General features: G+C 43.7%; 2 protein-coding genes across 10 annotated transcripts; both read left to right on the top strand.

The window, feature by feature from the left end:
• Positions 1–116,829: 116,829 nt before the first annotated feature.
• Positions 116,830–153,440, top strand: LOC140481633 (nectin-3-like). Of its 4 annotated transcripts, none has more exons than XR_011961570.1 (5): positions 116,830–117,285; positions 137,237–137,575; positions 140,543–140,845; positions 143,939–144,039; positions 146,021–146,127. XR_011961570.1 is itself a non-coding variant. In XM_072578141.1 (5 exons), exons 1-5 carry the CDS (start codon positions 117,210–117,212, stop codon positions 152,501–152,503), a joined length of 990 nt encoding a protein of 329 aa, XP_072434242.1. In that variant the 5' UTR covers positions 116,830–117,209; the 3' UTR covers positions 152,504–153,440. The 4 variants fall into 4 exon arrangements, 3 of the variants coding, with proteins under 3 accessions (XP_072434242.1, XP_072434243.1, XP_072434244.1); XM_072578141.1 differs by lacking the exon at positions 143,939–144,039 and adding an exon at positions 152,338–153,440 and having other exon boundaries at positions 146,021–146,126; XM_072578142.1 differs by lacking the exon at positions 143,939–144,039 and adding an exon at positions 145,209–145,382 and having other exon boundaries at positions 146,021–146,126.
• Positions 153,441–153,551: 111 nt separating this feature from the next.
• LOC140481632 (nectin-3-like) lies at positions 153,552–271,396 on the top strand. Of its 6 annotated transcripts, XM_072578135.1 has the most exons (13): positions 153,552–153,570; positions 159,547–159,694; positions 162,957–164,978; positions 171,731–171,845; positions 172,157–172,336; positions 196,108–196,380; positions 241,983–242,321; positions 245,300–245,602; positions 247,999–248,104; positions 255,498–255,643; positions 262,734–262,887; positions 265,001–265,046; positions 268,865–271,396. In XM_072578135.1, the coding sequence occupies exons 6-13, from the start codon at positions 196,305–196,307 to the stop codon at positions 268,898–268,900; spliced, it is 1,206 nt and encodes a 401-aa protein (XP_072434236.1). In that variant the 5' UTR covers positions 153,552–153,570; positions 159,547–159,694; positions 162,957–164,978; positions 171,731–171,845; positions 172,157–172,336; positions 196,108–196,304; the 3' UTR covers positions 268,901–271,396. The 6 variants fall into 6 exon arrangements, with proteins under 6 accessions (XP_072434236.1, XP_072434238.1, XP_072434240.1 ...); XM_072578137.1 differs by lacking the exon at positions 153,552–153,570 and having other exon boundaries at positions 155,294–159,694; positions 262,740–262,887; XM_072578139.1 differs by lacking the exons at positions 153,552–153,570; positions 265,001–265,046 and having other exon boundaries at positions 155,297–159,694.
• The last annotated feature ends 16,962 nt before the right edge of the window (positions 271,397–288,358 follow it).

Raw genomic sequence — 288,358 nt, 5'->3', positions numbered from 1 at the left:
AAGGTGGGGGGGGGGGCCTATTTACCTGAAGGTACATTGGGATAGTCATAGTATAAAGGGCAGACTGCGCCCCGCATTCCTAGATTGCATCCAGAAGAATTTTCTACAGCTGCGTGTTTCAAGTTAGAAAGGAGGCACAGCTAGACCTGGTTCTTAGGAATTAGATGGGTCAAATGACAAGGGGGAGCATTTGGAGAGCAATGGTGCCATAAGATTTAGATCGACAGTGGAAAAGAAAACTAACCAATCCAGAGTAAGAACAATTGACTGAAGAAGAGCTCATTTCAATGGGGCAAGAATGGAGTTGTGTTGGAGAGACTGGAGGCAAAGGCTGACAGGAGAGACTGCAGCTCAGTTATGGACTACCTTTAAAAATGACTCGGTTAGAATACAGTCAAAAGGGAAACGCAGGGCAAACAAATCCGGAGTGTGTTAAATGGAAAAGAAAACAACAATTAAAATAAAGATGAAAAAGTGTTTTTTGACAGCTGTCAAGTAGATGTAAAAGCAAATAAGAGAAGATAAGAAGCATTAATGATAAAAAGAGATTGACAGCAAACCACCCCTCCAACCGTAACAAGGACAGAACGCCCCTGGTGCTCACCTTCCACCCTACCAACCTTCGCATAAACTAAATCATCCGCCGACATTTCCGCCACCTCCAAACAGGCCCCACCACCAGGGATATATTTCCCTGCCCACCCCTTTCCACCTTCCGCAAAGACCGTTCCATCCGCGACTACCTGGTCAGGTCCACGCCCCCAAACAACCCACCCTCCAACCCTGGAACTTTCCCCTGCCACCGCAGGAACTGTAAAACCTGCGCCCACTCCTCCTTCCTCACCTCTATCCAAGGCCCTAAAGGAGCCTTCCACATCCATCAAAGTTTTACTTGCACATCCACTAACATCATTTATTGTATCCATTGCTCCTGATGTGGTCTCCTCTACATTGGGGAGACTGGGCACCTCCTAGCAGAGCGCTTTAGGGAACATCTCAGAGACACCTGCACCAATCAACCAAACCGCCCCGTGGCCCAACATTTCAACTCCCCCTCCCACTCTGCCGAGGACATGGAGGTCCTGGGCCTCCTTCACCACCGCTCCCTCACCACCAGACGCCTGGAGGAAGAACGCCTCATCTTCCGCCTCGGAACACTTCAACCCCAGGGCATCAATGTGGACTTCAACAGCTTCCTCATTTCCCCTTCCCCCACCTCACCCTAGTTCTAAACATTCCAGCTCAGTAACTGTCTCCTTGACTTGTCCGGATTTGTCCTACCTGCCTATCTTCTTTTCCACCTATCCACTCCACCCTCTCCTCCTTGACCTATCACCTTCATCCCCTCCCCCACTCACCCATTGTACTCTATGCTACTTTCTCCCCACCCCCACCCTCCTCCAGCTTATCTCTCCATGCTTCAGGCTCACTGCCTTTCTTCCTGATGAAGGGCTTTTGCCCGAAACGTCAATTTTGAAGCTCCTTGGATGCTGCCTGAACTGCTGTGCTCTTCCAGCACCACTAATCCAGAATCTGGTTTCCAGCATCTGCAGTCATTGTTTTTACCTAGTAAACATAAAAACCTAGTTATTCTTTAGACTGGATTCTATCGGCATGTAAATAGTAAAACAATAGTATAAGGAAGAGTAGGTCCAAATAAGGACCACAAAAGGCAGGTACACATTAAGCTGAAGAAGACTTTACTAAGATATTAAAAGAATAATTTGTATCTGACCGAGAAATCATATGCTGCCAAAGCCAGGGGGTCAGAGGAGGAAATTCAGTCCCAGAAGATTTCGAAATTGTTAAGATGAAGTCATTGGTCAGGCTACTTATAATTAAGTTGATAAGGTGGCAAGACCAAATAAGGTGCGTCCAAGAGCACTGAAGGAACTGAGAGTGGAAATTGTGGAAGCACTGGCTTTAATTCTTTAGACTCAAGGATGATGCCAAAGGAATGATGAATTGAAACTATTGTCCCCATGTTCAAAAAAGGGTGAAGAATATGTTTAGCAATTACAGACCAATCAGTTTAACTGACAGTGGAAGGGAAACTCGTAAGAACTAAAACTTGCTATTGAATTAATTGTCATGTAGAAATGTTGGTTAATTAAAGAGAGCTATCATGGATTTCTTTAGAAAAATCATGTTCAGTAAACTTCCTGGAGCTTTCTGAAGTAGTAACGGAGAGGGTTGACGAGAGTAATGCTGTTTATGTGGTGTACATGGACTTCAGAAGGTGATTGATGCCGTGTTGTAAAACAAAGTTGTCAGTAAACTCATGGAATAAAATAGATGGTTGCAACATGGAATCAAAGTTGGCTGTGTGACAGGTATCAGTAACAGTAACAGATATCTTTTGGACTGGAGGAAGATTTGTGGAGGAGTTCCCCAGGGGTTGGTATTGGTCTCTTGCTTTTCCTGATATATATTAATGATCTAGACCTTGCTCCACAGGGGATAATTTCACAGTTTGTAGGCAATAGGAATCTTGCAAGTACTCTAAACTGTGAGGAAGATAGTGTAGAACTTAAAAAAAAATTACTGGGCTAGTCAGTCAAATGAGCTGTTAGATGTCAGATGAAATTCAATGCGGATAAGTGAGAGCTGATGCATTTTGGCAGAAAGAACATGAAGGGACTTTTTTCTAAGAAAAATACAACACTAAAGTCTCTGAAGGATCAGAGATGCCTAAGTATATAAACACATCACAGGACCGGCAGAGAGAGCAGTTAAAGCATACAGAATCCTCGGGTTTATTAGTAGGGCCATAGAATACAGGAGTAAGGAGGTTACACGGAATGTGTGCAAGGCATGATGTTAGATGTCAGTTGGAGTTTTGTGCACAGTTCTGGCCACTACACCAAAGGAAGGACCTGAATGTATTTGAGAGTATGCAAAAGAAATTTAGGAGAATGATTTCAGGGATGAGGAGCTTTACTTATGCAAATAGATTGGAGAATTTTAGTCTTTTACCTCAGAGAGGAGATGACAAAGAGGAAATTTGATGGAAGGTTTCAAAATCATTAAAGGTCAAAACAAATTACATAGGGAGAAGCTATTCCCATTCATTAAACAATTCAGAATGAGAAGCACAGATTTAAAGTAAATTTGCAAGTGAAGCAAATGCAATGTGAAAAATATCATTTTCAGAAAGAGAGTAATTTGAGCCTGGAATACATGGCTAGAAGCATAATGGGGACAAATTAAATTAAGGTATTCAAGATGAATTTAGATGATTCTTTGAATAGGAACAATATGCAGGGTTAAGGGGGAAAAGGAAACAGTAGTCACAATGCTCACTGGGTGATACAATGGGCCACATAACTTCCTTCTACACCATAACAATTTGGTGTTTCTGTGATCATGTTACCTAATCTAAACAGAAACCAGACTCAAGGCAGTTCAGTCATCCTCCTTGTATGGGTTGTGCCTCAAGCTATTAGTACACCCAATGAAAAACATATTTCATCATTGAAGCAACTGAAATGTAAGACAAGTCTTACCTATTTGGGAGGCTGAGGGGGTGATAGAGAGGAATTACAGAGAGGTAGTCACACCTAAGTCACAGGATAAAGGTAGCTGGGTGACCATCAGAGGGAAAGGGAACAGGCAGTCAGTGCAGGATCTCCTGTGGCCATTCCCCTCAATAATAAGTACACTGCTTTGGATACTGCTGTGGGGGAACGACCTACCCAGGGGAAAGCCATAGCAGCCGGGTCTCTGGCACGGAGCTGGCTCTGTGACTCAGAAGGGAAAGAGTGGGAGAATAGGAGAGTGATAGTGATAGGAGATTCAATGGCTAAAGGAACTGACAGGAGACTCTGTGGTCGCAAATGAGACTCTCAGATGGTATGTTGCCTCCCAGGTGCCAGGGTCAGGGGTGAGTCAGATTGAGTCTACAGAATTCTTACGGAGGAGGGTGAGCAGCCAGAAGTCATTGTACAAATCAAAATCGATGACATAGCTAGGAAAAGGGATGAAGACCTGAGAGGTGAATACAGGGAGTTAGGTTGGAATCTAAAAGGCAGAATGAGCAGTGTAGTCATCTCAGAGTTGCAACCAGGGCCATGGGCTAGTAAGGCCAGGAACAGAGAGCGAGTACAGCTGAACACGTGGCTGCAGAGCTGGTTTAGGAAGGAGGGCTATGTGGATATGTGGATCATTGGGATACCTCCTAGGGAAGATGGGACCTGTACAAGGAGGATAGGTTGTACTTGAACTGGAGAGGCACTAATATCCTGGGTGGGAGGTTTGTTAGAGCTCTTCGGGGGGGGGTTAAATTAGTTTGGCGAGGGATGGGAACCAGAGCTATGGATCAAAGGATGGCTGGTTAACAGGGAGTTACATTGTGCAGAGAGCCTGTGAGGAAGGATAGACAGTTGATAAGACAAAGTTGCAGTCAGTGTGATGGTTTAAAGTGTGTCTATTTTAATACAAGAAGTGTCAGGAATAAGGATAATGAACTTAGAGCATGGATCAGAACTTGGAGCTACGATGTGTGGCCATTATGGAAACTTGGATATCACTGGGGCAGGAATGGTTGTTGGATGCTCCGGGTTTATATGTTTCAAAAAGAATAGGAAAGAGGTAAAAGAGGTGGGGGGTGGCATTGCTAATCGGGGTTAATATCACAGCAGGAGAAAGGGAGGTTATCGAGGAGGGTTTGTCCAATGAATCAGTATGGGTGGAAGTCAGAAACAGGCAAGGAGCAGTCACTTTTTCAGGAGCTTTCTTCAGACACCCCAGTAGAAACAGAGAAATTAAGGAGTAGATTGGGAGGGAGATTTTGGAAAGGTGCAGAAGGTTGTTGTCATGGATGAATTTAACTTCCCAAATATTGATTAAAACCTCCTTCATGAAAATCATTTGGATGGAGTATGTTTTACCAGGTGTGTCCAGGAAGGATTCCTGACTCAATATGGGGAGGGGTAAGAGTAGACAGTATGGGAAAGTATTTAATTGGGAGAGGGGAATTACAATGCTGTTAGGCAGGAACTGTGGACCATAAATTGGGAGCAAATATTCTCAAGGAAATGCACAACTGAAACATGGAGATTGTTTAGGGAGTACTTGCTACGAGTGCTGGATAGGTTTATCCTACTGAGGCAAGGAAGGGATGGTAGGGTGAAGGAACCTTGGATGACAAGAGATGTGGAACATCGGAAGAAGGAAGCTTACTTAAAGTTGAGGAAGCAAGGATCATACAAGGGTGTTACAAGGTACCCAGGAAGGAACTGAAGAATGGATTTCGGAGAGCTAGAAGGAGGCATGAAAAAGCCCTGATGGGTAGGATTAAGGAAAACCCCAAGGTGTTCAACACTGCTGTGAGGAACAAAAGGATGGCTAGAGTGAGGGTAGGGCTGATCAGAGATAGTGGCAGGAATTTGTGCCTGGAGTAGGAGGAGGTTGGGGAGGTTCTTAATGAATACTTTGCTTCAGTATTCACTTGTGAGAGGGACCTTGTCATTTGTGAGGACAGCGTGAAACAGGCTGATATGCTTGAATAGGTTGATGTTAAAAAGGAGGATGTGCTGGGAATTTTGAAATACATGAGGATAGATAAGTCCCCTGGGCCAGACAGGATATACCCAAGATTACTATGGCAAGTGAGGTAAGAGATTGCTGCGCCTTTGGTGATGATTTTTGCATCCTCACTGTCCACTGGAGTAGTACCTAATGATTGGAGGTTGGCAAATGTTATTCCTTTGTTCAAGAAAGGGAATAGAGATAACCCTGGGAATTATAGACCAGTCAGCCTTACAACGGTGGTGGACAAATTATTGGAGAGGATTCTGAGAAACAGGAATTATGATTATTTGGAAAAGCATAGCTTGATTAGAGATGGTCAGCATGGCTTTGTGAGGGGCAGATCAAGCGTCACATGCCTTACTGAATTCTTTGAGGATGTGACAAAACACATTGATGAATGTAGAGCAGTGGGTGTGGTGCACATGGATTTTAACAAGATGTTTGACAAGGTTACTCACAGTAGGCCTATTCAGAAAGTACGGAGGCCTGGGACAGAGGGAAATCTGACTGTCTGGATACAGAATTGACTGGCCAATAAAAGACAGAGGGTGGTGGTAGATGGAATGTGTTTAGCCTAGAGCTCGGTGACCATTGGTGTTTTTCAGGGATCTGTTTTGGGACCTCTGCTCTTTGTGATTTTTATAAATAACTTGGATGAGGAAGTGGAAAAATGGTTTAGAAAGTTTGCTGAGGACACGAAGGTTCATGGAGTTGTGGATAATCTGGAGGGCTGTTGTAGGTTGCACTGGGACATTGGGCTGAGAAGTGGCAGATGAAGTTCAACCTGGAAAAGTGTGAAGTGATTCATTTTGGAAGGTCAAATTTGATTGTAGATTACAGGGTTACAGGTGGGATTTGTGGAAGTGTGGAGAAACAGAGGGATCTCAGGGTCCACGTATATAGATCCCTTAAAAATGTCACCCAAGTTGATAGGGTTGTTAAGAAGGCATATGGTGTGCTGGCTTTCATTAGCAGGGGATTGAGTTTAAGAGTTGTGAGTTTATACTGCAGCTCTATAAAGACCTAGTTAGATCACACTTTGAATACAGGGTGACCCCGTATCCACGGAATCGTTTTCCGCGGTTTCACTTACACATGGTTTACCACAGCTCAAACATATAAAAGGGAATGTTCTGGAACTAGGGACCAGGAGGCTGCTGGGAAGGTACGTTTCCCATTTAACTGTAAGGGTTCGCTCCGGTCCGTGGTTTTGGGCTTCCGCAGTAGGTCCTGGAATGATTCCCCTGCAGGTACGGAGGACTACTGTATTGATTTCAGCCCTGGTCACCTCATTATGGGAAGGATGTGGAAGCCTTAGAGAGGGTGTAGAGGAAATTTACTAGGATGCTGCCTGGACTCAAGGGCATATCTTATGAAGAAAGGTTGAGGGAGCTGGGGCTTTACTCATTGGAGCAAACAAGGATTAGAGGTGACTTGATCGAGGTGTACAAGATGATGAGAGGGTGGATTGCCAGAGACTTTTTCCCAGGGCAGAAATGGCTGCCATGAGGAGGCACAACTACATAGCCATAGAGTCATAGAGACAGAAACAGATCCTTCGGTCCAACCAGTCCATGCCAACATAATCCCAGACTAAACCAGTTCCACCTGCCTGCTCCTGGCCCGTATTCCTCCAAACCTTTTCTATTCATGTACTTATCCAAATATCTTTTAAACTTAACTGTACCCACATCCACTTCCTCAGGAAGTTCATTCCACACATAAATCACCCTCTGTGTAAAATAGATTCATGCCCCTTATCACTTTATAAACCTCTATAAGATCTCCTCCCAACCTCCCATGCTCCAGTGAAAAAAGTTCCAGCCTATCCAGCCTTTCTTTATAACTCCATACCTTCCATACCCGACTATATCCTGGTAAGTCTCTTCTGAACCCTCTTCAGCTGAATAATATCCTTCCTATAACTGGGCGATCCAGAACTAGACGCAGTATTCCAGAAGAGGCTATAATCTAAAGTAAATTGACACTTTGATCTGAGTAGAGTATCTTGTTTTAAATCAGCACCAATGGAAGAAATGAGGATAGTAGACAGTAATCAATAACATCACAACATGGTTGACTGTCAATACATTCTGTAATTAATGCCTTTAATCTCCTCCACAGTGGACATCAGTTAGTTCATACCCTGGTAAACAGGTTATAGAAAATGTGCAGGTTTTAATGTAAATAAATCTGTTGAATAGTAGTGGAATAAATAAGCGTTTGAAATGAGATAAAATTTTAAAAGTATGATCCCTGAACATCAATCTAAGCTTCAAAATAATGTTACCTGAGATAATGAATGAAAGTATCTCCATCAGTCCCAACAGCAGAATGTTCTTCTGATACACTGCATAGTTCTCGTCAGATGTTAATCTGCAAGATCAATGCAAATCTATATTTAATCACTTTGGTTCTGGTTCATTTGAAGTATTTAACTACTGACACCTCTGCATTCATACTGGCAAATGACTGTTTAACGACAACCTCAAAGAGAAAGGAGTGGTTAGGAAAATGTGTTTTCATACAAATGAATAGTGGTATCTGAAAAACACTACAATCTAAATATTTATGGAGGAATAATTCAGAAAAGAAACGCTAACAATGTTATTGTTTTGCCATAGTCTAACCAGACCATAGGGGTTGCTCTCTTATTAGAGAGAAGCAATTGTGGTCATTTAACCTGAGGGCCACCAGACCTCAACCTTTTTGGGAAGAGGTTGAGAAGGAGAGTCCTTCATGATCATCTCAAACCAGTGATTGAATTGAACCCACACTGTTGGTATCATACTGATCTGTAAACCAACAATCCAACTAACTAAGCTAAATCAACTCCTAAATAATAAGGAACTGGATTAGAAAAATGAATTTATTTGGGAGCTAGAGTTACAATAAGTGCTAAATGGCCTCTGCAATTTTACTGTGTACTCTTTTGCAAATAAATATTCCTGTTACAGAGATATATATGTGAAATTTGACTGCATGTATTTTTTTACAAACGCACCAACTCCCACTGCTACCTGGATTACACCTCTTCCCACCCTATCTCTTGCAAAAATGCCATCCCGTATTCCCAATTTCTCCGCCTCCGCCGTATCTGCTCCCAGGAGGACCAGTTCCACCACAGAACACACCAGATGGCCTCCTTCTTTAGAGACCGCAATTTCCCTTCCCACGTGGTTAAAGATGCCCTCCAATGCATCTCATCCACATCCCGCACCTCTGCCCTCAGACCCCACCCCTCCAACCGTAACAAGGACAGAACACCCCTGGTGCTCACCTTCGACCCGACAAACCTTTGCATAAACCAAATCATCCGCCAACATTTCCGCCACCTCCAAAAAGACCCCACTACCAGGGATATATTTCCCTCCCCACCCCTTTCCGCCTTCCGCAAAGACCGTTCTCTCCGTGACTACCTGGTCAGGTCCACACCCCCCTACGACCCACCCTCCCATTCTGGCACTTTCCCCTGCCACCGCAGGAACTGTAAAACCTGTGCCCACACCTCCTCCCTCACCTCTAGCCAAGGCCCTAAAGGAGCCTTCCACATCCATCAAAGTTTTACCTGCACATCCACTAATATCATTTATTGTATCCGTTGCTCCCGATGTGGTCTCCTCTACATTGGGGAGACTGGGCGCCTCCTAGCAGAGCGCTTTAGGGAACATCTCAGAGACACCCGCACCAATCAACCAAACCACCCCGTGGCCCAACATTTCAACTCCCCCTCCCACTCTGCTGAGGACATGGAGGTCCTGGGCCTCCTTCACCGCCGCTCCCTCACCACCAGACACCTGGAGGAAGAACACCTCATCTTCCGCCTCGGAACACTTCAACCCCAGAGCATCAATGTGGACTTCAACAGCTTCCTCATTTCCTCTTCCCCCACCTCATCCTAGTTCCAAACTTCCAGCTCAGCACTGTCTCCTTGACTTGTCCGGACTTGTCCAACCTGCCTATCTCCTTTTCCACCTATCCACTCCACCCTCTCCTCCTTGACCTATCACCTTCATCTCCTCCCCCACTCACCCATTGTACTCTATGCTACTTTCTCCCCACCCCACCCTCCTCTAGCTTATCTCTCCATGCTTCAGGCTCACTGCCTTTATTCCTGATGAAGGGCTTTTGCCCGAAACATCGATTTCGCTGCTCGTTGGATGCTGCCTGAACTGCTGTGCTCTTCCAGCACCACTAATCCAGTATTTGCTTTCCAGCATCTGCAGTCATTGTTTTTACCTGCATGTATTTCTGTCTGGTATTCTTGTTATGTGAAATCCTGTGCAGGGACAAATTGATGAAAGACAATCTCAGAAAGTGGAATCTTTGTGAATTAGTTTTAAGAAAATTGATAATTTAAGTTTTTTTTTATATAGAATTTAAGCTGAAAACATTGAATGTCTTCTAATATTATGAACATTGCTATTAGTATCTCATAACCAGAGAATATAAATAACAGCTAAAAATATTGAGGTCATAATTTGGAAATACAATTAGATTCTATTCCCCAGTAATATATATATAAAAGGAACCATTATTAATTATAACTTAATTTTTCTTGTATACCTAAAACAGTCTTTGTATTTTAAAATAATGATTTTATATATTTATTCCTTATTTTAGTTTCAATTACCACAGACTTTTAAACATAAAGAGTAATCAATTCATTTTGGTAATGGCGAACAGTCAGCAGTAAATAAAATTTGACAGATTGCAAATTGAGCTGTGAATGAGTTATTACCAATTTTACAATCTCTCAAGACAAACTCATACTCCAGTTGATGGAAGCAGGAAAACACGGATTCATTGTGGTGATAGAGGCTCGTCAATGCTTGGAATGGACATCCACAAAGTTACTTGTGTCAGGCAATTCAAAGGAAGGTTAACCAAGAACCAAGAGAGATCAGGATTATGGAATGTATTCTCAGCTATATTGCTCGGTCACACGGATCACAGCCCATATTTTCTATGTTGTACTCACGATCATACATTTTAATCATGTTTCAAATTCATTCTCATCCTCTTTGGTCCAATCATTGATGTTATTCAGCAATGTTGGAAACACAATGCTGGGAACAATGTTGGAAGTAGATTATTCTCAATGAATACACATATTGTAGAAATACATTCTTTCCATTACCACAGATAAATCTATGCAGCAACTTCAGAAGATGTATGTACGTATTTGTTTTTTAGAATTAAAACAACATAACACATATCTTGGACACATTTCTTCTTTTTAAAAGGTCCTTTTCTATGTTACTATAATGTCCAGATTACAGAGGAAGAAGTGATGGATTTCTTGAAATGATTAAAGGTAGATAAATCCCCAGGACCTGATCAGGTGTACCTGAGAACTCTGTGGGAAGCCAGAGAAGTGATTGCTGGGCCTCTTGCTGAGATATTTGTATCATCGATAGTCACAGGTGAGGTGCTGGAAGACTGAAGGTTGGCAAACGTGGTTCCACTGTTTAAGAAGGGCGGTAAAGCCAGTGAACTATAGACCGGTGAGTCTGACAGCGGTGGTGGGCAAGTTGTTCGAGGGAATCCTGAGGGACAGGATGTACATGTATTTGGAAAGACAAGGACTGACTAGGGATAGTCAACATGGCTTTGTGCATGAGAAATCATGTCTCGCAAACTTGATTGAGGTTTTTGAAGAAGTAACAAAGAAGATTGATGAGGGCAGAGCAGTAGATGTGATCTATATGGACTTCAGTAAGGCATTCGACAAGGTCCCCCATGGGAGACTGACTAACAAGGTTAGATCTCATGGAATACAGGGAGAACTAGCCATTTGGATACAGAACTGGCTGAAAGGTGGTGGTGGAGGGTTGTTTTTCAGACTGGAGGCCTTTGACCAGTGGAGTGCCACAAAGATCGGTGCTAGGCCCTCTACTTTTTGTCATTTACATAAATGATTTGGATGCGAGCTTAAGAGGTACAGTTAGTAAGTTTGCAGATGACACCCAAATTGGAGGTGTGGTGGACAGCAAAGAGGGTTACCTCAGATTACAACAGGATCTGGACCAGATGGGCCAATGGGCTGAGAAGTGGCAGATGGAGTTTAATTCAGATAAATGCGAGGTGCTGCATTTTGGGAAAGCAAATCTTAGCAGGACTTATACACTTAATGGTAAGGTCCTAGGGAGTGTTGCTGAACAAAGAGACCTTGGAGTGCAGGTTCATAGCTCCTTGAAAGTGGAGTCACAGCTAGATAGGAGAGTGAAGAAGGCATTTGGTATGCTTTCCTTTATTGGTCAGAGTATTGAGTACAGGAGTTGGGAGGTCATGTTGCGGCTGTACAGGACATCGGTTAGGCCGCTGTTGGAATATTGTGTGCATTTCTGGTCTCCTTCCTATCGGAAAGATGTTGTGAAATTTGAAAGGGTTCAGAAAAGATTTACAAGGATGTTGCCAGGGTTGGAGGAGCTGAGCTACAGGGAGAGGCTGAACAGGCTGGGGTTGTTTTCCCTGCAGTATCGGAGGCTGAGGGGTGACCTTATAGAGGTTTACAAAGTTATGAGGGGCATGGATAGGATAAATAGACCAAGTCTTTTCCCTGGGGTCGGGGAGTCCAGAATTAGAGGGCATAGGTTTAAGGTGAGAGGGGAAAGATATAAAAGAGACTTAAAGGGCAACGTTTTCACACAGAGGGTGGTACATGTATAGAATGAGCTGCCAGAGGATGTGGTGGAAGCTGGTGAAATTGCAACATTTAAGAGGCATTTGGATGGGTATATGAATAGGAAGGATATGGGCCGCGCACTGACAGGTGGGACTAGATTAGGTTGGGATATCTGGTCGGCATGGATGGGTTAGACCGAAGCGTCTGTTTCCATGCTGTACATCTCCATGACCCTATGACTCTATTTGCAGAATTTTTTTTTATGACCCACTAAATGGAGTGTTTGTTTATAACGGAACACAAATCCCAAGAGAACTGACACTGCACTTATTACAATGTATCAGAGGAATTCATATTCCAATCTTCGTCAAACTTAAAAGTGTTTGGATTTGTGAAATAATTATCATAAAAGATAACCTCCTTTCATATTATAGCTTGTTTTCTCAGACACTAAACTCAATATATTCATGATCACATGAAAACATTTGTGAATTGAAGAACTGACAAAAAATCTTTGAATTTTTTTCTGACAAAAGCTTCCACATTTACTTGGCTTTTATTCTTTGATTCCACTTTTAGCAGCATTTCCATTGTTTTATCTGGGTCGACCCCACTTGACTGTAACTTTCTGTCATGCCAAACCACTCGGAATTCACCTGGACCCAGGGGTTTTTCAGCCTTCTCTAGACTGCTTTGAAATTTTGCAGGAACGTGTCTAAGGTGAATTTGCTCAAAATTTGCCATTCTTTGCTATAAACTGACTTCACAAAACTTTTGATGAGGTAGACTGCCACCTTATCATTCTATTGTCTTGAAGTTCCTGAAGTCACCCAAAACTGCAGACTCACAATTTGGACTGTTTTATTATGAGCTGTAACTACTCATACATTACAAGCTTAACAGGTTTCAACTCAGGCCACTCATTTTAAGTAACGGAGGTTTGATGCTCACTGGAAAGAGAATGATCTGCCTACCTAATCCAGTTCAAATAAACAATACAGTTCTGACAAACTGTTGTACAGTAACTACTGTGAAACACAGCAGTTCTCAGTCTTTGATCACCAGAAGTAACAAGATGAACTGAATACTGAGCATGATTTCAGTAATCAAAGCACCCAATAACACAAGGTTTCAGGTATGAATAAAAACCAATCTAATTACTCCAATCTCTTTTATCTTGTGTTCTTGACTTTGCCTTATCTTTCATATTGTCCTGAATGCTGTTTCTAAGGAAAACTGCAATGTGCACACAGAAATAAAACTCTGACAGTAAAGCAAAGGCATCAAATAGAAACCAAAAGTGTGTACACATCCCAATCACGATACATCTTTACATAAAAATGTGAATAAACCTCTTACAAAGCAGTGGCACAGTAATATTTTCACTGGATTATTAATCCAGAGTTCCAGGCTAATGCTCAAGGGATATGAGTTTGAAACCCACGATGCCAGCTGGTGAAATCCAACCAAACATTAACCATTTTACTCTTCTCTGCACGAGGTTTTATTTGCCCATTCCATGAGCCTATCTATGTGATTTTTAAGTCAGAAGTGCAAGGTTGTGCAATTAACTATGCGACCTCTGTGTAGTGATTGTAACAAGATCAGTCAGCTGGATCATAGATTGTGAGTTCTCTGATTGGGGCTGTTAATCTGGTCCAATAAGAGAGCCCTGTCTGACATGTGAAGATGAAAAGAGCTACTGAGAGTTTGGCGCCTGACTCGATATGAGGCAAAACTATAATCAAGGAGTATTCATATATAACTAAAGGGGGATGGGATACTGGCTTCTACTGAACTATTGCAGCCTGCATTTGTCAGTAATAGAATCAACATAATATGGCATAACCAAGTAATGGAGTGTTTTACAGAGAATATTGTTATTCTACTCATAATTCATAAAGTTGCTTTATCAAGATGTATAAGCCAGGAATAAAAACAAAGCATGCAGCAAATCTAAAATATGTGTGTGGGGGAAAGAGATGGCCAAGGTTAAAATGAAACTGAGAGTGTTGTAACGATGACTTTTTAATTTTTTAATCTGTGTTTTTAATTGTGGGCTGGAATGGGAGACAAACTGTTTTAAAACCAGGGATTGCTGAAGGGTTATTGTATTTTTTTTAAAGCAAATAACCTTACACTCATTGTAAGCACTGTTTACAAAGTTGCTGGCATAAGCAGTAATAGGAGAAGGTTTACAGATAAGTGCGGATAGCTGTGTATAAATGGACCTTTTCTGGCAACAACTAGTTGATTAATCTTTGAACTAGTGAACAGTTATCAATGACAAAGTCTTTCTGCCCATCTATAACATCTGGCTCTCAGATAAGTGAAGAATTTGGAAAAGTGAACAAGATAGGCAGAAGCCATTAGATCTCCATCAACTCAGGAGCTGTCTGTATTCTCTGCTATAAAAAAATGCTCCAAACCTGAAGAAAAATGTTCACTTCACCTAGTACGATTGTTATAAGGTGTAACTTTAAATTAATAAATCAGATACTTTAATAAATATACAGTCACCCTGTGACTTCTACATGCCAGTGAAAATATCTACAAATGAAAAACACAGCAGCACAGAAGCTTGACCAGTAAAATAGTGCAGGTACTTAGTGCTTATCACCAAATGACTATAGCCATTCATTCAGTTTTGTTTTATATGGAACTGTTTCTCTTGCACAAGATGCTTCCATGGTCAGTGGCTGCACTCTTCCTGAAACTTTCCTCAACACAACTCGGTACTGGAAAGCATCATTATACTTGGTCTGGATCCAACTCAGCCAAATTTGAGAGCTTAAAGCGGGTATTTGGGATTATTGACTTTCATCTGGTACCAAGTTGTTGTGTGATGAGGGCCAGCCAACCACATTTCAGCCCATCCAGGCATCTTCTGTGTCTTTATTTAGTTGTTAGCACTCCAGCTCTTCAGTGCCGCTTTAGAGATAGGCAATATCTGTGTCTTATTTTTAGTGCACAAAGTCTTTGGCATTGAATTAGGGGCAGGCAATCTTTGTAGTTTAACTGCCCTCTATTTAGAACAAGAGGCAGATAGATTGTTGTGGAGGGGAGAACTGAGGAGATGTATCAGTCAGAGAGTGTGTGGAAATATTGCTGTTTGGCGTGGTGCTATGTCAATGTCAGAATTGCAACATGTGTCAGCAATGTATGTGGCAAACACACTCCATGTGCTTGAAGTTAATAATGTGTAAGTCAAAGAGAATGAGTGTTTGGTGAGGTGAAAATGGACCCTAGTCAGGCAGGGATACTGCCACTGTCAGTCAAGGGACTGAGCTGAATACAGTCCAAGAGATTTTTTTTGTTCATTCGTATTAAGTGGGAACCATTGATACTTAAGAGCCTAATCGTAATTGCACAAAGGACAGTTAGATTAGATTAGAAAGATTAGATTAGATTACTTACAGTGTGGAAACAGGCCCTTTGGCCCAACAAGTCCACACCGACCCGCCGAAGCGCAACCCACCCAGACCCATTCACCCTACATTTACCCCTTCACCTAACACTATGGGCAATTTTTTTAGTGTGGCCAATTCATCTAACCTGCACATTTTTGGACTGTGGGAGGAAACCGAAGCACCCGGAGGAAACCCACGCAGACACAGGGAGAACGTGCAAACTCCACACAGTCGCCTGAGGTGAGAATTGAACCCGAGTCACTGGGGCTGTGAGGCAGCAGTGCTAACCACTGTGCCACCGTGCCGCCCATTAGGATTCAATTACATCAATGTGCATCTGGACTCACATGTAGGAAAGATCATGTGAGGAAGGCAGTTTCCTTCCCAAAATGACATTAGTAAACCAACAATTTTCCAACAATTGACAATGGTTTTCTTAATTCTGGTTTCTTTTTATTGAATTCAAATTCCACCATCTGCCTCTGGATTAATAGTCAAGTGATAATATCAGTAGACCATCACTTCCCCTAGAGGCCAAGGTCAGTTCTCAAGGTCACCTGCAAGGAGTCCAGGGATTAAGTACAGTTCAGTCAGGGTTCAGTCAGGTGTGTTTTGTCTCTCAGTAAGTATGCAAAGACATGTTCATGACATCAGCACTGCATCCCAGCTTGATATCTGATGATGGAAAGGTAACAGTTTGCATCTTCACTGGGGCCACTTTTAACATTATATGCTGATAGAATTATGCAACTCTTTGTAACCAAAGACTTTAATAGTAGCTCAAACACTGAAGTGCCTGAATCTATTGCAATATGATGCGGAAGGAATAGCTGGGGCAGAATTGTGTTTCATGGGAGCCTACCATCAGAAGCACACCCCCAATCCAGCAAAGACACTGTGTATTGGAAATATCTCAGAATTCCTTGCCAAGGAAAAATGATCATTACCTTGGGGAGACTCAATGGACTATGTCAGGGTATAGCAATCAGCTCGATAATTAAGGAAGTGAGGACCTTAGTCATCCCTACAATGAAATTCTATGATCTCTCTGACTGTCATCCCAGATTATTCTCTTCTAATGGAGCTGAAATGTCAGGTCTTATTTCTACCTTTCTTGTGCTTTGTTCTTACTGAGAAAGAAGAGGAAATAGAGACAATGAAAGCAAGGATTTCAGCAAGAACAGTGACCTTCAGAGTCTTTTGCACAATCTTCAGAGGAAGAAGGAGCAGGATAAAATCCACCAAACAGATGCAGAGGAAAAGTGAGAGTTAGGATTTAAAGGCTGAGCTGCAGTTATCTGCAAGTGCCCGAACTGCAATGCCACCGAGGAATAAAGATGTCCACCTCGATGTTCTCAGAGCTTTATCAGCTACTGGAGGAGGACTGCACTCAGAAGAACTGGGTGCCAATCCTACCCCTGAGGCTGTTAGAATCAAAGATGCCCTTAATGTTTACACCAGCAGCTTGACTCACAGAATAATTTTGGCATCTCCCAATCCTCTACCCATTTGTCCACTTGGGATATTGTGACAATGTTCTGGCTTTAAGAGGTGTATTTTGCCCTTTATTTTGCTTAAAGAGAGATTTTAGGACTGTGGTTAAAAGCTGTCTAATAAAGATCCATTAAGTAAACAGCTTGAGAGGCCTTAGGGATCTTTTTTAAAAGTTGGAACGATAGAAGCAGTCTGGATGGGTGTGGCCAGCTCTCACAGATGAGGATTTCTAGTTTTTAGGTTTTTTTCAGCTTTAAGCAGTTGCTGTTGGAGTCTGAACAGGGCAGAAACTTCTGGAGTTTTGAAGAAATAGATGCTATCTAGATGCCACGGTGGCTCAGTGGTTAGCAATGCTGCCTCACAGCATTTGGAACCTGGGTGCGATTCCAGTCTCGGGCAGCTGTCTGTGTAGAGTTTGCACATTCTCCCTGTGTCTGTGTGAGTTTCCTGGAAAATCCAAACATGTACAGGTTAGGTGAATTGGCCATGCTAAATTACCCACAGTGTTGAGGGTTGTGTAGGTTAGCTGCAATAACCAGGGGTTAATATAGGATTATAGGGGAGAGGAACAGGCTTGGGTGGGTTACTCTTTGGAGGGTTGGTGTGAACTTGTTGTGCTGAAGGGCCTTTTTCCACACTGTAGGAATTCTATCTATCTTTTCCCTCTCTCGGTTATAGCTAGAAGCTGGGGTATCTCTCTGCTGCTGGACTACCCGTGAGACAAATCTGTTGTTCTGAATTTGCCTTTTTTGCCAAGGAATGTGTTTATGGGATGTTAATTATATGGGATTACATAGAACAGTTAATTATTAATAATCACTGTATCAATTGTTTGGTTACGTTTTTCAATAGAGTTAAATTATTCTAAGTTCTTCTTTCGTTTGTTGTATTTTTAACTATAGTGTTTAAATAAATTGTGTTTTGCTTAACGTTGTGTAATTTGACCAATCACACTGCATCTGGAACACAGCACTTTACCTTTACCTTTAAAAGAAGAAAACATTAGGGTCTAGGTTACCTTCTTAAAATCCACCTCTTCATTAGCTTCATCCTTAATGAAACAAGTCAAACAGCCAGGCACTAAGATTTTAAATCATTTCTAGCATTCCCCTGGAGCAGTGTGAGCAGTCGTTCTTAGCTCATAGCACCTGAAGTGGTATTTAACCAGTCTTTAAATATGGGGACACAGCCTTGGAAACCGGAAAGTCCCAACTGTGAGCACTCTTGCCATGCAGTCCACCAAATAACATGTCGAGCATCTCACTTGCATAATATTAAGATCGGAAGCACCATTTTGTGTGAGACACCTCATGCTCGCCACTGTCAAAATAACACCATGAAACTTACTTGATGACATTCTTTAAATTCAAATGAGAAAATTTGGCCAAAATAGAACCAAAATCTGCCTTTTCTTTACAGGTAAGGATTGTGAAAATGCATTGTTCTAGAATTTCCTATTTCGAAATTCGAGAATTTACAAGCTGTTTATACTTTATAAGCAAAAAGCAGCTCACAATTAAAATTTATTCAGGTGTCAATGACCTGATATTATCAGATCGTTGATCTGAGTATGTTGGTTTTTAGGAACCCTAGCCTACGACCCACTTTGCAAGATTGCTGTGTACAGCATGTGCTCATCCGTTAAAAAGGTTTGTGTGTAGTCGCTTCTTTGTTAATTGTTCCACAACAAAAAGGAGACTCAGAAAGACACCCACTCTCATTTTAGGTTTTTAAACAATGCTACTTATATCAATATATTTGTAAACAACACTCTACACAGATTCTTAAATACATGAAAAGGGATGAACTTGATCAACAGCAGATCAAGTAACACCCAGAAAATAAAGCTCTCATCCTTGTTTCCAAATCTTTCCATGGCCTTATTCATCCCTTTCTTCCAGAATGCCCTGAGAGATCTGTGATCTTCTAAATCTGGTCTCCAGTTGCATTCTTAATTATAATTCTCACATCCTTGGTGAGTGTGGCTTAACCCCAAGCTCTGGAAACACCTCTCTACATTCCTCCACTTCTCTACCTCACTTTCTTCCTTTAAGACACTTCTTACAAAGAACAAAGACCAATGAAAATTTACAGCATAGGAACAGGCCCTTCAGCCCTCCAAGCCTGAGCCGATCCAAATGTACTGTCTAAACCTGTTGGTCAATTCCTAATGTGGGCTGCATGGTGGCACAGTGGTTAGCACTGCTGCCTCACAGCGCCAGAGACCCGGGTTCAATTCCCGCCTCAGGCGACTGACTGTGTGGAGTTTGCACATTCTCCCCGTATCTGCGTGGGTTTCCTTCGGGTGCTCCAGTTTCCTCCCACAGTCCAAAGATGTGCAGGGCAGGTGAATTGGCCATGCTAAATTGTCCGTAGCGTTAGGTAAGGGGTAGATGTAGGGGTATGGGTTGGTTGCGCTTCAGTGGGGCGGTGTGGACTTGTTGGGCCGAAGGGCCTGTTTCCACACTGTAAGTAATCTAATCTAAGCATCTGATTCCCTCTACTCCGACCTACTCATGCATTTATCCAGATGCATCTTAAATGAATCTACCAAGCCTGCCTCTCCCACCTCTGCTGGCAACGTGTTCCAAACGCCCACCACCCTCTGTGTGAAGTACTTGCCCGTGTATTCCTCTTAAACTTTCCCCCTCTCACCTTGAAAGCATGACCTCTCGTTATTGAATCCTTCACCCTGGGAAAAAGATTGTCGCTATCCACCCTGTCTATACCCTTCATGATTTTATAAACGTCAGTCACGTCCTCCCCTCAATCTCCTTTTTTCTAGTGAAAATAAACCTAACCTACTCAACCTCTCTTCATAGCTAGCACCTTCCATACCAGGCAACATCCTCGTAAACCTTCGCTGCACCCTCTCCAAAGTGTTCACATCTTTTTGGCAATGTGGCGACCAGAATTGTACACAGTATCCTAAATGTGGCCGAACCAATATCTTAACCATACTCTTTGACCAAGCTTTTCAATCGTTTGAATTAATCTCTCCTTATAATAACCAAAGAACTAGAGAGAGGAAACAAGATATTTCTCCTTTTGCTCCTCTCACATTCTTCAGGTCAAAGGTATGGTCATGAGAACCCGCATGATCCTCACATGTGCCTGTCTCTTTGTGGGGTTTATAGAGTATTCCTTGTTCCAGTCTAACTTGGGTCCCTCTGCACACCTAATCCTCCGGTACATCAATAACATCATCAGTGCTGCTTCCCTCTTTCGTTCGGAATTGGAAAAATTGATCAACTTTGCTTTGAATTTCCACCCTGCCCTCAACTTCACCTGGTCCATTTCTAACTTTCCCCATCTTTTCTTCAACATCTGTTTCCAGTTCTGGGGATAGGTTGGCCACACTTTCCACTACCAACTCACCAACTCCCCCTGCTGCCTGGACTATACATCTTCACCTCTTCCCACCCTACCTCTTGCAAAAATGCCATCCCGTTTTCCCAATTCCTCCGCCTCCACCGTATCTGCTCCCAGGAGGACCAGTTCCACCACAGACACACACCAGATGGCCTCCTTCTTTAGAGACTGCAATTTCCCTTCCCACGAGGTTAAAGATGCCCTCCAGCGCATCTCGTCCACATCCCGCACCTCCGCCCTCAGACCCCACCCCTCCAACCGTAACAAGGACAGAACGCCCCTGGTGCTCACCTTCCACCCTACAAACCTTCGCATAAACCAAATCATCTGCCGACATTTCCGCCACCTTCAAGCAGACCCCACCACCAGGAACATATTTCCGTCCCCACCCCTTTCTGCCTTCCGCAAAGACCGTTCCCTCCGTGACTTCCTGGTCAGGTCCACGCCCCCCTACAACCCATCCTGGCACTTTCCCCTGCCACCGCAGAAACTGTGAAACCTGCGCAAACACCTCCTCCCTCACCTCTATCCAAGGCCCTAAAGGAGCCTTCCACATCCATCAAAGTTTTACTTGCACATCCACTAATATCATTTATTGTATCCGTTGCTCCCAATGTGGTCTCCTCTACATTGGGGAGACTGGGCGTCTCCTAGCAGAGTGCTTTAGGGAACATCTTCGGGACACCCGCACCAATCAACCACACCGCCCCGTGGCCCAACATTTCAACTCCCCCTCCCATTCTGCCGAGGACATGGAGGTCCTGGGCCTCCTTCACTGCTGCACCCTCACCACCAGACGCCTGGAGGAAGAACGCCTCATCTTCCGCCTCGGAACACTTCAACCCCAGGGCATCAATGTGGACTTCAACAGTTTCCTCATTTCCCTTTCCCACACTTCACCCTAGTTTCAAACTTCCAGCTCAGCACTGTCCCCATGACTTGTCCGGACTTGTCCGACCTGCCTATCTCCTTTTCCATCTATCCACTCCACCCTCTCCTCCCTGACCTATCCCCTTCATCCCCTCCCCCACTCACCCATTGTACTCTATGCTACTTTCTTCCCACCCCCACCCTCCTCTAGCTTATCTCTCCATGTTTCAGGCTCACTGCCTTTATTCCTGATGAAGGGCTTTTGCCCAAAATGTTGATTTCGAAGCTCCTTAGATGCTGCCTGAACTGCTGTGCTCTTCCAGCACCACTAATACAGAATATACATCTTCACACCCTGTTTCCTGTAAGGACCTATTCCATTCTCTCAATTTCTTTGATTTGGAGATGCCGGCGTTGTACTGGGATATACAAAGTTAAAAATCACACAACACCAGGTTATAGTCCAACAGGTTTAATTGGAAGCACTAGCTTTCGGAGCACCGCTCCTTCACTAGGTGGTTGTGGAGGACATAATTATAAGACACAGAATTTATAGCAAAAGTTTACAGTGTGATGTAACTGAAATTATACATTGAAAAATACCTTGATTGTTTGTGGAGTCTTCCATTTGTTGGAATATCGTGATAGTTTCACTTCTTTCATGTGTAAATCATAAAACTTTTTTTTAAAAGTTACATTCTCAGGTTAACTGCAGCAATTGGTGTTAGCCAGAAAACATGCTGAAGGTGTTAGCCCGCTGTGTTCCCTGCAAGTTGCAGAGTTACATTGTACTTTGCTCAAAAACTGCATGAATTTATGTAAGACTCTGTTTTCTCACTTTTTAGATTAGAATCATTCTAAACATTTTTGCACAGACAGAGAACATGGAGGCTAACACTTTCAACATATTGTCTGGCTAACACCAATTGTTACAGTTAACCTGAGAATGCAACTTTTAAAAAAAGGTTTTGTGATTTACACATGAAAGAAGTGAAACTATCATGGTACTCGAACAGATGAGAGACTCAACAGGCAATCAAGGTACTTTTCAATGTATAATTTCAGTTACATCACACTGCAATCTTTTGCTATAAATTCTGTGTCTTACAATTGTGTCCTTCACAACCACCTGGTGAAGGAGTGGTGCTCTGAAAGCTAGTGCTTCCAATTAAACCTGTTGGACTATAACCTGATGTTGTGTGAGTTTTAACTCAGTTTCTTTGACTCTATTGAATCTGTTCCGATGATGCCACCTTCCACAAGGGGCCCAAGAATACACCAGGGATTCCTCACCACCATAATGACAAGGGCCCTTAGCCATGTCTGACCCAACTCCTGCACTTCTGCCTTCACCTCTTTCCTTCTCTCCCACAACAATGAGAGGGTCCCTCTAGTCCTCACTTACCACTCCACCAGCCTCTACATCCAAAGTATTGCAAGCTGCTCCTTCTATCACCTCCAAAGGGATACTACAACAGGGCAGACGGAGGGCAGGATGGGAACGGATGCGGTTGGGGGTGGGCAGGGTGGGAGCGAATGGGTTTGGAGGAGGACCGGGATGGTCGAGAGTCAACCCACCAATTCTCTGCTCTCCTTAGCTTCATTATCACTGATTTAACGTCTCTTCTGTCCTGGCCTACCATCCATAAACTCCTAATTTCCCTACCCCTTTCACATCTCTCTCTGTCTGGGCTCCATTTCCACCTATTCACTCAGCTCTCCCTTCTCCAAACCAGCCAAGTCCCCCAAACTCGTCTTCAGCATAAATATCACTTTTTTTGGAGCTGCTCTCAGTTCTCATGAAGAGTCACCGGACTCAAAACGTTAACTCTGCTTTCTTCTCGCAGATTCTGTCAGATGTCTGGGCTTCTCCAGCAATTTCTGTTTCTTTTGTTAATCTTCCTTACATGGCTGAGTGACATAATTTGTTTTGTAAAGCTCCTGTGAAGCACCTTGGGATGTTTCATTCTATTTAGTGTGCTTTACAAATGTAAGTTGTTGTTGTTGTGATATACTGCTACAGCATTTGAACATTTAAACTTCCAAAAATGGCACCCAAATCTGTCTTCTTAGCAGCTACTAACTGATGTGCTGTGTAACTCTAACATACTCTAATTTCTTATACCATATTTATTATTAAAATATTAATGACATAGTGAGAGTACACCAAAGGTTCACCAGAGTTGTCTCTGGGATGATGGGACTGTCCTGTGAAGGAAGATAGGGCAAACAGTGCCTGTATGCTCAAGTTTCAAAGAATGAGAGCTATCTCACTGAAACGTACAAAATGTTTAAAGGGATAAACAAGGTGGAGGCAGGTAGGAATTTAAAAGAGAAAAGGAATGTAGGCTATTTCCCCCTTGTTGGGGAATCTAGAACCAGGGGCATAATATAAACATAAGGGGAAAGCACAAGTCTGAAATAAGGATAATTTTATTTCCCTCAGAGTGTTGTGAATCTTTGGAATTGTCAATCACAGAGGGCTATGGAAGCTCAGTCTTTGAGTACGTTTAAAGTCGTGATTGATAGATTTCTGATTTCCGATGGCGTACAGAGTCATGAGAATGGATGGGTAAAAAGCATTGAAGTATTTGTTCAATCAGAACCATATTGAAGGTAGGACAGGCTGGATGGGCTGAATAACCTGAATAAGAGGCTGAATAGGCTAGGGTTATTTTCCCTGGAGCCGATGGTGGCTGAGGGGTGACCTGTTCTGAAGAAGGATCACTGGACCTGAAACATTAATTCTTCTTTCTGTTCACAGATGCTGCCAAACCTACTGTGTTTTTTCAGCAACTTCTGTTTTTCTTCCTTAAATGCATAAGTATCCCATATTTAGCAAAAAGTTAGTGAGTTTTAAAGTATCTCTGAATGCATATCAGTTTTTAATCAAGATTTAACTAAAAAAATACAAGTCAATAGTGCGATGATAGGTGCAGCTCCAATGACACTCAAGAAGCTCAACACCATTCTAGACAAAGCAACTGCTCGTTTTGCACCACATCCACAAACATTCACTACCACCACTGATGTACAGTAGCAACAATGTGTACCAGCTGCAAGTTCATCTGAAGAAATTCATCAAGGTTCCCTCAGCAGCACGTCTCAAACCCACTAACACTACCACCACCACCTAGAAGGGCAAGAGCAGCAGACACATGGGAACATCACCATTTTCAAGTTCCCCTCCAAGTTACTCACCAAACTTGGGAATATATCACTGTTCTTTCAGTGTCACTTGTCAAAATCCTGGAACTTGCTCCCTAACAGCATTGTGGGTGTACTTACATCAAATGGACCGCAGCTTTTCAAGAAAGTAGCTCATGACCATCTTCTCAAGAGAATTGAGGAATGGGTAATAGTGATGCAAAATCCCATTTTTTAAAAACATCCCTTCATTTCCAATCGTCTCCCCAAACAAGTGCAGGAGATGGAACACCTGTGTTTTTATGTACATTGCATGATTCATTTACTAATTGTACCACCATCTAGTCTTAAAGCAAACGCTGATCTTCCAGCCACCTACCATTTTAGTTCACCCCCACACTTCCACTCTTACTACATCACTGCAATGAAGCTCACCACAAGCTCATGAGCAATACCTCACTTTCAGGACAGGCACTTTACAGACTCCAGACTCAACACTCAATGTAATCATTTCAAATTGTACTAGTGTGCCAATCTTTTTTCAGACATCAGCTGCTGGCAGTGATTCTGCTATTACAATGTCCTCTCGATACATCTTTACTTGTACCGGTAACATTCCCCTTCACCTTACCCTTCTCACCCTTTTGTCAGTTAATCAGTCGTGCCTTCTAGCCTATCACAGACTCCTGCTGAGATGGAAGTGGAACCAAGTGTAGGAGGACCTCTACTGACAGTTGGCTTGCTCACACAAATTACTCATAATTACTAATGCTGTCATCTACCCACTCTGTTGTACTCAGCAGCCCAGAAAGAGTTGCTCGTGCAAGATAATGGTAGTTTAAATAAGAGGTAAACACTGAGGGCTGGATTTGCACAGCCCAATTTGAGCCAGAATGGAAACAGCCGAACATAACATTACAGCCGAACATCCTGTCTCCATTTTCAACGTCACCAATTTTCCTGAACACAGAGTGGACAGGGGTTCACCTGTGTTCCTAAATAGGCCAAGTAATGTTGGTAAAAGCTTGTTAAAAATCAACTTTGCGACCTTTTTGAATCAAGTTAGAGGCAATTAATGATCAGTGCTGGCTGAAGTGGACCAGTTGCTCTGAGGACCCTTTCAGGGATGAATCATTGAAGCCAGAAAACCTGACCTTTCGAGTGGTAGAGATTGCACATTTCGAAGCTGCTCTTAGGGAAACCTTGGTGAATTGTTGCAGTTCATCTTGTAGACAGCACAGACGGCTATCAATGCATGTTCGTAGTGGTGGGAGTGAAGGGTTAACTGTTGATTACAACCTTGATCAAGTGGACTGCTTTGTCCTGGATTGTGTTGAGATGCTTGATTCATGTTGAAGACAGTTTCACCCAAGCAAGACCGCAGTATTCCTGGGAACTGATCAGATTTGATTTGATCCATTGTTTTTCAACCTGGGAATGCCTGAGCAATGTTTCACCTAGCTGGATCGATACTAGTATCAGTAGACAGATTCTATGAATCATTAGTTAGGCCTTAGGTAGATATCAAAACCTTAGAAAATGCATATAGGATGTTTACCAAAAGCTTACCAAAGGTGAGAGATTTGAATTAGGAGGAGAGAAATTAAAAGTTAGAACTGTTTTCTATGTTACAGAGAAAAGTCAGAGGTGATAAAATCGATGTCTTCAAGATTACAAGGATTTTTGGTTTTTTAAAGATCCATTTGATCACCTCTGACTCTTCTCTCCAACAATAAACAAGACAGAACAAATTTCTGACTTCTAAGTCAGAGCAGGTACCTGGAAGCTCGATGGAGCTTGCCCTGGCCCTAATGCAACTGCTTGTTGTGAACAATGTCCCTGCATTCCCCTCAATCCAAGATTGTCAAACCACCAGGCTCATCACATCATCATGCCTGCTCTCGGAACAACTCAGTCACCACTCCAACCCTTCAGCATTTTACTTTGAATGTCAGGGACAGCAAAGACATACATGACTTGATGTGTATCTACTGGTTCACTTTGCATATGGGCACAGACGTATATCTTGTGCATCTGCATAAGATACTTTTGACACATGCGTCTTATAGATCTTGCTTTGTTTGTGTTCACTGACTTTACTCCTCACATTGAGGCAACCAGCCTCTGTGAGAATAGCATTGCTTTCTTAACATACAACAACCTTCGTGCTCAGTTAGCTCAGACTCTATGGTTACATTGCTTCCTTGTGCAGACAGACAGGTAGATAGTTTGTGATGGTGGAGGGAACTGAACAACTAATCTATCATTCAAAGGGGGCTGGACATGTCACTGTACTGGTATTAGTAATAACATTAGCAAATTTGCTGATGATACTAAGCTGGGTGGCAGAATGAAATGTGAGGAGGATGTTAGGAGATTACAGGGTGACCTGGACAGTGGAGGTGAGTGGTCAGATGCATGGCAGATGCAGTCTAATGTGAATAAATGTATGGTTATCCACTTTGGTGGCAAGAACAGGAAGGCAGATTACTACCTTAATGGAATCAATTTAGGTAAAGGGGCAGTACAAAGAGATCTGGGTGTTCTTGTACACCAGTCAATGAAGGTAAGCATGCAGGTACAGCAGGTAGTGAAGAAGGCTAATAGCATGCTGGCCTTCATAACAAGAGGGATTGAGTATAGAAGCAAAGAGGTTCTTCTGCAGCTGTACAGGGCCCTGGTGAGACCACACCTGGAGTATTGTGTGCAGTTCTGCTCTCCAAATTTGAGGAAAGACATTCTGGCTATTGAGGGAATGCAGCGTAGGTTCACGAGGTCAATTCCTGGAATGGCGGGACTACTTACGCTGAAAGACTGGAGCAATTGGGCCTGTATACCCTTGAGTTTAGAAGACTGAGAAGGGATCTGATTGAGACATATAAGATTATGAAAGGATTGGACACCCTGGCAGCAGGAAACATGTTCCCGCGATGGGTGAGTGCAGAACCAGAGGACACAGCTTAAAAATATGGGGTAGACCATTTAGGACAGAGATGAAGAGAAACTTCTTCACCCAGAGAGTGGTGGCTGTGTGGAATGTTCTGTCCCAGAGGGCAGTGGAGGCCCAGTCTCTGAATTCATTTAAGAAAGAGTTGGATAGAGCTCTCAAGAATAGTGGAATCAAGGGTTATAGAGACAAGGCAGGAACAGGATACTGATTAAGGATGATCAGCCATGATCATATTGAATGGTGGTGCAGGCTCGAAGGGCAGAATGGCCTACTCCTGCACCTATTGTTTATTGTCTATTGTCTATTGTACAGTATCATAGCTCATCAACACCAGACCTGCATGTGCTTCATACAAATAGTCATGTGCTAAAAGTAAACCTCAAAGGGACAAGTCTTTAATGGGAGGAAGGGGGACTACAGTCAGTCAGAGAGCATCGCCACAGTTAATCAAATGCCTTAACCAAATCCAGTCCAGAAGTTGACCATAGTGAGTCAGATAATTGTTCCTACCTGTGACCTTACAGTCCTTGGATTGGATCGTGATCAGTCCAACGGGTCAAATGCAACCAGTCTAGTGATTCTATAGGTCAGTTGGGATGTTAATTAGGTCTTAGTCTGGGAGTTGTGTTGGGGCTGTCCTATAAACTCAATCCTAGAATGGGCCATAATAAGCCATGGGAGTTTGTTCAGTATGACGGGGAGTCCTGGAGGAAACACGATCCTCAAGTCTGAGCTTCATTATAATAGTCACAGGGCAATTGCAGATAGAAAGCTACAATCTCATAGCAAATGGTGGGGGGACCTGAAAGCTCCGGAAGGGAGGGGTTGAAATAAGCCACATTAGCTCTGGCTGCCATGTGGAATGGATGTAGGACCAACAATGATACGTGAAGTTCCAACATTATGGGCTCTGGGTGTAACGTAGAATATAGTAGATTATAGTGAATACAGAGATAAAGAAGTTATTCTGAAAGAGGAGCAGACTGAAAGGTGATCAAAGCCACAGGAAAGGCAACCTGAAAGGGAACATGAAGAACAAGGGAAGCTTGGTGTGTCACAGATGGAGGCTGAAGGTTATTTACAGTAACAGGGAGTTGGAAGTTTGCTACGTTGGATTGAAAGTCACCTACACAATAAATACATAAAATGACGGAACATGTGCAAAGTGGACAGAAAACGTTGCTGCTCCTTTCTTGGGGATGGAATAATAATCTTGGAATTTGAGGTCTTTCTTGGGGGCAATCACAGTAATCCTGACTCCACTGATTCAGTAGTGCCACTCACCTGGCCCCAATTTGTATTTCGTCAGCATTTCATACATATTCCAAGAAAATTATGACCTCACGTAATCACAAGTATTACTTTGTATGCAATAATCGCCTTCCTATTATGTCAGCTAAGCAACTGTCATGAGAATAATGCACTTAAAAGCGGAATCTGAAATTTCCCTTTCACAAGCATATTCTTTAGCAAGCACTAGGAGACAATGCATTGCAGCTTTTTGCACAGTTTTACACCAGATTGTGACTATTTGTAGCAAGCTTGATCAGGTATGTTATGACATGTCTCTTGCACAAGTGGGACTTGAACCTAGGCCTCTAGTCCAGATGTGGGGATGTGTCCTCTACACTACAAAAGCCATGCTCAGACTGAACTGCAGGCATGCAAGGACACAGGCTATGCTTTGATAGGGAACCCTTTAACTGAGGGCACTATCATGATGGCTAACAGGCAGAGTTTCAGTTATAATGTAGCATGAAAATGTAGCTTTGGTTGCGCAGTTTACAAGCGGATTAGGACCCCTACGTCAGATCTCCTTATGGAAGCATGATAATGATCTCCTTGGGAAACCTCCATGCCACTGCATGTGGGCAAAACTATGAGGCTTCATAGTGATGTGAGCGTTCAGGATCTCCAACAATAAAGTGTGTCATCTTTTTGATATTGTGCACAGATTATCTGCTGAGTTCACAAGGAGAACATCTTGACTGGATCGTTGTCACCTTGCTGCTTCTCTGAAGACAAAGTAAAAAGAGACAATGATGAGAACATTGTCAGCAAGCTCAGCAAATATAGTAGACTCCAGCAGCTGCTGTGCAGCCTCCAGAGAGAAAAGCAGCAGCTGAAGATCCATCAAGGAGGTGGAGGTAAATGATGACACCGAGAGGTACAGGCAACGTTGTCTTTCTTTTTGACTGTCTGGAAAATAATACAGGCACTAATTAGGGATGCCCAGACCCATAACCTCTGCATTTTGTAATCTGATGGAGCAGATTTACACTCAGGAAGTAGGTAATCCCATCCTGGTGGCTTCCACAACCATACATACCCTGAATCTTTCTGCCAGAGGTTCATTTCGAAAAGCAATTGAAAACCTGCGTGGCATCTCCCAGTGCTCAACTCACAAAAACATCCAAAATGTTACTGTGGTCATTTTCTTCACAACACAATTCTTCATATCCTTGTCACCATTATGACAAGAGTATTGCAGCGAGGACACTAGGATTCTTCATCATCTCTGGCTTCCCCCAAAAGGAAGGTTTCCCACCAGGATATGATCAATTGCACTCATGTTGCTTTGAGAGTGCCCTTTCATCAACCTGCAGAAATTACCAATAAACACATGATTGCATGTTACCATCAAATTGCATCTTCTGGAGATTTGCATCAGATGTCCTGGGACTCCCATGATGTTACACAGAGGAGAACTCACAGGTTCCTGCCTCCTTCCAAGATCCTCAGGAAACAAAGAGTACAGCTTCTAAACATGTCTCGTGACACCTTTACACTGATGCAGCATGAAGATGTGTTGCTGCATTCCAGGGCTGTAGAGCAATAGACCATAGATCTCATTAAGATTTTATTTTGATGCCTGGACCACCTCTGATAGGGCCTTGTAGTATAGCTCAGACAGTATGCCCCATATTATCACTGTGGCATGTTGTACACTTCGCAAATGGAGCAGACACAGTGGAGCTGATGGATGAGAACAGGATATTGACCAGGAGACCCATCTAACTCAGTCTGACAGAGCAATACATTTCAATCCTGAGTGGTCAGGGAGAACCTCATTGAAGCTTGTTTCCCGAGTGAATGAGAAAGTGAGGACTGCAGATGTTGGAGATCAGAGCTGAAAATGTGTTGCTGGAAAAGCGCAGCAGGTTAGGCAGCATCCAAGGCGCAGGAGAATCAACGTTTTGGGCATGAGCCCTTCTTCAGGAATGAGGCAAGTGTGCCAAGCAGGCTAAGATAAAAGGTAGGGAGGAGGGACTTGGGGGAGGGGCGTTGGAAATGCAATAGGTGGAAGGAGGTTAAGGTGAGGGTGATAGGCCAGAGTGGGGGTGGGTGCGGAGAGGTCAGGAAGAAGATTGCAGGTTAGGAAGGTGGTGCTGAGTTCGAGGGTTTGGACTGAGATAAGGTGGGGGGAGGGGAAATGAGGAAACTGGAGAAGTCAGAGTTCATCCCTTGTGGTTGGAGGGTTCCTAGGAGGAAGATGAGGCGCTCTTCCTCCAGCTGTCGTGTTGCTATGGTCTGGCGATGGAGCAGTCCAAGGACCTGCATGTTCTTGGTGGAGTGGGAGGGGGAGTTGAAGTGTTGAGCCACAGGGTGGTTGGGTTAGTTGGTCCGGGTGTCCCAGAGGTGTTCTCTGAAACGTTCCGCAAGTAGGCGGCTTGTCTCCCCAATATAGAGGAGGCCACATCGGGTGCAGCGGATGCAGTAAATGATGTCTGTGGAGGTGCAGGTGAACTTGTGGTGGATATGGAAGGATCCCTTGGGGCTTTAGAGGGAAGTAAGGGGGGAGGTGTGGGCGCACGTTTTGCATTTCTTGCAGTTGCAGGGGAAGGTGCCGGGAGTGGATGTTGGGTTGGTGGGGGGTGTGGACCTGACGAGGGAGTCACGGAGGAAGTGGTCTTTTCGGAATGCTGATGGGGAGGGGAAGGAAATATATCCTGGTGGTGGGGTCCGTTTGGAGGTGGCGGAAATGATGACAGATGATACGATGTATATGGAGGTTGGTGGGGTGGTAGGTGAGGACCAGTGGGGTTCTGTCCTGGTGGCGATTGGAGGGGCGGGGCTCAAGGGCGGAGGAGCGGGAAGTGGTGGAGATGCGGTGGAGAGCATCGTCGACCACGTCTGGGGGGAAATTGCGGTCTTTGAAGAAGGAGGCCATCTGGGTTGTACGGTATAGGAACTGGTCCTCCTGGGAGCAGATGCGGTGGAGACGAAGGAATTGGGAACATGGGATGGCATTTTTGCAGGGGGCAGGGTGGGAGGAGGTGTGGTCGAGGTAGCTGTGGGAGTCGGTTGGTTTATAGTAAATGTCCGTGTTGATTTGGTCGCCCGAGATAGAAATGGAGAGGTCTAGGAAGGGGAGGGAGGAGTCTGAGACGGTCCAGGTAAATTTGAGGTCGGGGTGGAAGGTGTTAGTAAAGTGGATGAACTGTTCAACCTCCTCGTGGGAGCCTGAGGCAGCGCCGATACAGTCATCAATGTAGCGGAGGAAAAGGTGGGGGGTGGTGCCAGTGTAGCTGCAGAAGATGGACTGTTCCACATATCCTACGAAGAGGCAGGCATAGCTGGGGCCCATGCGGGTGCCCATGGCTACTCCTTTGGTTTGGAGGAAGTGGGAGGATTGGAAAGAGAAGTTGTTCAGAGTGAGGACCAGTTCAGTCAGTCGAAGGAGGGTGTCAATGGAAGGGTACTGGTTGGTACGGCGGGAAAGGAAGAAGCGGAGGGCTTTGAATCCTTCATGATGGGGGATGGAGGTGTACAGGGACTGGATGTCCATGGTGAAGATAAGGTGTTGGGGACTGAGAAAGCGAAAATCATGGAGGAGGTGGAGGGCGTGGGTGGTGTCCCAAACGTAGGTGGGGAGTTCTTGGACGAAGGGGGACAGGACCGTATCGAGGTATGCAGAGAGGAGTTCGGTGGGGCAGGAGCAGGCTGAGACAATGGCCCGCTCCTCCGCCCTGGAGCCCTGCCCCTCCAATCGCCACCAGGACAGAACCCCACTGGTCCTCACCTACCACCCCACCAACCTCCATATACATCGTATCATCTGTCGTCATTTCCGCCACTTCCAAACGGACCCCACCACCAGGGATATATTTCCCTCCCCTCCCCATCAGCGTTCCGAAAAGACCACTTCCTCCGTGACTCCCTCGTCAGGTCCACACCCCCCACCAACCCAACCTCCACTCCCAGCACCTTCCCCTGCAACTGCAAGAAATGCAAAACTTGCGCCCACATCTCCCCCCTTACTTCCCTCCAAGGCCCCAAGGGATCCTTCAATATCCGCCACAAATTCACCTGCACCTCCACACACATTATTTACTGCATCTGCTGCACCCGATGTGGCCTCCTCTATATTGGGGAGACAGGCCGCCTACTTGCGGAACATTTCAGAGAACACCTCTGGGACACCCAGACCAATCAACCCAACCGCCCCGTGGCTCAACACTTCAACTTCCCCTCCCACTCCACCAAGGACATGCAGGTCCTTGGACTCGTCCATCGCCAGACCACAGCAACACGACGGCTGGAGGAAGAACGCCTCATCTTCCGCCTAGGAACCCTCCAACCACAAGGGATGAACCTCAGATTTCTCCAGTTTCCTCATTTCCCCTCCCCCCACCTTGTCTCAATCCAAACCCTCGAACTCAGCACCACCTTCCTAACCTGGAATCTTCTTCCTGACCTCTCCGCCCCCACCCCCACTCCGGCCTATCACCCTCATCTTAACCTCCTTCCACCTATTGCATTTCCAACGCCCCTCCCCCAAGTCCCTCCTCCCTACCTTTTATCTTAGCCTGCTTGGCACACTTTCCTCATTCCTGAAGAAGGGCTTATGCCTGAAACGTCGATTCTCCTGCTCCTTGGATGCTGCCTGACCTGCTGCGCTTTTCCATCAACACATTTTCAGCTCCCGAGTGAATGAGCTGAGTTTGGACTTTGCTTAATTGTTCGTAATTTTATTCTTAACCTGGAAAATAATCCCTGTTTAGTACAAAATACAGGGGGTCCTATGTATTTCTGCCATGCTTGACCTCTTCTGTTGTTGAATAAATATCACCTTATGCAAATGATCCAAGCATGATTATCTTCAGCTGATCCCATTTTCAAGTATGTGTATTTCTACATGATCATATAAAAAAAAGCAGCAGTGAGTGAGAAAGTCACAAACATTGCATGGTCTAAGGTTAGGTAGCTCTTAAGGCATCTATCAGGATATGAGAGCGCAGGGATGAAGGGCTTGAGGAACAGTTGAGGACTCTGGGTCTGTACTTGATGGAGGTTGAGGGGGATCTCAATGAAATGTATAAAATACTGAGGGGCCTAGACAGAGTGGACCTGGTGAAGATGTTTCCACTAGTAGGAGAGGCTAGGGTCGAAGGGCACAGTCTCAGAGTAAAGGGATGAAATTTTAGAACTGAGAAGAGGAGGAATTTCTTGAGCCAGAGGATGGTGAATCTGTGGAAATCATTGCTGCAGAAGGTTGTGGAGTCCAAGTCATTGAGAGTCTTTAAGATAGATACGATGGGTTCTTGATTACTAAGGGATCAAGGGGTATGGGTAGAAGGCAGGAAAATGGGGCTCAGAAGCATATCAGCCATGATCAAAATGCAGAGCAGACTCAATGGGCAAATAGTTTTAGAGTCATAGAGATGTACAGCATGGAAACAGACCCCTCGGTCCAACTCATCCATGCTGACCAGATATCTTAAACTGATCTAGTCCCATTTGGCCCATATCCCTCTAGACTCTTCTTAGGCATGTGCCCATCCAGGTGCCTTTTAAATGTTGTAATTGTACCAGCCTCCACCTCTTCCTCTGGCAGCTCATTCATACAGGCACCATCCTCTGTGTGAAAAAGGTACCCCTGAGGTCTCTTTTAAATCTTTCCCTTCTCACCTTAAGCCTATGCTCTCTAGTTTTGGACTCACCCACCTTGGGGAAAAGACCTTGGCTATTCACCCTATCCATGCCCCTCATGATTTTATAAACCTCTACAAGATCACCCATCAGCCTCTGATGCTCCAGGGAAAACAGCCCCAGCCTATTCAGCCTCTCCCCATCCCTCCAACCTTGGCAACATCCTTGTAAATCTTTTCTGCACCCTTTCTGATAGCAGGGTGACCAGAACTGAAAGCAGAATTCCAAAAGTGGCCCAACCAATGTGCAGCCTCAACATGACCTTCCAACTCTTATACTCAGTGCAATTACTAACAAAGGGTAAGCAAATAGACCGCCTTCTTCACCACCCTGTCTACCTTTGACTCCACTTTCGAGGAAGTGTGAACCTGCACCCCTAGGTCTCTTTGTATGGCAACAATCCCCAGGGCCCTACCATTATTCTGAAATAAGTGATGGAGCATTCACAACTCTCTGAGGCGAAGAATTCTAATATTTGCAATCCTTTGAATAGCAACTATTATTACACCTCACTTGCACTTCTAATCACAATTAATAGATTGGCAATATCTGCAAACAGCTACAAGAAATTAGAATGCAAGATTTGGAGTTATTGGTGTCTGGATTGCACTGTCTGAAAGGATGGAGGCTCACTAATAAACTTCCTTAAGGAACTGAATCAATACTTAAAAAAAGTAGAGTGGAGGGAAGGAGCAAGGGAGTAGGAGTAAAGAACCAACATAGGTGCTATGAGCAGAGTGGTCTAGTCTCATCCTATGTTGAAAGACTGATTGCACGATTGTCTTGTGATTCACTGAAGTACAATGGCAGAGTGTGTCCAACAAGTGTTTAAAGACAGAGTGTTTATAACATAGACAGACCATGTCCAACTATTTGGATTTGTCTTGTATGAAAAATGTCCCAGGAAATTATGGCAATTGTGACTTATTCAATTATTCACAATTCATTAGTTTTCTGTACCTCTCCACCAATACTTTCCATGTGAACATTAAAAGTCACTGCCAATCAACAAATTTCCTGATTTTGCAACATTCATTTTTGCAACAATTATAATTATTTTCTTATCACTTTATTGCCTATATTGCAACCAACTTCCTCCTTTACATTACTTGCACGCTCCCTTCTACATCCAGTTTGCTTTTACAGTTTTGAGGAGGATTCAACCTGAGAGAGTTAGCAAAAATATGACAGATACTGTACAATGTGGGATGGCAGGAATATCCTATATGGAGAGGTTGGTTCAACTGGGTTTGCATTCACGAGAATTTAGAAACATAGGAAACATACATTTTTGACAGCTTGGACAAAATAAATGCAGGGAGGATGTTTTCCCTGGTTGGGACTCTATAACAAGGGAACATAGTCTCAAAATATGAAGTAGACCATTTTTGGACCATGATGAGAAAACATTTCTTCACTCAAAGGGAGTAAACCTATGGAATTCTCTACCACAGAAGGTTATGGAGGCCAAGTCACTAAATATCTTCAAGATAGCGATAGATTCATTTTTTTAGGTATTAAAAGGCATCAATAGATATATAGAGAAAACAGGAATGTGACATTGAGATACAGGATCAGCCATGATCATGTTGAATGATGGATCAGTCTAGAAGGGCCGAACAGCCTACTCCTCTTCCTTGTTTCTATGCTGGTGCATTATCTTCTTTCATGGCTAAAGAAAAACTGGATATTCCCATTTGTGGATAAAAGGAGCTGGTGAGCACCATTCCAAAAAAAAACTGCCTGAGGTAAACAGCTCATTAGATGCCATCAATTCGTCCCAAGTATATCAGTGACACCATCTCAGCGTTACTCAATCTCACTCCATCCTCTCCCAAATTGAACAAATGAAAAAAATCAAACACAACAGAAAGCTTATCTCCTTCATTTTGATCACAGGAGGTGGGACCTGGGGGAAAAGAATTGACATGTCTAACTCACAAACTTAAAGGTGGAGACATGTTTGTCTGTTTTTTCTCACATAAATGTTGTGACCAAAATGTTATTTTCGTCATTGAATATGATGCCACAAGAGAATATAACCCCGATCTCTTCTGACAATAATGGCAGCGCATCAGGGAGTCCACCGGGTTTATTTTAGAAACCTTGTCACAGGTGAATAGCTTGGGATTTGTGCTGAAGGGTAAGTATCCAATGTGATGAATATCCAGACCTGAACTTCAAGTTATATATGGAACACCATCCTAGTAGATGTGGGTTTCAGCATCTTCTGTTTCAGCCTCTGCCTCACATTTTGTCTGAACTTCTCCCATTGTGTTGTGATCATACTGATAGGTAACTAAAATGATGGATTATTACAGGAAGAGAAAATTTAGAATTTGCCGATAACTTAGGTAGTTGACCATAACTTGAATTTTAAAGCCTTCCCACATTACGGACTGACTGTTTCAAGCAGTGGTCACATGTGAATTTCGAAATACACTTCACTGAAATCACAGCACTCCGACTAAATATAGAACAGACTCTCGTAAATACAATTTCCCATCCAGGACCTCAGTCACTAATGTCATGTATCATAAATCAGGCTGTAGATAGAAAGCAGCTTTCCAGTAACTAAAGCACTTGGCTTGGTGAACAAAGTTAAACATTCATTTTTGGTAAAATAAATAAAAAGTAAAGTTGCAATCTATTCAGAAACTAGAATTTGGTGGCATTACAAACAAGATACTTTAAAAGATAATTATGCTATAAGCAGATAGGGAGGCAGTGGCCTAACGGTATTATCACTAGACTATTAATCCACAAACTCAGCTAATGTTCTGGGAACACAGGTTCCTACCATGGCAGATGGTTGAATTTGAATTCAATCAAAATTTAAAAGTCTCAGGATAACCATGTAATTATTGTTGATTTTTCCAGCACCACACTCTCAACTAGTGTTGATTGTCTGGAAAAACCCATCTGATTCACTCATGTCCTTTCGGGAAGGAAATCTGTCATTCTTACCTGCTCTGGCTGATATGTGATTCTAGACTGATTCTTAACTGCCCCTTGGGCAATTAGAGATGGGCAATAAGTACTAGCCAGAGACGCCCACATCCCATAAGTAAATAAAAATAAATTAAGTACGAAATGAATGTGTGTGGAGGAGAGCTGATAGTGTTCCTAATTCTGCCGGAGACAGGTTCATGAGATCTGAAAACAAAATCAAGTGACATTTTCCATACTTTGCTGCAATTTTTTTTCTTCAGATACAGAGACATAGAGGGACACAGATGATTTACTGCAGTGAGGAGAAGGATCCTCTATAGCTATAAAGAAGAGGGCGAAATGTTTCTGTGTTAAGTGCAGAACAGAATGGTTGCAGAAGGTGGTTTTCTGTTTGAACTTGATCAATCTTCTCAAGATACAAGAAAGATTTAATATGGTGACTGCGCAATGTTAAAGAACTGGCTGAGCAGTGGACCTTGAGGAGGAAAGGAGTTATGATCAAAATCTATTGATACTGCTGAAAAGAGAGAGGTATTGTGAAAGGTTTTCTCTTGTGTGTTTTAAACTCATTAGAACAAATACAAGAGTCCCAAATTTAAAGCAATCACAAGATTTACTACATAAGAAGTAAGTGACAACTGGATGGTAAGTCCACTTTGGCCAAGGTCTTAATGCAGAAAAAGGCAACAGAAAAATATCGGGTTCCCAAATTCCAAATAATTTTAAAAAGTATTAAGGCTTGAATAAAATCCTTTGTTTACAGAGAACTGGTCCCTGTGTATGAATGCATATCATGTTAGCAAGACAAAATTAATAATGTTATGAGTTCAACATATTTTCTTAACTTGGCAGCTCACTAAATTATTAGCAAAGTTAGAATTGTCCAGCAAGTGCTGTCCAATTTTCAATTTACGTTTAACAGTAGATGTTTTGATTTGGCTTTTCCAATTATGAAATGATTGAAGACAATCTCTGGTGTGTCTGTTATGAACAAGGTTAATAATCACACAACCCCAGGTTATAATCCAACAGGTTTAATTGGAAGCACTAGCTTTTTGAGTGCTGCTCCTTCATCAGGTGGTTGTGGAGTACACAGTTGTAAGACACAGAATTTATGCAAAAGTTTACAGTGTGATGCAACTGAAAATATACATTGAAAAATACCTTGATTGCTTGTTAAGTCTCTCATCTGTTAGAATGACATGTTAGTTTCACTTCTTTCACAAGTAAATCGCAAAACTTTTTTTAACTTTGTACACCCCAGTCCAACACCGGCATTTCCATATTATGAACAAATTAATTTGTTTTCTAGAGGTAATGGGCACCTGTATTTCTATACTTGCATACGTGACAATGAATCTAATTCTAATTCTAAGAAAGAAATGCTTTGAAGGAGAATGGCGTAGCCCCATCCAATACGAATACCATCAAGCTACAGTGAAATATGTGTTCTTGGACATTGATCAAGCTTCAAAATACAGTAGTTGCTCTTTCTGGAAAAGGATTAGACAAGCCCGAACTGAATAGAAGGACAAGTAAAATAAATTGAACAAATTGTGAACCAGCTGAACAAAGTATGCTCAACCAAACATCTTCAAACAAAAAATTTAAATATCAAAGAAATGCGTAATTTTGTCCTTATGATACTTGCTGCTGGCACTTTCACAACCATAAGCTCCAGGGAAATTGAAATGGATTTAAAAGTGCTTTTGAAGTTTAAATGTTCTGCCACATGCCAAGCCCCACATCTCTATCACCCATGTTCTTACCTTTTCTTTTCCAACACCAGCCTATTTTCAACATTTTGAGTCCCCATGCTGAAGAAATCCTAGGGCTGTTCTCATCCTTGTTTTCTTTTTGAAACAGGAACAGTTGCCCCTTGCCTCCTGCTAGAACCCCCACTTTCTTCTGAATTCCAGTGCTAGATCCGATAAGGGAAGTTACTTTAAGGTGAGTGCACATGGATCCACATTTAAGCACGGAGATGTAGAGCAACGTACTAGTGGTACAGGGAATGGAGAAGCCACTAGTTTTTTGATACAGGTTAGCTACTAGAGTCCTGATTAAAGGTTCAGAGTTGAAACATTGACCCCCCTTCTCCTCTGATGCTGTTTGGCCTGCTGTGCTTTTTCCAGCTGCACTATGTCTCTCCAGCATCTGCAGTTGTCACTATCCACAGGTTAACTACTTTGTAACTGGAGCAGGGTAGCCACCTTGTGTTTTATTTGGAATAGCTAATTTGTACTGGGTGCATCAGAAATAACTTTGTGGTGGGTGAGGAGAATCCACTTTGTGATTGATGCACAGAAACTGGATCATTGTAGCAACATCCAAGCTGAATTTCTTTACATTCATTAAGATTACAGTCTTTAATGACACAATGTCAAGCAAAGTAACATCAAATGGTGTAACATTAACTTAAGACTACCTATAATCTTATAATTGCCTCTCAGACATTTAAAACACTAGTCTACTTGGGACTCCTTTATTATGAGTATTGGTCCTTAAGTGTTACTACGGCTCTATGAACTTTAGTTCTTTCTCAATACACATTCCCAAGCTGAGAATAACCTGGGTATGTGGCTGATGGAGTCTTTCTTCATAGAGCGGGACATTTAAAAACTAAACTGGGAGGATTGTGAATCAGTTCAGGATCACTATGAACCAGAATTGGAGAGTGGGCTTGTGTGTGAAAAGGGTAGGAGTGGCAGAGAGAGAAAAAAAAAGACTGCTGTATGGAGCCCATTCAACTCGTTTCTACCTGTCAGCACCAAGGTGTGACGTCAGAGGAAAACAGGCAAGTGATTGGTGGGCATTTTGTACTTCTTTAGATTGGCCAAGTTGTTTAAATCAGTAGATGTTATTACAGCTAAGAGTACATTTAGGAAATTCACCTTTAAAATATTTAACTTGCAAATTCATTAATTAAATAGAATAGAGATGACTGGGCAGGTGATGTGTTGCAGCTCCAGTATGTGTGAGCCATTGGATGCGAGTGCAATCCACATTAACCACACTTCCAGAAAGCGCTATCTGTTCAAGGAGCAACACATCAGAGTGGGGAGAGTTACCTGGACCAAGAGTGTGATGCTGGAAAAGCACATCTAGTCAGGCAGCATCAACATTTCGGGCATAAGCCTTCCTGATTCTCCTGCTCCTCGGATGTTGCCTAACCAGCTGTGCTTTTCCAGCATCACACCCTCAACTCTGATCCCCAGCATCTGCAGTCCTCACGTTCTCCAGCGTTATTTGGACTCTGGATTTCAGGAGACAGTCACTGTCTTGAGATTAATAGCATCAAATTTAGTCTATGGTCAGCAATGGAAGGGTATGACTATGAGTGAGGCAGGTACTTAGATTCAGAATTTATCTATGGAGGAGGCTCAGTCAGTGCCCTTGTCCATAGATATGAGGTTCTGTTTCCCAGTGCGGATGAGGGCACAGGCTGCATGGAAGATAAGCAAACTAACAATAACACTGTGGAACACAGCACCATTCAAGTTGGATGAGAAAAGAAGAATACAGGTATAGTGGTAATAAGGGTTAGCATTTTTAAGGAAATAGATCTATTCTCTGCAACAAAGACAAAGAATCTTGAAGCCTGTGTTGTCTACCTAGTACCAAAGTTCAGGTTTTGTTTTTTAGGCTAGAGAGGAAGTGGGAGAGAAAGAATAGTCCCCATAGATACCACATAGCTAGGCAGAAGTAGGAGAGATGTTCTTAGGATCTATAACTTGAACCATGTGCAATATTGACATAGGTTAAATATGATAAGGAAGACATGTGGGTGCAAAGGTTGGACCAAATGGGTTCTAATTCTTGTGGCACTGATATTAGTCCTCGGGAAAGAAAAAGCTTTTCCATTGGGATAAATTTTTTTTGAAGCACGTTGGAACCTGTGTCCTGGCAAATCATATAACTAGAATCAAAGGTAGGGCTTTAACCTAATCAGTAGAGGAGAGGTTCAATTGAAAGGAAGCTGAAAATTTTAAAAAAGAAGTAAGAGACCAGAGCTGCAGGATAGGGAGGAGGCAAACAATAATCAAAATGACAGTAAAGGGCAAAATATCTAAGCAGAGTAGTGCAGCAGAAATTCAAACCAGTATAAATAGTAATAGTAAAAAGTCAAAAGTCTCTGGAGGGTTTCAGCTGATTGTACATCTGCAAATGTGACTCCCTAGTTTAGGAAGAAGCAAGACAGAGAGCACAAAATTTTACACCAGTTAGTCTACTACCCGTCATTGAGAAACTGCTAGAGCTCACTATTAAGTAAAAAATACAGCATTTAGAAAAGCCCAACACAATCAAACAGAGCCAACATGTCTTTGCATACAGGAAATTATATTTGACAAATTTGCTAGTTATTTGAGGATATAGCAAGTAGTGTTGATAAAAGGGAACCAATACATGTAATGTATTTTGATTTGCAGAAGAAATTAGATCAGGTGCCCCACAAAAGATTATTGCACCAGATAGGAGCTCATGGCAATAGGATAATGTTTTAGCATGGATTGAGGATTGATTAACACACAGAAGACAGACAGTCAGAATTAATGGGCCTTTTTTTTCAGGATGTAAAGAGATAACTAGCAGAGAACCACAAGGATCCCCCTGCGACCTCAATCATTTACCATCAAATTAAATGACTTGGTGGAAGGAGAGACTGTAATGAATCCAAATTTCCTGATTATACAAAAATAGTTCAAAGGACTTATTGTGATAAAGATAGAGGAAATGTGCAACAGGATATAGATAGGCTGAGTGAGTAAGTAAAAAACTTGTCAGATGGAGTTTAGGCTTAGGTTTGTCTATCACATGAGCACAGTGAAAAAGTTTCAAGTATCCATTTATGGTGCCATCCTAGTTACAAAGGTACCTAGGCACAGAATCTTTAATTGAGGCAAGTGTGAGATTGTACACTTTGGTAGGAAGAATCAAAAGACAGACAATAATTTAAATGAAGAAAGACCCCAAATGGGCAGCACAGAAAGATCTGGGTGCTCTTGTGCTTGATATGCAAAATGTTAGTGTGCAGATGTAGTGAGTATTTAAGAAGCTAAATAGAATTTTGGCCTTTATTGAATGAATTTTAGAGTTTAAAAATAAGGAAGTCTTATTACAGCTGTATAGGGCATCGGTAAGGCATCAGCTGGAATACTGAGTACAGCTTTAGTCCCATAATTATGTAAGGCCATACCATCATTGAAGGCAATTCAAAAGGGATTCTTGGAATGGAGAAGTTGACTTATCAAGAACAGCTAAATAGGTTAGGCTTTTATTCATTAGAGTTTAAAGAATGAGGAATAGTATTATTGAAACATTCTAAGGGCCCTTGATAGAGTAAATGTTGGGAAGATGTTTCTCCTTGTGGAAAACTGGGAGATATGGTGTCACAAAACTAGTTCCTCTTTTTCCCCTTAAAAGCTGTTACTTGGCTCGAGCAGATTCTGTCCTTAATTTTTTTTCAGAGGGATAATAAACCGGGCCTGGCTCCGATTAATCTGGTTTGGTACAGAGATGAAAAGGATTTTGAGAGGCCTTTTGTTTATATGTAAACAATTGAGACTTCAAGCCAAAATGGACATGTTTTAGAAGTGACCTGTCTAAAGAGAGGGGAGTGGTCAGCTGAACTGAGCATTTTTAGTTCAGTCTGGAACTGGTTGGAAGTTCAACAGGGAGCTGTGTGGAAACTCTCGCCCTCTCTTTTGTACCCTTCAACTTCAACCTGTAAGTATGTGTTCCAGTTATACTGTTTTTTTAAAGGGGGTTTGCTTAGTGGAACTGGTGTGTATCTTTGAACAGCATAATTAAGTCTAGTTGGATAGCTTACATTCAGCAGAGATTCTTTATTCTGTTCTTTGTGTTCCATTGTGTAATTTTGTGAATAAATTTTTGTCTGTTTTAAACTCTAAAAGTCAACCTCACTAACTTAATCCAGGTAATTTTCACTGTACACTTACCGAAACAAATTGCAAAGTTATGGTCTGAGCTGCCTTCTTAAGAATGTTTTAAGTGTTCTGGCTTCGTCCATAACAACAGAAACAGAATAAGGTAACACTCAGTTAACACTGTGATGCAAAGTAATTTCTTCTCCCATTGTGCAGTGAATATCTGGAGTTCTCTACTGATCAGCTGTTATTTTATAGGATGGTAAGGCAGGCTTGATGGGTTGAATGGCCTCCTCTTGCTCCTATTTCTTCTATTCTAAACAATATAATTCAGTTTAAAGAGTGAAATCTTTGGAGATGCTTTAGTACCTGACTTTAGATAAGAATGAAGGAAGTTTGATTAAATTACTTACAGCGTAGAAACAGGCCCTTTGGCCCAACAAGACCATACCGACCCTCCGAAGAGCAACCCACTCAGACCCATTCCCCTACATTTACCCATTCACCTAACACTACAGCCAATTTAGCATGGCCAATTCACCTAACCTGCACATTTTTGGACTGTGGGAGGAAACCGGAGCACCCGGAGGAAACCCACGCAGACACGGGGAGAATGTGCAAGCTCCACACGGACGGTTGCCTGAGGTGGGAATTGAACCCAGGTCTCTGGTGCTGTGAGGCAGCAGTGCTAACCACTGTGCCACCGTGTTGCCCACTGTTGTTGAATCCAAAGGGTCAGCAGCACAATGACAGGAATCTTTGGCTTGGTCTTGGCTCACAGCTGCCAGCACTCAGAGGCCATGTGGTTTCTCAGCAATTAACAGTGGTGTTCTTGACAAACTTAACCAGACAAGGCAAATTATGAAATCTTTGGGCCACACCAAAGCCCAGATCGTGTACAATCTAATAGAGATTTTATAAACAACATGAGGGGTGCAAGATCTCAGGACTAAACTAAACAGAATTGTAGATACTGAAAGAAAGTGAATTGACTATAAGGGGAAGAAACTTCCATTTACAGTCAGATGATATTTCACAATCAGATGATAATTAACGGTTAAATGTATGCTGTTGCCAAGACAGCATATTTAATGGTGAAATGGGGCAAAAGGGAAAATAAAATGCTTAGACCTAATGTAGGAAGGTCGTTTTTATGATGTTTACCATGTTGTATTTTGATATTCTTATGGAAAAATCTACATCGGTACTGCCTCAATTGATTTTAGGGGGCTGGGGAAAGTGTTGCAAATATATAATTCTGAAAGGTTAGGATTTAAAATGTCCACTCTAATTTAAAGTGACTGACAAGTATTTGCAGTGGGAAATGGTGAATGTACTTATTCTGTCCATAGACAGGTCACATGATCCATAACTGAAGTCTATTGAAAATCAAGAGACAGTATTCACACCTTAACACTAAAAGGGTGCAGTTTATGTAGAATGACACAAAAGACTTTTTGCAATGATAAAAAAAACAAGTTTTACTGCTGTGTAGAGCAGAGGGACTGCTTTTGTGTCAACAAAGAGCAGAATTGTTGTAAAAGTTGGTTTTCATTGTAAAAAGAAGGCAATTAGATTGATAGAATTTCCCAAGATGCAACAAATAAGCCACAGAACATAATGCCTTCTCACGATGCAGGTTTGGTAGCATTTAATTGGATGAAAAGGTGCCTTCGCACATTTTTCCCAATTAGGCTTAGAATAAGAAGGTCCATGGATGGCCATCCCACCACTACCCCAATTAAACCAAGGCCCTTTCCAATCACTGCATGCGTTCAATTCCAAGAGGTAGGGCAGTCACCTTGTGCAAAGCATTGAAAGCAAACTCTGTTAAATTTGTTTGTAGGTTACACAGTTACTCTTTGAAATGCATTCAGCACTCGATTGAGAGATCTGATTTCAGGAAGGGGAGACCACTGACATTCACCCCACTTCCCCATTTAATGAGCGCCCCCCCCCCCCCCCCGTGAACAGCATCCTGTCCTTTCTTATCTGTTGCCTGGGTTTGATCCGGGGATTTGGTCGGCTGTATTGCCAGCTGCGTCTCCCCAAAAATGGCACTGCCAGCCTCTGACATACCAGCACCTCTCAATGAAACAGTATTTCCCATTCCCAGAATCGTGCTGTCAGGGAAGTTCTGCTGCTGTCCACATAAGAACGTCGCACTCAGGTACATGGTAAGGGAAGCCTTTGCCAGTGGAGGAAACACAGGCCTGTCACCAGCAGTCCAGGCAGCAGGCAAGATTCCTGTCCCCTGGATCAACTTCTGCCAAAAGGGTCATACAAACGGTCAGTTCTAAATTGCCTCAGCTAAGTGGAATGAGTTTCAAAGTCTACTAGATGATTCTATCTGGCATAGCAAGGAGAAGCCAGAAAATACCTTGAGACTTAATGTTGTTTTGCAACTCATTTACCACAAGGATAGGATAAAGGAAATGTCTGTTGTATGATATTATGCATAGCATTTGAGCTATCTTGATTTTATTTTTTTGGTTACAATAAAAGTCTTAAAACATGAAGAGTTATTCTTGTCTATCAGCCACTGGGAAAGTCATCCCTTTTCATTTAACTCATTCTAGATCTTTCTAGGTTGAGCAGACAAATGTCATTATTCATCCATCACTCAAGTTTAAACAACAGACAACATGAAAAGAATAACAGAATATTTTCAAGATTTTAAGGGCACGGTGGGTTGAAGCTTTGTAGCAAAATATAATTCAAAATGTGTCAGTTCCAACTGAGTGTATATGTAGGCACCTGTGGCGTAGGTGAAAGTGGCTGCATTTGCAGCCATGCTTAGTATTTTGACAGTCCTAAGAGTGACACACACACACACACCCACCCTTTTTGGTAAACAGTTACAGTCAAAACATTGAGCCCATCGTTTATCTGAATAGTAATGAAACAATTTGTTGTGATTTCCCAGCATTTCTTCATTTCACTTCAGACTGCTGGAATTGCAGTTTTTCTGGGCTTGTTTGCTGTTTGAGTTACTTCTGTTTCCCGCTGTATGAATGAATAGATTCTGTTCCTTACTTATTATAATTTATGTTGTCTCATTTTTTTCCTGCTCTTTTCTTCCATTCCATCTTTTATTTGTTTCCATGACTGATCTTCCAAAATTGTGGATGGCAAGCTGATTTTTCTATCTTTTGAATTTTTTGGAAATAGTTTGTCAATGAAAAAAAGACATCCAACAATGGTAATTGGACAAAGTTGTGTAGTGTTGGATGTAACTGTTGGCATATTTGTGTTGTAGAGAACTCAAGAGCATTGTATTGGAGAAGCAAGGTTGTACTTAACTGAAAGACTGTTCAATTAGGCTTTGCCACCTCCATGCGCATCAGTCAGTACGACAGTTCCTTTCCCTTCAGGCATGGGTTCAGTCTTTTTGAATGATCTGTTTCCTTTCTTTTCTTTGCCCATTGCATAGAAGGTAGAAGCTCCAAACAATTTTTGAAGCAATCACCAGCTCATTTCATCTGACAAGATAATGGTTTTTGAGTCTGAATGATATATTTTCCTAATATTCAGGCTGAGGCATAAGCTTCATTAGCTTTCATTTGGTCTCAGGCTGAAGTTTTCAGATCATTAGTCAGACTATCAAGAGGTCAGCTGTCTATACTGCTTGCTCCATCAGAGTTGGCATTAGAAACTGAAAGCATTGTGTTGTTGCTGGATATTTGATTGTTGTGTGCATTATTCTGTTCTGGTGCCTCCTGATAATCAGTATATGCACGGAATAAACATCTGAGATGGAATCTTCCCAGCCCTTGAACAATGTAGACAGAGGGGAGTCAGTTGATAAAATATACAGAGAGTGGAAAAATGAGATTATCGACTTCAAGGGCAAGCAGTCTGAGATTGGGTTTGAACAGCAAGGTAAGAATGTTACTAAGTTGCAAGATATCAATTTGCATTATCTGATCTCACCTCACCTTTATGCAGTTTGCTATTTTACCAAGCACTGGAGATAAACTGGTGGTAGCTGGAGTCTCCAGTTTGGCACTTGCTCCTCTGGGCCTCAATGTTGGATAGCATTCCTCAATATTTCAGGTCACGCTCCATAGACAGTGATCACTTTTATTCCTCATCCAGTGAGATCAGCACTGCAGCTACACCATACCATCATATTGTGTTGTAAATGAGTCAATTCACCACATCAACACTGCACTTCAGAACTTATTGACACTTAACGTTAGTTGCAACGTTGCTGCCAGGCCATTTTGTGGTCAGAGACAGGGACTCATCTCATGCACCAGAACAGGGTACACCTCAGCACTGTTACATTACTCTCTTTGCTCACTTTGCATCCACTTGGATGTTCACAGCAGTCCTGCCTTGCCTTGGTATGCCTTTTTGCATTTTGCTACATCATTCAGAATTTAGAGATTTCCAGTCTTTCTGCCTTGCTTTGCCTCGCCCTTTGGCACAGAGACAAAGCCAGGAAGCTTGACATGGATACCAGCAGTGATTGGTCAAGGGGGTGGGCATGTTGGTGTATGAGAATATCATGCCTGTAGAATGTGAAAGTAGTTTTCGTGGCCAACACATTGCATGAGCATCTCCCAAATGGCCCTGTCTCAAAGTCTAATAGGAGGTAACAAAGTTGATTGATGAGGGACGGGCTGTAGTTGTCATATACATGGACTTCAGTAAGGCATTTGATAAGGTTCCCCATGGTAGGCTGAAGGAGAAGATGAAGTTGCATGGGGTCCAATGTGTTACAGCTAGATGGATAAGAAACTGGCTGGGCAACAGGAGATAAACAGTAATAGTGGAAGAGAGTTTCTCAAAATGGAGAACTGTGACCACTGGTGTTCCAAAGGGATCTCACTGTTGTTTGTGGTATACATAAAATAATCTGGAAGAATGTGTAGGTGGTCTGATTAGCAAAATCACAGATAACACTAAGATTGGTGGAGTAGCAGATAGTGAAGGGACTGTCAGAGAATACAGTAGAATTTAGATAGATTGGAAAGTTAGCCAGAGAAGTGGCAGATGGAGTTCAATCCGGGCAAATGCAAGGTGATGCATTTTGGAAGGCTCAATTCAAAAGTGAATGATGCAGTAAATAGAAAAGTCCTGGGGAAAATTTGATGTACAGAGAGATCGTGATGTTCAGGTCCATTGTACCCTGAAGGTGGGAACACAGGTCAATAGAGTGGTCAAGAAAGCATACGGTATGCTTTCCTTCATCGGACGGGATTTTGAGTACAAGAGTTGACAGTCATTTTACAGTTGTATAAGACTTTGGTTCAGCCACATTTGGAATACAGCGTACTGTTCTCGTCAGCACATTACCAAAAGGATGTAAATGCTTTGGACAGAGGAGGTTCAGCAGGATGTTGCCTAGTACAGATAGTGCTAGCTATGAAGACAGGTTGAGTAGGTTAGGATTATTTTCATTAGAAGGATAAAGGTTGAGGGGAGACCTGATTGAGGTCTACAAAATCATGAGAGGTACAGACAGGGTGGACTTTTTCCAGAGTGGGGGACTCAATTACTAGGGGTCATGAGTTCAAGGTGAGACGGGAAAAATTTAGGGGAGATATGTGTGAAAGGTTCTTTATGCAGAGGGTGGTGAGTGCATAGAATGTGTTGCAGGGGAGGTGTTAGATGCAGGCATGATAGCGTCACTAAAGAATTAGGTAGACAGATACATGAATGGGCAGGGAGGAGAGGGATACAGATCCTTACGAAATAAGCAACAGGTTTAGAGAGAGGATCTGGATTGGCACAGGCTTTGAGGGCTGAAGGGCCTGTTCGTGATCTGTAATTTTCGTTGTTCTTTGTTCTAATATGAGTGGATCTCAGGCAACTCAAGGGAGATTGTTGTCAGGGGAGTGGGCCATGAACAGTCCTGTTTTTGCAGTGCAAACCTTCCAGCGTGTGGTGGTAAGGCAGTTAAAGAACTGTACAAATATTAGTCAGTAGTTTGCACATTCTCCCTGTGCCTGCATGGGTTTCCTCTGGGTGTTCTGTTTTCCTCCCACAGTCCAAAGATGTGCAGGTTAGGCCTGATTGTCCAGAGTATCGGGATGTTCAGGCTGGGTGGATTGGAAATGCAAGATTACAGGAATTGGGTAAGGGGAATGGTTGGGATGTTCTTCAGAGGGTTGGTGTTGACTAAATGGGCTGAATGGCCTGCTTCCACACTATGGCGATTCTATGTCTCCTCACTTGAATTGGCATGCTGCAGCCAATAGTCTCCAGATTTCTGAGCACAACCACTTCCTCACCAAGTTGCATACATTTCCTGCCTGCCCCAGGTAGAAAGGGGAACAGTTAGCCAGTGAATGAAGTCTTATGGTTAAAACTGCTTATGCAGCCATCTGGCTAGTATAAAACTAATTGATATAAATTATGTCCTCCTAAAAATTATTGCTCTGTTCAAATGGGAGATAAAGCAGGCAAAAATGATAACTCAAAGCACTGGAAATATTTGGCTGTTCTGACAAGATTTGTTGAGAGAGAAAGAGAGCTAACATTTCACATTGTGACTGAAAGGTTGGGCTGGACTCTCACAAAGTGGAGGAGATTCCATATAAAAATGGTGGGTGGGACCTAGATTTGGAAGTACCATCCTCATTTCCAACTGATCTAATTGTTGCTGTTAAAGGGAAAGAAGTCAGAAGGAGATGCACGTGAGTGAAATACAAAATCAGTCTGACCATTTGTATCAGTACTAAGTCCAAATAACCTCATTGGTGCTGTAGCAAGGGTCTTATCCTGTATTCTGAGAGTCACATTTTCTCAGGAGTTGATGTAAGTGATATGAGCAGCAGATAAGGTTTGTAAATATGTCAAGTTATGAAGTTACTTGACCCCACAGCCCTCTAAAATGAAAATAAAGATGATTGATCTCAATGAGACTGATAAAAAGAATCTATTCCATCAGTTACAAAAGCTGTTTGTGGACAGGTCCCCAAGGGCAATTATACATCATTATGATGCTACTTTTCAAAAACTGTAATTAGCTCAGCAGTGGTGTCTTAAACTTACAGTTTGATTGACAGCTCAGAATGTATATTGAAGTACTCACAGAGGGATCATGAATGGAAATTTGTTTCTTATGATAAAGGAATGAGCACTCGAGGAGTTTCATTTTAAATGGACTTAAATGAATGGGAGAGCTTAATTTCATCTCACCATGGTTTCGAAGGTCTTCACTTGGTGGATGTTTGGCAAGTTGGCATAAAGGCTTAAGAGCAAATGATGGGAGATGGATGGCATAGTTTGGCATGCATTCTATTAAATTGGCATGGGATAACAAGGGCCATGGGTGTATCAGGGCATGGATTGGCATTAGTTAGCATTAGGTTGACACAGAGGCTAGGAGGAACCTTGGGTATGGCTAGGAGCAAGGGTGGCATGAGTTGAAATGGGGACATGAAAACAGCATGGGGGGTGGATAGGGTACGTTGGGATGTGAGTGTATGGGCTGGATATCCTATAATTTAGGAAATTTATATCCTTTTCAACAATCCGGCTCAGCACTCCGCACCTTTCGTCTCCATCTGGGAGAGTGGTGCCAACATCATACTGAACAAAACATTGACTCTAATGGGAATGGGACACTCTCCCCAGAAGGTGTAATGAGAATAGAAATTTTCTTGAGACATGCTTATCACCTCAGGAGCAAAAATTTACATGTTAACTGTTTCTCTCACCACAGGTATCATCTGATCTGTTAGCCATTTCCATTGCATTGTGTTTTTACCTCCAGATTTCCAGCTTCTACAGTATTTTGCTTTTGAATTATTTTGAGTCATTGTTTGAAAGAAATACCAACTTACAAAATGTTGTTTCTGCTCCTTCTAAAAATTGCTTGGCTTGTGGCAAAGACTGTGGTCATATCACCCGTAAATCAGTTTCAGTGTTGTTTCACGTCATAACCAGTACAAATTGCAGTTTTCTAATTATGAAGCAGATGTCGAATCATGCAAGAAGAAACAAGTCAAGCTGCTGTGACTTCACAATCTGTAAGACTTCAAGCTGATGAACTTTGGAAGTTTTAAATTATTTGATACAATGACAACATCTGTAACACGAAGTTATCAGGTATGTGATGTATCAATATCAAAAGCTCTTTTTTCAAAACAGTTCCATAGAATTGTTATCAATTAGCATTGTTATTTGACATTGTTTGTTTAGGATATGTGCGTCCCATACAAATCCAAATTATAAGTGTGATTTCCTAATATCTGTGAATTAATTTTATAAAAATCTTAAAATCTGAACATGCACAAATTTCCTTTATTTTTTCTAAGGAAGCACGAGTTCAACCAAAAGCATAGTCAGCAAATCTTTCCCCATTGGATTTTTTTTTGTATAATACTGGAAGTACATCATGTTTCTTTATTATTAACATTGAAATATAAAAAGGAAGCTGTTAATGCTGGCTTTCTGCAAGCGAAATACAAATACCTTTCCTCTGCAGCCGTGTAAGTTATTCTCTTCAAATAATTAACTAACTGTCTTTTGAAAGTCATGGTTGAACTACCTCCATCTTATTCTAAAGCAGTACAGTTCAAATTTTAACTATGCACTGCATAAAGAAACTTTCCTAAGTGTTGTCATTGCCTTTCTTGCCAACTCCTTTAAACTGATGCTCCTGGCTCTCAATCATTCTGTCGATGATAGCAACATATCACAATCTATTCTGTCCAAATCCTGATTATTTCGAATCCCCAAAGAAATCTTCTTCTAATATTCTCTTCTCCACAGAGACCAGCACCAGCACCTCCGAACTGTCCATATAACTGAAACTTCTCCTTTTAAAAGAACTTTGTGACTGCTTTCTTCAAACTTTTCCTAAAATGTGATGGCCAGAATGGAACACAATACTCCAGCTGAGGTCAGACTAATATTTTATGCAGGTTATCACAACCTTTCTACTCTAAGCCACAATTTATAAAACCAAGAGGTCTTTCACTCCTTTTGCCTCCAGCTACCTCCATTGGCATATGCACATATATTTTTGGGATGCACCAGCACCCACTTTGGAATTGTAACCTTTACAATACATTGCTTCTCTTTATCCTGTTCTTAAAATGAATTATTTTGCCACTTGTCCACATAAAATCTTAGACAATTTTTGCAATCATTTTATCACTTTGACAGTATCCTTTAAATTATACTTGGAATACTTCTAAGTTTTGTACTGTTTGCAAATTAACCTGTGCTTCATAAATGCAAGGCTGGATCATCAATACATATCAAGCAAAGTGATGCATAAAAAGAAGGTATGAAAAAAATGTTTGTCAAAAGTATTTATTTGGCATATAATTGGTATTTAGACACGAATTGGAACTTAAATTGTGCCATTTTGAGAAGGCATCTTTTCCCATAAGTTTCTATTTACACTTGTTTGCATATCATGGAGTCATAGTGTTGTGCAGCATGGAAAGAGTCCCATAGTTCAGAGGGTCTATACCTGGTCATCAGGTTTCTATTTACTTTAGTCTCATTTTCCAACATTTGATCCATAGCCTTGAGTTTCAGGTGTTCATCTAAATCATTTCTAAATGTGTCGGGTGTTTGCATCTACCGTCCTTTCACGTAGTAGCTTCCAGAGAGCCACCACCCTCTGGGTAAAACAAAATTTTCCTTAATTCCTCTCTAAGCATTTAAAATCTATGCCTGCTAGTTGTTGACCGCTCTACAAAGGGGAAGTGTTTATTCCCATGCACTCTATCTATGCACCTCCTAATTTTGTACAACTCAATAAGGTCCCCTCTCAGCTTTCTGTGCTCTGAGGACAACAGTTGTAGCCTTCCTAATCTCTGTGCAGTTGCAACATCCCAGAGCAGGCAACAAACAATATATCTCACTGAATGAAAGACCTGTCACAAATGAACCCTTAGGTCTCTCTGTTCTACAACACTACCCAAGGCCCTACTTTTAATTATATAAGTCCTGCCCTTGTTTGTTTTATCAAAATGCAATACGTCACATAAAGTTTAATTTGGATCAATCTACCACTCCTCAACCTATTGACCCAATTAATCAAAATCTCTCTGTATTCTAAGGTAACAAATGTACTTACCATGCCTTCAATATTCTTGTCTAAATCATTTATATAAGTGACAAATAAAAGTTCAGGTACATAATACTTTGAAGTTTACATCACATGGTGATTAAGGAGGTGTTTGGCATGCTTATCTTCATTACTCAGACCTTTAAGTAGAGGAGTTGGGGTGTCATGTTGCAGTTATATAGGATATTCATGAGGCCTCTTCTGGAATACTGTTCTGGTTGCCTGTTATAGAAAGAATATTATTAGGCTGGAGAGTTTCAGAAGAGATTTTCCAGCATGTTGCCAGGAACGGAGGGTTTGAGTTATAAGGAGAGGCTGGATAGACTGGGACTTTTTTTAACTGGAGCACAGGAAGTTGAAGAGTGACCTTATAGAGGTTTAGAAAATAATGAGGGGTATAGATAATGTGAATGGCAGGTTCCATTTCCCTGGAATGGGGGATTTCAAGACTAAGGGACATATTTTTAAGATGAGGAGAGAAAGATTTCAAAATGACACAAAGGGCAATTTTCTTCCAGAAGTGGTGGATGCAAGTCGACTTACAACATTTAAAAGACATTTGGATAATGATATTAGAAATGTTTAGAGGGATATGGCCCAAGCACAGGGAGGTGGGACTAGTTTAGTTTGGGATTGTTAGTGGCATGGACTGGTTAAACCAAAGGCTCTTTTCTGTACTGTTGGAAAAATTAACAAACAGCGAAATTCACAGCTGACCATAGAGGAACCTGTGTGGGAGAGCTCACAGCACAGGAATAGATAAGTGCATAGCTTTTAAGTGTAAGCTTGTTGTAAATCTGCAATAACGAGTAGGGTGGGCTGTTTCTTGATTATATGTTTTATTGAGATCTGTCGCTTAATTAAATTTTAAAAATATAAACCAGAACTATTAAGTTAGCCTGGAGCAGTGTTTTTTTAGAGCAATAAGATGGTGCTATTTTCTGGGTCTGTAGATTGTGAAAGATCAAAGACGGTTTTCAATAGAGTGATGTGCTCTTCCTGTCAGAGGTGGGAGCTTAAGGACTGTGTTGCTGATGATTATGTCTGCAGGAAATGTCTTTGGCTGCGAATCCTATCAGATTGTATGGATCAGTTGGAGCAGTAGTCAAGGGCAATAAGGAATTTACAGGAGCTAGGGAGTGTAATGGATGGCAGGTATAGGAAGAGAGAAAAGCCGCAGATACAGTCAGATAGATGGGTTAACTCTAGGAAAGGTAGGAGGGGTAGGCCGGTAGTGCAGGAGTCTCTTATGGTTATCCCCATCTCAAACAAGTATGCTGCTTTGGAAAATGTAGGGGTTGATGGACTGTTAGGGCAATGTAGCATGAACAGCTAAGTTTCTGGTACCAAGATGGCTCTAAGGTAATGAGGGGAATGTCGGAATCCAAGCAATCAATTGTGGTAAAGGACTCTCTAGTCAGAGGCACAGCCGGCTGTTTGTGCAGCGAGAAATCAGAATGGTGTGTTGCCTTCCTTGTGCCAGGATCACAATATCTCAGAGATAGTGCAGAATGTTATCAAAGGGGAGAGGGACCAGCCGGAGGTCATTGTACACATCATAACTAATGAGATAGTAAGGGAAAAGGATGAGATTCTGAAGGGAGAATATAGAAAGTTAGGCAGGAATTTAAAAAGGAGACCCTTGAGGAAAGTAATATCTGAATTACTCCCACAGCTATGAGCTAGTGAGGTTAGGAATAGGAGGATAGAACAGATGAAGGTTTGGCTGGGAAGCTGGTGCAGGGAGTCAGGTTCATATTTTTAGATCATTTGAGTCTCTTCTGGGGTAGAAGTGACCTGTACATGAAGGTCAGATTGCATGTGAATTGGAAGGGGATTAATATACTGGCAGGGAGATTCACTAGAGCTGCTTGGGAGGATTTAAACGAGTAATGTGGGGAGAGGGGAGGGGTAGGACCCAGGTGAAATAATGAGGAAAGAGATCAATCTGAGACTGGAACAAAGCAGAGAACAAGATAGGACTAATGAATTCAACTGCACTTATTTCAATGCAAGAGGCATAACAGGGAAGACAGTTGAACACAATATGGTTAGGAACATGGAACTGGGATATCATATCAATTACAGAAACATGGCTCAGGGACGGATAAGACGACAACTTAATGTTCCAGGATATAAATGCTATAGGAAGGATAGAAAGTTGGGGGGGGGGGAGGCAAGAGAGGAAGGGGATGACATTTTTGATAAGGGATAACATTACAGCTGTACTGAGGGAGGATATCCCTGGAAATACATCCAGAGAGGTTTTTGGGTGGGCCAATGGGCTGGAAAGTGGCTGATGGAGTTTAATTCAGATAAGTGCGAGGTGCTGCATTTTGGGAAAGCAAATCTCAGCAGGACATATACACTGAATGGTAAGGTCCTAGGGAGTGTTGCTGAACAAAGACCTTGGAGTGCAGGTTCATAGCTCCTTGAAAGTAGAGTCACAGGTAGATAGGATAGTAAAGAAGGCATTTGATATGCTTTCCTTTATTGATCGGAGTATTGACTACAGGAGTTGGGAGGTCATGTTGCAGCTGTACAGGACATTGGTTAGGCCACTGTTGGAATATTGCATGCAATTCTGGTCTCCTTCCTAACGGAAAGATGTGGTGAAACTTGAAAGGGTTCAGAAATGATTTACAAGGATGTTGCCAGAGATGGAGGATTTGAGCTACAGGGAGAAGCTGAACAGACTGGGGCTGTTTTCACTGGAGCATCAGAGGCTGAGGGGTGACCTTATAGAGGTTTATAAAATCATGAGGGGCATGGATAGGATAGATAGACAAAGTCTTTTCCCTGGGGTGGAGGAGTCTCAAACTAGAGGGCATAGGTTTAGGGTAAGAGGGGAAAGATATAAAAAGAGACCTGAGAGGCAACATTTTCACTTAGAAGGTGCATGTGTATGGAATGAGCTGCCAGAGGAAGTGGTGGAGGCTGGGACAATTGCAACATTTAAGAGGCATTTTGATGGGTATGTGAATAGGAAGGGGTTGGAGGTATATGGGCCAGGTACTGGCAGGTTGGGGTATCTGGTCGGCATGGACAGATTGGACTGAAGAGTCTGTTTCCATGCTGTACATCTCTATGACTGAGAATTAAGAAAGGGATGATCACCTTATTGGGATTGTATTATAGACGCCCCCCCCTCCCCAATAGTCCGTGGAAAATTGAGAAACAAATTTAGAAGGAGAACCCAGTTATCTGTAAGAATAATAGGGTGGTTATGGTAGGGGATTTGAATATTCCAAACATAGACTGGGACCGCCATTGTGTTTCAGATTTAGGTGAAGAGGAATTTGTTAAGTGAGCACAAGAAAATTTTCTGATTCAGTATGTGGATGTACCTACTAGAGAAGGTGCAAAACTTGACCTACTCATGGGAAATAAGGCAGGGCAGGTGACTGAGGTGTCAGTGGGGGAGCACTTTGGGGCCAGCGACCATAATTCTACTAGTTTTTAAAGTAGTGATAGAAAAGGATAGACCAGATCTAAAAGCTGAAGTCCTAAATTGGAGGAGGAAGGCCAATTTTGATAGTTTTAGTCAAGAACTTTCAAAAGCTGATTGGATGCAGATGTTCACAGATAAAGGGATGGCTGGAAAATGGGAAGCCTTCAAAAATGAGATAACAAGAGTCCAGAGACAGTATATTCAGTAGTTTTGGGTGAAAAGCAAGGCTGGTAGTTGGAGGGAATGATGTATGTCTAGAGAAATTGAGGTTTGATTAAGAAAAAGAAGGAAGGTCAAGTGAATCCTTAGAAGTGGCAGTAGGAATATACTTAAGAGGGAAATCAGGAGGGCAAAAAGGGGGATATGACATAGCTTTGGCAAATAGAGTGAAGGAGAATCCAAAGGGATTCTGTAAGTACATTAAGGACAAAAGGGTAACTAGGGAGAGAATAGAGCCCCTCAAAGATCATCAAGGCAAACTATGTGTGGAACTAAAGGAGATGGGGCAGATTCTAAACAAATATTTTGCATCAGTATTTACTGTGGAGAAGAAGAAAGTGACGACTGCAGATGCTGGAGATCAGAGTCGAGAGTGTGGTGCTGGAAAAGCACAGCAGGGCAGGCAACATCCGAGGAGCAGGAGAATCGATGTTTTGGGTATAAGCCCTTCATCAGAAATACAGTGGAGAAGGACATGGAAGATATAGAATGTGGGGAAATAGATGGTGACATCTTGAAAAATGTCTACATTGCAAAGGAGTAGGTGCTGGATGTCTTAAAATGCATAAAAGTGGATAAATCCCCAGGACCTGATCAGGTGTACCCTAGAACTCTGTGGGAAACTGGAGAAGTGATTGCTGGGCCCCTTGCCAAGATATTTGAAGCATCAATAGTCACAGGTGAGGTTCCAGAAGATTGGAGGTTGGCTAACATGGTGTCAAGAAAGGTGGTAAGGAAAAGCCAGGGAAGTACAGACTGGTGAGCCTGACATCAGTGGTGGGCAAGTTTAGATTAGATTTCCCTACAGAATGGAAAGAGGCCCTTCAGCCCAACAAGTCCACACTGACCCTCTGAAGAGTAACCCACCCAGACCTATTATTTACCTCTAATTAATGCACCTTCCACTATGAGCAATTGAGCACAGCCAATCCACCTGGCCTGCACATCTTTGGATTGTAGGAGGAAACCAGAGTGCCCAAAGGAAACCTACATACGTGGAGAATGTGCAAACTCCACACAGACAGTTGCCTGAGGCAGGAATCGAACCCAGGTCCCTGGTGCTGTAAGGCTGCAGTGCTAACCAATGAGCCACCGTGCCACCCAATTGTTAGAGTGAATCCTGAGGGACAGGATTTACATGTATTTGGAAAGGCAAGGACTGATTAGGGATAGTCAGCATGGCTTTGTACGTGGGAAATCATGTCTTATGAGCTTGACTGAGTTTTTTGAAGAAGTAACAGAGAGGTTTCATGAGGGCAGAGCAGTGGACATGATCTATGTGGACTTCAGCAAGGCGTTCGACATGGTTCTGCATGGGAGACTAGTTAGCAAGGTTAGGTCTCATGGAATGGAGGGAGAACTAGCCATTTGGAAACAGAAGTGGCTTGAAGGTAGAAGACAGAGGGTAGTGGTGAAGGGTTGCCTTTTAGACTGGAGGCCTGTGACCAGTGGGATGCCACAAGGATCAGTGCTGGGTCCACTGCATTTCATCATTTATTTAAATGATCTGGATGTGAACATAGAGGTATAGTTAGTAAGTTTGCAGATGACACTAAAATTGGAGGTGTCGTGGACAATGAAGAAGGTTACCTCAGAGCACAATGGAATCTTGATCAGATGGACCAATGGGTTGAGGAGTGGCAGATGGAATTTAATTTAGATAAATGTGAGGTGCTGCATTTTGGAAGGACAAATCAGAGCAGGACTTATACATTTAATGGTAAGGTCCTTGGGACTGTTGCTGAACCTTGGAGTGCAAGTTTATAGTTTATTGAAAGTGGAGTCGCAGGTAGATAGGAGAGTGAAGAAGGCATTTGTTATGCTTTCCTTTATTGGTAAGAGCATCGATAGGAGTTTGGAGGTCATGTACAGGACATTGGTTAGGCCACTTGAAATATTGTGTGCAATTCTGGTCTCCCTCCTATCGGAAGGATGTTGTGAAACTTGAAAGGGTTCATAAAATATTTATGAGGATGTTGCCAGGGTTGGAGGATTTGAGCCACAGGGAGAGGCTGAACAGGCTGGGCTGTTTTCCCTGGAACATCGGAGGCTAAGGAGTGACCTTATAGAGGTTTACAGAATCATGAGGGGCATGGATATGATAAATAGACAAAGCATTTTCCTTTGGGTGGGGGAGTCCAGAACTAGAGGGCATAGGTTTAGGGTGAGAGGGGAAAGATATGAAAAGAACCTAAAGAGGCAAGCTTTTCACGCAGAGTGTGGTACGTGTATGGAATGAGCTGCCAGAGGAAGTGGTGGCTGATATAATTATAACATTTAAGAGGTATCTGTATGAGAGTATCAATTGGAAGGGTTTAGAGGGATATGGGTCAAGTGCTGGCAAATGGGACTAGATTAGATTGGAATATCTGGTCGGTGTGAACAAGTCAGTCCAAAGGGTATGTTTCCATACATCTCTATGACTCTATAACTCTAAGCCTACATACATGGGAACACTTGAGGATTTTTCATTTAAAAAAAAGGTTCCCTGGTGTGTTTCCTTGCTTTAGGACTGTAATGTAAGAATTTTGACCTTTATTTCTTTGCTTTATTTTTATTTATATCTAAGATTTTGTACCGTAGCATCTTTGTACCCAAGAGGGAGCCAGAAATAGCTATTTTGCCTGATTTTTGCTGTACTCATGCATCCCTGTACTTGACAAAAATAATCTAATTCTAATATTTACAAATGGCAAGATAGGGAAGTTTTATTAAAATAGCTGAACATAGGTCCATCAAACTATCTACAACTTGACTAGCAATCATTGAGTGATGTCAAAATAATTAACCGAACCATTTACCTGTTAAATTGGTGCACGTTAGTTAGTAGTCAGTAAGTTTAAAGATTAAAAGCCTTTTACAAAATGCTGAATTGGACTTGTATCTGTTTTTAGAGTCTCCTCATAGGTTCCCATACCCTTGCAATTGGTACAAGACTAATTCGGATAGGGCATAGACCATCAGGCCCATTGAGCCTGCTCAGCCATTAAAAATATCATGGGTGACTTTAGGCTTCCATTTTCCAACCTTCTCCACATCCTTGGTTGCCTGACAAACCAAATGCATCTTTATCCCAAAGTTAAATATAATCAAACATTGGAGTCCCCATGCTGTGGTTGCCTCGATAGTGAAAACAATCACCCTTCACGGTTTACCCTGTAAAGCTTATTCAGAGTCTTGTATACTTCAATGGGATCATCTCTTATGTTTCTAAACACCAGGGAACATGTAAGCCCAATTTACTCAATCTCTAATAATAGGAAGCTCTGTCATTAACAGGAAGCAGTCTTGTGCATATTCACTGTACTGTCTCTGCTACAAATAAATTATTTCTTACATATTGAAACCAAAACTGCATACAGTACTGAAGATGTGGGGCTGGAGATTGGTGACCCCACCATGTCTGTCTTCAGTGTGAACACATTATACAGAGCAGGTGGTTAGACCACCACCATCATACCCAGTCTTCATAATGTGGATATCAACCCCCAAAACTTGGAGGGTAGATAGGTACCAAAATCAGCAGCCCACCTATCATATGTAAATAAATAATTTAGAGGAAATTGACCATGGTAACATATACACTGTCCATGCAAAAATCTGGCTGGCATGGGCAGCTGAGTAGGACTAGGCAGATAGTTTTATTTTTGAAAGCAGTTCATAAAACAGTGCAGAGAAAAGGGGGATACCATCTTCAGGGGTGCACTTTGTGAATTGTGGACATCCATCAAAAGTTAGTATCAAAATACCTGCCTACTAACCTCAGTGAACTCACAACGTATACCTCTAATTAACACCAAAATAGAAATTGCTGGAGAATCTTAGCAGGCCTGGCAGCTTAGTCATAGAGTCATACAGCATGGAAACCGATCCTTTGGTCCAACCAGTCCATGGCAAACATAATCCCAAGCTAAACTAGGCCCACTTGCCTGTTCCTGACTCATATCCCTCCAAACTTTTCCTATTTATGTTCTTGTCCAAATGCCTTTTGAACCTTGTAATTGTACTCACATGCACCACTTCATCTGGAAGTTTATTCCACATACGAACAACTCTCTGAAAAAATTGCCCCTTCTCACCTTACAAATGTGCCCTCTAGTCTTGAAATCCCCCAACCTAGGGAAAAGACAACTACTATTAGTCCTATCTAATCCTCCCATTATTTTATAAACTTCTATCAGGTTGCCTCTCATCCTCCCAATATCCACTGAAAAACACTCCCAGCCTATCCAGCCTTCATTCACTATTCAAACCTTTCATACCTGGCAACATCCTTATGAATTTCTTCTGAACCCTCTCCAGCTTAATAATACCCTACTTATAACAGGGTGACCAGAGCTGGACTGACTACTCCAGAAGAGGCCTTACTAATGCCCTGTACAACCTCAACATGGCTTCCCAACTCCTATACTCAAAGGACTGAATAAAGAACACCTTTTTAAAGCTGTAGAGAGAAAGCAGTGTTTCAGTTCCAGTGACCCGTCTTCAGGGGGGATCTGAGAGGTGACGATATGGCCACCGTGCTGTTAGAAGTGGAGTCCAGGAGTTAAATTGTATCACGAAAATAGAAATAGAAAGTTAGGTCATGTTCAGCCAATGGTGTGATGGGGAGATGAAATAGAAAATGTTAGAAATGTTCAGCAGGTCCAGTAGAATTGTGGGCGGCATGGTAGTACAGTGGTTAGCACTGCTGCCTCACAGCACCAGAGATACAGGGTTCAATTCCCACCTCAGGCGACTCTCTGTGTGGAGTTTGCACATTCTCCCTGTGTCAGCGTGGGTTTCCTCTGGGTGCTCTGGTCTCCACCCACAGTTCAAAAATGTGCAGGTTAGGTGAATTGGCCATGCTAAATTGCCCGTAGTATTAGATGTAGGGGAATGGGTCTGGGTGGGTTGCTCTTCGGAGGGTTGGTGTGGACTTGTTGGGCCAAAGGGCCTGTTTCCACACTGTAAGTAATCTAATAAAAAAGAGCGAATATTTCAGTAATATGATCTTTCAACCCTGCCTACCAAACTGTTATATTGTTTATCTGCCACCTCACCTTCCTGTCACTTCACCCATGTGTCCTTCCATCCATATCCTGCCCTGTTAATGACTACCTCATCCAGTAACCACCATTTCCATCTTATCTGCCTACCCTCTTATCCATTTACTGAAAACAGCAACCTATTCCCATTCACTAACATTCATGTTTCAACTTACTGTACAGGAGTTAGTGCCATAAAAAGGGGCTACTCTGTGTGTTGCATTTCTTGAAAAGCTGGGCTCAGAAGACCTGGTTAGAAATGTAGAGCTGTGTAATGACAAATACAGGTTTGAGGGGGCGGCAATCCATTATTTCACTATTTAATAGTGGTAGATGTTGAGTTTCCCACCGGAGACAGGAAAGCTATTTAACCATTACATTTAACCTCTTCCTCAACCTTTTTCTATTGACTTTGTTTTCTGTGCCCCTGGGGTAACAAGATTGCTCCTCTCGTCCATCTATAATTGGCAACTCCATAATTGCCAAATCTTGGTCTCAATCATCTCACTAATTTCAAGTATGCATGAATTAATTATGCTGAGTGTAAAAAGCTAATACTCCAATCAATAATTTTAAGCCATATCAGTAGCAGTATGATGCTTAGACACTTGAGAGAGATGTTACTGTGTAAGCCTTGTACTAAGTCTAAGTATTAACACAACTCAACGTTTGTTGAATGAATAAGTTTAAGGAAGGGCTTCAGATAAAGGCCTTAAACATAGCAACTTCTTTTAAGCAACAATGATCATGCAGTCTGCTCCATAATAACTGGGTGAAAAGGAAAGCAGTTTCATATGCATACTGAAAACATTTTCACTAAATTTTTACATGCATTGAGAATCACTGATAGAAATTTACTCAATGCTTGCATGTAATCACAGTGGTAGATGTAGAGAGCTGTAGATTTTGAACCATGTTGTTGGTGATTCCTTGAAAGAAATACCCCATTTGTTATAGCTCTGGGAAGTCCCAAACTGAAAAACCACAGAGCTTTGTTAGAAAATGCCGCCAGAGGTAATTCAAACACAGAAAATATTATTTTATTGATAATTTCTATAAATTCTTGTAAATGTTATGAACTTTAATTTCTTAATTTTTTTCAGAAACATTATTCCATTATTGTATTAACCACTTCGTGAAAACAGCGAGTGCCATATTGACATTTTTTTAAAAACCATTTTGACTCAAATATTTCCTTCTTAATCAGTTACGATTCATTGACATTGTATTAAAAATATAAAGAATCTGTATTTAAGGCATTTTAGAATTGCAGTCACTGTTGACATTTCCAAAGTATTCGCTGCTGATTCACGCATAAGTTTCACAAAGATGAAAATATTAACCAAAACATCAGGAGAACTCTCCTTTTTTTGAATAATACTGTAGGCTTTTTAATATCCATGAGAGACAGTAAATGAGATTTTTTTTCTTCCTAGCATTTCTCATTGCTGCACATGAATGTCAATTGATATTAGGCACTCAGAAGTGGGTTTGAACACACAACCATCTGACGCTGAAGCACAAGTTTGCCACGTCAAGCATTTTTCAAAACATCTTATTAAATTCTCTGTGCTGTAAGTCAAGCTCAGTTGTGGAGTCTAGAGATGGATAGCACAGAAACAGACCCTTTGGTCCAATTCGTCCATGTCAATCAGCTATCTTAAATTAATCCAGTCCCATTTGGCAGCATTTGGCCCATAATCCTTCCAAAACCTTCCTATTCATGCACCAATTCAGGTGTAATTGTACCATCCTCCACTACTTCCACTGGCAGCTCATTTCACACATGCACCACCCGCTGCCAGAAAAAGTTGCCCCTTAGGTTCCTTTTATGTTTTCCTCTCTCGTGATAAATCTATGCCCTCTGGTTTTGCACTCCCCTACTCTGGGGAAAAAGACCTTGATTATTCACTCTATCCATGCCTCATGAGTTTAAAAGTCTCTAGAAGGTCACACCTCAGCCTCCACACTCCAGGAAAATAACTCCAGCCTATTCAGCCTCTCCTTAGAGTTCAAACCCTCTAACCCCGGCAACATCCTTTAAATCTTTTCTGAACCCTTTCACTTTAAACAACATCCTTCCTATAGCAAGTATGCCAGCACTGACCAGTATTCCAAAAGTGGCCTAACCCAAGTCTTGTACAGCCACAACACGACATCCCAATTCCAATATTGAATGCACTGATCAATAAAGACAAATGCAGCATAGTGGCTCAGTGGTTAGCACTGCTGCCTCACAGTGTCAGTGACCTAGGTTCAGTACCAGACTTGGGTGACTGTCTGTGTGGAATTTATACATTCCCCCTGTGTCTGTGAGAGTTTCCTCCCACAATCCAAAGATGCGCAGATTAGGTAAATTGCCCATAGTGTTCAGGGAAGTGCTGGTTCAGTGTAAACATAAGGTAGGGGAGTGGGTCTGGGTGGATTACTCGGAGGGTCTGTGTGGATTTGTTGGGCCAAAGGGCCTGTTTCCACACTATAGGGATTCTATTCTAAGTGTACCAAATGCCTTCTTCACTACCCTGTGTCACTTCTTCAAAAAACTCAATGGAGTTAGTGAGACACAATTTCCCATGCAGAAAGCCACATTGACTATCCATAATCTGGCCTCACCTTTCAAAGTACATGCAAATCTTATCCCTCAGAATCCCCTTCAACAACTTACCCTCACTGATGTTAGGCTCACCAGTCTATAGTTCCCTGGATTTTCCTTATCCCCTGTCTTAAATAATGGCACCACATTAGCCACCCTCCAGTCTTTTGGCACCTCACCCATGGCTATCAATGATACAAATATCTGAGCAGGGGGACCAGCAATCATTTCCCTGGATTCCCACAAAGTTGAGGGATACGCTTCCAGAGGCATTCATTGGTCAGTAGCCTCTCAACAATAAGATTTAGACAGCATGCCTTATTACCATAAAATTAGGGAGTTGTTCAGTGTTATGACTGGTGTTCTTTAACTTTCTCTTGAAGTTCAGTCTGTGAGTACATGAAATTCTGGATTTATTCAACATTTCTAGTAGTGTTTGTCCACAGAAAAAGAGGGAATGACGACATCAATTCAGAAGTCTGTAACTCTTCCTTTAAGTGAATTGATAGAGTCAGAGTCATACAGCACAGAAACAGACCTTTCAATCCACTCATCCATGCCAACCATGTTTCCCAGACTAAACTAGTCCCATTTGCTGCATTCGGCCCAAAACCTTCTCAACCTTTCCTATTCATGTATCTATCCAAATGTCTTTTAAATGTTGTAAGTAAACCTGCATCTTAGATTAGATTAGATTACTTACAGTGTGGAAACAGGCCCTTCGGCCCAACACGACATTTGGAAGCTCTTTAGATCGAGTAGATTGGATGGGGCGGTGTTTGTGCAGTGTGTCCAGGAAGCTTTTCTAACGCAGTATGTAGATTGTCCAACCAGAGGGGAGGCCATATTGGATTTGGTACTCGGTAATGAACCGGGACAAGTGGTGGGCTTGTTAGTGGGTGAACATTTTGGTGATGGTGACCACAATTCTGTGACTTTCACCTTGGTTATGGAGAGAGATAGGTGCGCACAACAAGGAAGTTTTTACAATTGGGGGAAGGGAAATTACGATGCTGTAAGACAGGATTTGAGGAGCATACGTTGGGAGCATAGGCTGTCAGGGAAGGATGTGGTGGAAATGTGGAACTTTTTCAAGGAGCAGATACGACGTGTCCTTGATATGTATGTACCGATCAGGCAGGAAAGAAATGGTCGTGTGAGGGAGCCTTGGTTGACGAGGGAGGTTGAATGTCTAGTAAAGAGGAAGAAGGAGGCTTACATAAGGTTGAGGAAACAAGGTTCAGACAGAGCAGTGGAGGGATACAGGATAGCCAGAAGGGACCTGAAGAAAGGGATTAGGAGAGCTAAGAGAGGGCATGAAAAATCCTTGGTGGATAGGATCAAGGATAACCCCAAGGCATTCTATGCGTATGTGAGAAACCTGAGAATGACGAGAACGAGGGTAGGTCTGATCAAGGACAGTAGTGGGAGACTGTGTATTGAGTCGGCAGAGATAGGAGAGGTCTTGAACAAGTACTTCTCTTCAGTATTTACGAACGAGAGGGACCGTATTGTTGAAGAGGAGAGTGTGAAACGGACTGATAAGCTAGAAGAGATACCTGTTAGGAAGGAAGATGTGTTGGACATTTTGAACAACTTGAGGATAGACAAGTCCCCCGGGCCTGACGGGATATATCCTAGGATTATGTGGGAAGCAAGAGAGGAAATTGCAGTACCGTTGGCAATGATCTTCTCGTCTTCACTGGCAACGGGGGTGGTACCAGGGGACTGGAGAGTAGCGAATGTTGTGCCCCTGTTCAAAAAAGGGAATAAGGATAACCCCGGGAATTACAGGCCAGTTAGTCTTACTTCTGTGGTAGGCAAAGTAATGGAAAGGGTACTGAGGGATAGGATTTACGAGTATCTGGAAAGACACTGCTTGATTAGGGACAGCCAGCACGGATTTGTGAAGGGTAGGTCTTGCCTTACAAGTCTTATTGAATTCTTCGAGGAGGTGACCAAGCATGTGGATGAGGGTAGAGCAGTGGATGTAGTGTACATGGATTTTAGTAAGGCATTTGATAAGGTTCCTCATGGTAGGCTTATGCGGAAAGTCAGGAGGCATGGGATAGAGGGAAATTTGGCCAATTGGATAGAAAACTGGCTAACCGGTCGAAGTCAGAGAGTGGTGGTAGATGGTAAATATTCAGCATGGAGTCCAGTTACAAGTGGAGTTCCGCAGGGATCAGTTCTGGGTCCTCTGCTGTTTGTAATTTTTATTAATGACTTAGATGAGGGAGTCGAAGGGTGGGTCAGTAAATTTGCAGATGATACAAAGATAGGTGGAGTTGTGGATAGTGAGGAGGGCTGTTGTCGGCTGCAGAGGGACTTAGATATGATGCAGAGCTGGGCTGAGGAGTGGCAGATGGAGTTCAACCCTGCCAAGTGTGAGGTTGTCCATTTTGGAAGAACAAATAAGAATGCGGAATACAGGGTTAATGGTAGGGTTCTTGGTCAGGTGGAGGAACAGAGGGATCTTGGGGTCTATGTACATAGATCTTTGAAGGTTGCCACTCAGGTGGATAGAGTTTGTAAGAAGGCCTATGGAGTATTATCGTTCATTAGCAGAGGGATTGAATTCAAGAGTCGTGAAGTGATGTTGCAGCTGTACAGGACTTTGGTTAGGCCACATTTGGAGTACTGTGTGCAGTTCTGGTCGCCTCACTTTAGGAAAGATGTGGAAGCTTTGGACAGGGTGCAGAGAAGATTTACCAGGATGTTGCCTGGAATGGAGAGTAGGTCGTACGAGGATAGGTTGAGAGTTCTCGGCCTTTTCTCGTTGGAACGGCGAAGGATGAGGGGTGACTTGATAGAGGTTTATAAGATGATCAGAGGAATAGATAGAGTAGACAGTCAGAAACTTTTTCCCCGGGTACAACAGAGTGTTACAAGGGGACATAAATTTAAGGTGAAGGGTGGAAGGTATAGGGGAGATGTCAGGGGTGGGTTCTTTACCCAGAGAGTGGTGGGGGCATGGAATGCGCTGCCCGTGGGAGTGGTAGAGTCAGATTCATTGGCGACCTTTAAGCGGCATTTGGATAGGTACATGGATGGGTGCTTAATCTAGGATAGAAGTTCGGCACAACATCGTGGGCCGAAGGGCCTGTTCTGTGCTGTATTGTTCTATGTTCTATGTTCTAAGTCCACACCAACCCTCCAAAGAGCAACCCACACAGACCCATTACCCTACATTTACCCCTTCACCTAACACTACATCTTCTGGCAGTTCATTTCATATATGAACCAGCCTCTTTGTGAAAGTTGTCCCTCAGGCCTCTTTAAAATCTTTCTCCTGTCACCTTAAAATTATGTCATAGAGTCATAGAGATATACAGCATGGAAACAACCCTTCGATCCAACCCCGTCCATGTCGACCAGATATCCCAACCCAATCTAGTCCCACCTGCCAGCACACAGCCCATATCCCTCCAAACCCTTCCTATTTATATACCCATCCAAATGCCTCTTAAATGTTGCAATTATACCAGCCTCCATCACTTCCTCTGGCAGCTCATTCCATACACGTACCACCCTCTACGTGAAAACGTTGCCCTTTAGGTCTCTTTTAGATTTTTCCCCACTCACCCTAAGCCTACACCCTCTACTTCTGGACTCCCCGACCCCAGGGAAAAGACTTTGTCTATTTACCCTATCCATGCCCCTCATAATTTTGTAAACCTGTGTAAGATCACCCTTCAGCCTCTGACGCTCCAGGGAAAATAGCCCCAGCCTGTTCAGCCTCTCCCTATAGCTCAAATCCTCCAACCCTGGCAACATCGTTGTAAATCTTTTCTGAACCCTTTCAAGTTTCACACCATCTTTCCGATAGGAAGGAGACCAGAATTGCACGCAATATTCCAAAAGTGGCCTAACTAATGTCCTGTACAGCAACAAACATGACCTCCCAACTCCTGTACTCAATACCCTGACCAATAAAGAAAAGTATTCTGCCAGAGGAAAAGAAATGGCTGAGTGTTCATATACAAACATAAGCAAATTTGATTGGACAATGTTGGTTATTCTAGACATTTTCTTTGAATTAGTGATCTTTCAACATGATGTTATTGTATGGAGGAACAGACACACTAAACTGAATGGCCTACTTTGACTCCTCAGTCCTCTGGTCTATCAATGAATAATCAAAAGATAACATTGAAGCCACCTCAAGTTTTGATCTTTGTAAGAACTCCGAGAAACATAATTTTGAAAAGTAATCTCGAGGAATGACTCTAAGATATGGCTTCAGAAAGTCAGAGTTTGCAGTCAAAGACAGCTTAAGGAACAAAGCTTTGGGAATCAACCACTGTTCTGCCAAAAGGGTACAAGCAATCTGCAAATTCTGTTGCTGCAGATGTAATGATGAACAACAAACCTTCTCTCTTTCTGTCTCTCTCAAAGTCTGATCTTCATACTGAGTCCATGTGTTCCAGCAACGTCCAACTATTCAACTACAGAAACCACTGCATCTAATCAATTCTGATGTCAGGTTTTCAACACCCTTCACTTCAGAAAGTGAATCGTCAAATAAATGATAAGTTTTACAGCAGACAAACTTCACTTGCATCTTTAAGAGTATTGTTTACTCATAAGTATTTTTAATTTGTTTTTAGTTAATGACTGAATGACTTTCTTTCTTGTTTGGTTTTGCTCAATTGGCCAGACGTTTGCAAATGCAGACTGACTCCAAGTGTGTGGATTTAGTTCCTACACCTGCTGAGATTACCATGAAGGACTCTCCTTCTCAATCTCTCCCCTTGCCTGAGGCGCGGTGACCCTCAGGTGAAACCATCACCAGTCATCTCTCTGCGAGAACAGCCCTATGACTATCGTACGACAATGGCAACTTTATCTTGAAAGCTTTCAGCAATAGTTGTGTAAAATTAACCTTTGATCTTGTTTAAGACTAAAACTTTACTGCAGGTTATTTTTAAATGGGAACACTGAGAAAAAAACTAAAAGAAAAGCAGCAAATAGAACAATATAAGTTCACAGTTCGCCTTGCAGATACTCCAGGTGTGGTCATACAGTACTGAACTAAGAGATGTCACTTACAAATTCCCTTCATTTTAGCTCTTCCTCCCATAAAGTTGGAAGGTCATAACCTGCAGGTCTTAATCTCTTGCTTCTCTGTCTCTTGAAGTCCTCAATCTGCTGACTCCAATCTCTGATAGTTAAGCTCGTCTGTGTAGCTTCCACCTATAACAGTGCTAATATATGCATGAGATTCAAAAACAAATTACCAGAGGAGCTCCTTTTGAGAAGGTCACCATTCATGTATAAGGAAACCATTCTGCAAGAGGGTTGCATACATTAAAATAGGAAGTCCTGAAAATCATGGACAACAATATTTGAATTTATGTTTAATCTAATTCAACTTGCCAAAAAGAGATAAGTTAAAAAATAAGAGAATGATGTGTTGAACATCGGGGTTGATCCAACTTCCTTAATTTCCTTCCTTTTGAAACATGGCTTTACCATCATAAGACAGTTCAAAATCTGACTCACAGGTGGACCACAGTCATCACACTACCTTCTCCCTGCAGAGGCACCCAACTGACCTCACTCTCCCATAGACATCCCACCTCCTTACAGTAGATTACTGATCCTCTTCCTCAGTGGACACCCAACACACTCATGCCCAAAAGACATACTCCTTCCCACAGATAGTCAACTGTCCCCCTTCCCTGATATCTGAATGCCTCAATACCATCATCTGACCCACAGATGGGGAGATGATGGCCCAGTGATGTTATCGCTGGACCAGAGATCCTGGTAGTGTTCTGGACACTTGCGTTCAGCTCTTGTCATAGCAGATGGCGAAATTTAAATTCAATAAATATCTGAAATTAAACATCTAATGCTGACCATGAAAGCATGGCTGATTGTCAGGAAAAGCCCATCTAGTTCTCTAATGTCCTTTAGGGAAAGAAATCTGCTGTCCTTACCGGATCTGGCCTACATGTGACATCAGATCCACAGCAATGTAGTTGGCACTTGATGCAATTAGGGATGGGTAATAAATGCTGGCCTGGCCAGTGACACACCCACATCCCATGATTAAAAACAAAACAAAACAAAACTCTACAGACTGACCCATTTTCCTGTACCCCTCACTGAACTGGCACCACCACCCACTCGACACACCACCCACTCACAGACCCAGCGCTCTACCCCCTCAGTGTCATGTCAGTCTGCCATCATACCTATGCCACCTTAACACACTGCCTCTGCTACTTGTCCTCCTCTCCTAACTTCAAGCTACTTCCCCTCACCTACCAAGCACCTTAACGCTCCCGCTCATTGTATATCCATATTCCTACAGCATTTACTGCACTCACCAACTTGGCACCTGTACTTGTTCAAGGTAAAAACAATGACTGCAGATGCTGAAAATCAAATACTGGATTAGTGGTGCTGGAAGAGCACAGCAGTTCAGGCAGCATCCAACGAGCAGCGAAATCAACGTTTCGGGCAAAAGCCCTTCATCAGGAATAAAGGCAGTGAGCCTGCAGCATGGAGAGATAAGCTAGAGGAGGGTGGGGCTGGGGAGAGAGTAGCATAGAGTACAATGGGTGAGTGGGGGAGGAGATGAAGGTGATAGGTCAAAGAGAAGAGGATGGAGTGGATAGGTGGAAAAGAAGATAGGCATTCGGACAAGTCAAGGAGGCAGTAACTGAGCTGGAAGTTTGAAACTAGGATGAGGTGGGGGAAGGGGAAATGAGGAAGCTGTTGAAGTCCACATTGATGCCCTGGGGTTGAAGTGTTCCGAGGCGGAAGATGAGGCATTCTTCCTCCAGGCGTCTGGTGGTGAGGGAGCGGCGGTGAAGGAGGCCCAGGACCTCCATGTCCTCGGCAGAGTGGGAGGGGGAGTTGAAATGTTGGGCCACGGGGCGGTTTGGTTGATTGGTGCGGGTGTCTCGGAGATGTTCCCTAAAGCGCTCTGCTAGGAGGCGCCCAGTCTCCCCAATGTAGAGGAGACCACATCGGGAGCAATGGATACAATAAATGATATTGGTGGATGTGCAGGTGAAACTTTGATGGATGTGGAAGGCTCCTTTAGGGCCTTGGCTAGAGGTGAGGGAGGAGGTGTGGGCACAGGTTTTACAGTTCCTGCGGTGGCAGGGGAAAGTGCCAGAATGGGAGGGTGGGTCGTAGGGGGGTGTGGACCTGACCAGGTAGTCACGGAGGGAACGGTCTTTGCGGAAGGCGGAAAGGGGTGGGGAGGGAAATATATTTCTGGTGGTGGGGTCTTTTTGGAGGTGGCGGAAATGTCGGTGGATGATTTGGTTGATGTGAAGGTTTGTAGGGTGGAAGGTGAGCACCAGGGGCGTTCTGTCCTTGTTACGGTTGGAGGGGTGGGGTCTGAGGGCGGAGGTGCGGGATGTGGACGAGATGCGTTGGAGGGCATCTTTAACCACATGGGAAGGGAAATTGCGGTCTCTAAAGAAGGAGACCATCTGGTGTGTCCTATGGTGGAACTGGTCCTCCTGGGAGCAGATACGGCGGAGGCGGAGAAATTGGGAATACAGGATGGCATTTTTGCAAGAGATAGGGTGGGAAGAGGTGTAATCCAGGTAGCTATAGGAGTCAGTGGGTTTGTAAAGAATGTCAGTGTCAAGTCGGTCGTCACTAATGGAGATGGAGAGGTCCAGGAAGGGGAGCGAGGTGTCAGAGATAGTCCAGGTAAATTTAAGGTCAGGGTGGAATGTGTTGGTGAAGTTGATGAATTGCTCAACCTCCTCGCGGGAGCACGAGGTGGCGCCAATGCAGTCATCAATGTAGCGGAGGAAGAGGTGGGGAGTGGTGCCGGTGTAATTACGGAAGATCAACTGTTCTACATAGCCAACAAAGAGACAGGCATAGCTGGGGCCCATACGTGTGCCCATGGCTACGCCTTTGGTCTGGAGGAAGTGGGAGGATTCAAAGGAGAAATTGTTAAGGGTGAGGACCAGTTCAGCCAAACGAATGAGAGTGTCAGTGGAAGGGTACTGTTGGGGACGTCTGGAGAGGAAAAAACGGAGGGCTTGGAGGCCCTGGTCATGGCGAATGGAGGTGTAGAGGGATTGGATATCCATGGTGAAGATAAGGCATTGGGGGCCGGGGAAACGGAAGTCTTGGAGGAGGTGGAGGGCGTGGGTGGTGTCTCGAACGTATGTGGGGAGTTCCTGGACTAGGGGGGATAGGACAGTGTCGAGGTAGGTAGAGATGAGTTCAGTGGGGCAGGAGCATGCTGAGACAATGGGTCGGCCAGGGTGGTCAGGCTTGTGGATCTTGGGAAGTAGGTAGAACCGGGCAGTGCGGGGTTCCCGGACTATGAGGTTGGAAGCTGTGGGTGGGAGATCTCCTGAGGTGATGAGGTTCTGTATGGTCTGGGAGATGATGGTTTGGTGATGGGGGGTGGGGTCATGGTCGAGGGAGCAGTAGGAAGAGGTGTCCTCGAGTTGGTGTTTGGCTTCAGCGGTGTAGAAGTCTGGCGCACTTGTCCTACCTGCCTATCTTCTTTTCCACCTATCCACTCCACCCTCTCCTCCTTGACCTATCACCTTCATCTCCTCCCCCACTCACCCATTGTACTCTATGCTACTCTCTCCCCACCCCCACCCTCCTCTAGCTTATCTCTCCATGCTGCAGGCTCACTGCCTTTATTCCTGATGAAGGGCTTTTGCCCGAAACGTTGATTTCGCTGCTCGTTGGATGCTGCCTGAACTGCTGTGCTCTTCCAGCACCACTAATCCAGTACCTGTACTTGTTCACTCAGCTGACACTCCACCTGGCACACTCACCTGCCATCTGACTCCCAATACCCATCTACTCCTGCACTTACATAGTTAATGTACACTCAACAACTTTAAACATAGAATACTGCAGCTATTGCAATGTAAAAAGGATATGTGACTTCTACTGCTTCTTGTGTAGATTGTTGAATTGCCTCGGTTATGAAAACTCCTGCCTGACCAGGAAACACCTGAATGGGGAAGTGGACAACCTCTTGACTGATTTGGCTTGGAATTAGGGGTGGACCCGGAGCTGAGTATTCAGTCTTACAAATCTTTCACTGTGTTCAGTCTCTTTCCCACAAACCTAATTCCTCTTACTGTTGTTGTATGACACAGATTCCAAAACCACACAGGCTTGTACATTTAAAATAGTTGCATGATATTATAGCATGTCACACATCAGTGTAAAGTTACCCCTTTCACATCTCGTCACTCTGTTAGTGTGTCAGAGACAGTGACAGTCAGTATCGGTGTGTAATGTAGATGATCAATAATCATAGAACCCAGACTATATAAATCTGTGATAGCCTGTCTTGAAAATAACTAATGTTGCAAGTAAACTTCAGCTTTCTGACTCAAGTAGAACTTGATAATTTTTCTATGCAAATAACTTTCCACTAACATCATGAACCACAATATTGTCAATTGTAAGTTTCTGTAAACATTTCCTATACTGTTTTGTTATCACATATGTTTTCTAAACTATCAACAACAATATATTGTACATAGCCCCTCTAAGTAAAACATTCAAAGGCATTTCACAATAGTACACAGGGAAAATTAGGAAAATTCCAAGAATCATAGAAAGAATTACACTTTAAAGACTATCTTAAAAGTACAAAGAGAGGGGCACAGAGATAATAAAAAAAATTTTTGAGAGGAATTCCAGAACTTAGAGCCAAGATGGGTGTAATATTTGGCTGCCAGTGACAGATATTGTACAATTTCACAAGAACAGGACTGGAGAAAATTACACAGATAGTGAAGAGCAAGCCCATGGAAGCATTTAATAATAAGGTTAACATTTTGAAACAGATGTGTCACTTAAACTGATAACATGTCAACAAACACAGGACTGGTGAGTGAATAGGACTTGGTTTGTGAAAGGAAACAGCACAGTTTGAAAGACCACAATATTTTGCAGTAAAGAAATGGAAAGTTGGTCAGGAAAGTATTGAGGTAATTCAGTCTAGACTTATCAAAGACATGACTGATGCTGTCAATAGCAGGTAAGTTGAGGGTAAGGGCTGAGTCTGGATGGGGTGACTTTATAAACTCATGAGGGACATGGACAGGGTGAATAGCTGAGGTTTTTTTCTCTGGATAGGGGAGTGGAAAACTAGAGGGCATAGGTTTAAGGTGAGAGGTGAACGATTTGAAAGGAACCTAATGGGTAACTTTTTCATGCAGAGGCTGGTATGTGTATGGAATGAGTTGCCAGAGGAAGTGGCGGAGGCTGGCAAATTATAACATTTAAAAGGCATCTGGATGGGTATATAAATAGGAATGGTTTAGAGGGAAATAGGACAAATGCTGGCTAATGGGACCAGTTTAATTTAGGATGTCTGGTCAGCATGGATGAGTTGGACTGAAGGGTCTGTTTCCTTGCTGTACAATCCTATGACTCTATGTGGCAACCAGCAATCTAACTGAAGTACATTTCGAGATCCAACATGACACCAAGATTGTGAACAGTTTGGTTCAGCCTCAGATATTTTCTCAGGAGAGTGATTGATTTAGTAGCTTGAGCCTGGAGCTTGCAGTCTGGAGTGAAGACAATCTCTTTGTTCTTCCCAATGTCCAATTGGAGGTTATTTGTGCTCATCATGTGCTGTATATGGTCTGATAATATAGCAACAGAGGAGAAGTAGAGAGAATTGATGATAAGGTAGAGCTGGGTGTTGTCCGTGAACATGTGAAAACTAACACTATTTTCAGAGGGTGTCACTCAGGGATAGCATATAAACAAGAAATAAGAGGGAAGCAAAGATACTTTCTTAGAGACATCAAAAGGTGCATGGTCAGGGTATACACTGGCCAGGATTAAGTGGGTATGAATAATGAAGAGTTGAACAATATCTAGCTGAACAATGGTGAGGAGAATTTTGATTAATATGGTGTGCCTAACTGTGTCGATGACTGCAGACAGTTTAAGTAGGACAAAGAGAAAATTTACCTTCTCCACAATCTAATAGGATGACTTTTGTGAGTTTGATAAGAGCTATTTTATTTCTGTAGCCAGAAGGAAATCTGATTGGAGCAATTCAAAGACAGAGTTCTGGGAAAGACGGACATGAGTTTATGCAGTAATACTTCTGACAGGAATGGGAGATTGCAATAGTAGTTTACAAAAGTATTGGATTGAAGAGTGATGACAGCAGCTTTGAAGGAGATAGAAACAGTACCTGAGGAAGGAGAACCATTCACAATATGACTTCATTATACAGGAAGTTACGTGGTCAGGAGCATAAAGAAACAGTGTTGAGAAAGCAGAAGGTGACTTTCATAAACAATGTGAGCTCAGAGAAGCATGAGGAAAGATAGAAACTGGAGAAAATTGTGGTTTCAGGGCTAGAGCAAGAGGGAACTTACAAGAAAATTTGATTTGATGGGCTTGTGGAAGTGAGGATATTTTCAGAGGCAACCGATTAGTTGACACAATTTCCCATAAAAGGTATTCCACGGTCTTAATTTTGGAGGAGGAGAAAGTTTAAGAAGACTTTTGTAGGAGAAAAAAGAACCTAGGGTTATTGCTACATTCCACTGTAATCTTGGGATAGTGAGGAATATTTGCAGATGAGTGTAGTTCTGCATAATGCTTTATGTGATCCCGACAGACAGACAGACAGACAGACAGACACACACACACACACACACACACACACACACACACACACACACCTTCCTTTCACCATCTCTAATACTTACCCTCCACCTGGCCTTGTACTTGAGCCTCATCTTTGTTGAGAACTGCTGATGTTACTTCAGCCAGCCGTTACCTCCTCTAACCTGTCTCCCTCTGAACCTGCTGCATTCTATTCGGTCAGTTCCAACCCTGACCTTGTTGTCAAACCTGCTGGTGAAGGTGGTGAAGTTGTTGCTTGATGTGCTGTCCTCTACCTGGCAGTGGCTGAGTGCCAACACTCAGATACTTTCTCCTAGCCATCCATTTTGACTGCTATATCAAACATAAGCATTTAGCGTTCTGGTCCTAGTCGCCTCCTTTTCACCATGAATATATAATCTCTGTATGTGTCCATCCCCTATTCGATGGCTCTCTGCTTCTTCCTGAACTGTCACTGACCTCCTCTGGAGATCACCCCTCCACTAGGTCCCAACACATAGTCCCCTAACACTGCACACAGTCTCCTGTCTACCTCCTTCCCAATATCCACAAACAGGACTGTCCTGGCAGACTCATCATTTCAACCGGTTCTTGCCCCATTGAACTTCTTCCAATCTTGACCCTTTTTTCGTGCCTCGTTGTTTCACAATTTCCAGTTTTCTGGTCCGAGCTGCTCTCTCTTCATGGGTGAGCAATACTTCAGCACATCTGTTCCTAATCAGGATGGTCTGAAGGCCTTCTGCTTCTTCCTTGAAAAGAGACCTGAACAATCCCATCCACAGCCTTCTTTCACCCAGCTGTGCTTGTTAGCACTTTGAACAGCTTCTCCTTCAACTCATCTCACTTTCTCCAAGTCAGAGGTGTGGCTATGGGTACCTGCATGGGTCCCAGCAACATCATTCTCTTTGTTGGATATGTGGAATATTTCTTGTTCCAATATTATTTGGACCCCCACTCAACTCTTTCTCTGATATGAAAATTATACCATTGGCTTGCTTATTGCTCTCATTAGGAATTGCAAAACTGATCAATTTTGATTCATAGAACATAGAACGTTACACTGCAACACAGGCCCTTCAGCTCTCGATATTGTGTCTACCTGTGAAATTAATCTGAAGCCCATCTAACCTACACTGTTCCATTATTATCTATATGTATAGCCAATGCCCATTTAAATGCCCTTAACATCGGCGCATCTACTACTATTTTTCAAATGTGTCGTGATATCTCTGGTCCATCCCTGACTCTCCCCTCCCTGCCTTCACTTCTTTGTTTCAATCTGTCTGTCAATACCTATAACAAGCCCACTGACTCACATCTACACCTTAACTACATCTCCTTAAACCTTACTTCCTGCAAAGATACCATTCCATTCACAGTTTCTCATTCTGTCATATCTGTTCCGATGTTAATGCCTAACACTCGTGTGCCTCTGACTTCATTCCCCTCTTTCCTCAACTGAGGAAACCCACCCTCAGCATTTCACAGGGAGCATTCGCTCCATGACACCCTAGTCTCCTCTTCCATGACTCCCAACACCTCCTCACCTTACCCCAGACCCCCGCCCTATGACACCTTCCCATGTAATTGCAGAAGGGGTAACACTTGCAGTTTTGCTTTGTCCCACCTCACTGTCCAAGGAACAAATCTTCCAGGTGAAGCAGAATTTTACTTGCACTTCTTTCAAAATAGTCACTACTCACAACACATCTCCCTTACATTGACAAGAACAAATGCAGACTGGATAACCACTTTATGGAATCCTCCACTTTGTCTATAAGAATGACCCTGACCCTCCGAGTTGCTTGCCACCATCTTGCTGTCATGTGTGGTACATTTGCCTTCATTGCTCAGATCATTGAGTATTGAAGCTGGGATGTCATATTTTAGTTGTACACGACATTGAGGACTGCATGCAAATCTGGTCGCCCAGCTATAGGAAGGATAATATTAAATTGGAGACGGTGCAGAAAATGTTTACAAGGATTGAACTGGAACTGGAGGGTTTGTGTTATAAGGAGAGGCTGGATAAGATGGGATCTCTTACACTAGTTGAAGAGTGACCTTAGAGGTTTAAAAAACATGAGGAGCGTAGTTAAGGTGAATACATAAGGAAAGGTCTCTTCCATTGAGTTGGGAGTTCAAAACTAAAAGACAAACTTGATTGAGTTATTTGAAGAAGTAACAAAGAAGATTGATGAGGGCAGAGCAGTAGATGTGATCTATATGTACTTCAGTAAGGCATTCGACAAGGTTCCCCATGGGAGACTGATTAGCAAGGTTAGATCTCATGGAATAAGGGAGAACTAGCCATTTAGATACAGAGCTGGCTCAAAGGTAGAAGACAGAGGGTGGTGGTGGAGGGTTGTTTTTCACACTGGAGGCCTGTGACCAGTGGAGTGCCACAAGGATTGATGCTGGGCCCGCTACTTTTTGTCATTTACATAAATGATTTGGATGCGAGCATAAGAGGGACAGTTAGTAAGTTTGCAGATGACACCAAAATTGGAGGGGTAGTGGACAGCGAAGAGGATTACCTCAGATTACAACAGGATCTGGACCAGATGGGCCAATGGGCTGAGATGTGGCGAATGGAGTTTAATTCAGATAACTGCAAGGTGCTGCATTTTGGGAAAGCTAATCTTAGCAGGACTTATACACTTAATGGTAAGGTCCTAGGGAGTGTTGCTGAACAAAGAGACCTTGGAGTGCAGGTTCATAGCTCCTTGAAAGTGGAGTCACAGCTAGATAGGATAGTGAAGGCGGCATTTGGTATGCTTTCCTTCATTGGTCAGAGTATTGAGTACATGAGTTGGGAGGTCATGTTGCGGCTGTACAGGACATTGGTTAGGCCACTGTTGGAATATTGCGTGCAGTTCTGGTCTCCTTCCTATCGGAAAGATGTTGTGAAACTTGAATGGGTTCAGAAAAGATTTACAAGGATGTTGCCAAGGTTGGAGGATTTGAGCTATAGGAGGAGGCTGAACGGGCTGGGTCTGTTTTCCCTGGAGCGTCGGAGGTTGAAGGGTGACCTTACAGAGGTTTACAAAATTATGAGGGGCATGGATTGGGTAAATAGGCAAAGTCTTTTCCCTGGCATGGGGAGTCCAGAACTAGAGGGCATAGGTTTAGAGTGAGAGGGGAAAGATATAAAAGAGACCTAAGGGGCAACCTTTTCACCCAGAGGGTGGTACGGGTATGGAATGAGCTGCCAGAGGAAGTGGTGGAGGCCGGTACAATTGCAACATTTAAGAGGCACTTGGATGGGTATATGAATAGGAAAGGTTTGGAGGGATATGGGCCGGGAGGTGGCAGGTGGGTCTAGATTGGGTTGGGATATCTGGTCGGCATGGATGGGTTGGACCGAAGGGTCTGTTTCTATGCTGTATATCTCTATGATTCTCTGACTCTAAATCAAGTGAATTATGTGTGCAATTGCAATACTGTTGGTTTCTATGGCTGCACACAATAAATTCACAATATTTCCTTCACAACATCCCCTTCACAATTCATGGAACTTTTCAATGTTTGTTTTTCACTGTTGCATCAAATATCTATTTTTTTTTAAAAAAGGTAAAAAGGTTGTTTTTTTTCAATCCCCAGAATCTCCCAAGCTCCCCCTAAAGGTGTTTTGACGAGTGATGATTCTTTATCTCTGATAAACTTCAGTCAGCCAATTCAGATATCATTTTGGAAGGCAGATGTTTGCCGTTCTTGTCACCTGATCACACTTATTTGAAAAATTCTACAAAATCTCTGATTTTGCATTTTACTGTCAGAAAAAATTATGGACCTCACTGAACAACCAAGGGTAAGAGGTTAAGGTGTAATCACTCATGAAATTAGTTTACATTTGTGTACAATAACATTAGCTGTATAAAAAGATAAATTAAGAATGTATACATTTATTTTGTGTGTCCTTTGTGATAAGTAATATATTTATAGACTATGTGCTTATAAATACTAGTAACATTATAAACATGCAGCTGTACTTATTACGAAAACAAATGTTTGATAATGCTACCATCTTGATGGGAACAATGTGTTAGCAACCAATACTCCGTTATTCCATGAGTCAGCACAAATTGAAATATTACTAATTAACATGGTCATTAAGATATGTATTTTTAAAATTTTTTTATCACTATTCCATTTATTTTAGGTCTGAAAACTGGTTCAAAATTGATATTTTGCCCAACAAGGATATGGCTAAACGTGAGCTAAAATCCAAGAAGTGTGAATTAATTGATTGTCTGTCCAGTGATTCTGACTACATTTTGCAGAAAATCGACTCAAAGGAAATGTTATTCCTGCATGAATATCAGGCACTTAAATATCAGCTGAACCCTGTTAAAAGGATTACAGATCTCCTCGACCTCATCTTAGGAAAAGGAGAGAAAAAATGTGAGGAATTTATCCATGCACTGCAGGAAGTTCAAGACACTTATCCTCAACTGAAATATTTAGTAGCAAACAGCAATAAAAGTCCAGGTAAGGTCAAGGAATACTGACATCAACATAAATTCTTTGGAAAATCTATTTTCTTCAAGAGTAACAAAGACATGAAGATTTTTCCCTAAAGGCATTAAGAAGATGCAAAAGCATGAGAAAAGGTTTACCACATATTTTGCATGCAAGCGGTGTTTAGTATTAGAACAAAATAAACTGACATTTAATAAGTGCTTTTAAGCTGGGAAATCATTCCACATTATCAAACCAATCCGAAACGAGACCACATGAGGTGATTTCAGGGCAATTCACCAAAAGCTTGGAAGAAGACGTAGCCTTTGAGGAACTTTTTCTTAAAATTCATATGGGCATATTTGGCTGGGCCAACGAATACCGCCAATTGCTAGATGCCCTTCAGAAGGTGACAATGAGTTGTCCTCTTGAACACTGGCAGTCTGCTTGTGTAGATAAAAACAATGACTGCAGATGCTGGAAACCAGATTCTGGATTAGTGGTGCTGGAAGAGCACAGCAGTTCAGGCAGCATCCAAGTAGCTTTGAAATCAACGTTTCGGGCAAAAGCCCTTCCTGATTCCTTTTGCCCGAAACGTCGATTTCAAAGCTACTTGGATGCTGCCTGAACTGCTGTGCTCTTCCAGCACCACTAATCCAGAAGATGCTTGTGTAGATATACCCACTATGCTTATCCCACTGAATATTTTTACATAGACTCCCTCCAGTGTGGAAGCAGGCTATTTGGCCCATCAAATCCACACCGACCCTCTAAAGAGCATCCCACACAGACCTATCCTATCCCTGCAACCCTGCATTTCCTGTGGCTAATCCACCTAGCCTGCACATCTTTAGATAGTGGGAGGAAACCAGAGCACCCGGAAGAGACCCATGCAGACATGGGAAAAATGTGCAAACTCCACACAGACAGACAATCAGCAGAGGGTAAAATAGAACCTGGGTCCTGGTGCTGTGAGGCAGCAGTGCTAATCATTGAGCAACTGTGTCGTGGCATGTTTCAAGCTAATTTCCACATATTATGTACATGCCCAATATTCTTTACACATGCAATATTTTACATCTATTTGTCTGTATTGAATATCTTGACAATAGATTTGTGTCATAATAATGAAAGTGGTTTCAAATGTGGCAGCAACCTGATGACATGACTTGTCTCCAACCTCTACACTCCTTTTATTGGCAGAACTTTCTAACTATCCATCTGATTTTACATCCCTTGTTTATAAAATGAACAAAATGGATTTAGTTCTTTAAGGTGGATTTTCTGAATGCAAGTTGCTGTGGAAAGCTGATCTCCCAGAAGCACAAGATCATTGCATCTGATTAAGTTGCTGGAATTCTGACCTCTGAAATCAGGAAATTGTCAGTTCACATTCCACTTCAAAGCTCAAGCACAAACTGTAGAGCGAGAAGTCAGTGCAATACTAAGGGAGTGCCGCCCTGTCAGGAACGCTTCCATCAGTTGAGCTCCAGGTCTTAAACACGTGCTCTAATCGATGTAAAAGATACTATGACACCATTTCAAAGAAAAGTAAGGAAGTTATCTCCAGTGTCCCAATCAAAATTTAGCCCTCAATCAGTGTCATAAAACAGATTTTTTTTAAAAATCACATAACACCAGGTTATAGTCCAACAGGTTTAATTGGAAGCTCTCTAGCTTTCGGAGCGCTGCTCCTTCATCAGGTGATTGTGAAGCAGCTGCACTCCAAAAGCTACTGTGCTTCCAATTAAACCTGTTGAACTATAACCTGGTGGTGTGTGATTTTTAACTTTGTACACCCCAGTCCAACACCGGCATCTCCAAATCACAAAACAGCTTGGTCACTATCGCATTGCTGTTTATGTGATGTTAAAGTACACAAAATGGTTGTACTGTTTCCTACATTACGAAAGTGAATATACTAAAAAGGGTACTCATTCTGAAATGCTTTCAGTGTTTGGTGGCTATGAAAGAGATTTTATAAGTACATGTCTTTGTGATTTGTTTCTCCGACCACTAAAATGAATGGACAGAAAATTATGAGTGCAATTGCAATCTCCCAATTGGTGCTACTGACACACATTTACTTACATCTAATACCATACTTGAAACCTCCAGCAGCTGCTGACACAGAAACCCCTACATCGTAGATACTCAACTTCGGCAACTTAAAGGTAGATGTAATCATACGTGTAAAAACCATATGATTGTATGTCATGTGATCAAAACATCAGCATGATCAAACTTCTAGATTGCAGAGTGTTTTAATAAAGACAACTAAAATTGAGAAGAAATGGTTAGAGTAGATATCATTGAGATATCTCTAATAACAAGACCCTATTGTCAATAACATTAAATAGAAGAGATATTGGAGAAGTAACAGGGGAAATATTTGTATGCAGAGGGTCATGATGATGTAGAGTGCACAACTAAAGCTAATGACGGAAGTAATATTTATTGTTCAGTGCTTCCTTGCAACTGCACCATTTTACAGCTATGAGCTCATCAGAAGTAGCTTAGTTAGAAATTATGTTCGGCAGGCTGTTGAGACCGGAGGGCCTGTTTCCGTGCTGTATAAGTCTATGACTCTAAATGAGGTGTTCACAAGTAACAAAGATATTCTGGATTATTGTCCATTTTTCATAAGGGACAATAAGGTCATAATTAGATGTAGGAGCAGAAGAGGCCATTCAGCCATTGGATCTGCTCTACCATTCTGTGAGATCATGACTGATTGATAGTCTTCATATTCACTTTACAGCCTTTCCCCGTAATCCTTAGTTCTCTTACTGATTAAAAACCTGTCAATCGCAGCTTTGAACGTCCATAATGACCCAGACTCAACAACCTCAATAAGGTTGACAACAAAGGTGCTTAGTTCACTTTGCCACTAAACATCCTCATCTCATTGGGCACTGAAATCTCACTGATCTGAAGAAAACCTCACTTTAATATACACGATGGTAATCTTGTAACCTACACCAGTTACTGCAGAGCAGAACATGATGACGCTAAGGTACCAAAGAGAACAACATCCCATACTCCAACGCACAATCAGCGTCCCCATCCTACAATTCATTAATTGAAGAGACTGTATTCTGTTTTGGTTTCACTCACTCATGTGTTGTTCATTTTATAGATGATCAATGTAGCATAGCAGCGATGGAAGAAGATTACCCCCTGGTGGTGAAGCAGCCACAGTTACCTCCTGACCCAAGTGGAATCAAACCGAAAAAGAAATTCAAAGAGTCGTTTCCAATTCATGGAGGACAAGTGAGCACTGCACAAGATGAGACAAATTTTGGAATGTTCAGCTGTCTGATGGATTGTATGAGGACTGTCACTTTCCGTAAACTTTAAGCATTGCTGAATCATTAGCTCATAATAAACAGATTGTGGACTACCTGGAAAGGAAATGTAAAGATATGGAAAGTAGGAAAAAAGACTATGATGTCCTACTAAACAGGTGATGATGCCAATATCAGACTTTATCCGTCATCTGTGTACTCTTCTAAAACTCAGTGATGTCCAGCTGTGAAAATCACTACAAAAATCTAGTTTTCAAGTTCCAATGTCACAATTCTTGAAAGAAGGTTTGAAAAAATTAAAAACTATGTCTTGAATTGTTAAGAATGAAAATTCCTAAGACTCTGAGCAGAAGCCTACATGAGTCTAAGCAACATGGCCTATGGCATGTTTTGTGGCTGAATTGAACAAGATGAGGGCTATCTTATTGCTGGAAACAACTCATTGCATCTCTACGCATTTGAGAAGTAGTGAGGCAAGTTTCACGTTAGGCAGCTGTAAGTTGCCAATTCGAAGGATTATTGCTCATCAAGCACCTCATTGATGTCACACCTTCTCAATAATATTCAGCTTCCTATCTTATCAAATGTGCTAAACAAACTAGGCATTGAGAATTCTTGACATAGAAATCACGGCAGATACCTAGCTACTTCGGCTCACTGTTTTGTCCAAAGGACCTCCATTTGAAAACTGGGTGGCAACATCTCAGAAGGCACTCCATCACCAGCAGCCACACACACAATGTCCCACACCCCTGGACATTGGCATCCAAATGTGTCAAGGGATTGAAGGATAGGTCAGCATGTTTGCAGATGACACAAACGTTGGAGGTGTCATTGACAGTATAGAGGGCTGTTGTAGGCTGCAGTGGGACATTGACAGGATGCAGAGATGGGCTGAGAGGTGGCAGATGGAGTTCAACCTGGATAAATGCAGGGTGATACATTTTGGAAGGTCAAATTTGAAAGCTGAGTACAGGATTAAGGATAGCATTCTTGGCAGTGTGGAGGAACAGAGGGATCTTGGTGTGCAGGTACATATATCCCTTAAAATAGCCACTCAAGTGGACAGGGTTGTTAAGAAAGCATATGGTGTTTTGGCTTTCATTAACAGGGGGATTGAGTTTAAGAGTCGTGAGATCTTGTTGCAGCTCTATAAAACTTTGGTTAGACCGCACTTGGAATACAGCGTCCAGTTCTGGTCGCCCTATTATAGGAAAGATGTGGATGCTTTGGAGAGGGTTCAGAGGAGGTTTACCAGTCCAGGCAGCATCCTGGAGGGCTTATCTTATGAAGAGAGGTTGACTGAGCTCAGACTTTTTTCATTGGAGAAAAGGAGGAGGAGAGGGGACCAAATTGAGGTATACAAGATAATGAGAGGCATAGAGTCAATATCCAGAGACTATTTCCCAGGGCAGAAATGACTAACACGAGGGGTCATAGTTTTAAGCTGGTTGGAGGAAAGTAGAGAGGGGATGTCAGAGGTGGGTTCTTTACACAGAGTTGAGAGAGCATGGAATGTGTAGCCAGCAGCAGTTGTGGAAGCAAGGTCATTGGGGACATTTAAGAGACTGCTGGACATGCATATGGTCACAGAAATTTGAGGGTGCATACATGAGGATCAATGGTCGGCACAACATCATGGGCTGAAGGGCCTGTTCTGTGCTGTATTGTTCTATGTTCTATGTTCTAACCCTCATGGCACATCTCCAATCCTTGTAAATAATTTGTCTGCATATCAATGCTGCAGCAAGGACAGTTTGCACTCAGGGACACACACCCAGCTCTTGGAGTGAACCAGGCTACAGCTCTTGCTGTCAACTTGCTGATACACCACTTACTCTGAACCAACCCCGATGTTCACAACATGCCTTCCTTGCATTGACTTGCCCATTTGCACTTCCCCCTCAGTCAGCTACCAGGCTCATATAAATGCTGTATTGCCTTGACATTTGGAGCAGGCACAATGTTAGGAGGCTTTCACAGTAACTAGCAATTCTTAGTCAAGTCAAGTCAAGTCAAATCACCTTTAGCCAGAGGGCCCCTGCAAAGTCAATCAAGGGCAGTGACTGTTGCCAGTCCAGAGGCTTGGTCACAGCCACTCAGCTATTCTGGCTGGTCAGAATCAGGATATCTTCATTGAAGGGATGAGGAGTGAATGTCAAGCAACCTGCCATCACATCTTGACTTTTCCAATTGAATGTGAGCATTCTCCTCCTGATATGAGAGAGAGGGGCAGGAGTTACAGGAGAGGAAAGTGGGTGGTATAACTGTTACTGTCGATGCAGGTGGGGAGGTTCTCCTGGGTGGAAAGTGTTGCAGGCAAAGGTGAGACTGGTGGAGCATGAACCTTGTGAATTAGACTAATTAACATTCTGCATCTTTGTTTATGAGTAGTGTTTAGATGTATAAATATCGTTGCTTATGTATTTACTGTCAATTGGTTTTAGTGATGAAATGGATATATTAAAAGTCTAATTCTTTAACATTTCTTATCTGTACCTCATAATAATTGTCTTCTCAATTAATTGTATCTCAAAGAATTGTGGTCACTTGAATAGGAAACATAATGTGAAATAGATCATTTGCTTCAATGAATATCTGATTAAATTGAGCCAAACAGTGAACGAACACAGCACAATTCATTTCAAGCAATGACAGACACAGCCTTCATTTAATTATATAATTAAGTAATACTGGACTCTATCAGTAGATTGCAGATTAGAAATTAATCCATCTAGCATGACTACAAGGCTTCACATTTTGAACCCAGCTGTCTGGAGTTGGAGAGTTAAAGCAACTGACTATTCTGGAATCTGGACCGAGACCATGGCCCAGATTATTATTGTGACAATGAGCCTCTTTGTCATGATGAAAATGGCAGACATGTCTGAAAATCATAAGTCCGAACCTTGATGACAACACCTTTTAGTTTTATTTCGGGCAGGAATTGGAACTGATCATATTTCAGATGTTCCCAATTTTTTGGAGACAGGTGACCACTTATTTTTCAGCTCCCTTAGCTGAAATGGAAGGACAAAAGGGTAACTAGGGAAAGAATAGGGCCCCTCAAAGATCAGCAAGGCAGCCTTTGTGTGGAGCCACAGAAAATAGGGGGGATACTAAATGAGTATTTTGCATCAGTATTTACTATGGAAAAGGATATGGAAGATATAGACTGTAGAGAAATAGATGGGGACATCTTGCAAAATGTCCAGATTACAGAGGAGGAAGTGCTGGATGTCTTGAAATGGGGAAAGGTGGATAAATCCCCAAGACTTGATCAGGTGTACCCGAGAACTCTGTGGGAAGCTACAGAAGTGATTGCTAGGCCTCTTGCTGAGATATTTGTATCATCGATAGTCACAGGTGAGGTGCCGGAAGACTGGAGGTTGGCAAATGTGTTGCCACTATTTAAGAAGGGTGGTAAGGATAAGCCAGGGAACTATAGACCAGTGAGCCCGACATCGGTGGTGGGCAAGTTGTTGGAGGGAATCCTGAGGGACAGGATGTACATGTATTTGGAAAGGCAAGGACTGATTCAGGATAGTCAACATGGCTTTGTGTGTGGGAAATCATGTCTCACAAACTTGATTGAGTTTTTTGAAGAAGTAACAAAGAGGATTGATGAGGGCAGAGCAGTAGATGTGATCTGTATGGACTTCAGTAAGGCATTCAACAAGGTTCCCCATGGGAGACTGGTTAGCAAGGTTAGATCTCATGGAATACAGGGAAAACTAGCCATTTGGATACAGAACTGGCTCAAAGGTAGAAGACAGAGAGTGGTGGTGGAGGGTTGTTTTCATACTAGAGGCCTGTGACCAGTGGAGTGCCACAAGGATCTGTGCTGGGTCCTCTACTTTTTGTCATTTACATAAATAATTTGGATGCGAGCATAAGAGGTATGGTTAGTAAGTTTGCAGATGACACCCAAATTGGAGGTGTAGTGGACAACAAAGAGAGGGTTCCCTCAGATTACAACAGGATCTAGACCAGATGGGCCAATGGGCTGAGAAGTGGCAGATGGAGTTTAATTTAGATAAATGCAAGGGAAAGCAAATTTTGGGAAAGCAAATCTTAGCAGGACATATACACTGAATGGTAAGGTCCTAGGGAGTGTTGCTGAACAAAGACCTTGGAGTGCAGGTTCATAGCTCCTTGAAAGTGAAGTCGCAGGTAGATAGGATAGCGAAGAAGGTGTTTGGTCTGCTGTCTTTTGTTGATCAGAGTGTTGAGTACAAGAGCTGGGAGGTCATGTTGTGGCTGTACAGGACATTGGTTAGGCCACTGTTGGAATATTGCGTGCAATTCTGGTGTCCTTCCTATCAGAAAGATGTTGTGAAACTTGAAAGGGTTCAGAAAAGAATTACAAGGATGTTGCCAGAGTTGGAGGATTTTAGCTATAGGAAGAGGCTGAACAGGCTGGGGCTGTTTTCCCTGGAGTATTAGAGGCTGAGGGGTGATCTTATACAGGTTTACAAAATTATGAGGGGCATGAATAGGGTAAATAGACAAAGTTTTTTCCCTGGGGTCGGGGAGTCCAGAACTAGAGGGCATAGGTTTAGGGTGAGAGGGGAAAGATATAACAGAGACCTAAGGGGCAACCTTTTCACACAGAGGGTGGTACATGTATGGAATGAGCAGCCAGAGGAAGTGGTGGAGGCCGGTACAATTGCAACATTTAAGAGGCATTTGGATGGGTATATGAATAGGAAAGGTTTGGAGGGATATGGGCCGGGTGGTCGCAGGTGGGACTAGATTAGGTTGGGATATCTGGTCGGCATGGACTGAAGGATCTGTTTCCATGCTGTACATCTCTTTGACTAGGACACTAATACACTTCCAACACTATCCAACATAAAAGTATTGATATTGTTCCTCAGCACTACCAATTTTTACCTCATATTTGTTCCTAAGTATTCTGAGTTCATAGAGTCTTAGAAGTGACTACAGGAAGATGCTCAATGGAAATGGACAATCACATGGCAAAAGGCTGTGAACTGAACATGTGTTCAATACTGCATTCTTAATTCCATCCCTTCTGGTTGTGCCAAAGGTACACAGATGACTGCAGTGTAATTGTCCACTCTGCATCAAATTTATAAGGCACTCTCAACCTCTTCAATACTACAAACAAACTGTGGCACTCATCCACAGACTCTATCAACAAACACATCGACCTGGACCCAATATACCGGCCACTACAGTGGACAGCTCGAACTGACAACCGGAAGCGGCAGTGACAGGCCACTATAAATGCTGGTGGAAACAGCACAGAAGCGCTTCACAGGAGGCTCCCAAGCACTGAGGATGTCACCTAGACAGGGGACGAAACGTTTGCAAGACAAATTCCCAGCTCGGCGAACAGAACCACAACAACGAGCACCCGAGCTACAAATCTTCTACCAAACTATGATGCCAAGCCTAAGCACATTTTTAACCCACACCCAGTCAGTCAAATATACTGCGGATGCTGTAAATCAGAAACAAAAACAAATTGCTGAAAAAGTTCAACAGACCTGGCATTATTTGTGGAGAGCAATCAGAGTTAATGTTTCAGGTCTGGGTTCTGAGAAAGGGTCACTGGACCCAAAATGTTAACTCTGATTTCTCTCCACAGATGCTGCCAGACCTGAAGAGCTTTTCCAGCAATTTCTGTTTTTGTTTCAGTGCAGAGTCATAGAGGTGTACGGCATGGAAACAGACCCTTCAGTCGAACTCATCCATGCCGACCAGGTATCCTAAAGTAAACTAGTCCCATCTGTCAGCACTTGGCCCATATCCCTCTAATGAATTCCTGATGAAGGGCTCCGGCCTGAAACGTTGATTCTCCTGCTCCTTGGATGCTGCCTGCTTTTCCAGCAAACACTGTTAACTCTGATCTCCAGCATCCACAGATCTCACTTTCTCCATATCCCTCTAAACCTTTCCTACTCATGTACCCATCCAGACTTTGTGTCTATGTTGAAGGAGTGACTCTGGAATGTGGTGAGCAGTTATCATACTTGGGCAGACTCTTACAGCGTCAACATTCATAAAAATGCCCAACACTGAAGAAGCTGTGCCAATTCATTCTTCTTCAATGAATGACAGGGATTGATTGACAACAAATACTTCCACAACCAACAAACTAGTAAATTTACAGAGCAATTGTTGTTATCACTGTCCTGTACCACAGTGATACCTGGAAAGTAAGCGCAAGAAAAATTCTACCAGCAACACCTCTGCAATATTCTTCCATGTCAATGGGAGGACCATCGATCAAATGTTAGTGTCCTTCTTAAAGCAGGCTCCAGAAGCATCCAGACAAAGCTCCTGCAAAATCAGCTGTGAAGGATGGAGAGGATACTGTGTCCAGATGATTGAAAAACAAATTTCGCTGACCAGGTCCTGTTTTCTCAGTACTTCAATATTCAGGAAAAGACAAAAAAAAAGCGATTCAAGATAGGCTGCACTTCTCCTAGATGAGTGGCAGATTAGATTAGATTACTTACAGTGTGGAAACAGGCCCTTCGGCCCAACAAGTCCACACCGCCCCGCCGAAGCGCAAGCCACCCATACCCCTACATTTACCCCTTACCTAACACTACAGGCAATTTAGAATGGCCAATTCACCTGACCTGCACATCTTTGGACTGTGGGAGGAAACCGGAGCACCCGGAGGAAACCCACGCAGACACAGGGAGAACGTGCAAACTCCACACAGACAGTTGCCTGAGGTGGGAATTGAACCCAGGTCTCTGGCGCTGTGAGGCAGCAGTGCTAACCACTGTGCCACTGTGCCGCATGAGAACACAGAACAGTACGGCACAGGAAGTCCACCATGCCTGTGCCAACCATGAAACCAATCTCAACTAATCCCATCTGGCTGCAAGTGGTCTGTATTCCTCTATTCCCTGCCTTATGGTCTAAATGCACCTTAAATGTATCAGTTCTACCAACTGTCCTATCAATATATTCCAAACACCTACCACCCTTTATATAAAAAAAACTTGCCTTTCACATCTCCTTTAAACTTTCCACTCTCCGTCGTGCCTGAAACATTTAAACCCTGGAGTATTGAGCTACCAGTCCTGCCCTTCTCTCAACAAAGTTTCTCTCCTGGCGACAAAGTTCTATTAATAGTTGATATTAATGACTGGGAGGAGCCTACTCCCAATCATATAAAATCATGATCACCAACACCCTCGAGATTTTCAGGGAAAGGTGGGTGCCGCAGGGAGTGGAGTGTATTATTTCCCCCTCCAACTCTATTTTGATTTAATCCCTGCCCTCCCCTTCACTGTTTGATCACACAGCATTGCCCTCTGAGAAGGGCACTCCTTGTCACTGGCCACTCGGGTATTTCCTTTCTTCCTGGTCGTGGAATATAAATAAAGATTTACACACTTGTTGTTTTTCACTATATCTGACACCTGCACACACATGACATGAAAAAAGAAGAAAAAATATATAAAATCATGATAACCTACCCATTGAGAACATCACAGTTTGAATCCAAACATTTTAATCATGAGGCAGTGTGATGACAAAGAAAGATAAAGGAAGAAATTCCTGCAAAGCAAGAAGAAAGTACTGTGGATACTGGAGATAAAACAGAATAAAAATTGCACAAAGGACAGAAAGAAGAATTTCAACAGGTCTGAAAGTAACTGACCTCACAGGATACATAAGATGAAGCATTTTCCAATGGCAGGAAAGTTAGGAACTGGGGGAGCCAGTATTAAGGCGTTTAGCAAAAGAGCCAATGACTGCACACAGGAGAAAAATATGTAGTGATCCATTACCATAAATTATAAAATTAAATAGTATAGCAGAGGCCCTTCTTGCCATCAAGTCTGTACTAGAACATAGAACAATACAGCACACAACAGGCCTTCGGCCCTCGATGTTGCGCCAACTTGTGAACTATTCTCAGCTCGTCCCCCTACACTATCCCATCATCAACCATGTGCTTATCCAAGGATTGTTTAAATCTCCCTAATGTGGCTGAGTTGACTACATTAGCAGGTAGGGCATTCCACGCCCTTACCACTCTCTGAATAAAGAACCTGCCTCTGACATCTGTTTTAAATCTATCACCCCTCAGTTTTATAGTTATGCCCCCTCGTACAGGCTGACGTCATAATCCTTGGAAAAAGACTTTCACTGTCTACCCTATCTAATCCTCTGATCATCTTGTATGTCTCTATCAAATTCCATCTTGGCCTTCTTCTTTCCAAAGAGAACAGACCTACGTCTCTCAGCCTTTCCTCATAAGACCTTCCCTTCAGACCAGGCAACATCCTAGTAAACCTCCTCTGCACCTTTTCCAAGGCTTCCACATCCTTCCCAAAATATGGCGACCAGAACTGTACACAATATTCCAAGTGTGGTCACACTATTGCGGCTCCAGAACTCAATCCCTCTACAAATGAAACCTAACACCGATTGCCTTTTTAAGAGCACTATCAACCTGGATGGCGACTTTCAGGGATCTATGTACATGGACTCCAAGATCCCTTTGCACATCCACACGACCAGGAATCTTTCCATTGTCCCAGTGCTCTGCCTACCTGTTATTTCTTCCCAAAGTGCATCACCTCACATTAGCTGCATTGAACTCCATTTGCCACCTCTTAGCCCAATTCTGCAGTTTATCTAAGATCCCCCTGCAACCTGTGACATTCTTCCTAACTGTTTCAGAAAGCCATGTCTAATCCAAACTACTAAATCACCCTCAATTCCATGCCTCTGCATTTTCTCCAAGAGCCTACTATGTGGAACCTTATCGAAGGCTTCCCTGAAGTCCATGTATATACTATCATGTTAAGGTTTGAATGCATTGCCTGAGATGGTGGTAGAAGCAGATTCAAGCATAAGGCTTGAAAAGAAATTAAATATATGTTTGAAATGTAAAAACACTTTAGGCAATGGGGATAGAGCAGGAGAATGAAAGCAGTGGGGCAGCTGTTTCAATGTGTTGGCACTGGCATGAGGAGGTCAAGGGCCTCACTCTGAGCTGTGTTATTCACATGTTCTGGTGAGTTGGTTAGCTCTGTACCTTTGGCAGTTAGTATCACTGCACATCACAAACTAACAATATGGGTTCAATTCCTGTACTGGATGTAGTTAATTTGAAGGACTCCCCTTCTTCCCTTGCCAAAGATGTGGTGAGCCTTGCACATCTCCATAGCGATGAAGTTTAAGAAACTCAAAAGTAAAGTATTCTATTTTACTGACCTATCATGGTGTTTGGGAGTTTGGGGAATTCAAATGTTAAAGATTTCCTATTAGAGTGACTCACTATCTGTTCAATTGTGTACCTGTCCTTTGACAGGCTGTGACCCAAAATTACAGCAGGTGTCTGGCTACCTCTGAACTGCTAAAATCATCTAGAGACATATGTGCATATTTTGCTCCCAATTCCTGGCAAAGATATTTGTTTCACTGAATAAGACTCTCAGCCCTGGTTATTAATCTTAGTAACTACCTCCTGTTCCTGCTAACACGCTTCTTTACCCATTAACAAGGGTATGTGAAGACAAACCATGAGAACAATACTAAATCCTATTGTCTACCTCCTTTCTTAGTAATATAAGAGTGTGAATAATACAGTAACAAGCTCCAGTGAACAATTTGAGATCTCTCACAGGAATGCAGCAATCTCTAGTCATTGTAATGATTTGGAGATGCCGGTGTGGGACTGGGGTGTACAAAGTTAAAATCACGCAATACAGGTTATAGTCCAACAGGTTTCATTGGAAGCACATTAGCTTTCGGAGCGTTGCTCCTTCATCAGGTGGTTGTGTTAATAGGAACAGGAGGCAGTTAATAAGATCAATAACCAGGGCTGACAGTCTTATTCAGGGAAGCAAATATCTTTGCCCCACGTATGGCTCCAAACGATTTTGACAGTTCAGAGATAGCCAGACTCCCACTGATTTCCGATCTCAGCCTGTCAAAGGAGAGGACAACCACCTGAAGAAGGAGCGACGCTCGGAAAGCTAGTGTGCTTCCAATTAAACCTGTTGGACTATAACCTGGTGTTGTGTGATTTTTAACTTAGTCATTGTAAGATTGAGAAATACCTGTTTTAACAATATAATAGCAATCAGCCATGTGATGTTAAGAACTTTGTATTAGTCACAACCCAACAAGATATGAAATATACTACTTTCATGTAACGTTCAGAGATTCAATGAGGGTTGCCACCACAAGGAAGCTATGAGACTCCTTTGGTGTCACCCAGAATCTCTCGCTGACCGTTCAGTAATGAAGTGTTTATCTTTAAAACTGAAATTTGTGTCATCCAGCGTTAAGAGTCAACAATAGTTCAAAGCAATGCCAATTATCTTTATCTGAGAGAGTAGCTCTATGGTCTGGTAAGGCTATGATGACTTTATTTTTATTCTCTGATTCAACCAGTCACTGATCACTTCCATAACTTTGGATGTTCATCAGGCCCCAGCGCCCTCAAGTGGCCATGCAATGTCATGGCAGTTGAAGCAAATGTTATTTATCATTGGCCCAATAATAACAGCCACATATATCAGAATTCCTACAGTGTAGATACAGGCCATTTGGCCCATTGGGTCCACACCAAACCGCCAAAGAGCATCCCACAATCCTAGCCCTGTAAACCTGCATTTCTCATGGCTAATCCACCAGCCTGCAACATCCCTAAACGCTGAGCAATTTAACGTGGCCAATCCACCTAAACTGTACACTTTGGAATGTGAGAGGATACCGGACTACAATCAGTGATCTGAGGCTGGAATTAAACCCAGGTCTCTGGTGCTGTGTGGCAGCAATGCAAACCCCGGTTTGCACATTCTCCCCGTGTCTACATGGGTTTCCTCCAGGTGCTCTGGTTTCCTCCCACAATCCAAAGAGATTCAGGTCAGGTGCAGTGGCCATGTTAAGTTGCCTGTAGTGTTAGGTACATTAGTCAGGGGTAAATGCAGGGGAATGGATCAGGGTGGGTTACTCTTTGGAAGGTCGGTGTGGACTTGTTGGGCCGAAGGGCCTGTTTCCATACTGTAGGGAATCTAATCTAATCTAAATCACTGAGCCAACATGCAGAAATTGTTGGGAAAACAAACTGAGTTCTATGATAGCTGAAGATAGAGGTATGGAGTAAATGTTTTTAAACTGATGTGGATATTCTTCATAACTGACAAGTTGCAAAGGTTTAGCAGGTTCCTTGGTTTAATAAGCAGAGACAGAACTGAAGATGCCAAAGAATAACTATGAGTTTTGAAACGTTAATTCTCTCCCCCTGGATGTTCCCATAGCTGCTGAGTTTTCCAGCACTTTCTGTTTTTATTTCAGATTTCCAGTTCCACAATGTTTTGCTTTTTACAATGGATTTCCTTGTTCTGTCAGTTATAATGTAATATGTAGGATCTATATACACAGAAACTGGCCATTTGGCCCAGCAAGTGCATGTTCCTGTATCTGAAACATAGAATCATTGCATCTTTCCAAATCTAATCCTATTACACTTCTACACTTTGCCTTTTTTAAGCTATATCTTTTTCCTTATTCTTAAGTTATTCAAAATGGCAGAAAACGTGGCAACAAATGAAAGCTTTTCACTGTATTTTGTTGTATCCTTACTGTAAAATACACATCATAATAAAATCATTCATTCTTTCATTCCTCACTCATGTGAAGAACTGCTTTCCCGTAAATACATCCACAATTTTCACCTCTCTTACTCCCCATGGTAGTATGTCACAAATTCAAATTTCTTTGGGTAGAGACTTTTCTCTGCAATTCCCTTAGAAGAAAGAAACTGAACATTGGACATAGAACATTACAGCGCAGTACAGGCCCTTCGGCCCTCGATGTTGCGCCGCCCTGTCATACTAATCTGAAGCCCATCCCACCTACACTATTCCATGTACGTCCACATGCCTGTCCAATGACAACTTAAATGCACTTAAACTTGGCAAATCTACTACCTTGGAGAAAGTGAGGACTGCAGATGCCGGAGATCAGAGCTGAAAAATGTGTTGCTGGAAAAGCACAGCAGGTCAGGCAGCATCAAAGGAGCAGGAGAATCGACGTTTCGGGCTTAAGCCCCATTCCATACCCTTACTACTCTGAGTAAAGAAACTACCTCTGACATCTGTCTTATACCTATCTCCCCTCACTTTAAAGTTGTGTCCCCTCGTGTTTGTCATTCCCATACGGGGAAAAAGGCTCTCCCTGTCCACCCTATCTACCCTCTGATTATCTTGTATGCCTCTATTAAGTCACCTCTCAACCTTCTTCTCTCTAACGAGAACAGCCTCAAGGCCCTCAGCCTTTTGTCGTAAGACATTCCTTCCATACCAGGCAACATCCTAGTAAATCTCCTCTGCATCCTTTCCAAGCTTGCACCTCCTTCTTATGATGCAGTGACCAGAACTGTACACAATACTCCAAGTGCGGCCGTACCAGAGCTTTGTACAGCTGCAGCATAACCTCCTGGTTCCGGAACCCAATCCCTCTATTAATGAAGGCGAAAACACTGTATGCCTTCTTAACAACCCTGTCAATCTGGGTGGCAACTTTCAGGGATCTGTGTACATGGACACCGAGATCTCTCTGCTCATCTACACTCCCAAGAATCTTACCATTAGGTGAATGGTGAACTATAGTCACAGAGGAGATGATTCAAGTACAGACGAGGAATATTACATTTGTATGTCCTGCATTTCCCAGTTGAGGCTGAAGTTCCTGGTTACTAAGGAGAGAGAAAATAAGATGAAGAAGAAAAAGTGTGCTTATGACAGGTATCAGATTGTTAGTACAGTTGAGAATGCCAAGAGGAATATGAAGATCCAGAAGGAAAGTGAAAAAGCAAATAAGAGAAGCAAAACGAAATTTTGAGAAAAGACTCAGGCAATATGAAACAAATGTATTAAAGTCCTTGAACCCCCTACATTGTGGAAGCAGGCCATTCAGCCAATCAAGTCCATACCAACCCGAAGAAGAGCAACCCACCCAGGCCCAACACTGTATATTCCTGTTAGGGTGGAAGAAAAGGCTGGTATGTGTAGGGGATGCTGGATGACCAGAGAAATTGAGGGTTTAACTAAGAAAAAGGAGGAAGTATATGTCAGGTATTGACAGGATAGATTGAGTGAATCCTTACAAGAGTATAAAGGCAGTAGGAGTATAATTAAAAGGGAAATCAGGAGGGCAAAAAGGGGACATGAGGTAGATTTGGCAAGTAGAGTTAACGAGAATCCAAAGAGTTTTTACAAATACATTAAGGACAAAAGGGTAACTAGGGAGAGAATAGGGACCCTCAGAGATCACCAAGGCAGCCTATGTGTAGAGTCGCAGGAGATACTAAATAAGCATTTTGCATCAATGTTCACTGTGGAAAAGGACATGGAAGATATAGAATGTAGGGAAATGGATGGTGATATCTTGAAAAATGTCCATATTACAGAGGAGGAAGGGCTGGATGTCATGAAATGCATAAAAGTGGATAAATCCCTCGGACCTGATCAGGTGCACCCGAGAACTACGTGGGAAGCTAGAGAAGTGTTTGCTGGGCCTCTTGCTAAGATATTTGTATCATCGATAGTCACAAGTGAGGTGCCAGAAGACTGGAGGTTGGCTAATGTGGTGCCACTATTTAAGAAATGTGGTAAGGACAAGTCAGGGAACTATAGACCATTGAACCTGACGGTGGTGGGCAAGTTGTTGGAGGGAATCCTGAGGGACAGGTTTTACATGTATTTGGAAAGGCAAGGACTGAATAGGGATAGTCAACATGGCTTTGTGCATGTCTAATGAACTTGATTGAGTTTTTTTTGAAGAAATAACAAAGAGGATTGATGAGGGCAGAGTGGTAGATGTGATCTATATGGACTGCAGTAAGGCGTTTGACAAGGTTCTTCATGGGAGACTAGTTAGCGAGGTTAGATCTCATGGAATACAGGGAGAACCACCATTTGGATACAGAACTAGCTCAAAGGTAGAAGACAGAGGGTGGTGGTGGAATGTTGTTTTTCAGACTGGAGGCCTGTGACCAGTGGAGTGCCACACTGATCAGTGCTGGGTCCACTACTTTTCATCATTTATATAAATGATTTGGATGTGAGCATAAGAGTTATAGTTAGTAAGTCTGCAGATGACATCAAAATTGGAGGTGTTAGTGGACAGCGAAGAAGGTTACCTCAGATTACAACAGGATCTGGACTAGATGGGCCAATGGGCTGAGGAGTGGCAGATGGAGTTTAATTCAGATAAATGCGAAACACTGCATTTTGGGAAAGCAAATCAGAGCAGGACTTATACACTTAATGGAAAGGTCCTAGGGAGTGTTGCTGAACAAAGACCTTGGAGTGCAGGTTCATAGTTTCTTGAAAGTGGAGCCGCAGGTAGATAGGATAGTGAAGAAGGTGTTTGATTTGCTTTCCTTTATTGGTCAGAATATCGAGTACAGGAGTTGGGAGGTCATGTTGCAGCTGTACAGGACATTGGTTAGGCCACTGTTGGAATATTGTGTGCAATTCTGGTCTCCTTCCGATTGGAAGGTTGTTGTGAAACTTGAAAGGTTCAGAAAAGGTTGACAAGGATGTTGCCAGGGTTGGAGGATTTGAGCTACAGGGAGAGGCTGAACAGGCTGGGGCTGTTTGCCCCGGAGCGTTGGAGGCTGAGGGGCGACCTTACAGAGGTTTATAAAATCATGAGGGACATAGATAGGATAAATAGACAAAGTATTTTCCCTGGAGTCTAGAATGAGAGGGCATAGGTGGAGGGTGAGAGGGGAAAAATATAAAAGACACCTAAGGGGAATCGTTTTCATGCAGAGGGTGATCCCTGTGTGAAATGAGCTGCCAGAGGAAGTGATGAAGGCCAGTACAATTGCAACATTTAAAAGGCATTTGGATGAATATATGATTAGGAAGGGTTTAGAGGGAAATGGGATGGGTGCTGGCAGGTAGGACTAGATTAGGTTGGGATACCTGGTCGGCATGGACAAGTTGGACTGTACTATGCTGAACTATGACTCTATGACTTTGAGAAGGTGGTTAGATAAGACATCACTACGGGCAGGTAGCCATTGTGGCATGGATGTCAATCAGTGATTTGGGTGAGACAATAGACAATAGGTGCAGGAGTAGGCCATTCTGCCCTTCAAGCCTGCACCACCATTCAATATGATCATGGCTGATCACCCTTAAATCAGTATCCTGTTCCTGCCTTATCTCCATAACCCTTGATTCCACTATCTTTGAGAGCTCTATCCAACTCTTAAATGAATCCAGAGACTGGGCCTCCACTGCCCTCTGGGGCAGAGCATTCCACACAGCCACCACTCTCTGGGTGAAGAAGTTTCTCCTCATCTCTGTCCTAAATGGTCTACCCCGTATTTTTAAGCTGTGTCCTCTGGTTCGGCACTCACCCATCAGCGGAAACATGTTTCCTGCCTCCAGAGTGTCCAATCCTTTAATAATCTTATATGTCTCAATCAGATCCCCTCTCAGTCTTCTAAACTGAAGGGTATACAAGCCCAGTCGCTCCAGTCTTTCAGTGCAAGGTAGTCCCACCATTCCAGGAATTGACCTCGTGAACCTCCGCTGCACTCCCTCAATAGCCAGAACGTCTTTCCTCAAAATTGGAGACCCGAACTGCACACAGTACTCGAGGTGTGGTCTTACCAGGGCCTTGTATAGCTGCAGAAGAACCTCTTTACTTCTTTACTCAATCCCTCTTGTTATGAAGGCCAGTGCTATTAGCCTTCTTCACTACCTGCTGTACCTGCATGCTTACCTTCATTGACTGGTGTACAAGAACACCCAGATCTCTTTGTACTGCCCCTTTACCTAAATTGATTCCATTTAGGTAGTAATCTGCCTTCCTGTTCTTGCCACCAAAGTGAATAACCATACATTTATCCACATTAAACTGTGTCTGCCATGCATCTGACAATTCACCTAATCTGTCCAGGTCACCCTGTAATCTCCTAACATCCTCCTTACATTTCACCCTGCCACCCAGCTTAGTATCATCAGCAAATTTGCTAATGTTATTACTAATACCATCTTCTATATCATTAATATATATTGTAAAAAGCTGCGGTCCCAGCACTGATCCCTGCAGTACCCCACTGGTCATTGCCTGCCATTCTGAAATGGAGCCGCTTATCACTACTCTTTGTTTCCCATCATCCAACCAACTTTCAATCCAAGATTGTACCTTACCCCCAATACCATGCACCCTAATTTTGCTCACTAACTTCCTATGTGGGACTTTATCAAAAGCTTTCTGAAAGTCCAGGTACACTACATCTACTGGATCTCCCTCGTCCATCTTCAGAGTTACATCCTCAAAAAATTCCAGAAGATTAGTCAAACATGATTTCTCCTTCATAAATCCATGCTGACTCTGACCTATCATGTTACTACTATCCAGATGTGTCGTAAAGAAGGGGTTGTATGTGTGAGAGAGTGTCAACCATACCAGCTATGTGCCTTTGTAGGACAGTTTGTGGCTGCTATGCCATAACATTGCAGTGAATGACAATATCAAATGATAATGCTGCAGGTGCACAGCAACCCTTCAAACATGTTTTTTTGGCAGATATTTGCTGACTGGTGTGTTTATCCAGGAATAGTTATTGATTGGATGGTAGAATTGAACATTAGGGACACCATTGGTTGGATGAGTCATTAATGAGACAAGTTTGATAAGACATGACAAGAGAAATCGCTATTCTTCCCATGACACTTCACAAAAAAAAGTGTAAGATTCATCTCTTGGTCACTTACAAAAACTAATGTTTATCATTTATTTATGGAAGATTTAGATCAGCCCACTTTTGATTTTAAATTAATTTTTAGTGTTTTGAATCCTAGTAACTAAAAGGTGTGTGTGTGTGTGTTTTATGGTGGCAAGGGGTTAAGAAAGGATGTTTTTCTGCTTTTAGATCTACAAGAGCATATTGACAAGAAGACCCAGCCAGATAAGAATTGAAATTATTTACCTTTCAGAAGTCCTGAATAATATGATAATGCAAAGGGTATTTTTGTTTTTGGTTGTTGGAAGGCTGGGTTGTTGGGGATACGTGGACTTTGCACCTCCACAACCGCCTGGTCAGGTCCACGCCCTCCTACCCCCAAGATATTGTGAAGACCAAGGAACAGGAGAGTCGACATTTTGAGCATAAGCTCTGCTCTCCTGCTCCTTGGATGCTTCCTGACCGACCATACTTTTCCAGCAGCACACGTTTTGACTCTGATCGCCAGCGTCTGCAGTCCGCACTTTCTCCCCATTAAAATTGTGAAGTATGTGCAAAACAAGTAAAGTATTCTTGAACATAGGAACAGGAGTCGGTTCATCCTTGAGCCTACACTCAATTAGATTTTGGCCGATATGTAAATTGACCCCCTTTACTGTCTTTGCTCCAACTCACTTTAATAGTCTCCTCCATTGAAAGGTTAACCATGTCTTTCTTTACACTTGCAATTGACCCTATTGCAGTCACAGCTTCAACTAATTGTTTTGATTGGAGGTACTTCTGAAAGTTTGACAGGAACTGAGATTCTGACCAGGTGATCATTTAATCGTAGAAAGGTTAATCATTTAGCTTCTGAACTCTTGGCTCTTTTCAGTCATGGAATGTTGGATGCTGCTGGTCAGGCCAGCACTTATTTCCTATTCCTAATTATACAGACAGCAGTTCAAAATCAACTGCAAGTTACCATGGGTATGTAGTCATATGTAGGTCAGAGAAAAGACTCTGGTCATTAGTGAATCTTATACATGAAATTTGCAACTTTTTCTACATTCACCTGATATACATTGGGATGATTATTTGCAGTGTACTTTAAGTTAGGGTCCCTCAATGGTGACTGCATGAGTCATTGGGTCATGACCTCTGAGATAGCAATGGTGACTGTGAAGTGGAGCCTCCTTTGTGACAGTCGTGGGACTGGCACAATGTCCAGCAGCACCACCAAGCAACTTCAGTAAAGTATTTGTGTATGCACGTGCACCCCGTGAGCCGCATAGTGAGGCAATTGGCGTCAGACACCCCACCACTCATTTTGGCCCCCTGTTCTGGGACATTTTGTTCTGGAATGAGACAGTGGGGGGGTTGAATGAAATGAAACTCACTAGAACAGCTGTGAGTATTGGTGAGGTGTCCTGAGTGAGATGGCATCACAGAGGGCATGCAGGATGATTCATCTGGGAGACTGCGGTGGGTGAGAGTGATCGAGGGAAGATGTTGCATGCAAGACTGAGTGCTGGCTTTGTGGGAGTTAAATGGAGTACAGGGTAAGGGTAGTATCCTGCTAATGCATGCAAATAGACCTCTCGCTACTCGCAAACAAGTTTCTTGTCTTGGTAATTAAACCTCGGCTGCAGAATTGGACTTCTCAGTGCTGAGAATCTAACTTTTCTGAACTCACCGTATTCTTACAGCAGACTCAGCACTGCCTCATATTTCAGGGACTAGGAAAGACTGCCCTTGGCTCTTGGAACGGGTAGATCAGGTGACAGACGGTGTAACATTATTGGGAACTGGAATGATTGTGTCATAAGGGTTAGAATAACTGTGGAAAAGACTATGCAGAATAAGGATCAATTGAGGGAGTGTTGACTTCAAAGTAGCAAGAACAAAGTTTAGCCAAATAGACAGGCATGAAAAGTAGCTGCAGAATAGGCAACCTTCAGAAGAGATGGTTCCAGCACAATTGAGCTGCATACCCTCAAAATGCAAAGCTGGTGCAAACAAATCCAGAGCAAGCTGGATGAAAATTGACAGACACGAAGATAAAGATGAAAGTATGCTTAAGACAATTGTCAGATATGGAACACAAAAGAGAACCAGGAAGAATATAGAAGGTTTGAAGGAAGGTGAAAAAGCAAATAAGTCGAGAGAGAGATTATGTAAAACCCTGGCTGTTAGCTTTATAAGGGATCTCAAAGTCTTCTACGGGACAAAAAAGATGTTAAAAAGAAAAGTAGGGACAATTGACACCACAAAGGTGATTTATAGGTGGAGACAGAGACATAGCTGAGGAATGAAATTAATACTTTCCTCGTCTTTGCCAAGGAAACAGGTCATGTGGCTGGAGCTAATTCAGTCTCAAAGGTCCAAATTGATAAAGCAGATTGTAATTCAGATTGACAAGGTACTGGGACTAGACGCCATGCATCCAAGCGAACTGAAGAAAGTGTGAATGGAAATTGAAGGTGCATGGCCATAATAATTTAACCTTCTTTTTACTCAGTGGTGCAAGAAATTTGGGAAACTGCAACATTTAAAAATAAATGTAAGAGTAAGCCCAGCAGCTGCAGAGACCAGTCAGTTTAACTTCAGTGCGAGATAACATTTAGAAACAATGACCCAGATATTCTGATGATCAGACAGTCATTGAAGCAGCAAAGAGTAGAGGTGTGTATCAGGGTTATGCAGAATCTCCAGCATAGCTGATGTGGAAAATACTCAGGAAATTAATGCAACCTCCCTGCATCTCCCCCAGAGTTCATTCAAATAACAGAAATTTAGAAAATAGAGTGACTTAAGCTTAACAGAAAACATTAGAGATCCACAGCTGGTCTAATTGCTGGTTAACTGAGGGAGGGCCACCATTTCTGGAAAAGGTTGTGGAGGAGTTCAAGAACAAGGAATGCTCCACAAATCCCAAAACTAAAGCCACTGTGGGAAATGAGGCAAATCAAAGGAGGAAGTGTTGAATGAGGGATCATTCCCAGCTAGGATGGGAAGAGAGTGCTGCTGGATCTGGATTGTTCAACCTTCCACTTGAAGAAGGCGCTCAGATCAACCTGATAATGAAAGGGGGTGGAAAGGGACTGGGTACCCACGGGGAAGAAGAGGTAGTTAGAGCCAGAAAACCAGAAACTATTGGAATACCATGGGGTGTCAAGAAGAATAACAGATGTATCCTGGACGAGGCTGAAAAAGAGGGAGAAAGGTTAGTGAAGGTATTAGGAAAAATGTTCACTGAGGCATGAATATACCGAGGGAGGAGATGATGACATAGTTAGAGTGCTAATGGACTAGTGATCCGGAGCCACAGGTAAATTTTTGAGGATATAGGTTTGAACTCCATCATGGCAGATGATGAAGTTTGAATTTAAAAATACAGAATAACAAACGAGTCTAAAGGCAATTGTGTAACCATTGATACTTCGTACATTAAAAACAAACATTTTACTGAAGTCCATTACGAAAGGAAATCTGCCCATCCTGACCTGACTTAGTCTACAGGTGACTCCCAACCCAGAGCAATGTGTTGATACTTGGAGTTCGGAGGGATGGTTACCACGTGCTGGCTGAGCCAGTGGTGCACAAATCCTCTGAACTAACAAAAACAATGGATCTACTGGGGCAGCAGTGTTTGGGGAACTAGATAAGGGTGGGAGGTTGTGGAGGAAAGATATCCAGTGAAAATAAGGTCTTTGACAGTCTTGTAAAGAATGACTAGGGGCTCAGTGGTGGGATCATGGTCTGGGGGAAATTGGAAAAAAAGGTTTTGAGTGTTTGTGCTCACCCTTTTCAAGATAGAAGTCCAAATTCCACAGAAGACCACCCTTGTAGGTAGTTTTGACAGCAAAGTCAGGGTAACACCCGAGGGAAGTGAGTGCAGGTGTAACGATGGAAGATAAGTTCGTGGGAAAGGGAATGCAGAGAAATGGTGGATGCTCACAATCTTGATGAAAAGATCAAGAGTGAGATCAGAGGCCAGAGGGAATGGTCCAGGGGTTTCAGAACAATCTTTGAAATGAGTATAAAGGTCTGTGGAACTTGATGATGAGCTGCCCAATGAAAGAGGCACGACAATGATGAAAGAAGAGTGGAGAGTGTAGTGCTAGAAGAGCACGGCAAGTCAGGCAGCATCCGATGAGCAGGAAAATCGATGTTTCGGGCAAAAGGCCCTACATCAGAAATGGGGCTGGGAGGCTCAGGGGTGGAGAGATGCAGGAAGAGTTGAACATTGTGCTGCTTCTCAAAACCATTGATACAGGAATGTTAGGGATAAAACAGAACTCTTTGCTGAGCATAGACCATTCAGCCATCTCACAAACTAAGCTAACCACTTGAGGGGTGACTGGATAAAATAGAAAGTAAAACACAACAGAACAGTGTACAATGTTGATATTGATAACCCAGAATGTGTCAGGTTGTGCAAATTTAAGAGCACACCAGTAGATAGGGTCACAGATTTACAAATATTGAAACAAAAATATAGAAGTAAAGCCTGTGGCTTGGAATAGATGTAGAATTCCATCAGAAAATGAATGTATTGGTAGGACAAACAGAAACTAATGTGTATGGTCTTATAGCTATTTTAGGGAATGGTTGGTTGCAAGATGACAAGACTGGCCCCTAGATTGTCAATGTTATTTGCTATTTTGGAAGGAAGGGAAGCTTGGAAAACATGGTGGTGTAGCTCTGTTTATTAAGCATAACATTATTTAGTTTTGGGACCTTAGTTTAGAAAGTCAAGATGCAGAATAATTTGGGTATAGAGTTAAGGACACTGAAGGACCGAGTAAAACACTTAATAACAGGTGTTTTTCAGAAAGGTCAAAATCTCAAGCCCTGTGTGCTGATGAAGAATCTTACTAACATTGGCTATTTCTCACCCCACAGATGCTTCCAGACCTGGGATTCTTCAATATATCCTGCTTTTGTTTCAGATTTCCAGCAGCTGCAGTATTTTACTTTTACTTTTAATATAGACTGCATAAAATCAGAGACAATGGGCAAAGTGTATATAGGACAACTTCTTCGAACAGCACAATTTAATGCTAAGCAGGAAACCAGCTAGTTTATTCACTGAATCTCTACAGTGTGGAAGCAAGCCATTTGGCCCATTAAGTTTACACCAACCTGCTAAAGAGTACCCTATCCAGACACTATCCCTATTCCCCTGCATTTTCCATTGCTAATGTGCCATTATGGGCAATTTAACATGGCCAATCCACCTAACCTGCATGCCTTTTGGACTCTGGGAGGAAACTGGAGCACTTAAACAAAACCTGCACAGACACGGCGAAAATGTGCAACCTCCATACAGACAATTGTCCACAGGTAGAATTGAACCCAGGTCCTGGTGTTGTGATCCACTATAGTGATCCACTATACCCCCATGAACCAAAGAAAACAAAATGCACAGACACAGACATCAGGAGAAATGCCAAACTAGGTTTTCTGCAGAAATAAACTATTTGCCAAAGCTATCCCATGTCTACTTTTTGCCCTACTCCTATCACCCTTATTTACTTTTATGCATTTAAAGACCTCCAGCACCTCCTCCTCTGTATAATGGACACTTTCCAAGATATCACTATTTACTTCCCCAAATTCTCGAGTTATAGAGTCATAGAGATGTACAGCATGGAATCAGACCCTTCGGTCCAAACCATCCATGCCGACCAGATATCCCAACCCAATCTAGTCCCACCTGCCAGCACCCGGTCCATATCCCTCCAAACTCTTCCTATTCATATACCCATCCAAATGCCTTTAAATGTTGCAATTGTACCAGCCTCCACCACATCGTCTGGCATCTCATTCCATACACATACCGCCCTCTGGGTGAAAACGTTGCTCCTTAGGTCTCTTTTATATCTTTCCCCTCTCACCCTAAACCTCTAGTTCCCTCTAGTTCTGGACACCCCGACCCCAGGGAAAAGACTTTGTCTATTTATCCTATCCATGCTCCTCATAATTTTGTAAACCTCTATAAGATCACCCCTCAGCCTCCGACCCTCCAGGGGAAATCAGTCCCAGCCTGTTCAGCCTCTCCCTGGAGCTCATATCCTCCAACCCTGGCAACATCCTTGTAAATCTTTTCCGAACCGATTCAAGTTTCACGACATCTTTCTGATAGGAAGGAGACCAGAATTGCATGCAATATTCCAACAGTGGCCTAACCAATGTCCTGTACAGCCGCAACATGACCTCCCAACTCCTGTACTCAATACTCTGACCAATAAAGGAAATGATACCAAATGCCTTCTTCACGATCCTATCTACCTGCGACTCCACTTTTCAAGGAGTTATGAACCTGAGTTGGATGTGGCTGATTTCCTGTTGCATGTCACATTGTAAATACAATGTAAAATCCCATATCAGTGTTAAATTAAGCTTCACAAAATCTATGCTGTTAAATTTTATCAGCTTATTAAAGTTTGATGTTCTCCTCAACTGAATCCCCCAAGGCATTGATGCAGGCGTACAGGGTGGTACTTTTTCCCTTTTACAGTTTAGGATCCTGTCACTTCCTGGTCTGCAGTTATCGGTGAAATACAGTTTGAGCTCAGCTTAGAATCATTCAATTATACAGTGTTAAAGAGGCCTTCTGGCCCATCGCGTCTGTACCACCAAAAGTACATTGCTACGTACGTCAGTCCCAATTTCATGCAATAGGCCTAGACCGTTGAATGTTACAACACTTCAACGTTCATGCAAACAATTTTTAATGGTTGTGAGGTTTTCCCATCTCAACTGCCCTCCCAGGGACTGCATTCCAAACCCCCACCACTCTCTGGATAAAAGGATATTTTCTCAAATTCCCTCTAAACCTCCTGCCTTTCATTTTGCCTTGTTTTTGACATGACAGCTTAGGGGAACAGCTATTTTGTGTTCACCTTATCCATGCCCCTCATTACCTTGTATATCCTTATCAGGAGCCCTTCAAACGTCTCTGCTCCAAAGAAAACAATTCAATTTTATTCATCACTCTTGGTAGCTGAAATGTTCCATCTCAGGGAACTTCCTGATGAATTTCCTCTGCACCTCCTTCCTCGAGTGTAACCACATCCTCAAACTTAACTTCAAAAAGTGACTGGTCTTGTACTGCATTCTAATTTACATCAGATATTTAAGTGCAATAATGTGTTTCTTCTTCGAAATGTTAATAGAATTTTTTTTCAGTTAGTGGTAACTCTTGAGGTAAAACTGTAGTCAGGTCTGTCAAATTGTCTTTTCAAGCAAAGTTCCATCTTATAGGTTTAATTTTATTTTGTTTACCATTGTAATTCACCCTCTTACTCGAGTTTAGTTGTATGGTTCTGGTCTTATACTGTGTACTCAATAACACTGGGCTAGAGTGTGCTATAATCAGGTTTCTTAACAAGACTAGCCAGTATATGTATACTTACAAAACTGGCAAGGGCACTTGTAATGCAGTGGTAATGGTCTTGCCTCTGGGCCAGAACACTCAGTACAAGTCCCACTTGCTCCAGAAGTGAATAGTAACATCTCTGACTAAATTGATTAAATACATCCAGAAGACAAGTAATTGGTTTTCCCATGTTACAAGTGTCCATCCTTGATTGGTCGAAGCACTGAATGAAACCTTTTCATGACTTCAGTAGTTGACCAAACCACTTATTTCAAGCTCCTGTTTATAAAGTGAAGTATATCATGCATCACAGCCACTTCAGAATGTTAGAATTGAACCTTCAACCAGAAACAAAAATACCCTTTGTATTACCTTATTATTCAGGACTTCTTAAAGGTAAATAATTGCAATTCTTATCTGGCTGGGCCCACTTGGCAATAAGCTGTTGTAGGTCAAAAAGCAGAAAAACATCCCTTCTAAACTCGTTGCCACCATAAAACACTCATAAATACACACACACACACACACACTTGAAGCTTTTAGTTACTCGGACTCAAAACACTAAAAATTAATTTAAAATCAAAAGTGGGCAGATCTAAATCTTCCATAAGTAAATGATAAACATTAGTTTTTGTAAGTGACCAAGAGATGAATCTGACATTTTTTTTGTGAAGTGTCATGGGGAGAATAAGGATTTCTCTTGTTTCCTGAAGAAGGGCTTATGCCCAAAACATTGATTCTCCTCCTCCTTTGATGCTGCCTGACCTGCTGCGCTTTTCCAGCAACACATTTTTCGGCTATTTCTCTTGTCATGTCTTATCAAACTTGTCTCATTAATGACTCATCCAACCAATGGTGTCCCTAATGAAACCATCCAATCAATAACTATTCCTGGATAAACACACCAGTCAGCAAATATCTGCCAAAAAACATGTTTGAAGGGCTGCTGTGCACCTGCAGCATTATCATTTGATATTGTCATTCACTGCAATGTTATGGCATAGCAGCCACAAACTGTCCTACAAAGGCACATAGCTGGTATGGTTGACACTCTCTCACACATACAACCCCTTCTCTCACCCTAACCACTGCTTGTCTTTCACGCCACAATGATTATCTGCCCTTAGTGATATTCTTATCTAACCACCCTCTCAAAGTCATAGAGTCAGATAGTCATAGTTCAGTATAGCACGGAAACAGACCCCTCTCTCCAACTTTTCCATGCCGACCGGGTATCCCAACCTAATCTAGTCCTATGTGCCAGCACCCAGCTCATTTCCACCTGGCACCACGTTCCCTAATCCTATTCATATATCCATCCAAATGCCTTATAAATGTTGCAATTGTCCTGGCCTCCACCACTTTCTCTGGCAGCTCATTCCACACAGGCAGCACCCTCTGCATGAAAAAGTCATCCCTTAGGTGTCTTTTATATCTTTCACCTCTCACCCTAAACCTATGTCTTCTAGTTCTGGACTCTCCCACCCCAGGGAAAAGATCTTGTCTATTTACCCTATCCATGCCCCTCATGATTTCATAAACATCTATAAGGTTACCCCTCAGCCTACTCAACCTCTCCCAATGGCTCAAAACCTGCAACCCTGGCAATATCCTTATAAATCTTTTCTGAATCCTTTCAAGTTTCACAACATCCTTCTGAAAGGAAGGACACCAAAATTGCATGCAATATTCCAAAAATTGGCAACCCAATGTCCTGTACAACAGCAACATGACCTCCCAACTCCTATACTCAATACTCTGACCATTAAAGGAAAGCATACCAAACACTTTCTTCACTATCCTATCTACCTGTGACTCCACTTTCAAGGAGCTATGAACCTGTACTCTAAGGTCTCTTTATTCAACAGCACTCCCGAGGACCTTTCCAGTAAGTGTATAAGTCCTGCTAAGAGTTGCTTTCCCAAAATGCAGAACCTCACATTTATCCAAATTAAACTCCATCTGCCACTCCTCAGCCCATTGGCCCATCTGATCAAGGTCCCATCGTAATCCAAGGTAACTTTCTTCGCTGTCCACTGCACCTCCAATTTTGGTGTCATATGCAAACTTGCTAATTATACCTCTTATACTCACATCCAAATCATTTATATAAATGATGGAAAGTAGTGAACCCAGCACCAATCATTGTGGAACTCCACTGGTCACGAGCCTCAAGTCTGAGAAACATCCCTCCACCAACACCCTCTGTCTTCTACCTTTGAGCCAGTTTTGTATCTAAATGGTTAGTTCTCCCTGTATTCCATGAGATCTATGCTTGCTAACCAATCTCCCATGGGGAACCTTGTCAAATGCCTTATAGATCACGTCTACTACTCTACCCCCATCAATACTCTTGGTCACTTCTTCAAAAAACTCAATCAAGTTTGTGAGACATGATTTCCCACACACAAAGTCATGTTGACTATCCCAACCAGTCCTTGCCTTTCCAAAGACATGTTCATGCTGTCCCCCATGATTCCCTCCAACAACGTGCCCACCACTGACGTCAGGTTCACCGATCTATAGCTCCCTGGCTTGTTCTCACCACCTTTCTTAACTACTGGCACCACGTTCCCTAATCCTGCCTCCAATGCCCACTCTAGGCCCATCTTGTCATTCTGAAATAGGGGAATGTCAAATATAGACACCAATGGGCAAATGCAAACATTGAAGTTTTATTTGTAGTCAGCAAAAAGTGAAAATAAACAGAATGAACAGAGGCTGTAGTTCACCCTCATATTGCAAACCAAATGCTGGCATGTTGACCAGTGATTATATCATAATACATGATAATCTGCTGCACCCAGCTCTCATTTACTAGAACCGGGTGTCAATCAAGCCCTGTCTGTCTTGCAGCATATTACACAGCTGTGCTCTGTCAGTGTCTTTATCCTACTGTTTGGTAAATGTTCTCATTCCAGAGTTATGGGGGATTATGACTTGCTCACAAACATATTAACTGAGAATCTGTGAAATCTTCCTGCTTTACCGTCCACCACGAGCAATCCACATGTTGAGAATTCTCAATTGAAAGTCTGAACGGGTACCTGGTGACTTCAGATTTCTGCTGGCTCTGAAGAGCTTCCATGTTGGACTCTAGGTGACTCCCTGGGCACCAGCCAAACAGATCCACAGGCATTGACATCTGACCTTGCAGTCTCTAAGAGCCTTCATGACACATCACTGGTTCACTTACAGATGCTTCTGCATTTCAATGCTGTTTCATGGGCTTCACCAGTAACTATCACTGTAATGCAGCAGCGAGGACACTGTATACTCAGAGACACACACCCAGCTTGTGGACTGTGAGGCTACATTTCTGGGATCTTCACTTGCCGTCATAGCATTTACACACTCTCACCATTCCTGTATTGCCTTACCCTGCTTTTTTTGCAATTGGCCCCTCAGCCAGGGAAATCAGACTCCTAGAACTGCAGTCTTGTCTAGATTCCTAGCTTTGATACAAATGCAGGAAGTATGTCATAATTGTCAGCAGTCTTCAATTATTTTAAAGGAGATAACCTTCAGTCAGAGAGTCCTGGCACAGTCTCATTGCAGGAGAGAGTGAGGACTGCAGATGCTGGAGATCAGAGCTGAAAATGTATTGCTGGAAAAGTGCAGCAGGTCAGGCAGCATCCAAGGAGCAGGAGAATCAATGTTTTGGGCATGAGCCCTTCTTCAGTCTTATTGCAGTCTAATGGCTTGGACATGGTCATCAGCCACTCTGGATGGTCAGAGTCAGGATCCTCTCCTCATAATGACTGAGAACCCAAATACTGGGTGGCTCACCACCCACCTGGACTCTTTCAGCCCTATTGTGTGCTTTCACCACATGGAATATGACAGATATAGGTATTCTGGGACATAAAAGTGGGTAGCACATCTGTTATTGTTGGTGCAACTTGGTAGCGGCTCCAAGCAAATGGGCAGCTGGCAAAGAGGGCATGCAGGGTTAGTAATGTCAGGGGTTGGTGTGAGTCACAGAAAGAGGAGGAAAATGTTACAGGAAACAGTAAGGGTGGTTGAGCATGAGCCTGGGAGTAGTTATAGAGTTATACAACACAGAAACCGACCCTTTGGTCTAACTTCGGACCAGGTTTCCTAAACTGAACTATTCCCATTTGCCTGTGTTTTGCCCATTTCTCTTGAAACCTTTCCTATTCATGTACCTATTCAAATGCATAGTTGTACTATCTTTACCATTTCCTTTGGCAGTTTGTTCCATGTGTGCACCACAGTGCCCTTCAGTTCCTTTATGAATCTTTCTCCTCTCACCTCAAACCTATGTCCTCTAGTTTTGGACTCCCCTGTCCTGTGGAAAATACCTTTGCTATTAATTTTATCTATGCCTCTCATAATTTTATAAACCTCTATAAGGTCAGCCCTTAGCCTTCGATACTCCAGGGAAGCAAGTCCCAGTCTATCCAGCCTCTCCTTACAACTCAAACCCTCCAGTCTCAGCAGAGACAGTTAGATATTGGTGGGAATGTGGTGGCTCTTACACTGGCAGAGTAGAAAAGGAGCCATTGACCTACGTACTACAACATTGTGCATTCCCCCAGATGGCTGAGACTGCATTAACTTGGCAACCTCAGTGTCACCACTTCCTTTGCTGGTCTTAGGGGAGAGGATGTCCTGCCTCTGCAGAAACAGGCCTCCAGGACTAACAGGTGCCTATCCAGGAAGAGAGGTATCCATTTTCCCTTCTTTTCATGTCCAGGACAAATGTCAGGAACAATGTATGGAAGCTCTGAACTAACAGAGCCAAGCTGGGTGCACAATGGCCTTTTCGAGAGGGTGGTGCCAGGGATGTTGGTGAATTCCAGGACATCATTGGCAGGGGTTAGTTATTCCAGGTATGGTAAGTGGCAGAATGGGGTTAGAATCACACAACAGCAGCAAGGTAATCAGTTAGTAATCCAAGTTTGGTGAGATGCAGTGAGTGGGCAGCACGGTAGCACAGTGGTTAGCATTGCTGCCGTGCAACGTCAGCGACCCGGGTTCAAATCCCGCCTCAGGTGACTGACTGTGTGGAGTTTGCACGTTCTCCCCATGTCTGCATGGGTTACCTCCGGGTGCTCCAGTTTCCTCCCACAATCCAAACAATGTGCAGGTTAGGTGAATTGGCCATGCTAAATTGCCTGTAGTGTTAGGTTAAGGGGTAAATGTAGGGGAATGGGTCTGGGTGGGTTGCGAGTCGGTGTGGACTTGTTGGGCCAAAGGGCCTGTTTCCACACTGTAAGTAATCTAAGAAAAAAAAAACTTGCCAAGCCTCAATAAAACTGACAATTAGAAAAAAAATACTGTATCATCTATAAATATTTAGAGATATCTGAGTTTTTGAAAGGTCAAGAAGGAAGAAAGGTGTGATGGGGTACCTTTATTAGCAGCCATGAGGAAGAATTGATGGAGTGTATTCAGCACAGTTTCGTAAACAAGTACGTTGTGGATCCATACAGATTATTTAGGATGAGGCAATGTGTAATGAGGCATGATTTGGAGATGCTGGGGTTGGACTGGGGTGTAAAAAGTTAAAAATCACTCAACACCAGGTTATAGTCCAACAGGTTTAATTGGAAGCACACTAGCTTTCGGAGCGACGCTCCTTCATCAGGTGGTAGTGGAGGGCTCAATCCTAACACACAGAATTTATAGCAAAAATTTACAATGTGATGTAACTGAAATTATACATAGAAAAATCAATTGTCTGTTAAGCATTTCATCTGTTAGAATACAGTGATAGTTTCACTTCTTTCCTGTGTAAATCACAAAACCTTTTTTTAAAAAGTTGCATTCTCGGGTTAGCTGTTAACAATGGTGATAGCTAGACAATATGTTGAAGGTGTTGGCCCCCTATGTTCTCTGTCTATGCCATAATGTTTAGATTGATTCTAATCTAAAAAGTGAGATAATGGAGTTTTACATAAATTCATGCAGTTTTTGAGCTCAGAGTTCTACATGAATGCATGCAGATTTTGAGCAAAGTACAATGAAACCCTGCAAGTACAAATTCACCCCACAAAATATATGTGTGCATGTGGGTCTTTGTCTGTGTGTGTGTGTCAGTCTGGGTTGGGGGTTGTGAGTGTGAGAAAGTGTATATGTGTGTATAGTGAGTGCAGAGTGTCTTAAGTCTGTGAGGGGGTGCATGTGTGAGTGTCGGAGTGTGTGTGTCTGTAAGGGTGTGTGTGAGTGTCTGTGTGAGTGTCTGTGTGTATGGAATGCCTGTGTGTGTGTGAGAGTGTGTGTGTGTAGGAATATCTGTGTGTGTGTGTGTGTGTGTGTGTGTGTAGTGCAATGGTGGTCACCTGTAATGTGAACAAAAGAGATAGTGCTAGAAAAGCTAAAAGGTCTTAAAATTGACAAATTTCCTGGTCCTGATGGGCAACATCCTAGAGTTCTGAGGGAGGTGGCTGAGGAAATAGCGGAGGCATTGGTTGAGATCTTTCAAAAGTCACTGAAGTCAGGGAAAGTCCCAGATGATTGGAAGATCGCTGTTGTAACTCCCTTGTTCAAGAAAGGATCAAGACAAAAGATGGAAAATTATAGGCCAATTAGCCTAACGTCGGTTGTTGGTAAAATTCTAGAATCCATCGTTAAGGATGAGGTTTCTAAATTCTTGGAAGAGCAGGGTCGGATTAGAACAAGTCAACATGGATTTAGTAAGGGGAGGTCGTGCCTGACAAACCTGTTAGAATTCTTTGAAGAGGTGACAAGTAGGTTAGACCAGGGAAACCCAGTGGATGTGGTCTACCTAGACTTCCAAAAGGCCTTTGATAAGGTGCCACACGGGAGGCTGCTGAGTAAGGTGAAGGCCCATGGTGTTCGAGGTGAGCTACTGGCATGGATTGAGGATTGGCTGTCTGACAGAAGGCAGAGAGTTGGGATAAAAGGTTCTTTTTCGGAATGGCAGCCGGTGACAAGCGGTGTCCCACAGGGTTCAGTGTTGGGGCCACATCTGTTCACATTATATATTAATGATCTGGATGAAGGGACTGGGGGCATTCTAGTGAAGTTTGCTGACTATGTGAAGTTAGGTGGACAGGCAGGTAGTACTGAAGAAGTGGGGAGGCTGCAGAAGTATCTAGACATTTTGGGAGCGTGGTCCAGGAAATGCCTGATGAAATTCAACGTGAGCAAATGTGAGGTCTTGCACTTTGGAAAAAAGAATACAGGCATGGACTATTTTCTAAACGGTGAGAAAATTCATAAAGCCAAAGTACAAAGGGATCTGGGAGTGCTAGTCGAGGATTCTCTAAAGGTAAACATGCAGGTTGAATCCGTGATTAAGAAAGCGAATGCAGTGTTGTCACTTATCTCAAGAGGGTTGGAATATAAAAGCAGCGATGTGCTACTGAACCTTTATAAAGCTCTGGTTAGGCCCCATTTAGAGTACTGTGTCCAGTTTTGGGCCCCACACCTCAGGAGGGACATACTGGCACTGGACCGTGTCCAGCGGAGATTCACATGGATGATCCCTAGAATGACAGGTCTAACATACGAGAAACAGCTCAGGATCCTGGGATTGTATTCTTTGGAGTTTAGAAGGTTAAGGGGAGATCTAATAGAAACTTACAAGATAATACATGGCTTGGAAAGGGTGGATGCTAAGAAATTGTTTCCATTAGGGGAGGAGACTAGGACCCGTGGACACAGCCTTAGAATTAGAGGGGGTAAATTCAGAACAGAAATGCGGAGACATTTCTTCAACCAGAGAGTGGTGGGCCTGTGGAATTCATTGCCACGGAGCGCAGAGGAGGCCGGGACGCTAAATGGCTTCAAGGCAGAGATTGATAAGTTCTTGATGTCACAAGGAATTAAGGGCTATGGGGAGAATGCTGGTAAGTGGAGTTGAAATGCCCATCAGCCATGATTAAATGACGGAGTGAACTCGATGGGCCGAATGGCCTTACTTCCACTCCTATGTCTTATGGTCTTATGAACATTATAGCAGTTCAGGCAACATCTGAGGAGCAGGAAAATTGACGTTTCGGGCAAAAGCTCTTCATCAGGAATTGAGGCCATTATTGTATGATGAGGCATTCGATGGGTTGAGTGGCCTATTCTCTTGCAAATCATTACAGGCATCAGGAGAAAGACTACAGAAATGCAACACTCTGACCAGCATAACAATCATGAGATCTGGCAGCATCTGTGGAGAGAAATCAAAGGAAGGATCATTCAACTCAATACATCAATTCTGATTTCAATTAGGACACTGGGTTATAGTCCAACAGGTTTATTTGAGAACACAAGCTTTCAGAGTCTTTCGTTTCTTCTTCAAGTTTTAGCACTAAGAAATAATACTAAGCGGGAATTACTATTTAGTTCAATTAATTAGGTTCTAGGTCCAGGAAAACAGCAGAACCTGACCCAACCCTAGACTTGTGCTGCCCACTTTCCCCAGGAATTTATGGACTGCCCCCTGATATGACCACTGATTATTCATGACCAAAGGAATCAAATCTCTGACCCCCTCAATGTCTTTATTCTACAATACTACTCAAGCTTTTACTTTTAATTATATAAGTCCTGCCCTTAGATCGAATGACACTTGAACCTAACGCACATCAGCTTAATACAGGAAATCCTACTTTTATTTGTATAAGTCCTGCCCTTGTTTGTTTTACCCCACATTTATCCACATGAAACACCATCTACCACATCACCCTCAGAGACACTAGCTTGTAGAAAGTCATATTCCATACTGTGCAAACTTTACTTTTTTAAAATTAAATTGTTCAGACATGTCACGTTATCTCCGGATCGGATTGGACTTGAACCTAATGCACACAAGCTGAATACAGGAAATCCTGTAACCCGCTAGGTTTACTTCAGTTGGAGCAAGTTTTCGAGGTGGAGCGAAGGTTCTGTTTGCGTGATGTACATCTGTGTGACTCTACTGTAAGTGCTGGAGCTCATAGCGGGTCAGACAGCACCAATGGAGAGAGAGCGAGCAAGCTAACATTAAGAGTCTGCCTGACCCGCTCTGAGCTATAGCATTTGTTGTTTCCTGTTCAGTGACATACAGTTTGGGTTGGTGTTTTTCCCCGCCTGGTTCAGTGGCTTGGAGAATACACAAAGGCAGATATGTTCAACAGAACTCTCGACAGAGCATCAATAACCAAAGTGAAACATGGGAAAGTGTTTTTGTACATTTTCTGCCGCTGAGAGTTTGGATCGTTTCTCACCACCTCCCTGCGAAAAGACAGTGTGTAATGGCGATGTGTAAGAGCTGCGTCGATCTTGTTGTTCTGCTGTTATTCGGATGGAATCCTGGCTCAGAGGCTGCAGGTCTGTGGGGAAGGGGCGTGGGTGGAAGCTGGGGCTGGGAGCGATGACCAGGGTGATCGGGATAGACACAGCAAGATGTTTTATCTAATCTGATCTTTTTCTTTATGGACAATTAACGGTTCGTGTTTCTGGTTTATAAACAAAGGAGGGCAGCAAATTAGATTACATTAATGGCATTTTATAGATGGAATAAACCAAACCAATTGAGAATAGGTCTGTGGTTAAAGAAACTGGAAAAAATGCAGCAGTTTTACTTGGAAATTATATCTCCTCCTCACATCTATCGGAGTCTCTCGTCATCAAAAAGTGTAAAAGATACAGATTGACATGAGGAAGAATTTCTTAATTTTGAAGGGTGTGAACCTGTGGAATTCTCAACCACAGAAAGCTGTTGTGGCCTATTCACTAGATATATTCAAGAAGGAGCTGGAGGTGGTGAAAGGGATCAAAGGTGGGGTGGAGAGAAAGTAGTGGTAGGGTGCAGAAATTGCAGAGTGATTTGTGGTGCAGGCTGGAGGGTTAAATGGTACCTAGTTTCTGTGCTTCTTTACAAATTATTTTGTACGTCTTCATAAATTATTTTTACAAAAGAAACGAAGTGCCTGGGTAATAACTTTCTTTCTGCTGGTTGCCTGTGCATAATGCATTCACGGAAAATGTAATTTCTGCAATGGTTTGTACCAATTTAACAGAAACAAAAAAAACTTGTGCTGAACAAATCCACTAATATCTTTATGCTCCAGAAAGAATTAATTACCTTTGTGATTTCCTCTCTCGTGCTTTGTTTGTAAGCCTTTGAGAAAGCCAACAGGCTGCAAACAGTTTTTTTCCAATATATTTGAAATTTGCTCACTACTGTAGTCGAATATAAATAGGAGATGGATCAGTGTATTTCAAAAATATTTTCTGCAATTTGGTATTCATAGGTTCCACAAACAAGTAAATAAGTAATCACAGAACAGGAATTAATGCCAAATATCTGTAATTCTGGCATTCAGAGTAAAAAATGGAGTTGAATACTCTTGATTTGGAAAGCTTAATTGTGTTAAACCCACTTTTAACTGATCAAGTTGACCTGATTTGTTTTTAAAAATGGCTTTGCAGTAGGAGAGACGGGGCAGTGTTGGAGGGTTGCTTTTTGGATGGGAGGTCTGTGACTAGCCGTGTTCCACAGGGTTCGGTGCTGGGTCCACTGTTGTCCAATAACAAATGTCATTTATATCAACAATTTGGATGAGCGTTTAGGAGGGCATGGTTAGTACATTTGCAGATTACACCAAAGTTGGTCATATAGTCAACAGCGAAGAAGGTTATCTGAGATTACAAAGCAATCTTGATCAATTGGGCCAATGGGTTGAGGAATGGCAGATGGAGTTTAACTTGGATAAATGTGAGATATTGCATTTAGGTAAAACAAACAGGGGCAGGTTTTATAAAGTTAATGACAGCACCCTCTATAGTGTTGGTGAACAGAGAGACCCAGGATTCGGGTATGTAGTAAATTGAAGTATGCATCACCTGTAGACAAGTTAGTTAATAAGGTGTTTAGCACACTTGCTTTCATTGTTTAGACCTTTGAGTTTAGGGACTTGGGACATCATGTTGAGGTTGTACAGGATGTTGGTGAGCAACTTTTGGAGTACTATGTACAGTTCTGGTTCGCCCTGCTACAGGAAGGATATTATTAAATTGGAGAGGATTCCGAAAATATTCTGAGACTGGAGGGTTTGAGTTATAAGGTAGGGTGGGATTTTTTCACTGAAGTGTAGGCTTGAAGAGTGACATTAGAGAGGTTTATAAAATCATGAGGGGCATAGATAAGGTGAATAGCAAAGGTGAGGGAATTCAAATGTTGGGAGCATATTTTTAAGATGAGGGGAAAAAGATTTAACAGAGACCTGGGAGGCAGAGTTTTCACATAGAGGGGGGTTTATATATGGACTGAACTGCCAGTGGAAGTGGTAGATGCAGGTACAGGTATGGCATTTAAAAGACATTTGAACTGGTACATGAATTGGGCAGACAAATGGTCGAGTTTAGTTTGCGAAATTTGATTGGTGTGGATGAGTTGGACAGAAGGCTCTGTTTCTGTGGTGTATGACTCTAAAATAGTTTGAAAAATTCATAAAAGTAGTGGTGGTTTTGTGCTGCCTTATGGTGAATTTTCTGTTTGATGAACAACAAATTAATTTAAGAAACTCAAAAAAATCCATTTAAATGAGGAGCAGTTGATATCCTCTTGGCTGTTTTCATTCCATGGAAGGGTTCAGAACTTCCAAGTTACTATTGCCTGACTTAATCTGGTGTTGATGAAGATTAAAATCGCCCAAATACAAAAATGCTGGAAATTTGAAACAAAAATGGAACAAAGCCAGAAGTCATACAATACCAGATTAAAGTTCAATGTTTTTATTTGAAATCACAAACTTTCAGAGCACTGCTCCTTTATTTTCAAATAGACTGGGTAAGTCAGACAATGGTAACCTGAAAGATGATTTCAGAGTGTGTGGGGCACTTTTTTAGAGCAACATAATTTAGCGCCAACCAAGAAGCAAGCATTTTAGGTCAGGGAATATACAGTGTGACAGGATTTAATGAACTTAGAGTAAAGGAAGATTTTGGCAACAGCTTTCATAATATCATAGAATTTCACAGTTAATCTGAGGCTGAAATATGTGGCTAACAGAGTTAAGTAAAGAACTAGAAAATAGATTTTAAGTGAGAGGGAAAGATTTAAAAAGGACCTGAGGGGCAACCTTTTCACACATACACATGGAACAAGCTGCTGGAGAAAGTGGTAGAGGCAGGTACAAATACATTTTTCTTATGTCATAGTCCTAGAGATGGACAGCATGGAAACAGACCCTTTGGTCCAACCCATCTATGCCGACCAGATATCCCAACCCGATCTAGTCCCACCTGCCAGCACCCAGCCCATATCCCTCCAAACCCTTCCTATTCATATACCCATACAATTGCAACATTTAAGAGGCATTTGGATCAGCCTCCACCACATCCTCTGGTAGCTCATTCCATACACATACCACCCTCTGTGTGAAAATGTTGCCCCTTAGGTCTCTCTTATATCTTTCCCCTCTCACCCTAAACCAATGCCCTCTAGTTCTGGACTCCCTGACCCCAGGGTAAAGACTTTGTCTATTTATCCTATCCATGCCCCTCATAATTTTACAAACCTCTATAAGGTCACCCCTCAGCCTCCGACCCTCCAATGAAAACAGCCCAAGCCTGTTCAGCCTCTCCCTGTAGCTCAGATCCTCCAACCCTGGCAACATTTTGTAAATCTTTTCCGAACCCTTTCAAGTTTCACAACATCTTTCCGAAAGGAAGGAGACCAGAATTGCTCGCAATATTCCAACAGCGGCCTAGCCGATGTCCTGTACAGCCGCAACATGACCTCCCAACTCCTGTACTCAGTACTCTGACCAATAAAGGAAAGCATACCAAATGCCGTCTTCACTATCCTATCTAGCTGTGACTCCACTTTCAAGGAGCTATGAACCTGCACTCCAAGGTCTCTTTGTTCAACAACACTCCCTAGGACCTTTCCAGTAAGTGTATAAGTCCTGCTAAGATTTGCTTTCCCAAAATGCAGCACCTCGCACTTATCTGAATTAAACTCCATCCGCCACTTCTCAGCCCATTGGCCCATCTGGTCCTGATCCTGTTGTAATCTGAGGTAACCCTCTTTGCTGGCCACCACACCTCCAATTTTGGTGTCATCTGCAAACTTACTAACTGTCCCTCTTATGCTTGCATCCAAATCATTTATGTAAATGACAAAAAGTAGAGGGCCCAGCACCGATCTTTGTGGCACTCCACTGGTCAAAGGCCTCCAGTCTGAAAAATAACTCTCCACCACCACCCTCTGTCTTCTACCTTTCAGCCCGTTGTGTATCCAAATGGCTAGTTCTCCCTGTATTCCATGAGATCTTACCTTGCTAGTCAGTCTCCCATGGGGAACCTTGTCGAACGCCTTACTGAAGTCCATATAGATTACATCTACTGCTCTGACCTCATCAATCTTTGTTACTTCTTCAAAAATCTCAGTCAAGTTTATGAGACATGACTTCCCACGCACAAAGCCATGTTGACTATCCTGAATCAGTCCTTGCCTTTCCAAATACATGTACATCCTGTCCCTCAGGATTCCTTCCAACAACTTGCCCACCACCAAGGTCAAACTCACCGGTCTATAGTTCCCTGATTTTTATTGAAAATCTTTTTCACTTTTTAACAAAAAAATCCCATAAAAGTTATTAAAATCCAGAAGTACTGAAAAGTAGAAATAATATCGTACTATTACAGTACCGTTAACAATAAACTGCCTACTACTCTTCAAGATACAATCGTCTCATCTTTACTTAACCCAAATTGAAATAAACTCAAATTAAATTAAATTAAATAACATTAAATTAAATTATAATCCACTAAAATTAAACTACGTTACTTTACACTACTCCACTCACCGCACCTCCAAGAAACTCCCATCCGAGGGAGGAACAGTTATTATACCCATATTTACTAGGCCTCCCCCCGCCCCAGGGTTCCCGGACAGCCATAAAAGGCCCTCATGGCTATATAAAGGCCCTGATGAGTACTGCCGATATATCCATGTCTATGCAATTTAGAAATGGCTGCCATGTCTTATAAAATTGCTCTGTTCCATTGCGCGCCATGCTTGTCAGATAATCTTGAGGGACGTGCTCCATCACAAGTCTGCGCCACCCTGCAAGACCTGGAGGTTTTTCTAATATCCAATTCATTCGGATGTTCTTCCTCGCACCGTGTGTAAAAATGTTGAATAACCTCTTCCCATGCTCACCCAAAGATGCAGATTCAGTAGTCCCAAAAGAAGGGAAACTGGATCTTTCTTAACTTCAATTCCCAGGATCTTCTCCAGCTCATTCACTATGGCACCCCAGTATCTGCGAATCTTGTAGCAGGACCAAAAGCAATATGTAAGGATGCTTCTGCTGATTTTACAGTTGGGACATTGCAGGGATCCTTTCTCAAACTTTGCTAACCTCTCTTGTGCCATATGGGCCCTGTGAAGGATCTTCAATTGCATGGTTTGTGCTTCATTGCATATTGAAATTTTCTTTACATTCCTCTATATATCCTCCCATATTTCCGGTAAGATTTCTTCCCCTAACTCTTGATTCCAGATCTCATGGAGACTCTCCATATCTCTCAAGGCATTCCCTCTCTGGAGATGATATATCATAATAACTGAGAGAGTGCATCCACATCGGAGCTCTCTTCATTCTATATCCGACTTGTAGGGCTGGGCCAAGAGTATGGTCGTCTTCTGTATATAATCCCTAACGTGGAAGTATTGGAAAAGGTTCCTGTTAGGAATGATTTTTGACCTAACTGGTTGAAAGACATCAAGACCTCTGCCTTGAATAAATCTCCCACAGGAGACTCCCTTACTCTCCCAGGCTTTAAAGCCAGAGTCCATTGACCCCAGTCTAAATTCTGTGGATCCCACCAATAGGGTGAACAGCAAAGCTCTACGCAAATTGCTCTCCCTATTGTATTATCCTCCATGCTTTCACTGTATTTATGATAATTGGGCTCTCATAGTGCTCAACTATTAATATCTTCTTATCCACGAAGAGTAAGTTTATGAGGGGGCATCTCATCTGCGAGGTCTCAACATTAAGCAATATTGACTTCAAGTTATTACGCACCCATTCACTCTCATATGACAGCAGGGTGCCTTTTTGGTATCTCTTAGATCTGGGTGGTCCACCCCCTGCTCCCATATCCTGCAGAAGTTGCAGCTTAGTAAATTTAATTTGGGGGCACCTACAGCCCCAAATAAATGATCCAAGCCAACCAGCAAACCTCTGCAGTGTCTGTTTGGGTAATAATGTGGGAGCATCCTCATGGGATATAATAACAGAGGAAGAACATTCATTTTAATCAAGGCTGTACGGCCTAGCCATGTTTTGGGTAGTCCCTCCCACAGCTGCAAGCCCTGCTTTATTCTCTCAAACAACTGATCAAAGTTAGCTCTGTACAGCTGCCGGAAGGTCGGGGTAATAAAATTTCCCAGGTAGAGAAAACCTTTCTGTGACCATCTAAAAGGAAACTCCATTCCTTCCTCCAGCTTAAGTACTTCCATCAATCCCACGAGCATGACTTCCGACTTTGCAAAATTTATCCTGTATCCCAAAAAGCTGCTGAATAATTTAATTTTTTGTTTTAACCAGTGTATGGAATTTTTGGAGTTAGCCAACAACAAAAGGATGTCATCCACATAGAGGGTGATTTTGTGTTCCCCAACACCCACCTTTGGTGCCTCTTTTTATCGGGGTTCTTTCAGATGGCCTTCACCAACGGTTCAAGAACCAAGGTAAACAGCTGCAGCAACAGAGGTATCCCTGTTGGCTGCCTCTCCCCACATCAAAATTGCTGGACTTAACCCCAATCATAATAAGTGCCACCTTGGGGTCTCTATATAACATTGTCACCCACCTGGAGAAGGCCCCTCCTAGACCAAAGTCATGTAAATCAGCAAAGGGATGCGGCCAATCAAAAGCTTTTTCTGCATCCAGGGAGACCACCAAGCCCGGAATCGCTCTCTGCTGACATTTTTGGACTATGTTCAGTACCCGCCTGATATTATTGGAGGAGCTGCAGCCCTTGATAAAATCCGTCTGGTCCTCTTTTATAATAACGGGCAGCACTTTCTCCAACCTCAGAGCCAACCCCTTTGATAAAATTTTGAAATCCACATTCAACAACAAGATGGGTCTATACAATGCACAATCCTTGGGGCCTTTCCCTTGCTTTAAAATAAGGGAGATATTAGCCTCCCTAAGAGAGGGAGGAAGACAGTCCTGGCTATACAAATGACTACACATCTCCAGAAGTGGATCAGCTAATGTGTATGAACTCCTTGTAAAGTTCACTCGGGAACCTGTTTGGACCAGGTGCCTTGCCTCCTTGGAGCTTCCTCACAGCCTCTTGCACCTCCTGTACCATCAGAGGTGCATTTAAAAGGGAGGCCTGATCTGCATTTATATTGGAGAGGTCCAGGTTTTCAAAAAAGGATTCCATTCTCACTTCTCCATCCTCACAGCCCTCTGAACGGTATAACTCTGCATAGAGCTACCGAAATCTGGCATTGATCTTTTTCAGTTCACGAGTGACATTTCCAGTTCTCTCCCCAAGAGACACAATAGACTGTAGAACACTTTTCTTTCTAACCAGGTATCTGGCTTCTCCCCATATTCAAACAGCCTTTGCTTTACAAAGGAGACCCCTCTCTCCGCAACTTGTGTGAGCGCTGAGTCCAGAGCAGCCAAGAGAGCTGTGATCCGTTGCAATTTGACCACGGGTGGTTTGGTATAAAATGCCAACTCGGCTGCCTGCAGCCAGGCCTCAAGCATCCAGTGCTGCTCCCCTCTCTGCCTCCTTCCCATTGTCGAGTATGAAATAATCAGACCCCTTAAGAATGCTTTGGTGGACTTCCAGAGCACTGATGGATTACCAATTGATGCCCCAAAAAGCCCTGAACTCCCTTTGAATGTTATGTACAAAGTTATAAATCACACAACACCAGGTTATAGTCCAACAGGTTTAACTGGAAGCACTAGCTTTCGGAGTGCTGCTCCTTCATCAGGTGATTGTGGAGTGCACAATTATAAGACACAGAATTTATAGCAAAAGTTTACACTGTGATGTAACTGAAATTATACCTTAAGAAATACCTTGATTGTTTGTTAAATCTCTCATCTGTTAGAATAACCATGATAGTTTCACTTCTTTCATATGTAAATCACAAAACTTTTTTTAAAAGCTAGATTCTCAGGTTAACTGTAACAATTGGTGTCAGCGCAGATAAGATGTTGAGATGTTGAAGGTGTTAGTCCCCTGTCTATGCCATAATGTTTAGACTGATTCTAATGTGAAAAGTGAGTTAAGAGAATCTTACATGGATTCATGCAGTTTTTGAGCAAAGTATAATGTAACTCTGCAAGTACAAATTCACCCCACAATCAGCTCACTTTGCCTGGGGTATGGCACAGAGGCCAACACAGCAACCGTTTCAGACTGTGGCCATTTTGAATCGCTGCCACAATTACAACATTAAAAAGACATTAAGACAGGGACATGAACATTAAAGTTTTAAAGGGATATGCGCCAAATGCAGATAAATGAGACCAGTTTAGATTGAGATACCTGGTTGACATAAACCAGTTACACTGAAGGGTCTGTTTCCATGCTGTATGACTTTATGACTCTATCAAGTCAGAAATCACATGACACCAGGTTGTAGTCCTACTATAACTAATAACTACGACTAATAGTCAAACTAGCGCTTCATCTGATGAAGGGGCTATATAGCAAAAGCTTGTGATTTCAAATAAACCTGTTGAACTATAACTTGGTGTCATGCGATTTCTGACTTTGTCCACCCCATTCCAACACTGGCACCTCCACATCTCTGACTCAATGACAGTAGAGAAGCAATGGAAGGCAATGAAGAAAATATTTCATGATTCTCCAAGTTATTTCTAAAATGTCATTGAGAAAGAAGGTACAATAGATTCTCATGCTGGATAATAAAGAAAATGGTGGAAGGGACTTAGAACAATTACAATTGCCAGTGAAAAGATACTGGAAAAAGTATTAACCTAAGGAATGCAAACTCCCTTCCCAAATGACACTAGTGAACCACCAATCCACTTATTTCATATCACCAACACTGAGGCGAGCTTTCTTTAATTCCTCATTTTTTAAGTACGTGATTAAATTGTTGAACAAATTTAGTTTTATTAAATTAATGCAGTCAGAAGTTCCTAGGAGACCAAATAAAACTCTGTGTTCGCACAACACCTTGCACAATGAATTACTTTATCTTGCAGTAAAATCTCATATCTTAATATGGGAAATTTAATTTCCAAATGGAGATTAACTGATTTCCATAAACAGCAGCAATTTGACAATTGCTGAAGGAGTAGCACTTTGAAAGCTTGTGATCTCAAATAAACCTGTTGGACTCTAACTTGGTGTCATTTGACTTCTGACTTTGACCACCCCAGTCCAACAGCAGAACCTCCACATCAAAAACAGAACATACTGGAACTTAGATCTGGTAGCATCTGAGGGAGGAGAATGTTATGTTGTGAGTTTGATATGACTTGTCTACCTAAAATGATTCAACATCATGACCGTCTTAACTTAGGGGCATCCAAACATCCTGATATCTGGTGTAAAAATCAGTGGTAGGTTAGGTAACCAGTCAGGTTATGTTCTCAGTGTTTGCTCCTCCGTTCCACTGCCACTTCTCATTGTAGGGTTCCATATCAAAGCCAACGGTTTCACTGTTAATTGGACAAGCAATGGAATACTTGAAAGCAGGAGAGGGGTTTGCAGTGAAGTAGAGTTGGATGCTGTCAAAGCATTTGGTGAGTCTGATGCTGTACTTTGTGAGAATGTTGTGAAGGAGCAGCATGTAGAAGGACTCAAGGATTAATGTTTGGTTGGGGCAGACACGTTGGAGATTATGGTACCAGAGTGGGAAGGGAAGCTGCTTTTGGAAATTCTCTGTCTATCATTGGATAGATAGAAATAGTAGATACTAATAATGGATAGTGATGGTCAATCGTAATGTGATCAACCATATCAAAGATTGGAGACAGTCATAAAGAAACAGAAAGAATAGTGCACACCAGAATCTCAAATGAATCGGACATTATGCATAACTTTGATAAGGGGTGATATTGATAAATGGGTAGGAAGGTCAATCATGGAATTGCAGAAATTATGAACAGAAGTTTGTGAGCAGTCATTCTTGCCAATTTAAAGTCAACTCTCCTTTACCTGAGTCTGGGAAATATGGCGAGTTCAAAAACATTAGGCACAACCCTGAGGGGGAAGAAAGCCCAATTCTGCAAACCAAGATTTAACTGATAAGACAAGAAACTTGCTAGTGAGCAGCAAGAGGCTTAATTATGTACGTTAACATTATACTACCCTCATTATCTCTACCCTGTCTGAGTCTCACAAAGGCTCATGGTCTAGCACATTCACTGTTGCATGCAATACCTTCTGTCATTTGCTTTCCTACATCAATCCTATCAGATGACTCATCCTGCAAACGCTCTTTAATGCCTACTCACTCTGAACACCTCACCAGCATTAACAGCTGTTATAGTCACTCATTTCCCTCAATCCCCCACTCTCATTACAGTAGAGCATCCCACAATGGCAGAGAGGGCCGAGATGGGTGGTGGGGCACTTGACACCAATGTTTTCACCAACAGTTAATGTGGGGTATGGGTATTTGCACAAAAGCTTTACTAACAGGGGCTTGTAGTTCCTGGTGAAATGCTGTGTGGCCCAGGACTGTCCCACAGGAGTCACCACTCCACATTCGCTATTGCTACCTCAGAGCTAATGAGGAGATTGTTCATCCAGTTATCACCCATGGTTTGAGGAACCCTGACCTCAGGTATTCTACAACTAATCACCCCAATACATATTGGGTAAATGCAATGTTGGTTGTAAATGTCAATTATCAGGTTCACTAATGTCCTTTTGGGAATTAACCTACTCTGGCTTCCTTGTCACTCCAAGTTCAGGATAATTAGCAGTTGGCTGTTGTTGTGGACAAGGCTAGACCACTCAAAACATTCTTAAGCAGGCAACCCTGACCATAGCTTTGCAATTTGTTTAGGTAAGTGTCTGGTGAAAGTTACCTGGAGTAAGTTAGTGAGGTTGACCACCAGGTTTAAAACAGACAGAAATTTATTCACAAAAATTCAAAATTAAACACAAAGAACAGAATAAAGAGCCCCTACAGAACTCAGTCTATTCAAACTAGACATAATTATGTTGTTCCAAATATACACAGCAGTCCCAATATGCAAACCCCCTTTAAAACAACAGTGAAAATGGAACAAATGCTTTCAGATTGAAGTTAGAATGGCAGAAAGGAGAGGGTTTCGCAGCATGTTTCCACACAGCTGAACTCCTAACTAGTTCTGGACTGAACTGCTCAGCTAGAGAGCTGACCACTTCCCTTTCATTATACAGGTCACTTCTAAAACATGACAACTTTGGCCTGAAGTCTCATATGTTTACATATATACAAAAAGGCCTCTCAATACCCTTTAGTCTCTGTACCAAACCAGTCTAATCGGAACTGGGAGCTGAAAAAAAATCAAGAACACAGTTTCCTTGAGAAAAAGAACAGCTTTGAGGAAAAAAGGGGCCAGCTTTGTGACACCACCCCCCCCCCCCTTTAAAAAATGAACCATCAATATTAAAAGATGACTTTATTTTTAAAACCCTTCAAAAACAAACTGATTCATAGTCTAAAACACACATGTACACTATACTATTATAAACATGCAAAACCACATATGAATTCAGGCCGTGGCACACCCGCCACCAAAAGCCTCCGTATCTCATTCGAATCTCAATAATGCATCAGCAATCACGTTTTCACGACCTGCCACATGCACAATTGTCAAATTGAATGGCTGCAATTACAAACTTAATCTAAACAGTCTGGCATTTTTGTCCTTAAATTTTTCCACAAATGTCGTTGGGTTGTGATCAGTGTATACGATTGTCTCAGATGCATTGCTGGTAATACAAACACTGAAATGTTGCAATGCCAACGCCGAGCTTAAGGTCTGTTTCTCCACTGTTGAATATTTCTGTTGATGAACATTCAACTTCTAGGAAAAATACCCAATGGATCTTTCTACTTCCCCGTCATTCTCCTGCAGGAGCACCACACCCACACCCACATCACTGGCATCAGCAGCCACCTTGAAAGTCTTTGTGTAATCTGGTGTGGATAATACTGGGGCAGTGGTTAACACAATGTTTAGGCTGTCAAATGCCTTTTGACAGTCCGCTATCCACTGAAACTTCTCACCCTTTTCTTAGCAATTCGGTGAGTGGAGCAGCCACACTGCTGAAGTTTGGCATAAACTTTTGGTTAAATCCACTCAACCCCAGGAACCGTAGTACTGCTTTTTTCATCAGTGGTGTGGGAAAACTCCCAATTACTTTCGCTTTTGCATCTCGTGGGGTCATTTGTTCAGATCCAATAACATGGCCCAACAACATGATGTGGGCTTTGGCAAGTTCACTTTTAGCAAGGTTTACCACCAAGCCTGCCTTCCGAAGTCGAATGAACAAGTCTGATAAATGCTGTAAATTTTCCTTCCATGAGTGACTAAAAATCACCACATCATCAATGTACACTGCACAATTATTAGTCAGTCTCTGAAATGTGGCTGGAGTGCTTCTCATACCAAATGGCATGACTTTGAACTGATATGCTCCATTTGGCATTGCAAAAGCCAAAATTGCCTTTGCTCTCTCTGACAGAGGTACTTGCCAGTAGCCTCTGAGCAAGTCCAACTTAGAAATGTAAGCTGCTTGTCCCAATTTTTTTAACACAGTCCTCCAACCATGGAATTGGATTTGCATCAGTCTTTGTAACAGCATTGACTTTGCAATAATCCACACGTAACCGTTGAATACCATCTGGCTTTGGCACCATGACAATAGGTGAACTCTACTCACTAATTTACTTTGATTATGCCGTTTTGGAGGATGTGCTATAGGTACTTCTGAACCTGTGCCAACTTTAGAGGGTTGTGCCTATAAGGATGTTGCTTAATCGGAACAGTATCTCCTATATCTACATCATGCACAATTAGGTTAGTACTTCTCAGTTTATTTCTGGGTATCCCCCCATGTGATTGTAATAACTCTTTCAAATCATTTTGATTTTCTGATGGAAGGCTAACTCAATAATTTATCCCAAGTTTTGACAACTTCCTCATTGTCCAATCTGATATCAGGAATGTCCAAGTCAGAATCCTGTGAACCTGGTTCTTCCTTCTGTGCTGTAATCATTAACACCTTCTCCTCTTGCTTTCCTTCCCTGTCAAAATACCTTTTGAGCATAGTCACATGACACACTGTGAGATTTCTTCCTGTCTGGAGTCTTTATCGAGTAGTTCACCTCACTCAATTTCTTCTCAATTTGATAAGGTCCACTAAACCTTGCTTTAAAGGCTCACCTCTGACTGGAAGTAACACTACTACCTTATTCCCAATTGCAAAATTACGAATTTGTGAGTTCCTATCCGCTTTCTGTTTCATTGTATGCTGTGGTATTTTTACATGCTGTCCGGCCAACTCTCCAGCTCTATTTAATTGTTCTGTAAAATTTGACACGTAGTCCAAATGGGTGGTCTCTGAATTCTGACTTATTCATTTCTCCTTAATCAATTTTAATAGCCCTCTTACCTCATGCCCAAAAATTAATTCAAATGGACTGAATTTGGTCGATTCATTCGGTGCATGCCTGATTGCAAAAAGTACAAATGAAACACCCTTATCCCAGTCATCTGAATAATCCTGACCGTAAACTCTCAACATGGTCTTTAGGGTTTGATGTCATCTCCTGCGATTCAGCATGGTATGCAGTAGATTTGAATTGTTTTGTTCCCAAGTTGTCTATAATCTCCTTCAATAGTTTGGATGTGAAGTTTGATCCTTGATCTGACTGTATCTCTATTGGTAGTCCATATCTGATAAAACATTTAAATTATTCTTCCACAACCCTTTTAGCTGTGGTGTTGCGTAATGGGGTTGCCTCTGGAAACCTTGTCAATAATCTATTATTGTTAATAAATACTTATTCCAGCTTTTTCTTTGAGGTAGGGGATCTACACAATCAGTTAAGACTCATGTGAAAGGTTCCTCAAATGTTGGAATAGGTATTAAAGATGCAGGTTTTATTACTGCCTGTAGTTTTCCAATTAGCTGACACATATGACATGTCTGGTAAAATTCAACTATACCCTTACGCAATCCAGGTCAGTAAAAATGTCTTTGTATTTTAGCCTGTGTTTTCCTCACCCCTAAATTACCTCCAAGTGGTAGCTCACACACCACTTGCAGAGCCTTCTTTCTATACACGACTGGCAAAATAATCTGATGAATCTCTGTCCATTTCTCATCTGCTTGAATGTGTGATGGTCTCCACTTCCTCATTAAAACATCATTTGTTAAGTAATAACACACAGGACTGCATTCATTTTCCTCTGTAAATTCCTTTTGATACAACTGTTTTAAGTTCTCATTTTTCCGCTGCAATTCAATAAGCTTAACAGAACTAAAGCATGTTTACCTATTTGCTCCTGCTCTGTTCCACTTATCTGATCAAAAGGATAAAGCTATATCAGCTTCCTCAGCTGTGCCTTTTGATCTCTCCTGCTTCAACTTGTGCCTCTGTGATCTTGTGATCTCACAATCCTGGGAAAATTCCTGGATAAGCATTCTTCATTTCTTCAGTTGCCTGTGTCTCCACGGCTTTTCAACTAGAGTAAGCAGCACGGCTACTGGTGAATCAGCTATATCATTTGCAAGAACAAATTATATTCCTGGAGCTGAGAGTTTGATTAGTAATCCTACCACAAATTCTCCAATCTTCTTTGGACTCTCTTGCCTCACTTTACATAATTGAGCACTTTTTGTCTCACCATGAATTCTGTTACCAGTACCTTTTCTGGCAATAATCCCTCAGGAGTACATATCTCCTCATCCTTCAGCATCACAAACTGAGAGGATCCTATGTCCCTTAATGTTGTTAACGTCTTTACCTGCTACTACTGGCCTATGTGAATAAACTTTACCCTTGCATGTATATTTTTAAGCAGATCTGGCACTTCCTCCTTAATCAACATCTGATCATCTTGTACACTCTGAGGCAGTTGTCTAACTTCCCTTGTGCTTTTTGTTACTATTCCAACAAAACTCCCAGGCTTGTCCGGTTTTCCAACATCTGGCTTGCTCCCAGTTTGCAGTCTGGCTTTCTCCAACACTGTGATTTTGTGTGGCCCACTTTATTACAATGAAAACACCAGAGCTTTTTAACTTCTTTGTCCACCTCAAGGATTTCTCTTTTACCCTGCGGTAAATTATCCTTATGATTTTTACTGAGATATATCTTTCCCTTCCCATGTGAAGATTTCTCTTTGCCCCAGTTTCTATCCCTCATGGACAGAAATTGATTCTGGAAGCCAAACCGTGTTTTATGGACTAGCTCATAATCATCAGCCACTTCAGCTGCTAACCTTGTTGTTTTAACTCTTTGCTCTTCCACATGAGTTCGCACTATTTCCTCACTCAGTTTACCTTCAGGTTTTATCTCCAGCCTTTATTACGCTCTGGTTAGGCCCCATTTGGAGTACTGTGTCCAGTTTTGATCCCCACACCTCAGGAAGGACATACTGGCACTGGAGCGTGTCCAGCGGAGATTCACACGGATGATCCCTGGAATGGTAGGTCTAACATACGAGGAACGGCTGAGGATCCTGGGATTGTATTCATTGGAGTTTAGAAGATTAAGGGGAGATCTAATGGAAACTTAAAAGATAATACATGGCTTGGAAAGGTTGGACACTAGGAAATTGTTTCCGTTAGGCGAGGAGACTAGGACCCGTGGACACAGCCTTAGAATTGGAGAGGGTCAATTCAGAACAGAAATGCGGAGACATTTCTTCAGCCAGAGAGTGGTGGGCCTGTGGAATTCATTGCCACAGAGTGCAGTGGAGGCCGGGACGCTAAATGTCTTCAAGGCAGAGACTGACAAATTCTTGATGTCACAAGGAATTAAGGGCTACGGGGAGAATGCTGCTAAGTGGAATTGAAATGCCTATCAGCCATGATTGAATGGCGAAGTGGACTCGATGGGCCAAGTGGCCTTACTTCCACTCCTATGTCTTATGGTCTTTTACGCTGACTTTCATTTTGAGGTATCAATTTCTGAAGTTCAAACACTCTCTTTTTCCTTCTCTTCTGCCTTTAGTAATAACTCAAACTGTTCTGCTGCCATTTCCTTATCTCTTGCTTCTAACTCAAGCTGCTCCATTTGTAATTGAATTCTGCCACCTCTACAGATTCTGATGTTTCTCCTGCAAGTTTAAATGCTGAACTACTGCTAGAATGATCTCTCCTTTCCTCACAGAAGCAGGCAGATCCAATTCCACTTGGTCTGCTAATTCCTGCAGCTTGGTCTTATTCACTTTTTGCAAAGTCACCACATCTACTTCCAGAAAACCTTTGGTGACTGAAAGAGCTATTACTATCCCAAGCTTTGTCTACCCAACCAAACCAACACCCAAAACAAAGACACTAGCACCGATCACTAGCTGTTTAAAATCCCACAAAGAGCCCCCAGTCTGTTACAGGCTAGGCCAGACTACTCAAAACATTACTGGATTAGTGGTGCTGGAAGAGCACAGCAGTTCAGGCAGCATCCAACGAGCAGCGAAATCGACATTTCGGGCAAAAGCCCTTCATCAGGAATAAAGGCAGTGAGCCTGAAGCATGGGGTCCTCTAGCTTATCTCTCCATGCTTCAGGCTTACTGCCTTTATTCCTGATGAAGGGCTTTTGCCCAAAACGTCGATTTCGCTGCTCGTTGGATGCTGCCTGAACTGCTGTGCTCTTCCAGCACCACTAATCCAGTATTTGGTTTTCAGCATCTGCAGTCATTGTTTTTACCTTACTCAAAACATTCTTAAGCAGGCAACCCAAACCATAACTTTGCAAATTGTTTCGGTAAGTGTACGATGAAAATTACCTGAAGTAAGTTAGCTCGGTTGACTAGCAGGTTTTAAAACAAACAGAAGTTTATTCACAAAATTACACAATGAAACACAAAGAACAGAATAAAAAACCTCTACAGAACTCAGTCTATCCAAAATGGACTTAATTATGCTGTCTTGAATACACTCAACTAGGAGGAACGTCTCTACTCAGGTGATGACCCTGGAAAATTCACTATCACAATGGGACAATATAGTTAAGAAATAAATAGCTTTTTAGACACTGACAATGTCAAGGGTAGAGGAACAGAGCAGAAGTACAACCTGCACATTGATTTGGATGAAGGAATCAACAGCTAGATTTGCTGATGACTTCAAGATAGCTAGCAAAGTAAATTGTTCGGGGAAGGTAGCCTGTCTGCACAGCGATATAGATAAAGTGAATTGCCAAACAAATAAGTACATGGAGTACAAAGTGGGAAAAATGTGAACCTGTCCACTTTAGCAAGAAGAATAGAAAAGCGGTATACTGTTTAAATAGAAAGAGATCGTAGAAAAAGCAGGGGATTCTGGGTGCCCTGGTGCTATGAAATTACAAGGTACTGTGCAGATGAAACAAGTCATTAAAGACAAATTGGACAATGTCATTTATCGCAAGCAGAATGGACCATATAAAGTACAGACATTTTTACTGCAGTTGTGCAGGCCTTGGTCAGACCACACCTAAGATGTGAAGTTCCGTTTCGGTCCCCTAATTTGAAAAATTATAATTGTGTTAGTACTTCAGAGACAGTCTATTCCTGGGCTAAAAGGGTTATCTAGAAAAATATTGTAAAAGTTGGGACAATACCTATTAGAGTTTGGACAATCAAGAGGTGATTGTAATGAAACAAGATCATGAAAGGACTTGATTCAGCAAATACAAGTAAGATGGCTCCTTTGTGGCCGACTCCAGAAGCAGGAGAGCTGGAGATTAAAATAGTTTTCAGAGGATCGCTTGCCTGTAAAGTCTGCTTTATACTAAATGATATATGCTAAAATTTAATTCACAGCAGGATCAGATAGAATTTGAATAGACAAAGGAGTAGAGAGTTGTGAAGTGTAGACAGGAAGTTCGAATCAAGACCACAATCAGCTTATTAGCTTATTGATTGGTCGAGTAGCATCTGAAGATCAAATAGCCTATTGCTGCTCATGACCCATTTTTCATTGAAATGTCCCACATCTGTCAATTAGGAGAAAGACAAGCCTGATCAGATCATGCTGCCGTGCATAGTTATGTTTGGGCCTTAAGGCATCACCTCAATACCTGTAAAAGGCTCACTACCTCAAACTACCCTGGAAAAGTATCTCAAGCAACTCTCCTCCCTGCTTACAAAGGATGCTATCTATTACCCTAATGTAACAATCCCCTAAAGCTGCCATTTGACTTTTTGCTTCCTTCTCTTGAATGGCCTCCTCCTGTACCACGGTGCCATGTCAGCTGGCTCATTCTCCTTTCAACTCTGTTCCTCATCCACACAGGGAGCAAGTACATTGTACCTGTTGGGCAAGTTAAAGAGCTGAGGCTTCCCTGTTCCTGAATACAGGATCTCTCTACCTGCCTCATTTGCTTTCACACACTGCTGTCCCTGCCCACTGACTGAATTTGAGGTACTTAATCTACCAGGTGTGACCGCCTCCTGAAACAAAGCATCCACTGAACTCCGGCTCTGCTGGATGTGCCACAGAGTCTGAAGCTCGGGCTCCAGCTTATCAACTTTGAGACAAAGTTCCTTCAGCAACACATGCTTGCTGCAGATGTGGTAACTGCAACTCACAACACGATCTGCCAGCTTCCACATCATACAGCTACAGCACATCATCTGCCCAGCCATCTCTACCATCTCGACCTAGTTAATTTGGTGTAGTAGTTAATTAATCCCTCATTAGTTAATTAATTCATTAATTAGTTTTTCAGCGTTTTTATTTCAAATTTAGAAGAGATTTCTTACCAGCCAATCAGAACACAGCTTTCCTGAGACTCACATTTTCTGTTTGGCTTCAGTTACTCTGTGTGCTCCTCCCTCTAACTCCGCTCTCCTGAGGTAAATTAGTTTTTATACTCACCGCTCCGTGTAGTCCTTTCTCTATTCCTCTCAATTTGTTGGGCAAGGAACTCTTCCAGAACAATAAACTTGGAAATATTCTCCACATCATATCCCAACATGATAGTTTTTTTTTGAAGACTCCACATTCAATGCATTCTTCACTGTACTATTAGGCATAGATTCTCCATGAGGCATCAGCCTGTTGCCTTTTTCTGCGTTGGAATGGGAGTCAGAAAGAAGAATAGCAGAGCAAAGAGGGATTTCTGGTCACAAACTGGACAGTTAGTTCAGTGACCTCCACTCATATATATTTTCCAGGTGAATGCATTGCCTGAACATGAGGGCACAGGTCACACATCAAATATTCAGGCTAGCTCAGCCGACATGATAATCAGGAGGAAGGTGACAGTCTATCAGTATCTGGGAATTAGATTAGATTACATTACATTACAGTGTGGAAACAGGCCCTTCGGCCCAACAAGCCCACCCCGACCCGCCGAAGCGCAACCCACCCATACCCCTAACCTAACACTACGGGCAATTTAGTATGGCCAATTCACCTGACCCAGCACATCTTTGGACTGTGGGAGGAAACCGGAGCACCCGGAGGAAACCCACGCAGACACGGGGAGAACGTGCAAACTCCACACAGTCAGTTGCCTGACGCGGGAATTGAACCCGGGTCTCTGGCGCTGTGAGGCAGCAGTGCTAACCACTATGCCACCGTGCCGCCCACTAATTCTTGTTCGGAAAGCAGGGTCCAGTGGTACCAAATGGAAATGCATTGGGAAGAAAACTAAATGTTTTGGGAAGGGGGTTTTAGAGTTCCATGGGAAGGAAAGGGGAAGCAAAGCTCAAATGTTCCAAGTAGAACCCAGATTCATACTGCTTCTACTCCTGGCCCCAATAAATGTTTTCAAAATGTCTCTTCGGGCCCCCTGTGTTGTTCATAATCATTAGCAGCTATGAAGTGTGAATGCCATCCTGACTCAGACCACAATTAACATTACAGCACGGGATTGATGGCATCATCAAAGAGGATTACAATGAGTTCATACCAGTGCCTGGGTCACCTGCTCAGTCGTGTGGGCTACAGTCAATTTCAATCCAATACAGCAGAAAGCAGGAAAGGGGATATTTTAGTTGCCTTTCATCCAGCCTTGCACCAAGATGTTGGGTTAAAAATCCTCTTTCTCCCATTGATTTGCCACTATTCATTAATCAAACTTTTCTTTTTCAGATCCAATAAAAGTGAACGGTCACCAGATTTTGAGATCTGTCGGTGATGATGCCCTGCTGCCGTGTACAATTAACACTGAACAAACTGTCTCACAATTCATGTGGCGACACAAGCGTGGTCAACAACAATGGACCTTTTTCGCAGCAGGTTTCAAAAATGGAAAGGATGAAAAACTTAACGATATATTTGACGGCAGAATGACCTACGTTGGCCAAAGTTCCAAAAATGCGTCGATGTATTTGAGAAATATTACCCTAAGTGATGAGGGGATATACAGCTGTATTTTCACTTTATCCCGTAATGGGCCTGTTGAAGAGGACATACGGCTAATCGTAAGAGGTGTAGAACCTTTCCATTTTAATGTCTGACTTTTAATATCACTTTTAATGTTGCACGCTTGCCTCCAAGTCAAAGCCCAGGCTGGAACACAATCTTGACACTACAGTGTAGCACTGATAAATGTACATGACAGGTGTTGTCTTTCAAAAGCATGTTGAGATTGTCCTGGGTGGGTGTAAGATATTTCATGTCACTGTCTCAAAGCAGAATGCAGGAGTTCTCTCTGGTTTCAAGCAACATCACACAAAAATTCTGGTCATTATCACAATGCTGTTTAGAAGACTTTACTGTCTACTAAATAGTTACTGCATTTCAGATATTAAAATGATTCCCATGCTAAAATATTAATTTGGTGTCAATTGGATCTAAAAGTTTTAAATTGGAGGAAGGCTAATTTTGACGGTATTAGACAAGAACTTTCAAAAGCAGATGTTCTCAGGTAAAGGGACAGTGGAAAAATGGGAAGCCCTTCAAAAATGAGATGACGAGAGTTCAGAGACAGTATATTCCTGCTCGGCTGAAAGGAAAGGCTGGTAGAAGTCGGGAATACTGGATGACTAGAAAAATTGAGGTTTTGGTTAAGAAAAAAGAAGGAAGCATATGACAGGCATAGACAGGAACGATTGAGTGAATTCTGACGGTATAAAGGCAGTAGGAGTATATTTAGGGGGAAATTGTTCTTTATACAGATGAGCTGAATGACTTCGTGTTATGCAGTTATCATTGGATTATTCACGGTCACTTCCAACACAGTGTTGTCATATGTAATCTTTATTTAGTTGTTCCTTTACAATTCACTTCCTGAATTTACTTTTTTCCTAAAATAACTAAAATTCTTTTCTGCAATTTTCTAAGAGGATTAATTCACTCCCTCTCACTTGATCTTGAAAGTGTTAAAATGTAAACTGCTGTCCTGATACCCAGGATGCTATTCATTAAAACACACTAATACAATTACATGGTGAGTTTCTCCAGCAGAAGTTGAAGATCCCATTAGTCCATGCTGTACAGAACTGTCCATAAGCAGAGAGGTCTTGCAGTTTATTTGTATTATACAAAAGAGGTTTCCGTTGTCATCTCAGTCTTTTTTCACCATTTCTTTCTGTGGTTTCCTCAAGGTAAGTAATAAAATTCTTTCATCTTTCATTTGAATAAACATCTTTCATTTGGAGATGCTGGTGTTGGACTGGGGTATACAAAGTGAAAAATCACACAACACCAGGTTATAGACCAACAGGTTTAATTGGAAGCACACTAGCTTTCAGAGCGTCGCTCCTTCATCAGGTGATAGTGGAGGGACACAATTCTAAGGCACAGAATTTATAGCAAAAATTTACAGTGTGATGTAACTGAAATTATACATTGAAAAATACCTTGATTGTCTGTTGAGTCTTTCGTCTGTTCAAATACAATGATAGTTTCACTTCTTTCATGTGTAAATCACAAAACCTTTTTTTAAAAGTTACATTCTCAGGTTAGCTGTAACAATGGGCATTAGCTCGACAATAAGTTGAAGGTGTTAGCCCCCTGTGTTCTCTGTCTGTGCCATGATGTTTAGATTGATTCTAATCTAAAAAGTGAGAAAACAGAGTTTTACATGAATTCATGCAATTTTTGAGCAAACTACAATGTAACTCTGCAAGTACAAATTCGCCCCACAAAATATATGTGTGCATGTGGATCTTTGTCTGTGTGTGCGTATCTGGGGGTGGGGGATTGTGAGTGTCTGTGAGAGAGAGTGTATATGTGTGTGCATGAGTGTAGAGTGGTCTAAGTCTCTGAGGGTGTGTGTGTAGTGCAATGGTGGTCACCTGTAATGTGACATGAACCCAAGGTCCCGGTTGAGGCCCTCCCTATGGGTACCGAACTTAGCTATCAGCCTCTGCTCGGCCATTTTTCTCCTTTTCTGTACTGACTGTCCCGAAGTCCACCTTGGAGGATGGTCACCCGAAGGTTCGAGGGCTGAATGTCCTGGACCACTGAAGTGTTCCCCAACTGGGAGGGAACCCTCCTGTCTGTTGATTGTTGTGCGGTGCCCATTCATCCGTTGTCGTAGCCTTTGCTCGGTTTCCCCAATGTACCATGCCTCCGGGCATCCTTGCCTGCAATGTATAAGATAGATAAGTTGGCTGAGTCACATGAGTACCTGCCACATACATGGTGGGAGGTGTCCCCACGCATAATGGTGGTATCCATGTTCACACTCTGACACATCTTGCAGCGCCTACCGTGACAGGGTGGTATGGAGTTGTCCTGAGAGCCGGGCAGGTTGCTATGAACAATGATCTGTTTGAGGTTTGGCAGTTGGTTAAAAGCAAGCAGTGGAGGTGTGGGGAAGGTCTTGGGGAGGTGCTCATGCTCATTGATAATGTGTTGCAGGTCACGAAGAACATGGCGTAGTTTTTCAGCTCCTGGGAAGTACTGAACAATGAAGGGTATCCTGTTGGTTGCAGCCCGTGTCTGTCTCCTGAGGAGGTCATTATGGTTCTTGCTGTGGCACATCGGAACTGGCAGTCGATGATTTGGGCATTGTACCGTGTTCTTGTGAGGGCATCCCTGAGTACGTTCAGGTGCCCATCCCGTTCCTCCTCACCTGAGCAAATCCAGTGTTCACGTTGGGCTTGTCCATAGGGGATGGCTGTTTTAATATGTTTTGGGTGGAAGCTGGAGAAGTGTCGCATTGTGAGGTTGTCTATGGGTTTGCGGTAGAGTGTGGTGCTGAGGTGTCCACCCTTGATGGAGATGCATGTGTCCAAGAATGAGACAGATAGTCGAGAGTAGTCCATGGTGAGGTTGAGGGTGGGTGAAGTGTTCCCAGTTTCATTTGACTGAGAGGATGGACTGCAAAACTTAGGTGTCATTGTGATGTCTAATTTGAACTAGGTTCAGTGTTTGATGTTGGTTAATCATTCAGAAAGGATCATAACATCTGAATGTTCTAAACTACACTTCTGTGTCTCAATTTAGCTCCTCCAACTGTTACCATCCAAACACATCCAGACTTTTCTCTGACTGACTGCAGGAAACGCCTCATTGTCATCTGTACAGCAGCAAATGCAAAACCAGCCGCCGGTATCACTTGGAAAGCCCCTTTTGATGTACGTACCAATGAAAGTATTGGGCCTCCTGCTGCAAATGGGACTGTGACTGTCTCTAACTGGTTTCAACTGTGTCCGAATAAATCGCTTCATGGGCGGAAGATTGTCTGTGTTGTGGAACATCCAACCCTCAATGCTTCAAAACACGTTTCTTCTCAGCTGACTATTGACTGTAATTACAATTCTATCCTATTTTTCATTATATTTGTGTTAATCTTTGTAGTAAATACACAATGAGGTGCAAGAGTGAAATAGAATTTGTTATGGCTCCATTTTAGCTGTACAAGTGTGGGGCTATTAAAAAAGCAGAAGCCACTTCTTTTACTCCTTCCTGTTGTGCCTCCACATTCATCTTTTTCAAACAGGCAAGCAGGACACCCAGAGGAAGGAATCAGCAATCTGTTTGAAATATACAGCCTAGATTTGACAATGTTGTCAGAACCTGTTCTGCTGTATTAACTGGGGCTTGAATGAGAAGGTAGCTATGACAAATTTACTGTGAAGTGAAATCCTCAGTGAATTGAATCCTGAAATAGAAAAATACGTTTTAAGCTTATATTGTAAAAGGACAGGCATGAGCATTTTGGTGTTTTTACAAGCATATGACAAAATTCCAACATACTGCCCCCCTCTTGATGTCAAATTTCCTTCACATCTAACTGCCAGACTCCATCACCATGTGTACATTAAACTACTGTCCTGCCAGTTACAAGATGCATTGCAGAAATTCACCAAAGATACTCCGTCAGCACCTTCCAAACCCGTTACTACTTCCACATAGAAATTTAAGGGCAGGAAAATACATGGGAACACTACGTCCTTCAAGTTCCCCTCCAAGTCACTCACCATCTTGATTTGGAAATATATTGCAATCCCTTCACTGTCACTGGGTCAAAATCCTGGAATTCCCTCCGTACCAGTATTGTGGGTCAACTCATAGCAGGTGGACTGCAGCGGTTCAAGAAGGCAGCTCACCACTACCTTCTCAAGGGCAACTAGGGACAGGCAATAAATGCTGGCAAGTCAGCGACGCCTGCATCCCACAAACGAGTAAAGAGAAAAAAATGGTTTGTGCTGTTCCTGAATGTCTACCAGCTCCACTGTATTACAGACATCTGTAGTGTTTAATTTTGCTGAGGCTCTGTCGTTAAGCTCAGCAGTGCCTCTTGATCTCTGGCCTTGTTAGGTCCATGTGCTACTCTGCACACTTCCCGCCTATCCATTAACATCAGGGCCATAGAACAATGTGACTCATTATGTAATTCTGTATTCTTTATTGAGAAACTTCCCACCCATTAAATAGTCTTACACCCCTTACACAAAAGTTACCCAAATCATAACCCTGAGTAAAAAATACTCATGTCCTTTTTAATTGTTTTGCCAATTACCTGATAGATGTACCCTCTTCAGTTCCCCTGCCAGAGGAAACATTCCTTCCAATTGACCCAATTTAAATCTCCTCCAATTATTTTTAACATTCCTTTTACATCTGCCCTTTGTTACAATCTCCATAGAGACCTACAACTTGTAAAAGGATATTGGAATTCAAGTTGATAGGTTAAGAAAAAGACACTACTTTACATTTTTGAACCTATATACTGCAAAACAACATCTTTTTGAAAGCAACTTACAATTTAAATTCCTGAGAGGAATATTCCTGTTTTGTACTTATAACTCATCAGGTTCTCCATGGAATTACAGTCCCTTCAGCAGAATCCACATTTATTCTCAGATTCCAAAGAATTTCCATATCTCCCTTTTGCCGAATAATAACTTTGAGGAACCATATCCTGGGACTTCCTACAGTTACTGTTGAGTTTTTTTCAATCATCAACAAAATTAATACTTTTTCTAAGAACTATTCCTACCCTGATCATGCTAGAATACATCTCTTAGAGTTTCTGCAATGGTGCAGTAAGTTTAACTCAAGACCATCTCCCGCACTAGATCATTACATGGGCAGAGTATTTCCTGTGTTGTGAAATATCCAACCCTTAATGTTTCAAAATAAATTTCTTATAAGCCAAATGCTTGCTCTAATTACACCTCTCCATGACTGTAGCTTTTGGCTGTGTGGGTCTCACACTACCTCTACTGACAGCAGGGGCGAAGGCCACATTGTTCACTTATTATGTAGTTAACTAGCCTTTTCTTAAAGGCAATCTGTGATGAGAGTTAGGTTCAAAACGAGATGAGTGGAAACTACTTTTCTCAGTGTTGAGAATCTGTGGAACTCACTGCCCCAGAGTGCAGTACAGGCTGAATTAATCGACATATTTAAGAAAAGAATAGATATGTTTCTGATGAAAAGTGGGATAAAAGGCGATGGAGAGCAGGCAGAAGATTGGAGTTGAGACTAGGATAAGATCAGTCATGATCATGTTAAATGGCAGGGCTGGCTTGAAGGGTTGAATTGCCTCCTCCTCCTAATTCCTATATTCCAGTCTTGTCATGCTGTTCAACTCACCACACTCCCATCACTTGCCCAGCAACATTTCCTGGCACTCAGGAATGTCATCCAATTTCCAGATGCCTCATCTCACACATAAGTCTTCACCTTCTGTGTTCCTGCTTTCAAATACCCAATGCTTAACACCTACACAATCTCAGCAGTCCATGTTCTGATCCCAGTTTTGCATAAGCTTCAATGGAAATGCTTAGAGTGTGAGCTGGATTTGCTTTTGCAATCTTTCTGGCAGTGTGTCTGTCTTATATACATCATTGAAATTCCCAAAAAGCAAATGCAGCAGTTCAACTGTAGAGGTCTGCAACTTTATGAAAATTATTGTTGTAGCAATGTACAATGGGGATTTGAAATGTCCAACATAATTAATCTTTGGAATGTGGGTGTTGCTGGTGAGGCTAAATTTATTGACATCTCTTGTTAATCTTGAGTTGTGGTGAGCCACCTTATCGAAACCGCTGCAGTACAAATGGAAAAGGTGCTACATTGATACCAAGTTACAGGATTTTGGCGCAAAGAAAAATAGCAATACGTTGAAACCAAGATGGACCAATTGTTCAGATTAAGTTTTCACTTACTTTTATTGGATTTGCTTCACTCATTGAAAAATGTTGGGGTTATTTTTCAACTTCATCACCAAACCATATTGAACGTTCCTGTTTTTAATTAATTTGCACAGAATAGAAGAAAAATCGAGTCACAGTAACATTGGCAACTGCAATTCTTTTGGTAATTTTCAAAGAAATATTGACAATTTAAGTTTGTAAAAACATGTCTTGTATTTTCTTTTTCTTATTTCAGATTTGTACAATGTTTTGCTTTTGTTCCTAAAATAGGGGAAGTGTGATTGTAACTTCCCATCATTCACTGAGTGGGCGATTACTGTGCAGCAAGAACTTACAGTATGTTTTATTATTTCATCCGTGACAATACTATTGCTTGAAGAGGTGTATTTTATCCTGGTATTTTGCTGAAGAGAGGTTTTAAGACCAAGGTACTGAGTTGTCTATTTGGATCCACAGCTTGTGAGACCTTGGCATTCTTTTTAAAGTTGGAACAATAGTATCACCCTGAATGGATGGGGTCAAGCTCCCACACTGCCAAGACCTTTTAGGTTTTCAGTATCAGTCACCGAGTCTTGAAACTGGGTGGATGCTCTTGTATATCACTCCTGCTATTCTCTGAGATTTCTCTCAATGTTTTTTCCTCTTGAGACTGGAGAATTGCCTGTGAGATAATTGATTTTTCTGAACTTGCATTGGCCAAGGGTGTTAATTGTATGTTACTGTATTGGACCAGTTAATTAGTAGTTAAGTGATCTATTATTTTGTTAACTTTTCTAATGGAGTTAAATTATTCCAGTCTGGTAGCTTGACCAATCCAACTGCATCTGGAATGCAGTGCCTGACACTTACCTTTTAAAGCTGAAAATGTGTTGCTGGAAAAACGCAGCAGGTCAGGCAGCATTCAAGGAGCAGGAGAATCGACGTTTTGGGCATGAGCCCTTCTTCAGCTCATGCCCGAAACATCGATTCTCCTGCTCCTTGGATGCTGCCTGACCTGCTGTGCTTTTCCAGCAACACATTTCAGCTCTGATCTCCAGCATCTGCAGTCCTCACTTATCTTTTAAAATAAGAGAAAGTTAGGCTCAAGTCTATCTTCTGAATATATTTTGAGGGGTTTGGCCTGGTCCATAACACGTCCCATTGTGAAACTCCAATCCATTATGAGCCAAGTCAATCACAGCTTTCATAACTTAATCCTGGTTTTATTTTGTGCTTCATGTGCTGTCTTGGTTTCTTACCAATAGGCAAACATTGCAATTTATCAGAGACTGGTTAATTGACAGTTTCCAGTAATTCTGGAATTATTCAGCCTCTAAGTAATAATGCCTCTGCTGCAATATTTGGAAATGAATGAAATTTTTGAAATTGGCATTCATGTTCACATTTTCTGCATCTGTTACTTCTATTGCTATTTCATTTTTGTGCCTTTTGTATCGTTCTTTAATTTTGATTGTCTTCTGTAAACGAATGCAAGTTCCAGCGTTGCTATGTCTCCTCTATTTCAGCATGGAAGGTTGGCAGCCCTCTGATCATTTGTCACAGCAGCCAAGCACCAGGATTATCTCAGTTTCTGAGCTCTGAGCTTCACTATCTCTTCCACCTCCTCCCACATATGCCACAACACTCCACTTGACCAGAACCCTATCCTGTTGGTAGGCAGAAATGTATTGAAGGAAAAGGTATGCTCTGAAAATGCCTGTTCAACTTTTGAACATTTGTTTATCGTTATAAATTTTCATTAATCATCCTTGATGCATGGCAACATGTGAGACACAAATTCAAAGCAGAAGGTGGCTTCAAGTCTACTCCACCAAGATCATGACTGAACTGATTGTCGTTTCACTTACACATTCCTGCCTACACCCCAACCAAACATTGACTCCGTTGTTTCTCAACACATTCCACAAATACCATCTTAACTGCACTAATTAATAGAGGATTTTTTATATTTCCTTCAGGATATGAGTATCCCTGACTAAATTGTCTGCCATTGCCTTCAGGCGTATTCAAAGAAGGAGAGACAGAGAGAGAAGTTGAAATTAATCTTGGGTGTAGCACAAAGCTGTTAATAGCAAGTTTGCAATATATTTTACACTCCATAAAATGTTCCTTAACAAAAAGGAGATAAGAGAATATGGAACCTCAGGATTAGAATTGCATTCATCATGTGGCAGATAACCAATTGGAAAATAGGCCAAAAAACATGTTCTGGAATGTTGATGCAGCCTTATCATCTTTCCTTAAATGTGCATGTTTGAATTACTGATTATTTTTAATGATTTCAAAAATTCAATTCTAATGAAATTTTTTTTTTCAGACATGTCATCAGTTTTTATTAACTATCAGATGACTGAAGATGGTGGCTTATACCTGATTTGTATTGCAGATGCTAATCCACTTCCAACTGAATACATCTGGACAAAGTAAGAACATTTCTGTCTTATTACCCAAATACTAGGAGGGGCTGGCATTGCAGCATAAATACGCTACAGGCTTCACATTCATGTGACGATCAGTTCAACTAATTCCTGCCTTGTACGATTCTCGAGCCTTTCAAATCACAAACCAGTAACTCGTGCAAATTCTGGAATGGGAGCACTGACCATTTGCAAATTTCTAACCTGAGCTCCCATTCGGCAAAACCCTGTCAAAGTACTCAATTGTAAACTTCACTGCAATGTTTCTTGCACTTTGGAGCTGAGATTAAATTCATATGTAGTGAAATTCTGCTGCTCTCTGCTGAGTGCAATTGGTTTGCTCAGTCCCGGTTTTCTAATGGTGCGGACTCCCAACATAAAATTCCACTAAATTCTACACATGATAATCGCAATAAAGATGGAGTTAGTAGACATTTGGAGACGTCTCCATCCTACGGGCAGATATTTAACATTCTTTTCCAATCCTCATAAATGCCACACAAGGATTAATTATTTCCTAACTCCCGCAGCTTTTTTGGATTTGGTGGTATCCTGTTCAATTGTGAATATTGCCATCATTGATCATGCAGTGGTGTAATTAATGGTTAAAATTAAGGGTGATGCAAAGGGCTCACGGTACTGGAGAACGGATCCCATCGTCCTCAAGGACAGCAAGTTTGTAGAATACTTCTCCAGGGAATTTGAAGCTTTTTTGGCCACTAACTCAGGTACAACTAGTCATCCATCCATTCTTTGGGAGACTGCTGTGGCCTATGCTAGAGGGATAATGATCTCATATTCTGCCAGTTAGAAGGGAGAGCAGCAGTGTCTGCTTGAAGTACAATTGAAATCAATTGAGACGGCTTAAACAGTAAACAGTCAGTGACTAAGCTGCAGTGGATCACAGCTCTCCGATCCACCTTAAACCTATCCTCACGCATACAGCAAGGAAGGAACTTTCTTTTGTGAAGCAGATGCTGTTTGATGATAAGTCAGGTAATTACTTGGCATATTTGGTCAAGAAGAAGAATGCCTCCTAGTCTATTGCTTCTATCAGGGAAGGGAATAGGACTCTTACCTATGATGCTAAAAAGATCAATGAGACATTTTGGAGATTTTACTCTGAACTTTACCAGTCTGAATGCTGTGAGGACAGACTGGATAAGATGGAGTCTTTTTTAGGAATTTGGATCTTCCTGATGTGTCTGCTGAACAAGTGTCTCTCCTTTGTGCTCCATTAGCAGCTCAAGACAAACAGGAGATGGTGAGGCAACTTCAAAGTTGGAAGATGCCTGGTCCTGATGGCTTGCCCAGTGAATTTTATAAAGAAGTTGTAGGCATACTGTTAGGGCCAATTCTAGATACAAAGTTGCAAATGCCCCAGGGGTTAGGCGGAGTGGATCTCCCAGACATCACAAGATATCAATTGAGCTCCCTTCTATCTTTTGTAAGTGATTGGGCCTGTGAGGACTCATCATCGATGTAGTTGGACATTGAGGCCTCCCAGGCAAAGTGTCCTCTTATTAAATTGTTGTTTCTGGACAAAATGAGGACAGTTGCGGAACATTGCCGCAATCCAATCTTTATTAATATTGTCAAAGCATGGAGGGCAATGAGACAGATGGAGAGTAATATGTCTAAAACATCTTTCCATACTCCCATAGTTGGTATGCCAGGTTTTTGACCAAGAACAATGGATCCCGTGTTTAAATCCTGAGTGGATACGGGAGTTTAGGTGATCTGTTTGAAAATGAAACGTTGATGCAATGTGATCAAATAACTCATAAGGATGGATTATCAAGTAGGAACCTCTTCCGTTTTGCTTAGATCAGAGATTTTATCCAAAAAGAGACTATACTTCTGACTGAGGGTTATAGATCTGATATGGAAAAGAGGGTGCTTCATGCGAAGAGCACCCTTTCAGTGAGTACTCTCTGTCATTTGTTGGCAGGAGGTTCCTTGGTATGGGAGAGAGAGTCGGGGTGGAGATCACTCCAGAAACTTGGGAGGACATTTGCGAGAATGTGAGGAAGATTTCAAAATGTAATAGGACCCATGCTATGCAGTTAATGATTCTTCAGAGGGTTCAGATATCTTGCAAAATTTAAGCAGGGAGCATCTTCAATGTGCCCTAAGTGTAAAATAAATGCGGGTGCCCTCACTCTTTGTTTGTGGTATTGCGCCAGGCTTTGAGCATGTTGAAGCGCTGTGGCAGGAGTAATGGAGAGGGTCTTGGGGACAGAAGTCAAGGTGAATCCAGTTTCTCCTGGGTTTACCAAATTTATCTCCCTTAGATATACATAGGAAAAAGAGGTTTAACATCCTCAGTTTTTGTGCAAGTCTGAGAACCCCCTGGGCCTATTGGGGTGACATAAGTTAATTATGGGACACATTCCTTTGGACTTGCTTACAAACATGGTGTACCAGAAAATGAACAATTTTTATAAGATGTGGCAGCACTTTCTGAATTATTTGGAAGAGGATCTGTCTGCCATTTATATTAGGGCTTTTGCCTAGTCATGATGGTTTAGTTTAATAAGCCTAAAGTCCTGGGAGGAAGAATTTCAAACAAATGTGGGTTTAATAATTGATGCTGTCAAAGGTTGAGAGTTGTGGTCTTGTTACATTGAGTAGCATTATTTATTTACTTAATTATTGATGTATAATGAGTGTAGTTGAGAGTTTTTGCAAGGTTTGTGAAGGTTTGTTGAGAGTCCTTTTGAAAAGTAGGAGAGTAGTTTGTTTATTGTTGTTTTTGTTGTAACAATATTATATTTTGATATTTTTGTATATCTATAATTTTGTTAAATTAAAATTATATTTTAAAAAACTGGGTGGTTGAAAAACAAAGGCTTGTATACACAGACCACATTTCACGATCACCAAATGTCTCAAAGCACTTTATGGCCAATGGAGTACCTTTTAGAGTCATAGAGATGTACAGCTGGAAACAGACCCTTTGGTCCAACCTGTCCATGCCGACCAGATATCCCAACCCAATCTAGTCCCACCTGCCACCTCCCGGCCCATATCCCTCCAAACCCTTCCTATTCATATGCCCATCCAAATGCCTCTTAAATGTTTCAATTGTACCAGCCTCCACCATATCTTCTGGCAGCTCATTCCATACATGTACCACCCTTTGTGTGAAAACGTTGCCCCTTAGGTCTCTTTTATATCTTTCCCCTCTCACCCGAAACCTACGCCCTCTACTTCTGGACTCCCCCACCCCAGGGAAAAGACTTTGTCTATTATCCTATCCATGCCCCTCATAATTTTGTAAATCTCTATAGGGTCACCTCTCAGCCTCTGGTGCTCCAGGGAAAACAGCCCCAGCCTGTTCAGCCTCTCCCCATAGTGCAAATCCTCCAACCCTGGCAACATCCTTGTAAATCTTTTCTGAATCCTTTCAACTTTCACAACATCTTTCCGATAGGAAGGAGACCAGAATTGCACGCAATATTCCAACAGTGGCCTAACCAATGTCCTGTACAGCCGCAACATGACCTCCCAACCCCTGTACTCAATACTCTGACCAATAAAGGAAAGCATACCAAATGCCTTCTTCACTATCCTATCTACCTGCGACTCTCCTTTCAAGGAGCTATGAACCTGCACTCCAATGTTTCTTTGTTCAGAAACATTCCCTAGGACCTTACCATTAAGTGTATAAGTCCTTCTAAGATTTGCTTTCCCAAAATGCAGCACCTCTCATTTATCTGAATTAAACTCTATCTGCCACTTCTCAGCCCATTGGCCCATCTGGTCCAGATCCTGTTGTAATCTGAGGTAACCCTCTTCGCTGTCCACTACACCTCCAATTTTGGTGTCATCTGCAAACTTACGAACTATACCCCTTATGCTCACATCAAAATCATTTATATTAATGACAAAATGTAGTGAACCCAGCACCAATCATTGTGGCACACTACTGGTCACAGGCCTCCTGTCTGAAACACAACCCTCCACCACCACCCTCTGACTTCTACCTTGTAACGTCAAAGCAGTTAAACTAATAGAATGTAATCAAAAATGTATAGTAATTTGTTAGCTGTGCCAACAAAGTGCCCTCTTTATGTTTCCTTTATCCTCTCTCTCCCACTTTGTCTTAGTGTAGTCCCAAGTTCTGTAGATGGGGTGCAGAGATCCTTTTGGCTCTGGACGTTTGGTTGGATGACTGCAGGAGTGTTTGTGTCTTGATGCTTCCAAGTGATCCCTCTGTGGACGCAACTTCCAGGGATTATGGGAGGACAGACAGTGTGGTGTTGGAAGGCCTGGCCATCTCCCAGTGTCCTGAGAGAAGGTTTCTAAGGGGCGTTAGTTCATCCTCTAGCTACACTGTCTTGTCTCCTTGTGTTCATGGGGCACCTGGAATGTCCACCAGGTTCCCTGTGTTCCTGTTGCTGTGCCTTTAGTTCAGAGGACCAGTACCTTGGGTGATGTACTGGAGGTATGTGCCTCTCCAGCAGACCTGAGGATGCTGTATCTGGGTCTCCATGACAGGCCCAACTTGTCCCTGGTAACAGCTTCACAGGTTACACGTCTTGTCACATTGCAACAGCTTCTGGGCAATAAGGACCATTGCATTCCACATACCTGCTGCTCCTGTGCTTGTGGATGAAGTTCCTTCTTGCAGACACCACAGGGTCCTCGCTGGCTTGGGCTCAGCAGCAGCCTGGTCTCTGGCAGCCTTGGAGTAGCAGCAACATGATTACCTGAGCTGGCAAGGACACCTTTGCCAATACTTCCTCGGAGATCTTGTATTTTCATTCTCAGGGGACAAGCGGATGGTTTCTGGGGAGCTGCCCATTTCTCCAGAGTGGTGGTGATCCAGATGCTGGCCGTACATGCAAAACAAAAAAAAGAGATAAGGCGAGTGGTTAGAAATGGTGTATGTAAAATCAGACTGATAGTAAGATTAAAATGAGAGTTGTAGCAGATTGAAGAGTGGTATTGACTTGGTTAGCAGGACAGGTATATCACGACATTTCCGCAGGCGCAGACCCAGTCTTCTGTGAGAGACAGGATTCTCTCCCCATTGGGGGTGAGGAGCTGAATGTCGAACAACCCTGTGTCGCCATCTGGGCCCTTTCAGCTTCCTTCAATGGGAATGAGATAAAGGGAGACATTGAGTGAGATGAAACTCATTGGCTTGGCCATTAGAATTGGTGCAGGTCAAAAGATGGGGAGGTGATTCAGACGAGTGAGTACCCAATGCAGAAGACATGCAGGTTAAATGGTTTGAGAGTTTAATGGGGGGATGCAAAGATGGACATGGTCATTGCATGGAAATACTGAAGGTGGGACAAAGAAGTCCACCAATGACTCAGCAACTAAGCTTATCAAGTAATCAACACATCACAGGCATTAGAGACTGAAAGAGCATGAGCCTGGTGGTGTGGGTGCAGTTTCAGAGAGAGAGTGAATGTGAATTTGGAGGGAGAAGAGTGTGGTTCTTTGCCTGATAAACCGAAGATGCTAATTGACTTCCTAAGGCACTGTTGGTTGCTCCTCCTCACCATTTAGGTAGCACTGACCCAGGTGATGACCTCAGACTGGGCTGCCAAGATCTGGTGGCATGGGCTCTTCTCCCACTTCCCTAGGAGGAGGACTCCTCTCCTTTGCGCCACCCCCATTTGTCAGGTCTTTTGGGTCCTTGTTGGAGAATTGCAGCACTATCTTACCTTTCTCAATCATGTTCGGATTTCCTCCTTGACCAAGCAGAGCACCTCTGGAATGCCAGTATCAGTCTGGGTGCATACAAGCTTTTAAAATACAACACAAGTGCCAAGGGATGCCAAACTGTCAGCGGATTTTTGGTGAGTCGTGAGTTAGTCAAAAAACCGGAGGTGTTAAGATGGGAATAGATTTGAATCTGAGGGACACCATTGGAGTGGGGGTTAGGTAGTTAATAAGTGTCAGGTAAGATATGATATGAAATCTCGCTGGGTTCCAGAGCAAAGATCCCTCCAAAAAATCAATCGTTGCTTGCACAATTTTACTAAATATATAGTCTGTGGTATAATGGTAGTGTCCCTACTCTGGACTAGGTGTTTTGGGTACAACGTGCACCAGAGTTGTGTTGTAACAACCCTGAAGATGTTGATTAGTAAATATCTATAAACTGCATGCAGTTACCATAAAACCTTATGCCATTTGATTGAAGCAAATGAAATATTTTATTCTCACTCTGCAACTGAACTTTTGTTTTAATTAGGAAGAATGACTCTATTCCAGAAGGTGTGATAATACAAAAGGACAAAATTAAATTCTCCAAGTTGACTCCTGAACTTTATGGGCTTTATATATGTGAAGCAAGCAACACCGCTGGGACTGCATCAGGATCCCTTTATTTGTTTCCAAATAAGTATCTTTTAATCTGATCGACATGAACATATGAAGGAGTAGCAAGCGTAGGCCATTCGGCCCCTCCAGCAATTCAGTCATACAATGATTCATATGATTGTTCCTAATTTCCATTTTGCTCCCAATGCCTGATAACCTCCTAATTAGTCAAGTATTGATCTACCTCTGCCTTAAAAATATTCAAGGATCCTGCCCATGGTGAAGAGTTCCAAACAATCATTCCCCTCGGAGAAAATGATCCTCACCTCCCTCGTCAGTGAGGAAACCCCTTTTTATAAACTCCGTCCCCTAGTTCTTGCCTCTCCTCAAGTATGGGATACATGTACGCTGTAGTGGTTTTTAAGCTTAATTTCAAATTGAACAATAAACACATTTTGCGACTAAACATTTCACAATTCACAACAATTCACAGAACAATTCACAACTGAAAAATTAAACTCATATTACAATTTTCTATACTTGGAAATTTTTTTTAACACCAATTGCCAATATTATTGCAAAAGTGTCCTGCTGCAAAATTATATTATTGCTTATTATGACCTTTTCAAAAAAAAAGGAGTTAATTTTTTTTGTCAATATTGAATGTCTGTTTAAAGCTGTGTGTTCACTTCAGGAATCAATAGAAGCTGACTGTGGCCTATGTGATCCACAAGGTTAGCTGAATGATGGGAGACAGAGTGTAAAGGTCAATAGATATTTTTTGGACTCGAGGAAGGTTTGTCGTAGAGTTCCTGCTGAGGCGGTCCATGTTGTCACCAAGGTCTAAAAGCTCACCACACCGAGTGAATAAATTATTCTGAAATTCTTTGTTTGATTTATTAGTAGCTTTCAACATTTGCAACCTCTTTTTCTGCATTTATACAGTTTACCTGCATCCATACTTATTGAAGTTCTTCAGAAAGTCAATCATCAAGTCTCTTGATCATCTGCATTTTCAAGCGTCAACAATTCTAGCCTGATTTATCTTTACTGATCCTGCATTCTACTTGGAATAAAGGCAACATACAATTTGTCTTCCTCACAGCTTGCTGCACTTGTGTGTTTGCTTTCAGCGACTAGAAGACAAGGATATCCAACTCCGTTGGTACATTAACATTGCCAATCTATCGCCATTTAAATAATTTTCTACCAATCTGTTTTCCTATCGAAATATGTTACTTCACACTTATCCATCTTATACTTTGTTTGCTACATATTTGCCCAATCTCAACTAACTTGTCTTGTTGCTTCTTTGCTTCCTCCTCACTACACAAAATTTCTCCGAGCATCCTCCTCTTCGTATACTTTTCTCCTCCTGTGTCATCAGCAATCTTGGGAATATCCGTTTTATTCTCTCATCTAAGTTATTGATGTACAGAGGAACCTCGATTGTCCCAATGAGAAGGGCAGGCAGTATTTCATTGGGATAATTGATTATTTGGTTAATTGATTCAATGCCTCTCCTATAGGGCTCGGAGTTTTCTGAAGTTTCCTTTTTCCTCGCTGTCCTACCTTGCTCCTTCTCTCTGTCTCAGGATTTGTTTCTGAGTGGGGACACGCTTGTGTTTAAGGGACCTGCAGCATTGCTGAAGCCCCCATACCCTCCACCCCAATCAGTTCAACGGGATTGACGCAGCGAGCACTTGCAAAGTCCACTTCCCGTTTGGGAGACCTGGCAGCAACACACCACGTGTGAGCCCCCTGCTCCAGCCCCTCCGCCCACCCTCAAACCCGTCCAACTCCATCCCCAGTCCACCCTGTCCATACCCTCAATCCTGCCCCCCACCTCTCCACAAAACCCCATCCGCCCACAAAACCCCGACCCCCTTCTGACTCCCCCCAACCCTGTCTCCCCCTCCGCCCCCCCCAACCCCCGTGAACCCCACCCCTGTCAGCACCCATGAGCCCACTGGTTGCCCCCCTCCCATCCCCAGGGCAGCCAGACTGGACACCAACAGTAAGACTGCTGCTACCTTTGAGGGGGGGGGGGGGGGGGGGGGGGGTGAGTCTCAAAATAGCCCATACACATGCACACAACGTTTTACTGCAACTTTTTGACAGGTTCCATCCTTTGCCCAGTACAGGACAGTGTTGGAACAATTATCTGGGGAAGGGGGGATTTAGGATATACACCTGTGTAGAACTCCAGGGGAAAGTGTGGGGAGAGAGAGAGAGGGCGGGCTCCCATCAATTCTAGCACTGTTCTCGGCAGCATTTCAGTAAGCCGAGTTCATTTTTAATCATTGTACACAAAAGATGCGATCAGTGTTGAAACACCTCTTTGATGTAATGTTTCTATCAGCACCTTGACATCTTCTTTGGATAATCCAAAATTTGGATCATTGATATTCGGCTAATCGAGGTTCCTCTGTAAATATATATGTGTGTGTCGAACAGTTGGGACCGAGCACTGAGCCATGTGGTACCTTCTACTCCAAAAAAGACCCATGTATAATTTTTTCTTTTCTGTTGGCTAAACAACTTGCTTTCTATGTCAGTTCACATACGGATGTTCCAAGAATGCAGAACTTCCATCACATCCACTTGCGTTTGTCCGTGGCATGATGATTCAGATGCTTAGTAGGTAGCAGCAGTCTTACTGATGGTGTCGTCTGGCTGCCCCAGGGATGGGAGGGGGGTACCAGTGGGCTCATGGGTGCTGACAGGGGTGGAGTGCACGGGGGTTGGGGGGGGGGGGGGGGGGCGGAGGGGGAGACAGGGTTGGGGGGAGTCAGAAGGGGGTCGGGGTTTTGGGGGCGGACGGGGTTTTGGGGAGAGGAGGGGGGCAGGATTGGGGGTATGGACACGGTCTTACAGCCTTATCGGGTTGATGCCTCATTTTCAGATCAAGTGGCGCATTTTCCTTTATAACTGCATGGAACCAGGACTGTGACCTGGTGTAGGGCTGACAGAGTCAGGGAATATGCCAGGCCAGAACATCACAGATTGCACTTTAATACAGTTCTACTCAAAATGCCTCACGGATGCCTGTTTTAACCAATAGCCCTGTTCCCAATGTAACCCACTTAGCACAGTGTCAGGACCATACTATCCCTTAAGTTGCTTTATGCAGACCTTTTGGAGCAGTCCATTGTCTCTTTTCAGTTTGTTTCAATCAGTGCAAATAATTATTTTAATCTTTTTACAGTTCCAGCCAGTTATCTGACTGTCTTCCAGTTGTGTCAAAATAAATGCACCAATGGAAGTCAATAAAGAACTCCTGCAGCCATTTCTCCCTCCTACTAAAAGAATCTGTTTAAAAACATCATTTTGGTCAAGTATTTGGTTATTCCTCCTAATGTCTTTTCATTGAGTTCAGCATCTATATTTGTCTAATTGTACCACTGAGGTACCTGAGGACATTTTTCTGTATTCAAGGTGTTTCAATCGTATCCATGGTAGTCATGCTTTCTACCTCTGTATTTGCAACACAGTAAAATTAACACTTTCAAAGACCCTTAAAATTGACCCCCATGATTTCTAACCAGATTTTTGAACAACGAATCCCAGACTCTGCAATTAATCAATTGCAGACACTGGTTTGTATCTTCAATATAAGACTTGTTCTTTTATTTACACCACTGTAAATTTAACAAAGGAAAAATGAAATAAGAAAGTAACCGAACTGGCCTATGCATTAAATCCAAAAATCTTTGTTTTCAGCCCCATTCACACAAAGGAGAGGCAGACTAACACACTTCATTAAGAGATAAATTAAAGAAAATACCAAAACTGACCAAATTATTTGAGTTGTTTTCACAATGTCTTTCACAATGTCACAAAGTTGCCCCTTAGGTCCCTTTTATGTGTTTCCCCTCTCACCCTAAACTTATGTCCTCTAGTTCTGGACTCCCCCACCCCAGGGAAAAGACCTTGTTTATTTACCCAATCAATGCCCCTCATAATTTTATAAACCACTATAAGGTCACCCCTCAGCCTTTGACGCTCCAGAGAAAACAGCCCCAGCCTGTTCAGCCTCTCCCTATAGCTCAAATCCTCCAACCCTGGCAATATCCTTGTAAGTCTTTCTAAACCCTTTCAAGTTTCACTACATCATTCCGATAGGAAGGAGACAGACGGGAATTGCATGCAATATTCCAAAGTAGCTGAACCAATGTCCCGTACAGCTGCAACATGACCTCCCAACACCTGTACTCAATACTCTTGCCAATAAAGGAAAGCATACCAAACGCACTTTCACAATGGGTTAAGTGTTGGAAAAGGTTATAAGAGATAAGATTTATAATCATCTGGAAAGGAATAAGTTGATTAGGTTTAGTCAACATAGTTTTGTGAAGGGTAGGTTGTGCCTCTCAAACCTTGAGTTCTTTAGAAGGTGACCAAACAGGTGGATGACGTTAAAGCTGTTGATGTGGTGTGTATGGCTTTCAGTAAGGCATTTGATAAGATTCCCCATGGTAGGCAATTGCACAAAACATGGAGGCATGGAATTGAGAGTGATTTAGCGGTTTGGATCAGAAATTGGCTAGTTGAAAGAAGACAGTGTGGTGGTTGATGGGAAACGTTCATCCTGGAATTCAGTCACGAGTGGTCTATGGCAAGGATTTGTTTTGGGGCCACTGCTGTTTATCATTTTTATAAATGACCTGGATGACAGCATAGAAGAATGGGTTAGTAAATTTGCAGATAACACTAAGGTCAGAGGAGTTGCGGATAGTGCCGAAGGATGTTGCAGGTTACAGAGGGACGTCGATGAGCTGCAGAGCTGGGCTGAGAGGTGGTAAATAGAGTTTAATGCAGAAAAGTGTGAGATTATGCACTTTGGAAAGACTTAATTAAAACATATAAGATAATCAGAGGGTTAGATAGGGTGGACAGTGACAGCCTTTTTCCTTGGATAGTGATGGCTACCATGAGGGGACATAGCTTTAAATTGAGGGGTGATAGGTATAGTATAGATGTCAGAAGTAGTTTCTTTATTCAGAGAGTTGTAGGGGCGTGGAACTCCCTGCCAGCATCGGTAGTAGACTGTCTAACTTTAAGAGCATTTAAATGGTCATTGGATAAACATATAGAGAATATAGGAATAGTGTAGGTTAGATGGGCTTCAGGTTGGTTTCGCAGGCCAGCACAACATCAAGGGCCAAAGGGCAGTACTGCGCTGTAATGTTCTGTGATCTATGATGCTCTTTCCCAGAGACCAATTGTCTGCAGAACCTTGATCAGGAACCAACCTGCAATTAACTTCCAAATGTGGCTTTATGAATAAAGGAAAGCTTGTTTGGTCTGTTTTCCTTTTCCCATAAGCTGTCGTTTACAGTCCACAATTCACGTTTAGCTCACCATATCTAGTTATAGATTATAGAGATATCCAGCATGGAAACAGACTGTTCGGTCCAACTTGACCAGATATTCTAAACAAATCTAGTCCCATTTCCAGGATTTGACCCATATATTCTCTCAACCTTTCATATTCATATACCCATCCAGATGCCTTTTAAATGTAGTTCCACCAGCCTCCACCACTTCCTCTGGCACCTCATTCCATACACTCACCACCCTCTGTGTGAAACAACTGCCCCTTAGATCCCTTTTAAATCATGCCCCTCTCACCTTAAACCTATGCTCTCTAGTTTTGCATTCTCTCTGTCCTGGGGAAAAGACCTTGCCTACTTACCCTATCAATGACCCTCATGATTTTATAAGTCTCTATAAGGTCACCCCTCAGCCGCAGACGTTCCAGGGACAGTAGCCTCGGTCCATTCAGCCTTTCTCTATAGCTCAAACCCTCCAACCCTGGCAACATCTTTGTAAATCAGTTCTGAACCCTTTCAGGTTTCCCATCATCCTTTGTAAAGCAGGGAGACTAGAATTGCACGTAGTATTCCAAATGTGACCTAACCAATGTCCTGTACAGCCGCAACATGACCTCCCAACTCCTATACTCAGTGTACTGACCAATAAAGGGAAACATACCAAACACCTTCTTCACTATCCTAATTGTTCAACTCCACTTTCAAGGAGCTATGGGCCTGCACACCAAGATCTCTTTGTTCAGCCACACTTCCCAGGACCTTATCATTATGTGTAGAAGTCCTGCCCTGATTTGACTTTCCAAAATGGTGCACACGCACGTTTATCTAAATTAAACTCCATCTGTCGCTCCTCAGCTCATCAACCCAAATGATCAAGATCCCGTTGTACTCTGAGCTAACCTTTTTCACTGTCCCCTGCATCTCCCAATTTTGGTGTCACCTGCAAACTTCCTAACCATACCTCCTAAATTCACATCCAAATCATTTATATAAATGATGAAAAGCAGTTGACCCAGCACCGATCCTTATGGCACACCACTGGTCACAGGCCTGCGATCTGAAAAACAATCCTCTACCACAACCCTCTGTCTTCTAACTTTAGCCAGTTTTGTATCCAAATAGATATTCCATGAGATCTAACCTTGCTGACCTGGAAACCATGAGAAACCTTGTCGAAAGCCTTACTGAAGTCCGTTTCGATCAGATCCACCACTCTGCCCTCATCAATCCCCTTCATTGCTTCTTCAAAGAACTCAACTAAGTTAGTGAGACATGATATCCCATGCACAAAGCCATGTTGACTATCCCTAATCAGTCCTTGCCTTTCCATTTCATGTAAATCCTGTCCCTCAGGATTCCCTCCAAAACCTTGCCCACCATTCAAGTCAGGCTCACCAGTTTATCACTCCCTGGCTTTTCCTTATCCCCTTTCTTAAGTAGTGGCACAGCATTAGCTGACTTCCAGTCTTCCAGGACCTCACCTGTGACTATCGATGATCCAAATATCTCAGCAAGGGGTCCAGTAATCACTTCCCTAGTTTCCCACAGAGTTCTAGAGTACGCACAATCGGTTCCTGGGGATTTATCCATGTTTATGAGTTTTAAGACGTTCGTACCTCCTCCTCTGTAATATGGACATTTTTCAAAACGTTATTATTTATTTCTCCATGTTATTCATAGCTCTAAGCCAAAACTGATACAAGAATAAAATACAAATAATGAAAAAAACTATCGTGGGCTCTAATAGTGATGCTATGTTGTTGTTGGTATAGCATGATAGAATCTTTTATTGTATTTACTTGCAGATGATCAGCAGTCACGTCATTACATGGTGCCCTTTATCATCATAATCCTGATACTGATAATTCTGCTCAGCGCTCTCAGCTATCATTATCATAGAGCAAGAAAGAAATAGCCACAAAGAAATAGTGACAAAGAAACTTCCCCAAAAATGTAAGTATTTTCATCAAATACATACCCTGGGATTTAACATGTTGATATTATTTAATACTGTTGGTTGGAATGTTTCAGTCTAGTTTCTTTGCTATCCATACAACCAGAACACACTCTGGTCAAAATCATGAATGGGTAAGACCACAGCAAACTATCCTTGCTTATTCTGTTCGATTTGTTCATGGTTTTAAACACTGTTCTTTTTAGTGCCTGTCTTCTGTGTTTCACCTCCTTGGCATCACCTCATCCTGATTCCAGATCATCTTGAACCAACAGAATATTTTCCCTCTTTTGGTGACTCTTCACTTGCCTCATTCACCTCTGACAGATACATACTTAAGGATTTAGTCAGCTCAGTTATTAATGGTGCAACTGAACCATTCCTGATGACTGTCATTGAAGTCGCAGAATATATTCTAAATCCCAGCAATCTTTGTCCAAATGCTGTTCACAGAATCCCTACGGTCTGAAAACAGGCCATTTGGTCCATCAAGTCCACACCAACACTCCAAAGAGCATCCCACATGGATCCTAACATTGTGTCAAATAAGATTGATTCAGAATATGTCTAGCAGTTCAAAACTAGGTATCTTTGAAACCCTCTGGTCTAAATGCAGAGACAGAACCACAATCTGCAGGATAGTGTCCAGCATTATTATGATTTTATTCTCTCCGTGCATGTCAGAGTCACCATTAAGGCCAGTATTTATTGTCTTTTCATAATTGCCCTTTATAATTTGGTACCTCATTAAACCAATGCAGTCCATGTGCTGTATGTAGAGGTGTAGTGCTATGAGAAAGTGAGGTAAAAACAATGACTGCAGATGCTGGAAACCAGATTCTGGATTAGTGGTGCTGGAAGAGCACAGCAGTTCAGGCAGCAGCTAAGGAGCAGCAAAATCGACGTTTCGGGCAAAAGCCCTTCATCAGGAATAAAGGCAGTGAGCCTGAAGCATAGAGAGATAAGCTAGAGGAGGGTGGGGGTGGGGAGGAAGTAGCATAGAGTACAATGGGTGAGTGGGGGAGGGGATGAAGGTGATAGGTCAGGGAGGAGAGGGTGGAGTGGATAGGTGGAAAAGGAGATAGGCAGGTAGGACAAGTCCAGACAAGTCAGGGGACAGTGCTGAGCTGGAAGTTTGGAACTAGGGTGAGGTGGGGGAAGGGGAAATGAGGAAACTGTTGAAGTCCACATTGATGCCCTGGAGTTAAAGTGTTCCGAGGCGGAAGATGAGGCGTTCTTCCTCTAGGTGTCTGGTGGTGAGGGAGCGGCAGTGAAGGAGGCCCAGGATCTCCATGTCCTCGGCAGAGTGGGAGGGGGAGTTGAAATGTTGGACCACAGGCCGACATTTCTGCCACCTCCAAAAAGACCCCACCACCAGGGATATACTTCCCTCCCTACCCCTTTCCGCCTTCCACAAAGACCGTTCCCTCCGTGACTACCTGGTCAGGTCCATGCCCCCCTACAATCCACCCTCCCATTCTGGCACTTTCCCCTGCCACCGCAGGAACTGTAAAACCTACACCCACACCTCCTCCCTCACCTCTATCCAAGGCCCTAAAGGAGCCTTCCACATCCATCAAAGTTTTGCTTGCACATCCATTAATATCATTTATTGTATCCGCTGCTCCCGATGCGGTCTCCTCTACATTGGGGAGACTGGGCGCCTCCTAGCAGAGCGCTTTAGGGAACATCTCCGGGACACCCGCAACAATCAACCACACTGTCCCATGGCCCAACATTTCAACTCCCCCTCCCACTCTGCTGAGGACATGCCGACCAGATATCCCAACCCAATCTAGTCCCACCTACCAGCACCCGGCCCATATCCCTTCAAACTCTTCCTATTCATGTACCCATCGAAATGCCTTTTAAATGTTGCAATTGTACCAGCCTCCACCACTTCCTCTGACAGCTCATTCCATACACGTACCACCCTCTGCATGAAAAAGTTGCTCCTCAGGTCTCTTTTTATATCTTTCTCCTCTCGCTCTAAATCTATGCCCTCTTGTTCTGGACTCCCTGATCCCAGGGAAAAGACTTTGTCTATTTATCCTATCCATACCCCTCATGATTTTGTAAACCTCTATAAGGTCACCCCTCAGCCTCCGACACTCCAGGGAAAACAGCCCCAGTCTGTTAAGCCTCTCCCTATAGCTCAAATCCTCCAACCCTGACAACATCCTTGTAAATCTTTTCTGAACCCTTTCAGGTTTCACAACATCTTTCCGATAGGAAGGAGACCAGAACTGGATGCAATATTCCAACAGTGACCTAACCCATGTCCTGTATTGCTGCAACATGACCTCCTAACTCCTGTACTTAATACTCTGACCAGTAAAAGAGAGCATACCAAAAACCTTCTTCACTATCCTATCTACCTGCGACTCCACTTTCAAGGAGTTATGAACCTGCACTCCAAGGTCTCTTTGTTCATCAACACTCCCTCGGACCTTACCATTAAGTGTATAAGTCCTGCTAAGATTTGCTTCCCCAAAATACAGCATCTCGCATTTATCTGAATTAAACTCCATCTGCCACTTCTCAGCCCATTGGCCCATCTGATCAAGATCCTGTTGTAATCTGAGGTAACCCGCTTCGCTGTCCACTACCCCTCCAATGTTGGTATCATCTGCAAACTTACTAACCATACCTCTTATGCTCGCATCCAAATCATTTAGGTAAATGACAAAAAAGTAGAGGACCCAGCACTAATCCTTGTGGCACTCCACTGGTCACAGGCCTCCAGTCTGAAAAACAACCCTCCACCACCACCCTCTGTCTTCTACCTTTGAGCCAGTTCTGTATCCAAATAGCTAGTTCTCCCTGTATTCCATGAGATCTAACCTTGCTAATTAGTCTCCCATGGGGAACCTTGTCGAACGCCTTACTGAAGTCCATATAGATCACATCCACTGCTCTGCACTCATCAATCCTCTTTGTTACTTCTTCAAAATACTCAATCAAGTTTGTGTGACATGATTTCCCATGCACAAAACCATGTTGACTATCCCAAATCAGTCCTTGTCTTCCAAATACATGTACTTCCTGTCCCTCAGGATTCCCTTCAACAACTTGCCCACATTGACGTCAGGCTCACTGGTCTACAATTCCCTGGCTTGTCCTTACCATCTTTCTTAAACGTTGCTGATTCTTCACTGAAATCTTGGTGAATGTATATCACTGTTAATCGTTGTTCAGCTTCTTGAACCTTTACTGTATTCCACTAAATTCTACATGATCTGTATTTCTGTTTACCCACAGGTGGAAGAAAATGAACCATCTGATTAATCAAATTGATTGACAGATTCAACTGGAGCATCAAAGAACAAAGAAAGAACAAAGAAACTTTACAGCCCAGGAACAGGCCCTTCAGCCCTCCAAGCTTGAGCCGATCCAAATCTACTGCCTAAACCTGTCGCCCGGTTCCTAAGCATCTGTATCCCTCTGCTCCCCACCTAGTCATGCATCTGCCCAGATGCATCTTAAATGAATCTACCATGCCCGCCTCTACCACCTCTGCTGGCAACACATTCCAGACACCCACCACCCTCTGTGTAAAATACTTGCCACGTGTATCCCCTTAAACTTTTAACCTCTCAGCTTGAAAGCGTGGCCTCTCATTATTGAATCCTTCACACTGGGAAAAAGCTTATCTCTATCTACCCTGTCTATACCCTTCATGATTTTGTAAACCTCAATCAGTTCCCTCCTCAATCTCCTTTTCTCTCATGAAAACAAACCTAACCTACACAACCTCTCTTCATAGCTAGCACCTTCCATACCAGGCAACATCCTCATAAACCTTCTCTGCACCCTCTCCAAAGTGTCCACATCCTTTTGGTAATGTGGCGACCAGAACTGTACACAGTATTCTAATTGCGGCCGAACCAATGTCTTGTACAATTTTAACATGACCTGCCAGCTCTTATTCTCAATACCCCGTCCAATGAAGGCAAGCATACCATATGCCCTCTTGACCAGTCTATGCACCAGTGCAGCAACCTTCAGGGTACAATGGACCTGCACTCCCAGATCTCTCTGCTCATTAACTTTTCCCAAGGCTCTTCCATTCACTCAAAGTTTGTGAAAAGATTTGTAGCTCGGGTGCTCGTTGTTGTGGTTCTGTTCGTTGAGCTGGGAATTTATGTTGCAGACGTTTTGTCCCCTGTCTAGGTGACATCCTCAGTGCTTGGGAGCCTCCTGTGAAGCGCTTCTGTGATCTTTCCTCCAGCATTTGTAGTGGTTTGAATCTGCTGCTTCCGGTTGTCAGCTCCAGCTGTCTGTTGCAGTGGCCGGTACATTGGGTCCAGGTCAATGTGCTTATTGATTGAATCTGTGGATGATACCACTATAAATGCCGGATCACAGAAGCGCTTCACAGGAGGCTCCCAAGCACTGAGGATGTCACTGAGACAGGGAACGAAACGTCTGCAACACAAGTTCTTCCATTCACTGTATAATTCGCTCCAGAATTAGACTTGCCTAAATGCATCACCTTACATTTGCCTGGATTGAACTCCATCTGCCACTTCTCCGCCCAACTGTCCAGTCTATTTATATTCTCCTGTATTCTTTGACAGTCCCTTATGCTTTCTGTTACTCTCCCATTCTTCGTGTCATCTGCAAACTTGCTGATCATACCAACAGTGCCTTCTTCCAGGTCATTTATGTATATCACAAACAACAGCGGCCCCAGCACCGATCCCTGTGGAACACCACTGATCAGATTTCTCCATTCCGCGAGACTCCCTTCAACTACACTCTCTGTCTCCTGTTACTCAACCAGTTCTTTATCCACCTAGCTAGAACACCCTGCACACCATGTGACTTCACTTTCTCTATTAGTTTACTATGGGGAACCTTAGTCTCATCGATGAGTCTGAAGACCAAACCACTGTCACAGTCACCTTATCAGCCTTCCAGAGTCAGAATTCCTACAGTGTGGAAACAGGCCCTTTGGCCCAACAACTTCACACCAACCCTCTGAAAAGTATCCCACCCAGACCCATTACCCTACCTTATTAGTGTACATTTCCCCTGACTAATGCACCTAACCTACACAACCTACTATGGACAATTTAACTTGGCCAATACACTGAACATATTGGAGGAAACTGGAGCACAAGATGAACTCCACACAGACACAAAGAGAACTTGCAAACTCCACACAGTCACCTGAGGCTGGAATCGACCCCTGGTCCCTGGAAATGTGAGGCAACAGAACAAGCCACTGAGCCACGGTACCTCATTGTTATCCTGACATTGCTTTTGATTTGTTTGTAGGTATGTGAATTTCTTAACTGTACAGTCAATTTTATTTATAATTTTGTGTACATTTTTTGGACATCAAAACATTTAGTTTTCTGTTTTAAATCTGACACTAGATATTTTTAAGAAATATCACATTATCTGACATGCAAAATTAGTTACTGAATAAGATCATAATTACAGTGCAAGATGAGTGTTAACTTGAGCGGCAGCACTGAAAGTACCCAGGGCGAGCATCAACAGGACCCCATGAATGGCCCAAAAATACTCAGGAAAATTCAATTAGAAAGTGACCATGGGAGAAAAGTTGTGCTCCCCACTCTAACTCAGATCAAACAGCTTGAGTTTCTCTGCTCAGTGTTCTCTCCAATTGACGATCAAGAGAGAGTGTGTGTTTGGAGCTGGGGAGGAGAAGGAAGGTTTGTTTGTTTCTCCAGAAACACACAAACTAAGATAGAGATGGACAGCAAACTAACACTTGAGTTGGTATATCGGTAGTGGTAGGTGGGAAGGCAGATGGGGGGGGGGGGGGGGGGGAGTGGTAATTGTGGTAGGTCAGTAGGGAGGGTGGAGTGGATAGGTTGGAAGGGAGACGGACAGGTAGTACAGGTCAAGAGGGTGGTGACAAGTTGAGGGTTGGATCTGGGATGAGGTAAGGGGAGGGGAGGTTTGGGAACGTGTGAAGTTGATGCCATGTGGTTGTAAGGTGCTGAGGCAGAAGAAGAGAAGTTCTTCCTCCCAAGATGGAGGGACCATACAGAGAGCTGCTTACTTACATTGGTTCTTTTAAACATATTGTGTTAAATTTAATTCTGTTAATAAATATATTTTCAACCTACATTCAGGCCGTGCTATATTTTGTTTTAGATTTTTGAGTGAGGGTGCGTGATATTTTTTACCGGTCTGCCCCAAACCCCACTTTTCTCATAGCCCCCATTATTTCTATTAAGTGATGTTTCCCTGGAATGCAATTATAGCATTACAGGAGAACTACCTCTACTGGACAGTAACTGTTCCAATGTAGTAACATCACATAAATACACCCTTGGCAAACTTACCGAACTTATCTCTGAACTTGACATCGTCCTGTTCCCCTTAGTCCAGGAACTCCCCACCTACGTTCAGCACACCATCCACACCCTCCACCTCCTCCATGACTTTCATTTCCCCAGCTCCCAATGCCTTATCTTCACCATGGGCATCCAGTCCATGTATACATCTATCCGCCATGACCAAGGCCTCCAAGCCTTCTGTTTCTTCCTCTCACAGTCCAAAAATGTGCAGGTTAGGTGAATTACCCATGCTAAGTTGCCCCTAGAGTTAGGTGTAGGGGTAAATGTAGGGGAATGGGTCTGTGTGGGTTGGGCTTCGACGGGTCGCTGTGGACTTGTTGGGCCAACGGGCCTGTTTCCACACTGTAAGCCATCTAATCTCACGCCTACCCAACCTGTACTCGTTCACTGATACTCTCATTCGACTGGCTGAATTGGTCTTTATGCTCAACAACCTCTCCTTCCAATCCTCCCACTTCCTGCAGACCAACAGGGGTCTGGGCCCAGCTATGCCTGCCCCTTGGTCGGGTACATAGAACAATCCATCTTCCACAGCTACACCAGCACCATTCCCCACCATTTCCTCCGCTACATCAATGACTGTATCAGCGCCACGTCCTGCTCCTATGTGTGGGTTGAACAGTTCATCAACTTCCCTCACACCTTCCACTCTGACCTCAAGTTCACCTGGACCATATCAGACACCTCCCTCCCCTTCCTGAACCTCTCCATCTCCATTTACGGTGACCGACTCAACACAGATGTCTACTACAAACCCACTGACTCTCACAGCTATCTAGACTACACCTTCTCCCACCCTGCCTCCTGTAAAAACGCTATCCTTTATTCCCAATTCCTCCACCTCCACCACATCTGCTCCCAGGAGGACCAATTCCACCATAGAACAAGGTCATCTTCTGCAGAGACTATAATTTCCCCTCACACATGATCCACAATGCTCTCCAGCGTAACCTCTATTTCCCGCACCTCTGCCCTTGAACCCGACCCCTCCAATCACAAAAGGGAAAAAGAAATCCTACTCCTCACCTTCCACTGCGCCAACCTCCAGATACACCATATCATCCTCCGCCATTTCCTGTCACCTCCAAACAGACCCCTTCACCAGAGATATGTTTCCCTCTCCATCCCGATCTGAGTTTCGGAGAGACCATTCTCCCTGCGACTTCCTTGTCAGGTCAATGCCCTCCACCAACCCCCCCATCTCCTGGCACCTTTCCCTGCCATCGTAAAAAGTGCAAAACCTGTGCCCACACCTCCCCCGTCACCTCCAAACAAGGTCCCAAAGAATCCTTCCACATCCGACAGAAATGTACTCCCACATACACCATTTACAGCATCAGTTGGACCCAATGCGGTTTCATTTACATTGCGGAGACAGGATGCCAACTTGCAGATCATTTCAGGGAACATCTCTGGGACACCCACACCAGCCAAATCAACCGCCCTGTAACTGAACACTTTAACTCCCCCTCCCACTCCACCAAGGACATGCCGGTCCTGAGCCTCCTCCATCGCCAAGATCTGCTGAATTTTTACGGCAGTTTCTGTTTTTAGTGGAAATGGGTTGACTGTGCTGAAAGCAGCATCTCATGACAGGGTCTGGCGTGTTGGGGTGGGTAAAGGATATGGAAGATGATATTCAGGACCTCAAATCACTAACCCTTGATATTGATCCTGAAGGCTGTAGAGTTCCCAAGTGGACAATGAGATGCTGTTCTTTCAGCTTTACTGAACCTCGCTGGAGCACTGCAGCAGGCCCATGACAGAGAGCATGGTAATCCTGAAGAAGGGTTATACCCAAAACGTCAACTTCCCCACATCCTGATCCTGCCCGGCTTGCTGTGTTCTTCCAGCCTCCTGCTGGTCTACCTTGGATTCCAGCATCTGCAGTTTATTTTGTCTCTAACCAGGTGTGTTGAAGTGGCAGGCAACAGGAAGCTCAGGGTCATTTTTTACAAAGAGAAGATGGATGTTCCATATAGTGGTCACTCACTCTACATTCTGTCTCAGTGGTGTACAGGAGACCACACTGTGAGCAGCAAATGCAGTAGACTAGATTAAATGAAATGCAGATAAATTGCTGCTTTACTTGGAAAATGCATCTGGGGCTTTGGATAGTGAGGAGGGAGGAAGTAACTGGTACATACGACGCCTTCTGCGATTTCATGGGAAGGCGCTGTGGGAGTGTGGGTAAATGTTGACAGTGAAAGAGAAGTGGACCAGGCCGTCCATAGGGAATGGTCCATGTGGAATGTTGACAAGGAAGGAGACGGGAATATCCGTATATGTCCACCACCTCCAGCTGGCTGCCACAACTAGACACATACCAGTCAAGCCATGGGCTGATTTCAGCACAGCCAAACTATTTTCACCTACCTATGGCTCCCATTATCAGCTTTTCCTTCACCCCGGCAGACTATCATTCATTTCTTTGTCTCTCTAACTATCCTTCCCTTTCTCTCGGAGTTCCATCACTACCTTTCCACTCACTCCATCCCACCCCATCCTTGTCCAAACCCCGGTCTTCAACATTGAACACCTTTGCTTGGATACTATCAGTTTTGTAGATGGGTCACTGGACTCAAAACTCATTGAGTAGTGCACCTTCTAAACATCTTTTGAGATACCACACAACAGATTTAGAAATATTGAACAGATTTTAGTCTGTACTTTTCACATAGGCCTAGTTTTCTGGGTCAAAATGCAAATTGTTGGATATGATTTCAGAATTGCAAAAATACCTCAGCAGATGGGGGGATGGTCTCCACAGTTTATCTCCCAGAGGTTGCTTTCAAATGTAACTGCAAGATGGAATGAGGTTTTCAGAGAAACTGCAGGTGTGGCCCCCTTAAAGCCTGGTTGATTACATCAGTTTGATCGATGGCAGTCTGTCAGGGAGGAAGAGTAGCTGATAATGAGGACCATAAGTAGGTGAAGGTGGATTGGCTGTGCTGAATGCAGCCCATGTCAAGACTGGCATGTGTCTGGCAGTAATTGCTTTTTCCGTCCCTGAAATGTCTAATAACTTTGAATGATCCTGGTTGCACACGAATTCAAAGTTATAGTAGTATCCAGCTGAACGAGCTGACAGCCCTGGGTAGATTAACTGCCACCAACCCTTCTTACTGTTAAAAAGTCTATTGATAAATTGCTGATACAATGTGGGAAAGAATGCCCGTATAGAATGCTCAGAAGATTAGCCCAATCTTGATAAACAGTGTAATAGGTTTATTAAATTGCACTTAATAGCTCTTAACATTGCATCTGAAATACATGAGAGTCCCTAGTACAACCTCATGCTTCACTTCACAGTAAGTAGACATTACTGCTACTGAAACATCTGAGACAAATCAAAACCTGCAGATGCTGGAATCCAAGGTAGACAGGCAGGAGGCTGGGAGAGCACTGCAAACCACGCACCATCAGGAGGTGGAAAAGTTGACGTTTTGCGTGTAACCCTTCTTCAGGACTGTGGTGGGTATAAGGGGAGCTGTTAAAAAAAGGGGTTTTTGCCTGAAACGTCGATTCTCCTGTTCCTTGGATGCTGCCTGACCTGCTGCGCTTTTCCAGCAACACATTTTCAGCTCTGATCTCCAGCATCTGCAGTCCTCACTTTCTCCTCGACAGATGAAGACAGGTAGAGGGTACAATCTGATTGGTCGATGGAAGGGATGAATCCAGTACATGGCTGAGAGGTATGGAAGGGAGGGGCATGGGCTGGGAAGGGATTCAGGGGATGGGAAGGGAGGATGTTTGAAATTGGAGAACTCAATGTTGAGTCCTCCGGGCTGTAGGTTGCCCAAGAGGAAGATGATGTGTTGTTCCTCCAATTTGCAGTCGGATTCATTTCGGCAATGGAGAAGGCCAAGGATGGTCATGTCAGAAAGAGAGTGGGAAGGGGAATTAAAATGGGCAGTGACTGGGAGGTCCAGGTGGGCATGGCTGAGATGCTCAGTGAAACATTCCCTTAGTTTACATTTGGCCTCCCCAATATAGAGAAAACCTGGAAGAAACATCTGGAATACATAAATAACAACTGGAGAACTGGTTAGCTCCTGTTAGGAACTGTCCTTTATGTCCAAATGGGTAGAGCTTACTTCATGGTATCACTTAACCCTTTTATACACTGTCTTATATAAATTATTTTTATTGTCTTACCTTATTCCTACAACATGGAGGAATTCAGTCTGCTTGGAGAATCTGTCAGCGCGGAGTACTTAAATGGTTGAAACATTTCAGAACAGTATAAGGGCTCATGGTACAAAAACAGAAATTGTTGGAGAAGTTCAGCAGGTCTGGTAGCATCTGTGGACAGAAAAATAGAGATTAATATTTTAAATGTAGTGACTTTGACATCGTTTATTAAAGTTTTTCATCTTGAAATCATGAAGATCTCTGACACTCCCAGTTATGTCTGTCAGCTAGGGCTCCCTCATTGGACCAGATTAATAGCCCAATCATGGAGCTCATATACTATGAGGTCCACCTGGCTGACCTCATTACAATCACTGCAGAGATACTTCATAAAATTTTCAATAAAGGCAAGCCAAAATTTATGCTGTATGAAAGGAGTGAAGAAGGCTAATAGCATGCTGGCCTTCATAACAAGAGGGATTGAGTATAAAAGCAAAGAGGCGCTTCTACAGCTGTACAGGGCCCTGGTGAGACCACACCTTGAGTACTTTGTGCAGTTCTGGTCTCCAAATTTGAGAAAAGACATTCTGGCTATTGAGGGAGTGCAGCGTAGGTTCACTAGGTCAATTCCTGGAATGGCAGGATTACCTTACACTGAAAGACTGAAGCTACTGGGCTTGTATACCCTTGAGTTTAGAAGACTGAGAGGGGATCTGATTGAGACATAGAAGATTATGAAAGGATTGGACACTCTGGCAGCAGGAAACATGTTTCCGCTGATGGGTGAGTGCCGAACCAGAGGACACAGCTTAAAAATACAGGGTAGACCATTTAGGACAGAGATGAGGAGAAACGTCTTCACCCAGAGAGTGGTGGCTGTGTGGACTGCTCTTCGCCAGAGGGCAGTGGAGGCCCAGTCTCTGGATTCATTTCAGAAAGAGTTGGATAGAGCTCTCAAAGATAGTGGAATCAAGGGTTATGGAGATAAGGCTGGAACAGGATACTGATTAGGAATGATCAGCCATGATCATATTGAATATCGGTGCAGGCTCGTAGGGCTGAATGGCCTACTCCTGCACCTATTGGCTATTGTCTATTGAGAGTGCTGACAGGCTGGCAAGTGATCTCTGGTTGAGACATTGCCATGGAGAATGTAGCTTGTTAACTGCCAAGCTTGGTTTTGATTTTAAAACTGACAGGTTGATCTTGATTGGTTGCCATGAGAAATGAATCAGCAGGTATGTGTTATTTATTTTGTTGAGCGGAAACAGGTATGGTATATGCACATGTTCTTTTTGTCTACACAAAACATGGCCCTGTGTACTGACCCATGTATCTTGCAGTCTCCTGCGAAAGTGACTGACAATCCTAAATTGTTTGCCAGTACAATTCTTCACACATTTACGATTATCCTACAAACCTTGTCCAATTGAAGAATCACTTCTAATATTGGACACAACTGTTGCAGATTTTGCAAGCAAGGGGTGGACAGTCTATGCTGATGTATCTATCCATGACAGTATCCATAAGTAAAATAGACTGTCTCACATGCAATTCTAGAAGCAGGAAGAGAACCCCAGCTTTTAGCTGAAACAGAGAGAAGAATAAGACCTTCTACACCAAGTTTCAAGACTCCTGCAACAGCTACTGAAGGCTAAAACTGTAAAAAGTTCAGGTACTGTGGGAGCTAGACCTCACTCATTCAGGCTGTTTTTATTTTACCAACTTTAAAAAATAAAACCCATTGGAGACTGCTTAACACTTCTGTTTCTGTTTGGCTTGTCCTAGAGTGGATGTGTTGTCCCAGTCGAGTGATGTCCTTCCTCATCTGTATGTAAAGATGCTAGTGAGAGTGGATCATGTCTTTTTATGGCTATTTGATGTTCAAGCATCCTAGTTTTCTGCCTCTTTGTCCAATGTCATGTTTGTTACAGTTCTTGCAAGGTATTTTGTAAATGACATTAGTTTTGCTTGTTGTCTTTATAGGGTCTTTCAAGTTCATTAGCTGCTGTTTTAGCATGTTACCTCGCATGGTGATGAAACATCTGAAAACGAACCTTCCAGCTCAGCGAGCAAACTTATATCCAGAACCTCAACCTGAGCTACAAATCTTCTCAAAATTCGCTACTCCTCTTAAAGCTACAATATTGTCACATCCTTAAACAGGTATGAATATTTAAAGTCAGAGATTTGTCTGGAGAATGGATACAGGTAAACAATATATTCCTGAATTCAGTAAATTAACTATACAGAAACAGAGGGTTGGGGGTGGGGGGAAAGGGGGAGATGCTGTGGAAGAATGTTGCCATGAAAAGTTTGTAAAAACTGTATGTTTTTATTTTTCTGTATTTTTTCATTGTGGACTGAAAGAGGAAATACTTAAAGCTAGAATGGTAGAGGGGATTGCTGCACTTCTTATAAGTAATTTACTGACACTGGGTACAAGTTACTTGTAGAAGCAGTGGGCTGAGTTACTGCAGATAGGCTGGAACCACAGTGTGGTAAAAACAATAACTGCAGATGCTAGAAACCAAATACTGGATTCGTGGTACTGGAAGAGCACAGCAGTTCAGGCAGCATACAACGAGCAGCGAAATCGACGTTTCGGGCAAAAGCCCTTCCTGGAACCACAGCGTGTATACAAAGGGAGATTTTGTAAAGAAAAAGTAGCTGATTGGTGACCAGTCTTCAGTGATAAAGGTCTTTGACCTGCCAACAACTAAGTGATAGCCACCAAGTAGGCAAGCAGCTGTGGATATACAGATAAATAAAAGTCAGAAGCTTTCAGACATGCAGAAAAGGCAGGTGGTCTCTCTCTCTCTCTCTGTCTGTCTCCCTCTCTGCTTCTTTGCAGCAAAACAATACCCGAAGCCTCAAGAAAGCCAGAAACTAAAACATAAATAGCTGTAAAAGCTCAGCAGGTCTGGCAGGATCAGTGCAGAGAGAGCAGAGTTAACATTTCAGGTCCAGTAACCCTTCTTACTTCGTGAAGAAAATCCTGTAAAACAAAAGGAAAATATCTGGATACGGGAAATAAAAACAGAATAAAAACTTCATGAGGACAGAATGTGCTGGAGAAATTCAGCAGGTCTGAAAGCAACCTATCCAACAGGATAAATAAGATAAAACATTTACCAATGGCAGAAAAGTTAAAAACTAGAGCAACCAGTATTAAAGTGTTTAGTAAAAGAACCATAGATGGCACATGGAAGAAAAAGATGTAGCGAGTTTTTATCATAAATCATAAGATTATACAGTACAGTAGAGAACCTTCAACTCATCAAGACTTTACCACCATGCTATAGTTTGAATGCATTGCCTGAGATGGTGGTGGAAACAGATTCAAGTATTAGGTTCGAAAAGAATTTGAATATTTGCTTGAAATTTGAAAGAAGCTTTCGTCATTAGCAATAGAGCCGCAGGATGAAAGCGATTGGGTAGCTGTTTCAATGAGCCACAAGATGGCAGGATGAGCTCACAAGCCTCATTCTGTGCTGTGTTACTCATATCTTCTGGGGTGTTCAGTTAACTCTGTACACTGGATAATTAGTTTGTGATGCGTAGTGATGCTAACAGTGTGGTTTCAATTCCTGTATTGGATGAAGTTACTTTAATGGACTCTCCTTTTCTCCTTGCCTGAGATGTGGTGACCCTTAGAAATCTCCTGAGGTTAAAGGAAGCCAGTCATCTGTCTGTGATGGAGGAGAAAGTGAGGACTGCAAATGCTGGAGATCAGAGTCAAAACGTGTGGCTCTGGGAAAGCACAGCCAGTGAGGCAGCATCAGAAGAGCAGAAGAGTTGACGTTTTGAGCATAAGCTCTTCATCAGGAATTGGGAGGAGGCAAGGGGGCTCAGAGAGAAATGGGAGGTTGTGGGGCTGTGGGAATATGATAGGTGGATGAAGATGAAGGGTGTTGGTATAGGTCAGTGTGGAGGGAGGAATGGATATGTGGGAAGGCAGATGGACAGGTAGTTCAGTTCAACAGGGTGGTGCCAAGTTGGAAGGTTGGACCTGGAATAGGGTGGGAGATGGGGAGATGAGGAAATTGGTGAAATCAACATTGATTTCATGTGGTTGGAGGCTCCCAAGGCGGAAGATGAGGTGTTCTTCCTCCAGTCGTCGGGTGGCTAGGACTTGGTGTTGAAGGAAGTCCAGGGCTTGTACGTTCTTGGTGGAGTGGGACAGGGAGTTGAAGTGATCGGCCACAGGGCAATGGAGTTGTTTAGTGCATGTGTCCCAGAGATGTTCTCTGAAATATTCCACAAGTAGATGTCCTTTCTCCATAATATAGAGGAGACCACATCAAAAGCAATGGACACAGTAGATGAGGTGTTTGGAGGTGCAGGAAAATCTCTGCTGGATATGGAAGGATCCCTTGGGACCTTGGATGAAGGTGAGGCATAGGTTTTACAACTCTTGTGGTGATTAGAGAAGGTGCCGTGAGTGAATTTTGAGTTTGTGGGGGGTGTAGACGTAACGGGAGAGTCACGGAGGGAATGGTCTCTGCGGAATGCTGAAATAGGTGTGGAGGGAAATATATTTCTGGTGGTGGGGTCTGATTGTAGAGGGTGGAAATGGCAGAGGATGATGCATTGTATCCAGAAGTTGGTTGGGTAGAAGGTGAGGAACAGGAGCAGGGTAGTTCTGTTGTTGTTGTAGTTAACGGTGGAGCTCAAGGGCGGAGGAGAAGGAATTAGAGGGGAGCCAATAGAGCAACAATGAGTTTTGCTTTTTTTAAATTTACACTTGGTTCAGTACAGTTACAAAAACAAAATGCAGAGAGGCATAGACATCAGGAGAAACACCCAACTCGTTTCTCTGCAGAAATGAATAACCAATGGGAAACACAAGAAATTCATTCTTGTTATACAACACATTCTTTCACTGGGAGTCTGAGTCTGGATTGGAATCAGGATCATTTGTCATTTAATCTCAGTGCGGAGAAAAGACTGTGTCTGATGCTGAGTTTTAGGAGCTGGGTGGTTCTTATTCTTACTCTGGTACTGTAGGGAATCAGGGGATGCAGGTTTGTAGGAAGTTGGAGGGGGAGCACCGTGGGACTAGGGCCAGAATGAGTGCACCCCAGGATAGACAAAGCAAGAATTTCTTTTCTTTAATGTGAACCCTTTCTTTACTGACAATCAACAGTGCTTTTTTTTAAAGAAAAAAAGGTGCTGTTTGGTTTATGAAGAGATAAGGGCAAGAAAATAGATGAGAATTAAAGATTAATTTAAAGAGGGAATAAACCAAACCAATTGAGAACTGATTTGTGATTTAAGAATCCGGAAAAAGAAATGAAGGAAATTTACCTGGAAATTAAATCTTCCCCTTACATTTTTCAGAGAAATAGCAGAGCTATTGTAATCAAAAACTGAAAGTTCCAATTTGTTTTTAACAAAAGCAATAGAGGTTTGAATAATTGCTTTATTTCATGTCGACAAACAGGAGGCTGAAATAACACAGCAAGCCAGAGAGTATCAGGAAGTAGAGAATTCAACATTTCGGGAATAGTCCTTCTTCAGGATTGGATATGGGCTAGGGAGGATATGGGGGTAGGAGGAGCTACAGATAAAGGGGAGGGTTGGGCAGGGAGAGTAGCGGAGGTGAGGTAGTGATAAGTGGACACAGGTAGTGGGTACGACCTAGTAGCTCAATGGGAAGGATGAATCTAGTTAGTAGCTGGAAGGAATGGCCAGTAAGTGGAATGGGAGGAAAGAGACGGGGCTGGAAATAGATCCAGGGGATGGGTTGGAAGGTAATTTAAAATTGAAGAACTCGATGTTGAGTCCTCCAGGCTGTAGGCTGCCCAGGTGGAAGATGAGGTATTATTCCTCCAACTTGCGGTCTAATTCACTGCAACAATGGAGGAGGCCAAGGATGGACATACTGGGAGTGGAAGTGGGATTAAAATGTGCGGAGAGGTTGGTGGGGAGTGTGGTGTGAACCAAGGAGTGGTGGAGGGAATGGTCCTTGAGGAAGGCAGAGAGGGGTGGGGAGAGGAAGGTGTTCTGGGTAATGGGTTCAATTGGAATTGGTGGAAGTGTTTCAGGATGGTACGTTGGATGCAGAGGCTGGTGGGGAGAAAGGTGAGGACAACGGGAATCCTATCTTTACTATGTTTAGGCAGTCGAGCGGAGATTGGAGGAGGTGCAGTGGAGGGCTGTCTGGATGACAAAGGGGGAGAAAAATGTTATTGGAAACAGAAAGACATCTGGAATGCTTGGGAGTAGAACATTTCCTCATCAGAGCAGATGCAATGGAGACGGAGGAATTAGGAAAATGGGATGGAGTCTTTGCAGGATACAGGGTGGGAGAAGGAGTAGTCCGGGTTGCTATGGGAGTCCGGTTTATGCTAAATGTCGGTCCGTAAACCTGTTGCCAGAGATAGAAATGGACAGGTCAAGAAAGGGGAGAGAGGTATCCGAGATAGACCAAATGAATGTGAGGGTGGGTTGGAATTGTTAACAAAGTTGATGAACTGCTTCATTTCTGCTGATTGCCTGTTCATAATGAATTAAGGGGAAGTCCAATATGTGCAATACTTTGCACCAGTTTAACACATTTTTTTTAAATAGACATTGTGCAGAACTAACTTACTAACGTCTTCATGCTCCAGAAGGAATTAAATTTAACAAAAGTTTGGAAGCAATATGTTCCTGTTAATTTGAAGTGCAAGGCGGTAGGGGTAGAGAATCTTGAATGTAGACAGAAATTGAGGCTCTGGTGAAGAAAAAGAAGGCATTTGTCAGGTACAGAGATCTGGGAATGAGTGAATCCCTGGAGGAATGTAAGGGCAGTAAGAGTATTCTTAAGAGGGAAACCAGGAGGGCAAAAGGGAACATGAGATAGCATTGGCAAATACAGTTAAGGAGAATCCATAGAGTTTTAATAAATACATTAAGGCAAAAGCTTAACTAGGGAGAGAATTATGCCCCTTAAAGATCAACAAATCTATCTATGTGGGGAACCACAGGAAATGGGTGAGATTTTAAACGAGTATTTCATGTCAATATTTACTTAGAGAAAACTGAAGCTTGAGAATTTGGGAAGTAAACAATGATATCTTGAAAAGTGTCTGTTAAACAGAGGAGGAGGTGCTGGAGATCTTAAAGTGCATAAAAGTAGATAAAGGTGATAGGAGGATATTTACGAGGGAAATCAGTAGGGCAAAAAGGAGACATGGGAAAGCTTTGGCAAATAGTTAATTTCTGCAGAAAAACTAGTTTGGCATTTCTCCTGATGTTTGTGTCTGTGCACTTTGTTTTTTTTTGTTAATGGGGGTATAGTGGATCACTATAGTGATGCATGGTTGCCTCACAACACCAGGACCTGGGTTCAATTCCACCTGTGGACAATTGTCTGTATGGAGGTTGCACATTCTCGCTGTGTCTGTGCAGGTTTTGTTTAAGTGCTCCAGTTTCCTCCCATAGTCCAAAGGTCATGCAGGTTAGGTGGATTGGCCATGTTAAATTGCCCACAATGTGCAGGTTTGGCACATTAGCAATGGAAAATGCAGGGTTATGGGGACAGGGTCTGGGTAGGGTACTCTTTAGCAGGTTGGTGTAGACTTAATGGGCCAAATGGCTTGCTTCCACACTGGAGGGATTCAGTGAGTAAACTAGCTGGTTTCCTGGTTAGCATTAAACTGTGCTGTTCTAATAAGTTGTCCTATATACACTTTGCCCATTGTCTGTCTGATTTATGCAGTCTATATTAAAAAAGTAAAATACTGCAGATGCTGGACATCTGAAACAAAAGCAGGACATGTTGAAGAACCCCAGGTCTGGAAGCATCTGTGGGGTGAGAAACAGTCAATATTAGTAAGATTCTTCATCAGCACACAGGGCTTGAGATTTTGACCTTTCTGAAAAACACCTGTTATTAAGTGTTTTACTCTGTCCTTCAGTGTCCTTAACTCTATACCCAAATTATTCTGCATTTTGACTTTCTAAACTAAGGTCCCAAAACTAAATAATGTTATGCTTAAAACAGAGCTACACCACCATGTTTTCCAAGCTTCCCTTCCTTCCAAAATAGCAAATAACATTGACAATCTAGGGGCCAGTCTTGTCATCTTGCAACCAACCATTCCCTAAAATAGCTATAAGACCATACACATTAGTTTCTGTTTGTCCTACCAAAACATTCATTTTCTGATGGAATTCTACATCTATTCCAAGCCACAGGCTTTACTTCTATATTTTTGTTTCAATATTTGTAAATCTGTGACCCTATCTACTGGTGTGCTCTTAAATTTGCACAACCTGACACATTCTGGGTTATCAATATCAACATTGTACACTGTTCTGTTGTGTTTTACTTTCTATTTTATCCAGTCACCCCTCAAGTGGTTAGCTTAGTTTGCGAGATGGCTGAATGGTCTATGCTCAGCAAAGAGTTCTGTTTTATCCCTTACATTCCTGTATCAATGGTTTTCAGAAGCAGCACAATGTTCAACTCTTCCTGCATCTCTCCACCCCCGAGCCTCCCAGCCCCATTTCTGATGTAGGGCCTTTTGCCCGAAACATCGATTTTCCTGCTCATCGGATGCTGCCTGACTTGCCGTGCTCTTCTAGCACTACACTCTCCACTCTTCTTTCATCATTGTTGTGCCTCTTTCATTGGGCAGCTCATCATCAAGTTCCACAGACCTTTATACTCATTTCAAAGATTGTTCTGAAACCCCTGGACCATTCCCTCTGGCCTCTGATCTCACTCTTGATCTTTTCATCAAGGTTGTGAGCATCCACCATTTCTCTGCATTCCCTTTCCCACGAACTTATCTTCCATCGTTACACCTGCACTCACTTCCCTCGGGTGTTACCCTGACTTTGCTGTCAAAACTACCTACAAGGGTGGTCTTCTGTGGAATTTGGACTTCTATCTTGAAAAGGGTGAGCACAAACACTCAAAACCTTTTTTCCAATTTCCCCCAGACCATGATCCCACCACTGAGCCCCTAGTCATTCTTTACAAGACTGTCACAGACCTTACTTTCTCTGGATATCTTTCCTCCACAACCTCCCACCCCTATCTAGTTCCCCAAACACTGCTGCCCCAGTAGATCCATTGTTTTTATTAGTTCAGAGGATTTGTGCACCACTGGCTCAGCCAGCACGTGTTAACCATCCCTCCGAGCTCCAAGTATCAATACATTGCTCTGGGTTGGGAGTCACCTGTAGACTAAGTCAGGTCAGGATGGGCAGATTTCCTTTTGTAATGGACTTCAGTAACAATTTTTTAATATACCAAGTATCAATGGTTACACAGTTGCCTTGAGACTCGTTTGTTATTCTGTATTTTTAAATTGAAACTACACCATCTGCCATGATGGAGTTCAAACCTATATCCTCAAACACTTACCTGTGGCTCCGGATCACGAGTCCATTAGCAGTCTAACTATGCCATCATCTCCTCCCTCGGTATGTTCTTGCCTCAGTGAACATTTTTCCTAATACCTTCACTAACTTTTCTCCCTCTTTTTCAGCCTCTTCCAGGATACATCTGTTATTCTTCTTGACACCCCATGGTATTCCAATAGTTTCTGGTTTCCTGGCTCTAACTACCTCTTCTTCCCCGTGTGTACCCAGTCCCTTTCCACCCCCATTCATTATCAGGTTAATCTGAGCGCCTTCTTCAAGTGGAAGTTTGAACAATCCAGATCCAGCAGCACTCTCTTCCCATCCCAGCTGGGAATGATCTCTCATTCAACACTTCCTCCTTTGATTTGCCTCATTTCCCACAGTGGCTTTAGTTTTGGGATTTGTGGAGCATTCCTTGTTCTTGAACTCCTCCACAACCTTTTCCAGAAATGGTGGCCCTCCCTCAGTTAACCAGCAATTAGACCGGCTGTGGATCTCTAATGTTTTCTGTTAAGCTTAAGTGACTCTGTATTTCCTAAATTTCTCTTATCCCTGGGGGAGATGCAGGGAGGTTGCATTAGTTTCCTGAGTATTTTCCACATCAGCTATGCTGGAGATTCTGCATAACCCTGATACACACCTCTACTCTTTGCTGCTTCAATGACTGTCTGATCATCAGAATATCTGGGTCATTGTTTCTAAATGTTATCTCGCACTGAAGTTAAACTGACTGGTCTCTGCAGCTGCTGGGCTTACCCTTACACTTATTTTTAAATGTTGCAGTTTCCCAAACTTCGAGCACCACTGGGTACACATGGTGAAGAGGTAGTTAGAGCCAGGAAACCAGAAACTGTTGGAATGTCATGGGGTGTCAAGAACAATAACATGTATCCATGGCCATGCACCTTCAATTTCCATTCACACTTCCTTCAGTTCGCTTGGATGCATGGCGTCTAGTCCCAGTACCTTGTCAATCTGAATTACAATCTGCCTTATCAATCTGGACCTTTGAGACTGAATTAGCTTCAGCCACATGACCTGTTTCTTTGGCAAAGATGAGGAAAGTATTAATTTCATTCCTCAGCTATGTCTCTGTCTCCACGTTTCAATCACCTTTGTGGTGTCAATTGTCCCTACTTTTCTTTTTAACATCTTTTTTGTCCCGTAGAAGACTTTGAGATCCCTTATAAAGCTAACAGCCAGGGTTTTACATAATCTCTCTCTCGACTTATTTGCTTTTTCACCTCCCTTCTGAACCTTCTATATTCTTCCTGGTTCTCTTTTGTGTTCCATATCTGACAATTGTCTTAAGCATACTTTCATCTTTATCTTAGTGTCTGTCAATTTTCACCCAGCATGCTCTGGATTTGTTTGCACCAGCTTTGCATTTTGAGGGTATGCAGCTCAATTGTGCTGGAACCATCTCTTCTGAAGGTTGGCTATGCTGCAGCTACTTTTCATGCCTATCTATTTGGATAAACTTTGTTCTTGCCACTTTTAAGTCAACACTCCCTCAATTGATCCTTATTCTGCATAGTCTTTTCCACAGTTATTCTAACCCTTATGATACAATCATTCCAGTTCCCAATAATGTTACACCGACTGTCACCTGATCTACCCGTTCCAAGAGCCAAGGGCAGTCTTTCCTAGTCCCTGAAATATGAGGCAGTGCTGAGTCTGCTGTAAGAATACGGTGAGTTCAGAAAAGTTAGATTCTCAGCACTAAGAAGTCCAATTCTGCAGCCGAGGTTTAATTACCAAGACAAGAAACTTGTTTGCGAGTAGCGAGAGGCCTATTTGCATGCATTAGCAGGATAATACCCTTACCCTGTACTCCATTTAACTCCCACAAAGCCAGCACTCAGTCTTGCATGCAACATCTTCCCTCGATCACTCTCACCCACCGCAGTCTCCCAGATGAATCATCCTGCATGCCCTCTGTGATGCCATCTCACTCAGGACACCTCACCAATACTCACAGCTGTTCTAGTGAGTTTCATTTCATTCAACCCCCCCCACTGTCTCACTCCAGAACAAAATGTCCCAGAACAGGGGGCCAAAATGAGTGGTGGGGTGTCTGACGCCAATTACCTCACTATGCGGCTCACGGAGTGCACGTGCATACACAAATACTTTACTAAAGGGGCTTGGCAGTGCTGCTGGACATGGTGCCAGTCCCACGACTGTCACAAAGGAGGCTCCACTTCACAGTCACCATTGCTATCTCAGAGGTCATGACCCAATGACTCATGCAGTCACCATTGAGGGACCCTAACTTAAAGTATACTGCAAATAATTATCCCAATGTATATCAGGTGAATGTAGAAAAAGTTGCAAATTTCATGTATAAGATTCACTAATGCAGAGGGAATTACACTTCTCTGGCCTACATATGACTCCAGACCCATGGTAACCCATCATTGGTGAACATCTCCACTTTTGACCTTATGATGGAGGGAAGATCATTGCTGAAGCAGTGAAACATGGTTAGGCTTAAAGCACCATCCTGAGGAACCACTGCAGAAGTGTCCTGAAGCTGTGGTGACAATGGTGGATTTGAACCCAGGTCAGCAGAACATTACCTCGGTCCCTGGATAAACAGTCTGGTGATAATACTGGGCTATCACCATCTCCAATATCTACCAAAAGACAGGCATCCTTGTCACCTGTGTCATTTTAAATGCCTGCAGTGTTCCCAGACAAGGGCTACCATTCCAGAGTTTCCCTGTGTGCCTCATATGCAGCAGACATTTATGTCAGCCAGATCTCCTTGATTGAACCAGATTGACAGCTCCATTCAAGGAATTTATGTTATGATGTCCAACTGACCGACCTCATCACAATCACCACACTCCCCAGAAATCTTCATTGAGCTAATCTGAATGCAAGCTTTCCCTTCTTCAGCAGGCGTATTGAAATTGCACTTTGGTTGTGGTGTCACCATGCTTGTACGGTTCCATCAGCATTTATAGAGTCAAACGACATTGCTGGGCAAAAACCAGTTACTTAGAGAGTGGCTCGCACACAGCAGTCAATTTAGAAAGTAACACGCACGCAAGCCTTGAGTATTGACACGGTTATTCGTGACATCTTGGGGTGAAACAAGGAGACCAGCTCGATGGGATGGTCCAAATCACTCCAGTGGGTTACACAGAGATTCGTGAGACTTTGTAGGTTACAATTAGCTGACTGTTAATTACAGACTAATGGGCAGGCATAGGGCAACCTGCCCAGCATTAGCTTCAGTCATGTAGCGTCTGGACAGAATCGGTTAGAAGATGATAAGCAGGTGTTAGTATACAATAGGTTCTCGCAAACAGAAGAACAGGTTCCTGCAAAGATAAGAACTCGTTTATCAAGTATCTGCACAGCTGCAAGGCCAACCGTTTCTCAGGCAGACATGGATAAACAAGCTTTCTACAGGGCAGGCACGGAATGTGAGGCAAAATGGTTTCCACACATTGTACTTGACAAAAGGGTTTCCACAAACATGGAAACAGACTGTTTGGTCCAACTCGTCCATGCTTACCAAATTTCCCAAACTAAGCGAATCCTATTTGCCTGCATGTGGCCCATAACCCTTTAAACCTTTTCTATTCATGTACCTGTCTAAAAGGTCTTTTGAATGTTGTAACTGTACCTGCATCTACCACTTCCTCTGGCAGTTTATTCCACACATAAACCATCCTCTCTGTAGAACATTTGCCCCCCACGTTCCTTTTAAATCCTTCTCCTTTCACTTTAAAAATTTTTCCCTCTACAATCATAGAATCCCTATGGTGTGGAAACAGGCCATTCGGCCCATACTGACCCTCCAATGATCTCCCCACCCTAACCCTATAACCCTGCGTTTCCCATGGCTAATCTATCTAGCCTGTACATCTCTGGACACTATGGCTAATTTAGCATGGACAATCGAATTAACTTGCTCATCTTTGGTCTGTGAGAGGAAACCGGAGCATCAGGAGGAAATGCCCACAGACACTGAGAGAATGTGCAAACTCCACACAGTCATCCAAGGAAGAAATCAAACTAAGACACCTGGCACTATGAGACAGCAGTGCTAACCACTGAGCCACGGTGCCATCCTCTAATGTTGAATCTCCCTGCCCTAGGGAACAGACCATTGCTATTCACTTTATCAGTGTTCGGTAAAATGTTATATATCTCTATAAGCTCGATCTCCTGTGCTCTAGTTAGAACAATCTCAACCTCTCCTGCCACTCCTCATAACTCAAACTCTCCTGTCCTGATAACATGCTTGACAAAGCTGTTCTTTTAACAAGGCTATGGCCTCACCAACATTCTGTACAACCGCAACATGACATCTCAACTCCCATAACTCAATAGTCTGAGCAATGAAGGCAAGCAACCTACTTTACCACTCTGTGTACACTTTTGAGTAATGTAAACAGTGTTATGGACCAGGCCAGACCACTCAAAACATTTCAAGAAGGTATCCCAGACCATAACTTTGCTAGTTGTTTTAAGCAGGTGTAAAGTGGATATTCCCGGAGAGAATCACCTGGTCAAACCACTTTGTTTTAAACAAAACAGAATTTATTTACAAGGTTACTGAATGAAATACAAACAACAGAAAACAACATAGCCAATAGCTTAACCTCGCCGAAAACCTAACAGATCAGCCCAACTGAATGATGCTGTTCCAAATACTTGCATCAATCCCATGAAAACACCTTGGCACAAAAGGTAAAGTCAAACCCAAGTTATTACAGGATAGAAATCAGAGAGAGAGTATCAGCCAGGACCTGCTTCTGTATGTCCAGTAGCTTCTTTTTCACACAACTGCTTTTAAAAAAAACCAAACCAGAGAAAAGCTGAGCTGGGAAAACTGGCCACTCCCCTTTCATTGTCCAAGTTTTTTAATTAAACTTGAAAGCCTCTGCCTGAGGCAGTATCTGTTAGCTATAATCAAATATGTCCTAAACACCGTCCACCCCAGACTTTTCGGTGGCTGTGTCATTTACAACCTCAAACAAAAACCAAGAACTGCATAATCTTGTTAAAGGAGCAGCTTCATCACAACCTTGTTATAGAAGTGGTATTATGAAATTGGAAAGGGTGCAGAAAAGATTTACAACAATGTTATCAGGACTAGATTGGGATGTTTTTATCTGGAGCATAGGAGATTGAGGGGTGACTTATAGAGATGTATAAAATCATATGGGACACAGAGAAGATGAATAGCAATGGTCATTTCTCAAGGGTAGGGGAGTTCAAAACTAGAGGGTGGCACTGTGGCACAATGGTCAGCTCTCAGAAGGTTGTTAGTGTTTAGAAATCTCTTCCCTCACGAACAGTGAAGACTGGATTATCAAATATTTTCAAGGTTTTTTGACCAATAAGAAGATAATGGGTATGGAGAGTTTTCAGGAAAGTAGAGTATAAGTCTTAATGGGATCAATTATTATCTTAACAAATGGCTGGGCAGGTTCAATAGGCTGAATGACTGACTCCTGTTCCTAATTTTTGTGTTTTTGTGCTAAATTTCTGTTTTTATTTCGGATTTACAGTGCTTATTGACTGTAGGTCCTTGTGAGCAAAATAATTGACACGTTTGCTTTCTTCTGATTGCAGCAAAGTGGCTGTTTTTGCAACTTCTTTTATATTCATTTTATGTTAGTTGTCCTGAAGTGTTAAATTGACAGAGTCTTCTAATCCTATAAAAGTCTCTCCTAAAGAGAAATTAGTGCTTTGAACTGTACGTTTGAACCATAAAGTGAAATTCCTACATGACTTTATCACTATTTCATAGGTCTTTGTTATCTAAAATGCACAGACATACCTTCCTTGACTCATTCGCTTTCCCTTAGCCATTTGGTGGGCCTCACAGCCAGAATTCAATTGGTTCTTCCTTAACGAAAAGGCACCTTGCAGATATTTTTATAATTTTTGGCCTTACAAAGTAGGTTGTTTAATAAACTTTATTCAGCCTTTATGTTTGGATTAATTAATAGCAAAGTCTTATGCTTTTAGTTAATTTATAGCAAGCATTCCTTCCACATTTAATTTGAATATATTAAGCTGTTGACTTATCAAACTTACACATCCTGTACACAAAGCTGTCGTTATCTTCTATATGACCTTCACAGACTATAGGTTTCATTACGTGCAAAAATGTGCAACATGCTTAGAGAACTGAAGAATATCTAGACTTGGAAATGAATACTGGTCAATATTCGATCTCTGTATTAAAGTGTACAAGATGAGTCCGATCAGTGTAACTCATTCATCACTTGTGCTGGTTTTTCCTTCTAGATTGTATCTTGGGGATTTATTTTCCTGTGTTTAGATCTCATAGTTCCACTTGTACTAACCATATTGTCTGTTTTATCAGTTGCCTCAAATAATAAGGTTAATATCTCACAGTGCAGCAATTTAGCAAGTTTTACAAGAAAGTTACCAAACAGTGTCATCTGAAACCACATGATGGACATACACTCCCTACAGTCTCCTGAGCCACACACGTAACATCATGTTGTCCTGTCCAGATTCCCCTTATTCTGTATCGATGTCAATCTATTTGGGACTCCTCATCTGCTGTCCAAAAGCCCCATGAAGTTCCTCAAAATCTTCTAAATTTCAAAAAGATCACCTTATTTTTTGTTAATTCACAGGATGTGCGAGTTGCTGGCTAGGCCAGCATTTGTTGCCCACCTCTAACTGTGGGTCTGGAGTCACATGTAGTCCAGACTAGCTAAAGATGACAGATCTGTTTCCTGATTAGAGAACCAGATGGGCTTTTCCCTACAATTAATAATGGATTCGTGGCCATCGTAATGTTGTTAATTCCAGATTTTCATTAGATTCAAATTCCACCATCTGTCATACTGCAGTATTCAAACCCAAGCCCAGAGTGCATTATCTGGGTCTCTGTTTCAACAGTCTAGTGAGAATACCATTAGGCTCTAGCCTTCCCATCCCATAAATCAGATGAGTGAATCTCTTTTGAATTGCCTGCAATGCCAGGATATTCTTTCATAAATACAGTGACTGAAACAGTACACTGTACTCCAATGTGGGCTCACCATCATTCTACAGTTGTAACAAGATCTCCTTATTTTCAAACTCGTTCCATTTAGCATCTTAATTTCTTGCTTTACCTGCATGCTAACATTTTGAGATTCGTGCACAAGAACACTCAGATCACCCTGTGCTGCAATTTTTGATGTCCTTCGCCATTGAAATAGGGTCAGTCTTTTGATTATTCCTACCAAAGTGCATGACCTCACATTTTCTGAGTTTAAACTCGATCTGGTTCAGTTTTGCCAAATTCACTGAAGTCCTGCCTGATGTCTTGAAATTCATACCAGTAGATCAGATGATTTGGATTTGGTTGGAGATATATAGCATAGGTTCTGAAGAAGGGTTACACCCGAAACGCTTAATTCTCCACCTCCTGAAGCTGCCTGGCTTGCTGTGTTCTTTCAGCCTCCTGCTTGTCAACCTTGCAGGCCAGCATCTGCAATACATTTGTCTCTCAGTGTGATACATCTGGCCTCCTGTTTTAATGCCATCTAGAAAACAATGGATGGGAATCTGCCCTTCTCTTTAACATTTCAAATGCTTCTATAAAATAATCAAATTTCTGCATTGGATTATTTGTTGTAACTTTGTATTTATTTCAACAATTCAATTTTATTCATCACTCTTGGTAGCTGAAGTGTTCCATCCCAGGGAACTTCCTGATGAATTTCCTCTGCACCTCCTTCCTCAAACTTAACTTTAAAAAGTGACTGGTCTTGTACTGCATTCTAATTTACATCAGATATTTAAGTGCAATAATGTGTTTCTTCTTTTAAAAGTTAATAGAATTTTTTTTCAGTTAGTGGTAACTCTTGAGGTAAAACTGTAGTCAGGTCTGTCAAATTGTCTTTTCAAGCAAAGTTCCATCTTATAGGTTTAATTTTATTTTGTTTACCATTGTAATTCACCCTCTTACTCGAGTTTAGTTGAATGGTTCTGGTCTTATACTGTGTACTCAATAACACTGGGCTAGAGTGTGCTATAATCAGGTTTCTTAACAAGACTAGCCAATATATGTATACTTACAAAACTGGCAAGGGCACTTGTAATGTAGTGGTAATGGTCTTGCCTCTGGGCCAGAACACTCAGTATCAAGTCCCACTTGCTCCAGAAGTGAATAGTAACATCTCTGACTAAATTGATTAAATACATCCAGAAGACAGGTTTTCCCATGTCATAAGTGTCCATCCTTGATTGGTCGAAGCACTGAATGAGATGACTTCAGTAGTTGACCAAACCACTTATTTCAAGCTCCTGTTTATAAAGTGAAGTATATCATGCATCACAGCCACTTCAGAATGTTAGAATTGAACCTTCAACCAGAAACAAAAATACCCTTTGCATTACCTTATTATTCAGGACTTCTTAAAGGTAAATAATTTCAAATCTTATCTGGCTGGACCCACTTGGCAATAAGCTGATGTAGATCCAAAAGCAGAAAAAACATCCTTTCTTAACCCCTTGCCACCATAAAACACTCATAAATACACAAACACACACACACACACACACTTGAAGCTTTTAATTAATAGGACTCAAAACACTAAAAATTAATTTAAAATCAAAAGTGGCTTGATCTAAATCTTCCATAAGTAAATGATAAACATTATTTTTTGTAATAGTGACCAAGAGATGAATCTTACATTTTTTTGTGAAGGTGTCATGGGGAGAATAGGGATTTCTCTTGTCATGTCTGATCAAACTTCCCTCATTAATGACTTACCCCCACCCAATGGTGTCCCTAATGTTCAATTCTACCATCCAATCAATAACTATTCCTGGATAAACACACCAGTCAGCAAATATCTGCCAAAAAACATGTTTGAAGGGCTGCTATGCACCTGCAGCATTATCATTTGATATTGTCATTCACTGCAATGTTATGGCATAGTAGCCACAAACTGTCCTACAAAGGCACATAGCTGGTATGGTTGACACTCTCTCACACATACAACCCCTTCTCTCACCCTAACCACTGCTTGACATTCACGCCACAATAGTTATCTGCCCTTAGTGACATCTAACCACCCTCTCAAAGTCATAGAGTCAGAGAGTCATAGTTCAGTACAGCATGGAAACAGACTCTTCTGTCCAACATGTCCATGTTGACCAGGTATCCCAACCTAATCTAGTCGTACCTGCCAGTACCCAGCCCATTTCCCTCTAAATCCTTCCTATTCATATACCCATCCAAATACCTTTTAAATGTTGCAATTGTACAGGCCTCCACCACTTCCTCTGGTAGCTAATTCCACGCAGGCACCACCCTCTGTGTGAAAACGTTGCCTCTTAGGTGTCTTTTATATCTTTCACCTCTCATCCTAAACCTATGCCCTCTAGTTCTGGACTCTCCCATCCCAGGGAAAATACTTTTTCTATTTATCCTATCCATGCCCCTCATGATTTTATAAACATCTATAAGGTCACCCCTCAGGTTACTCAACCTCTCCCAATAGCTCAAAACCTCCAACCCTGGCAACATCCTTATAAATCTTTTCTGAATCCTTTCAAGTTTCACAACATCTTTCCGATAGGAAGGAGACCAGAATTGCACGCAATATTCCAAAAGTGGCCAAACCAATGCCCTGTACAGCAGCAATATGACCTCTCAACTCCTGTACTCAATACTCTGACCAATAAAGGAAAGCATAACAAATGCCTTCTTCACTATCCTATCTACCTGCGACTCCATTTTCAAAGAGCTATGAACCTGTACTCCAAGGTCACTTTGTTCAACAACACTCCCTAGGACCTTTCCAGTAAGTGTATAAGTCCTGCTAAGAGTTGCTTTCCCAAAATGCAGCACCTCGCATTTATCTAAATTAAACTCCATCTGCAACTCCTCAGCCCATTGGCCCATCTGATCCACGGTCCCATTGTAATCCAAGGTAATTTTCTTCACTGTCCACTACATCTCCAGTTTTGGTGTCATCTGCAAACTTGCTAATTATACCTCTTATACTTACATCCAAATCATTTATATAAATGATGGAAAGTAGTGGATCCAGCACCAATCATTGTGACACTCCACTGGTCACAAGCCTCAAGCCTGAGAAACAACCCTCCACCAACACCCTCTGTCTTTTACCTTTGAACCAGTTTTGTATCCAAATGGTTGGTTCTCCCTGTATTCCATGAGATCTGTGCTTGCTAACCAATCTCCCATGGGGAACCTTGTCAAACGCCTTATAGATCACGTCTACTACTCTGCCCCCATCAATCCTCTTGGTTACTTCTTCAAAAAACTCAATCAAGTTTGTGAGACATGATTTCCCACACACAAAGTCATGTTGACTATCCCAACCAGTCCTTGCCTTTCCAAAGACATGTTCATACTGTCCCCATGACTCCCTCCAACAACGTGCCCACCACTGACGTCAGGTTCACCGGTCTATAGTTCCCTGGCTTGTTCTCACCACCTTTCTTAACTACTGGCACCACGTTCCCTAATCCTGTCTCCAATGCCCACTCTAGGCCCATCTTGTCATTCTGAAATAGGGGAATGTCAAATATAGACACCAATGGGCAAATGCAAACATTGAAGTTTTATTTGTAGTCAGCAAAAAGTGAAAATAAACAGAATGAACAGAGGCTGTAGTTCACCCTCATATTGCAAACCAAATGCTGGCATGTTGACCAGTGATTATATCATAATACATGATAATCTGCTGCACCCAGCTCTCATTTACAAGAACCGGGTGTCAATCAAGCCCTGTCTGTCTTGCAGCATATTACACAGCTGTGCTCTGTCAGTGTCTTTATCCTACTGTTTGGTAAATGTTCTCATTCCAGAGTTATGGGGGATTATGACTTGCTCACAAACATATTAACTGAGAATCTGTGAAATCTTCCTGCTTTACCGTCCACCACGAGCAATCCACATGTTGAGAATTCTCAATTGAAAGTCTGAACGGGTACCTGGTGACTTCAGATTTCTGCTGGCTCTGAAGAGCTTCCATGCTAGACACTAGGTGACTCCCTGGGCACCAGCCAAACAGATCCACAGACATTGACATCTGACCTTGCAGTCTCTAAGAGCCTTCATGACACATCACTGGTTCACTTACAGATGCTTTTGCATGTCAATGCTGTTACATGGGCTTCACCAGTAACTATCACTGTAATGCAGCAGCGAGGACACTGTATACTCAGATACATACACCCAGCTTGTGGACTGTGAGGCTACATCTCTGGGATCTTCACTTGCCGTCATAGCATTTACATACTCTCACCATCCCTGTATTGCCTTACCCTGTTTTTTTGCAATTGGCCCCTCAGCCAAGGAAATCAGACTCCTCGAACCGCAGTCTTGTCTAGATCCCTAGCTTTGATGCAAATGCAGGAAGTATGTCATAATTGACAGCAGTCTTTCAAGAATTAAAGGAGATAATCTTCAGTCAGAGAGTCCGGGCACAGTCAGTTAACGGCAGCCTCTTATTGCAGTCTAATAGCTTGGACATGGTCAGAGTCAGGATCCTCTCCTCATGATGACTGAGAACCCAAATACTGGGTGGCTCACCACCGACCTTGACTCTTTCAGCCCTATTGTGGGCTTTTTCTACATGGAATATGACAGCTACAGGTATTCTGGGACATAAAAGTGGGTAGCACATCTGTTATTGTTGGTGCAACTTGGTAGCGGCTCCAAGCAAATGGCCAGCTAGCAAAGAGGGCATGCAGGGTTAGTTGTGGGCGGCACAGTGGCACAGTGGTTAGCACTGTTGCCTCACAGCGCCAGAGACTTGGGTTCAGTTCCCGCCTCAGGTGACTCTCTGTGTGGAGTTTGCACATTCTCCCCATGTCTGCGTGGGTTTCCTCCGGGTGCTCCGGTTTCCTCCCACAAAGAATGTGCAGATTAGGTGAATTGGCCATGCTAAATTGTCCATCGTGTTAGGTGAAGGGGTAAATGTACGGGAATGGGTCTCGGTGGGTTGCGCTTCAGCGGGTCGGTGTGGACTTGTTGGGCCGAAGGGCCTGTTTCCACGCTGTAAGTAATCTAATCTAATGTCAGGGGTTGTTGTGAGTCACAGAAAGAGGAGGAAAATGTTACAGGAAACAGTAAGGGTGGTAGAGCATGATGAGCCTGGGAGGAGTTATAATGTTACACAACACAGAAACCGACCCTTTGGTTAACTTTGGACCAGGTTTTCTAAACTGAACTATTCCCATTTGCCTGTGTTTGGCCCATTTCTTTTGAAATATTTCCTATTCATGTACCTAATCAAATGTCTTTTAAATGTGTAATTGTACTCGCCTTTACCATTTCCTCTGGCAGTTTGTTCCAGATGTGCACCACCCAGTGTGTGAAAATGTTGCCCCTCAGTTCCCTTAAAAATCTTTCTCCTCTCACCTGAAACCTATGCCCGCTAGTTATGGATTCCCTTATCTTGTGGAAAATACCTTGGCTATTCACCTTATCTATGCCTCTCATTTTATAAACCTCTACAAGATCAGCCCCCAGCTTCCTACACTCCAGAGGAGAAAGTCCCAGTCTATCCAGCCTCTCCTTAGAACTCAATAATTAGATATTGGTGGGAATGTGGTGGCTCTTACACTGGCAGAGTAGAGAAGGGGCTATTGACGTACCTACTACATTATTGTGTATTCCTCCAGATGGCTAAGACTGCACTGACTTGGCAACCTCGGTGCAGGCTGCCGTAGTTTGAGTTACTACATCCTCTGCTGGTCTTAGGGGAAAATGTTGTCCCGCCTCTGCAGAAACAGGCCACTAGGACTAACAGGTCCCTATCCAGGAAGCAAGGTATCCATTTTCCTACTTTTTATGCCCAGGACAAATGTCAGGAGCAATGTGTGGAAGCTGCGAACTAACAGAGCCGTGCTGGGTGCATGATGACCTTTTTGAGAGGTTGGTGCCAAGAATTCTGGTGATTTCCAGGATATCATTGGCAGGGGTTAGTTGTTCCAGGTATTGTAAATGGCAGAATGGAGTTAGAATCACACAACAGCAGCACGGAGGCAAATCGTGAACCAAGTCGAAAAGTGTGGTGCTGGAAAAGCAGGAATCTTCCTGATGAAGAACCCTTGCTCAAAACATCGACTCTCCTGCTCCTCGGATGCTGTCTAATGGGTCATGTTTTGCCAGCGCTACACTTTTCGATTCTGATCTCCAGCATCTGCAGTCCTCACTTTCTCTGAGTTAATAATCTGAGTTTGATGCTGTGAGAAAACTTGCCAGGCCTCCATGAAACTGACAATTAGAAAAAACTGTAAAATTTAGAGTTATCTGAGTTTTTGAAAGGTCAAGAAGGAAGAAGTGTGTGATGGGGTACCTTTATTAGCAGCCATGAGGAAGAATTGATGGAGTGTATTCAGCACAGTTTCGTAAACCAATACATTGTGGATCCAATCAGATTATTTCAATGAGACAATGTGTAATGAGCCAGGTTTAGTAAATGATCTCAGACTAAAAGATCCCCAGGAAACAGTGAACATGCTAGAACTTAGCATTCACTTTGAGGATGGGAAACTGGCTAGGAAATAACTGTGTTAAATTTAACTAAGGGTCATTACAATGAAATGAGGCATAAGTGGTTGGAGTGAACCAGAAAAGGAGTTTAGCAGAAAAGGTGGTTGAGGAACAATGCCAGATGTTTAAGCAAGAGTTCATGACTCAGAATAATATATCTCAATGAGGAAGAAGGATTTCAGGAAGGGAAAAACTGACAATGGTGAACCAAGAAAGCTAATATTATACTAAATTGACAGAAAACATACAATTGGCAAAGATTAGATTCCCTACATTGTGGAAACAGGCCCTTCAGCCCTCCAAAGAGTAATCCACCCACACTCATTTTTCCCTCTGACTAATGCATCTAACACTACGGCAATTTAGCATTACCAATTCACCTGTCCTGTGGGAGGAAGCCCACACAGACACAGGGACAATGTGCAAACTCTATACAGACACAGGGAGAATGCGCAAACTCTACACAGGCAGTCACCCGAGGCTGGAAATAAACTTGGGACCCTGGTGCTGGGAGGCAGCAGTGCTAACCACTGAGCCACCATGCCAAAAAGACTGAAACCATGTTTTTAATATCAACAAAATGAAGAAGAAAATAAATTCCATGAGTAAACTAGCAGCAATACGAAGAAACTAGGACATGCGGGTGCAGCGTCCAAGTGAAGGGATAAACCTTTAGAACTGAGATGACAAGGAATTTCTTCAGTTAGAAGGTGGTTAATCTGTAGGACTCTTTGCCGCAGAAGATTGTGGAGGCCAAGTCATTGAGTGTATTTAAGACAGAGACAGAATGGTTCCTGATTAGAAAAGAGATCAAGAGTTACAGGGAGAAGATAGGAGAATGAGGTTCAGAAAGACATTTGTCATTATCACATGATGAAGCATTCGATGGGCTGAGTGGCCTATTCTCTTGCAAATCATTGCAGGCATGAGGAGAAAGACTACAGAAAAGCAACATTCTGACCAGCATAACATTCATGAGATCTGGCAGCATCTGTGAAGAGAAATCAGAGGAAGGGTCACTCAACTCAAAACATGAATTCTGATTTCTCTCACAAAACGGGCTTATAGTCCAACAGGTTTATTTGAGAACACAAGCTTTCAGAGACTATTCATTGCTTCTTCAAATACTTGCACGAAGAAATAAAACTAAGCAGTACTAAATAGGAATTACTATTTAGTTCAATTAATTAGGCTATAGGTACAGGAAAACAGTAGAATGAGGCCCAACCCTAGACTTGTGCTGGCCATTTTGCCCAGGAGTTTATGGACTGCCCCCTGATATGCCCACTGATTATTAATGACCAAACACCCGCGAGTGAACAGGGCCCAAACCAGACTGACTTGGTAGGACTAATCTGATCACCCTGGCCCACTTCCAGTGCTGCTCTTTCAACAGCACCGTGAATAAACTAGATGTAAGCCCCTCTTGCTCTCCTAAGGACTGACTGCAGCCTCAACTCTGACTGCAAGGGCAGTAATCTCCCATCAGCTGATCAATGGCCTCCTCAGCTGCAATAAGTACTGATGATATAAGTTGTCAGGTATCCTCGCTGTTTTACCAGTTACGTTTTCATACCATCAATTTGCTCAGTTGTGGAGATAAAGATTGGATGTTCAATGTTGGGAATATCAAGCTGTAAACATGGAGAAAAAAGCTTCTCATCGCCTGATGACAAAATTCTGAATTCTTTTTCTAAAGTGTGAGGATTTAATTGGAAAAATCTTTCCTTGATATCAAGAATTTGATTTTTGACTCTTCCCCAAATAAGCTATCTCACAAACCATCATTCTCACCACCTCAGAGAATGTGAACAATTTCTTTCGAAGTATGAGTCCTGTTGGCTCAGCAAGGAATTCCAAAAAGAATAATGTGATCTTGGCATCCAGTTCACATTCAAAGAAGTTAACAAATTTGCAGATGGATTGAACATCATTTCATTTCAGTGAGCCATCCAGCACGGAAACAGACCCTTTCGCTCAACCAGTCCATGCCGATCATAATCTCAATCTAAACTTGTACCCCCTATCTGCCTTTGGCCCATATCCCTTCAAACATTACTTATTGATATACTGATCCAAATGTCTGTTAAATGGTGTAACTATCGCTGCACACACCACTTCCTCTGGAAGTTAATTCCACACATGAACCACTTTGTAAAATCATTCCCCCACAAGTCTTTTTAAAATCATTTTCCTCTCACCTTGAAAATAAACCTCGTAGTCTTGAAATCCCCAACCGAGGGAAAATATACCTATTCCCTTCATGATTTTATAAGTGTCTATAAGGTCAACCTCCTATGCCCCAGTGAAAACAGTCCCAGTCCATCCAGCCTCTCCTTAAATTAAAACCCTACATTCTCTGCAACATCACGGTAAATCTCTTCTGATCTCTCTCCAGCTTAATAATGTCCTTCCTCTGACAGGGTGGATGGAACAGCACACATACCTCGAGGAATGGCCTCACTGTCCCACTCCCATACTCAACGATCTGAGCAATGAAAGCAATGCCTTATTAAACACCCCAACCGTATGTGACTCAGAATTATATTCCCGACCCCTCAGTGTCTTTATTCTACAATACTAGCCAAGCTTCAACTTTTAATTGTATGATTCCTGTCCTTGTTTGTTTTACCTCACGTTTATCCACATCAAGCACTATCTGCCACATCACTCTCAGAGACACTGGATGGCAAAAAGCCATATTCCAGTCTGTGCAAATTTTATTTTTGATTTATCCTATTTTTCTTATCGACCTGTTCAGGGATGTTGTCAAGCATTATCTCTGGGTCCGATGGGACTTGAACCTGACGCACACCAGCTGAAAACATCATATCATGAGACTCGCGAGATCTCCATCAGTTGGAGCAAGTTTTCGATGTGGACCGAAGGTTCTGTTTGCGTGATGTACATCTGTGTGACTCTACTGTAAATGCTGGAGATCATAGCGGGTCAGACAGCACCAGTGGGGAGAGAGAGAGAGCTAACATTCAGAGTCTGCATGACCCAATGTGAGCTTTTCCATTTGTTGTTTTCTTTTCAGTGACACACAGTTTGGGTTGGTGTTTTTCCCCGCCTGGTTCAGTGGATTGGAGAATACACAAAGGCAGATATGCTCAACAGAACTCTCGACAGAACATCAATACCCAAAGTGTAACATGGGAAAGTGTTTTTGTACATTTTCTGCCGCTGAGAGTTTGCATCGTTTATCACCACCTCCCTGCGAAAAGACAGTGTGTAATGGCGATTTGTAAGAGCTGTGTCGTTCTTGTTGTTCTGCTGTTATTCGGATGGAATCCTGGCTCAGAGGCTGCAGGTCTGTGGGGAAGCGGCGTGGGTGGAAGCTGGGGCTGGGAGCAATGACCAGGGTGATCGGGATAGACACAGCAAGATGTTTTATCTAATCTGGGTGGGTTGTGCTTCGGCGGGTCGGTGTGGACTCGTTGGCCCAAAGGGCCTGTTTCCACACTGTATTGTAATGTAATGTAATCTAAAAGCGCAGCAGGTCAGGCAGCATCAAAGGAACAGGAGAATCGACGCATGAGCCCTTCATTCCTGAAGAAACAAAAAAAATTGTGCTGATGTAATGGAAAATTAACAGAATTTAAAATTTACCGTGAAATCTGAAAGAGAATGCTTTGCTAAATTTAATACTTTGCTGAGTTCTGCAGTTGAGGAGACAGCTTGTCTTTCTTTGTTTGTAAACATTCAACCGGCCTTGCGAGCAGCTGCTAAAGAATAACTAAAGACAGTTATGCCTACGGCAAGGGAATGAGAAACTAAACTGGAATATTCCCAGCCATTGTCTTTGAGAGTGTGATAAGAATGGTATAAGAAGAATAGGTGAATTATGCTCACTGCCCTTACATGCGGTATTTTGGCCAATTGTATCAGCCCTGCACGCAGTTTTATTATACAGCTTTTTCTTTGTTCCTGCTAGCAGTTGAGTTGAGTCAACACTGAACAAATTCACTAATATCACTATGCTCCAGAAAGAATTAATTATCGTTGTGATGTCCTCTCTTGTGCTTTGTTTGTAAGTCTTTGAGGAAGCCAACAGTTTACAGTTTTTTGCCAATATATTTGAAATTAGCTCACTACTGTAGTCGAATATAAATAGGAGATTGATCAGTGTATTTCAAAAATAGTTTCTGCAATTTACTCTTCGTAAGTACCACAAATATGTAACCACAGTGGAATGAGGTCGAGAATTAATGCCAAATATCTGTAATTCTGGCATTCAGAGTAAGAAATGGAGTTGAATACTCTTGATTTGGAAAGCTTAATTGTGTTAAACCCACTTGGAGCTGTACTAATCAAGCTGAATCTGATTTTTAAAAATGGCTGGACAGTAGGAGAGAGAGGGCAGTGTTGGAGGGTTGCTTTTTGGATGGGAGGTCTGTGACTAGCCGTGTTCCACAGGGTTTCACAGCCTTTCATCATGTGGGAAAAACATACCCAGGCTGCGAGCGAGATAAACTGCTATCATAAAGAGGTACCAGTCTGAGCTAATTGAAGAGTTTATAAAGTAACCTTGCACAGCTCGCATGTCTGATATCATTGTTTTACAAAATCGCTTCTTAGCAAGGAGTGCAAACTTTTGACCATAAAACGGCTTCCCGACAGACTGTGTCAGAATGTCTTCAATGTTAGGTTTAGAATAATTTTAGGCTGGGAGCAGATTCCTGCTTTTTATCTTAAGCACAGAATCATTCTGTACCTGAGGCTGAAATGTTACTGCAAGGTTGTATTTAAAATGATTAATTAGTCTCGAATTAAACGTGCCTTCTTTTCAAGTTTGTGATTCAAATTCAAATAAGACATAAGATCTGATTAGTTTGAGTTGACAGTGGGGCAGTCCATAAGGTCTGTAGAGTGGTCTGCAAGAACAGCAAGTAAGTTAAGGCTTCATCAATATTACCTTCTACAGAGTTTGTACTTAATAACTGATAATGGCTACTGAATATCATTGTAAAGTCCCAAAATGCAATTAAATTCAATCCATATCAGATAAGCCCTGAGTTAATTTTCTTCTGGCTCCAAGTCCAAAAATGTGCCGGTCAGGTGAATTGGCCATGCTAAATTGCCCATAGTGTTAGGTGCATCAGTCAGAGGGAAATGGGTCTGAGTGGGTTACTCTTCGGAGGGTGTGGACTTGTTGGGCCAAAGGGGCTGTTTACACACTGTAGAGAATCTAATCTTAAAAAAAAGCCTCAGCACTAAAATGGTCTCTCCCTCTGGTGTCCTTTTGAACTCTCAAGTCAGGGTTTTGGAACAGCACAGTTTTTTTTCCCCTGTGTCTGCCCCATTTGAAAGGGGTAATAAGAATCCATTATAATTGGCAGCATCTGACAGTTAACTACAAAGTTTTTGATAGTACCGAGTTTTGTTTCAGGGTCAGAATCAAACAGTGTCATTAATTTCACAAGGGAACGGCTGTGAATGTTATCACTTGATGTCCTGTTCTCAGATTCACCGATGCTAAGGCAAATGTTCTTAATTGTCTTACAGCATCCTGTTATCACTTGGTGAGCCCAGATGTCCCTATCTTTAATTACCCCCTTTTTCTGAGCCTTCCAGCCTGTCTATTTTCTAGTGCAGTAAATGTGTCCTATAATTCGGCATTACATTTTCGTCTAAATGTTTAAAGACAAGTTTTAAGGCTGTAGACTTTCTCATTCCCTCCTTTTTTCATTCCATGACAACTACTTGGCTTATACAAGTATAATTAGTCCATTCAGTTGATTTGTATTCTTAATAAGTCAAGCGCTTCCTCTGGCGAGTCATCATCCAGTGGAGCAGAGTCTGAAAAATACAAGTTCAAGTATGGAGGTACAGGGGGAGACAAAGGTCAATTAATCTGATTCCTCTTTGGCTTAGGTGAAAAGCAATGTATGGTCCATTTCATGCATAAGTGGACGACAATGTATATTCCTAGTGGGAGACTAAGTATTATCAGAACATCCCACATGATCCATCCACACAGTAACCATAGCCAGCAAGTAAAACTCCATCCACTTGAATCGGATAACAGTGGGGCAGGTATTTTCCTTGCATCCTGACCCGTTTTGTTTGATAACATCTGTGTCGTCCAAAATGTCTTTAGAGAAATCATCGATGTATTTGCAACATTGCGGGCCAGTGACTGAACAAGTGCCTCCTTCTTAAGCAGGGAGGGAATCTAGCACTCGCCGATTCTGCAGTGTCATCATCATCTGAGTTTCCTGTAACTCTTCCTTCACCAGTTTCAAAGCATGGGCAGTTAAGTTGGCAAGTTTTTCGATATCATATGCAAGGTCATTTATCTGGTCTCGGGCCATCTCAACACTCCAGCCAGGAATAAGGCTTCCCAGCAACATTGGCCACCAGGTTTGTTGATGGAAGAAGTCGTGTCAGTCTCGTTTTGTTTTTCCTTTACTTTTTATTCCATACTGATTCACGTGTTGGTGGGCATTCCATTCATCATCGACTTCAGACATTTCATGGTGGAGGGTGAAAAGTGGTAAGGAGATCAGAATGGTGGAAGAGTGAGCAGATAACACATGGATCAGGGGATCAGGGGCTTTCAGCGGATGGCTGTATCAGTACTAACACTAGGACTATGAGGGGAATACAAGCTTGCAATGTCCTTTGTCAACCCTTGTTGAACATCCTTCTACCTTTACTGCAGTTTCAGTTGTCAGAAGAACTTGTTAAGGGCCTTTCCAGCGAGGGTCCAATTTTCCATGATTAAAAGTACGTAGTCACCAGGGTTAATGTCTATAAACGTTAGAGTTCTTTCTTCTTCCTTCCCTGGATTAGCTTGAATAAAGAAACCATGAGTAACAGAAGGAGGATTGGGAGTGCATAGTATCTTTGGTCTTTCTTCATCTTTCCAGCTTGCCTTGTTAATTACTGTGGCTACTGAATACAGGAACTGTGTAAAGGTATTTCTATCAGTGGCGGTTGGTAAGATAGGAGAGGATTCCATCGAGAAGGTGTAGATGGTCAGTCTTATGGCAATAGGTGCCTTAGGGTTTGGTGATTTCGGTACCACGTGCTCAATACTGCAATCTGTATGGTTCATTTTGGAAGGGGAACAGACATGCATCCCAAGATAGCAGTTTTCGGTTGATGGAGGGGATGAGGTGATAGAATTGTGCCGTCTCATGATGACTGGCATAGAAGTGTTGCAAGGATGACAATATGGTCGAGAGTGATGTTTGGATGTGCAATGTGAGTAGTTTAAATGAGTTTCAGCCAGGCAGCTACAGTCATAACTTCCAATGGTCTTAGCACAGGTTTCATTTATACAGTCACATTGGAGTTTTAGTCGGTCTGAGATATCACCGATGGTTTGGGCACTTGTACTTGGGTTGGATTTTCATCGGATGCCTGTATCAGTACTAAGACGAGAACTGTGAGGGGGTCACAAGCTTGCAATGTCCTTTGTAGACCCATGTTGACCATCTTCTACCTTTCCTGCAGTTTCAGTCATCAGAAGAACTTGATCAGGGCCTTTCCAGCAGGGACCCAATTTTCCACGATTAGAGTCTTGCAATAGCACATAATCTGGGAGAAAGTGAGGACTGCAGATGCTGGAGATCAGAGCTGAAAATGTGATGCTGGGAAAGCGCAGCAAGTCAGGCAGCATCCAAGGAGCAGGAGAATCGATGTTTCGGGCATTAGCCCTTCTTCAGGAATGAGGAGAGTGTGCCAAGCAGGCTAAGATAAAAGCTAGGGAGGAGGGACTTGGGGGAGGGGCGTTGGAAATAGGTAGAAGGAGGTTAAGGTGAGGGTGATAGGCCGGAGTGGGGGTGGGGGCGGAAAGGTCAGGAAGAAGATTGCAGGTCAAGAAGGCGGTGCTGAGTTCGAGGGTTGGGACTGAGACAAGGTGGGGGGAGGGGAAATGAGGAAACTGGAGAAATCTGAGTTCATCCCTTGTGGTTGGAGGGTTCCTAGGCGGAAGATCAGGCACTCTTCCTCCAGCCATCGTGTTGCTATGGTCTGGTGATGGAGGAGGTCAAGGACCTGCATGTCCTTGGTGGAGTGGGAGGGGGAGTTGAAGTGTTGAGCCACGGGGTGGTTGGGTTGGTTGGTCCGGGTGACCCAGAGGTGTTCTCTGAAACGTTCCGCAAGTAGGCGGCCTGTCTCCCCAATGTAGAGGAGGCCACATCGGGTGCAGCGGATGCAGGAAATGATGTGTGTGGAGGTGCAGGTGAATTTGTGGCAGATATGAAAGGATCCCTTGGGGCCTTGGAGGGAAGTAAGGGGGGAGGTGTGGGCGCAAGTTTTGCATTTCTTGCAGTCGCAGGGGAAGGTGCCGGGAGTGGAGGTTGGGTTGGTGGGGGATGTAGACCTGATAAGGGTGTCACGGAGGGAGTGGTCTTTCTGGAACACTGATAGGGGAGGGGAGGGAAATATATCCTGGTGGTGGGGTCCGTTTGGAGATGGCGGAAATGACGATGGATGATATGATGTATATGGCGGTTGGTGGGCTGGTAGGTGAGGACCAGTGGGGTTCTTTCCTGGTGGCGATTGGAGGGGCGGGGCTCAAGGGCGGAGGAGCAGGACGTGGAGGAGATGCGGCAGAGAGCATCGTTGATCACGTCTGGGGGGAAATTACGGTCTTTGAAGAAGGAGGCCATCTGGGTTGTTCGGTATTGGAACTGGTCCTCCTGGGAGCAGATGTGGCGGAGACGAAAGAATTGGGAATATGGGATGGCATTTTTACAGGGGGCAGGGTGGGAGGAGGTGTAGTCTAGGTAGCTGTGGGAGTCGGTTGGTTTATAGTAAATGTCTGTGTTGATTCGGTCATTCGAGGTAGAAATGGAGAGGTCTAGGAAGGGGAGGGAGGAGTCTGAGACGGTCCAGGTAAATTTGAGGTCGGGGTGGAAGGTGTTGGTAAAGTGGATGAACTGTTCAACCTCCTCGTGGGAGCACGAGGTAGCGCCGATACAGTCATCGATGTAGCAGAGGAAAAGGTGGGGGGATGGTGCCAGTGTAGCTGCGGAAGATGGACTGTTCCACATATCCTACAAAGAGGCAGGCATAGCTAGGGCCCATGTGGGTGCCTATGGCTACTCCTTTGGTTTGGAGGAAGTGACAGAATTGGAAAGAGAAGTTGTTCAGAATGAGGACCAGTCGATGGAGGGTGTCAATGGAAGGGTACTGGTTGGTACGGCAGGAAAGGAAGAAGCGGAGGGCTTTGAATCCTTCATGATGGGGGATGGAGGTGTACAGGGACTGGATGTCCATGGTGAAGATAAGGCATTGGGGACCAGGGAAGCGAAAATCATGGAGAAGGTGGAGGGCGTGGGTGGTGTCCCGAACGTAGGTGGGGAGTTCTTGGACTAAGGGGGACAGGACCATGTTGAGGTATGCAGAGATGTGCAGAGATGCACATAGTCACCAGGATTAATGTCTTTAAATGTTGGATCTCCTTCTTCTTCCTTCCCTGGTACTCGGTAGGCTTCTTTGATCTGTTGATGATAAGACTGCAATGCTTTGGTTAACTTAATCAGGTACCTGTGCATCTCTTCTGCCATGCCATGCACATCAGCAGGGTGTTGGGCAGTTAATGGTATAGACCAGGGAGTCCTCGGGGCTGTCCATGTATCAGTTCAGCGCCGAGAATCCCATCTTGTTCTGTGTCGTGGTTCTCATATTAAAAAGGGTGATTGAGAGTACTAGCAGCTAATTAAGGCCTGTTTCTTCTATCAATTTGCTTAGCTGACCTTATAGGGTACCATTGGTTCTTTCTACAATTCCCGCTGCTAGGGGATGGTTGGCACAATGGAATTTTTGATTCATACGCAAACGTTTACATGGTGCCTTGTCTAACTCCGCACAGAAGTGGGGGCCATTATCAAAAGAGACCGTTACTGGTATTCCAAATTTGGGTATGATTTCCCTTAACAGAATTTTACTCGTAGTTGTTGCTGTGCAGTCAGTACAGGGATAAGCTTCAATCCATTTACTAAATACATCGATTATAACAATGCTTATAACAATGACATCTCATTAACGCCATAAAATCTAATTAGATAGAATCAAAAGGTGCACTTGGCGAGGGAGTTTCACCTGGTGGACACTTTACTCCTTTCTCAGGATTATACTTTTGACAAATTAAACAATTTGCAGCTGCTTGCTTTGTTTTTTTCTTGCAGGTGGGGATTCCACCAAGTTTGGAGAATTCTGTGCATCATTTACCTCCTTACCTATATGTATATGCGTATGAACATAATCAACTAGAATAGGCAAAAGCGAGTCGGGCAGACATGTCTGTCCTACCGTCATTACCCAAAGGTTATTGTTATTTACATAACAACCATGGTTCAGCCATCTTTGTTTTTCTTCATCAGAGGCGTCCCTCTGATGGGTCTGTATTCGCTCTAGGTCAGGCATGGTCGGGGTGTCAGAAGAGGAAATATGAAAGTCTCCCTTTAGTTTCCTATTCGTCATTTGAATAACCATGTCTTGTTGCTTAAGAGCTGCTTTCTTAGCAGCTGCATCAGCATCATTGTTGCCTTTAGTGACAACGGAAGCATCAGAAGAGTGAGCAGAACATTCGGTAATTGCCGATTGAAGGGGAAGTTGAATAGCACTGAGGAGATTAGCAACGTAGGCAGCATTGAGGACAGGGGTTCCCAATGAAAAAGTTGAACAAAATTATTGGCACATCCAAAGGTATTGTGGGAATCAGTATAGATATTAGCTGACTTTCTTTTAGCAAGTATACAGGCATGGATGAGAGCAAGGAGTTGGGTGGAGAGCAAGCTTGTTGGGTGGAACAGGGTGGGTCGACAGAATAAGCTTCTAGTGTATGGGATAAAGTGACAATCGAATATTCTGACATGCATTTGTCCTCTGGAGAGACAGAAGAAAACCCATTGACGTAAAGTGTAAGGTCTGGGTTAACAAGAGTCTGATCCGTATAATCAAGACATGGTTTAGTAACAAGGTAATTTATGAGAACACAATCATGGGGAGGATCAGGCAGTTTAAGAGGTTCTTCCTGCAGGAATGTAGTGGGGTTAATGTTAGAGGAGTATTTTAAGGAGAGAAGTGGATTCTGAGTGGAGTACATTTAGAGTTAAGCAAGGATACTGCAGAAAGGGAGGTACAGACTTTGACATTTTGATGTAAAATTATATTAGAGGCAGCCGCTACCATCGTACGAATGGCGGGGAGAATCTGTGTGCAGTTTTAAAATAGTCATGTAGAAGCCACATTTAATTTTATCTTGAATTAACTAAATGTGGTACCAATAAAATGCCACAGGCTGTCTGTAAATACTAATTAGGGGGCAGAATTGTAATTGGCAACCTGTATGGTGGCCTAATCCTTCTAATCGGAATTTTAAATTGTATTAGTTTGAATTCAACTTGCACTTCTGGTTGTTTTAAAGTTGAACTGAAATACTTTTCTTGTAAAACTAGCAAGGTTTTGGTTCTTTCAGCAATGCACCATTTTCTTTCACCATCTGGTTAAAGAATACAAACTGGTTTTAAAAGCAGCAGTTAGATTTGATCAAAATCAGTGGCCTTAAGTTCACTCATCAGTGTAATTGTAACACTCCCAACACACAGGGACAAATAATTCATTGGAGGAAGGGAAAGGGCATCAACACGTTGGTCCTCAGAGTAGGGAGGGGGAGTTCAGGCGACATTTTGTTTTATGAAGCGTGTTTGCCTTGGCTGTACTGTTTTGAGAAGGTCAGCGAACTGGAGGAGAAGCATAAAATATTTCCTTCTCCAAATTAGAATCCCATTCATCATTCACAGATGGATCAGGATTCTTTATGGATCTTTGGGAGAGGGGAGGATGGGGTATAAGGAACAATCTCTGTCCTTTGTCCGGTCCTGCGCAGCTGCAGCCTGTTCTTATTCACCAGTTTTCCTTTTCATTGGGGCCCCTGACGTTTCAGCTTAGGTTCTAAATCTTTGCTTTCCTTTTTTTAATTTTCTCTAACCAATTCCCATTCTGCTTCTAAATCATATGCTTCACATTTGTGTTTTAGTTCTGTCCAACCTAATTCAGAACCTTCCTCAATTAATGGACTAATTTCCAGTTTAATAAAGTTTTGTCTCCATGATAATTGCATGAACTTTTCCCGTTTTTCCCTAGCTACATTTTTCCATGCTGATATGGCTTCTTTTTGCTTACTTCCCTTTCTTTTTTCCCAAATCCCTTGTTCCATTTTAATAAGTGGAGTTAAATCACTTGTGCCTCCCAGAGACCAATACTTATTTTGTTGAGCAGCTGCAGCCGATATTTCCCTTAATTGTTTCTCATAATTAGGATACAGACTTATTATTTCTGTTAGGGGACATTGACCTTTCATCTTATCGAGAGTTACACTCATATTTATCCAACCTACTTTACATCTCCACAAAACCACTGATTACAGGGGCTCCAACCTCAATCATTACAGGGGCACCAACCCCACAAAGCCATGCACAGGGGCACCAACCCCAATAATTACAGAGGCACCAACCCCACAAAGTCAAGCACAGGGGCACCAACCCCACAAAGCGAAGCACAGGGGGCACCAACCCCAATCATTACAGGGGCACCAACCCCACTAAGCGAAGCACAGGGACACCAACTCCAATCATCACAGTGGCACCAACCCCAATCATTACAGGAACACCAACCCCAATCATTATCAGGGCACCAACCCCAATCATGACAGGGGCACCAACCCGACAAAGTGAAGCACAGTGGCACCAACTCCACAAAGCAAAGCACAGTGGGCACCAACCCCAATCTTTACAGGGGCACCAACCCCAAAAAGCAAAACACAGGGGGCACCAACCCCAATTATTACAGGGGCACCAACCCCACTAAGCAAAGCACAGGGACACCAACTCCAATCATTACAGTGGCACCAACCCCAATCATTACAGGGACACCAACCCCAATCTTTACAGGGGCACCAACCCCAATCATTACAGGGACACCAACCCCAATCATTACAGGGACACCAACCCCAATCTTTACAGGGGCACCAACTCCAATCATTACAGGGACACCAACCCCAATCATTACAGGGACACCAACCCCAATCTTTACAGGGGCACCAACCCCACAAAGCGAAGCATGGGCACGAAAACCCCAATTATTACAGGGGCATTAACCCCAATCGATACAGGGGCACCAACCCCACTCATTGCAGGGGCACCAACCCCAATCATTACAGGGGCACCAACCGCACAAAGTAAAGCACAGGGGCACCAATCCCAATCATTACAGGGGCACCAACCACAATCATTACAGGGGCACCAACCCCATAAAGCCAAGCACAGGGGGCACCAACCCCAATTATTACAGAGGCACCAACCCCACAAATTCAAGCAGAGAGGCACCAACCCCAATCATTACAGGGGCACCAACCCCAATCATTAGAGAGGCATCAACCCGACAAAGCTCAGCACAGGGGCACCAACCCAGAAAGCCAAGCACAGGGGGCACCAACCCCAATCATTACAGGGGCACCAACCCCACAAAGTCAAGCACAGGGGCATCAACCCCACAAAGCCAAACACAGGGGGCACCTACCCCAATCATTACATGGGCACCAACCCCACAAAGCGAAGCTCAGGGGCACCAACCCCAATCATTACAGGGGCACCAACCCCACAAAGCCAAGCACAGGGGCACCAACTCCACAAACCGAAGCATGGGCACAAACACCCCAATCATTACAGGGGCATCAACCCCAATTATTACAGGGGCACCAAGCCCAATCATTACAGGAACACCAACCCCAATCATTATCAGGGCACCAACCCCAATCATGACAGGGGCACCAACCCGACAAAGTGAAGCACAGTGGCACCAACTCCACAAAGCAAAGCACAGTGGGCACCAACCCCAATCTTTACAGGGGCACCAACCCCAAAAAGCAAAGCACAGGGGGCACCAACCCCAATTATTACAGGGGCACCAACCCCACTAAGCAAAGCACAGGGACACCAACTCCAATCATTACAGTGGCACCAACCCCAATCATTACAGGGACACCAACCCCAATCTTTACAGGGGCACCAACCCCAATCATTACAGGGACACCAACCCCAATCATTACAGGGACACCAACCCCAATCTTTACAGGGGCACCAACCCCACAAAGCGAAGCATGGGCACGAAAACCCCAATTATTACAGGGGCATTAACCCCAATCGATACAGGGGCACCAACCCCACTCATTGCAGGGGCACCAACCCCAATCATTACAGGGGCACCAACCGCACAAAGTAAAGCACAGGGGCACCAATCCCAATCATTACAGGGGCACCAACCACAATCATTACAGGGGCACCAACCCCATAAAGCCAAGCACAGGGGGCACCAACCCCAATTATTACAGAGGCACCAACCCCACAAATTCAAGCAGAGAGGCACCAACCCCAATCATTACAGGGGCACCAACCCCAATCATTAGAGAGGCATCAACCCGACAAAGCTCAGCACAGGGGCACCAACCCAGAAAGCCAAGCACAGGGGGCACCAACCCCAATCATTACAGGGGCACCAACCCCACAAAGTCAAGCACAGGGGCATCAACCCCACAAAGCCAAACACAGGGGGCACCCACCCCAATCATTACATGGGCACCAACCCCACAAAGCGAAGCTCAGGGGCACCAACCCCAATCATTACAGGGGCACCAACCCCACAAAGCCAAGCACAGGGGCACCAACTCCACAAACCGAAGCATGGGCACAAACACCCCAATCATTACAGGGGCATCAACCCCAATTATTACAGGGGCACCAAGCCCAATCATTACAGGGGCACCAACCCCACAACGCGAAGCGCAGGGGCACCAAGCCCAATCATTACAGGGGCACCAACCCCAATCATTACAGGGACACCAACCCCAAAAAGCCAAGCACATGGGCACCAACCCCACAAAGCGAAGCACAGGAACACCAACCCCAATCATTACAGTGGCACCAACCCCACTCATTACAGGGACACCAACCCCAAAAAGCCAAGCACATGGGCACCAACCCCACAAAGCGAAGCACAGGAAGACCAACCCCAATCATTACAGTGGCACCAACCCCAATCATTACAGGGACACCAATGCCACAAAGCAAAGCATAGGGGCACCAACCCCAATCATTACAGGGGCACCAACCCCACAAAGTCAAGCACAGGGGCACCAACCCCACAAAGTCAAGCACAGGGGCACCAACCCCACAAAGTCAAGCACAGGGGCATCAACCCCAATCATTACAAGGACACCAACCCCAATCATTACAGTGGCACCAACCCCAATCATTACAGGGACACCAATGCCACAAAGCAAAGCATAGGGGCACCAAACCCAATCATTACAGGGGCACCAACCCCACAAAGTCAAGCACATGGGGCACCAACCCCTCAAAGTCAAGCACAGGGGCACCAACCCCACAATGTCAAGCACAGGGGCACCAAGCCCAATCATTACAGGGGCACCAACCCCACAAAGTCAAGCACAGGGGCACCAACCCCACAAAGCGAAGCCAGGGGGCATCAACCCCAATCATTACAAGGACACCAACCCCAATCATGACAGGGGCACCAACCCCATTCATTACAGGGGCAACAACCCCACAAAGCGAAGCACAGGGACACCAACCCCACTCATTACAGGGGCATCAACCCTACAAAGCCAAGCACAGGGGGCACCAAACCCAATTATTACAGGGGCACAAACCCCACAAATTCAAGCAGAGGAGCACCAACCCTAATCATTATAAGGGCACCAACCCCAATCATTACAGGGATACCAACCCGACAAAGCCTAGCACAGGGGCACCAACCCCACAAAGTCAAATACAAGGGCACCAACCCCACAAAGCGAAGCACAAGGGGCACCAACCTCAATCATTATAAGGACACCAACCCCAATCATTACAGGGACACCAACCCCACAAAGCGAAGCACAGGGGCACCAACCCCAATCATTACAGGGACACCAACCCCAATCATTACAGGGGCACCAACCCCAAAAATCCAAGCACATGGGCACCAACCCCACAAAGCGAAGCACAGGAACACCAACCCCAATCATTACAGTGGCACCAACCCCAATCATTACAGGGACACCAATGCCACAAAGCAAAGCATAGGGGCACCAACCCCAATCATTACAGGGGCACCAACCCCAATCATTACAGGGGCATCAACCCCACAAAGCCAAGCACAGGGGCACCAACCCCACAAAGCCAACACAGGGGGCACCAACCCCAATCATTACAGGGGCACCAACCCCACAAAGTCAAGGACAGGAGGCACCAACCCCACAAAGCCAAGCACAGGGGGCACCCAATCATTACAGGGCCATCAACCCCACAAAGCCAAGCACAGGGTGCATCAACCCCAATCATTACAAGTACACCAAACCCAATCATTACAGGGGCACCAACCCAACAAAGCAAAGCACAGGGGCACCAACACCACTCATTACAGGGCATCAACCCCAATCATTACAGAGGCACCAACACCACTCATTAGAGGGGCACCAACCCCAATCATTACAGGGGCATCAACCCCACAAAGCCTAGCACAGGGGCACCAACCCAAAAAGCCAAGCACAGGGGGCACCACACCCAATCATTACAGGGGCACCAACCCCACAAAGTCAAGCACAGGGGGCACCAATCCCACAAAGTCAAGTACAGGGGCACCAACCCCACAAAGCGAAGCACAGGGGGCAACAACCGCACAAATCGAAGCACAGGGGCACCAATCGCACAAAGCGAAGCACAGGGGGCACCAACCTCAATCATTACAGGGGCACCTAACCCAATCATTACAAGGGCACCAACCCCACAAAGCGAAGCACAGGGGGCACCAAACCAATCATTACAGGGGCACCAACCCTAATCATTACAGGGACTCCAACCCCACAAAGCGAAGCACAGGAACACCAACCCCAATCATTACAGGGGCATCAACCCCACAAAGCGAAGCACAGTGGCACTAACCCCAATCTTTACAGGGGCACCAACACCACTCATTAGAGGGGCACCAACCCCAATCTTTACAGGGGCACCAACACCACTCATTAGAGGGGCACCAACCCCAATCATTACAGGGACACCAACCCCAATCATTACAGGGACACCAACCCCAATCTTTACAGGGGCACCAACTCCAATCATTACAGGGACACCAACCCCAATCATTACAGGGACACCAACCCCAATCTTTACAGGGGCACCAACCCCACAAAGCGAAGCATGGGCACGAAAACCCCAATTATTACAGGGGCATTAACCCCAATCGATACAGGGGCACCAACCCCACTCATTGCAGGGGCACCAACCCCAATCATTACAGGGGCACCAACCGCACAAAGTAAAGCACAGGGGCACCAATCCCAATCATTACAGGGGCACCAACCACAATCATTACAGGGGCACCAACCCCATAAAGCCAAGCACAGGGGGCACCAACCCCAATTATTACAGAGGCACCAACCCCACAAATTCAAGCAGAGAGGCACCAACCCCAATCATTACAGGGGCACCAACCCCAATCATTAGAGAGGCATCAACCCGACAAAGCTCAGCACAGGGGCACCAACCCAGAAAGCCAAGCACAGGGGGCACCAACCCCAATCATTACAGGGGCACCAACCCCACAAAGTCAACACAGGGGCATCAACCCCACAAAGCCAAACACAGGGGGCACCTACCCCAATCATTACATGGGCACCAACCCCACAAAGCGAAGCTCAGGGGCACCAACCCCAATCATTACAGGGGCACCAACCCCACAAAGCCAAGCACAGGGGCACCAACTCCACAAACCGAAGCATGGGCACAAACACCCCAATCATTACAGGGGCATCAACCCCAATTATTACAGGGGCACCAAGCCCAATCATTACAGGAACACCAACCCCAATCATTATCAGGGCACCAACCCCAATCATGACAGGGGCACCAACCCGACAAAGTGAAGCACAGTGGCACCAACTCCACAAAGCAAAGCACAGTGGGCACCAACCCCAATCTTTACAGGGGCACCAACCCCAAAAAGCAAAGCACAGGGGGCACCAACCCCAATTATTACAGGGGCACCAACCCCACTAAGCAATGCACAGGGACACCAACTCCAATCATTACAGTGGCACCAACCCCAATCATTACAGGGACACCAACCCCAATCTTTACAGGGGCACCAACCCCAATCATTACAGGGACACCAACCCCAATCATTACAGGGACACCAACCCCAATCTTTACAGGGGCACCAACCCCACAAAGCGAAGCATGGGCACGAAAACCCCAATTATTACAGGGGCATTAACCCCAATCGATACAGGGGCACCAACCCCACTCATTGCAGGGGCACCAACCCCAATCATTACAGGGGCACCAACCGCACAAAGTAAAGCACAGGGGCACCAATCCCAATCATTACAGGGGCACCAACCACAATCATTACAGGGGCACCAACCCCATAAAGCCAAGCACAGGGGGCACCAACCCCAATTATTACAGAGGCACCAACCCCACAAATTCAAGCAGAGAGGCACCAACCCCAATCATTACAGGGGCACCAACCCCAATCATTAGAGAGGCATCAACCCGACAAAGCTCAGCACAGGGGCACCAACCCAGAAAGCCAAGCACAGGGGGCACCAACCCCAATCATTACAGGGGCACCAACCCCACAAAGTCAAGCACAGGGGCATCAACCCCACAAAGCCAAACACAGGGGGCACCCACCCCAATCATTACATGGGCACCAACCCCACAAAGCGAAGCTCAGGGGCACCAACCCCAATCATTACAGGGGCACCAACCCCACAAAGCCAAGCACAGGGGCACCAACTCCACAAACCGAAGCATGGGCACAAACACCCCAATCATTACAGGGGCATCAACCCCAATTATTACAGGGGCACCAAGCCCAATCATTACAGGGGCACCAACCCCACAACGCGAAGCGCAGGGGCACCAAGCCCAATCATTACAGGGGCACCAACCCCAATCATTACAGGGACACCAACCCCAAAAAGCCAAGCACATGGGCACCAACCCCACAAAGCGAAGCACAGGAACACCAACCCCAATCATTACAGTGGCACCAACCCCACTCATTACAGGGACACCAACCCCAAAAAGCCAAGCACATGGGCACCAACCCCACAAAGCGAAGCACAGGAAGACCAACCCCAATCATTACAGTGGCACCAACCCCAATCATTACAGGGACACCAATGCCACAAAGCAAAGCATAGGGGCACCAACCCCAATCATTACAGGGGCACCAACCCCACAAAGTCAAGCACATGGGGCACCAACCCCACAAAGTCAAGCACAGGGGCACCAACCCCACAAAGTCAAGCACAGGGGCACCAACCCCACAAAGCGAAGCCCGGGGGCATCAACCCCAATCATTACAAGGACACCAACCCCAATCATTACAGTGGCACCAACCCCAATCATTACAGGGACACCAATGCCACAAAGCAAAGCATAGGGGCACCAAACCCAATCATTACAGGGGCACCAACCCCACAAAGTCAAGCACATGGGGCACCAACCCCTCAAAGTCAAGCACAGGGGCACCAACCCCACAATGTCAAGCACAGGGGCACCAAGCCCAATCATTACAGGGGCACCAACCCCACAAAGTCAAGCACAGGGGCACCAACCCCACAAAGCGAAGCCAGGGGGCATCAACCCCAATCATTACAAGGACACCAACCCCAATCATGACAGGGGCACCAACCCCATTCATTACAGGGGCAACAACCCCACAAAGCGAAGCACAGGGACACCAACCCCACTCATTACAGGGGCATCAACCCTACAAAGCCAAGCACAGGGGGCACCAAACCCAATTATTACAGGGGCACAAACCCCACAAATTCAAGCAGAGGAGCACCAACCCTAATCATTATAAGGGCACCAACCCCAATCATTACAGGGATACCAACCCGACAAAGCCTAGCACAGGGGCACCAACCCCACAAAGTCAAATACAAGGGCACCAACCCCACAAAGCGAAGCACAAGGGGCACCAACCTCAATCATTATAAGGACACCAACCCCAATCATTACAGGGACACCAACCCCACAAAGCGAAGCACAGGGGCACCAACCCCAATCATTACAGGGACACCAACCCCAATCATTACAGGGGCACCAACCCCAAAAATCCAAGCACATGGGCACCAACCCCACAAAGCGAAGCACAGGAACACCAACCCCAATCATTACAGTGGCACCAACCCCAATCATTACAGGGACACCAATGCCACAAAGCAAAGCATAGGGGCACCAACCCCAATCATTACAGGGGCACCAACCCCAATCATTACAGGGGCATCAACCCCACAAAGCCAAGCACAGGGGCACCAACCCCACAAAGCCAACACAGGGGGCACCAACCCCAATCATTACAGGGGCACCAACCCCACAAAGTCAAGGACAGGAGGCACCAACCCCACAAAGCCAAGCACAGGGGGCACCCAATCATTACAGGGCCATCAACCCCACAAAGCCAAGCACAGGGTGCATCAACCCCAATCATTACAAGTACACCAAACCCAATCATTACAGGGGCATCAACCCGACAAAGCTCAGCACAGGGGCACCAACCCAGAAAGCCAAGCACAGGGGGCACCAACCCCAATCATTACAGGGGCACCAACCCCACAAAGTCAAGCACAGGGGCATCAACCCCACAAAGCCAAACACAGGGGGCACCTACCCCAATCATTACATGGGCACCAACCCCACAAAGCGAAGCTCAGGGGCACCAACCCCAATCATTACAGGGGCACCAACCCCACAAAGCCAAGCACAGGGGCACCAACTCCACAAACCGAAGCATGGGCACAAACACCCCAATCATTACAGGGGCATCAACCCCAATTATTACAGGGGCACCAAGCCCAATCATTACAGGAACACCAACCCCAATCATTATCAGGGCACCAACCCCAATCATGACAGGGGCACCAACCCGACAAAGTGAAGCACAGTGGCACCAACTCCACAAAGCAAAGCACAGTGGGCACCAACCCCAATCTTTACAGGGGCACCAACCCCAAAAAGCAAAGCACAGGGGGCACCAACCCCAATTATTACAGGGGCACCAACCCCACTAAGCAAAGCACAGGGACACCAACTCCAATCATTACAGTGGCACCAACCCCAATCATTACAGGGACACCAACCCCAATCTTTACAGGGGCACCAACCCCAATCATTACAGGGACACCAACCCCAATCATTACAGGGACACCAACCCCAATCTTTACAGGGGCACCAACCCCACAAAGCGAAGCATGGGCACGAAAACCCCAATTATTACAGGGGCATTAACCCCAATCGATACAGGGGCACCAACCCCACTCATTGCAGGGGCACCAACCCCAATCATTACAGGGGCACCAACCGCACAAAGTAAAGCACAGGGGCACCAATCCCAATCATTACAGGGGCACCAACCACAATCATTACAGGGGCACCAACCCCATAAAGCCAAGCACAGGGGGCACCAACCCCAATTATTACAGAGGCACCAACCCCACAAATTCAAGCAGAGAGGCACAAACCCCAATCATTACAGGGGCACCAACCCCAATCATTAGAGAGGCATCAACCCGACAAAGCTCAGCACAGGGGCACCAACCCAGAAAGCCAAGCACAGGGGGCACCAACCCCAATCATTACAGGGGCACCAACCCCACAAAGTCAAGCACAGGGGCATCAACCCCACAAAGCCAAACACAGGGGGCACCCACCCCAATCATTACATGGGCACCAACCCCACAAAGCGAAGCTCAGGGGCACCAACCCCAATCATTACAGGGGCACCAACCCCACAAAGCCAAGCACAGGGGCACCAACTCCACAAACCGAAGCATGGGCACAAACACCCCAATCATTACAGGGGCATCAACCCCAATTATTACAGGGGCACCAAGCCCAATCATTACAGGGGCACCAACCCCACAACGCGAAGCGCAGGGGCACCAAGCCCAATCATTACAGGGGCACCAACCCCAATCATTACAGGGACACCAACCCCAAAAAGCCAAGCACATGGGCACCAACCCCACAAAGCGAAGCACAGGAACACCAACCCCAATCATTACAGTGGCACCAACCCCACTCATTACAGGGACACCAACCCCAAAAAGCCAAGCACATGGGCACCAACCCCACAAAGCGAAGCACAGGAAGACCAACCCCAATCATTACAGTGGCACCAACCCCAATCATTACAGGGACACCAATGCCACAAAGCAAAGCATAGGGGCACCAACCCCAATCATTACAGGGGCACCAACCCCACAAAGTCAAGCACATGGGGCACCAACCCCACAAAGTCAAGCACAGGGGCACCAACCCCACAAAGTCAAGCACAGGGGCACCAACCCCACAAAGCGAAGCCCGGGGGCATCAACCCCAATCATTACAAGGACACCAACCCCAATCATTACAGTGGCACCAACCCCAATCATTACAGGGACACCAATGCCACAAAGCAAAGCATAGGGGCACCAAACCCAATCATTACAGGGGCACCAACCCCACAAAGTCAAGCACATGGGGCACCAACCCCTCAAAGTCAAGCACAGGGGCACCAACCCCACAATGTCAAGCACAGGGGCACCAAGCCCAATCATTACAGGGGCACCAACCCCACAAAGTCAAGCACAGGGGCACCAACCCCACAAAGCGAAGCCAGGGGGCATCAACCCCAATCATTACAAGGACACCAACCCCAATCATGACAGGGGCACCAACCCCATTCATTACAGGGGCAACAACCCCACAAAGCGAAGCACAGGGACACCAACCCCACTCATTACAGGGGCATCAACCCTACAAAGCCAAGCACAGGGGGCACCAAACCCAATTATTACAGGGGCACAAACCCCACAAATTCAAGCAGAGGAGCACCAACCCTAATCATTATAAGGGCACCAACCCCAATCATTACAGGGATACCAACCCGACAAAGCCTAGCACAGGGGCACCAACCCCACAAAGTCAAATACAAGGGCACCAACCCCACAAAGCGAAGCACAAGGGGCACCAACCTCAATCATTATAAGGACACCAACCCCAATCATTACAGGGACACCAACCCCACAAAGCGAAGCACAGGGGCACCAACCCCAATCATTACAGGGACACCAACCCCAATCATTACAGGGGCACCAACCCCAAAAATCCAAGCACATGGGCACCAACCCCACAAAGCGAAGCACAGGAACACCAACCCCAATCATTACAGTGGCACCAACCCCAATCATTACAGGGACACCAATGCCACAAAGCAAAGCATAGGGGCACCAACCCCAATCATTACAGGGGCACCAACCCCAATCATTACAGGGGCATCAACCCCACAAAGCCAAGCACAGGGGCACCAACCCCACAAAGCCAACACAGGGGGCACCAACCCCAATCATTACAGGGGCACCAACCCCACAAAGTCAAGGACAGGAGGCACCAACCCCACAAAGCCAAGCACAGGGGGCACCCAATCATTACAGGGCCATCAACCCCACAAAGCCAAGCACAGGGTGCATCAACCCCAATCATTACAAGTACACCAAACCCAATCATTACAGGGGCACCAACCCAACAAAGCAAAGCACAGGGGCACCAACACCACTCATTACAGGGCATCAACCCCAATCATTACAGAGGCACCAACACCACTCATTAGAGGGGCACCAACCCCAATCATTACAGGGGCATCAACCCCACAAAGCCTAGCACAGGGGCACCAACCCAAAAAGCCAAGCACAGGGGGCACCACACCCAATCATTACAGGGGCACCAACCCCACAAAGTCAAGCACAGGGGCATCAACCCCACAAAGCCAAACACAGGGGGCACCTACCCCAATCATTACATGGGCACCAACCCCACAAAGCGAAGCTCAGGGGCACCAACCCCAATCATTACAGGGGCACCAACCCCACAAAGCCAAGCACAGGGGCACCAACTCCACAAACCGAAGCATGGGCACAAACACCCCAATCATTACAGGGGCATCAACCCCAATTATTACAGGGGCACCAAGCCCAATCATTACAGGAACACCAACCCCAATCATTATCAGGGCACCAACCCCAATCATGACAGGGGCACCAACCCGACAAAGTGAAGCACAGTGGCACCAACTCCACAAAGCAAAGCACAGTGGGCACCAACCCCAATCTTTACAGGGGCACCAACCCCAAAAAGCAAAGCACAGGGGGCACCAACCCCAATTATTACAGGGGCACCAACCCCACTAAGCAAAGCACAGGGACACCAACTCCAATCATTACAGTGGCACCAACCCCAATCATTACAGGGACACCAACCCCAATCTTTACAGGGGCACCAACCCCAATCATTACAGGGACACCAACCCCAATCATTACAGGGACACCAACCCCAATCTTTACAGGGGCACCAACCCCACAAAGCGAAGCATGGGCACGAAAACCCCAATTATTACAGGGGCATTAACCCCAATCGATACAGGGGCACCAACCCCACTCATTGCAGGGGCACCAACCCCAATCATTACAGGGGCACCAACCGCACAAAGTAAAGCACAGGGGCACCAATCCCAATCATTACAGGGGCACCAACCACAATCATTACAGGGGCACCAACCCCATAAAGCCAAGCACAGGGGGCACCAACCCCAATTATTACAGAGGCACCAACCCCACAAATTCAAGCAGAGAGGCACCAACCCCAATCATTACAGGGGCACCAACCCCAATCATTAGAGAGGCATCAACCCGACAAAGCTCAGCACAGGGGCACCAACCCAGAAAGCCAAGCACAGGGGGCACCAACCCCAATCATTACAGGGGCACCAACCCCACAAAGTCAAGCACAGGGGCATCAACCCCACAAAGCCAAACACAGGGGGCACCCACCCCAATCATTACATGGGCACCAACCCCACAAAGCGAAGCTCAGGGGCACCAACCCCAATCATTACAGGGGCACCAACCCCACAAAGCCAAGCACAGGGGCACCAACTCCACAAACCGAAGCATGGGCACAAACACCCCAATCATTACAGGGGCATCAACCCCAATTATTACAGGGGCACCAAGCCCAATCATTACAGGGGCACCAACCCCACAACGCGAAGCGCAGGGGCACCAAGCCCAATCATTACAGGGGCACCAACCCCAATCATTACAGGGACACCAACCCCAAAAAGCCAAGCACATGGGCACCAACCCCACAAAGCGAAGCACAGGAACACCAACCCCAATCATTACAGTGGCACCAACCCAACTCATTACAGGGACACCAACCCCAAAAAGCCAAGCACATGGGCACCAACCCCACAAAGCGAAGCACAGGAAGACCAACCTCAATCATTACAGTGGCACCAACCCCAATCATTACAGGGACACCAATGCCACAAAGCAAAGCATAGGGGCACCAACCCCAATCATTACAGGGGCACCAACCCCACAAAGTCAAGCACATGGGGCACCAACCCCACAAAGTCAAGCACAGGGGCACCAACCCCACAAAGTCAAGCACAGGGGCACCAACCCCACAAAGCGAAGCCCGGGGGCATCAACCCCAATCATTACAAGGACACCAACCCCAATCATTACAGTGGCACCAACCCCAATCATTACAGGGACACCAATGCCACAAAGCAAAGCATAGGGGCACCAAACCCAATCATTACAGGGGCACCAACCCCACAAAGTCAAGCACATGGGGCACCAACCCCTCAAAGTCAAGCACAGGGGCACCAACCCCACAATGTCAAGCACAGGGGCACCAAGCCCAATCATTACAGGGGCACCAACCCCACAAAGTCAAGCACAGGGGCACCAACCCCACAAAGCGAAGCCAGGGGGCATCAACCCCAATCATTACAAGGACACCAACCCCAATCATGACAGGGGCACCAACCCCATTCATTACAGGGGCAACAACCCCACAAAGCGAAGCACAGGGACACCAACCCCACTCATTACAGGGGCATCAACCCTACAAAGCCAAGCACAGGGGGCACCAAACCCAATTATTACAGGGGCACAAACCCCACAAATTCAAGCAGAGGAGCACCAACCCTAATCATTATAAGGGCACCAACCCCAATCATTACAGGGATACCAACCCGACAAAGCCTAGCACAGGGGCACCAACCCCACAAAGTCAAATACAAGGGCACCAACCCCACAAAGCGAAGCACAAGGGGCACCAACCTCAATCATTATAAGGACACCAACCCCAATCATTACAGGGACACCAACCCCACAAAGCGAAGCACAGGGGCACCAACCCCAATCATTACAGGGACACCAACCCCAATCATTACAGGGGCACCAACCCCAAAAATCCAAGCACATGGGCACCAACCCCACAAAGCGAAGCACAGGAACACCAACCCCAATCATTACAGTGGCACCAACCCCAATCATTACAGGGACACCAATGCCACAAAGCAAAGCATAGGGGCACCAACCCCAATCATTACAGGGGCACCAACCCCAATCATTACAGGGGCATCAACCCCACAAAGCCAAGCACAGGGGCACCAACCCCACAAAGCCAACACAGGGGGCACCAACCCCAATCATTACAGGGGCACCAACCCCACAAAGTCAAGGACAGGAGGCACCAACCCCACAAAGCCAAGCACAGGGGGCACCCAATCATTACAGGGCCATCAACCCCACAAAGCCAAGCACAGGGTGCATCAACCCCAATCATTACAAGTACACCAAACCCAATCATTACAGGGGCATCAACCCGACAAAGCTCAGCACAGGGGCACCAACCCAGAAAGCCAAGCACAGGGGGCACCAACCCCAATCATTACAGGGGCACCAACCCCACAAAGTCAAGCACAGGGGCATCAACCCCACAAAGCCAAACACAGGGGGCACCTACCCCAATCATTACATGGGCACCAACCCCACAAAGCGAAGCTCAGGGGCACCAACCCCAATCATTACAGGGGCACCAACCCCACAAAGCCAAGCACAGGGGCACCAACTCCACAAACCGAAGCATGGGCACAAACACCCCAATCATTACAGGGGCATCAACCCCAATTATTACAGGGGCACCAAGCCCAATCATTACAGGAACACCAACCCCAATCATTATCAGGGCACCAACCCCAATCATGACAGGGGCACCAACCCGACAAAGTGAAGCACAGTGGCACCAACTCCACAAAGCAAAGCACAGTGGGCACCAACCCCAATCTTTACAGGGGCACCAACCCCAAAAAGCAAAGCACAGGGGGCACCAACCCCAATTATTACAGGGGCACCAACCCCACTAAGCAAAGCACAGGGACACCAACTCCAATCATTACAGTGGCACCAACCCCAATCATTACAGGGACACCAACCCCAATCTTTACAGGGGCACCAACCCCAATCATTACAGGGACACCAACCCCAATCATTACAGGGACACCAACCCCAATCTTTACAGGGGCACCAACCCCACAAAGCGAAGCATGGGCACGAAAACCCCAATTATTACAGGGGCATTAACCCCAATCGATACAGGGGCACCAACCCCACTCATTGCAGGGGCACCAACCCCAATCATTACAGGGGCACCAACTGCACAAAGTAAAGCACAGGGGCACCAATCCCAATCATTACAGGGGCACCAACCACAATCATTACAGGGGCACCAACCCCATAAAGCCAAGCACAGGGGGCACCAACCCCAATTATTACAGAGGCACCAACCCCACAAATTCAAGCAGAGAGGCACCAACCCCAATCATTAGAGAGGCATCAACCCGACAAAGCTCAGCACAGGGGCACCAACCCAGAAAGCCAAGCACAGGGGGCACCAACCCCAATCATTACAGGGGCACCAACCCCACAAAGTCAAGCACAGGGGCATCAACCCCACAAAGCCAAACACAGGGGGCACCCACCCCAATCATTACATGGGCACCAACCCCACAAAGCGAAGCTCAGGGGCACCAACCCCAATCATTACAGGGGCACCAACCCCACAAAGCCAAGCACAGGGGCACCAACTCCACAAACCGAAGCATGGGCACAAACACCCCAATCATTACAGGGGCATCAACCCCAATTATTACAGGGGCACCAAGCCCAATCATTACAGGGGCACCAACCCCACAACGCGAAGCGCAGGGGCACCAAGCCCAATCATTACAGGGGCACCAACCCCAATCATTACAGGGACACCAACCCCAAAAAGCCAAGCACATGGGCACCAACCCCACAAAGCGAAGCACAGGAACACCAACCCCAATCATTACAGTGGCACCAACCCCACTCATTACAGGGACACCAACCCCAAAAAGCCAAGCACATGGGCACCAACCCCACAAAGCGAAGCACAGGAAGACCAACCCCAATCATTACAGTGGCACCAACCCCAATCATTACAGGGACACCAATGCCACAAAGCAAAGCATAGGGGCACCAACCCCAATCATTACAGGGGCACCAACCCCACAAAGTCAAGCACATGGGGCACCAACCCCACAAAGTCAAGCACAGGGGCACCAACCCCACAAAGTCAAGCACAGGGGCACCAACCCCACAAAGCGAAGCCCGGGGGCATCAACCCCAATCATTACAAGGACACCAACCCCAATCATTACAGTGGCACCAACCCCAATCATTACAGGGACACCAATGCCACAAAGCAAAGCATAGGGGCACCAAACCCAATCATTACAGGGGCACCAACCCCACAAAGTCAAGCACATGGGGCACCAACCCCTCAAAGTCAAGCACAGGGGCACCAACCCCACAATGTCAAGCACAGGGGCACCAAGCCCAATCATTACAGGGGCACCAACCCCACAAAGTCAAGCACAGGGGCACCAACCCCACAAAGCGAAGCCAGGGGGCATCAACCCCAATCATTACAAGGACACCAACCCCAATCATGACAGGGGCACCAACCCCATTCATTACAGGGGCAACAACCCCACAAAGCGAAGCACAGGGACACCAACCCCACTCATTACAGGGGCATCAACCCTACAAAGCCAAGCACAGGGGGCACCAAACCCAATTATTACAGGGGCACAAACCCCACAAATTCAAGCAGAGGAGCACCAACCCTAATCATTATAAGGGCACCAACCCCAATCATTACAGGGATACCAACCCGACAAAGCCTAGCACAGGGGCACCAACCCCACAAAGTCAAATACAAGGGCACCAACCCCACAAAGCGAAGCACAAGGGGCACCAACCTCAATCATTATAAGGACACCAACCCCAATCATTACAGGGACACCAACCCCACAAAGCGAAGCACAGGGGCACCAACCCCAATCATTACAGGGACACCAACCCCAATCATTACAGGGGCACCAACCCCAAAAATCCAAGCACATGGGCACCAACCCCACAAAGCGAAGCACAGGAACACCAACCCCAATCATTACAGTGGCACCAACCCCAATCATTACAGGGACACCAATGCCACAAAGCAAAGCATAGGGGCACCAACCCCAATCATTACAGGGGCACCAACCCCAATCATTACAGGGGCATCAACCCCACAAAGCCAAGCACAGGGGCACCAACCCCACAAAGCCAACACAGGGGGCACCAACCCCAATCATTACAGGGGCACCAACCCCACAAAGTCAAGGACAGGAGGCACCAACCCCACAAAGCCAAGCACAGGGGGCACCCAATCATTACAGGGCCATCAACCCCACAAAGCCAAGCACAGGGTGCATCAACCCCAATCATTACAAGTACACCAAACCCAATCATTACAGGGGCACCAACCCAACAAAGCAAAGCACAGGGGCACCAACACCACTCATTACAGGGCATCAACCCCAATCATTACAGAGGCACCAACACCACTCATTAGAGGGGCACCAACCCCAATCATTACAGGGGCATCAACCCCACAAAGCCTAGCACAGGGGCACCAACCCAAAAAGCCAAGCACAGGGGGCACCACACCCAATCATTACAGGGGCACCAACCCCACAAAGTCAAGCACAGGGGGCACCAATCCCACAAAGTCAAGTACAGGGGCACCAACCCCACAAAGCGAAGCACAGGGGGCAACAACCGCACAAATCGAAGCACAGGGGCACCAATCGCACAAAGCGAAGCACAAGGGGCACCAACCTCAATCATTATAAGGACACCAACCCCAATCATTACAGGGACACCAACCCCACAAAGCGAAGCACAGGGGCACCAACCCCAATCATTACAGGGACACCAACCCCAATCATTACAGGGGCACCAACCCCACAAAGTCAAGCACAGGGGCATCAACCCCACAAAGCCAAGCACAGGGGGCACCAACCCCAATCATTACAGGGGCACCAACCCCACAAAGTCAAGCACAGGGGCATCAACCCCACAAAGCCAAACACAGGGGGCACCCACCCCAATCATTACATGGGCACCAACCCCACAAAGCGAAGCTCAGGGGCACCAACCCCAATCATTACAGGGGCACCAACCCCACAAAGCCAAGCACAGGGGCACCAACTCCACAAACCGAAGCATGGGCACAAACACCCCAATCATTACAGGGGCATCAACCCCAATTATTACAGGGGCACCAAGCCCAATCATTACAGGGGCACCAACCCCACAACGCGAAGCGCAGGGGCACCAAGCCCAATCATTACAGGGGCACCAACCCCAATCATTACAGGGACACCAACCCCAAAAAGCCAAGCACATGGGCACCAACCCCACAAAGCGAAGCACAGGAACACCAACCCCAATCATTACAGTGGCACCAACCCCACTCATTACAGGGACACCAACCCCAAAAAGCCAAGCACATGGGCACCAACCCCACAAAGCGAAGCACAGGAAGACCAACCCCAATCATTACAGTGGCACCAACCCCAATCATTACAGGGACACCAATGCCACAAAGCAAAGCATAGGGGCACCAACCCCAATCATTACAGGGGCACCAACCCCACAAAGTCAAGCACATGGGGCACCAACCCCACAAAGTCAAGCACAGGGGCACCAACCCCACAAAGTCAAGCACAGGGGCACCAACCCCACAAAGCGAAGCCCGGGGGCATCAACCCCAATCATTACAAGGACACCAACCCCAATCATTACAGTGGCACCAACCCCAATCATTACAGGGACACCAATGCCACAAAGCAAAGCATAGGGGCACCAAACCCAATCATTACAGGGGCACCAACCCCACAAAGTCAAGCACATGGGGCACCAACCCCTCAAAGTCAAGCACAGGGGCACCAACCCCACAATGTCAAGCACAGGGGCACCAAGCCCAATCATTACAGGGGCACCAACCCCACAAAGTCAAGCACAGGGGCACCAACCCCACAAAGCGAAGCCAGGGGGCATCAACCCCAATCATTACAAGGACACCAACCCCAATCATGACAGGGGCACCAACCCCATTCATTACAGGGGCAACAACCCCACAAAGCGAAGCACAGGGACACCAACCCCACTCATTACAGGGGCATCAACCCTACAAAGCCAAGCACAGGGGGCACCAAACCCAATTATTACAGGGGCACAAACCCCACAAATTCAAGCAGAGGAGCACCAACCCTAATCATTATAAGGGCACCAACCCCAATCATTACAGGGATACCAACCCGACAAAGCCTAGCACAGGGGCACCAACCCCACAAAGTCAAATACAAGGGCACCAACCCCACAAAGCGAAGCACAAGGGGCACCAACCTCAATCATTATAAGGACACCAACCCCAATCATTACAGGGACACCAACCCCACAAAGCGAAGCACAGGGGCACCAACCCCAATCATTACAGGGACACCAACCCCAATCATTACAGGGGCACCAACCCCAAAAATCCAAGCACATGGGCACCAACCCCACAAAGCGAAGCACAGGAACACCAACCCCAATCATTACAGTGGCACCAACCCCAATCATTACAGGGACACCAATGCCACAAAGCAAAGCATAGGGGCACCAACCCCAATCATTACAGGGGCACCAACCCCAATCATTACAGGGGCATCAACCCCACAAAGCCAAGCACAGGGGCACCAACCCCACAAAGCCAACACAGGGGGCACCAACCCCAATCATTACAGGGGCACCAACCCCACAAAGTCAAGGACAGGAGGCACCAACCCCACAAAGCCAAGCACAGGGGGCACCCAATCATTACAGGGCCATCAACCCCACAAAGCCAAGCACAGGGTGCATCAACCCCAATCATTACAAGTACACCAAACCCAATCATTACAGGGGCACCAACCCAACAAAGCAAAGCACAGGGGCACCAACACCACTCATTACAGGGCATCAACCCCAATCATTACAGAGGCACCAACACCACTCATTAGAGGGGCACCAACCCCAATCATTACAGGGGCATCAACCCCACAAAGCCTAGCACAGGGGCACCAACCCAAAAAGCCAAGCACAGGGGGCACCACACCCAATCATTACAGGGGCACCAACCCCACAAAGTCAAGCACAGGGGGCACCAATCCCACAAAGTCAAGTACAGGGGCACCAACCCCACAAAGCGAAGCACAGGGGGCAACAACCGCACAAATCGAAGCACAGGGGCACCAATCGCACAAAGCGAAGCACAAGGGGCACCAACCTCAATCATTATAAGGACACCAACCCCAATCATTACAGGGACACCAACCCCACAAAGCGAAGCACAGGGGCACCAACCCCAATCATTACAGGGACACCAACCCCAATCATTACAGGGGCACCAACCCCAAAAATCCAAGCACATGGGCACCAACCCCACAAAGCGAAGCACAGGAACACCAACCCCAATCATTACAGGGGCATCAACCCCACAAAGCGAAGCACAGTGGCACTAACCCCAATCTTTACAGGGGCACCAACACCACTCATTAGAGGGGCACCAACCCCAATCATTACAGGGGCACCAACCCCACAAAGCGAAGCACAGGGGCACCAACCCCAATCATTACAGGAACATCAACCCCACAAAGCGAAGCAAAGGAACACCAACCCCAATCATTACAGGGGCACCAACCCCAATCATTACAGGGGCACCAATCCCCCAAAGCGAAGCACAGGGGCACCAGCCCCACTCATGACAGGGGCATCAACCCCACAAAGCCAAGCACAGGGGCACCAACCCCACAAAGCCAAGCACAGGGGGCACCAACCCCAATTATTCCAGGGGCACCAACCCCACAAATTCAAGCAGAGGAGCACCAACCCTAATCATTATAAGGGCACCAACCCCAATCATTACAGGGACACCAACCCCACAAAGCCTAGCACAGGGGCACCAACACCACTCATTACAGGGGCACCAACCCCACAAAGTCATGTACAAGGGCACCAACCCCACAAAGCGAAGCACAAGGGGCACCAACCCTAATCATTACAAGGACACCAACCCCAATCATTACAGGGGCACCAACCCCACAAAGCGAAGCACAGGAACACCAACCCCAATCATTACAGTGGCACCAACCCCAATCATTACAGGGACACCAATGCCACAAAGCAAAGCATAGGGGCACCAACCCCAATCATTACAGGGGCACCAACCCCAATCATTACAGGGGCATCAACCCCACAAAGCCAAGCACAGGGGCACCAACCCCACAAAGCCAACACAGGGGGCAACAACACCAATCATTACAGGGCACCAACCCCACAAAGTCAAGGACAGGAGGCACCAACCCCACAAAGACAAGCACAGGGGGCACCCAATCATTACAGGGCCATCAACCCCACAAAGTCAAGCACAGGGGGCATCAACCCCAATCATTACAAGTACACCAAACCCAATCATTACAGGGGCACCAACCCCACAAAGCAAAGCACAGGGGGCACCAACACCACTCATTAGAGGGGCACCGACCCCAATCATTACAGGGGCATCAACCCCACAAAGCCAAGCACAGGGGGCACCAACCCCAATCATTACAGGGGCACCAACCACAATCATTACAGGGGCATCAACCCCACAAAGCCTAGCACAGGGGCACCAACCCAAAAAGCCAAGCACAGGGGGCACCACACCCAATGATTACAGGTGCTCCAACCCCACAAAGCGAAGCACAGGGGGCACCAACCGCACAAATCGAAGCACAGGGGCACCAATCACACAAAGCGAAGCACAGGGGGCACCAACCCCAATCATTACAGGGGCACCTACCCCAATCATTACAAGGGCACCAACCCCACAAAGCGAAGCACAGGGGGCACCAACCCCAATCATTACTGGGGCACCAACCCGAATCATTACAGGGACTCCAACCCCACAAAGCGAAGCACAGGAACACCAACCCCAATCATTACAGGGGCATCAACCCCACAAAGCGAAGCACAGGAACACCAACCCCAATCATTACAGGGGCACCAACCCCAATCATTACAGGGGCACCAACCCCACAAAGTGAATCACAGGGGCACCAACCCCACTCATTACAGGGCACCAACCCCAATCATTACAGGGGCATTAACCCCACAAAGCCAAGCACAGGGGCACCAACCCCACAAAGCCAAGCACAGGGGGCACCAACCCCACTCATTACAGGGGCATCAACCCCATAAAGCCAAGCGCAGGGGCACCAACCCCACAAAGCGAAACCAGGGGGCATCAACCCCAATCATTACAAGGACACCAACCCCAATCATTACAGGGACACCAACCCCAAAAAGCCAAGCGCATGGGCACCAACCCCACAAAGCGAAGCACAGGAACACCAACCCCAATCATTACAGTGGCACCAACCCCAATCATTACAGGGACACCAATGCCACAAAGCAAAGCATAGGGGCACCAACCCCAATCATTACAGGGGCACCAACCCCACAAAGTCAAGCACATGGGGCACCAGCTCCACAAAGTCAAGCACAGGGGCACCAACCCCACAAAGTCAAGCACAGGGGCACCAACCCCACAAAGCGAAGCCAGGGGGCATCAACCCCAATCATTACAAGGACACCAACCCCAAACATGACAGGGGCACCAACCCCACTCATTACAGGGGCACCAACCCCACAAAGCGAAGCACAGGGGGCACCAACCCCAATTATTACAGGGGCACAAACCCCACAAATTCAAGCAGAGGAGCACCAATCCTAATCATTATAAGGGCACCAACCCCAATCATTACAGGGACACCTACCCCACAAAGCCTAGCACAGGGGCACCAACACCACTCATTACAGGGGCACCAACCCCACAAAGTCAAGTACAAGGGCACCAACCCCACAAAGCGAAGCACAAGGGGCACCAACCTCAATCATTATAAGGACACCAAACCCAATCATTACAGGGACACCAACCCCACAAAGCGAAGCACAAGAGCACCAATCCTAATCATTATAAGGGCACCAACCCCAATCATTACAGGGACACCTACCCCACAAAGCCTAGCACAGGGGCACCAACACCACTCATTACAGGGGCACCAACCCCACAAAGTCAAGCACAGGGGCACCAACCCCACAAAGCCAAGCGCAGGGGCACCAACCCCACAAAGCGAAGCCAGGGGGCATCAACCCCAATCATTACAAGGACACCAACCCCAATCATTACAGGGACACCAACCCCAAAAAGCCAAGCACATGGGCACCAACCCCACAAAGCAAAGCACAGGAACACCAACCCCAATCATTACAGTGACACCAACCCCAATCATTACAGGGACACCAATGCCACAAAGCAAAGCATAGGGGCACCAACCCCAATCATTACAGGGGCACCAACCCCAATCATTACAGGGGCATCAACCCCACAAAGCCAAGCACAGGGGCACCAACCCCACAAAGCCAACACAGGGGGTAACAACACCAATCATTACAGGGCACCAACCCCACAAAGTCAAGGACAGGAGGCACCAACCCCACAAAGCCAAGCACAGGGGGCACCTAATCATTACAGGGCCACCAACCCCACAAAGTCAAGCACAGGGGGCATCAACCCCAATCATAACAAGTACACCAAACCCAATCATTACAGGGGCACCAACCCCACAAAGCAACGCACAGGGGCACCAACACCACTCATTACAGGGGCATCAACCCCAATCATTACAGAGGCACCAACACCACTCATTAGAGGGGCACCAACCCCAATCATTACAGGAGCACCAACCCTAATCATTACAGGGGCACCAACCACAATCATTACAGGGGCATCAACCCCACAAAGCCTAGCACAGGGGCACCAACACAAAAAGCCAAGCACAGGGGGCACCACACCCAATCATTACAGGGGCACCAACCCCACAAAGTCAAGCACAGGGGACACCAACCTCACAAAGTCAAGTACAGGGGCACCAACCCCACAAAGCGAAGCACAGGGGGCACCAACCGCACAAATCGAAGCACAGGGGCACCAATCGCACAAAGCGAAGCACAGGGGGCACCAACCCCAATCATTACAAGGGCACCAACCCCACAAAACGAAGCACAGGGGGCACCAACCCCAATCATTAAAGGAACATCAACCCCACAAAGCGAAACAAAGGAATACCAACCCTAATCATTACAGGGGCACCAACCCCAATCATTACAGGGGCACCAACCCCACAAAGTGAATCACAGGGGCACCAACCCCAATCATTACAGGGCACCAACCCCAATCATTACAGGGGCATTAACCCCACAAAGCCAAGAACAGGGGCACGAACCCCACAAAGCCAAGCACAGGGGGCACCAACCCCAATTATTACAGGGGCACCAACCCCACAAATTCAAACAGAGGGGCTCCATCCCCACTCATTAGCGGGGCACCAACCCCAATCGTTACAGGGGTATCAACCCCACACAGCCAAGTACAGGGGCACTAACCCCAATCATTACAGGGGCACCAACCCCAAACTTCACAGAGGCACCAACCCCAAACATTACAGGGGCACCAACTCCAATCATTACAGGGCACCAGCCCCAATCATTACAGGAACACCAACCCCAATTATTACAGGAACACCAACCCTACAAAGCGAAGCACAGGGGCACCAACCCCAATTATTACAGGGACACCAATCCCAATCATTACAGGAACACCAACCCCACAAACCGAAGCACAGGGGCACCAACCCCAAGCATTACAGGGGCACAAACCCCAATCATTACAGGAACACCAGCCCCAATCATTAAAGGGGCACCAACCCCACAAATTTAAGCAGAGGGGCTCCAACCCCAATCATTACAGGGGCACCAGCCCCACAAAGCAAAGCACAGTGGGCACCAACCCCAATCATTACAGGGGCACCAAGCCCACAAAGCAAGCACAGGGGCACCAACCCCAAACATTACAGGGGCACCAACCCCAAACTTCACAGAGGCACCAACCCCAAACATTACAGGGGCACCAACCCCACAAAGCGAACCACAGGAATACCAACCCCAATCATTACAGGGGCACCAACCCCAATCATTACAGGGGCACCAACCCCACAAAGCAAAGCACTAGGGCATAAACCCAATCATTACAGGGGCACCAACCCCACAAAGCAAAGCACAGGGGCACCAACCCCAATCATTACAGGAACACCAACCCCACAAAGCGAAGCACAGGAACACCAACCCCAATCATTACATGGGCACCAACCCCAATCATTACAGGGGCACCGACCCCACAAAGCAAAGCACTAGGGCATAAACCCAATCATTACAGGGGCACCATTCCCACAAAGCAAAGCACAGGGGCACCAACCCCAATCATTACAGGAACACCAACCCCGCAAAGTGAAGCACAGGGGCACCAACCCCAATCATTACAGGGGCACCAACCCCAATCATTACAGGGGCACCAACCCCACAAAGCAAAGCACAGGGGCACCAACCCCAATCATTACTGGAACACCAACCCCACAAAGTGAAGCACAGGGGCACCAACCCCAATCATTACAGGGGCACCAACTCCAATCATTACAGGAACACCAACCCCACAAAGTGAAGCACAGGGGCACCAAACCCAATCATTACAGGGTCACCAACCCCAATCATTTCAGAAACACCAACCCCTATCATTACAGGGACACCAACCCCACAATGCGAAGCACAGGGGCACCAACCCCAATCATTACAGGAACACCAACCCCAATCATTAAAGGGGCACCAACCCCAATCATTACAGGGGCACCAACCCCACAAAGCAAAGCACAGGGGCACCAACCCCAATCATTACTGGAACACCAACCCCACAAAGTGAAGCACAGGGGCACCAACCCCAATCATTACAGGGGCACCAACTCCAATCATTACAGGAACACCAACCCCACAAAGTGAAGCACAGGGGCACCAACACCAATCATTACAGGGTCACCAACCCCAATCATTTCAGGAACACCAACCCCTATCATTACAGGGACACCAACCCCACAAAGTGAAGCACAGGGGCACCAACCCCAATCATTACAGGAACACCAACCCCAATCATTACATGGGCACCAACCCCAAACATTACAGGGACACCAACCCCAATTATTACAGGGGCATCAATCCCACAAAGTAAAGCATAGGGGCACCAACCCTAATCGTTACAGGGACACACCAACCCCATAAAGTGAAGCACAGATACAAAGCACAAACATTCACTCACCAACAAACAACTGTGCATCCAAATCGAATCTGAAAGGGTTAAGCTTTCTGCACACTGCAGAGAGTTAGTGCTATGTCTCTGTGTGCCTATCTCGCTTGCCCGCTCGCTCTCTCTTGCTCTCTCTTGCTGTCTCTCTCTCTCACATATGAACAATAAGAATAATGATTTCTGCGAAGCATTCTCGATATTCCAAAACCTGACAGTTTCTGTTTTTAGTAACTATTTAAATGATCTCATTTTGGCTTCCATCAGGGTACTGTGAGAGTGAAATGGGACACAACAATACAGACCAAGAGCAGGCATGATATAATCTTTCCTTGTGGGCCCATTGGTCTCAGGTCTGACCCTTAGGTGAAGCTCCTCTTTTCCAGTTTTACTCAAACGTAGCCCTTGTTGGAAACCTGCTAGCAGCGCCAAATTGTTAAAGTGCAGATTTGAGACGGCACAAGGAATCCCTTGTGGACTCAGACCTGTAAAGCCTCTCTCTTGGTTCGTCCTGGAGATTGTATTGTTTGGAAGTCTGGAATAAGAACCTCTTATGGACAGATTAGTTTAATTTTCGTCATCACCTTTATTCACTAATAGCATCACTGTTACAACATAACACTGACACCAATAAGCTGAACTAACTGGGTTCTAATAACCTAGGAGATTAGTTACCAACTCTCCAAGTGCCCCAGTAGGCAACTCTGATGTACTGATACAAAGTGGCTTCCTTTATACAAAAGTTTGAAAAAAACATTGCATATTCTTAATCAGACAGATACCATGAAAGACAATAGTTTGTAAGGAAGAAACATTAATTGACAGGTCGGTGTACGCGTGACTAATCACTCCTACAGGCCCAAAGCCTTTCATTAGGTGGGAAAAACATACCCAGGCTGCTAGCGAGATAAACTGCTATCATAAAGAGGTACCAGTCTGAGCTAATTGAAGAGTTTATAAAGTAACCTTGCACAGCTCGCATGTCTGATATCATTGTTTTACAAAATCGCTTCTTAGCAAGGAGGGCAAACTTTTGACCATAAAATGGCTTCCCAACAGACTGTGTCAGAATCTCTTCAATGTTAGGTTTAGAATAATTTTAGGCTGGGAGCAGATTCCTGCTTTTTATCTTAAGCACAGAATCATTCTGTACCTGAGGCTGAAATGTTACTGCAAGGTTGTATTTAAAATGATTAATTAGTCTCGAATTAAACGTGCCTTTATTTCAAGTTTGTAATTCAAATTCAAATAAGACATAAGATCTGATTAGTTCGAGTTGACAGTGGGGCAGTCCATAAGGTCTGTAGAGTGGTCTGCAAGAACAGCAAGTAAGGAAAGGCTTCATCAATATTACCTTCTACAGGGTCTGTACTTAATAATTGATAATGGCTACTGAATATCATTGTAAAATCCCAAAATGCAATTAAATTCAATCCATAGCACAGAAGCACTAAGAGCTAATTTTCTACTGGATTCAACAGCCTCAGCATTAAAATGGTCTCTCTCTCTCTAGTGTCTTTTTGAACTGTCAAGTCTGGATTTTGTATCAGCAAAGAATTTTTTTTTCTCTCTGTGACTGCCCTGCTTGCAAGGGGTAATAAGAATCCATTATAATTGGCAGCATCTAACCATTAATTACAAAGTTTTTGAGAGTACCGAGTTTCAGGGTCAGAATCGAACAGTGTCATTAATTTCACAAGGGAACGGCTGTGAATGTTATCACTTGATGTCCTGTTCTCAGATTCACCGATGCTAAGGCAAATGTTCTTCATTGTCTTACAGCATCCTGTTATCACTTGGTGAACCCAGATGTCCCTATGTTTAAGTTCTCCCCCTTTTTCTGAGCCTTCTAGCGTGTCTATTTTCTAGTGCAGTAAATGTGTCCTATAATTCGGCATTACATTTTAGTCTAAATGTTTAAAGGCAAGTTTTAAGGCTATAGAAGTTCAGTCATTCTAAATCAAAGAGACAACATTGAGAAAGTGAACGCACTGCTTGCAGATATCAACACTTACCAATAGGTGATGAGAGACCCGACCCCACATCTAAAGAAGTGAATCACAACCCTACTCACAAAACTTCAGAAATCTGGAGAAATAAATAAGACCAACTTCCAAAAAATGAAAACAGATGCATCCAAAGCACCACACTTCCACAGACTGCCCAAATTCACAAACCAGGAGCCCCAGCCAGACCCATAGTCTCAATACCTGGAACACCAATGTACAGATTAGCCAAGGAGCTATTCCACCCAAGAGTTCCTGAACACCTTCAAAGATACCAAGAAAGAAGAGGCTGATATAATGGTCTCCTTTGACATAACAGCCCTGTTCTCATCCATCAACATCAACCTGGCCAAGGAAACACTGACTATCCTATTAGAAGAACCAAAGACATACACCAAGAGCCATGTACTTCATCAGTAAGGACAGTATTCTCAAGTTTGTGAACTCATGCCTTACCACCCACTTCACTTTCAACAACAAAACCTACAGACAAACCAACAGAACACCCGTGGTATCTCCAATATCAGTGTTCTAAGCAGAGGCAATAATGTAGAGACTTGAATGAATAGCTCTGCCAAACATCCAACCCAAACTTTGGTCCACTACGTGGATGACACATTTGCTCCAAAGTGTGTAATAACATCTTTGAACAGATTGTTTAGGAAAAGAAAATAGGAAAGCACCTCTCGTGGTAGTGTCCCCACCTCTGGCTCAGAGGTTAGCAGTGTTGCTGCACAGCACCAAGGACCTGGGTTCGATTCCAGCCTTGGGCGACTGTGTGGAGTTTGTGCATTCTTACTGTGTCTGAGTGAGTTTCCTCTGATGCTCTGGTTTCTTTCCAGAGTGCAAAGATGTGCAGGCTAGGTGCATTAGCCCTGAAAAATGCAGGATTACAAAATAGGGTTCGGGAGGTGGATCGGAGTGGGAAAATCTTTGAAGGATTTGAATGGCCCGCTTCAGCACTGTAGGGATTCAATGATTGTATAAAAGAGCCAGGTTCAAGTCCCACCTGCTGCAGAGGTATGTGAGGCATCTCTGAGTAGGTTGATTAGAAAAATACAAAAACACTTATTGGGGGTCCTCTTGTGGTAGTGTCCCTCCCCCTGCTTGGGGAGAACTGGGTTCAAGTTCCAACTGCTCCTGTGGTTAAATAATATCTCTGAACAGGCCGATTAGAAAAATAGGTTAAGTTGGAAAAAAAATGTGAAAATGCCTATTGGAAAGTCAGTACGTAATGGCTAAATTACTATTTAACTTGTTGGTAATTTGTATTTACATCTTACATTCAACTGATTTGCATGAAAGTCCAAATTTAAACAGCTCATGAAAATACCTGCCTGAGTCAGTTTTTTCGAAACCTTGTTATTCTGAATTTAGCACCCCAGAGGTTAGTGCTTTGCATGGTTGAAACATTGCAAAACCATAGGCAAAAGAAGCAAGTGCAAAGAGGCAATTAATGTTGAACCAGACATAGGAGACAGTTTTTTTAAAATTTATTCTGCCAAAGCCCTTGTAAACACCTATTAAAATTATTAACTTGCTCTATCCAGGGCAACCAATTTTGTTTCATATTCAGATCAGACAAAGATGTTTAAAAAGACTATATCTTTGCTCTTCAGACAGTCCCTCAGGATCAAGGATGTCCTGCTTCCATTTGGGTTCTGGAATGGCTGATGTTTGGATTTGGACTTGTCATATGTCAGGCTTGAAGATTTGGTTAGGTTTGTTTAGAGGTTTGTGTGCTCCCTGAGACACCTCTACTTTGTCTCTGCCCTCTTCTTGTGTAGTCGCAATGATTTTTGGTGCTTTCCTGAATGAGCCTTCTCCATTTTGGTTGGCTATAAGCCAAGTCCTCACTAAGTGAACTGGGACGTTTAACTGTTGTGGTTGTGTTCGCCGAGCTGGGAATTTGTGTTGCAGACATTTCGTCCCCTGTCTAGGTGACATCCTCAGTGCTTGGGAGCCTCCTTTGATGTGCTTCCCAGGAGGCTCCCAAGCACTGAGGATGTCACCTAGACAGGGGACGAAACGTCTGCAACACAAATTCCCAGCTCGGCGAACAGAACCACAACAACGAGCACCCGAGCTACAAATCTTCTCGCAAACTTTGAACACCTACTGGATGTTTAACTCTCAGATCAGATATAAACCTATTGATTGGCAGAAGATTCTCAGGCCTGTATAGCCGACTCCTGTTCCTATTTCTAATGGCCTATGCTTTGGAAACATTGTTCAAAGTGCTCCACTATCCTTCTGCAGGTCTCCTGCCAAGAGGAGTCTGCCCACAGCTATTGCAGCTTTGTTAATAATGGTTTCGATCTGTATTCTTAATCATCAGATCATGCATTGTTAGTACAGTCATGAATAGTAATGCCTTGGAACGACCAACATGATGTAAACAAGAGTGATTTCCAAACCAAATTAGTTTAATTTGAAATCTAATCTAATAGATATCATTGGAATCCATTCAACGGCATCAAGGAAAATAAAATTACAGGGAAGACAGCATGGGAATGGGAATGACTAGATTGCCCCACAGAGAGGTAGAATAGATTTAATTGGCAGATTGGACTCTTCGCCCTGAATGGCTCTGACCAAGGTGAAACTTAACATTAGAAACAATCCTGCAGTTCTCTCCCATCATCCAGCAGCAACTGTACCCCTTTTCCTTGTACTAAACAGTCATCCATCCACACAGTGCACCATCCCAGCAGATAATGACAATCATGAAACAAGGTGAAAGGTGTTGATAAAAGTAAACTAATAGGTAGGGGATCGAAGTGGTGCTAAACGTTTTGTTGAGATGTTATAAAAACTCAGAATACTTTGTAAAAGCATGCATACTTATATAATGTCAACTGATGTTATTACCAGACAAGTAGATCCCAGACTGAAAATCTGGCTTGACAAAAAGAAATGGTAACAAGATGATGTTTCATTAATAACAGCTACAAACCAAGAATTGGTTTTAACAATACAATAAAATAGGATTTAATGTGCAAAAGAAATTATAACTAGAATAACTAGAAATTATAACGAGAACAAACCGCTATTTACATAATTTGAAAGGTTTAAAAACAGTCCAAGATGATCCTCTCTATCACAGTACTATTACTTTACAGTACTTGAACACCTTGGTGGGAGATTTCCATTCCCTGTCACTCACAAAGAAATGATGTATTAGTTAATTTCAGTTCTGGTCTTGAGAGCTAATAACCCTTGATTAGTCACACACTAAGCTTCGTTTCCATCAGCTTCAAATAACTCCTTCATGATTCCAACCAAATAAATCTGGCCTAGAGCTTTCAACTAAAACCCTCAGAGATAATGTATTTAACTGTTCTACACTAATTCCTTTCTGCACACAAACATTTGACCTATCTTCAAATCAAAACTTCTGCAAATTGAAATTAAAAGCTTTCGAACAATAGGTCACCTCCACCCCAACTGAAACACCTATTCAAACTACAAACAATCGTTCAGTTAAAACATAGGATCAGGGAAGTGACTGTATTTACAGACTGCAACCCACGACACGACATGACCAAGATTGAAAACTGCTTACAGAATTAGATTCTATTGAAACATTGTACTCAAGTACAGTGATACAGGAGTTCAGTGTAATGTTTACAATGTCGCCATTCATGGTGCCATTTTAGGTACAAGGCCAGGACTGTGATGGAATACACTCCATTTGTGAAGAATGGGTGTAACTCCAATAACATTCAAAGAAGCTTGACACCATCCAGGACAATTTGATTAGCATCACATCCACATACACCTATTCTCTTCAGTACCAACACTCAGTAACAGCATGTACTATCCACAAGATGCTCTGCAGAAATTCACCAAAGATCCCTAGACAACACCTTCCAAACCGACAACCACTTCTAATTAGAAGGACAAGGGTAGCAGATGTATGGGAACACCACCTAGAGGTTCTGTCCAAGCCACTCACCATCCTGACTTGGAAATATATCACTGTTCCTTCACTGTCTCTGTGTCTGGATCTAAATCTGGAATTCCCTCCCTAACAGCATTATGCATCAATCTACAGTGTGTGAACTGCAGCAGGTCAGGAAGGCAGATCACTACCACCTTCTCCATAGCAGGGTGGAGTCTAGAACAAAACACTTGAAGGAAGGATGTTTGGAAAACTATTAAACAAAAGCTGACAAGTTTATGGAGAATGTGGCCGATATCCTGATGTCTGAAGTGGCTCTCAGTTATAGATTTTCTTTTGAAATCAACTTGTTTAGATGTGTTATGCGACACATCGGTAAGAGATGGCACCTGGACTCTGAACCTCTGGCCCAGAGATAGGGATACCACCAAGATCCATGCGTAAGTCCCATACATTTTGTTATCATCTTCTAAAATTCCATAGATTCTGGAAGGATCACAGTGGATTGGATAATAGTTGGTGGGCGGCACGGTGGCACAGTGGTTAGCACTGCTGCCTCACAGCGCCTGAGACCCGGGTTCAATTCCCGCCTCAGGCGACTGACTGTGTGGAGTTTGCACGTTCTCCCCGTGTCTGCGTGGGTTTCCTCCGGGTGCTCCGGTTTCCTCCCACAGTCCAAAGATGTGCAGGTCAGGTGAATTGGCCATGCTAAATTGCCCATAGTGTTAGGTAAGGGGTAAATGTAGGGGTATGGGTGGGTTGCGCTTCGGCGGGGCGGTGTGGACTTGTTGGGCCGAAGGGCCTGTTTCCATACTGTAAGTAATCTAATCTAATAACACCTTTATTCAAGAAATGATGAGACAGAAAGCAGATCGTACGTCAGTTAGTCTAACAAAGGTAAGGCTGTCTTGCTGCTCTGAAAAGAAAAGAAAACAGGAAGTCATGCAAATGGTTTCTCCTGGTCTGGCTGTAAACTTCAAAATAGAGCTCTAGTAAGCCCAATGCATCCATCATTAAGGTTTTATTAAAACTATGTTTCCTGCGATAGCTGTACATATGTAGTCTTCCCAATGCCCTGGAGTATTATCTGGTGTTTTTATCTCTTTAACCAGAAGTTACAGACTAGTCGGAGAGGGTTCCAATGATAATTCACTTGGCAGATTGCTGGAATAACAGGTTTACCATACCAGGAGGGATTGGGTCAACAAGGCTTGTATTCACTGAAGATTGAGAGGGTATCTTGTTGAAATGTATAAAATTCTGACAGGGCTGGACCGATTTTATGCAGGTTGATGTTCTGGGTCATGGGGGTCATGATGTCAGGACACAAGGTAGACCATTTGTATGTGCAACTAGGAGGAATGTCTCTACTCAGGTGATGACCCTGGAAAATTCACTATCACAGTGGGACAATATAGTTAAGAAATAAATAGGTTTTTAGACACTGACAATGTCAAGGGTAGAGGAACAGAGCAGAAGCACAACCTGCACATTGATTTGGATGAAGGAATCAACAGCTAGATTTGCTGATGGCTTCAAGATAGCGAGCAAAGTAAATTGTTCGGGGAAGGTAGTCTGTCTGCACAGCGATATACATAAAGTGAATTGCCAAACAAATAAGTACATGGAGTACAAAGTGGGAAAAATGTGAACCTGTCCACTTTAGCAAGAAGAATAGAAAAGCGGTATACTGTTTAAATAGAAAGAGATTGTAGAAAAGGCAGGGGATTCTGGGTGCCCTGGTGCTATGCAGATGAAACAAGTCATTAAAGACAAATTGGACAATGTCACTTATCGCAAGCAGAATGGAACATATAAAGTAGACATTTTTACTGCAGTTGTGCAGACCTTGGTTAGACCACACCTAAGATGTGATGTTCCGTTTCGGTCCCCTAATTTGAAGAATTATAATTGTGTTAGTACTTCAGAGACAGTCTATTTCTGGACTAAAACGGTTATCTAGAAAAATATTGTAAAAGTTGGGACAATACCTATTAGAGTTTGGACGATCAAGAGGTGATTGTAATGAAACAAGATCATGAAAGGAGTTGATTCAGCAAATACAAGTAAGATGGCTCCTTTGTGGCCGACTCCAGAAGCAGGAGAGCTGGAGATTAAAATAGTTTTCAGAGGATCGCTAGCCTGTAAAGTCTGCTTTATAGTAAATGATATATGCTAAAATTTAATTCACAGCAGGATCACATAGAATTTGAATAGACAAAGGAGTAGAGAGTTGTGAAGTGTAGACAGGAAGTTGGAATCGAGACCACAATCAGGTTATTAGCTTATTGATTGGTCGAGTAACATCTGAAGATCAAATAGCCTATTGCTGCTCATGACCCATTTCTCATTGAAATGTCCCACATCTGTCAATTAGGAGAAAGAAAAGCCTGATCAGATCATGCTGCCGTGCATAGTTATGTTTGGGCCTTAAGGCATCACCTCAATACCTGTAAAAGGCTCACTACCTCAAACTACCCTGGAAAAGGCACAGTATCTCAAGCAACTCTCATTCCTGCTTATAAAGGATGCTATCTATTACCCTAATGAAACAATCCCCTAAAGCTGCCATTTGACTTTTTGCTTCCTTCTCTTGAATGGCCTCTTCCTGTACCACGGTGCCATGTCAGCTGGCTCATTCTCCTTTCAACTCTGTTCCTCATCCACACAGGGAGCAAGTACATTGTACCTGTTGGGCAAGTTAAAGAGCTGAGGCTTCCCTGTTCCTGAATACAGGATCTCTCTACCTGCCTCATTTGCTTTCACACACTGCTGTCCCTGCCCACTGACTGAATTTGAGGTACTTAATCTACCAGGTGTGACCGCCTCCTGAAACAAAGCATCCACTGAACTCCGGCTCTGCTGGATGTGCCACAGAGTCTGAAGCTCGGGCTCCAGCTTATCAACTTTGAGACAAAGTTCCTTCAGCAACACATGCTTGCTGCAGATGTGGTAACTGCAACTCACAACACGATCTGCCAGCTTCCACATCATACAGCTACAGCACATCATCTGCCCAGCCATCTCTACCATCTCGACCTAGTTAATTTGGTGTAGTAGTTAATTAATCCCTCATTAGTTAATTAATTCATTAATTAGTTTTTCAGCGTTTTTATTTCAAATTTAGAAGAGATTTCTTACCAGCCAATCAGAACACAGCTTTCCTGAGACTCACATTTTCTGTTTGGCTTCAGTTACTCTGTGTGCTCCTCCCTCTAACTCCGCTCTCCTGAGGTAAATTAGTTTTTATACTCACCGCTCCGTGTAGTCCTTTCTCTATTCCTCTCAATTTGTTGGGCAAGGAACTCTTCCAGAACAATAAACTTGGAAATATTCTCCACATCATATCCCAACATGATAGTTTTTTTTTGAAGACTCCACATTCAATGCATTCTTCACTGTACTATTAGGCATAGATTCTCCATGAGGCATCAGCCTGTTGCCTTTTTCTGCGTTGGAATGGGAGTCAGAAAGAAGAATAGCAGAGCAAAGAGGGATTTCTGGTCACAAACTGGACAGTTAGTTCAGTGACCTCCACTCATATATATTTTCCAGGTGAATGCATTGCCTGAACATGAGGGCACAGGTCACACATCAAATATTCAGGCTAGCTCAGCCGACATGATAATCAGGAGGAAGGTGACAGTCTATCAGTATCTGGGAATTAGATTAGATTACATTACATTACAGTGTGGAAACAGGCCCTTCGGCCCAACAAGCCCACCCCGACCCGCCGAAGCGCAACCCACCCATACCCCTAACCTAACACTACGGGCAATTTAGTATGGCCAATTCACCTGACCCAGCACATCTTTGGACTGTGGGAGGAAACCGGAGCACCCGGAGGAAACCCACGCAGACACGGGGAGAACGTGCAAACTCCACACAGTCAGTTGCCTGACGCGGGAATTGAACCCGGGTCTCTGGCGCTGTGAGGCAGCAGTGCTAACCACTATGCCACCGTGCCGCCCACTAATTCTTGTTCGGAAAGCAGGGTCCAGTGGTACCAAATGGAAATGCATTGGGAAGAAAACTAAATGTTTTGGGAAGGGGGTTTTAGAGTTCCATGGGAAGGAAAGGGGAAGCAAAGCTCAAATGTTCCAAGTAGAACCCAGATTCATACTGCTTCTACTCCTGGCCCCAATAAATGTTTTCAAAATGTCTCTTCGGGCCCCCTGTGTTGTTCATAATCATTAGCAGCTATGAAGTGTGAATGCCATCCTGACTCAGACCACAATTAACATTACAGCACGGGATTGATGGCATCATCAAAGAGGATTACAATGAGTTCATACCAGTGCCTGGGTCACCTGCTCAGTCGTGTGGGCTACAGTCAATTTCAATCCAATACAGCAGAAAGCAGGAAAGGGGATATTTTAGTTGCCTTTCATCCAGCCTTGCACCAAGATGTTGGGTTAAAAATCCTCTTTCTCCCATTGATTTGCCACTATTCATTAATCAAACTTTTCTTTTTCAGATCCAATAAAAGTGAACGGTCACCAGATTTTGAGATCTGTCGGTGATGATGCCCTGCTGCCGTGTACAATTAACACTGAACAAACTGTCTCACAATTCATGTGGCGACACAAGCGTGGTCAACAACAATGGACCTTTTTCGCAGCAGGTTTCAAAAATGGAAAGGATGAAAAACTTAACGATATATTTGACGGCAGAATGACCTACGTTGGCCAAAGTTCCAAAAATGCGTCGATGTATTTGAGAAATATTACCCTAAGTGATGAGGGGATATACAGCTGTATTTTCACTTTATCCCGTAATGGGCCTGTTGAAGAGGACATACGGCTAATCGTAAGAGGTGTAGAACCTTTCCATTTTAATGTCTGACTTTTAATATCACTTTTAATGTTGCACGCTTGCCTCCAAGTCAAAGCCCAGGCTGGAACACAATCTTGACACTACAGTGTAGCACTGAAAAATGTACATGACAGGTGTTGTCTTTCAAAAGCATGTTGAGATTGTCCTGGGTGGGTGTAAGATATTTCATGTCACTGTCTCAAAGCAGAATGCAGGAGTTCTCTCTGGTTTCAAGCAACATCACACAAAAATTCTGGTCATTATCACAATGCTGTTTAGAAGACTTTACTGTCTACTAAATAGTTACTGCATTTCAGATATTAAAATGATTCCCATGCTAAAATATTAATTTGGTGTCAATTGGATCTAAAAGTTTTAAATTGGAGGAAGGCTAATTTTGACGGTATTAGACAAGAACTTTCAAAAGCCGATTGGGGACAGATGTTCTCAGGTAAAGGGACAGTGGAAAAATGGGAAGCCCTTCAAAAATGAGATGACGAGAGTTCAGAGACAGTATATTCCTGCTCGGCTGAAAGGAAAGGCTGGTAGAAGTCGGGAATAATGGATGACTAGAAAAATTGAGGTTTTGGTTAAGAAAAAAGAAGGAAGCATATGACAGGCATAGACAGGAACGATTGAGTGAATTCTGACGGTATAAAGGCAGTAGGAGTATATTTAGGGGGAAATTGTTCTTTATACAGATGAGCTGAATGACTTCGTGTTATGCAGTTATCATTGGATTATTCACGGTCACTTCCAACACAGTGTTGTCATATGTAATCTTTATTTAGTTGTTCCTTTACAATTCACTTCCTGAATTTACTTTTTTCCTAAAATAACTAAAATTCTTTTCTGCAATTTTCTAAGAGGATTAATTCACTCCCTCTCACTTGATCTTGAAAGTGTTAAAATGTAAACTGCTGTCCTGATACCCAGGATGCTATTCATTAAAACACACTAATACAATTACATGGTGAGTTTCTCCAGCAGAAGTTGAAGATCCCATTAGTCCATGCTGTACAGAACTGTCCATAAGCAGAGAGGTCTTGCAGTTTATTTGTATTATACATCAGAGGTTTCCGTTGTCATCTCAGTCTTTTTTCACCATTTCTTTCTGTGGTTTCCTCAAGGTAAGTAATAAAATTCTTTCATCTTTCATTTGAATAAACATCTTTCATTTGGAGATGCTGGTGTTGGACTGGGGTATACAAAGTGAAAAATCACACAACACCAGGTTATATTCCAACAGGTTTAATTGGAAGCACACTAGCTTTCAGAGCGTCGCTCCTTCATCAGGTGATAGTGGAGGGACACAATTCTAAGGCACAGAATTTATAGCAAAAATTTACAGTGTGATGTAACTGAAATTATACATTGAAAAATACCTTGATTGTCTGTTGAGTCTTTCGTCTGTTCAAATACAATGATAGTTTCACTTCTTTCATGTGTAAATCACAAAACCTTTTTTTAAAAGTTACATTCTCAGGTTAGCTGTAACAATGGGCATTAGCTCGACAATAAGTTGAAGGTGTTAGCCCCCTGTGTTCTCTGTCTGTGCCATGATGTTTAGATTGATTCTAATCTAAAAAGTGAGAAAACAGAGTTTTACATGAATTCATGCAATTTTTGAGCAAACTACAATGTAACTCTGCAAGTACAAATTCGCCCCACAAAATATATGTGTGCATGTGGATCTTTGTCTGTGTGTGCGTATCTGGGGGTGGGGGATTGTGAGTGTCTATGAGAGAGAGTGTATATGTGTGTGCATGAGTGTAGAGTGGTCTAAGTCTCTGAGGGTGTGTGTGTAGTGCAATGGTGGTCACCTGTAATGTGACATGAACCCAAGGTCCTGGTTGAGGCCGTCCCAATGGATACCGAACTTAGCTATCAGCCTCTGCTCGGCCATTTTTCTCCTTTTCTGTACTGACTGTCCCGAAGTCCACCTTGGAGGATGGTCACCCGAATGTCCAAGGGCTGAATGTCCTGGACCACTGAAGTGTTCCCCAACTGGGAGGGAACCCTCCTGTCTGTTGATTGTTGTGCGGTGCCCATTCATCCGTTGTCGTAGCCTTTGCTCGGTTTCCCCAATGTACCATGCCTCCGGGCATCCTTGCCTGCAACGTATAAGATAGATAAGTTGGCAGAGTCACATGAGTACCTGCCACATACATGGTGGGAGGTGTCCCCACGCATAATGGTGGTATCTATGTCTACACTCTGACACATCTTGCAGCGCCTACCGTGACAGGGTGGTATGGAGTTGTCCTGAGAGCCGGGCAGGTTGCTATGAACAGTGATCTGTTTGAGGTTTGGCAGTTGGTTAAAAGCAAGCAGTGGAGGTGGGGGGAAGGTGTTGGGGAGGTGCTCATGCTCATTGATAATGTGTTGCTGGTCACGAAGAACATGGCGTAGTTTTTCAGCTCCTGGGAAGTACTGAACAATGAAGGGTATCCTGTTGGTTGCAGCCCGTGTCTGTCTCCTGAGGAGGTCATTATGGTTCTTGCTGTGGCACATCGGAACTGGCAGTCGATGATTTGGGCATTGTACGGTGTTCTTGTGAGGGCATCCCTAAGTACTTTCAGGTGCCCATCCCGTTCCTCCTCACCTGAGCAAATCCAGTGTTCACGTTGGGCTTGTCCATAGGGGATGGCTGTTTTAATATGTTTTGGGTGGAAGCTGGAGAAGTGTCGCATTGAGAGGTTGTCTATGGGTTTGCGGTAGAGTGTGGTGCTGAGGTGTCCACCCTTGATGGAGATGCATGTGTCCAAGAATGAGACAGATAGTCGAGAGTAGTCCATGGTGAGGTTGAGGGTGGGTGAAGCGTTCCCAGTTTCATTTGACTGAGAGGATGGACTGCAAAACTTAGGTGTCATTGTGATGTCTAATTTGAACTAGGTTCAGTGTTTGATGTTGGTTCATCATTCAGAAAGGATCATAACATCTGAATGTTCTAAACTACACTTCTGTGTCTCAATTTAGCTCCTCCAACTGTTACCATCCAAACACATCCAGACTTTTCTCTGACTGACTGCAGGAAACGCCTCATTGTCATCTGTACAGCAGCAAATGCAAAACCAGCCGCCGGTATCACTTGGAAAGCCCCTTTTGATGTACATACCAATGAAAGTATTGGGCCTCCTGCTGCAAATGGGACTGTGACTGTCTCTAACTGGTTTCAACTGTGTCCGAATAAATCGCTTCATGGGCAGAAGATTGTCTGTGTTGTGGAACATCCAGCCTTCAATGCTTCAAAACACGTTTCTTCTCAGCTGACTATTGACTGTAATTACAATTCTATCCTATTTTTCATTATATTTGTGTTAATCTTTGTAGTAAATACACAATGAGGTGCAAGAGTGAAATAGAATTTGTTATGGCTCCATTTTAGCTGTACAAGTGTGGGGCTATTAAAAAAGCAGAAGCCACTACTTTTACTCCTTCCTGTTGTGCCTCCACATTCATCTTTTTCAAACAGGCAAGCAGGACACCCAGAGGAAGGAATCAGCAATCTGTTTGAAATATACAGCCTAGATTTGACAATGTTGTCAGAACCTATTCTGCTGTATTAACTGGGGCTTGAATGAGAAGGTAGCTATGACAAATTTACTGTGAAGTGAAATCCTCAGGGAATTGAATCCTGAAATAGAAAAATACATTTTAAGCCTATATTGTAAAGGGAGAGGCATGAGCATTTTGGTGTTTTTACAAGCATATGACAAAGCTCCAACATACTGCCCCCCTCTTGATGTCAAATTTCCTTCACATCTAACTGCCAGACTCCATCACCATGTGTACATTAAACTACTGTCCTGCCAGTTACAAGATGCATTGCAGAAATTCACCAAAGATACTCCGTCAGCACCTTCCAAACCCGTTACTACTTCCACATAGAAATTTAAGGGCAGGAAAATACATGGGAACACGACGTCCTTCAAGTTCCCCTCCAAGTCACTCACCATCTTGATTTGGAAATATATTGCAATTCCTTCACTGTCACTGGGTCAAAATCCTGGAATTCCTTCCGTACCAGTATTGTGGGTCAACTCATAGCAGGTGGACTGCAGCGGTTCAAGAAGGCAGCTCACCACTACCTTCTCAAGGGCAACTAGGGACAGGCAATAAATGCTGGCAAGTCAGCGACGCCCGCATCCCACAAACCGAGTAAAGAGAAAAAAATGGTTTGTGCTGTTCCTGAATGTCTACCAGCTCCACTGTTTTACAGACATCTGTCGTGTTTAATTTTGCTGAGGCTCTGTCGTTAAGCTCAGCAGTGCCTCTTGATCTCTGGCCTTGTTAGGTCCATGTGCTACTCTGCACACTTCCCACCTAACCATTAACATCAGGGCCATAGAACAATGTGACTCATTGTTTACAAGTCTCTGAGCATGAATTTGTTCTCCATTCTTTATCTGCAGCCCTGCAATTTTTGTTCTTATGTAATTCTGTATTCTTTATTGAGAAACTTCCCACCCATTAAATAGTCTTCCACCTCTTACACAAAAGTTACCCAAATCATAACCCTGAGTAAAAAATACTCATGTCCTTTTTAATTGTTTTGCCAATTACCTGATAGACCTACCCTCTTCAGTTCCCCTGCCAGAGGAAACATTCGTCTCAATTGACCCAATTTCAGTCTCCTCCAATTGTTTTTAACATTCCTTTTACATCTAGCCTCTGTTATAATCTCCATAGAGACGTACAGCTTGTAAAAGGAGATTGGAATTTCAGTTGATAGGTGAAAAAAATGACATGAAATTACATTTTTGAACTTATATCCTGCAACACATTGTCTTTTTGAAAGCAACTTACAATTTAAATTCTTGAGAGGAATATTTCTGTTTTCTACTTATAACTTATCACATTCTCCCTGGAATTACAGTCCCTTCAGCAGAATCCACGCTTGCTCCCAGATTCCAAAGTATTTTTGTATTTCCCTTTAGCTGACTAATAACTTTCAGGAACCATTTCCTGGGACTTTCTGCAGTTACTGCTGAGATTCTATCTCCTCCACCTCCTGCCACATGTGCAACATCATTGAAGGAAAAGGAACACTCTGAAAATGCCTGTTCAACTTTCTAACATTTGTTTGTTTATCTTTTCATTAATCATCCTTGACCTATGACATATGACCACACAAATTCAAAGCAGAAGGTGGCTTCAAGTCTACTCCACCAAGATCATGACTGAACTGATTGTCGTTTCACTTACACATTCCCGCCTACACCCCAACCAAACATTGACTCCGTTGTTTCTCAACACATTCCACAAATACCATCTTAACTGCACTAATTAATAGAGGATTTTTTAATATTTCCTTCAGGATATGAGTATCCCTGACTAAATTGTCTGCCATTGCCTTCAGGCGTATTCAAAGAAGGAGAGACAGAGAGAGAAGTTGAAATTAATCTTGGGTGTAGCACAAAGCTGGTAATAGCAAGTTTGCAATATATTTTACATTCCATAAAATGTTCCTTAACAAAAAGGAGATAAGAGAATATGGAACCTCGGGTTTAGAATTGCATTCATCATGTGGCAGATAACCACTTGGAAAATGGGCCAAAAAACATGTTCTGGAATGTTGATGCAGCCTTATCATCTTTCCTTAAATGTGCATGTTTGAATTACTGATTATTTTTAATGATTTCAAAAATTCAATTCTAATGAAATTTTTTTTTCAGACATGTCATCAGCTTTTATTAACTATCAGATGACTGAAGATGGTGGCTTATACCTGATTTGTATTGCAGATGCTAATCCACTTCCGACTGAATACATCTGGACAAAGTAAGAACATTTCTGTTTTATTACCTAAATACTAGGAGGGGCTGGCATTGCAGCAGAAATACGCTACAGGCTTCACATTCATGTGACGATCAGTTCAACTAATTCCTGCCTTGTACGATTCTCTAGCCTTTCAAATCACAAACCAGTAACTCGTGCAAATTCTGGAATGGGAGCACTGACTTCTGCAAATTTCCAATCTGAGCTCCTATTAGGTGAAGCTCTGTTAAAGTACTCAATTGTAAACTTCACTGCAATGTTTCTTGCACTTTGGAGCTGAGATTAAATTCATATGTAGTGAAATTCTGCTGCTCTCTGCTGAGTGCAATTGGTTTGCTCAGTCCCTGTTTTCTAATGGTGTGGACTCCCAACATAAAATTCCACTAAATTCTACACATGATAATCACAATAAAGATGGAGTTAGTCGACATTTGGAGACGTCTCCATCCTGCGGGCAGATATTTAACATTCTTTTCCAATCCTCATAAATGCCACACAAGGATTAATTATTTCCTAACTCCCGCAGCTTTTTTGGATTTGGTGGTATCCTGTTCAATTGTGAATATTGCCATCATTGATCATGCAGTGGTGTAATTAATGGTTAAAATTAAGGGTGATGCAAAGGGCTCACGGTACTGGAGAACGGATCCCGTCGTCCTCAAGGACAGCAAGTTTGTAGAATACTTCTCCAGGGAATTTGAAGCTTTTTTGGCCACTAACTCAGGTACAACTAGTCATCCATCCATTCTTTGGGAGACTGCTATGGCCTATGCTAGAGGGATTATTATCTCATATTCTGCCAGTCAGAAAGGAAAGCAGCAGTGTCTGCTTGAAGTACACTTGAAAGCAATTGAGACGGCTTAAACAGTAAACAGTCAGTGACTAAGCTGCAGTGGATCACAGCTCTCCGATCCACCTTAAACCTATCCTCACACATATAGCAAGGAAGGAACTTTCCTTTGCGAAGCAGATGCTGTTTGATGATAAGTCAGGTAAATACTTGGCATATTTGGTCAGGAAGAAGAATGCCTCCTAGTCTATTGCTTCTATCAGGGAAGGGAATAGGACTCTTACCTACGATGCTAAAAAGATCAATGAGACATTTTGGAGATTTTACTCTGAACTTTACCAGTCTGAATGCTGTGAGGACAGACTGGATAAGATGGAGTCTTTTTTAGGAATTTGGATCTTCCTGATGTGTCTGCTGAACAAGCGTCTCTCCTTAGTGCTCCATTAGCAGCTCAAGACAAACAGGAGATGGTGAGGCAACTTCAAAGTTGGAAGATGCCTGGTCCTGATGGCTTGCCCAGTGAATTTTATGAAGAATTTGTAGGCATACTGTTAGGGCCAATTCTAGATACGTATAACTATTCATATAGTCAGGGTTGCCTCCTGACATCCTTGAGAGAGGCTAATATCTCTCTTATCCTCAAGAAAGGGTAGATCCCGGAAAACTGTTTTTTACAGATCCATCTCGCTTTTAATCTGTGATTTTTAAATTTTGTCTAAGACTGTAGCATTGTGGTTGGAAAAGGTGTTGCCTTCTATTATTAAGGAGGATCAGACGAGCTTTATAAAGGGTCACAGATCTTCTAATAATGTTAGGAGACTGCTTAACATGATTCAAGTGTGTCAGCAACAGTCAGTTCAAGGGCTGGTGGTTTCCTTGGACTCTAAGAAGACATTTGATCAGTTGGAATGGCTGTATCTTTTTTATACACTGGAGCAGTTTGGCCTGGGAGAAGTGTTTACTCGATGGGTAAGAGTCCCTTACAGTAATCCTCTGGCAGCTGTTCTCACTAATAGTATACGGTCTGATAATTTTAATATCAGTAGGGGCAGTCAGCAAGGCTGTCCCCTATCATCCTTACTCTTCACATTGATGATTGAGCTGCTGGCAGCGGCCATTCGTGGGGACCCCAATATAACTGCCCAAAGGTAGGGTCGAAGGTATATCAGATTACATTATATGCAGATGATGTTTGCATTTTTCTTTTGAATTTGGCAGTTTTGGTGCCCTATTTGGTACAATGTATTAATTCATTTGGCTTTTTTTCAGGTTACAAGATTAATTTTTCAAAACCAGAATCTATGCCTATGGGAGTGGTCTTAGGGGAATACCAGGTGTTGAAGGTGGGTTCCCCTTTAAGTGGGCACAGGGAAGCTTTCTTTGTTTGAGTCTCTCTGTTACCGTGGTTTTGATCAGAAATTTACAGCGACTTTTGTTCATTTGTTTGACAAGATTAAACAAGATCTTCAAAAATAGGGGGCCCTTCCAATATCATGGCTCAATCAAGCTGCTCTTTTTAAAATGAATGTTCTTCATTGCTTATTATTCAGTCTGTAGATGTTTCCCTTTTCCATCGACAAACATTTTGGAAATTAAGTGGTTGGTTTAGTTCTTTTATTTGACACCATAAGATGCCCCTTATCAAGCTTACAAAGTTGCAAATGCCCCAGGGGTTAGGCGGAGTGGATCTCCCAGACATCACAAGATATCAATTGAGCTCCCTTCTATCTTTTGTAAGTGATTGAGCCTGTGAGGACTCATCATCGATGTAGTTGGACATTGAGGCCTCCCAGGCAAAGTGTCCTCTTATTAAATTTTTGTTTCTGGACAAAATGAGGACAGTTGCGGAACATTGCCGCAATCCAATCAAAGCATGGAGGGCAATGAAACAGATAGAGAGTAATATGTCTAAAACATCTTTCCATACTCCCATAGTTGGTATTCCAGGTTTTTGACCAAGAACAATGGATCCCGTGTTTAAATCCTGAGTGGATACGGGAGTTTAGGTGATCTGTTTGAAAATGAAACGTTGATGTAATTTGATCAAATAACTCGTAAGGATCGATTATCAAGTAGGAACCTCTTCCGTTTTGCTTAGATCAGAGATTTTATCCAAAAAGAGACTATACTTCTGACTGAGGGTTATAGATCTGATATGGAAAAGAGGGTGCTTCATGCGAAGAGCACCCTTTCAGTGAGTACTCTCTGTCATTTGTTGGCAGGAGGTTCCTTGGTATGGGAGAGAGAGTCGGGGTGGAGATCACTCCAGAAACTTGGGAGGACATTTGCGAGAATGTGAGGAAGATTTCAAAATGTAATAGGACCCATGCTATGCAGTTAATGATTCTTCAGAGGGTTCAGATATCTTGCAAAATTTAAGCAGGGAGCATCTTCAATGTGCCCTAAGTGTAAAATAAATGCGGGTGCCCTCACTCTTTGTTTGTGGTATTGCGCCAGGCTTTGAGCATGTTGAAGCGCTGTGGCAGGAGTAATGGAGAGGGTCTTGGGGACAGAAGTCAAGGTGGATCCAGTTTCTCCTGGGTTTACCAAATTTATCTCCCTTAGTTATACATAGGAAAAAGAGTTTTAACATCCTCAGTTTTTGTGCAAGTCTGAGAACCCCCTGGGTCTATTGGGGTGACATAAGTTAATTATGGAACACATTCCTTTGGACTTGCTTACAAACATGGTGTACCAGAAAATGAACAATTTTTATAAGATGTGGCAGCACTTTCTGAATTATTTGGAAGAGGATCTGTCTGCCATTTATATTAGGGCTTTTGCCTAGTCATGATGGTTTAGTTTAATAAGCCTAAAGTCCTGGGAGGAAGAATTTCAAACAAATGTGGGTTTAATAATTGATGCTGTCAAAGGTTGAGAGTTGTGGTCTTGTTACATTGAGTAGCATTATTTATTTACTTAATTATTGATGTATAGTGAGTGTAGTTGAGAGTTTTTGCAAGGTTTGTGAAGGTTTGTTGAGAGTCCTTTTGAAAAGTAGGAGAGTAGTTTGTTTATTGTTGCTTTTGTTGTAACAATATTATATTTTGATATTTATGTATATCTATAATTTTGTTAAATTAAAATTATATTTTAAAAAACTGGGTGGTTGAAAAACAAAGGCTTGTATACACAGACCACATTTCACGATCACCAAATGTCTCAAAGCACTTTATGGCCAATGGAGTACCTTTTAGAGTCATAGAGATGTACAGCTGGAAACAGACCCTTTGGTCCAACCTGTCCATGCCGACCAGATATCCCAACCCAATCTAGTCCCACCTGCCACCTCCCGGCCCATATCCCTCCAAACCCTTCCTATTCATATGCCCATCCAAATGCTTCTTAAATGTTTCAATTGTACCAGCCTCCACCATATCTTCTGGCAGCTCATTCCATACATGTACCACCCTTTGTGTGAAAACGTTGCCCCCTAGGTCTCTTTTATATCTTTCCCCTCTCACCGTAAACCTACGCCCTCTACTTCTGGACTCCCCCACCCCAGGGAAAAGACTTTGTCTATTATTCTATCCATGCCCCTCATAATTTTGTAAACCTCTATAGGGTCACCTCTCAGCCTCTGGTGCTCCAGGGAAAACAGCCCCAGCCTGTTCAGCCTCTCCCCATAGTGCAAATCCTCCAACCCTGGCAACATCCTTGTAAATCTTTTCTGAATCCATTCAACTTTCACAACATCTTTCCGATAGGAAGGAGACCAGAATTGCACGCAATATTCCAACAGTGGCCTAACCGATGTCCTGTACAGCCGCAACATGACCTCCCAGCCCCTGTACTCAATACTCTGACCAATAAAGGAAAGCATACCAAATGCCTTCTTCACTATCCTATCTACCTGCGACTCTCCTTTCAAGGAGCTATGAACCTGCACTCCAATGTTTCTTTGTTCAGAAACATTCCCTAGGACCTTACCATTAAGTGTATAAGTCCTTCTAAGATTTGCTTTCCCAAAATGCAGCACCTCTCATTTATCTGAATTAAACTCTATCTGCCACTTCTCAGCCCATTGGCCCATCTGGTCCAGATCCTGTTGTAATCTGAGGTAACCCTCTTCGCTGTCCACTACACCTCCAATTTTGGTGTCATCTGCAAACTTACAAGCTATACCCCTTATGCTCACATCAAAATCATTTATATTAATGACAAAATGTAGTGAACCCAGCACCAATCATTGTGGCACACTACTGGTCACAGGCCTCCTATCTGAAACACAACCCTCCACCACCACCCTCTGACTTCTACCTTGTAACGTCAAAGCAGTTAAACTAATAGAATGTAATCAAAAATGTATAGTAATTTGTTAGCTGTGCCAACAAAGTGCCCTCTTTATGTTTCCTTTATCCTCTCTCTCCCACTATGTCTTAGTGTAGTCCCAAGTTCTGTAGATGGGGTGCAGAGATCCTTTTGGCTCTGGACATTTGGTTGGATGACTGCAGGAGTGTTTGTGTCTTGATGCTTCCAAGTGAGCCCTGTGTGGATGCAACTTCCAGGGATTATGGGAGGACAGACAGTGTGGTGTTGGAAGGCCTGGCCATGTCCCAGTGTCCTGAGAGAAGGTTTCTAAGGGGCGTTAGTTCATCCTCTAGCTACACTGTCTTGTCTCCTTGTGTTCATGGGACACCTGGAATGTCCACCAGGTTCCCTGTGTTCCTGTTGCTGTGCTTTTAGTTCAGAGGACCAGTACCTTGGGTGATGTAGTGGAGGTTTGTGCCTCTCCAGCAGACCTGAGGATGCTGTATCTGGGTCTCCATGACAGGCCCAACTTGTCCCTGGTAACAGCTTCACAGGTTACATGTCTTGTCACATTGCAACAGCTTCTGGGCAATAAGGACCATTGCATTCCACATACCTGCTGCTCCTGTGCTTGTGGATGAAGTTCCTTATTGCAGACACCACAGGGTCCTCGCTGGCTTGGGCTCAGCAGCTGCCTAGTCTCTGACAGCCTTGGAGTAGCAGCAACATGGGCTGTTTCTTCCTTGACTAGCTGAGAATCTGTTCCTGCAAGGTGCTCTCACAATTATGTGCTCCCTGACGTTCCAATACCAACATTCCCATTGAGGTATCAGTATCTGAGCCAGCAGGGACATCTTTGCCGATACTTCCTCGGAGATCTTGTATTTTCATTCTCAGGGGACAAGCGGATGGTTTCTGGGGAGCTGGCTATTTCTCCAGAGTGGTGGTGATCCAGATGCTGGCCGTACATGCAAAACAAAAAAAAGAGATAAGGCGAGTGGTTAGAAATGGTGTATGTAAAATCAGACTGATAGTAAGATTAAAATGAGAGTTGTAGCAGATTGAAGAGTGGTATTGACTTGGTTAGCAGGACAGGTATATCACGACATTTCCGCAGGCGCAGACCCAGTCTTCTGTGAGAGACAGGATTCTCTCCCCATTGGGGGTGAGGAGCTGAATGTCGAACAACCCTCTGTTCCCATCTGGGCCCTTTCAGCTTCCTTCAATGGGAATGAGATAAAGGGAGACATTGAGTGAGATGAAACTCATTGGCTTGGCCATTAGAATTGGTGCAGGTCAAAAGATGGGGAGGTGATTCAGACGAGTGAGTACCCAATGCAGAAGACATGCAGGTTAAATGGTCTGAGAGTTTAATGGGGGGATGCAAAGATGGACATAGTTATTGCATGGAAATACTGAAGGTGGGACAAAGAAGTCCACCAATGACTCAGCAACTAGGCTTATCAAGTAATCAACACATCACAGGCATTAGAGACTGGCAGAGCATGAGCCTGGTGGTGTGGGTGTAGTTTCAGAGAGAGAGAGAGAGAGAGAGAGAGAGTGAATGTGAATTTGGAGGGAGAAGAGTGTGGTTCTTTGCCTGATAAACCGGAGATGCTAATTGACTTCCTAAGGCACTGTTGGTTGCTCCTCCTCACCATTTAGGTAGCACTGACCCAGGTGATGACCTCAGACTGGGCTGCCAAGATCTGGTGGCATGGGCTCTTCTCCCAATTCTCTCGGAGGAGGACTCCTCTCCTTTGCGCCACCCTACTTGTCAGGTCTTTTGGGTCCTTGTTGGAGAATTGCAGCACTATCTTACCTTTCTCAATCATGTTCGGCTTTACTCCTTGACCAAGCAGAGCACCTCTGGAATGCCAGTATCAGTCTGGGTGCATACAAGCTTTTAAAATGGGACCCCAGTGCCAAGGGATGCCAAACTGTCAGCAGATATTTGGTGAGTCGTGAGTTAGTCAAAAAACCGGAGGTGTTAAGATGGGAATAGATTTGAATCTGAGGGACACCATTGGGGTGGGGGTTAGGTAGTTAATAAGTGTAAGGTAAGATATGATATGAAATCTCACTGGGTTCCATAGCAAACATCCCTCCAAGAAATCAATCGTTGCTTGCACAATTTTACTAAATATATAGTCTGTGGCATAATGGTAGTGTCCCTACTCTGGACTCGGTGTTTTGGGTACAACCTGCACCAGAGTTGTGTTGTAACAAACCTGAAGATGTTGATTAGTAAATATCTATAAACTGCATGCAGTTACCATAAAACCTTATGCCATTTGATTGAAGCAAATGAAATATTTTATTCTAACTCTGCAATTGAACTTTTGTTTTTATTAGGAAGAATGACTCTATTCCAGAAGGTGTGATAATACAAAAGGACAAAATTAAATTCTCCAAGTTGACTCCTGAATTTTATGGGCTTTATATATGTGAAGCAAGCAACACCGCTGGGACTGCATCAGGATCCCTCTATTTGTTTCCAAGTAAGTATCTTTTAATCTGATCGACATGAACATATGAAGGAGTAGCAAGCGTAGGCCATTCGGCCCCTCCAGCAATTCAGTCATACAATGATTCATATGATTGTTCCTAATTTCCATTTTGCTCCCAATGCCTGATAACCTCCTAATTAGTCAAGTATTGATCTACCTCTGCCTTAAAAATATTCAAGGATCCTGCCCATGGTGAAGAGTTCCAAACAATCATTACCCTCGGAGAAAATGATCCTCACCTCCCTCGTCAGTGAGGAAACCCCTTTTTATAAACTCTGTCCCCTAGTTCTTGCCTCTCCTCAAGTATGGGATACATGTAGTGGTTTTTAAGCTTAATTTCAAATTGAACAATAAACACATTCTGCGACTAAACATTGTCAAAATCAGAACAATTCACAACTGAAAAATTAAACTCATATATTACAATGTGTCTATACTTAGAAACTTTTTAACACCAATTGCCAATATTATTGCAAAAGTGTCTTGCTGCAAAATTATATTTATTGCTTATCATGGCCTTCTCAAAAAAAAGGAGTTAATTTTTTTTGTCAATGTTGAATGTCTGTTTAAAGCTGTGTGTTCACTTCAGGAATCAATAGAAGCTGACTGTGGCCTATGTGATCCACAAGGTTAGCTGAATGATGGGAGACAGAGTGTAAAGGTCAATAGATATTTTTTGGACTCGAGGAAGGTTTGTCGTAGAGTTCCTGCTGAGGCTGCCCATGTTGTCACCAAGGTCTAAAAGCTCACCACACCGAGTGAATAAATTATTCTGAAATTCTTTATTTGATTTATTAGTAGCTTTCAACATTTGCAACCTCTTTTTTTGGATTTATGCAGTTTACCTGCATCCAGATTTATTGAAGTACTTCAGAAATTCAATCATCAAGTCTCTTGTTCATCTACATTTTCAAGAGACAATGGTTCTAGCCTGAATAATCTTTACTGATCCTGCATTCTACTTGGAATGAAGGCCAACATATAATTTGTCTTCCTCACAGCTTGCTGCACTTGTGTATTTGCTTTCAGTGACTAGAACACAAGGGTATCGAACTCCGTTGGTACATTAACATTGCCAATCAATCGCCATTTAAATAATTTTCTACCAATCTGTTTTCCAATCGAAATATGTTACTTCACACTTATCCATCTTATACTCTGTTTACTACATATTTGCCCAATCTCAACTAACTTGTCTTGTTGCTTCTTTGCTTCCTCCTCACTACACAAAATTTCTCCGAGCATCCTCCTCTTCGTATACTTTTCTCCTCCTGTGTCATCAGCAATCTTGGGAATATCCGTTTTATTCTCTCATCTAAGTTATTGATGTACAGAGGAACCTCGATTGTCTGAACGAGAAGGGCAGGCAGTATTTCATTGGGATAGTTGATTATTTGGTTAATTGATTCAATGCCTCTCCTGTAGGGCTTGGAATTTTCTGAAGTTTCCTTTCTCCTCGCTGTCCTACCTTGCTTCCTCTCTCTATCTCAGGATTTGTTTCTGAGCAGACACACACTTGTGTGTAAGGGACCTGCAGCATTGCTGAAGCCTCCCACCCACCCCACCCCAATCAGTTCAACAGGATTGACGCAGCGAGCACTTGCTAAGTCCGCTCCCCGTTCAGGAGACTTGGCAGCAGCCCACCACGCGCGAGCCCCTTTCCCCACCCCTGCCCACCCAGTCCAAACCTGTCAGGTCCCCCATCCGTCCCCCTAACCCCGTCCGACCCCCCACCCCAACCCTGACCCTCTTCTGACTCTCTCCAACCCTGCCCCCCCATGCACCCCCATCAGCACCCATGAGGCCCACCATCCCCGCCCACCCACCCCATCCCCGGGGGAGGCGGATTGGACACCAGCAGTAAGACTGCTGCTTAACTTTGGGGGGTGAGTCTCAAAATAGCGCCCCCCCCAAACACACGCACAAAATATTATACTGCAACGTTTTGACAGGTTCCATCCTTTGCCCAGTACAGGACAGTGTCGGAGCGATTATCTGGGGAAGGGGGGGCTTTAGGGTATGCCCCTGTGTAGAGCTCCAGGGGAAAGTGTGGGGAGAGAGAGTGGGGGGGCAGGCAGTCAGTCATTTGGAGACGGTGCCTGGACTCCCATCGATATCTAGCACTGTTCACGGCAGTATTTCAGTAAGCAGAGTTCATTTTTAATCATTGTAAACAAAAGACGCGATCAGTGCTGAAACACCTCTCTGAGGTAATGTTTCTATCAGGACCTTGAGATCTTCTTCGCATGATCCGAAATTTGGATCATTGATATTCGGCTATTTGAGGTTCCTCTGTGTGTATAAGTAGAAGAGTTGGGACCAAGCACTGATCCCATTGGTATCAACTAGTCGCTGCCTTCCACTCCAAAAAGAACCATGTATAAGTTTTTCTTTCTTTTCTATTGACTAAACAACTTGCTTTCTATGTCAGTTCACATACAGATGTTGCAAGAATGCAGAACTTCCATCACATCCACTTGGGGGTCACTTGGGTTTGTCTGTAGCATGATGATTCAGATGCTTAGTAGGATTGTAATCGTGTCTGACAACCTTATCGGGTTGATGCCTCATTTTCAGATCAAGTGGCGCATTTTCCTTTATAACTGCATGGAACCAGGACTGTGACCTGGTGTAGGGCTGACAGAGTCAGGGAATATGCCAGGCCAGAACATCACAGATTGCACTTAAATATAGTTCTACTCAAAATGCCTCACGGATGCCTGTTTTAACCAATAGCCCTGTTCCCAATGTAACCCACTTAGCACAGTGTCAGGACCATGCTATCCCTAAAGTTGCTTTATGCAGATCTTTTGGAGCAGTCCATTGTCTCTTTTCAGTTTGTTTCAATCAGTGTAAATAACTATTTTAATCTTTTTATAGTTCAAACCAGTTATCCGACTGTCTTCCAGTTGTGTCAAAATAAATGCACCAATGGAAATCAATAAAGAATTCCTCCAACTATTTCTCCCTCCTACAAAAAAGAATCTCCCTCCTACAAAAGAATACATTTTGGTCAAGTATTTGGTTATTCCTCCTAATGTCTTTTCATTGAGTTCAGCATCTATATTTGTCTAATTGTACCACTGAGGTACCTGAGGACATTTTTCTGTATTCAAGGTGTTTCAATCGTATCCATGGTAGTCATGCTTTCTACCTCTATATTTGCAACACAGTAAAATTAACACTTTCAAAGACCCTTAAAATTGACCCCCATGATTTCTAACCAGATTTTGGAACAACGAATCCCAGACTCTGCAATTAATCAATCGCAGACACTGGTTTGTATCTTCAATATAAGATTTGCTCTTTTATTCACACCACTGTAAATTTAACAAAGGAAAAATGAAATAAGAAAGTAACCGAACTGGCCTATGCATTAAATCCAAAAATCTTTGTCTTCAGCCCCATTCACACAAAGGAGAGGCAGACTAACACACTTCATTAAGAGATAAATTAAAGAAAATACCAAAACTGACCAAATTATTTGAGTTGTTTTCACAATGTCTTTCACAATGTCACAAAGTTGCCCCTTAGGTCCCTTTTATGTCTTTCCCCTCTCACCCTAAACTTATGCCGTCTAGTTCTGGACTCCCCCCACCCCAGGGAAAAGACCTTGTTTATTTACCTTACCGATGCCCCTCATGATTTTATAAACCTCTATAAGGTCACCCTTCAGCCTTTGACGCTCCAGAGAAAACAGCTCCAGCCTATTCAACCTCTCCCTATAGCTCAAATCCTCCAACCCTGGCAACATCCTTGTAAATCTTTTCCGAATCCTTTCAAGTTTCACAACATCTTTCCGATAGGAAGGAGACACATGAGAATTGCGTGCAATATTCCAAAAGTGGCCGAACCAATGTCCCAGACAGCCGTAACATGACCTCCCAACACCTGTACTCAATACTCTGGCCAGTAAAGGAAAGCACACTAAACGCCTTCTTCACAATGGGTTAAGTGTTGGGAAAGGTTATAAGAGATAAGATTTATAATCATCTGGAAAGAAATAAGTTGAATAGGGATAGTCAGCATGGTTTTGTGAAGGGTAGGTTGTGCCTCACAAACCTTATTGAGTTCTTTGAGAAGGTGATTTAGCGGTTTGGATCAGAAATTGGCAGTTGAAAGAAGACAGAAAGTGGTGGTTGATGGGAAATGTTCATCCTGGAGTTCAGTCACGAGTGATCTATGGCAAGGATTTGTTTTGGGGCCACTGCTGTTCATCATTTTTATAAATGACCTGAATGACAGCATAGAAGGATGGGTTAGTAAATTTGCAGATGACACGAAGGTCAGAGGAGTTGCGAATAGTGCCAAAGGATGTTGCAGGTTACAGAGGGACGTAGATGAGCTGCAGACCTGGGCTGAGAGGTGGTAAATGGAGGTTAATGCAGAAAAGTGTGAGGTGATGCACTTTGGAAGGAGCAACAGGAATAAAGAGTACTGGGCTATTGCTAAGATTCTTGGTAGTGTGGATGAGCAAAGAGATCTCAATGTCCATCCCTGAAAGTTGCTACCCAGATTGATAGGGTTATTAAGAAGGGATATGGTATGTTAGGTTTTATTGGTAGATGGATTCAGTTTCAGAGCCATGAGGAAATGTTGCAGCTGAACAAAACTCTGGTGTGGCTGCACTTGGAGAATTGCATACAGTTCTGGTCATCACATTATAGGAAGGATGTGGAAGCTTTGGAAAGGGCTCAGAGGCAATTCACTAGGATGTTGCCAGTTATGGAGGGAAGGACTTATAGAGTCATAGAGTCCTAGAGATGGACAGCATGGAAGCAGACCCTTCGGTCCAACCCGTCTATGCCGACCAGATATCCCAACCCAATCTAGTCCCACCTGCCAGCACCCGGCCTATATCCCTCCAAACCCTTTCTAATCATATACCCATCCAAGTGCCTCTTAAATGTTGCAATTGTACCAGACTCCACCACTTCCTCTGGCAGCTCATTCCATACACGTACCACCCTCTGGGTGAAAAAGTTGCCCCTTAGGTCTCTTTTAAATCGTTCCCCTCTCACCCTAAACCTATGCCTTCTAGTTCTGGATTCCCCCACCCCAGGGAAAAGACTTTGTCTAATTTATTCTATCCATGCCCCTCATAATTTTGTAAACCTCTATAAGGTAACCTCTCAGCCTCTGATGCTCCAGGGAAAACAGTCCCAGCCTGTTCAGCCTTTCCCTGTAGCTCAAATCCTCCAACCCTGGCAACATTCTTGCAAATCCTTTCTGAATCCTTTCAAGTTTCACAACTTCTTTCTGATAACCATGCCCTGAGTTCATCTGCCTTCCCTGTAAGGCACCTTCCATTGAAATAAATACAGTTTTATTTATTAGTCCTACCTTGTCCCTGCCTGCCCTGACTGTTTGACTCGCTTCTGTTCTCAACTGTACCAGTCCCAGATCGATCTCTTTCCTCACTATCTCCATGGGTCCTACCCTCCCGCCTTACTAGTTCAAATCCTCCCGAGTAGTTCTGGCAAATCTCCCTGCCAATATATTCGTCCCCTTTCAATTTAGGTGCAATCCATCCTTCTTGTATAGGTCACTTCCACCCCAAAAGAGATTCCAATGATGCAAAAAATGTAAATCCTTCTCCCATAAACCAGCTCCTCAGCCATAGCATAGAGTACAATAGAGCATAGAGTACAATAGGTGAGTGCGGGAGGGGATGAAGGTGATAGGTCGGGGGCGGGGGGAGAGGGTGGAGTGGATAGGTGGAAAGGAAGTTAGGCAGGTAGGACAAGTCATGGGGACATTGCTGAGCTGGAAGTTTGGAACTAGGGTGAGGTGGGAGAAGGGGAAATGAGGAAACTGTTCAAGTCCACATTGATGCCCTGGGGTTGAAGTGTTCCGAGGCAGAAGATGAGGTATTCTTACCAATGTCCTGTACAGCTACAACATGACTTCCCAACTCCGAAACTCAATGTACTGACCAATAAAGGGAAACATACCAAACGCTTCTTTACGATCCTAACGGTTGCAACTCCACTTTCAAGGAATTATGGGCCTGCACACCAAGATCTCTTTGTTCAGCAACACTTCCCAGGACATTATCATTAAGCCCTGATTTGACTTTCCAAAACGGTGCACACCTCACGTTTATCTAAATTAAACTCCATCTCTCACTCCTCGGCTCATCAACCCAAATGATCAAGATCCCGTTGCACTCTGAGCTAACCTTTTTCGCTGTCCCCTACATCTCCCAATTTTGGTGTAATCTGCAAACTTCCTAACCATACCTCCTAAATTCACATCCAAATCATTTATATAAATGATGAAAAGCAGTTGACCCAGCACCGATCCTTATGGCACACCACTGGTCACAGGCCTGCGATCTGAAAAACAATCCTCTACCACAACCCTCTGTCTTCTAACTTTAGCCAGTTTTATATCCAAATAGATATTCCATGAGATCTAACCTTGCTGACCTGGAAACCATGAGAAACCTTGTGGAAAGCCTTACTGAAGTCTATTTCGATCAGATCCAGCATTCTGCCCTCATCAATCCACTTCATTACTTCTTCAAAGAACTCAATTAAGTTAGTGAGACATGATATCCCATGCACGAAGCCATGTTGACTATCCCTAATCAGTCCTTGCCTTTCCATTTCATGTAAATCCTGTCCCTCAGGATTCCCTCCAAAACCTTGCCCACCATTCAAGTCAGGCTCACCAGTTTATCACTCCCTGGCTTTTCCTTATCCCCTTTCTTAAATAGTGGCACAGCATTAGCTGACTTCCAGTCTTGCAGGACCTCACCTGTGACTATCGATGATCTAAATATCTCAGTAAGGGGTCCAGTAATCACTTCCCTAGTTTCCCACAGAGTTCTCGAGTACACACGATCGGTTTCTGGGCATTTATCCATCTTTATGAGTTTTAAGACGTTCGCACCTCCTCCTCTGTAATATGGACATTTTTTGAGATGTTATTATTTATTTCTCCATGTTATTCATAGCTCTAAGCCAAAACTGATGCAGGAATAAAATAGAAACAATTAAAAAAAACTATCGTGGGCTCTAATAGTGATGCTATGTTGTTGTTGGTATAGCATGATAGAATCTTTTATTGTATTTAGTTGCAGATGATCAGCAGCCACGTCATTACATGGTGCCCTTTATCATCATAATCCTGATACTGATAATTCCGCTCGGCGCTCTCAGCTATCATTATCATAGAGCAAGAAAGAAATATCCACAAAGAAATAGTGACAAAGAAACTTCCCCAAAAATGTAAGCATTTTCATCAAATACATACCCTGGGATTTAACATGTTGATATTATTTAATACTGTTGGTTGGAATGTTTCAGTCTAGTTTCTTTGCTATCCATACAACCAGAACACACTCTGGTCAAAATCATGAATGGGTAAGACCACAGCAAACTATCCTTGCTTATTCTGTTTGATTTGTTCATGGTTTTAAACACTGTTCTTTTTAGTGCCTGCCTTCTGTGTTTCACCTCCTTGGCATCACCTCATCCTGATTCCAGATCATCTTAAACCAACAGAATATTTTCCCTCTTTTGGTGACTCTTCACTTGCCTCATTCACCTCTGACAGATACATACTTAAGGATTTAGTCAGCTCAGTTATTAATGGTGCAACTGAACCATTCCTTATGACTGCCATTGAAGTCGCAGAATATATTCTAAATCCCAGCAATCTTTGTCCAAATGCTGTTCACAGAATCCCTACAGTCTGAAAACAGGCCATTTGGTCCATCAAGTCCACACCAACACTCCGAAGAGCATCCCACATGGATCCTAACATTGTGTCAAATAAGATTGATTCAGAATATGTCTAGCAGTTCAAAACTAGGTATCTTTGAAACCCTCTGGTCCAAATGCAGAGACAGAACCACAATCTGCAGGATAATGTCCAGCATTATTATGATTTTATTCTCTCCGTGCATGTCAGAGTCACCACTAAGGCCATTATTCATTGTCTTTTCCTAATTGCCCTTTTTAATTTGGTACCTCGTTAAACCAATGCAGTCCATGTGCTGTATGTAGAGGGGTAGTGCTATGAGAAGGTGAATTCCAGGGTGTTTCTGTATCCTCTATGTCATATTGGCTCTGCTCAGGACACTTTCTTCCCAAATTAAAGAGGACTAGATTTTATCCTCCTGAACTGCTGAGTTTAAAGGGGTGATGCTCACACAATCCAGCTTGTGACCTACTAACCATCTGTCATTTGCATTCAACTTATTAATATTTACAGGGTGTAATGAGGTGTTGAGACCTTTCTGTGACAAAATAATGCCCACTTAATGGACTTCTCCTGCATCCACTGCACTTTCTCCTACAGCAAATGGAGTCTCATGCTTTTTGGGAAGTCCAACAACTTTAGCTATGCAGTCTGGAGTCATGTATGTAGAAGGGATCCTCCTTTAAGGGTTCCCTATGGCCTCCACCCCCAAGAAGATGCTCCTCCCCCATTTAACACTCCTCAAACCTAGCCCCTTATCTCCCTCAGGCCCCTGATATCCCTCAGGCCTCTTGCCAGGACTACCAGCCTGGCCATGCTGATAGCTCGAACAATAAGAATTTGTCTTCATGCTGTGGAATCCACCGTACTGACAGTTAATTGTTGGGATGGAGAAATTTAGTGCAAGTCCAAATTGTAATAAACCTTGAATCTCTGAACTACAGTTGGGTCAAGTACTTTTGAATGAATTGTAAAGGCAGTTTAGCAAAGGCCATACAATTGAGGCAATCTAAGTTTCAGAATTTGCAAACAGCATGAGTCATAGGTGAGACATTACAGGCAATGCAGATTCTGAGAAAATCGAAGAGCACCTGCAATTGAACAGTTTAAATCTTTTGATATAAATTCATAGTGCTATGCAATCTTCATTTGCTGATTTCTACACTACATTAAACATGTTCTGGAGTGGACACTGGCCAGATACTTTTCGGAATGCCTTTTTTTCTGGTTGGGTCTAACCTATTTGTCTGTTAAACATATCAGATTTAATGGTTAACCAAGCTCTCTCTCTCCTGTTTTCCACGGTGTATGGAGTTAATAATCTCATCAATGTCTCCATTTTTTAGTGTCTACTTTTCCTGATGCTTCTCAGGATGCTTTTTCACATCACTGAGCTCATTACAGACTGACAGACACTTTTGTCTTTCTGTTGATTAGAAACAGGATTTTTGTGATTTGCAAATTGTTTGCCTTGCACTTCTGTGTGGAATCCCTACTTATTCAAGCCTAATGACATAATATTGGGTAGCTGCTATCCTGTGGTAGGTGGCTAAAATATTAAATTGGATGAAAATATGCAATGTTAATGTTACAGAATTTAATTATCAGTCTTGTAATTTCTTCCCCCCATTCCCAAAGGGACGCCTCTGAGATGTTCCCAAGACTCCAAACAGAACGTGATGAGGTAAGAGCTGAAATATTCAAAAGATGTTTAAGACATATGCTCAATATTTTCAGCTTTAGACACAATGCTGCCAAACACGTTCGGAAAATGTAAATTCCACTGATGTTCCCAACAGCTCTTGTCACTCTGACTTGGCCTCATGAATTCCAGTTACTGGCATTCCTGGAACTTGGATCTTTCAAAATTTATCTTTCAACCTTCTTTCAAAATTCTATACATTCTCCACTGTTTTCTGCAGATTGAGATATTGCAAATGTAAACCGCCATGATTTAAGAAGGGAGGGAGATACAAAATGGAGAACTACAGACCTGCGTGACTTCAGTTTTAGAGAAAATGTTGTATAGAGTGTGATAACTAGACACGGAGAGAATAAATATATGATTGTGCAATGTCAGTCAGAATTTAGACAATAGGTGCAGGAGTAGGTCATTCGGCCCTTCGAGCCAGCACCACCATGCATTATGATCATGGCTGATCATCCACAATCAGTATTCTGTTCCTGCCTTCTCCCCATAATCCTTGATTCCACAATCTTTAAGAGCTCTATCCATCTCTTTCTTGAAAGTATCCAGAGACTTGGCCTCCACTGCCTCCTGGGGCTGAGCATTTCACATATCCACCACTCTCTGGGTGAAGAAGCTTCTCCTCAACTCTATTCTAAATGGCCTACCCCTTATTTTTAAACTGTGTCCTCTGGTTCTGGACTCACCCATCAGCAGAAGCATGTTTCCTGCCTCCAGAGTGTCCAATCCTTTAATAATCTTGAGGGGCATGGAGATTATTAACTCCATACACCGTGGAAAACAGGAGAGAGAGAGCTTGGTTAACCATTAAATCTGATATGTTTAACAGACAAATAGGTTAGACCCAACCAGAAAAAAAGGCATTCCGAAAAGCATCTGGCCAGTGTCCACTCCAGAACATGTTTAATGTAGTGTAGAAATCAGCAAATGAAGATTGCATAGCACTATGAATTTATATCAATAGATTTAAACTGTTCAATTGCAGGTGCTCTTCGGTTTTCTCAGAATCTGCATTGCCTGTAATTATGCATCTCAATGAGATCCTCTCTCATCCTTCTAAACTCAAGAGTGTGCAAGCCCAGTCACTCCAATCATTCAAAATATGATAGTCCCACCATTCCAGGAATTGACGTCGTGAACCTATGCTACACTCCCTCAATAGCCAAATGTCCTTCCTCAAATTTGGAGACCAAAACTGCACATAGTACACCAGGTGTGGTCTCACCAGGGCCCTGTGCAGCTGCAGAAGGACCTCTTTGCTCCTAGACTCAATTCCTATTGTTGTGAAGGGCAGCATGCCATTAGCTTTCTTCACTGCCTGCTGTACCTGCATGCTTGTTTTCATTGACTGATGTACAAGAACACCTTGATATCATTGTACTTCCCCTGTACCTAACTCGACTCCATTTAGATAGTAATCTGCCTTCCTGTTCTTGCCACCAAAGTGGATAACCACACATTTATCTACATTAAACTGCATCTGCCATGCATCTGTCCACTCACCTAGCCTGTCCAAGTCACGCTGTATTCTCATAACATCTCCCTCACGTTTCACCCTGCCACCCAGCTTTGTGTCATCAGCAAATTTGCTAATATTACTTTTAACGGCTTCATCTACATCATTGATGTATATTGTAAATACCTGCAGTCCTAGCACCGAACCTTGTGATATCCCACTGGTCTCCGCCTACCATTCTGAACGGGACCCGTTTATCGCTACACTTTGCTCCATTTATGAAAGGGAAATCATGTTCACCATTGTGTTCAAGCATTTTACTTGTTACATAGATGAAGGAAAACTTGTGGATGTGGTGTAGTTGGATTTTCAAAAGGCAGAAAGTAAGGAAATAAAATTCCTAACAGCTCATTCCATACACGCACCACCCTCTGGGAGAAAAAGTTCTCCCTTAGGTCCCTGTTATATCTTTCCCCTCTCACACTAAACGTATGCCCTTTTATTCTGGATTTCCCACCCACCCCACAGAAAATACCTTGTCTGTTTATCCATTCCTGCCCCTCATGATTTTATAAAACAGCCCCAGCCTATTCAGCCTCTCCCTATCGCTTAAATCCTCAAACCCTGGGAAAGCCTTGTAAATCTTTTCTGAACCCTTTCATGTTTCACAATGTCCTCGGGACCCTCTGTAAAGGTTCCTGATTGTCCTCAGGGTCCTCTCTACAGGCTCCTGACTGTGCTCAGAGCCCTCTTTACCAGCTCCTGATTGTGCTCAAGCCCCTTTGTACCAATTATAGATTCATAGAGATGTACAGCATGGAAACAGACCCTACGGTCCAACTCATCCATGCCGACCAGATATCCCAACCCAATCTAGTCCCACCAACCAGCACCCGGCCCATATCCCTTCAAACTCTTCCTATTCATATACCCATCCAAATGCCTTTTAAATGTTGCAATTGTACCAGCCTCCACCACTTCCTCTGGCAGCTCATTCCATACTGGTACCACCCTCTGCATGAAAAAGTTGCTCCTTAGGTCTCTTTATATCTTTCTCCTCTCGCTCTAAATCTATGCCCTCTTGTTCTGGACTCCCTGATCCCAGGGAAAAGACTTTGTCCATTTATTCTATCCATACTCCTCATAATTTTGTAAACCTCTATAAGGTCACCCCTCAGCCACTGACGCTCCTGGGAAAACAGCCCCAGTCTGTTCAGCCTCTCCCTATAGCTCAAATCCTCCAACCCTGAAACATCCTTGTAAATCTTGTCTGAACCCTTTCAGGTTTCACAACATCTTTCCGATAGGAAGGAGACCAGAACTGGATGCAATATTCCAACAGTGACCTAACCCATGTCCTGTATAGCTGCAACATGACCTCCCAACTCCTGTACTTAATACTCTGACCAATAAACGAGAGCATACCAAAAACCTTCTTCACTATCCTATCTACCTGTGACTCCACTTTCAAGGAGTTATGAACCTACACTCCAAGGTCATTTTGTTCATCAACACTCCCTCGGACCTTACCATTAAGTGTATAAGTCCTGCTAAGATTTCCTTTCCCAAAACACAGCATCTCGCATTTATCTGAATTAAACTCCATCTGCCACTTCTCAGACCCTTGGCCCATCTGATCAAGATCCTGTTGTAATCTGAGGTAACCCTCTTCGCTGTCCACCACACCTCCAATGTTGGTATCATCTGCAAACTTACTAACTGTACCTCTTATGCTCGCATCCAAACCATTTAGGTAAATGACAAAAAAGTAGAGGACCCAGCACTAATCCTTGTGGCACTCCACTGGTCACGAGCCTTAAGTCTGAGAAACATCCCTCCACCAACAACCCTCTGTCTTCTACCTTTGAGCCAGTTTTGTATCTAAATGGTTAGTTCTCCCTGTATTCCATGAGATCTAACCTTGCTAATCAGTCTCCCATGGGGAACTTTGTCGAACGCCTTACTGAAGTCCATATAGATCACATTCACTGCTCTGCACTCATCAATCCTCTTTGTTAATTCTTCAAAAAACTCAATCAAGTTTGTATGACATGATTTCCCATGCACAAAACCATGTTGACTATCCCTAATCAGTCCTTGCCTTTCCAAATACATGTACTTCCTGTCCCTCAGGATTCCCTTCAACAACTTGCTCACATTGACGTCAGGCTCACTGGTCTACAATTACCTGGCTTGTCCTTACCATCTTTCTTAAACGTTGCTGACTCTTCACTGAAATCTTGGTGAATGTATATCACTGTTAATCGTTGTTCAGCTTCTTGAGCCTTTACTGTATTCCACTAAATTCTACATGATCTGTATTTCTGTTTACCCACAGGTGGAAGAAAATGAACCATCTGATGAATCAAATTGATTGACAGATGCAACTGGAGCGTCAAAGAACAAAGAAAGAACAAAGAAACTTTACAGCCCAGGAACAGGCCCTTCAGCCCTCCAAGCCTGAGCCAATCCAAATCTACTGCCTAAACCTGTCGCCCAGTTCCTAAGCATCTGTATCCCTCTGCTCCCCACCTAGTCATGCATCGGCCCAGACGCATCTTAAATGAATCTACCGTGCCTGCCTCTACCACCTCTGCTGGCAACACATTCCAGACACCCACCACCCTCTGTGTAAAATACTTGCCACGTGTATCCCCTTAAACTTTTCACCTCTCAGCTTGAAAGCGTGGCCTCTCATTATTGAATCCTTCACACTGGGAAAAGCTTATCTCTACCTACCCTGTCTCTACCCTTCATGATTTTGTAAACCTCAATCAGTTCCCTCCTCAATCTCCTTTTCTCTCATGAAAACAAACCTAACCTAAACAACCTCTCTTCATAGCTAGCACCTTCCATACCAGGCAACATCCTCATAAACCTTCTCTGCACCCTCTCCAAAGTGTCCACATCCTTTTGGTAATGTGGCGACCAGAACTGTACACAGTATTCTAATTGCGGCCGAACCAAATGTCTTGTACAATTTTAACATGACCTGCCAGCTCTTATTCTCAATGCCCCGGCCCCGTCCGATGAAGGCAAGCATACCATATGCCTTCTTGACCACTCTATCCACCTGTGCAGCAACCTTCAGGGTACAATGGACCTGCACTCCCAGATCTCTCTGCTCATTAACTTTTCCCAAGGCTCTTCCATTCACTCAAAGTTTGGGAGAAGATTTGTAGCTCGGGTGCTCGTTGTTGTGGTTCTGTTCGCCGAGCTGGGAATTTGTCTTGCAAACATTTCGTCCCCTGTCTAGGTGACATCTTCAGTGCTTGGGAGCCTCCTGTGAAGCGCTTCTGTGATCTTTCCTCCAGCATTTGTAGTGGTTTGAATCTGCTGCTTCCGGTTGTCAGCTCCAGCTGTCCGTTACAGTGGCCGGTATATTGGGTCCAGGTCAATGTGCTTATTGATTGAATGTGTGGATGATACCACTATAAATGCCGGATCACAGAAGCGCTTCACAGGAGGCTCCCAAGCACTGAGGATGTCACCGAGACAGGGGACGAAACATCTGCAACACAAATTCTTCCATTCACTGTATAATTCGCTCCAGAATTAGACTTGCCTAAATGCATCACCTTACATTTACCTGGATTGAACTCCATCTGCCACTTCTCCGCCCAACTGTCCAGTCTATCTATATTCTTCTGTATTCTTTGACAGTCCCTTATGCTTTCTGTTACTCCCCCATTCTTCGTGTCATCTGCAAACTTGCTGATCATACCAACAGTGCCTTCTTCCAGATCATTTATTTATATCACAAACAACAGCGGCCCCAACACCGATCTCTGTGGAACACCACTGATCAGATTTCTCTATTCCGAGAGACTCCCTTCAACTACTACTCTCTGTGTCCTGTTGCTCAACCAGTTCTTTATCCACGTAGCTAGAACACCCTGCACACCATGTGACTTCACTTTCTCTATTAGTTTCCCATGGGGAACCTTAGTCTCATCGATGAGTCTGAAGACAAAACACTGTCACAGTCACCTTATCAGCCTTCCAGAGTCAGAATTCCTACGGTGTGGAAACAGGCCCTTTGGCCCAACAACTTCACACCGACCCTCTGAAAAGTATCCCACCCAGACCCATGACCCTACCTTATTAGTGTACATTTCCCCTGACTAATGCACCTAATCTACACAACCCTGAACACTATGGACAATTTAACTTGGCCAATACACTGAACATATTGGAGGAAACTGGAGCATGAGATGAACTCCACACAGACACAAAGAGAACATGCAAACTCCACACAATCACCTGAGGCTGGAATCGACCCCTGGTCCCTGGAAATGTGAGGCAACAGAACAAGCCACTGAGCCACGGTACCTCATTGTTATCCTGACATTGCTTTTGATTTGTTTGTAGGTATGTGAATTTCTTAACTGTACAGTCAATTTTATTTATAATTTTGTGTACATTTTTTGGACATCAAATCATTTAGTTTTCTGTTTTAAATCTGACACTAGATATTTTTAAGAAATATCACATTATCTGACATGCAAAATTAGTTACTGAATAAGATCATAATTACAGTGCAAGTTGAGTGGTAACTTGAGCGGCAGCACTGAAAGTACCCAGGGCGAGCATCAACAGGAACCCATGAATGGCCCATAAACACTAAGGAAAATTCAATTAGAAAGTGACCATGGGAGAAAAGTTGTGCTCCCCACTCTAACTCAGATCAAACAGCTTGAGTTTCTCTGCTCAGTGTTCTCTCCAATTGACGATCAAGAGAGAGTGTGTGTTTGGAGCTGGGGAGGAGAAGGAAGGTTTGTTTGTTTCTCCAAAAACACACAAACTAAGATAGAGATGGACAGCAAACTAACACTTGAGTTGGTATATCGGTAGTGGTAGGTGGGAAGGCAGATGGGGGGGGGGGGGAGTGGTAATTGTGGTAGGTCAGTAGGGAGGGTGGAGTGGATAGGTTGGAAGGGAAACGGACAGGTAGTACAGGTCAAGAGGGTGGTGACAAGTTGAGGGTTGGATCTGGGATGAGGTAAGGGGAGGGGAGGTTTGGGAACGTGTGAAGTTGATGCCATGTGGTTGTAAGGTGCTGAGGCAGAAGAAGAGAAGTTCTTCCTCCCAAGATGGAGGGACCATACAGAGAGCTGCTTACTTACATTGGTTCTTTTAAACATATTGTGTTAAATTTAATTCTGTTAATAAATATATTTTCAACCTACACTCAGGCCGTGCTATATTTTGTTTTAGATTTTTGAGTGAGGGTGCGTGATATTTTTTACCGGTCTGCCCCAAACCCCACTTTTCTCATAGCCCCCATTATTTCTATTAAGTGATGTTTCCCTGGAATGCAATTATAGCATTACAGGAGAACTACCTCTACTGGACAGTAACTGTTCCAATGTAGTAACGTCACATAAATACACCCTTGGCAAACTTACCGAACTTATCTCTGAACTTGACATCGTCCTGTTCCCCTTAGTCCAGGAACTCCCCACCTACGTTCAGCACACCATCCACACCCTCCACCTCCTCCATGACTTTCATTTCCCCAGCTCCCAATGCCTTATCTTCACCATGGGCATCCAGTCCATGTACACATCTATCCATGACCAAGGCCTCCAAGCCTTCCGTTTCTTCCTCTCACAGTCCAAAAATGTGCAGGTTAGGTGAATTACCCATGCTAAGTTGCCCCTAGAGTTAGGTGTAGGGGTAAATGTAGGGGAATGGGTCTGTGTGGGTTGGGCTTCGACGGGTCGCTGTGGACTTGTTGGGCCAAAGGGCCTGTTTCCACACTGTAAGCCATCTAATCTCACGTCTACCCAACCTGTACTCGTTCACTGATACTCTCATTCGACTGGCTGAATTGGTCTTTATGCTCAACAACCTCTCCTTCCAATCCTCCCACTTCCTGCAGACCAACAGGGGTCGGGCCCAGCTATGCCTGCCCCTTGGTCAGGTACATAGAACAATCCATCTTCCACAGCTACACCAGCACCATTCCCCACCATTTCCTCCGCTACATCGATGACTGTATCAGCGCCACGTCATGCTCCTATGTGTGGGTTGAACAGTTCATCAACTTCCCTCACACCTTCCACTCTGACCTTAAGTTCACCTGGACCATATCAGAAACCTCCCTCCCCTTCCTGAACCTCTCCATCTCCATTTACGGTGACCGACTCAACACAGATGTCTACTACAAACCCACTGACTCTCACAGCTATCTAGACTACACCTTCTCCCACCCTGCCTCCTGTAAAAACGCTATCCTTTATTCCCAATTCCTCCACCTCCACCACATCTGCTCCCAGGAGGACCAATTCCACCATAGAACAAGGTCGTCTTCTGCAGAGACTATAATTTCCCCTCACACATGATCCACAATGCTCTCCAGCGTAACCTCTATTTCCCACACCTCTGCCCTTGAACCCGACCCCTCCAATCACAAAAGGGAAAATAAAATCCTACTCCTCACCTTCCACTGCGCCAACCTCCAGATACACCATATCATCCTCCGCCATTTCCTGTCACCTCCAAACAGACCCCATCACCAGAGATATGTTTCCCTCCCCATCCCGATCTGAGTTTCGGAGAGACCATTCTCCCTGCGACTTCCTTGTCAGGTCAATGCCCTCCACCAACCCCCCCCCATCTCCTGGCACCTTTCCCTGCCATCGTAAAAAGTGCAAAACCTGTGCCCACACCTCCCCCCTTACCTCCAAACAAGGTCCCAAAGAATCCTTCCACATCTGACAGAAATGTACTCCCACATACACCATTTACAGCATCAGTTGGACCCAATGCGGTTTCATTTACATTGCGGAGACAGGATGCCAACTTGCAGATCATTTCAGGGAACATCTCTAGGACACCCACACCATCCAAATCCACCGCCCTGTAACTGAACACTTTAACTCCCCCTCCCACTCCGCCAAGGACATGCCGGTCCTGAGCCTCCTCCATCGCCAAGATCTGCTGAATTTTTACGGCAGTTTCTGTTTTTAGTGGAAATGGGTTGACTGTGCTGAAAGCAGCATCTCATGACAGGGTCTGGCGTGTTGGGGTGGGTAAAGGATATGGAAGATGATATTCAGGACCTCAAATCACTAACCTTGATATTGATCCTGAAGGCTGTAGAGTTCCCAAGTGGACAATGAGATGCTGTTCTTTCAGCTTTACTGAACCTCGCTGGAGCACTGCAGCAGGCCCAAGACAGAGAGCATGGTAATCCTGAAGAAGGGTTATACCCAAAACGTCAACTTCCCCACATCCTGATCCTGCCCGGCTTGCTGTGTTCTTCCAGCCTCCTGCTGGTCTACCTTGGATTCCAGCATCTGCAGTTTATTTTGTCTCTAACCAGGTGTGTTGAAGTGGCAGGCAACAGGAAGCTCAGGGTCATTCTTTACAAAGAGAAGATTGATGTTCCATATAGTGGTCACTCACTCTACATTCTGTCTCAGTGGTGTACAGGAGACCACACTGTGAGCAGCAAATGCAGTAGACTAGATTAAATGAAATGCAGATAAATTGCTGCTTTACTTGGAAAATGCATCTGGGGCTTTGGATAGTGAGGAGGGAGGAAGTAACTGGTACATACGACGCCTTCTGCGATTTCATGGGAAGGCGCTGTGGGAGTGTGGGTAGATGTTGACAGTGAAAGAGAAGTGGACTAGGCCGTCCATAGGGAATGGTCCCTGTGGAATGTTGACAAGGAAGGAGACGGGAATATCCAAATATGTCCACCACCTCCAGCTGGCTGCCACAACTAGACACATACCAGTCAAGCCATGGGCTGTTTTCAGCACAGCCAAACTATTTTCACCTACCTATGGCTCCCATTATCAGCTTTTCCTTCACCCCGGCAGACTATCATTAATTTCTTTGTCTCTCTAACTATCCTTCCCTTTCTCTCGGAGTTCCATCACTACCTTTCCACTCACTCCATCCCGCCCCATCCTTGTCCAAACCCCGGTCTTCAACATTGAACACCTTTGCTTGGATGCTATCAGTTTTGTAGAAGGGTCACTGGACTCAAAACTCATTGAATAGTGCACCTTCTAAACATCTTTTGAGATACCACACAACAGATTGAGAAATATTGAACAGATTTTAGTCTGTACTTTTCACATAGGCCTAGTTTTCTGGGTCAAAATGCAAATTGTTGGGTATGATTTCAGAATTGCAAAAATACCTCAGCAGATGGGGGGGATGGTCTCCACAGTTTATCTCCCAGAGGTTGCTTTCAAATGTAACTGCAAGATGGAATGAGGTTTTCAGAGAAACTGCAGGTGTGGCCCCCTTAAAGCCTGGTTGATTACATCAGTTTGATCGATGGCAGTCTGTCAGGGAGGAAGAGTAGCTGATAATGAGGACCATAAGTAGGTGAAGGTGGATTGGCTGTGCTGAATGCAGCCCATGTCAAGACTGGCATGTGCCTGGCAGTAATTGCTTTTTCTGTCCCTGAAATGTCTAATAACTTTGAATTCGTGTGCAACCAGGATCATTCAAAGTTATAGTAGTATCCAGCTGAACGAGCTGACAGCCCTGGGTAGATTAACTGCCACCAACCCTTCTTACTGTTAAAAAGTCTATTGATAAATTGCTGATACAATGTGGGAAAGAATGCCCGTATAGAATGCTCAGAAGATTAGCCCAATCTTGATAAACAGTATAATAGGTTTATTAAATTGCACTTAATAGCTGTTTACATTGCATCTGAAATACATGAGAGTCCCTAGTACAACCTCATGCTTCACTTCACAGTAAGTAGACATTACTGCTACTGAAACATCTGACAAATCAAAAGCTGCAGATGCTGGAATCCAAGATAGACAGGCAGGAGGCTGGGAGAGCACTGCAAACCACGCACCATCAGGAGGTGGAAAAGTTGACGTTTTGCGTGTAACCCTTCTTCAGGACTGTGGTGGGAATAAGGGGAGCTGTAAAAAAAGGGGTTTTTGCCCGAAACATTGATTCTCCTGTTCCTTGGATGCTGCCTGACCTGCTGCGCTTTTCCAGCAACACATTTTCAGCTCTGATCTCCAGCATCTGCAGTCCTCACTTTCTCCTCGACAGATGAAGACAGGTAGAGGGTACAATCTGATTGGTCGATGGAAGGGACGAATCCAGTACATGGCTGAGAGGTACGGAAGGGAGGGGCATGGGCTGGGAAGGGATTCAGGGGATGGGAAGGGAGGATATTTGAAATTGGAGAACTCAATGTTGAGTCCTCCGGGCTGTAGGTTGCCCAAGAAGAAGATGATGTGTTGTTCCTCCAATTTGCAGTCGGATTCATTTCGGCAATGGAGAAGGCCAAGGATGGTCATGTCAGAAAGACAGTGGGAAGGGGAATTAAAATGGGCAGTGACTGGGAGGTCCAGGTGGGCATGGCTGAGATGCTCAGAGAATCATTCCCTTAGTTTACATTTGGCCTCCCCAATATAGAAAAAACCTGGAAGAAACATCTGGAATACATAAATAACAACTGGAGAACTGGTTAGCTCCTGTTAGGAACTGTCCTTTATGTGCAAATGGGTAGAGCTTACTTCATGGTATCACTTAACCCTTTTATACACTGTCTTATATAAATTATTTTTATTGTCTTACCTTATTCCTACAACATGGAGGAATTCAGTCTGCTTGGAGAATCTGTCAGCGCGGAGTACTTAAATGGTTGAAACATTTCAGAACAGTATAAGGGCTCATGGTACAAAAACAGAAATTGTTGGAGAATTTCAGCAGGTCTGGTAGCATCTGTGGACAGAAAAACAGAGATTAATATTTTAAATGTAGTGACTTTGACATAGTTTATTAACGTTTTTCATCTTGAAATCATGAAGATCTCTGACACTCCCAGTTATGTCTGTCAGCTAGGGCTCCCTCATTGGACCAGATTAACAGCCCAATCACGGAGCTCATATACTATGAGGTCCACCTGGCTGACCTCATTACAATCACTGCAGAGATACTTCACAAAATTTTCAATAAAGGGAAGCCAAAATTTATGCTGTATGAAAGGAGTGAAGAAGGCTAATAGCATGCTGGCCTTCATAACAAGAGGGATTGAGTATAAAAGCAAAGAGGTACTTCTACAGCTGTACAGGGCCCTGGTGAGACCACACCTTGAGTACTGTGTGCAGTTCTGGTCTCCAAATTTGAGGAAAGACATTCTGGCTATTGAGGGAGTGCAGCGTAGGTTCACTAGGTCAATTCCTGGAATGGCAGGATTACCTTACACTGAAAGACTGAAGCTACTGGGCTTGTATACCCTTGAGTTTAGAAGACTGAGAGGGGATCTGATTGAGACATATAAGATTATGAAAGGATTGGACACTCTGGCAGCAGGAAACATGTTTCCGCTGATGGGTGAGTGCCGAACCAGAGGACACAGCTTAAAAATACAGGGTAGACCATTTAGGACCGAGATGAGGAGAAACTTCTTCACCCAGAGAGTGGTGGCTGTGTGGACTGCTCTTCCCCAGAGGGCAGTGGAGGCCCAGTCTCTGGATTCATTTAAGAGTTGGTTACAGCTCTCAATGATAGTGGAATCAAGGGTTATGGAGATAAGGCAAGAAGAGGATACTGATTAGGAATGATCAGCCATGATCATATTGAATATCGGTGCAGGCTCGTAGGGCTGAATGGCCTACTCCTGCACCTATTGGCTATTGTCTATTGAGAGTGCTGACAGGCTGGCAAGTGGTCTCTGGTTGAGACATTGCCATGGAGAATGTAGCTTGTTAACTGCCAAGCTTGGTTTTGATTTTAAAACTGACAGGTTGATCTTGATTGGTCAGTGTGTTGCCATGAGAAATGAATCAGCAGGTATGTATTATTTATTTTGTTGAGCTGAAACAGGTATGGTATATGCACATGTTCTTTTTGTCTACACAAAACATTGCCCTGTGTACTGACCCATGTATCTTGCAGTCTACTGTGAAAGTGACTGACAATCCTAAATTGTTTGCCAGTACAATTCTTCACACATTTACGATTATCCTACAAACCTTGTCCAATTGAAGAATCACTTCTAATATTGGACACAACTGTTGCAGATTTTGCAAGCAAGGGGTGGACAGTCTATGCTGATGTATCTATCCATGACAGTATCCATAAGTAAAATAGACTGTCTCACATGCAATTCTAGAAGCAGGAAGAGAACCCCAGCTTTTAGCTGAAACAGAGAGAAGAATAATACCTTCTACACCAAGTTTCAAGGCTCCACCAACAGCTACTGAAGGCTAAAACTGAAAGAAGTTCAGGTACTGTGGGAGCTAGACCTCACTCATTCAGGCTGTTTTTATTTTACCAACTTTAGCATTAAACTGTGCTGTTCTAATAAGTTGTCCGAGATACACTTTGCCCATTGTCTGTCTGATTTATGCAGTCTATATTAAAAAAGTAAAATACTGCAGATGCTGGACATCTGAAACAAAAGCAGGACATGTTGAAGAACCCCAGGTCTGGAAGCATCTGTGGGGTGAGAAACAGTCAATATTAGTAAGATTCTTCATCAGCACACAGGGCTTGAGATTTTGACCTTTCTGAAAAACACCTGTTATTAAGTGTTTTACTCTGTCCTTCAGTGTCCTTAACTCTATACCCAAATTATTCTGCATCTTGACTTTCTAAACTAAGGTCCCAAAACTAAATAATGTTATGCTTAATAAACAGAGCTACACCACCATGTTTTCCAAGCTTCCCTTCCTTCCAAAATAGCAAATAACATTGACAATCTAGGGGCCAGTCTTGTCATCTTGCAACCAACCATTCCCTAAAATTGCTATAAGACCATACACATTAGTTTCTGTTTGTCCTACCAATACATTCATTTTCTGATGGAATTCTACATCTATTCCAAGCCACAGGCTTTACTTCTGTATTTTTGTTTCAATATTTGTAAATCTGTGACCCTATCTACTGGTGTGCTCTTAAATTTGCACAACCTGACACATTCTGGGTTATCAATATCAACATTGTACACTGTTCTGTTGTGTTTTACTTTCTATTTTAACCAGTCACCCCTCAAGTGATTCCTTTCTCCCTTGGTTAGCTTAGTTTGCGAGATGGCTGAATGGTCTATGCTCAGCAAAGAGTTCTGTTTTATCCCTTACATTCCTGTATCAATGGTTTTCAGAAGCAGCACAATGTTCAACTCTTCCTGCATCTCTCCACCCCCGAGCCTCCCAGCCCCATTTCTGATGTAGGGCCTTTTGCCCGAAACATCGATTTTCCTGCTCATCGGATGCTGCCTGACTTGCCGTGCTCTTCTAGCACTACACTCTCCACTCTTCTTTCATCATTGTCGTGCCTCTTTCATTGGGCAGCTCATCATCAAGTTCCACAGACCTTTATACTCATTTCAAAGATTGTTCTGAAACCCCTGGACCATTCCCTCTGGCCTCTGATCTCACTCTTGATCTTTTCATCAAGATTGTGAGCATCCACCATTTCTCCGCATTCCCTTTCCCACGAACTTATCTTCCATCGTTACACCTGCACTCACTTCCCTCGGGTGTTACCCTGACTTTGCTGTCAAAACTACCTAAAAGGGTGGTCTTCTGTGGAATTTGGACTTCTATCTTGAAAAGCGTGAGCACAAACACTCAAAACCTTTTTTCCAATTTCCCCCAGACCATGATCCCACCACTGAGCCCCTAGTCATTCTTTACAAGACTGTCACAGACCTTACTATCTCTGGAGGTCTTTCCTCCACAACCTCCCACCCCTATCTAGTTCCCTAAACACTGCTGCCCCAGTAGATCCATTGTTCAGAGGATTTGTGCACCACTGGCTCAGCCAGCACGTGTTAACCATCCCTCCGAGTTCCAAGTATCAACACATTGCTCTGGGTTGGGAGTCACCTGTAGACTAAGTCAGGTCAGGATGGGCAGATTTCCTTTTGTAATGGACTTCAGTAACAATTTTTTAATATACCAAGTATCAATGGTTACACAGTTGCCTTGAGACTCGTTTGTTATTCTGTATTTTTAAATTCAAACTACACCATCTGCCAGGATGGAGTTCAAACCTATATCCTCAAACATTTACCTGTGGCTCCGGATCACTAGTCCATTAGCAGTCTAACTATGCCATCATCTCCTCCCTCGGTATGTTCATGCCTCAGTGAACATTTTTCCTAATACCTTCACTAACTTTTCTCCCTCTTTTTCAGCCTCTTCCAGGATACATCTGTTATTCTTCTTGACACCCCATGGTATTCCAATAGTTTCTGGTTTCCTGGCTCTAACTACCTCTTCTTCCCCGTGTGTACCCAGTCCCTTTCCACCCCCATTCATTATCAGGTTGATCTGAGCGCCTTCTTCAAGTGGAAGGTTGAACAATCCAGATCCAGCAGCACTCTCTTCCCATCCCAGCTGGGAATGATCTCTCATTCAACACTTCCTCCTTTGATTTGCCTCATTTCCCACAGTGGCTTTAGTTTTGGGATTTGTGGAGCATTCCTTGTTCTTGAACTCCTCCACAACCTTTTCCAGAAATGGTGGCCCTCCCTCAGTTAACCAGCAATTAGACCGGCTGTGGATCTCTAATGTTTTCTGTTAAGCTTAAGTGACTCTGTATTTCCTAAATTTCTCTTATTCGAATGAACTCTGGGGGAGATGCAGGGAGGTTGCATTAATTTCCTGAGCATTTTCCACATCAGCTATGCTGGAGATTCTGCATAACCCTGATACACACCTCTACTCTTTGCTGCTTCAATGACTGTCTGATCATCAGAATATCTGGGTCATTGTTTCTAAATGTTATCTCGCACTGAAGTTAAACTGACTGGTCTCTGCAGCTGCTGGGCTTACCCTTACACGTATTTTTAAATGTTGCAGTTTCCCAAACTTCGAGCACCACTGGGTACACATGGTGAAGAGGTAGTTAGAGCCAGGAAACCAGAAACTGTTGGAATGTCATGGGGTGTCAAGAAGAATAACAGATGTATCCATGGCCATGCACCTTCAATTTCCATTCACACTTCCTTCAGTTCGCTTGGATGCATGGCGTCTAGTCCCAGTACCTTGTCAATCTGAATTACAATCTGCTTTATCAATTTGGACCTTTGAGACTGAATTAGCTTCAGCCACATGACCTGTTTCTTTGGCAAAGATGAGGAAAGTATTAATTTCATTCCTCAGCTATGTCTCTGTCTCCACGTTTCAATCACCTTTTTGGTGTCAATTGTCCCTACTTTTCTTTTTAACATCTTTTTTGTCCCGTAGAAGACTTTGAGATCCCTTATAAAGCTAACAGCCAGGGTTTTACATAATCTCTCTCTCGACTTATTTGCTTTTTCACCTCCCTTCTGACCCTTCTATATTCTTCCTGGTTCTCTTTTGTGTTCCATATCTGACAATTGTCTTAAGCATACTTTCATCTTTATCTTAGTGTCTGTCAATTTTCATCCAGCTTGCTCTGGATTTGTTTGCACCAGCTTTGCATTTTGAGGGTATGCAGCTCAATTGTGCTGGAACCATCTCTTCTGAAGGTTGCCTATTCTGCAGCTACTTTTCATGCCTGTCTATTTGGATAGACTTTGTTCTTGCCACTTTTAAGTCAACACTCCCTCAATTGATCCTTATTCTGCATAGTCTTTTCCACAGTTATTCTAACCCTTACGACACAATCATTCCAGTTCCCAATAATGTTACACCGACTGTCACCTGATCTACCCATTCCAAGAGCCAAGGGCAGTCTTTCCTAGTCCCTGAAATATGAGGCAGTGCTGAGTCTGCCGTAAGAATACGGTGAGTTCAGAAAAGTTACATTCTCAGAACTGTGAAAAGAAGTCCAATTCTGCAGCCGAGGTTTATTTACCAAGACAAGAAACTTGTTTGCGAGTAGCGAGAGGCCTATTTGCATGCATTAGCAGGATACTACCCTTACCCTGTACTCCATTTAACTCCCACAAAGCCAGCACTCAGTCTTGCATGCAACATCTTCCCTCGATCACTCTCACCCACCACAGTCTCCCAGATGACTCATCCTGCATGCCCTCTGTGATGCCATCTCACTCAGGACACCTCACCAACACTCACAGCTGTTCTAGTGAGTTTCATTTCATTGAACCCCCCCACTGTCTCATTCCAGAACAAAATGTCCCAGAACAGGGGGCCAAAATGAGTGGTGGGGTGTCTGACGCCAATTGCCTCATTATGCGGCTCACGGAGTGCACGAGCATACACAAATACTTTACTGAAGTTGCTTGGTGGTGCTGCTGGACATGGTGCCAGTCCCACGACTGTCACAAAGGAGGCTCCACTTCACAGTCACCATTGCTGTCTCAGAGGTCATGACCCAATGACTCATGCAGTCACCATTGAGGGACCCTAACTTAAAGTATACTGCAAATAATCATTCCAATGTATATCAGGTGAATGTAGAAAAAGTTGCAAACTTCATGTATAAGATTCACTAATGACCAGAGGGAATTACACTTCTCTGGCCTACATATGACTCCAGACCCATGGTAACCCATCATTGGCGAACATCTCCACTTTTGACCTTATGATGGAGGGAAGTTCATTGCTGAAGCAGTGAAACATGGTTAGGCTTAAAGCACCATCCTGAGGAACCACTGCAGAAGTGTCCTGAAGCAGTGGTGACAATGGTGGATTTGAACCCAGGTCAGCAGAACATTACCTCGGTCCCTGGATAAATAGTCTGGTGATAATACTGGGCTATCACCATCTCCAATATCTACCAAAAGACAGGCATCCTTGTCACCTGTGTCATTTTAAATGCCTGCAGTGTTCCCAGACAAGGGCTACCATTCCAGAGTTTCCCTGTGTGCCTCATATGCAGCAGACATTTATGTCAGCCAGATCTCCTTGATTGAACCAGATTGACAGCTCCATTCAAGGAATTTATGTTATGATGTCCAACTGACCGACCTCATCACAATCACCACACTCCCCAGAAATCTTCATTGAGCTAATCTGAATGCATGCTTTCCCTTCTTCAGCAGGCGTATTGAAATTGCACTTTGGTTGTGGTGTCACCATGCTTGTACGGTTCCATCAGCATTTATAGAGTCAAACGACATTGCTGGGCAAAAACCAGTTACTTAGAGAGTGGCTCGCACACAGCAGTCAATTTAGAAAGTAACACGCACACAAGCCTTGAGTATTGACACGGTTATTCGTGACATCTTGGGGTGAAACAAGGAGACCAGCTCGATGGGATGGTCCAAATCACTCCAGTGGGTTACACAGAGATTCGTGAGACTTTGTAGGTTACAATTAGCTGACTGTTAATTACAGACTAATGGGCAGGCATAGGGCAACCTGCCCAGCATTAGCTTCAGTCATGTAGCGTCTGGACAGAATCGGTTAGAAGATGATAAGCAGGTGTTAGTATACAATAGGTTCTCGCAAACAGAAGAACAGGTTCCTGCAAAGATAAGAACTCGTTTATCAAGTATCTGCACAGCTGCAAGGCCAACTGTTTCTCAGGCAGACATGGATAAACAAGCTTTCTACAGGGCAGGCACGGAATGTGAGGCAAAATGGTTTCCACACATTGTACTTGACAAAAGGGTTTCCACAAACATGGAAACAGACTGTTTGGTCCAACTCGTCCATGCTTACCAAATTTCCCAAACTAAGCGAATCCTATTTGCCTGCATTTGGCCCATAACCCTTTAAACCTTTTCTATTCATGTACCTGTACAACGAATGTTGTAACTGTACCTGCATCTACCACTTCCTCTGGCAGTTTATTCCACACATGAACCATCCTCTCTGTAGAACATTTGCCCCCCACGTTCCTTTTAAATCCTTCTCCTTTCACTTTAAAAATTTTTCCCTCTACAATCATAGAATCCCTATGGTGTGGAAACAGGCCATTCGGCCCATACTGACCCTCCAATGATCTCCCCACCCTAACCCTATAACCCTGCATTTCCCATGGCTAATCTATCTAGCCTGTACATCTCTGGACACTATGGCTAATTTAGCATGGACAATCGAATTAACTTGCTCATCTTTGGTCTGTGAGAGGAAACCGGAGCATCAGGAGGAAATGCCCACAGACACTGAGAGAATGTGCAAACTCCACACAGTCATCCGAGGAAGAAATCAAACTAAGACACCTGGCACTATGAGACAGCAGTGCTAACCACTGAGCCACGGTGCCATCCTCTAATGTTGAATCTCCCTGCCCTAGGGAACAGACCATTGCTATTCACTTTATCAGTGTTCGGTAAAATGTTATATATCTCTATAAGCTCGATCTCCTGTGCTCTAGTTAGAACAATCTCAACCTCTCCTGCCACTCCTCATAACTCAAACTCTCCTGTCCTGATAACATGCTTGACAAAGCTGTTCTTTTAACAAGGCTATGGCCTCACCAACATTCTGTACAACCGCAACATGACATCTCAACTCCCATAACTCAATAGTCTGAGCAATGAAGGCAAGCAACCTACTTTACCACTCTGTGTACACTTTTGAGTAATGTAAACAGTGTTATGGACCAGGCCAGACCACTCAAAACATTTCAAGAAGGTATCCCAGACCATAACTTTGCTAGTTGTTTTAAGCAGGTGTAAAGTGGATATTCCCGGAGAGAATCACCTGGTCAAACCACTTAGTTTTAAACAAAACAGAATTTATTTACAAGGTTACTGAATGAAATACAAACAACAGAAAACAACATAGCCAATAGCTTAACCTCGCCGAAAACCTAACAGATCAGCCCAACTGAATGATGCTGTTCCAAATACTTGCATCAATCCCATGAAAACACCTTGGCACAAAAGGTAAAGTCAAACCCAAGTTATTACAGGATAGAAATCAGAGAGAGAGTACCAGTTAGGACCTGCTTCTGTATGTCCAGTAGCTTCTTTTTCACACAACTGCTTTTAAAAAAAACCAAACCAGAGAAAAGCTGAGCTGGGAAAACTGGCCACTCCCCTTTCATTGTCCAAGTTTTTTAATTAAACTTGAAAGCCTCTGCCTGAGGCAGTATCTGTTAGCTATAATCAAATATGTCCTAAACACCGTCCACCCCAGACTTTTCGGTGGCTGTGTCATTTACAACCTCAAACAAAAACCAAGAACTGCATAATCTTGTTAAAGGAGCAGCTTCATCACAACCTTGTTATAGAAGTGGTATTATGAAATTGGAAAGGGTGCAGAAAAGATTTACAACAATGTTATCAGGACTAGATTGGGATGTTTTTAACTGGAGCATAAGAGATTGAGGGGTGACTTATAGAGATGTATAAAATCATATGGGACACAGAGAAGATGAATAGCAATGGTCATTTCTCAAGGGTAGGGGAGTTCAAAACTAGAGGGTGGCACTGTGGCACAATGGTCAGCTCTCAGAAGGTTGTTAGTGTTTAGAAATCTCTTCCCTCACGAACAGTGAAGACTGGATTATCAAATATTTTCAAGGTTTTTTGACCAATAAGAAGATAATGGGTATGGAGAGTTTTCAGGAAAGTAGAGTATAAGTCTTAATGGGATCAATTATTATCTTAACAAATGGCTGGGCAGGTTCAATAGGCTGAATGACTGACTCCTGTTCCTAATTTTTGTGTTTTTGTGCTAAATTTCTGTTTTTATTTCGGATTTACAGTGCTTATTGACTGTAGGTCCTTGTGAGCAAAATAATTGACACGTTTGCTTTCTTCTGATTGCAGCAAAGTGGCTGTTTTTGCAACTTCTTTTATATTCATTTTATGTTAGTTGTCCTGAAGTGTTAAATTGACAGAGTCTTCTAATCCTATAAAAGTCTCTCCTAAAGAAAAATTAGTGCTTTGAACTGTACGTTTGAACCATAAAGTGAAATTCCTACATGACTTTATCACTATTTCATAGGTCTCTGTTATCTAAAATGCACAGACATGCCTTCCTTGACTCATTCGCTTTCCCTTAGCCATTTGGTGGGCCTCACAGCCAGAATTCAATTGGTTCTTCCTTAACGAAAAGGCACCTTGCAGATATTTTTATAATTTTTGGCCTTACAAAGTAGGTTGTTTAATAAACTTTATTCAGCCTTTATGTTTGGATTAATTAATAGCAAAGTCTTATGCTTTTAGTTAATTTATAGCAAGCATTCCTTCCACATTTAATTTGAATATATTAAGCTGTTGACTTATCAAACTTACACATCCTGTACACAAAGCTGTCGTTATCTTCTATATGACCTTCACAGACTATAGGTTTCATTACGTGCAAAAATGTGCAACATGCTTAGAGAACTGAAGAATATCTAGACTTGGAAATGAATACTGGTCAATATTCGATCTCTGTATTAAAGTGTACAAGATGAGTCCGATCAGTGTAACTCATTCATCACTTGTGCTGGTTTTTCCTTCTAGATTGTATCTTGGGGATTTATTTTCCTGTGTTTAGATCTCATAGTTCCACTTGTACTAACCATATTGTCTGTTTTATCAGTTGCCTCAAATAATAAGGTTAATATCTCACAGTGCAGCAATTTAGCAAGTTTTACAAGAAAGTTACCAAACAGTGTCATCTGAAACCACATGATGGACATACACTCCCTACAGTCTCCTGAGCCACACACGTAACATCATGTTGTCCTGTCCAGATTCCCCTTATTCTGTATCGATGTCAATCTATTTGGGACTCCTCATCTGCTGTCCAAAAGCCCCATGAAGTTCCTCAAAATCTTCTAAATTTCAAAAAGATCACCTTATTTTTTGTTAATTCACAGGATGTGCGAGTTGCTGGCTAGGCCAGCATTTGTTGCCCACCTCTAACTGTGGGTCTGGAGTCACATGTAGTCCAGACTAGCTAAAGATGACAGATCTGTTTCCTGATTAGAGAACCAGATGGGCTTTTCCCTACAATTAATAATGGATTCGTGGCCATCGTTATGTTGTTAATTCCAGATTTTCATTAGATTCAAATTCCACCATCTGTCATACTGCAGTATTCAAACCCAAGCCCAGAGTGCATTATCTGGGTCTCTGTTTCAACAGTCTAGTGAGAATACCATTAGGCTCTAGCCTTCCCATCCCATAAATCAGATGAGTGAATCTCTTTTGAATTGCCTGCAATGCCAGGATATTCTTTCATAAATACAAGTTGAAGCTTTTGGAAACAGTAGAGTCTGATGACACTACCAGTTCGCAAGGCGGCCATGTTTGTCAATCAAAAGTTGCCGCAGAAGCAGAGCGGAAGAGTCGGACATCACATAGAGCCGTGGTAATAGGGGACTCCATCGTGAGAGGAACTGACCGGGGTTTTTGTGGCAGCAGACGGGATTTAAGGATGGTGTGTTGCTTTCCTGGTGCTAGAGTGAAAGACATCGCGGACAGAGTGCAGGACATCCTCAAGGACGAGGGTGAAGAGCCCGAGGTGGTGGTACACGTCGGCACAAATGATGTCGGGAAGAAGAGGAGGAACATACTACAGCGAGACTTCGCAGAACTAGGAAGAAGGCTAAAAAGCAGGACGTCCAAGGTGGTTATCTCCAGTTTGCTTCCAGTTCCTCGGGCTAGTGTGGTCAGAAACCGGGAGATAATGGACTTGAACGTGTGGTTGGGGAACTGGTGCAGGAAGCAAGGTTTCAAGTTCTTGGATCACTGGGGTATATTTTATGGTAACCATAAATTCTACAAGAGAGATGGCTTGCACCTTAATAGAACAGGGATCGGCATTCTGGCAGGCAGGTTTTCTGCTGCAACACCGCTACATTTAAACTAAGTAGCGGGGGGGAGGGGACAAGCTGGATGTTTAAAAAGGAAATTGAAGGGGTAGTTAGAACAAGAGAAGTCAAGAAAGACAACTGTATCAAGGAGGCAGAAAACTGGAAAAGGCATCATGCTGTAAAGTTGAGTGAAATAAGGGTTGAGGGGAAGGGTGAGAGCAGTAACAAATTAAAAATTCTATATATGAATGCACGAAGCATTAGACACAAGGTGGATGAGCTTGAGGCTCTTTTGGAAATTGGCAGATACGATATTGTGGGGATAACTGAGACGTGGCTTCATGGGGACAGGGCCTGGGAAATGAATATTCAAGGCTACATGTGTTATCGTAAGGATAGACTGACGGGCAGAGGGGGTGGGGTGGCCTTGTTGGTAAGGGAGGATATTCAGTCCCTTGCGCGGGCGGACCTAGAGTCAGGGGATGTAGAGTCAGTGTGGATAGAGCTTCGAAACACTAAGGGTAAAAAGACCCTCATGGGAGTCATCTACAGGCCCCCAAACAGTAGTCTGGATGTTGGAGGTAAGTTGAATCAGGAGCTGAAATTGGCTTGTCGCAAAGATGTTACTACAGTTGTTATGGGGGATTTTAACATGCAGGTAGACTGGGAGAATCAGGATGGTATCGGGCCTCAAGAAAGAGACTTTGTGGAGTGCCTCAGAGATGGATTTTTAGTGCAGCTGGTGCTGGAGCCGACCAGGGATAAGGCGATTCTGGATCTGGTATTGTGTAACGAACCAGAATTGGTCAGTGACCTCGAAGTGAAGGAGCCATTGGGAAGTAGTGACCATAATACAATAAGCTTCAATCTGCAATTTGAGAGGGAGTGGGTACAATCTGAAGTGACAATATTTCAGTTGAATAAAGGGAAATATGGAGCTATGAGGGAGCAACTGGCCAAAGTTCAATGGTTTAATACCTTAACAGGGAAGACCGTGGAGGAACAATGGCAGATATTTCTGTGTATAATGCAGAAGATGCAGGATCAGTTCATTCCTAAAAGGAAGAAAGATCCCAGGAGGAGACATGGGCGGCCGTGGCTGACAAGGGAAGTAAAGAAACATATAAGGTTAAAAGAGAAAAAGTATAACTTAGCGAAGATAAGCGGGAAAACGGAGGACTGGGAAGCTTTTAAAGAACAACAGAGGATTAGTAAGAAGGAAATACGC

This window comes from Chiloscyllium punctatum, chromosome 9 (genome assembly GCF_047496795.1).
Source record: "Chiloscyllium punctatum isolate Juve2018m chromosome 9, sChiPun1.3, whole genome shotgun sequence".
NCBI classification, from domain to species: Eukaryota; Metazoa; Chordata; class Chondrichthyes; order Orectolobiformes; family Hemiscylliidae; genus Chiloscyllium; species Chiloscyllium punctatum.
The sequence above is the reverse complement of the archived record's forward strand: the minus strand, read 5'-3'. Positions and strand labels throughout refer to the sequence as shown.

What these genes read in the sequence shown, in the direction of transcription:
- LOC140481633 (XM_072578141.1), top strand. Translation starts at nt 117,210, where the DNA reads ATGGCGATGTGTAAGAGCTGCGTCGATCTTGTTGTTCTGCTGTTATTC. An exon ending in TTCTCAGCTGACTATTGACT is followed by an intron (nt 140,846 to 146,020) that starts GTAATTACAATT and finishes TTTTTTTTTCAG; the next exon opens with ACATGTCATCAGTTTTTATT. An exon ending in ACTGAATACATCTGGACAAA is followed by an intron (nt 146,127 to 152,337) that starts GTAAGAACATTT and finishes TGTTTTAATTAG; the next exon opens with GAAGAATGACTCTATTCCAG.
- LOC140481632 (XM_072578135.1), top strand. Translation starts at nt 196,305, where the DNA reads ATGGCGATTTGTAAGAGCTGTGTCGTTCTTGTTGTTCTGCTGTTATTC. An exon ending in ACTGAATACATCTGGACAAA is followed by an intron (nt 248,105 to 255,497) that starts GTAAGAACATTT and finishes TGTTTTTATTAG; the next exon opens with GAAGAATGACTCTATTCCAG. An exon ending in AAAGAAACTTCCCCAAAAAT is followed by an intron (nt 262,888 to 265,000) that starts GTAAGCATTTTC and finishes CCATTCCCAAAG; the next exon opens with GGACGCCTCTGAGATGTTCC.